We start from the raw sequence: 209,475 nt of genomic DNA on the forward strand, positions 1-209,475 counted from the left end.
AAGCTCACATCCATGGTTGGAACCTTACGAGTACTTTGGGCAGATGGGCTGTGTGTAATTTCTAGTCACTTAATCAGTGAAGCTGGGTGGTGGCCAGAGGTGCACACTTTTGATCCCAGCCCTTGGGAGGAAGAGGCAGGTGGATCTCTGTGAGTTCAAGGCCAGCCTGGTCCACAGAGTTCAGAACAGCCAAGGCTACACACAGAGAAACCCTGTCTTGAAAAACAAAAGAAACAAAAAAGTCAGTGAACAACAGTCATAACAAAAAAGGTATTGGTGGTGGCTTCACAATCTTCTCTACTTTGATGATGGTGAGTTTTGAGGTCTATCTGGCCTTCCCATAAGTCCACAGGAATGAAACAAAGCACTTGAGTCTTGGATATTGAAGACAGGGGGTGGTGGCACACATCTTTAATCCCAGCATTAGGGAAGCAAAGGCTGATTGATCTCTCCATGAGTTCAAGGCCAGCCCAGTTTAAAGCCAGGGCTGTTACACAGAGAAACCTTGCCTCAAAACAAACAAACAAACAAATAAATAAAACAACAAAAGACTTTGAGATTGTTGGGGTAGCCTGGTCCAAGTTAGTCATTTTGGAAGAAGGAGCATAAAAAATAAAAACATGTAAAAAACATAGTAGACTAGATAGTGTTGCCACGCTGACATCTTCAGTCTTAGACCTTTAAGGATCTCACCTCAGACCAGACTTAGATGTATGGCTTTGACATAGAAAAGAGTTTCAAGACTAGTCATTCTATGAAGGAGAGTTTGGCCTAATTTATTTATTTACTTTAATGGAAGCATCGTCTCTATTGATAGCTTGTGATTATGATAGGCACTTCCATGACAATAAAAAAGATGGCTTTAGCTGGGCATGCTACCTGTAATGGCAGCTTTCTGGGAGGCAGAGGCAGGTGGAGTTCTGTGAGTTCGAGGCCAGGCTGGGGAAAGAAGACCCTGGGGTCTCTTAGGAATCGGATTCCCAGCTGCTCCCCAGCCCTCCTCCATATCATTCACTCCTCCACCATCTTCTTGTAGGTAGAGATCTCCTTAGCATACAGCAGCTTGTTGCTGGGAGAGTCCTGTGGAAGACAGAAGCCTTGACACTGGGGCTAACTCAGCCATTCGGTCCTCACAAAGCAATAGCCAGGCTCCTGCTTGGACTCTGTGTAAGAAAGCACTGGGGAACTTTCTTACAGCTCAGGCCTGTAATCCCAGCACCTTGGAAGGCAGAGGCAGACAGATAACTGCGAGTTCAAGGCCAGCCTAGTCTACAAAGCAAGTCTAGGACAGCCAGGGCTACACAAAGAAACCCTGTCTGGAAAAACCACCAGCCCTCAAAGAAACCAACCAAACAAAATGACTCTAAGGCAATGAAGTGTGAAATTGCAATACACTCTGGCTAAATACTTTTCACCCTCCTTATCTCCATCAGCATTGTGGCTCCAACTTCCAACAGAATAAGAGTTGGGACTTAATAGAAATATTTTAATATAAGCTTAAGGACAAGTGCTAAGACATACAATGCAGCCTAGTGGTGGTGGTGCACACCTTTAATCCCAGAGCCTGGGAGGCAGAGGAAACAAAACACAGAGACAGAGCCCTTTGGTGTAGGTGGTAATAGCTGCCTTTAATTCCAGCAGAGCCACAGACCTTGTTCAAGATGCACCTGATCTACATATAAGTTCCACACAAGCCAGGATTACATAGAGAGACCCTGTCTCAAGCGAGGGTCAGAAGACTTAGAAGAAAGTAAGATGCATCCAAGAGGATAGGTGTAGGTTTCTCAAGGAGCCAGTAACACAAATCTATAGGTATGGGCTCCATAAGGGGGAGTTGTAATTGTTTGAGCATTGGTCGTATATCTCATCTTGATGTCTCTTAGGTGGTATTATTTCAACAGATTTCAAGGGCCTCCTCCCCACTTTTGATAAGTAGGATGGGTGAGGTAGCCCTGGGAATGCCTTGGATGGAAATCTGATAAGGTAAACTGAGAAGCGGATAGGGTTGCACAAGAGATTTAGTGTATGTTCTTTCCCTGTACACCATATTTCTAATGGGATTTCTGTGAAAATCACAGGTTTACAGCTGGGAAGAAAGAAAGGCCTTAAGCAGTCATTAAATGTGCTGGAGGTGGGCAGGAGGAAGGCTCTCCAATCCCCTTCTCATGTCCCTCCAAATTTTCCTGTCTTTACAGCCTGCCTCATTGCCCCTTGGTTCTAACAAACTACATTACTCCTGGAGGCAGCAGCAGGCTGCCTCTTTGATAGCAAGAAGGGGCACACCAGGCCGGAGGAGGAGTGGGTCTGGGACGGACATGCCAACTTAGCTAGAATGGCCTTCAGTAAAGATGGGTAGTGGTGTCCAAACCCAAGGGAATCCCAGTGTAGTACAGGAGAGCTGTACACTCAGACACAAAGCTGCAAACTTGAAACACTGAGGTGTTAAGACTTCTTTCTCGAGTGTTTGCCTGTGTACTACATGCATGCCTGGCGCCGGTGTAGGTCAGAAGAGGGCATCGAATCTGCTTGAAGTGCGGTTACAGTTGTGAGCTGCCACGTGGGTGCTGAGAATCGAACCCGGGTTCTCTGGAAGAGCAGCCCATTTTCGTACCCTCTGAGCCATTTCTCCAGCCCCAAACATCATAGTTTTCATATTTGTTTGTTTTTGTGCTGGGATTGAAGGCATGCACCCTCACCGACCGGCCGTGATGTGGTTTTCACACTTTTAAAGTATTGAGTTTTTGAGGTTTTTCTCTGTCACTAGCTTGGGCGATGGTCCAGCATGAACCTTGTAGATGACTGATAAGGTGGTGCACCTATGACACGCAAAATGAGCATTATACTCACAACCCTCGGCCCGATTGGATACCCCTGGGTGGTCCAATACAACTCTATGTGGTCCAGAGGGGTGAAAACCTCTGACACCCCAGGTGGACACCACTTCACGCCCAAAGTCCCCTAAGATCCCGGCGCGGGCCAGGGATATCAGGAACCGCCCTAGCTCGCCTTGCCAGATGCAGCGCCGCGCTAGCCCCCTACTGGCCGACCCGGGTCACGCACCCTCCATTATCGGGAAGCACCAACAGCTCCAGACCCCTCTAACCGGCTGGGGCCTTTCTCGCTGGTACATTAGGCGACACCCCAGGGCGGGCGCTCTTCTAGCACCAGGGGGCGCGCGGCTGCTCAGGGGCCCTTCTGGCCTGCGGCAGCAGCTCGACTGCTCCGAGGCGGGCCAGGTGAACCCCCGCGGTTCCCCGCAACGTGCCGGTACCGCTGGAGCTACTACCATGGAGGTGCCGGTGGGCACCCGGCCTCAGGAAGCTGGCGAAGGGCTAGGCGGGACTAGATCCATGTCCTCCGGCCGCGCAGCGCGGGCCTCCGCGGTGCCCTGGGCGCGCTTCTCCGCCTGGCTGGAGTGCGTGTGCGTGGTCACCTTCGATCTGGAGCTGGGCCAGGCGCTAGAGGTGAGCTGATGGGCTAGCTGACCCACCAGGACCGTCTCAATGCCTTTCCTTCTGCGGCCTGAACCTCTCCGGAGGCCCCTCCTCTCTGGACGTCCCTCCTCTCTCGATGCCCCTCCTCCCACGCTCCTCCCTTCCCTCGCCTGCACCCCTGCTGCTCCTTTCCTCCAATTCCCCTACCCCGCCGTGCGGTTTCTCTACCCCGGGCTCCCACCCTCCAGGAAGCAGGCCTCATGGCCTCCTCGCCTGTAGCCTTCCTGCTTGGTCTAGGGTCCTCTTAGGAGCCTCACTGAATACTTTGTACCCTCAGGCTGACCTTTCCCCCACTTCCTTCGACTAGTGACTAGCTTAGCAACCTCCTTTCCTATTCCCTGTCACCTCTCCAAGTGGAGCCTCTTCCTCAGAGCTCTAGGAGCGCTTCCCAGGCAAAGGAAGGAAAGGTCTCTAAGGCCTGACTGCCTATCCATCAATGTATCCAACGCAGCATCTTTTCCTAAAGAGTCAAAAATAGCTCCTGCCCCTTGGCTGCTAAAGCCAGGGTCCTAGGGTCGGCCTCCCCAACCCCCACTCCCACCCCCAGGTCTCACATGGGGTCTGCTGCAGTCTCCAGTGTCACCCATAGTTGGCTTTCCTGCTAAAAAAAAATTTGTGGCATTCTTTCAACTGGAATCAGATCCAGACCCTGTGAGGCCCTGCTTGGCCCCTCTGTCTTGAGCTCTTCTCAACCTTTGGCATCTGGTCACCAGCTGTGTGCAGTTGGGCAGGGCCTTAGGCTTTTGATGTGGTCTTTCTGTAGTTTAAAGGCCTCCATCCACTTACCCACCTACCCATAAAGGCAGCTTTTCTTCTACTAGATAAGATGAAAATATCAGACAGGCAGAGTGGTGCATACAAACCCAGCGTTTGGTAGACTGAGGTAGGATGTGAGTTTGACGCCAGTATGGGTTATATCATGAGTCACAGAGGAACCTGAGCTACAGGATGAGACCTTGTCTAAAATAAAAAAAACAAACAAAAACATCCAGTGGGCATTGTGATACATATCTTTAATCCAGTACTCTGGAGGCAGAAGCAGGCTGATCTCTGTAAATTCAAGGCCAGCCTGGTCATCATCATAATGAGTTCCAGGCTAGCCAAGGCTATATATAATGAGACTTTGTCTCAGAAAAGAAAAATAAGAAAAAAAAAAAGGAAAACAACAAAACAAAAACCACAAAACCACTAGAAAGATAAAGAGGAAGAGAAAGAAAATGTTACAGGCTCAGTGAGGCCTTTGGCAGGAACAGTCAAGATAATGTCTGTGTGCTAAAGGGCCTTGACACAAAGCTGGCCATCCCAGGAGGTCCACTGTAGATGGGGGTTGTCTCAGAGGCAGACCATACTATCAGAGGGACCTGTGAGAGCCTGAGAGGTTGTGAGTTTACCTTGAGGCAGCTGGTGCAGCATACCTTTGTGGGTGGGAAATGCTGTGGCTCAGATTATCTCTGAGAGGTTAGAGGTCTAAAACCTTCTAAACAGAAAAACATAATCCTTAGGAGGGACTCTGAGGCTCCTTAGAGACCTCAGCCTCCTCCACATGATTCTCGTCACATACACTGTTGGCTGTTGTAAATGGTACCATGATTCTTATTACACAGACTCTGGTAAAAAGTACCACTTGACAGAGAGGTGACTTACCTTTGGCTGTAAAGCCCCTACTTTCTGCTGTACAAACTCTTTTCCATAAAATCACAACAGAAATTAAGACACTTTTCCTTCAACCAAAGAAAGAAAGCAAGCCTGGTTTGTTGGTTTGCTTGTATTTGCTGTATAGACTTTGCTGCCTGGAATTTACAAAACAAGATAGGCTGTTCAAAACTTGTGACAGTCTTCCTGCCTGCCTTCCACATGCTGCGCTTATCATCGTGCCTGGCCTGAAGGCGATGTTAAAGGCTATGTGGACCTGGACTCCTGAGCTTCTGCTGAGGCTATTCAGTTGGGCAATGAGTGTTGTTGGAGCGCAGCTGGCTGAGTATTAGAGACCCAATGTGCAATAGCAGTGCCTTAAGCCTTTTTGACCCCTGACTTGTATATAGAAACCCAGCAGTGAGTCTGTGGGGTGGGTCATGCATGTGACCCTCATCCTGTTTGCCTTTTGTCTTTTCCCTTTTCACCCTAGAAATCTCAGGGAAGTGCAGGGTCCTACAGACTTGCGAAGAGCTTTTGCCCTGCATTCATTCACAGCTCAGCCTGACTGAGTGTTGTGAAGCCCAGGATTGATTGTGGTATGAGAATGTGGAAGAAAGACACATGCCACCTCTGAGAGATTCATACAGGCTCAGCTAAGTGAGGATAGTAAGGAGGCAGTGAGACCCTCTCCTCTCAAAAAGCCAATACAATTGAAGGCAAAAAGTGGTCATTGACTCATTCATTCTTCAGCCAATCAAATTCTGAGTAGCTATCACCAGACAGGTCTGGCTATGTCTATGCTCAGCTCATGGGGATGTAGGCTCTTGTCCTGCAGGAGCTAGCTTTGCTAGAAACAGTTTTGGACTTTAGTACTCACAGGGACTCCAGCACACACACATGGCAACTCTCTGCAGATGGATGCACCAGAACCTATGTGCAAGACAGGGTATCTGTCTTTAAAGGGAAATGGAGAAGGTCATGGTCATGGGGCCATGTGTGGCTGGTTCATGTAGGTCAGTTGAAGGGCCTGGCTCTGCCATCTCAGTCCTTTAAAACTCGATGACCCAGCTCAACTGGGAAGCCTCTGGGGTGTCCTCTGGCCAGTATGCCCAAAGAAATCCTTTACTGTGGTGTTCATACCCTCCCAGGAGGCAGCTTTCACAGTCTCAGAACTCCTTTGCAGTTTTTGGTGATGGTGGTGGTGGTTTTGGATTGATCTATCCATCTATCTATCTATCTATCTATCTATCTATCTATCTATCTTATTTTTGAGACAGGGTTTCTCTGTATAGCCCTTGGTCAGTAGGCTAGGCTGGCCTGGCCTCAGATACACCTGCCTCTGTCTTCCCAGTGCTGGGATTAAAGGTGTGCGCCACCACTGCAATTTCTTTCCTTCCTTCTTTTTTTCTTTCTTTCTTAATTAGTGAATGATGTGGAAGGCCCAGTCTGCGGTGGGCACTGCCACCCATTGACAGGTCGTCCTGGGTGATATAAGAAAGCAAGCTGAGAGCCAGCATGGTGGTGCACACTTTCGATCCTAGTACTTGGAGTCAGAGGCCATGAGTCGTGACCCCTCCCTCGAAAAGCCAATATAGGTGAAGGCGAAGCCAGCCTGGTCTACTAGTGAGCCTGCATGGTTCCTCTGCGTGCAGGAACCTGTGGAGGTCGGGGAAAAATTGGAGTTCCTGGAACTGGAGTTCCCTGGTCTCACTGCCTACTCCTCATCCATCCTCTCCTCTACCAGCGGCAGTCTCTGCCTCCTGAGTGCTGGGATTAAAGGTGTTCGGGCCATCATGCCTGGCCTTATACACACATTTAAAAAAGAAGTCCCCAGCAATGGTGGCACATGCCTTTAATCCCAGCAATTGAAAAGCAGAAGCAGGAGTATCTCTGAGTTCAAGGACAGCCTGACCTACAGATCTAGTTCCAGACAGCCAGGGTTTACGCAGAAAAACTCTGTCTCAACAAAACAAAACAACCAAAAGAAAAACAAAAACAAAACCAAGAAAAGTAGAGAAAAAAAGATAACAAATAGACTGTGATGGTACTTGTCTTTAATCCCAGCACTCTAGAGGCAGAGGCAAGTAGATCTCTGTGAGGTTTTGCTTTTGAGACAGAGTTTCTCTGTAGCCTTGACTGACCTGGACTAGTTTTGTAGACCAGGCTGTTCTCCAACTCACAGCAATCCACCTGTCCTGGCCTCCTTGAGTGCTGGAATTGAAAGCATGCTCTACCACGCCTGGCTTCTCTCTGAATCTAAGGGCAGCCTGAGCTATATCGTGAGTTTTGAGACAGCCAGGGCTGCAAATTGAAACTATAACCTCTCTCCGCCCCCCCCCCCCCAAAAAAAAATAGAAATAAAAAAAAGAAAGAAAGGAAAGAAATAAAGAGTATAGGGGAGGAGGAGGTTACTGGGAGGCCATTACGTGGAGGCCATTACGTGGCCTCCCACATGTGCCTGTGGCCTCCTGCTGAGCTGTCTTAGTGGACATCGTCAGCTCAGGCAGATACACCAAGTGTTCTCTGTCTTCCCCTGCAGCTAGTCTACCCAAGTGACTTCCGGCTCACAGACAAGGAGGTAGGTTCTGGATTTCTTGGGAATGGATGGCCCCTGGAGTGAGCCAGCCCTCACTGGGCTCTTGTTTGTTTCAGAAAAGCAGCATCTGCTACCTGTCATTTCCAGACTCTCACTCAGGTAGGTCACCCCACACTCCCTGGACTGGACAGTGCCTCTGGGGCTGGTAAGTAGTAAACAAAAAAATGGGATGATGGGGCACAGGCCAGTGGTATTGAGGCTGCCAGCAGGATGCTCTAAGGTTGGGTCCTCGCTGGAGCCCAAGCTTCAGCAAGGTAGCCAGGCTCTCTAAAACCCATGGAAAGCCTTAATTCTGGGCAATCTGGTCTCCTTCACTCCGTCCCATCAGCTACCAGGTGAGAACGGTGTACAGAATGAGCCGGGCCCCCGCAGGGAGATGGAAGGCGGTTCTCTGTGTTGATTTATCCCAAGACCCTTACGTGATGTGTAAGATCAGGAGCATTTTGGGAACCACAACAGCATTTCCCTCGAAAGGGCATTTGTGCCAAACGAAGGCCAGCCCAGCGGCAGGCACCCTTGTCCCATGCTCCTCACCTCAGACAATGGAAGGAGATTCTCCCATCTGTGACACACACGCGTGGTGGGGCCGCATCTTTTCAGGATGCCTCGGAGACACTCAGTTCAGCTTCCGCATGCGTCAGTGTGGAGGACAGAGAAGTCTCTGGCATGTTGACGACGGGCCTTACAACAACAAGGCCCCCTTAGCACTTCAGGTGAGTGGTGGGGTGTCTCTCTGGTTTGGGCCTTCTTTCCCTTTGCCAGGGTCTCCTGGCTCCTGGCTGTGAACATCCCTCCCTTCCCAGCCCATCCTGTGAGGTCAATGACTGTTTTAAGCCCTGATGACGCTGTTATGGGGAGGGAGGGGTTCTCCACCTAGGCCAGCTCTTACTGGGTTCACCAGGATCACTAAAGTTGATTCTGTGCATCATCCTTCCTGGCCCCTTGTGTGGTTAAATAAAGTATGGCTCAGTGAGCAGAAGTCTGCAGGGCCTTCCAAGGGTCTTGGGCCACTCTTATGTTGGCTAAGTCCTTTCTGAATCAACACATGTCCCCTAGACTAGTTTAGCCCAGTCTTTGAATTAGAGAATCCCAGGTCCCACTGTAGTAGGCAGAGGGCAGGTCCTAGGCTCAGGGGCAAGTGCCTTTTGGATCTCCTGGATTCTTAGGTCCTCTACTCCCCCTCACCCCCCCCCCCCCTTTATTTTTTTAAAGATCGGCTGTCTCACATATCGCTGGCAGTCCTGAAGCTCGCTGTACAGACCGGGCTGATGTTGAACTCACAGAAACCCACCTGCCTTTGCCTCCCAACCTTAGCTCTGAGTGCTGGGATTAAAAGAGGCATGTGCCACCATGCCCAGCCTTAAGTTTCCTTCTTAACGGCCTCTGCTTACGTCACCCTGGATCTAGCTGATACCCAAGATAGGGCATGGCTAACACTGCACTCCTTACAGAGGGAGCCAGCGCACTACCTGGGCTATGTGTACTTCAGACAGGTGAAGGACAGCTCTGTGAAGAGGGGCTACTTCCAGAAGGTGAGCTGCATGCCACTGGGAGATAGTGTGGTGGACAGCTAGCGGGGGGTCCTGGCCTCCAGGAGTGCCTGTCCATTTGCAGCCCACTGGGGTAGTAGGACCAAGGAGGAGTCACCACTGGGCCTAGGACTTCCTGAAGCCCTTCCTTATCTAGTATGGCACTTGAGGCCTTTCTGTCCTCAGGCCCAGAATATCCCAGCGCTCAAGTCTTGCTAGTGTCATCACACTGCCAGGGTAAGGAACTTAGCCAGCCCACATTTCCCTCTGAGGGCCCCGGATCCAGTCCTGCTGTCACAATCTGGTGTTATCTACCCTAAGGTGCAGACGTCAGGCTTCTCTTATACAATCCTGATATATAAGTTAGGCTAGTTTGTGGCAGCTGTCCAATGGGGTGGCAGGCATGTGCTGCCCTGGTCAACTGTGAGTAAGCGTGGCTTCAGGGTTGCCATGGGCTCCTGAGTTATAAGAGTGATGTCTGTAGTTGAATGCTCTCTGATTGGCCCCACATCATCACAGTCTTTAGTGTTGGTGTCCCGTCTGCCATTTGTCCGGCTGTTTCAGTCACTGTTAAGCCTGATCGCCCCTGAGTACTTTGAGAAGCTGACACCCTGCCTGGAAGCAGGTGAGTGGCCACCTAACATGGCCAGCATTGTCTCGTCTCAGCCTTTTGGGAAGGCTCCTGATATCGGCCGTCTGTGTCCACAGTTTGTAATGAGATTGACCAATGGCCAGCCCCTGTGCCCGGGCAGACCCTGAATCTACCTATTATGGGAGTCGTCATTCAGGTGAGGGCCAGCTGAAGAGTAAGCTATGCTGGTATTGGTGGGTGGAGTCAGTCTACTCACTTCCTGGCAGCTGCTTCCTTCCTCTCCAGGTGCAGATCCCATCCAGGGTGGACAAGCTAGAATCCAATCCTCCAAAGCATGACCAAGAGGTAGGGGCCTGGGCCTTAGCCTGATTTCTGTTCCTGGGCTGGATGGTTGTCTCTTCTGCCTCGCTAGCCTACTTTGTGGGTGGCCAAACCTAGGCAAAGCCATGGTGGTGGCCAGAGGTGTCTCGTTATGGAGCCTGTGCTTGGGGGCAGGGGAATGGCAGGGGTCCAGGGGCTGCAGGGTGATCATCAAATAGAGCCTTTGCCATGGCCTGACTTATCTTCCCTTCACTCCTCAGAACCTGCTGCCAGCCCCAGTCGTCCTCACTAGTGTCCATGAACTGGATCTGTTCAGGTGAGCTCTGAGGGAGCCTACCTGAACACACACACAAGTGTATATGTCATGCCAAGAGAGGCTGCTCGTCTGAGTGACCCAGAGACCCTTGAGGAAACCTGTGTCCAAGCGTCTGACTTAGAGGGAGTGGGTACAGTGGGCAGGAAGGTTCTGTGCCCAGAGAGGTTGTCAGGGAGACATTGGCTCTCTGAGGTGCCCCTTTGTGCCTTTCCAAATGTCTTCAAGGGAGCCTAGACTTAGAAATGATCTTGTTCCATTCTGGGCCCAGCAGGAGCCAGGGCTTTAGTCCAGAGGCATAAGAGGCAATAGGCGTAGCAGGGCCCTGGATTAGCAGTCCCTCCTGGGACTTTGGATCTTCAGCAGGCTTTCCAGCCCCTCACAGGCAGGGTCCAGGCCAGCATTAGCTCAGGCAGTCTGTCCGAACACGGGCTGAATCTAATGACCCGAGGCTCCACTTGCTCACCACCTTTGTAACAAAGCCATCTGACTGCCCCAATTGCTCTGTCCTGCACCAGGTGCTTCCGGCCAGTGCTGACCCACGTGCAGACCCTGTGGGAGCTCATGCTCCTTGGGGAGCCCCTACTGGTCCTGGCACCTTCGCCCGACGTGTCTTCAGAGCTGGTGCTAGCCCTGACCAGGTACAAACTTTACCCACTAGCCTGTCATGGCTGTGCCTGGTTACCCCAGCCTTACCCATACCTCACTGCCCCCACCCCACAGCTGCCTACAGCCCCTGAAGTTCTGCTGTGACTTCCGCCCCTACTTCACCATTCACGACAGCGAGTTCAAGGAGCTCACGACACGAACGCAGGCTCCGTGAGTACATGTCCTTCCTGCTCTCACATACCACCTCCCCTGGGCCTCTCTCTGCCTCTTCTCTCTTTTTTTTTTCTCTCTCTCCCTCTCTAGACCAAACGTGGTCCTGGGAGTCACAAACCCTTTCTTTATCAAAACACTCCAGCACTGGCCCCATGTCCTCCGAGTTGGGGAGCCCAAGATGGCAGGTGAGAAGTCCAGGGCCTCACCTGCTTGGTACCTAAGCGGTTTCTGTACCCAATGCCTCTGAGCCCATATTAGGGTACTGAGCCTTGCCTACTGGGTGTATTTCACAGGGGATCTTCCTAAGCAGGTCAAGCTTAAAAAACCCTCTCGGCTGAAGACCCTCGACACCAAGCCAGGTCTGTGCCTCCCTCTTGGGCCTCAGCCCCATCTACCCTGGCAAGGCCTGTCCTGCACTTGGTAGATCCATCCCGTGGTGATGGCCAGGCCTTCTGACTCTTTTTCTTCGGACTCAGGCCCCATGGTGACAGGTGGGGGGGCACTGTCTTCTTTAGCAGGTCCCTTGAGTCTTGGGACGGATGGGGTGAGAGATATGCAGGTTCTCAAGGGAATGGGGCTGTAGGCAGATGAGACAGCCATCTTCATCACCAGAGCTGTGGGAGTGTGGGAGGGAGGCTGAATGGACAGCCACAGCTCTGACCTCCCGTCAGGCCTCTACACCTCATATACTGCCCACCTCCACCGAGACAAAGCGCTGCTTAAACGACTGCTCAAGGTAGAGGCTGTTGGGTGGGGCCTGGATGTGGGGACTTGGTGTGGTGTGGAAGGTGCAGGGTTACCCAGTCAGTACTGAGACCCGGTCCCCTGCTCCCCCCTGCAGGGCGTACAGAAGAAACGGCCGTGGGACACGCTGAGCGCCCTGCTGAGGCGCCACCTCCTAGAGCTCACACAGAGTTTCATCATTCCTCTGGTGAGACAGGCAGGGGTGCGCCAGCAAATGGGCGTGAGGGGAGATAGCCGGGGGCGGTGACGGCAGAGGCTGTGACCACAGAGCTTGTGGCCCACGTTCATTCCCTGTTCCTTACCCTTCAGGAACACTACATGGCCAGCCTCATGCCACTGCAGAAGAGCATCACACCCTGGAAGGTAGAGCCCGGGGTCTTCCGGGGAGGGTCATTTCTGTCCCCATACCAAGAAGGGAAGGCCTGAGGCAGGTGTCCACATGGAACAGAGAGGGTGCCTATGATGCCGGAGCCACCAGGGCACAAAGTTGACACTGTGCCTGCCTAGTGTCCCCCCCCACAGGGCAGAGAAATGAGGACTGCAAGGAGGGGCACTGACAGAGCTCCTGAAGGGCTGTCCAGGGATCTGTCCCAAGCAGGGTGGGGTGAAGATCTCCAGAGATAACCTGGGGGGAGGGTCCCATCCTGCTGAAAGGCAGGGCCTGTGCTCTTCAGCACCCAGCTCATACGACCTTTGTCTCAGAGCCCCCCCCAGATCTGCCCCTTCCGCCAGGATGATTTCCTGCGTAGCCTGGAGCATGCAGGACCCCAGCTCACCTGCATCCTCAAGGGCGACTGGCTGGGCCTCTACAGGTGGGAAAACACCTGCCACGGACGGCTGTGGGTGGCCCCCAAGTACACTAGGACAGCCCCTTAGCTGCCTCTTGCCATCACAGGCGTTTTTTCAAGTCCCCCCATTTTGATGGCTGGTATCGGCAACGACACAAAGAGATGGCCCAGAAGCTGGAGGCTCTGCACCTGGAAGCTATTTGTGAGGCGGTGAGGGAAGGCAGAGGGAGGGGGTAGGTGCAGGCCCAGGGTGAGTGGGAGGCTTGGCGAGAAGAACCTGAAATGTCCCTAACAGAACATCGAGGCCTGGATGCAGGACAAGTCGGAGGTGGAAGTGGTGGACCTAGTCCTGAAACTTAGGGAGAAGCTGGTGAGAAGACATTGTACTGCCCAGCGTCCCCCCGCCAGGCCGGAAGGACATCCGCCCCTTACTACCATTGTCCCTCCAGGTGCGGGCACAGGGCCACCAACTCCCTGTGAAGGAGGTGACACTGCAGCGGGCTCAGCTGTACATCGATACAGTCATTGGCTCCCTGCCCAAGGACCTGCAAGCAGTCCTGTGCCCTCCCTAGGACAGGGCGAACCTGTGTGGTCCTGGGGGCCTAAGTCTGCCAAGTTCCCTCTCCCTTGAAGGCAGGCCTCCACCAAGCTGGAGCTTCCAGCCTTGGGCTCCTACCTCGGCTTCAGCTCCCTTGCGGAACCACCGTTGTCCCAGCAGTAAAATGACATTTGGAATGACAGTCTGGTCCCTGACTATTGGGGATTCTGTGCTGGCACTGTCTCACTCCTTCCTGGGCCCCACCTGTCCTTCACAGCCGGACATGGGAGTGGGCTAGTAGCCCTCACTGCTGTAGGTGCCTTCACCACCTGCCCCCTCCTGGCTCCCATCTGCCCGCACTCCGGGATGCCTTGTGTTGTGGGTCCTTTAGCCCAGCAGGCTTCTCACCTCAGGACAGAGGGAGGCAGCTGCCAGGGGCAGCCCTTCTCCTTTACAAGTCCACTCATTCCCTCTTCTGCAGAGTGATGGCTACTTCTCAGAGGCAGCTACTTGAGGGGGCAGAAGCTCTTTGTCCTGTGAGGACCTAAATCTCTTTCCTGCTGTGATTGGTCAGGGTGAGAGGGATGGTGTGGGGCCTGGCACTCCACTTGGGGAAAAGCAAGCCCAGGCTGTGCTTTGAGGTCCTCACCATAGTCCTTGTTCCTTTTCTTGGAACAGCCCCCTGGACACCTGCCCCATGCATTTCACCCAGGCTGCCAAGGGATACTCCAGCTTCCCCCCCACCCCCGTGTCTGCCCCTCCCCTTGAAGCTTGAGAGGCTTTGGGCTATAGCCTGCTGCTGCTGCATTCTCTGCTGTCTTGGCCTTAGGGTATAATTGATCTCTTAGGCAGAGGTGTCTCTTGGAGGTGCTCTAATTAGGAAAGGGCTCAGTGTTCCCAGGGGGTTAAGCATGCCAAGCCTTCCTCTTCCTTCAAGGCTCTATCCTGGCTTCAGCCCTTTCCCTCAGAACCACCTTTGTACCAGCAGTAAAAAACATTTTGGAACCATATCCTGGTCCCTAAATGTTGAAGGAGTCTGTGCTGGCTGTGTCTTACCTCTTCCTGGATTGGATACTGTTGTGCAGTACCCCAAACCTGGGTACAGTGAGTTACAAATGTTCTAACCCAGCACAAAACAGGGCCCTTTGGAGCTGCAGCCAAACCCCAGCTGACTATCAGAAACCTGTAGGTGGATCTCTTGACTACTTAGACTCCTCTTCTGAGAGACTGGGTTATGACTATGGCTCAGTGGACAGTGTTGGGCAGGAGCAGGGAAAGGGCATTCAGAGAGAATAGATTGTACATCCTACAATCCTTTAAAGGGGTGCTAGCAAAGTAAGCTGGTTTAGAGACAAGGTTTCCCTGTGTAGCCTTGGCTATCCTGGAACTCCCTCCGTAGACCAGGCTGGCCTTGAACTCACAGCAGTCCTACTGGGATTAAAAGCGTGTGTCACCAATGCCCAGCCAAGCTTTTGCTTTCTTAAAGCGCTCCCATGCAGCATAACCTGTTCTGTGTTCTTTGGACTCCTTAATCAAACCCTCAAGTATGTACTTCCTTGCCCTTCCCCAAGTGATCCTTGCCAAGTGCAAATACAACAAAGGCATTCCAGTGTTAACAGTTCCCAGCACCAGCACGGTCCATGTGCTCATTTGTTTATCCCTGACAGCTTGTCACACTGTGCCCACTTTACAGGTGAGGAATCAGACAAGGTAGACGCGATGAAGGTGTGCAGTGAGCTAGGTCAGTCTAATACGGGGTCCATGGATGTGGCCAGTTAGAAAACTGAGCAGAGGCAGGTTGAGGTGGAGACCTTGGCATCAGGAAGAGTGGTGCTGGCACCCCTGGGACAGAGGTGCCAGCTTCATCACCAAGATCCTGGTCTCCAAAGGATCTTTAGAAACATGGCACCTTCCACTGTGACAGTTGGAGCTCCCAGACTATGGGGACAACAGAGTACTAGCCATTTGGAGTCTGCAAAACTGTCTTTGGTGTGCCCAGCCTCCTATCCAAATGCACGCTGAGCCTCCCAGGCCTTGGTGGTGCCACCCTGGAAGCACATCCCAGATGCCACTGCAGTGTGTTTCTCATGTTTTTCGCTAGACTTTCCGAGGGCTGCGGCACAGTAGGCTTCCTTGGTGGCCGCCCAGGACCTTAGCCACCATCAGCCTGTGACTATAACCAGCTTCTCTCCTGCCAGTTGGTCATCCTCAGAATACTGGACATGGGACTCAGGAGACAGATTTAGGGGGAAGTGGGAGGGTGTGGACACAGTAGTTCTGCCTAGGGCATATACCCAAGGCTGATGCAGGAATGAGGGAACTTCCAGTCCTTTTGAGGGGCTTTTCCTGGCTACTGGGCGGAGTACGCAGCCTGGAACCCCCTACCAGCTACATCCTCTCCCACTGTTGCTCTCCCAGAATGGGATAGGCTGCACAGAGGAGCTCAAGCCCAACTCTTCCCATCCATGCCAAGGGCAGGGCCTAGAGGGAAGAAGACAGATGGCTTCAAAGAGGTGCTCCCCTCCCCCCACTCCAAGAGCCCTCATGGTTAAGATGCCTGGATGCCTGGATTGTGAAAAACTAATCCTAGAGGCTGTGGTCCCCAGGGCTCCCTTGTGTGGCAAGTTGGAGAGAGCTGTGAGCCAGCATTAGGGGTTCTAGGAGGGTTGGGTGGAGGTCATGAGGCAGCCAGCCCCAGGGACAGACCGGAAGGACTGGAAGGCTCTTTTACCCTCCAGCTTCCTGCCTGCCTTCTATTTTGAGCCCTACTCAGTTTGGAATACTGGCCTTCCCACAAGTTTGGTATTAAAATATCTTTTTATGATTCAGTAGTTGTCTTTTAATATTTTTGATACAAAGTTTGCAGCCCTCATATTCACTGGGTATTTTCGAGTCCCTTGTATGTGTGTGGGGGTGTTGAAATCACTGGATATTTTGGAGACTTGTGTATGGGGGTTGGGGTTTGATGGTGGAGTGGAGAAGGTGATTCAACAAGGCCTGGCTGCCTGTCATTGGGGCAAGTCCAACTTGCTGAAAGAACCAGTGAAATCAGATTTGTAAAGTTTTCAGGTTGGGGAAGTCTTAAGAATTGGGGCAGATCCCCAAAAAGAGATGCCTGAGGAAATAGGAAGTATTCAAGGCAGGCAAATCTGGGCGAGGAGATAGATAATCTCAGGGTGGGCATGAGCTGGGCTTTGGGGACTCGTCCTAAACCCTGTTCTGAGACAGTGGGATCACCGCTACGTTACAAATCCTAGGGACCACAGGCTGGATGACTTGGAGGCCAAGAAGTAGGAACCCTAGGGTACTCTCTATAGACCTTGGGGGATCGGGAAGGCCCAGAGATGCTGGGTCACTGGATCAGGGAAGGAGGCCAGCGAGGGCGCAGTTCCAGCTCTGAGGACTCCGTTAGGGTTCGGGAGAATCAAGGTTCAGCAGCCCTCACCCTCCGAAACGGCATGAGCGCGTGGTCCGCCTGTTGCCAATCTGTTAATGAGGTTCATTGCACCCCGCCCATCTCAAAAAGGACACTTGAAGCCTCGGTCTGGCTCAGCCGAAGCCATCCACACTAATGCCGGGCTGCGTGCGCCATTCAGTTCGGCCTGGGGCACTCCCGGGGTGGTGCCCAGTCTGAGCGAACTCCACTGACGACGGGGCGGTGCGGGGGTGGGGTGGGGGGGACGAAACTGAGGGCAGGAAGGCATGGAGCGCGGATTGCTACAGTGCGTGAACCTCCAAGCAAAGCGGTGTGCTTAGTGGCTCAGAGCCGAGGGGAACGCGGGGTGCGCTAGGGACGCCAGCCGCCCCTCGTTCCCTCCCACCGCTATCCTTTACCCCTTAGTCTCGTCCCTCCCTCCCGCCCGCCCCCTGTCCTCCCCGCCCTCCTTCTCCCCTGGCGGAGGCGGGGCCGGCGGCTCCCGCGCGCTCCGGCCCCTCCTCGGCCACACAAAGGCCGGTCTCCATGGCAGCCGCGCGGGCCAGAGCGCAACGCAGAGCGCGGCCCCGGCGCCATCGAGCGAAGGCTGCGGAGGAGCAGGTACCGCACTTGGGGACGGGAACTGCGGGGGCGTCGCGCAGGCCCAGGCTTCGCCGTCCACGCCGCCCGGCCTCGGCCTGCGCACCCGGACGCGGGGGTCTTAGGGCAGTGCAGCTGTGTGGAGGGCGGCGCGGGCCTGCGTCTTTACCCTGTGTCTGTCTGTCCAACCGGCTGGGCCTGGCTGCTGTTGCCCCACCGGTTGGCGACGAGGCCCTCGGCGCCGGGCTGTTGGGGAGACTGGCCTGGCAGGCCGGGTTCCCGCGATCCAGTGGAGCTGCACCCTGCGCGGTGTAGTTTCGTACCCCCTCCTACGGCCGGCGTCCCTACCTCTTCACCGCCCAGTCGGTGGACCGGAGCGGGTCGTCCGTGTTTTGCCGGACCCCCAGGCCCCAGTTCTCAAGCTAAGCCTGCTCAGACGCCGGACTCTGCTGGGTGTTTTTACAGGGGTACATAACCAAAGCAATTCCCACACCTTGCGGGACGGGGAACAAGGGACCGAGAGAACCAACACCCTGTAGTACCTGGCGAGGCCCCACGCCTCCGGGCAAGAGGCAACTCCTCGCGGTTTCTAGTGTAGTTCGTGGTGGTGGTGTTTGGAGGGACATCTAGGATGCAGAGGGCTTGGAACTTGGAGGGTGCCTCTTCACAGTCTAGCCCTTCCCTTCCACATTACCTTCCGCAGGGAGCTCTTAGGCTTACTGCTTCCTACGGTTGGGCTGTGTGGCAGGTTTGTGAGTGGGTGGGACCTCTCTCCCTATCTTGGGAGTTCCTGAGCCCAAGAATCCTAGAGTTTCTGGCCACGTCACTTAATTCCTTTTTTTTCTAGCTCTTTGGAGAAGGGAGGTCGGACTGTGGCTACCATGGTGGCGGCGGTCAGAACTGGAGCTGAAGCCAGGTCCCAAAGCCAGTGTCATGTTCTGAGGAACGGAGGCCCTCGGGGCCCTCTTTTGCCTTGGAGTGTGCCCCCACTAATGTCTGTCTTCAGCCTGTATCGATGGTTTTAAAGCTGAACTCCTCAGACTGGCCCCGCACACCTTGTGGGTGGGAGCTGTCAGTTTGATCCCACACCCGGATTGCCAGTCCTGGTATACAGGGAATGCCATCGGAAAGTTGGCCTGCCGGTGGGAAGAGCCCTTGCTCTTTGGCCAGGAGGCGAAGTTCCTAGGAAGGCAGGGAGAGCGCGTGAGGTGTTTTGTGGAATGTGCCAAACCTTATTGTGTTGTATCGAGATTTAGTCTTCTCTAAGACTAAAAAAATAAGCAGGTAAACTGCAGAGCTTCGGCCACCTAGCCTCTCACACTCCCACAGTCGGGGAGGCCTGAGGACTGGCCAGAGGTTCCTAGCCCCAGGAACTGAGGGAAGTTACTTAGAAAAACAAGGGTTTGGAATGTGAGTTTCCCCCCACCCCCCACGGGCTGCCTGCCAAGGAGGAATTATTTTGGATTATCCAGCCGAGTCCAGCGAGTCCAGCTACCCAAAGAGGAGGCTAAAGCAGAAGGGGAGGCTGAAGCAGCCGTGGGTGAGGGACCCACTTCCGGGCTGTGAGTTGAGAACCCCAGAGGGCGGGGTCGAGAACCCCAGGAAGGCGTGTCTGGCAAGTCCTGGCAGCTCCACCGCCTCCCTCCCATGACTGCTCTGACGGGGTAGGAGAGCATGTGTCAATGTGTCACCTTGGGTTGGATGAGGTCCTCAAGGTCGGCTTCTTTGTAGGCCCTGCCTAGCCTGGAATATGCCCAAGTTCCTCTGAGAGAGCCCATGGGGCAGGAAGTACTTCAGACCCATCTGGAAGACCTGGTTTACTCCCCAAAGCCATGCATACTATGTTTAAACTCAGATCAGGAAGTACATCCTAAGGGGCCTCCTGCATCTGAACTCAGGCTACCTTCCTGTCTTCTTACTGACCAGCTGCTCACTGAGGGGCTGCCCCTCCTCCTTAGAATGAGATACCAGTCAAGACATCCCACAGGTCCCTACAATACGGGTCCCTACAAGAAGCCATTGGGATCTACCTGGGTTGGCTCCTGGGGCTCATGGCTGCCTGGGAGCCTGCACAGAAGACTACATGGGGAGGTAGAGCCAGCAGCTGATGCCCGAGGGCAGGGAGCCCAGGGACTTGGCCCTGGCTCCTGCTAGTGGAGCAGAAGAGATTGGATTGGAAAGGATTGGGCTGGGCTGGGCTGGCAGCCTACAGAGCTGTCCATATGGCACACGTCCCCCCTACCAGGTCCCTAGCTATTCTAGAACATCCCCATGTCACGTCCTCTGCCTGGTACCTCTCCTAATAGTGCTAAGGGTTCCTCATGACTGTTGGACCCTTGCCTAAGGGTCACTGGTGGAAGGATCTTCCAGCACTCTCCCTTGCTTGTCAGGCGGGCAAGACTACCTGCATACCTGTCTGCCGCAGAGGACTGTCATTCTGCAGTCAGCCGCTCCTTCATCCTCTCCCTTTACCTTTTGTTGCTTCCTGGGTTCCGTCTGGATAATTCAGGGAGTAAGCTATCTGTCTCTTTTGAGGGCCTCTTGTAAAAAAGACTGGCTTGGTGAGGAAAAGGAGGTAAGCTGGTTAGAACTCCAACCAAGGCTTGGTGGTCAAGGCTCTGGCTAGCTTGTGGATAGGCTGAGGCTGCCCTACTAGCCTCGTCACCCTCCTGTGCCAAGTCAGAGGGTGATTAGATACAGGGGGTAGGAGTTGGGTAGAGCCCCTCCCCAGGGCTAATGGCTGTTTGTGTTTAGGGTGGGGTTGTGGATGGGGTGTGTCTGGGTTCTGACTAATTATAGGCTGGGAAGGGCTGAAGTGTGTGTATGGGGGGGCAGAAATAGGGTAGTAGGGACCCAGCTCTCCTCTTTCCAGACCTCATGTGACTCCTTTCTTCCTCTCCCATGGTTTCACATCCCCTGACTCTGCTCCCTACTCTTCCCCCCCCCCAACTCCCTGCTGTTCGAGGCTCATGCTCCCCTCTGTTGACATAGTGAGGACTCTGCCCTGTTCTGAGTTCTCTTGACTACAGGTGCTGCCTCTGGAACCTACTGACCCTTCTACCCCTTTCGAACATGTGAAAGAATAGGTACTATCTTGTACCCCAACCCTAAAGGGGGCCTTCCTTACTCCGAAGCTCATGAATTCCTGTGACAGTAATTGAACTCAGCTCCCAGATGGAGTCCAGGTGGTCGAGGAAGGTGAGCTCCCCTTGGAGTAGGTCTGAACCAACCTCACAGTGACAAGCTTGTCATTGGGAAGAACACAAGCTGGTCCAGACTTGGAGCTGGTAGCACTATTTCCTGTCTTTTGTCATTCTCTGGTCCCGCCTCTGCAGCCCAGTGTCCCCTCCCCCAGCCTGGCTTCTTGCCTCCCTCATGGCTGGCAGCCTTCCCTGGGGTGTCCCCATGGACTGGCTGAGTTCACACCTGAGCTGCCTGGGGTCCCAGTGGACTACACACAGAAGGGGCTCAACCTGGACTGGGACACTGTGCCTGGGGGCAGGGCCGGGCTTGGTGCCCACACCCTCTTTCTTCCTCAGCTTCCTGAGGTCCCCTGGACTTGAGAAACCCAGCAGTTCCCCATTCTGGTTCTGGCTCCACGCCTTAAGGAAAGGAAGGGGGAAGGGGTAGGTCTCATGGGCATAGCCTTAGTTCTAACTCCAGCTCTGCCATCGGTCCAGCAGCCTGACCTAGAGCATGTCTTGTCTGGACACGGACCAGACACTTGGAGGCAGTGGTCCCTCTGGCACAGCTGGTCAGCAGTTCCCATGGGAGCCCCTTGGTGAAAAGGAAAGGAAAAAGCATTGCTGTTGGTCTCTCGGGTGGGTTACCTGTGCCAAGACAGCTCTTGGGAGCTCTTCAGGGGCAGTATAAGAGGGTCTGCTGTGTGCACAGCTAGAGCTCTCTTTCCAAGGGGCTGCATTGATCTGTGGTCTCCAAACAGCATACCACCTGTGGTTCTGTTTGGTCCACCTGTGGAACTGGTGATGGGATCATGCCAAATGTAGGGGGATACGTTACCTGGGGATATGCATTAGGAACCTATTAAGTCGTTTCTTCTTTTTCCTTTTTTTGGTTTTGTTTTTTGAGACACCACTTCTGTGTAGCCCTGGCTGTCCTGGAACTTACTCTGTAGACCAGGCTATCCTTGAACTCACAGAAATACACCTGGCTCTGCCTCTTGAGTGCTGGAATTAGAGGTGTGAGCCACCACCACTACCCGTTAGGAACCTATTTGGTCTTTTCATAGGAAGAATACTTCCTATTCCCTTTGGCTCCACATCGTTTGTGGAAGTCTCAAGGTCAACTGTAGGGTTTGCTCTCACCTGTGTAGGCAGCATGGGTGACTGTGGCTACGTGGGCGTTCTGGGATTGACCCAAGGCCCACTGCCACTGTTACTCCCTCCTCCTAAACTCCAATCTGGATCTTAGGACAGCTCTAGCACAAGTGTGGGTGTGTGTTGGGAGGAACCAGGTGGCATTTGTGTGGTGCAGAGGCTGAGGGCCTTCTGCCCTCTTTGTGGAAGACAGCAGCTCTCTCGGGACACAGGAAAGAACCCCTCTCTCCATCATGCTCTGCCCTATCATCATGAACTTGATACTGGGGCACCTCTAACCTGACCAGCAAGTAGGAGAAGCTATTTTAAATTGAGCTGGGTAAGCTTCCGGGGATGGATGACAGGGTTGGTGACAGAGAGGGGGAAAGGCTCTAGAATGGCCCACGTGCTCTTCGAGCCTCATAAATGTTTCCCTAGACTGGCCTCAGAAGAGGAAGTTTCAGCCTCCCTACTTCCACCTTAAATTAACATCAGGTCTGATTTGCCTTGGGAGGCCTCAGGCCACAAAAACCTACATCAGGAGGGGTAGCACCTCCCTTGTCTAGGAGCACTCCCGGGAATACAGCTCTTCACCTGTGTCCCATGTGGACTCAGAGAAGACTCCAGAGGGGGCCCTGGTGAGTCATGCTTCTCAGCAAACAGGAAAGAACTAGGTGTAGGGGCTTCAAATTCCCAACCCCATGTACATCCCAGTATCACCTCTCACTCTGAGCTGCACATTTCCTCATTGGAAAATTCTGGGCCCTCGTCCCTCCTAAGCCCTGAGTGTTTGCCCCATTATGTCACTTGGACATGGGGGCCTGCTGGAGAGCGGAGCTGCTCACTTTTTCACCCTCAGACTCTTCCTAGCATTACTTAAAGTACCATGTGCCTGCCAGGTCCCTGGCTTACTGTGGATGGGAGACTCACCAATGAGCAGCTCCATCCGTCCCCTGTTGGCCAAACAAATCTCTTAGGGCGCCCTGGGATGACCCAGTATTGGGACCTATGTACATCCCACCTTTTCACAAGCCCCTTAGTCCATGCCTGGGAATCGATCCTAGATGTCGGGGGCAAGACCTTCCTGCTGGCAAGACTCTGGCAGCATCATGGACATGTGTGTGCTTGTACATGTGTGGTCATGTGTGAGTGGTGGCTGGCACCCAGGCTTGGCGAGGTGCCCTGAGCTAATTGTAGGGTTCAACCGTGATGGGGGAGGAGGGGCTAGGGTGACCGATGAGACACTGACAAGCTGACAGGGAGATTACAGGCCTTGCTGGCTCCTCGCTCACTACAGGCTCTCACCCATCCGCCCCCATACCGCCAAATCGCACCTCCAACCCCCACCCCTGCTGAATCCCGGGAAGGGACTCTGTGGAACTGGTTCTGAGCAAACTGCAGCCTCCATGAGCTTCAGGCTGCCCTGGCCAGCATCTAGCCAGTACTTGGGTGAGCTGGGAGAAGAGGGAAAAGGTGTAGGTGGGCAGGAGTGGAGAAAGGTAGAATAGGAAGGTAATTATCATAACCAACAGCTCAGGGTCCTCAAGTCCCCATAGGAGCCTTCCTGATTGGCATCTGAACTTTCTCTGTCCCAGTGAGCTGACCGTAGTGGTGATGGTAACAGGGCCCATTTGTAACCTCCCTCAGTTTGCTGTTTTTTTTTTTTTTGTTTGTTTGTTTGTTGTTTTGGGGGGGGGTCTCCAGGAGCACAGTAAGTCCACAGAGGGTGCCTTGCTGCAGACTGATCAGTCTGGAGGCTGGTAGTGTAGGGAAGAGGGAATGCTGGAGTGAGGAGCACCTAGAGCAGGGCAGAGCCATGCCCAGGAGGACACTGTGGCGGCTGAGACATTAGAGGGCTGAGGGAAAAGTTGGTGATGGGGAGCCAGGTTGCTCAAAGGTTGGCAGTGTGGGAGCCACTCGGCCTAAGTTCCCCACAATATACAGAGGCTGCAGCTGGCTCCGAGGGGAAGGGGGAGAGGCCTGGGGAAGTCCTTCGGCTTTGACAGATTAGCTCTTGAGGCACCTGAGAGGCAGGGACAGATGTGGAGATCCTGGGTGATGAAGCCTGGGACAGAGAGGTGGCTTGGAGGCACCCATCGAGAAAGGGGAAGAGCGTGAGCCATCAAGGCTGGGCTGACCCAGAGCCTGGAACGGGGCAAGGGGAGGGTAGATGGGCCCAACGGTGGAACCGAATCCAGCGGCTTGGACTAATGGGGAAAGGCACCGCAGACACTCGGTGCCTGGGAGGTGTCCTTACTCTGAGCCCTGTGAGAGGTGCGGAGCCGGGAGGTTAGCACAGCAGCCTCTCTCTCTGGAGGCCCCACCCCTGCTCCAGGTCAGGTGGCTCAGTTTCCTTAGGGCTGGGGCTTCCCTTGAGGAGTCTAGGCGGATATCCCCGTGGTCTGGCCTGAGGCTGCTTGAAGGCAAAGTCTGCTTGGTTTGCTGATGGTTTGGGGCCCGCGAGCCCTGGGACTGACCCTGGGCGGAGGCGGAGCTACAGACAGTGGGGCGGAGCCGCGCATTGCTTTCCTTCCTCGGCTGGAAGGACTTGGTAGGTAATGGCCGGTCCTGCTTTCAGCTGTTTCTGATACCAGGTTAGCACCACAGGGAGACGGCCCTTGGCTCCTGACGGTTTCCTGTGCTGTCATTGTCACCCGAGGTTGGGCTCCCACCTGCCCGCCGCCTTGTGAGTTTCCCTGACCTGGTGAGGCTCGCGCCAAAAGCGCAGTCCACGTGTTTCCTCTAGGTGTGCGCTGGGGTGCGGGACCAAAATGTGGAAGGGGTCCTGATTAGAGCGCGGGGTCCCTGGACCCTGGGTTCCAGGACCGAGGGCGTGGCCAGGTCCCTCGGGGCGCTTCGGCCTTGAGTCCTCGCCTACGTCTGGGGTCCGCCTCCAGTGCGGTTCCCAGGTAACCGTCCTGCGATCCCGGAGGAGTCTGGCGGAAACGGCGCTGGGGGAGGGGCCCTGACACCTTGGCCTGTCTGTGAGGATTGAGGCCAGGGCTGGCTCCCGGGTGCGGGGACTGACCCAGACTGTACTCTGCAGGTTGCCAGGTGGGTGGAGCCGGTTGCGCGGGCACAAGACGCGCCCCCCTCGGGGTCGTCTGTGCGATCCGGGTATCGGTTCCGAGCACGATTCCGCCTCTCTGTGTCCCGGGTGCTCCGAGAGACTCCGCGCAGCCCCTTGCCGCAGCCCCTCCCTCAGGCTTGTTTTGAAAACAGCGGAGGCTTGGATTTGCGGGCGCCGCGGCCTGTTTTGTCTCTCCTGATTTGTTTAACGCTCGCAGCTAATTGCAGATTTTCGTAGCCTTCCGAGAGCGGACGCCCCGCCTCATGGCTGCCAGCTGCGGCGGGGGAGGGGCGGCTTCGGGTCCTCTGTGGCCCTGCGCCCCGAGTGTGGTCCGCTGTTCAGGCGCCCCTGTCCTGTCGTGCGGGGAGCGCAGTTTCCACCCTGCTTGTTAGAATTCCGGCTTTGGTGGAAATCGTTCCTTTCTCCCTGCCAGTCCCTGGTGTCTTTGATTTGCCGTCTTGGTCCCTGGGGGAGAGGGGGGAGAGACCGAAGCTTTGCTTTCCTCTTGGGCCGCACTGCCTCAACGATGATTTGATCCGAGCCTTTAAAAGTCACTCATCCTAAAATACTAAGAAAAAGAACCCCCTGCTCAATCCGACCCTGCCCTGAGAGGCTGTTGTAGAGCTGGGAAACTCAACTGGTTGCCTGTTGTCTGTGTCTCCCTCCCCCCACTGGCATCAAGAGAGGCCTGGGGTGAGAAGAGGAACCTGAAGAGGGAGGCCTCAGGGCATCCAGCTGACGAGGGCCTTTTGTTGCTTCCCAAACAGTCCAGGATGTGCAAGAGACCCGTTCACCCTCAGAATTCTAGCTGAGGAGAAGCTGTCATGCTCCAGGGCCTGGGAGCTGGCACAGGGCATGCGTATATGCTCTCATCCCTCACACTGTAGCCCCATTGGTCGCCCCCAGCCTCATCCCTGGGTCAGACCTGGCCCGCAGAGGGCTCCCTGGTGAAGATCATAGACAATGAGTGACTGTGGTCAGGGTGCTGGAGGATAAATAGTGGCCCAGCTCTGTGAAGTGGGCACTGCACAGAACAGCTCTGTGAATGGTCGGTGTAATTCCCCCAGAAAGAGGCAGGGCTGGATTTGAACTAGAGCAGGGTGCTTTTGAAGACCTGAAGTGCGGAGGCCCTCCTGGGGGCATAGTTCTTTGTCTGGGCTAGTGGGGAGGGGCCACGGAGAGCCTCAAGAACGTCAGTGCAGGGCATTTCACATCTAAGAAATGTTAGCCCAGAGGTTCCTGGTAGAGGAGGCAACAGCTAGCCTGCCTTCAGTGGAGTCTGAGTGGAGGATCTTTATCGGTCAGTGGATGATTCATCAGACCCTTCTGAACGTAGTATGTATGGCAGGTTGCTAGAAGAGGCCAGCCTCCTCTGGCCTTGCCTTCAGGAGACTCCCAGCAGGGAACCGGGACCTAGATGTGAGAAGTCTAGAGCTAGGGGAGGCTGAGGGACAGGGGCCAGAGGAAACTCCAGCAGCCCCCAGGCACAGAGAGGTTGCAAGTGAATTCGCATGGGTTGGCTGCTGTGTCTGAAAAGCATCCTGTTTTTGGTTCAGGTCACAAAGGTTGTGTTGAGTATTAGGGGCAAAAAGATAGCCTCTGCCCCATGCCTCTCCTCATGGGGCTGGGAGCACTGCACTGTGGGCCTGATGGCCTACTTGGATTCCCCATAGGTCTCAGCCTGGGTCAACTATCTGAGGAAATGGGCTAGGGGAACCATGAAAAACTACTCCCCAGAAAAAATGGAGATTCTTGGTAGGATGAGAGATGGACAGTGCCTAGATGTGGTGTAGCCAGGCAGGCCAGCAAAATTGGAGACAGACCTACTGCTGGGTGGATCTTTTGCCTTGCCCCCCAAAACTCCCCCACAATTTTCAGGTTGGGTTGAGGGCTTTGAGCACTCAGGAACCAGCATTTCGGTAATATTGGGTGGCGTGGGATTTTGGTAGGTTGGCATAGACCCTTTGCCATGCAGTTTCCCCAGAGTATCCTTTGTCTGGCAGCTGGGTGAGTTGCCAATTGTTGCCTCCAATAAACCTGCCGCTTAGTCTGTACTTCCCTGTGGGCCTATAAGGACTGCTTAGAGGAGAAGAAATACAGTAGGGAGATCTGCCGAGTGCTACAGTGTAACCTCTCAGGCCTTTTATGAATGAATCCATTTAATCCTCATAACCCTCTAGGTTTAATTTACTGTTACTGTGTCCATTTTGCAGATGGGGAAATGAGACACAGAGAAGTTAACTTGCCCAAGGTCACCTAGCTAGTAAGTAGACTTGCCCTGTTGTGTATATGCGTGCTTTGTAAAAAGCAGTTATGCATATAGTGGGTTTTGTTGTTGTTGTGTTTCGTTTTGTTTTTCTAGAAAGGGTTTCTTTGTCTAGTCCTGGCTGTCCTGGAAACTCACTTTTGTAAACCAACCTGGCCTCAAACTCAGAAATCCACCTGCCTCTGCCTCTTGAGTGCTGGGATTAAAGTCATGTACCATACTGTTCAGCCACGCGCATGATTCTAAAGAGCAGATAGTACCCTAGACCTCCAGTGAAAAGAAGCTGCCTGCCTCTGAGCAGAAGAGAAAGTAGCATGGCTTGCTTATGTTTTTCAAAGCCCGGGTGAATGTGCTTGCTTTAGAAGCTGGGCTGGGCACCTGGGAGTGTCTAAAGGAAGGGCCTTAACAGGAATGAGAGGATAGAGCAGGTGGGTGGAGTCAGGACAGCCACCCAGAGTGACTGCGACCTCTCTCTCTTTTGCCTCCTAGACAGTCCTGATGCCAGCCTAAAACAGACAGTGAGAGACCACTGGAGCCTTGGTGAGTGAGCAGAAGAAGCCGGAAAGTGCTGACAACCATCCATTGTGGGACCTGAGGCTGTACCTCTGCATATGTGGCTTCTTGGAAGTCTGCCTCCAAACTTCAGCAGGCACGAGGCTGACTGGTACCCCTAAGGAAATCCCCACTGGCCAGGCAAACTGGGGTCCTGGACCTAGTCCAGAACAGGAAGTTCCTGCACTTGCCCTCCCATTCCAGGAACATCAGCAGCAGGAAGCTTTAGCTGGCTGTGCCTGGCGCCTCCAGCTTGCACTGCCAGAGCACCATGAGGTCAGGTGCTCTTTGCTCCTAGGTCTGGCCAGGCAGGTCACTCAACGCCTTGTTTGTCCAGGAAGTAGAAGGGAGCTGCCAACTAAACAACCAGGTCTCTGTTATCACCCAGAAGACACTGGGGCTGGGGCTTTTTTATCCTATTACCTCGGTATCTGGGTATGTGGGAGTGCTGAAGAAGGAAGCCACAACTTCATACATGCTGGGCAAGTGTTCAGCCTCTGAGCTACACCCCAGCCTTCTGGTCCAGTTTTAGAATCAGGTTTTCCTTCAGGTGTGTGGGCCTCAATCAAGTTACCGGTGACAGTTTTCCTCCCCAAACCCTACAGTTCTGTATGTGAGCTTCCCAGAGTATGAGCTCCAAGCATAGGGAGGAGGTGGCCAGTCCCCTGCCAGAGATTAATGGAGAGCAGCCCACCCTGCAGATCTCATAGGGAGGCCCCTGGAGGGAGCCAGAGAAGGTGCCATTATGGGTCCAGTGTAAGAGTGGAGGGGGTTTCCTAGCCAGTTAGCTCTGGGTTCAAGCCTTGAGCTTAGATACCAGTAGAGGTCAGGGGTGGAGGCTGGCACTGCCACACGTAAGAGAGTGTGCCTGGTTAGGTTTCAGCTGTGCTGAGACTGTAGCTCCTCCCACACCCACGCCTCCACCCCCTCCTATCCCCTCCCACCCCCTCCTGGCTGGGAACATTCCATTCATTCTCTGCTCCTGGGAGCTGACAAGCTGCAGTGATTTGGTGAGTTAGAGCGGTGAGCTACATCCATAACCCCCGAACAAACTAACTGGCCTAGAGATCAGGCCTCGGTGTGGTAGCCTTTGGGGAGCCTTGCGTGGAGATACCTTGGGTGGAAATTGGTTAGTGGAGCACAAGGCTGTCCCCATGGGGTTGGAGTTTGGATGCTTCTCCGGGCTCTGAGCCAAGCCTTGGAATCTTAGACTGGGTTGGGCACAGTCTAAGTTGGGATCTTAAAGGGCTTGTGAAATCTTCCTGTCTCTAACTAAAGCCACAGTCTTCTCCTAACCTAGTCTCTTAATGAGGTCTGGGGTTGCCCTTGCCTTTTGTTTCTTGCACCACACTTTCTGTTGAAGATGTGCTGCTTCCTCGGTTGGTTATACCTCCTAGGTCTGAGGAGGCTTTTGAGTGGTACGGAACAGAAATGGAGGACAGCTGGCAGGGCTGCAGGGCTCGTGAGAAAAAAGTGCCGCGACCTCTTTCCAGTAGAGTCGGCTTCACCCACAGTTCAGCTCAGTCTTCTTTGGCAACAGGCAAAGCCAGGGAGGGTCCTTTTGAAGGAGAGGGATACCAGATAGGGGTTCTCAAAGAGAGAGCGAATTCAGTAGCCTCCCAGCCCCACCCACCCAGGCTGCCTTGAGGCAGGTTACTTCCTCTCTAACTGTTCCTTCATCTGTGACTGGAAAGTTACAGAGCCTGGGGAGCAGGACCTAGAATCGGTTTGGTTGAATTTTAATTGTTTATGGAGAATAAGAATATGTAAGAGGTGATGCTTATGGCAGTAATTTATTTTATGTGTGTGGGTGTTTTGTTGGCATGAATGTCTGTGTCCCACCTGTGTGCCTGCTACCTATGGAGGCCAAAATAAAGGCTGTCGGGTTCACTGGGGCTACAGCTGCAGATTGTTTTGAGCTGCCATGTCAGTGCTGGGAATTGAACCTCTGGAAGAGCAGCCAGCGTTCTTAAGTCTACCCCAGTGTTAGGGTGATCTTAAATAGCGGGGACTAGGTTCTCTGGACTGTAAGTCCTGAAGTTGAGGGTGTTTTCAGGCATCTAGGAGACAAAGCTGAGCCTGCCCACAAGGTTCCCTCGCGAGACCCCAGATCTTACTCCAGCTGGAACAGTGTGCACCCACGTGTCACACACTCACACCCACGCTTGTGTGCTCACCTCTGACCTGGAAAACTTAGAGCCGCTCACCCCTCCCCGGGAGGGAGCAAATGGAGAAAGCTATGAATGGAGGCGGGGCCGCCCTGGACCAAGTGCTCTGGAGGTAGACATAAATAGACGGGGCTTGCCTCCGTCATGTGCACGGTCCTTCTTGGCAACTCTGGTCTCCAGCAGTATGGGTCCCCATGTCCGCAGGTCTGGGGTTTGTACCCTGAGACCACCTGTGGCTTTTTGAGAGGAACATGTATGAACAGCTGAGAGACTTCCTAGAGCTTTGGCTACCTTGGGTGCACCCTGGTTTTTTTTTTTTTTTTTTGGTGGGGGGGATTATGTCCCTCTGTGGCCTACGTTTTGGACATTCAGGGCAGGGCCTGAATGAGGAGAGGCCTGGGCTTATCTGACCCTTACCGTCTCTCCCCACAGAGTTCTGGGGGCAATGGCTCAGCCACTCTGGGCCCTGACCTTTCTGGGTCTGGTGGGCCTAGGGTTGAGCCTACGGTCCCGCAAGCCGGAGAGTTTCCGCAGTGAGACAGAGCTGAACCATCTGGTTGTGGATGAGGCCTCAGGTGTGGTGTATGTTGGGGCGGTGAACGCGCTGTACCAGCTGAGCGCCGACCTGCAGCTCCAGCAGCATGTGGTCACGGGCCCCGCCATGGATAACAAGAAGTGCACGCCACCCATTGAGGCCAGCCAGTGCCACGAAGCAGTGCTCACTGACAACGTCAACCAGCTGCTGCTGCTCGACCCACCTGGGAAACGCCTGGTGGAGTGCGGCAGCCTCTTCAAGGGCATCTGTGCCCTGCGTGCCCTCAGCAATATCTCGGTGCGTCTCTTCTACGAGGATGGCAGTGGCGAGAAGTCCTTTGTGGCCAGCAATGATGAGACAGTGGCCACGGTAGGGCTGGTGAGCTCCACGCACCCCGACGGTGAGCGTGTGCTGTTTGTGGGCAAAGGCAACGGGCTACATGACAATGGCATCATCGTGAGCACCCGCCTGCTGGACAGGGCTGAGGGCCGGGAGGCCTTTGAAGCCTACTCAGACCACACCACTTTCAAGGCCGGCTACCTGTCCACTAACACTCAGCAGTTTGTCGCAGCCTTTGAGGACGGCCGCTATGTTTTCTTCATCTTCAACCAGCAAGACAAGCATCCTGCCAGGAACCGCACGCTGCTGGCGCGCATGTGCAAGGATGACTCCTCCTACTACTCCTACGTAGAGATGGACCTGCGGTGTAGGGATCCCAGTGACCCCCAAGAGGCTTTCTTTGGTACCTGCCTAGCGGCTTCTGTAGCCACACCAGGTGCTGGCAGGGTACTCTATGCTGTCTTCAGCAGAGATGGCCGGAGCAGTGGGGGGCCTGGCGCAGGCCTCTGTGCGTTCATACTAGATAAAGTCCATGACAAGATGGAAGCCAACCGTAATGCCTGCTACACAGGTGCCCAAGAGGCAGGCCGCAGTAACTTCTACAAGCCCTTCCACGGAGACATCCAGTGTGGTGGCCATGTACAAGTAGGTGCTTACCTGTTCAGAGGTGTATGTTTCCCCTTGAGTATGTTTGTGTGTGGAGGATACAGTCTGACTCCCATAGCCTGGAGCCCTACTAGGGAAAGGCCTAGGAGACAAGGACCCATCCTGATGCTGTGATCCACAGGGCGCCAGCGAGAGCTTCCCCTGCGGCTCGGAGCATCTACCCTACCCACTGGGCAGTCGCAATGGACTTGAAACCACAGCCCTGCTGTACCGTGGGGGCCTGAATTTGACAGCAGTGACAGTAACCGCTGAGAATGGCCATACTGTCGCCTTCCTGGGCACCTCAGACGGCCGGATCCTCAAGGTACTGCCCCAGGCAGAGAGGCTCCCAGAGGGACCAGTTGACTGTGATGTCCCCCATCCCCACCCCTGCTGTTCTCATGGACTGTCTTGGTGTTCACAGGTATACCTTGCTCCAGATGGCACTTCTGCAGAGTACGGCTCCATCCCGGTAGACATCAACAAGAAAATCAAGCAGGACCTGGCTCTGTCTGGAAACCTGTCCAGTCTGTATGCTATGACCCAGGACAAGGTCAGCCTAAAGATGGTTCCCAGAAGGCCATTGTGAAACGGGCCTAGAGGACTTGCCTCCCTCTGAGTTTTCATAACACCATCACTATCTTTCCAGAGGTTTTATTTGGGGTTTTATTAGGAATTAGAACTAGGGTCTTATGCCTGCACTAGGCAAGCAACATTCTCCTCAGTTGCAGTCTTCCTTTTCTCAATAAGGTTTCCTTATCTGATCCCTGCCTAAGCCTGTGGGTGGCCCAGGGGATTCACTGCATCTGGTCCCAGAAGAGTCTAGTGTCTGAGGTGGGTCCCTGTGTCTGTAAGTCATGTTCCCCCATGGCCCCTCTATCTCACCTGTAGGTGTTCCGGCTCCCGGTGCAAGAATGTCTGAGCTATGTAACCTGTGCTCAGTGTCGTGACTCCCAAGATCCCTACTGTGGCTGGTGTGTCGTTGAGGGACGGTGAGTCGGCGGTTTTGTCCTTGCCCCCGTGGTCTGGAGTCCAGGGAGGGGCTAGAGCTGAGACTGCCCCTCTGTCCTTGCAGATGCACTAGGAAGGCCGAGTGCTCACGGGCCGAGGAAATGGGCCACTGGCTGTGGAGCCGGGACAAGTCCTGTGTGGCCATCACCGATGCTTCTCCACAGAATATGAGCCGGCGGGCCCAGGGAGAGGTGTGTGACAGGTGGTGGGCAGGTAGCCAGTGCCTCTCAGGGCCAGGGGCTCTCTTACACAGCTGCTGGCTGGGAGATATTAAGCAAGGGAGGAAACCAGTTGCCTGGTACTAGGACCCCATGAACATCCCACACAAAGCAGAGTCAGGTTCCAGGGGTTCTTGGGATCATCAGCCTGTACGTGCTAGGCTGGAGGTGTTCTAGTGGCTCAGCCTTTCCCCCTCCCACCCACCCAAGACTAGGTAGTGTGGTGCTGGGATCAGGGATCGTAGCTTGAACCGTTGCCCTCCTGCAGGTACGGCTGTCTGTCAGCCCCTTACCCACCCTGACTGAGGAGGATGAGTTGCTTTGTCTGTTTGGTGACTCACCAGCACACTCTGCCCGGCTAGAGGGGGATGCTGTCATCTGCAACTCCCCAAGCAGCATCCCTAGCACACCTCCAGGCCAAGGTGAGAACTCATCCTTAGACCTGTACGGCTTCCCCCCGCTCCCCTGCAGCTTTTCCTATGCTCTCGTCTACCCTCACAGTTCAGTTTATTGAGCCAATCCTCAGTTCAGGCTGTTATGGCTGGGGAGGGGAAACAAAATCTCGATTTTGAGAACACCTCAGTCCTTGGCCTATAGGCTGAGTGCTTCGTTCTGGGGAGATCAAGATCAAGACCCCCCTGCGGGTTATTTGTACAGATGTCCTTCACTCCCCACTGCTGTGTCCAGCATGAGGCAGCTGGAACTGTCTCCTGAGGCTGAAGGCCTCAATCTGGGCTGAGACAGGTGCTATGTCTGTCTGTCCCTGGAGCTTTGGGGATAACAAAGGCCACAGGGCCATGGAGTGATGTAGGCAGGGACCTGGGAGGCCCTCCCACCCAGACTCGGAGGAGCCGCTGCCCTCCGCACTTGCGGGAACAGAGAGAGGGTGCTAAAGCAGCCAAGCCCAGGGGAGAAAGATGAGCCCAACCCTGGGAGCTGACACCAGAGCCCAGATTTGAAAGCATCAGCAGGCCAGCTGAACATGCAGCAGACCAGCTGAGCCTAAGACTGGAGTATCCATGTTGTATGCTATCGCCCCAGAACAGACCTTCTCACCCTTCTACTCTAGCTACGCCTGACCCTGTTCCCACTTGTATTCTACAGACCACGTGGCTGTGAGCATCCAGCTCCTCTTCAAACGTGGCAACGTCTTCCTCACCTCCCACCAGTATCCTTTCTATGACTGCCGAGAGGCTATGAGCCTCGTGGAGAACCTGCCGTGAGTCTTGGCTGCCTCCTGAGGTCCCCGCCCAGCCCCAGGGCTCCTCTCATCCTCCAGGCCCCTTACACCCTTCTGACCCTCTTGCTAGGTGCATCTCTTGCGCTAGCAACCGCTGGACTTGCCAGTGGGACCTGCAGTACTATGAGTGTCGAGAGGCCTCCACCAACCCAGAGAATGGAATCATACGTGCCCACATGGTGAGCCGGCCACTCAGATATAACTGCGGTTAGGACCGAGGCTAGTGGGAGGAGCTCCACCTCACCAGCTTTGCTCTTTCCCAGGAGGACAACTGCCCCCAGTTCCTGGACCCTAGCCCTTTGGTTATCCCCATGAACCATGAGACAGAAGTGACCTTCCAGGGCAAGAACTTGGACACTGTGAAGGTAGAGAATTCCTGGGGCAAAGTCTAAGCTGGTGGGTGGTTGGGAGCTTGAGAGTCATCCTCCTGAAGTTGGGGTTCCCGGGTCTCCATTCCCACACTAAGAGCACTCAAGAGACATCAGAGATAGGGAGGAAGGCAGAGGGTCTTCAGGGGCGAACTAAGCATGGAGCAGACGAGGTGCTGGGGTGTTGTTTCTGGAGCTTCTGGAGACACAGATTCTATGCCTCCAGAGGGCAGGACAGTTAGTCGGCTTGTCTAGAGTATGCTGACTGGACTCTCCATAGGTCTCTTCCCTGTATGTGGGCAGTGACCTGCTGAAGTTCGAGGAGCCTGTGAAAATGCAGGAGCAAGGGGCCTTCTCGTTTATGACCCCAAAGGTACCACTGCATGTCTTCAGGGCTGGAGGGTGGGTATTCCCTCTAGGACTGGAGCCTAGCCCAGGGTCTTGTTTCCTCTGCCCTGTGCCCTGTGCTCTCCAAGCATCTCCGCCCATGTCCCTGAACATACTCATGTTCTCATGGTATGTGCGTCTGATGCTCACCAATTCCTGTCTACCCTGACTCTGGGCAATAGATTCCTGTGGCTTTTGGGTATCAGAGGAGCAGGAAGTACAGTTTGTCCCTGTGTGCCCCATGCAGCTATCCCATGATGCTAATGAGACGCTGCCTCTTCACCTGTATGTTAAGTCCTTTGGCAAGAACATTGACAGCAAGCTGCAAGGTAGGTGTAATCTGGGGAAGGTGGGGTAGGGAGCAGAACGACCGCTGATGACACGTTCTCCCCCACAGTGACGCTCTACAACTGCTCCTTTGGCCGCAGTGACTGCAGCCTGTGTCTGGCTGCTGACCCTGCCTACAGGTGTGTGTGGTGCCGTGGGCAGAGCAGGTGCGTGTATGAAGCCCTGTGCAGCAACGTGACTTCTGAATGCCCGCCGCCTGTCATTACCAGGGTGAGTTTTGTCACAGTCTAATCTGGACCCCATCCCCTACATCTTCACCTTCCCAAGCCATTCACTCCCTGGACTCTGCTCATTTCAGATCCAGCCAGAGACAGGCCCACTGGGTGGGGGCATCCATGTCACTATCCACGGGTCCAATTTGGGCATCAGAGCAGATGATGTCAAGAAGATCACCGTGGCTGGCCAGAACTGTGCCTTTGAACCAAAATGGTACTCTGTATCTACCCGGTGAGTGAGCTGCCATCGGCCTGGGCTTCCAGCCCAGCGTGCAGGATGCAACCAGTGGTAAAGAGCTGAGTGGGTTCTGTCTATCACCAGGATCGTGTGTGCAATTGAGGCCTCGGAGGAGCCTTTCACAGGAGGTATTGAGGTGGATGTGAATGGGAAACTCGGCCATTCACCACCGCATGTCCAGTTCACTTATCAAGTAAGTGCCCAACTAAGATGTGAAGCCAGCCTTTGACCCTATAGCAGTTGGCTTCTAACAGTGATCACTGTCCGGTGATCCCCGAGTCCTTAGCCCTAACTATGTGTGTTGCTCTCAGCAACCCGAGCCGCTCAGTGTGGAGCCACGACAAGGGCCACAAGCAGGTGGTACCACACTGACCATCAATGGCACTCACCTGGACACAGGCTCCAAGGAGGATGTGCGGGTGACACTCAGTGACGTTCCTTGTGAAGTGTATGTGTTTGCCCATGGCTGCTGAGCCTGCCTGGCCCAGGGGAAAGGGTGGGAAGGCCTGAGTCTGCCTTGGAGCAGGCAGTGGAACAGGCCTGCTCTGCTGACAGGAACCTCCCACCCTAGGACAAAGTTTGGAGCGCAGCTGCAGTGCGTCACGGGTCCACAGTCGGCTCCAGGCCAGGCGGTACTAGAAATCTCCTATGGAGGCTCGCCTGTGCCCAGCTCTGGCATCTCCTTCACCTACTGTGAGAATCCAGTGTTACGAGCCTTTGAGCCACTGAGAAGCTTCGTCAGGTGTGGCCTCTCCCCTTCCTGGCTAGTGTCTTCCCCACCCGAGGCTGCTGACCTGAGGAATGTGGCAGAACTGGGCTGGGCAGGGCAGGAGAAGAAATCTTCTGGAAAACCCCTGCTTGTACCCTCATGGCCTTTCTTCTCAGAACCCAGATGGCAGGGCCAGAGCGGGACTACTTTCCCTGCTTCCCCCACCTCTGATTCCTCACATTAGTACTCTGCCACTTCCTACCTGGGGTGTGAGCTGGTAGAGCAGAAGCCAGAAGCTGGCTGAGCATCTCTGTGGCCTAGCCGAACTCATTCAAGCACTGTTTCTCCTCCCCCCAGTGGTGGCCGGAGCATCAATGTCACCGGCCAGGGCTTCAGCCTCATCCAGAAGTTTGCCATGGTTGTCATTGCCGAGCCCCTGCGGTCCTGGCGGCGACGGCGGCGGGAGGCTGGACCCCTGGAGCCCGTGACGGTGAGTCCTGCCGTGGGCTGAGGGCTCAGTTCTCATGGGAGCACAAAGTAACCGGGGAGCAGGGGTTAGGGGCAAAGTCTTCAAGCATCCTCATGTTCTTGGACCCATTCCACAGGTCATGGGCACTGAGTACGTGTTCTACAATGACACCAAGGTCGTCTTCCTGTCTCCTGCTGTCCCCGAAGAACCCGAGGCTTACAACCTCACCGCGCTCATACAGATGGATGGTCACCGTGCCCTGCTCAGGAGCGAAGCTGGTGCCTTCGAGTATGTGGCCGATCCCACCTTTGAGAACTTCACAGGTGGTGTCAAAAAGCAGGTCAACAAGCTCATCCATGCCCGGGTAAGGAGGTCTACAGCGTGGCAAACCCGGTGCAAGGCATGGACTCCTGCTGTCCACGCTGACCTCTGTCACCTGACCCCATGTAGGGAACCAATCTGAACAAGGCCATGACACTGGAGGAGGCCGAGGCATTTGTGGGTGCTGAGCGCTGCATTATGAAGACGCTGACTGAGACTGACCTGTACTGTGAACCCCCAGAGGTGCAGCCCCCACCCAAGCGGCGGCAGAAGCGAGACACAACACACAACCTGCCTGAGTTCATTGTGCGTGAGAGCGGGAGGGCTGTGGAGGGCCTGGGGACCCGCTCAGGAGAAGCCACCGCCACCTATACCTGCCTGCGCTGAGCCCTAGCTTCCACACAGGTGAAGTTTGGCTCTCGAGAGTGGGTGCTAGGCCGGGTGGAGTACGACACGCGTGCGAGTGACGTGCCGCTCAGTCTCATCCTGCCTCTGGTCATGGTACCCATGGTGTTTATCATTGTTGTATCCATCTACTGCTACTGGTGAGTCCCGTCCCAGGTAACGCTGCCTTCATCCCTCCTGCACCAGCCCTTCCAACCCCAACGGCTGACTGTGCCCTACAGGAGGAAGAGCCAGCAGGCTGAGCGCGAGTATGAGAAGATCAAATCCCAGCTGGAGGGCTTGGAGGAGAGTGTGCGGGACCGCTGCAAGAAGGAGTTCACAGGTAAGGCTCCCTCAGGCTCCGCAGGCCTCCCTTCTCAGGATCCCTGGATCTTTTAGGCCAGAAACTGCAGGAGGCTACGGATAAGCGTGGCAGGGGTAGGTGGCCAGGGATGCCTCACCCTGGCTTGCATTCCCCCTCTCAGACCTGATGATCGAGATGGAGGACCAGACGAATGATGTGCATGAGGCGGGCATCCCCACGCTGGACTATAAGACCTACACCGACCGTGTCTTCTTCCTGCCATCCAAGGATGGTGACAAGGATGTCATGATCACCGGCAAGCTGGACATCCCTGAGTCACGGCGGCCCGTTGTGGAGCAGGCCCTCTACCAGTTCTCCAACCTGCTTAACAGCAAGTCCTTCCTCATCAATGTGAGCAGAGGCGGGGTTGGGGTGTGTCGGGGGGGGGGGAGCGGGGCAAGGCTGCAGTGCTGGTGCTCACGCGTGTGCGCTCTCCGGCTGCCCCGCAGTTCATCCACACCCTAGAGAATCAGCGGGAGTTCTCGGCCCGCGCCAAGGTCTACTTTGCGTCCCTGCTGACTGTGGCCCTGCACGGGAAGCTGGAGTACTACACGGACATCATGCGCACACTCTTCCTGGAGCTCATGGAGCAGTATGTGGTAGCCAAGAACCCCAAGCTGATGCTGCGCAGGTTCGTGGGTGACAGAAGGCCGTGTGAATGGCGGGTTGCGGGGGGGAGGCGGGGAGACTTATTCCGGACAGACGCGCAGCCAGATCCGGCTCTGTACTGCCCTTGGTCTAATCTGCTCCATAGCCGTCCTGGATGGTCCCCCTCCACAGGGACTGTATTGTCCCCCTGCTCATGAGTGCATTGTGATGGGTTCCTGGAGCCCACTGGGCCTTGGGATATGAGGCCTCTGTGTACCCTCAGGTCTGAGACGGTGGTGGAGAGGATGCTGTCCAACTGGATGTCCATCTGTCTGTACCAGTACCTCAAGGTGAGCTCTAACCCTAGTGAATTGGTGTTATCACTCCCAATACCTGCCTGTCTAAGTTCCCTGAAGGATGTCCAGCCCCACTGTGCATGTCGGTCCTGTGCCTGCCACTCACACAGCCCCCTTGCTCCAGGATAGTGCAGGTGAGCCCCTGTACAAGCTCTTCAAGGCCATCAAACACCAGGTGGAAAAGGGGCCAGTGGACGCCGTGCAGAAGAAGGCCAAGTACACCCTGAATGACACGGGGCTGCTTGGGGACGATGTTGAATATGCACCTCTGGTGAGTGCCCCCGAGCCAGAAGCTGCAGAGCGGGAGCTGGAGCCAGGAACTTGGACTCCATATCTGAACTCAGCATAGTGAAGCCAAGTCGTCCTGGGAAGGGTTTCTGTGGCGCAGGGGCGTGGTTCCAGGGGCCCTCCCTCAGCTGGTCCTTCCCATCCTGTGTCCCCCGGCAGACGGTGAACGTGATTGTTCAGGATGAAGGTGTGGATGCCATCCCAGTGAAGGTCCTCAACTGCGACACCGTCTCTCAGGTCAAAGAGAAGGTCATTGACCAGGTGTACCGCACGCAGCCGTGCTCCCGCTGGCCCAAGCCTGACAGTGTGGTCCTCGGTGAGTTTCACCTGTCCGTGAGGCTCCCATGCCCAGCCCTGCCCAGGAAGGAGCAGCACGTGGCCCTGGGTTCCGGAAACTGAGCTGTGTCCTCCCGCAGAATGGCGTCCTGGGTCCACGGCCCAGATTCTGTCCGACTTGGACCTTACCTCTCAGCGGGAAGGCCGGTGGAAACGAATCAACACCTTGATGCACTACAACGTAAGTGTGGAGGCAGGGGGATAGTGCTGGACCCCACTGCAGGAACACGGCCTTCCCTCATGACTCTGTCCTCAGGTCCGGGATGGAGCCACCCTCATCCTGTCTAAGGTGGGAGTCTCCCAGCAGCCGGAGGACAGCCAACAGGACCTGCCTGGGGAGCGTGAGTCTATGCTGGCTCTCTTTAGTCCCTAAAGGTTTATGAAGACAGTACTCTCCCTCTGCTGCCCCCTAGTGGACCCCAGGACCCTGAAGCACTGGGGCTGTGTCCCTCAGCTCCCTGCTCCCCACAGGCCACGCCCTCCTGGAAGAGGAAAACCGAGTGTGGCACTTGGTGAGGCCAACAGATGAGGTGGATGAAGGCAAGTCCAAGCGTGGCAGCATGAAGGAGAAGGAGCGGACCAAGGCCATCACGGAGATCTACCTGACACGGCTGCTCTCAGTCAAGGTGATAGATGGCATCCATGCACAGGAACACCCCCCCCCCACACACAAACACACACACTGGTGCCTCGGCTGTGCCCCAGGGCTCACACCGAGCCACTCTCCTCTGCAGGGCACACTGCAGCAGTTCGTCGACAACTTTTTCCAAAGCGCGCTGGCCCCCGGGCATGCAGTGCCGCCCGCCGTCAAGTACTTCTTCGATTTCTTGGATGAGCAGGCAGAGAAGCATGACATCCGGGATGAGGATACCATCCATATCTGGAAAACCAATAGGTGAGGCCCTGCCCTCTCCCCCCGCCCCCCACCTCCCACCTCCCTCTCACCCACCCACCGTGGCATAGCCCAGCACAGCCCCTTACTCCCTTGTCCATCTGCCACAGTTTACCCCTTCGGTTCTGGGTGAACATCCTGAAGAACCCCCATTTCATCTTTGACGTTCACGTCCATGAAGTGGTGGATGCCTCGCTGTCGGTCATTGCGCAGACCTTCATGGACGCCTGCACTCGCACAGAGCACAAGCTGAGCCGAGTGAGTGGGCTTGTGGGTCACAGAGCTGGGCCAGGGGTCCGGGAGGAGTGGAGGGCCTAATCTCTGGTCAGCATCAGTAGGGACGGCCTAAAGAAGCTATGACTGAGATGGGGTAGTAAGCTGGGATTATACCAAAAGATTATCTTTGTGTGGGTTTGTATGTTTGGGGGAAAAGCAGGCTTTAGGGTGTGGAGTTGATCTATCTCCTTCACCTCCCATGGGACTTCTGTTCTTTCTTTTTTTTTGGGGGGGGGTGGCTCTTCAAGACAGGGTTTCTCTATGTAGCCCTGGCTTTCCTGGACTTGCTTTGTAGACCAGGCTGGCCTCGAACTTACAGAGATCCACCTGCCTCTTCCTCCCCGAGTGCTGGGATTACAGGTGTGCGCCATAGTGCCTGGCTCCCCAGTGCTTTCTTACACAAGAGTCCAAGCAGGAGCCTGGCTATTGCTTTGTGAGGACCGAATGGCTGAGTTAGCCCCAGTGTCAAGGCTTCTGTCTTCCACAGGACTCTCCCAGCAACAAGCTGCTGTATGCTAAGGAGATCTCTACCTACAAGAAGATGGTGGAGGAGTGAGTGATATGGAGGAGGGCTGGGGAGCAGCTGGGAATCCCTAAGAGACCCCAGGGTTTGGCACCCCCCTCCGCCATTCACTCACCTCCTGCCTCCATCCATGACCCGTCTCCTCCTGCAGCTACTACAAGGGCATTCGACAGATGGTGCAGGTCAGCGACCAAGACATGAACACACACTTGGCAGAGATTTCCCGGGTAAGGGTCATGGACCGCCATGAGAGCAAGGGCTCTACTGCCCACTTCTGAGCCAGGTGCCGAACTGCAGAGCTACGACGAGGGAAGCAGAGGGTAGCCAAGGGGGCAGGTTGGTCAGGCAAGCTGCCCTGAGGGGAACTGAGTCCTAGGAAGAGGTGAACACACACAGGAGTGTAGAGGCTGATGGGCAGGCAATGGCTAGCTCAGAACCCTGACGTGCCTGCTCTACCGGCCATCACTGAGCCGATGTGGCCTCCCCACGGTGTGACTCTTTAGCTGGTGTATCTATGATGGTGCCACACAGCCAGCACCTGACGGCCAGCTGTTCTGCGGGACTGGCCTTGGGGCTCCCGTAGCCCCTTCTCATAGTGGGTACTACTGCCGTCCGCAGGCACACACTGACTCCTTGAACACGCTTGTGGCATTGCACCAGCTCTACCAGTACACACAGAAGTACTATGACGAGGTATGTTCTGGGTCCCTGTGGTGAGATGCAGGGCAGCCTGCCTGTACCCATCCCGGGGCCTGTGATCTGACAGGTCTCTTCCGTGTCCATCTCTACCCCTACCTCACCCACACCCCACCAGATCATCAATGCTTTGGAGGAGGACCCTGCGGCCCAGAAGATGCAATTGGCCTTCCGCCTGCAGCAGATTGCTGCTGCGCTGGAGAACAAGGTTACAGACCTCTGACCGACCACGCTGCCTCAGGTTTGCAGGTGTGTGGTACCATGGAGTTGGGCAGCCCCATGGCGTGAGACGGCACTGGCTGTAGCTGAGTTCTTCTCTCTCTCCAGTAGAGGATGCACCCAAGGCGTATGGAGTGGGTGTAGTGAGCCCACCTCTTGTAGACTGTAGCGTCTTTCTCCTGAGCAATACTGCCTGGGCGCCTGAGTCAGCACCAGCTCCTTCCGATGGCACCAGCATCGGGCGTTCTCTATTGTCTCCTGAGCAATTCGCAAATGTGCCTTACAAAGCCTCACCGGGCCACTGGGGGACAGTGGAGCCTTGGCCTCCCCTTCCGATGCACCAGCAGCCTAGCCTCCTCAGATATCCTAGGTTTGGCCTGAGCTCCCACAGCCAGTTCCTGGACTGTATCTGCCAGATGGAAGGAGAAGGAAAAGAAAGCGGTACGATGCCTTCCTGACCTCATCTGGCCCTCCCCCGTGGGGCGCAGGCACTCCGGGTGGACTTGAGGGCCATCATCAGCTCCACCTCTAAGGTCAAGCTGGACGTCAGACGTCGGGGTCTAAGGTGGCAAGAGGGACCCAGAAAACTGAGGTCCTGGTCTCAGCTGTTAAACAGTCCCTCCTGGAGACCCTGCCTGGACTGGGGGTGCTATAGAAGGACCTCCCCCAGGACCTCCCAACCCCTTTTTGTAAATTGTAAATCCAATACAATTTTCTTTTTCACTCTCTGGTTGGCTGGGTTTCTCGCTGGGCTGCCCATCTGTCCCTACTCACCTTTCTCCAGACGACCTGGACTTGGGGAGCAGTGGTCAGGGTCTTGGGGAGCCAATCAGGGGTCTTTCTGTACCCCTGATATGGGGATTAGGCTAGCTCTAGCATCTTTGGCTTCAGCAGCCTTCAACCTCCACACCCCCTCCAGAGGTCCCCTCACAATTCCCCCCCCCCCACACACACACAGAGGGCTTTTAAGAGCTATATGACAAGAGTAGGAGGGGTATGAGTCTTGTCCTAACCTTGTACTTGCCACACTTGTTTTGCCAAACACATGTCATCAGGCTTGGTGGCAAACTCCTTTAACCTCTGAGTTATCTGGCTGGTCATCTTACCTATTTCTAAGGTGCGGTAGCACCTTACAGCACGTTTTCTAGGCACGTATGTTATGAAGATCTCCTGTGCACTGAGTTTTAAGGGCCCTTGCTGGGCGTAGTGGCCCACGCCTGTAAATCCCAGCACTTGGGGAGGCAGAGGCGGGCAGATCTCTGTGAGTTTGAGGCCCAGCCTGGTCTACAAAGTGAGTCTATGCCAGCCAAGGCTACACAGAGAAACCCTATCTCGAAAAAACAGAAAAGGGGGGGAGGGCTTGAGACCTTTCGATCAGCCTCTGCTCAGTGCCACATGATGTCCAAGATGCTGCAGGATACAAAGTTCATGGCCAGAGAGCCAGTGCTGTTATGAATTCCAAGAGTCTGTTAGTGTGTGTGTCTTAACTGTTCTGTTGCTGTGAGGAGATACCATGGCCAAGGCAACTTACCACAGAAATCACTTCTTTTGGGAGTTTGCTTACAGCAGTTTCAGGGAGTTAGTCCATGACCATCATGGAAGGAAGCATGGCGGCAGGCAGGCCTGGCGCCGGGAGCAGTAGCTGAGAGTTCACATCTGGCCTGAAAGTGCAGGCAGGGATAGAGATAGACAAGAGACTGAGGGGTGGGGAGAACTGCAACTGACACGGGCTTTTGAAACCTCACCCCCAGTGACAAGGCTCCTCCAACAAAGCCACACCTCCTCATCTTTAGTCCACCATGGGGACTGATCATTCAGATAGGAGCCTGTGGGGCTGTTCTTCAGACCACCACAGTAGGAAAGAGGATTGCTTCTAATCCCCAGAACAGAGGTCCAGATAGTACTCTAGTGCTAGTATGAGTTAAAATGAGATGTGCACACGCAATGAGAGAGACTCATTCATTCCACAGGGATTTTGTTGTTTGTCTTGCCTGGAACTTGTTTTGTAGACCAGAATGGCCTTGAACTCAGACCTGCCTGCCCCTGTCTTTCGGACTAAAGGTGTGTGCCCCCATACCCAGCTCCAAAAGCACTCGTGCTATGGGCATTGTACTAGACAAAGAACCCAGCAGGGAGCTGGACAAGTGGGTCTGCCCTTCAGGAGCCTCCCACACTCTCCAGATACCTACTCAAATCAGGATTCCACAACAGGAAGTGAAGTGATACAGTTTGATTTGGGCTGAATCCAAATGCTGTCTCTGGGTCCCGTCCTTCTGAACTAGTCCCAAAATGCGTCCTATGTCTGGAGAGTCCTGCTGTGGGGAGGGTCATGATTAGCTGTCTCTCCAAGGAGGGGGGTACAAGGCCAACAGCCAGTATCCCCCAGCACAGGCCCCTGAAGCGATGCTGCTACTGTGATTTGACACAAGACTCCCCCAGAAATGTAGCCGGCCAGGAATTCTAAACAAAGTGCTACCAAGTCAGCAGGGGTGAAGGGGTCATGTCTCAGAATGCAGAGCTGGGATAAAAGAACTGGGAACCTTGAGGCCTGGCTTCTAGAATGGACCTCTAAAGACCATCTTCTCACTGGATAGAAACATACACACTGCTAAGCTTGGGGGCCCCAACAGGTTCCAGGTGGGGTGTTCATTAAGTGTGTGCTGGGAACCAGCAAGTGTTTATGGATGGGGAGGGGCACAAGGCCAGCCTTGAGCTGAAGCAGAATTACCAACAAACCCAGGGATGACCTGCTCTCCTTTCTGTATGTCCTCATTCTCTTTCCACCATACCGGAGACTGGGGAGGGGCTGGGGGAGCTTTCAGCACCTATCCCTAAATCAGCCCCTTCCTGGTTTATTCTTTATAATGTGCATTCTGACCACTGGCAGAATCTGGGATCTGAGTGGAAGTGGGCAAGCTAGCTACCTGGGGACTGTCACAGCTGTCTAATGAGAAACGGGCTTGGGCATATGGGGCAAATGGAGTTTGTATTTAGGGGTGGCACTACATCACAGCAGATGGTGAAGATGGTCCTGGATGTTAGGTCCCTAGCTGTTGCAGGGCCTGGCTGGCATACCCTACCCTCTACCTAGGGGTGGGGCTTCCCTCTCCAAGACGATTTTCAGTATATAATCCAGACGTTTTGGTTCCATCCTTTGCCCTTGCCCTTCCCTCTCTCTTCCTTCCCTATCTTCCTTTCCCCCTACCTCCCTCTCTCCTCCACTCTTTACCTCTTTCTTGCAAGCTTGCCCCACCATCTCCCCCTCCCATGCTGCTCCCAATAAATCTGCATTTATATAATACTGTCTCACCATTAGCTCATTCCTGGTTGGACACACCAGGTTGGGGAAGGGTGCCCAGGGCAGTTGGCTGAGAATGAGCAAGTCACCATTGTGTGAGAGCCTGGCGAGGCCTTTGATAACAGCGGTCAGCTCTGACCACCTGGACTCGGGGAGCAGCGGTCAGGGCAAGTGGTCTGAAGCTCTCCTGGGCAGGTGGCTATTTTCCTAAACCTTTATCCAGGCCCCTTCTCCACTTTGCAGTTGAGCCAAACTAGGCATCCTTGGGAATGTGGAGGAGGCAAGCAGGTTGCCCTGGTAACTGCCTAGCCCTGCCCTGCTGCTGTACAGACAAAGGCCACTACCCTCCCCCCTGGCCACTGTGCAGGCAAGGTTCCCAACCCCCTACCATCACCCTGGCTCAATTCCCCCTCCTCCTCTGCCTTTAGCTGAAGCTCCATTAGCTTTGCACAAAACCTCAACCCACCCCTGGGAAAGGTGGCTTCTGAGCTTTATTGCCCTGAGCAGTGGGGGTTGGGGCCATCCTCAGGTTCTGCTAGACTCCAGGATTAATAATGGCTCCCAGAGGGGATGCTGACTCCAAGGATGTCCTGGGGCTTGGGCAAAGTTGAGTGAGAGGGGCTAGAAACTGAGACTTAGACCTATTTCCTTGGCCACCTGTGTGTGTGCCCCTTATATTTCAGGATATACGGTAGATGCTTCTAGTGGCCTGGTACTTCACTGGCTTGCTTTGGTTTGTTTGATAATTTTTTGTTTTGTTTTTTGTTTTTGTTCAAGACAGGGTTTCTCTGTGTAGTCCTCGCTGTCCTGAAACTCATTCTGTAGGCCAGGCAGACCTCAAACTGAGATCTACCTGCCTCTGCCTCCCAAGTGCTGGAATTAAAGGCACGCACCACCACCCGGCCTGGTTGACAAATTTTTTAAAGATTTTATTTATTTTATGCATATTAGTGTTCTAAGAGGGCAGTAGAAGGTAGAGATGGTTGTGAGCCACCGTGTGGGTTCCTGGGAATTGAACTCAGGACTTCTGGAAGAGCAGACAGTGCTCCTCACCGCTGAGCCATCTCTCCAGCCCTGTGGTTGACAATTTCTAACTTATATTTTATTACTATTATAAAGATTTCGTTGGGCTGAGGGTTCAGGCCGGGGCCTCACTCTGTTAGGCAAGTGCAGTACCACTGAATTACACCCCAGCCCCGATTTTCATTTAAAACTCAGATTTGCTTTTAGAAAGAGGTTCAGGATGGGGGTGTGTGTGTGTGAAGAGATGGCTCAGTGGCTAAGAGCACTGGCTGTTCTTCCAAAGGGTCTGGGTTCAATTCCAAGCACCCACATGGCAGCTCACAACTCTTAACTCCAGTTCCAGGGGATCTGACACAGACATACATGCAGGTAAAACACTAATGCACATAAAAATAATAAAAAAAAAAGCATTTAGAAGTTCAGGTTTGAATATGGGTGAAATCCCCAGATCGTTAAGTATTTGGCTCAAAGAGGAAGAAAGAAGGAAGGGAGGAACTCCAGACCTGATTTCTTGCTTTCCTGGGATGAGGTGGCCCTGCCAGGAAACCCTGGTGCTTCACTCCCCACGGCTGAGGGTCAGAAGCCACTTTTCAATGGATGCAAAGCTCCGGTAACCCATGTTCATTGTCTTTTCTCCCTCCCCTCCCCCAACAAGGCCTCACTATTGCTGGCCTCATTCTCACAGAGATCCATCCTTCTGCCTCTGCTTTTGCTAGAATTAAAGATGTGTGCCACCACACCTGGCCTACCTTTCTTTCTTCCTTCTCCTTTTGCCTGGAGACAGGGTCTCCCTCTGCAGCTCAGGTGGCTTCAAATTCACTAGGTAGCCCAGGTAGGCCTTGAACTGGCTGTGATCCTCCAGACTCAGCTTCCCAAACATTTGAAGTTCAAAGCAAAGCCACAATACTAGGCCCATATTCACTTTGTTGGAAGATAAGAGGGTTGGTTCATTCGAGACAGAGTTTCACTATTACATAGCTCTAGCTTATCCTGGAACTCAGGATATATACCAAGCTGGCCTGGAACTCACGGAGTTCCTCCTGACTCTGACCCCTGGTGCTGGAATTAAAGGCCTGTAACAGCACACACACACACACACACACAGTTCCATATTTACTTTCAAGTAAATAAAGTAATAAAAGTAGACCCTGGAGCAGTGGTTTTTCAACCCCCCTAATGCTGCAATCCTTTAACACAGTTCCCCATGCTGGGGTGATCCCCAACCATAAAATTTTCATTGCTACATAACTAATTTTGAAAGGTATGAATCATAATGTAAATATTTGTGTTTTCTGACGGTCTTAGGCAATCTCTGTGAAAAGGTCGTTCGACCTTAAGAGGGGTCTTGGCCCCCAGGTTGAGAACCGCTGGTCTAGAGTGACACACCAGGAAAAGGAAGCTTTCTAGGCTTACTGGCAGACTGAGCCTTGCCTGCCTGTGTGGCAGACCTCCTGGGCCGCCTTGAGCTAGAGGCTGGAGAAAGTCAGGGCTAGGGTCTTTTCTTTCGAGAATGTCAGTGAGGTGAGTGCTCCGTAAGGAGGAAAAATATCCAACACCAACAAAGATCCATTTGGGTACCATACCTTCTGGCCCCAACATGGTGCTGCTGCTGTCCCTGGTCCTGACTGCCCGCCGGGAGTTCACCTCGTCCACGAGCTTCTAGACCGAGGTTAGGGTAAGAGGCGTGGCAGATGTCTCTCCTGAAGGCTGTTACCAAAATAAGTGTGCCACTAATGCCAAAGGGAGGTGTCCTCCTCGCCCAGGCCACAACGCGCCTCCCGCAGGGGTCCCTGGCGCTGGTTTTTTAACCTAGAGCCTTTTTCTGGGCTAGTATTTTGTTGTTGTTGTCAAAGTATTATCACCACGTGCTCAAGCTCGCTTTTGACAATTTCCCCTCATTTTTGAGGAAGGAGGCTGGGCTGGGACCCGGGGGAGGGCAGGGGTAGTGCGTGGCATGCAGACGGTGGAAAATACCAGCAAGACCTCCGCCCGTCACCCCCACGGGAGGGAAGACGGCTTTCTCCTTTGTGGCCGTCTCCGCGGGGCAGGAAGCTGCGCGCCTGTCTCCGGGAACCCCCACCTCCCACCCCGCCCCCCGCTCCACCCCCGCTTCCCAGCTCCCGGTCGCCAGGCTGGGGAAATCCGCCGGGCCTCGGCCCCGCCCCGCCGCCCCGCCCTGCGGCGCCGCAGCCCCCCACCCCCCACCCCGCTTTGCTCAGCGGCGCTGGGCGTCGGACGCGGGCCGGGTGCTGCGCGGGGCTCCGGGGCGCTCGCTCCGGCAGCGGCTGCGGACATGTCGGGTCCGCGCGCGGGATTCTACCGGCAGGAGCTGAACAAAACCGTATGGGAGGTGCCGCAGCGGCTGCAGGGCCTACGCCCGGTGGGCTCCGGCGCCTACGGCTCGGTCTGGTAGGGGCTGGCAAGGATCAGGTCGGAGCTGGGCGGGAAAGTGTGCACGACCCTCCAGCGCGACGTGGGGTTCCCGGCGTGGGGAGGGGCCTCGCCCTGCCTCCGCCCCCGGCCTGCACGCTTCCCAGGAATGAATGGGAGGGGGCGGGGAGGGACACGGAGGAAACTTTCCCTCTAGATTCCACTCGCTGGCAGGGAGGGGGGGGTCCTCTGATGTCCCCTCCCCATCTCCGAGCCCTAGTTTCTCCCAGAAAGGCCGAATCCTGCGGCGTCACAGCTGGCGGGAGAGCAAGTCTCTGGGGCCGCTAAATGGAACAGCCATCCGGGTTATTTTGGGCCAGGTCTAAGTAGCTGCGGGGTCTAACGTGCTCCCAGACCTGAGTGTTTGAAAAGGGGGCGCCCAGCGCGGTGAGGAGACCTCTCTTCTTTCGAAGGCATCAAACTCTCCGGTGGATGCTACCTGCTCCCCGCCCCCCGCCCCCCCCCCCCCCCGTTTCCTAGGAGTCTTAGCGGCTAGAGCCTAAGCAGACACCTACTGTCTTGTCCACACCCAACAAAAGATCTTAGAATATAGTCCTGCAGTTAGGGGGACCAGAGGTTAGAGTCTTGATCCGGGTCAGACAGAGTCCAGGCTGGCTAAAGCCACGTCCCAGACAGCTGGGATTAGAGAATGGTCACAGTCCTTTTTGACAGGCTGATCAAGGGTGTGGACACTGGTGCGTGCCCCACACTCCAGCACCGGGAATGGGGGCTGAGGCTCAAATCTTGGATCTTGTGCTGTCATCAGAAGCCTCTGTCAGATCTTCGGTCCACGGCAGGGCTGCTGCTGAAGTCTTATAGAGGAAAACAGTCGTGCTTTACTGGGCCCACAGCGAGCTGGGCATGGGATTGTGTTCTTGCTTCTCTTTCTCTCAGGGTGTACCCTCCTCCACAGCGAGTAGAGACAGGATACACCTCCCCACACACTCTGCCCCCCCATACCCAAGGAGTAGGACAGAGGAAGAGATGATAGGACACGCTGTGTCTGGGATGCCCAGGGGCTTAGCAAGGGGGAGAGGATGAGGTTACGAGAAATCCCATTTAAAAAATAATACAATTGGATAGAGGGAGGGAGGGAATGGGGAGGGGTGGGGTGGAGAGACACCTTCCAGGGCACTTGGGCATTGACTCAGATGGAATCCTCTGTGGGCCGACCATCTAGGAGCTGCGGGGATATAGTCAGATTTCCCGAGTGAAGCCGAGGTCTGTCTCCACTGGTCTGTGGAGACAGACTGCCCTGCTGAGGCAGGTGCTGGGATGCCAAGTCCTGGTAACTTGACTGTACAGATGACATCAGGTCAGGGGATCTCATGGTCCAGTGGCCGCTGCCCTCACACCTCACCCCAGGAGGAAGACATCTGCTTATCATAAGGAATCACCTTTCCTCCACTACTTTTTAGTCCCATGAGCATCCCAGACCCACAATGTCCCCTCCCCACCTTCCCTCAGCTGGTTGGAATGGCTGGTGTCTTGTCTCCATTCACTGCAAGGGAGGGGTGCACCCCGGGAAGCAGAGAGTCAAGAGGGAGGGAAGAGACAAGCATCCCCTGGGGAACAGGCTGCGTCAAGGTGCTGTGGCCAGCAGGGCTCCTTCGACGGCTTCATGGATTCTCCAGTCTTGAGGGCAGAGGGACCAGAGCCTGGGAGAAAGCCCTATGACCACAGATGAGCCCTGCTGGTCTTGAAGCCCATAAGAGAGGGTGTGTTCTCATTTGCTCATTGAAGCTCTCCAGTGAAGGACAGAAGGGTGAGGAGGTGCAGAAGTGGAGCGTCCAGTGTCTGGGGAGTGGAAGAGAGCCAGACCCCCCCCACCACACACATATACACCCAGGCTGAACTTTTCCTACAATCCAGTTGTTCAGTTATAAATGGGAGGGGGGGTGTTTTTGTTTGTTTGTTTTTGAAACAGTGTCTCAGTAGTTTTCCCGGCTGGTCTTGGCCTCAGTTCTCTTGCCCCAGTCTCCCCAAGAGCTGGGATTACAGGCGTGAAGGTGGAGGGCTGCTTGCTGAGGGCGCACCTGTGGGCATAGTCGTGGCGTGTTTTTCATGCCCTGGCCTCGTTGTGAGTGCGGTCTTAGGTTTGGGCTAGAATCACGGGAGAAGATACAAGCTCTGCCAGAGAATGCTGAGTCCACTCAAGGGGGTCTTCTATGGGACGTCCAGGAGGGGTGGCATGGAGACATCGTGGGGTGAACAGGCAGGGACAGGCCTCCTTGGAGCCAGCCGCGGAGCCTCGCTCCCGCACTGGTGTAGGGTGAACTCAGGCCAGGCGCCCGCGCGTCCTCTCATTCGCCCACCTTGCAGCTCGGCCTACGACGCGCGGTTGCGCCAGAAGGTGGCTGTGAAGAAGCTGTCTCGCCCTTTCCAATCGCTGATCCATGCGAGGAGGACGTACCGTGAGCTGCGCCTACTCAAACACCTGAAGCATGAGAACGTGAGAGGGCAGGCCAGTGGTGTAGGGACCGAACAACGGACGCCGCCTGGTGGGGGCGGGAGCGAAGATATCGGGGCGGGGCCTTTGGGGGACACGCCCCTCGCGCGGGCGGGGCCCAGACCAGCGGGGCGTTGCCTACAGCTGAACTGTGATCCTGCCTCCTCCGTTCCCTGATCAGGTCATAGGGCTTCTGGACGTCTTCACGCCCGCCACCTCCATTGAGGATTTCAGCGAAGTGTGAGCGGCTTGGGAAGGCCCCGCGGTGGCCTTGGGAGCTTGGTCGGGGAGGGGGTGGCGTGACACTGTCCTAACTTCTGACCCTGGCGCAGGTACCTGGTGACCACCCTGATGGGCGCCGACCTGAATAACATCGTCAAGTGTCAGGCACTGAGCGATGAGCATGTTCAGTTCCTGGTCTACCAGCTGCTGCGTGGGCTGAAGGTGGGGCGCGTGGGCTCTGGGGTTCCCTTGACCGCTCTGGGTTGGGGCAGAGCGGGATGGAACCTGGGCTCACCTGGTCTGCCCTCCCCTGCAGTATATCCACTCGGCAGGCATCATCCACCGGGTAGGTGCAGCTGTGGGCGAGGGTGAGGGTCAGCCACTCTGCCTCGGCGCGTGGCCGCAGCACTCACGCCCCGCCCACCCTGCAGGACCTGAAGCCCAGCAATGTAGCAGTGAATGAGGACTGCGAGCTGAGGGTAAGGATGGGGAAGGCTGTATGGACAGCAGGGACGCACAGAGAGGTAGGCGTCTTACACAATAGCCGTGGTCCTCCAGATCCTGGACTTCGGGCTGGCGCGCCAGGCTGATGAGGAGATGACTGGATACGTGGCCACACGGTGGTACCGGGCACCAGAGATCATGCTGAACTGGATGCACTACAACCAGACAGGTTCTGTCGACCCTCAGCGTGGCCTTGTCCTGTCAGGGTGCTCAGGCTGTGCTCACACTACGGTTTAGGGAAAATTACAGAGCTCTGAGGGAGGAGCAAGAGCTTGGTGGGACCAGCTTTTAGAAGGGCTTTTTAACTTGGTGGGTGCCCTCATACCTCTTCTCAGGGCTCGGCTGCTCTCTTGATCCTGGCTATGACTGAGGGTCACTGGGCTGGCTGCCCCACCCCCACAGGAAGGATGTGGGCAGGCTGAGTCTCCTTACTCTCTCCCAACAGTGGACATCTGGTCTGTGGGCTGCATCATGGCTGAGCTGTTGCAAGGAAAGGCCCTCTTCCCTGGGAACGACTGTATCCTTGGGGAGCAGGGTCAAGCTGGGGGCCCCTTCTGCAGGAAGGAGTGTGGGAGTGGAGTCTGGCCCTCTTTGGAAGTCTTACCTCTGCCCTTTGCCGTATGGCATGGGGCTCCCTGTCCTGAGCCACAGCTCCACAGTGTATCAGGGGCTGGGACTGGAATGGCTGGCCACCAGGTGTTTCCTGAGCTAGGAAGACATCGACCAGCTGAAGCGAATCATGGAGGTGGTGGGCACACCCAGCCCTGAGGTTCTGGCAAAGATATCCTCGGAGCACGTAAGTTAGTGGCCATCCGGCTGTCTGTTCATTCTCCTGACCAAGCACCAGTCATGTCGGGGACAGGGTAGGATGCAGACAAACGGGCATCCCGTGGGGAATATGGGCAGGGCAGGATGGAGCTTGTGTTAGGCACATCCAATCTCTTCAGGGGGAAGCAGGTGAACCAGGAGGATATTCCTGGTAGGAGAGAGTGAAGACAAAATTACCGACACTGACAAACTGCTCCGGCTTGCTGGGGCGCCTAGCAGGCCTGTTGGAATGAATGATCAAGGCTGTCTCCTGAAAGGCTCTCTATGCAGTTTGGGGCCAGGGAAATGGAGGGGTTTGGGACCAAGGAAAGTAGAGAGTACTTAGCCCTCCAAGCCCTTCTTATGTGTCTCCAGGCCCGGACATATATCCAGTCTCTGCCCCCCATGCCCCAGAAGGACCTCAGCAGTGTCTTCCATGGAGCCAACCCTCTGGGTGAGGACTGGGACCGGGTCTAGGTTGGGCTTCAGATCCAGCGCCGGCTCTGTGTTAACTTTCACTCTTTCAGCCATAGACCTCCTTGGAAGAATGCTGGTGCTAGACAGTGACCAAAGGGTCAGTGCAGCGGAAGCCTTGGCCCATGCATACTTTAGCCAGTATCATGACCCTGACGACGAGCCAGAGGCCGAGCCTTATGATGAAAGTGTCGAGGCCAAGGAGCGCACACTGGAGGAGTGGAAGGGTGAGCACAGGCCAGGGGTCGTGGGAGAGGGAACAGTGCTCAAGAGTTTGAGGGCTGCCTTGTCTCAGCGCAAGATTTTTTACCTCCTGTTTCACACAAGAAACTCCACAGAACTTCCCCAGTGGTCTGGGGGGGGAGGGGCATGCCTCTACTTTAGAGTGGGACATGTAAAGGTGTGTGTGTGTGTGTGTGTGTGTGTGTGTATGCAGCAGAGTTTTGGAGGGCAATGCGGGGCAGGCTCTGGTTCTAAGCCTAACAACGGATGTGGGCTGGGAAGCAGATGCCACACATGCAGATGGGAGCTAGGTTGTGGGTGCACAGCATAATCTCACCTCCCCCCCCCCTTTTTTTATTCATTCCCTCAGAGCTTACTTACCAAGAAGTCCTTAGCTTCAAGCCCCTGGAGCCATCCCAGCTACCCGGCAACCATGAGATTGAGCAGTGAGGCATGGCCTGAGGGGAGGCCTGAGCCTGTCCCCTTTCTTCCAGCTTTCCAGTCTTCCTCAAGAGGTGCCTCTCAGGCAGCCCTGCCACCTAACCTGGGACCCCTTTGCCTTGAGAGGACTCTACACACACACACACACACACACACACACACGAATGCACGGATGTGTACCTATGCCCACCATTATGTGTCTGGAGTCTGAGCAGTAGTGTTTCTGGACCTGGCTTGGTCCACCCAGATTCTCCTGGGGACCTCAGTGTGTGGCATCTGAGTCTGTCCCTGTCCCCGCCCAGATCTCTTCTGTTCTTGAGGACTATCTGGATTAGGAGGAAGGCAAATGGGCCAGGGTCCCTGGAGTGTCTGAGGGAGGGACACTCACTGTAGATGGAGCTGCTCAACCTGGAAATGAAGGGCTGAAAGCTGAGGCAGGGCCAGTGCCCCACCCAACCGAGTAGAGTCTCCTGGGGGATGGCGAGGCAGAGACCACTGCCAGATGTCTAATCAGAAAAGCCTGCTGCAGCTTTGCCTGAGATATGTGGGCAAATGGGCGTGAGTGCGCACTCACGGTGTACACCTCAGAGCACAGGCAGATGTGCTGGTGTGTATGAGTCTGTGAGTCAGCAGCCATTTCTGGCATGGCACCCAAGCTGGAGGCACTCTTCTCTCCCCGCTCCCAGCTGTGAACTAGCCTAAAGGCTCTGAGAGGTGCCAGGAGTTTTTGCTAGAGTGTGGGAGCTGCAGCAGGATCCTGAAGCACAAAGGACACAGTGCCAGCTGGGAAGCTGGTGAAGTAAGGGGTTCTAATCTCAAGAGATGCTCGGTGGTTAGCACCCAAGGATATGAACTTGGACATTCTTGCCCCTGGACCTTGACTCAAAGCTGACAAATGTCTGTCCACATTCTACCTCCACCTACCTTTGTAGTTCTGCAGCTGGTCTGGGGTGCTGTGGTCTGTGAGTCATTCCTTTTTCCCTTTCCCCAGAGAGGAGCTGACCAAGTAATTTGTGAGGTGGGACCCTGTTTGAAGACATGTTGGGGGTATGGCTCCTCCCTGAAGAGACGATGATCTCTTGCTATCAGGGACCATGGGACTCTGGATGTCAAGTGCCTGCACCGAGCGTGCACAATAAAGGGATTTCCTTCTTGCTCTTGTGTGGAAGGCTCCAGGTCTCGTTGCTTGTACTGTTCCTGCTTCCTGGAGGGGTGGCTGGACCTCCGTGCTTGGTACACTTCCAGCTAGCCCCACAGACTTTGCACTGTGCCCCTTGATCACTCAGCGAGAGCAGTGGTCATTTCTGGTTCTACCACAGCTCCTTGGAGAGGTCAAGAACCCTGGAGACCAGTGCATAGACCCACAGGTTAAAAGGGGGAAAATGGTGGTAATAGCCGTCACACTTTGGTCCTTGCAGTTTTATGTACATTGGGATTCAGTGGACAGGCCTGGCTTCTCCTTACTCACTGGTGGGGCTGGCTCTGGGATGGGATGATGGGGTGAGATTGTCTCTGGAGTAAAGGTCTGTTCTTCCTCAGGGATTGGACAGGACATGGGAAATAGCTTTTTTGTTTTCCTTCCTGGTTAAGTAAGGCACGAAGGCTACTTTAGCTTAGGATACAGCTCATGTATCATGCCCATGTCCTGAATTTTGGACCTCCAGAGGCCTTCGCCTGGCAGCTGGTGCAGGGAGGAAAATCTAAAAGACGAGAGCCAAGTTCACTTTTGGGGATTGGGAGTTCCAACAGAACCTAATACATGGCCCCAGTTCCAAAGCCTGGTCTGGATCAGTCCCCTACAGAACAAGGAGGGAAGCTGGGGAGCTTTTTGGAGGATATGGGTGGGTGGCTAGAGGCCTGCCTAGGCACAGAGGGCACAGGATACAGGCAGATGTGGTTTGAGTGGCTCAGAGCTTCCCTGCTCCCTCTTGTCAGCTTGTGGGTGACCATATCACCAGCAGCAGCCCAGGTGTAAAGCTGCCCTGGCTAGCCTTGAGCTGCTGATTCATGGCAGCAGGCAGGCAGGCATGGAGGGAGGGGAAGAGGGTTCTGGGGATCTTGTTACTACTCATCAGGATCCAGGGGGATCCTGGAATGGACTTTGGTTCCTGGGCTATAGGACAGATGTTGGCTTCACCCTCCAGAAGCACCTTATAGCTCAAGGAGGCATCGAGCTGAAAGCCCACACAGGATCCCCTATTTTTCCTGGGGGCAGGTACACCTTTAGCTCATTCTGGGCTTTGAAGTTCAGACTGGACAACAGGTGGGGTGTAGAGGGACCAGTCCTGTTCAATGCTTGAAGCAGGCACTCCACCTATCAGGTTGGGGAGCAGGGAACAGAGATGCAAAGGACCAATACCTCTGGTTCCTAGATTGGGAAGCTGGGAGTCAGTGGCCACAATGGGGTTGGGGATACAACCCGAGATGTTAGGGAGACATCCAAATCCCTACTCCATAGAGACACAGATGAATGGACAAGCCCCAGGGGTGGGGCATCCCTGGGAAAGATGGGAAGTTGAGCCAGGAACAGGAAAACAATTGGGTGGGGTACGATTGGTGTATGGGCAAGTGGACCTGACCCGGGTCTGGAGTAGAAGCTGGTGATCTCAAGTTGCCTAGAATGGGCCCAGAAGGTCAGGAAAGGTTGGAATACAAAGAGGCACCTGCTAGGACCCCAGGGCCAAGAAGTCTAGCCAGGGTAGAGGCCAGCCAGAGTGTTTCAGCGCCGCCTCCCGCCACAGGTCAGAGCCGAGCTATGGGGCAGCTCTACCCACACAACCCCCCCTTTCCAAGCCTTCCGCCCAACCACGGAGGCCTCCTCCGGTTTCCGCAGGGGCCGGAGGGCAGGCGGGGGTATCACGTGCTCAGGGCCCCGGGGGCCGGTTGGTCAGTGGGCCGGGAGGGACCACTCTGCCGGTCAGAAACAAGGGTCGGGTAGGAGTTGGCGGTTACAGAAAGTTCAGGGTGACGACCCCGAGAGAAGAACCCGCAAGGGAACGCCTCCAAGGGAAAGCCCCAGAGGCGAGCGGCCGGCGCGGAGCCCGACCTGCCACGCAGTGACCTGGGGCGCGCGGACGGAGCCCACTGATCCCGGGCCGGGTCCTGGGGTGCGGTGCTGCGGCTGGGGATGGGATCCCCGCCACCCGCCCGTAAGGGCTTTTACCGCCAGGAGGTGACCAAAACGGCCTGGGAGGTGCGCGCCGTGTACCAGGACCTGCAGCCAGTTGGCTCTGGTGCCTATGGTGCAGTGTGGTGAGCGTTTGCCGGGCGGGGCGGCAGGCGGGGCAGGCAGCGGCTGGCGATTACCGGGCGGGTTAGCTAGCCAAGCTGTCCGCCCCGCAGCTCTGCGGTAGACAGCCGCACTGGCAGCAAGGTGGCAATCAAGAAGTTGTACCGGCCCTTCCAGTCGGAGCTGTTTGCCAAGCGCGCCTACAGAGAGCTGCGCCTCCTCAAACACATGCGCCACGAGAACGTGAGTCCAAGGCCCGCCCCAGAGGCGGACATTGCGCACTGGCCGCCTCTCACCCTGCCCTCCCCGGCAAATCCTGCCCACTGCCTCTGCTTCCAGGGGCCTGGTGTCTTCCGCCTAGTTAGCCCACAGCTTGGGTAAGCTATCAGCAGCTTCCAGGAGGGAAGTGGAGGCAGAGACCAGACCAAACCTCGGGTCACTGTGGATAAAGGAGTTTGAGATACAGGTCATTACTGTCACCATTGTGGGTTGTATTTCTTCTTGTCAGGGAAAGCATCTTGTTTCCGGTCCTACCTGCACGTGGCAGTCCTACCTGTGCAGGTAATCCTGCACATGGCTGCCCCTGTGCCTCCCACATCACCTTTGCTGCCCATCAGAGCCCTTCTCTCGGCCAGGGGCCTTTTTTCTTGATATGGTTCTTCCTGAGGCTGTGAGTTCTGTCCCTCCCACTTCCCGTCTGGACAGTTGCCCTAGTCCTGACAGTTGCCCAGTCCTGCATCATCAGAGTCAATAGCCCCATGGGAAAATGGACTCCCTGTGGCTAACAGCAAACTGACCCCCAGTGCTTCATCATTGCTGCTCTTGCGTGATCTGGTGGATGGTCACTAGCCCTGCTATGTCTGCTTCCCCACTTCCCATTTAAGCTGTAAACAGTAAAACAAAACAAGCAAACAGAAAACAAACCCAGTGCAACTAGAGTTGGAGGCACATGCCTTTAATCCTAGTACTCGGGAGGTGGGCTTTGTGGGTCTCTGTGAGTTTAAGGACCCCTTGGTCTACAGAACTGGTTCCAGAACAGCCAGGGCTACACAGAGAAACCCTGCTCAAAAACCAAAGAACCAAAACCAAGAAAACAACAAAAGCCTTTGTTTTCTTGGGTGTAGCCACCCCTATCCTCAGAGCCCCCAACTCCCACCCACCCACTTACTTATCCCTGTATCCTTCTCCAACCAAGGGCTGTGGGCCTTAACACCTTCTGCATAGCTATGGTTGCTTTCAGGATACCTCAGTACCTTCTGGGCCGCTTCCATTGTAACCTACCTTCCCATGTGGAAACTGAGGTTTGGACAGGCTGTATGCCCCACTCGCCAGAGAGGTGATTGCCACAGAGCCAGCCCTATCCTCATTCTTCTCCTCAAACTCTGGTAATTGGATCACATACTACACCACAAAAGTGCAGAAGTCATATTCCTTTGATGGACCCACCTTGACCTCCAGGACACTTCCTTGTCGATTCTGCAAAGTGTGATCAGCTCTCAGGTCACATTTGTGGTTTATCTGTCCCCAGGCCTTTCCTGTCCGTGTAATGATAACTAAAGTTGTCACCCATCTGCCCTTTACCTCCTGTCTATTCTTGCCTCCTTCTGTCTGTCCTTTCATTGCAACTAGGAGGGCATATGCAGCATCATACCTTTGTCAAAACCCTTCCCTAGTAGCTCTATGGATCAAAGCTAAATCTTCCTTTGGGATATGAGTTTAAAGCCTCTCTCTGGGTTCCCTCTGTCTTCTCCTTGGTTCCTCCTTGGCCCAGGGCTTTGGCCACTTGGGCTCCCTCTCTGTTCTTTACCCTGGAGGTATTTTCACTCCAGCTTTGGCCATCAGGCACCTGACCTTTCTTTGCTCATCCACTCTTTCCTCCTGATACTTGGATATGCGGCCCTCTTCAGGGAGGCCTCTCATGACCTCAGAGGTTCTGTCCCCTAACCAAGTACTAGAAAGCTGATGTAGCATTGTCCGTCTGTTGTCTGATTCCCTCAACCAGAAGCTGTGTTTAAAATGGGGCTTCCCCTTGGTCTAGACAGCCAGGGGATAGTCCTAAGAAGGACCTACCCCGTATTCGTTTCTTCTGTCCCCACTTTAGTCTTGAGACTGTTTCATTGGGGAGGGGGAAAAAAGGGAGGGGAGAGGGAAGACTAAGAGGGCTGGATTGCTCAGCTGCCTGGAGCCAACCCAGACCTGAGACTGCCCCTCCCCCTAGAGTATCCCGGCTGTCAGCATCCAAAAATAGCCAGTGTCTGTGGGCAAATGTACCAGGGTGGGGGCTGAGCTGACAGTGGGGACAGTGGAGGAGACAAAGATAGTTATAGGTGGGTTTTCTGCCTGGAGTACAGTGCCACCCTGGGGGGACACCGGGTCCTTGCATCTCCCGTGTGCTCTGCATCCTATCTGGCACTTGTCCCCCAGGTCATCGGGCTGCTGGATGTGTTCACTCCTGATGAGACTCTGGATGACTTCACAGACTTGTAAGTGCTGGTGGTTTGGGCTGGCTGAGTGGATGGCAGGAACCTGGATGGTTTCTAGGTGTCAGCTTAGGGTTCTGGGTCAGGTTGGGGGCTTTCTCCCCATAGCCCAGTGGTTTTCAACCTTCCTAAGGCTGCAACCCTTTAATATAGTTCCTCATGTTGTTGTGACCCACCAACCATACAATTAGTTTATCGCTACTTCATAACTGTAATTTTGCTGCCGTTATGAATCGTAATATAAATGTCTGAGGTGTAGGATATGTGAGCCCCCTAAAGGGGGTGTCACAGCCCACGTGAGCGATAAGGTGCACACTGCCCTCTTACTCTTCTTACCAGTCTACTCCACACTCCTGTATGCTCCTGGGAGCTATGAACCTGGTGTGGGTGATAAGACCACTCTCCTTTGTTTGTCCCTCCACCCACCTGAATACCCCTTTGACCTAAATGCCTCGAGGCTCCAATCCCTGCCCCAGATTCCTGGTTACCTAACTGTGTGTAGCAGGAGGGGCCTGGGCAGCTTCTGGGTACTGGCTTCAGTTCTAAGTTGGCTTGAGATCTTCTTCCCATGGCCTGAGTAAGGGCTGAGATGCATACTGCTCTCACTCACTCATCCCACTCCCATGTACTGTTGGTAACCCTGGACACTGACGTGCCCTGGTAGACCCAAACCTTCTCCTAAACCTGGCATTTGGGTCCTCACAGGGCCTGGGGTATCAGTACAACTAAATGACCTGAGATGCCAGCTTCAGGTGCAGCCTGGCTGCTCACATGGCATATGATACCCTTCAATCAGGAATTTTAAAACCCTGAAGTAAAGTGTGGTGGCACCAGTATTTGGGTGATGGAGGTAGGAGGATCAGGAGTTCAAGGCCATTTTGGACTGCATGAGACTCATCTTAAAACAAACAAACAAACAAACAAACAAACAAACCCCAAAACCAAGGGCTGGAGAGATGGCTTAGAAGTTAAGAGCACTGGCTGCTCTTCCAGAGGACCTGGGTTTGATTCCCAGAACCTACGTGGTAACTCAGGTGTCTGTAACTCCAGTCCCAAAAGAGTTGATACCCTCTTTTGGCCTCCGTGAGCACAGTACACACATGGTCCACAGGTACACATGGAGGCAAAACATCTATACATGTAAAAAATAAAATGAAAACAAGACAAGGCTGAGTGCAGTAGCAGTGCAGGCCTTTAGTTCCAGCACTTAGAAGGCAGAGGCAACAGGCTGGAGGCAGGAGGCAGGAGATAGCTCTCCGTGATTTTGAGACCATCCTGGTCTACGCAGTGAGTCCCAGGCCAGACAGGACTGCGAAGTGAGCCCTTTCCTCAAAAAACAAACAAAAAGTCCAAGAAGCTAAACAAAACAACCCTGATATGCAACCCTCTCCCCACCTGCCATTCTGGAAAGAAGGGATGTGGGCATGGGTTGAGAAGGTGTAATTGCCGAGGACAGATGTGGCCAGATGGTGGATCGAAGCCTAGCAGGGCGTGGTGTGGGTAGAGACACCATAGGATGGTGGGACCCCAAAGCTACTGATGAATGAGTGCTACAGAGTAATGCCTTAAGGACACCTACCAGGACGGGGTCTTGCAAGGTGTGAACTGGGCACAGTGGGAATCCCTTGGTTTTAGGGGCTAGCCCTGAGCCATCGGCTGCATCCCTGGTTTCCACAGCTACCTGGTGATGCCATTCATGGGCACTGATCTGGGCAAGCTCATGAAGCACGAGACTCTGAGTGAAGACAGAATCCAGTTTCTTGTGTATCAGATGCTGAAGGGGCTGAAGGTAGGCTTTGCTGAGGTGGCCCTAGGGAGGTGGGCAGAGCTTCCTGGTTGGGCAGGGGAGGGCTCTGTGGCTTGGAGGGCCCCCTGAGCTGATGGTTGCTGAACTCCCTCTTTTCCACAGTACATCCATGCTGCTGGTGTCATCCACAGAGTGAGTCTTGGTGGGGCTGGGAGATTACCCATCTGCCCCTCCCCAGCTGTCTATAGACACGTGTTCAACCCCAGCTTTCATTGCTTACCTGTAAACGGCAAGACAGGAGTATGGTAGGGATGTGCATGGTCCCCATTGAAAGACTTCGCTGGGGACTCTGCTCTTCGTCAGGGGGGGCAGGTAAAGTGCTGCCTGGGCCCTGTTCTGGCAGGTGGGTCACAGTAGCCACCTTTCTTCCCTCAGGACTTGAAGCCTGGCAACCTTGCTGTGAATGAGGACTGTGAGCTGAAGGTATCACTGGGAGGGGAAGCAGGCCCCTACTGGCCTGCTTGACTGTTGGCCTAGGCAAAGGGGGCAGAACTCAGATATCTGGGCAGAGGCTGAACAGCTAATGGGTCCTGAGTAGAGAGTGGGTAAATATCTCTAGCCACACAGGGTGGGAGTTTGGAGGCTCCTACAGGTGATCAGAGGATGACGAAACAGAGGAGACCTTGCTCTTGCGATGGGTGGGGCCCAGTGTACAGCATCCTGGGGGACCAAGACTAAAGGGTGGGCATGGAAACCACAAGCCCAGCTCTCTTAGGGTCTTCTGGACCACATCCAGTTCTGTCCTCAATGTCTTAGCACCATCTCTTTGATACTTCTTTAGATCTTAGACTTCGGCCTTGCCAGACAGGCAGACAGTGAGATGACGGGATATGTGGTGACTCGGTGGTACCGGGCACCAGAGGTCATCTTGAATTGGATGCGCTACACACAGACAGGTAAGAGGCTATCCAAAGACTGCAGTACACACCACCCACATTTACCCATTCATTTTTATTTTTTAATTACTTTTGTAGTATGTAAGGTGTAACACAGAGTCTTTCTTTTTTAAGATTTTAAAAAATTTATTTATTTTATGCTTGAGTGCTCTATCTGCCTGTATGCCAGAAGAGGGCATCAAATTTCAGTATAGGTGATTGTGAGTCACCATGTGGTTGCCGGGAATTGAACTCAGAACTTTCTGGAAGAAAAGACAGTTATCTTAAGCACTGAGCCATCTCTCCAGCCCCACTTCATTAAAAAAAAAAAAAAAAAAAAAAAAGATTTATTTATTTATTTATTTATTTATTATTGATACAGCATTCTGCCTGCATGTGTGCCTGTGCACCAGAAGAGGGCACCAGATCTCACTATGGATGGTTGTGAGCCACCACATGGTTGCTGGGAATTGAACTCAGGACCTTTGGAAGAATAGCCAATGTTCTTAACCTCTGTGCCATCTCCCCAGCTCCAGCCCCCTTCATTTAAAAAAATTATTTTATTATTTTGTGTTTATAAGTACTTACCTGTATCTACATCACCCATGTACTTGGTGCCTGCAGATGGCACTGGGTTCTTTAGAACCAGAGACAGATGGCTCTTTAGGACTCACAGATGGCTGTGAGCTGCCATGTGGGTGCTAAAAACCAAACCAAGGTCTTTTGGAAGAGTATCCAGTGCTGTTACCTGATTAGCCACCTCTCCAGCCCCCTTCTTCATTTCTTGGTAGGGATCCATTTATAGGCACTGCCACTGGGAGGCTAATGAGCTAGGGATGAACTCTGACGCCCTTCTCAATGACTGCCTCTGCTCTGTGCCTATGGAAGCCCTTCCCGACATGTGTACTTGTCTCCTATGTATGGTCTCTTGTGTGTCCCCTTCTCTTGGCCCTCACAAATATGAATGCCATCCTTGCATGTGGGGGCACTGATGGGACTTCTGTCTCAGTGGACATTTGGTCTGTTGGCTGCATCATGGCGGAGATGATTACTGGAAAGATTCTGTTCAAAGGCAATGACCGTATCCTTCTATGTAGAGCATCATGGGACTTCAGCCAAGGTGTGGGTGCTGGGTGGGCCACCCTCTGCTCTTTGCACTGTGTTCCTGACCGTGGTACAGACCTGGACCAGCTGAAGGAGATCATGAAGGTCACAGGGACGCCCCCTCCCGAGTTTGTACAGAAGTTACAGAGTGCTGAGGTCAGTGGGGAGCTGGGTGGTGGGCTGCACTTGAGTGTGGGAGCTGCTGATCACCCTTCCTCCCCCACAGGCCAAAGACTACATGGAAGGCCTCCCTGAGCTGGAAAAGAAAGATTTTGCCTCCATCCTGACCAACGCAAGTCCTCAGGGTAGGGCTAGGTAGGGTGAAGGTTTCAGGTTGCTGTGTGAGTGTTTCCTGTCCTGGTGGTTTGGCCTGATGTGCTCTTCCCACAGCTGTGAGCCTCCTGGAAAAGATGCTGGTGCTAGATGCAGAACAGCGGGTGACAGCAGCTGAGGCGTTAGCCCACCCATACTTTGAGTCCCTTCGGGACACTGAGGATGAGCCCAAGGTCCAGAAATATGATGACTCCTTTGATGATGTAGACCGCACCCTTGAAGAGTGGAAGCGTGAGTGTGGGTTCCATTCTGTTTTGGGGCACTATGTGCCCTGTGTATGTTAGCCTCTGCCCCAGGGCTGCAGGTTAGGTAACAGGTTGGGAGGTCAAAGAGCATTGTGGGGCAGTGTAACTCAGCCAGGCTGACTTCTGGCTAGAGCAGAAGGCAGTGGGAAGGAATGTCTTTGCAGGAGTTCCTGCAAAGGCAGGCACATGATGGGTCTCAAGAACTGTGGGGCATCTGTCCTCTCCCTCACCCTTGTTGCCCAGCAGCCTCAGGTCTAGACCACACTTGAGCCCTTTCTACCACCACTTGTACCTATGACTTTCTTCTCATGCTTTTTTAATTTATCCTTACCTCTTACACCTTTTCAGGACCCTTCTTGAAACAACTATATCTTTTTCATGGTTTGCCCATGGGGGACAGTCTATTCCCATGCAGCCCCCAGGGCCCAGCTTTTCCCTTGCATCTCCAGCCTCAGATCCATCCGGGGCTATGTGTTGAACCTCTTACATGGAGGATCCTTACTTTATCTTTGAGAAGTGGCTTCAGGCTGGGCTTACAGATGCCTTCTCAGTCTGCCCACTATTCCCTGAGCTGGAAGCAGCCTCTGGTTTCTGCTCCAGAGTGGCAGCCTGGGGAGCAGGGAGGTCTGAGGACCTGTCCACTGGGACCTGCTATCCCTTGTCCTGTCTGCCTCGAACCCCAGGCCCTGTTCCTGCACCCCGGTGTGGGAAACACTGGATGGGTTGGGGCTCTCCAATCATGTCCTGCAAGGTTCTTCTGTGCTCCTGGCAGGTATTTTCTTCTGTGCTGTCATGTGCTTATGAGTTTGGTTCTGTGTGATGAAACCCTTGCACTTCTAAACAAAGTAACTCCCTTAACCACGGGCCACAAGATCTGATCTGTGGTCACCATCTACCCACTGTGGCTGGCTGCTCTTGCTTTCACCATAGACCACAACAGACACACAGCTGAGCCCATGGATGGGAACACAAACTTACTCTCTTCCCTTTTTTCAAAAATTTATTTTATTTTATTTTTTTTAAGCACAAGCTTTCATCACTTGTTTTCCTGGGGGAGATCTAGCTTTGAAGCAGTTTTCACACAGTGTTTTTAAGTGGGTTGGCCCATTTAGGATTAGATTAAAGGCCCGCCCACGGGGTGCTGGCCTCTCCCCATAGGTGAAAGCAAACTAACGGCAGCGTCTGCTTCTCCTCACTTCCGGCAGGTGTTACTTACAAGGAAGTGCTCAGCTTCAAGCCTCCCAGGCAGCTAGGAGCCAGAGTTCCAAAGGAGACAGCTCTATGAAGACCTCGGGGTGGTCTGAGGCTGCCCTGAGGAGCCTGGCCCGGAGCCTCTTCACAGACAACTTGGATTTCCTTCCCTGGAAGAGGAATCGTGGTTAGCACTCCGACGGTGCCTGGGGCTCATATCCTGAGAGTCTGTGTAGACCCTTGAATCATGGACCCTCCGTCTCCAGAACCTGCTCTTGAGCTTTTGAGTGCCCCAAATGACCCTGGCAGAACCTCTAAGACCCCTACCCAACATGGGACTAGCCTTTGAATTCTGGAGTTGTGCCCCCCGCATCACTCTGCATGAGTCTCTGAGCTGGCAGAGCTTAGGAGACAAAAGCTAGTCCCTGAGCTCTGCTTGCTCTGGGCAGTGCCAAGGTCAACTCCTGAGATGGAAGGAGAGCGAGGTCTTGGGGGCACTGACTCAGGGACATTATCTCTCCTGGGATCGGGGTGGATTCTCTTATACCCTTCGCCTGGAATGTAAACCAGCCATTTGGTGTGCGTAAGTGGCCGGGGCAAATAAACCCTTTTGTAGATCTCCCATTCTGGCTGTGTGGCGTGATGCCGGAGCACCCATCAGGTCTCTGCTGTTGGTCTGTGCACAAAAACCTGAGATAACCTGAGCTCCCTGGCTCCCAGCTAGTAAAGGTGCCAGGTCCCCCGACTCTTCCCAGGCCAGAGTGCTGGTGCCACCTAGTCCTCCACGGAGGTCCTAAAGCTACATTAGGGCTTGGCCCCCTCCCTTCTTGAGTGACTGTACTCTGAGGTTTAGAGTCTGGGCTGGGTGTCTGTGGCTCTCCAAGACCCAGAGAGGTGGGTTCTACTCTCTGACCAACAACTTACCTCTCTGCCGGCATTGCCCTGGTGGCCTTCCTGAACCTACACTGTCATCTGCAGGCCATTAGACATGAGAGGCCACACTTGAGCAGATTAGATGGTCCATGTTCTTCCCCATGTCCTAAGGACAGGTGCACCGAACAGGACATAAGGCTGGGGCCTTTCATTCCCTCATTTGGCAAAGCGTTCTGGGCAAACACGCTTTGCCCAGTTTAATCTGGTCAGAGGAGATGCCATGACCATGGCCTCCTCTGCCTGAGCCCCCTTATGATAACCATGGTCCAGGCCTTCAAATGCTTCACCCTATTGTGGAGGTATGGTTTACTGCAGGTCCTGACCCACAGAAAATGTAATCCAGGGTAGTCATGAGTGTCCTGAGTTTCTCTGCTTGATTTGATGCCTTTGGCCTTTAGAAGATGGAGAAGCCTTGGGACCAGTCAGGACCTGGGCCTTCTCGCCAACTCCTGAGTGTACAGTGGGTACCTGCTCCGAACTACTCCAGGGCTCTTTGGTTTTCCCTGCGTGTGACAGTAGTGTGTTCCTGTCGAAGATGTCAGTAGCAGCCTTGCTCCCTTCCCTCTCATCATCCTGGGGGCGTGTCTGGTGGCCCCTCCCCCCCATCTTGAGGTCTTGCTTTGGGAAGTATGATGGCACACATTTGTACTCCCAGCACTCAAGAGGCTGAGGCAAAGACTTCAGAACTGGAGGCAAGCCTGGACTATGGAACAAAATACATATATGCAATACATATATAGTTCAGACATGAGCTCGTGTCGCCTTTATTTCTTCTTCCTACCGCCCCCTCCTCAACACCCTTCCTTGCTCAGAACCCTTTGTCCTTCCTGCCTCCACCCTGTGTTGCAGGGTTCCTGGCTGGCCTGCCCTGGCCCCTTCCATTCCATTCCGGTGGCCTCTTTTCTCCCCTGTGGCCTTTTTGAATCAGTCAGTCCCTTCTTGAATCTCTGTGCCTTGATCCAGCCCACGCTAGCCCGTGTGCGCTCACGTACACACCTTATTCACTTCCCTTCATCCTTCATCTGGAGGAGCAGGCAAATTGGATGTGGTGGATAGTTGGCATGTCTGATTCTGTGCCGTAAGCCACCCGGTTAGGCTTGAGGACTCTGTTGGAAGAGGGGAGCACAGCCGCGGCCGCAGCGGTGGCCTGAGGACAAACAGCCTTGCCTTCCCACCCATTCCGGGACAGACAGTGGCGGCGGCACTGGTCGCAGGCTCCGTGCCACGCTTTGTTGGAGGTGGCACTGCAGCTGAGTTCCTAGAGCGAGAGATACGATCCCGAGACATCCCGAGACGCGGGTGTAATCTTCCGGGAGCGCAGCCTTCTGGTGTACCCCACCCTAATCTCGCTTGAGGGCGGGACCTAGTCTGAGAAGGAGGAAGCCGGAAGCTAGGCGTTTGGAACCTCCTGTTGGATCCGGCTTAGCTTAGTTTCCAGCAGTTCGCTCCTGATTATCGACCGGGCTTGAGCCTTGGCTTGAGCCTTGGCCTGGGCCTGGGGTGGTTAACTCTTGCCCAGGTCCAGTGTCTGCTACCCGGCTCTGTCCCAAGAGAAAAGCTGTTTACGAGCGTGCTGTTAGGTGGGACTAGGCTTTGCAATCACCTACCGGCAGAGGGCGTATTACCATAGAGTGGATCAAAGTGACCACAGTGTAGCCATGGGTACAGCACTCGTGTACCACGAGGACATGACAGCCACCCGGCTGCTCTGGGATGAGTAAGTGTGTCTTGACAGAAGCAGGGGTCGGGGAGGGAACCCTGAACACTGAGATCCTTGTCTGCTCCAGCCCCGAGTGCGAAATTGAGTGTCCGGAGCGCCTGACTGCTGCCCTGGATGGCCTGCGACAGCGTGGCCTAGAACAAAGGTGCCTGCGTTTGTCAGCTTGTGAGGCATCAGAGGAAGACTTGGGTTTGGTGCACAGGTCAGACTATGACGGGTCTGGGGACCTGAACCTGTTATAGCCCTGCCAACATTCCCTCAGTTTCACTTGGTGTGGGCTCAAAGGCATTGTGGGGTCTGGGTGGGCCCTCCCACAAGGAGTTCTTGCTCCTCTCCTACCTGTCCTGCTGGTGGCCTGCCTGCTGATCTGCAGCCCGGAATATATAGCCCTGGTGCAGAAGACCCAGACCCTGGGCAGAGAGGAGCTTCAGGCACTGTCTAAGCAGTTTGACGCTGTCTACTTCCACCCGGTGAGAACTGGCATATGCAGCCATTCACCCAGATTTATATCCCCATGCCTGGGTGTATTCACACCCAAACTGAGCTGCACTGTCTTCTTGTTCATGCTTATGACCGTAACCTGCCGTGTTTTGCTTGCCGTTATCCCGGCCCTGTCTGCTCAGCGGTGGGAGACCTGCGACCCGGGATAAGCAGGTCAGGCACCAGACTAAGCTGTGCTCTGGCCCACAGAACACTTTTCGCTGTGCCCGGCTGGCCGTGGGGGCGGCGCTGAAGCTGGTGGATGCTGTGCTAACAGGAGCTGTGCACAATGGGCTTGCCCTGGTGAGGTGAGAACTGGTTCCCAACCTGGCTGTCTGTGTGTGTGATCCTGTGAGGGGACGGAATGACTCTGACGTGCCCTCTAACTCCCTTTTACCCCTCAGGCCTCCAGGGCACCACAGTCAGAGGGCAGCTGCCAATGGATTCTGTGTGTTTAACAATGTGGCTATAGCAGCCAAACATGCCAAGCAGAAATACGGGCTGCAGAGGTGTGTCCAAGTTCCTGCTGCAGGTGCTGGGGGACCCAAACTAAATAGTCGGAGGTGGAGCTGGTGGCCAAGAGATCCCACCTAGCTCCCTCCACCCCTGGCTGGGCTCCTGGCCTAAAGGTGGAAAGGCAGCTACCTTCAGTCATCTCCAGCACTGTCTGAATTTAGGATTCTCATTGTCGACTGGGATGTCCACCATGGCCAAGGCATCCAGTATATCTTTGATGACGACCCCAGGTGAGCTGGGGAGTGGACACAACCCTTCTCTGCAATGCACCACTTTGGGGATAAAATTCAGCTGGTGAGACGGGGGGGGGGGGGGAATCTTAGGAGTCAGGGTTCTCTGAGAAGCGGTGGAGCTGCTGACAGGCCTCACTTCTGACCTGGCCAGTTGTCTACAGTGTCCTTTATTTCTCCTGGCACCGCTATGAGCATGGGCACTTCTGGCCATTCCTTCGAGAGTCCGACGCAGATGCAGTTGGGCAAGGGCAGGGCCAAGGCTTCACCGTCAATTTGCCCTGGAACCAGGTACCAAGTCCCCCTGTGCCCTCTGTCCAGCCTACCTCTCCTGCTCCCCAGCTCTGGGTTTGAGAAGGTTTGCAAGAGTCTCCCGAGGGTTCAGAGATGAAGACCCTTAAGTTCTCATTTGTACAGCTGGTCCTCTGATGCCTGCTTTAACCTTGCTGCAGGTTGGGATGAAAAATGCCGACTATTTGGCTGCCTTCTTGCACGTGCTGCTCCCATTGGCCTTTGAGGTGACTGTGTGTGGGGGTGTCTCCCTGGGGCACCTGTACTTACCCAGAGTCCCACTATGAAGGCAGGAGTGTTGAAAGCCATTTCATCAGTGTATAAATGGACCCTTGGGAGTAGGGAAGGTGCCTCAGAAAGTCTGCTGATATGTGAGTGGGTGGCCTTGGGGCCTGCTCTTCACCTGGGCTATGGCTCATTTTTGCTTCTTTCCACTGGACTCTGCCTATAGTTTGACCCTGAGCTCGTGCTGGTCTCAGCAGGATTTGACTCTGCAATTGGGGACCCTGAGGTGAGAACATGGCCTGGCTGGGGAGGAATCTAGGGTCCTAGGCCGAGGCCCTTATACTTGACTCACTGTGCTCCAGGGGCAGATGCAGGCCACGCCTGAGTGCTTTGCCCACCTCACACAGCTGCTACAGGTGCTGGCTGGTAGCCGTATTTGTGCTGTGTTGGAGGTAACTGCAGGGCAGAGGGGAGGCCCAAGGGCCAGGGGAGGGAGCCAGATGTGAGGTCAGTCAGGGTTAGGTGTTCCGCCTGGCACAGCCACTCACACTAGTGACACCCCTCCTCTGTGCTATTTCAACACTTCCTAGGGCGGATACTGCTTGGAGTCCCTAGCACAGTCAGTGTGCATGATGGTGCAGACACTCCTTGGTGACCCCGCACCTCCCCTTCTCGGGCCCATGGTGCCTTGTCAGAGGTTTGAAGACTGGAGAGTGGGGGAAGGGCTAGAGTGGGAGTCAGGCTTTTAACTCTGCTTCTTCCCGTAGTGCCCTGGAGTCCATCCAGAGTGTCCAGAGAGCCCAGGCCCGTCACTGGAAAAGCCTCCAACACAGTCAGTATAGCCTGGACCTGGCCTGGGGGCTCCACCTTGGACTTCTTTGCAGTGACTGTGACTGTGCCCTTTAGGTGTGGCTCCAGGCCTGAGTCGCAGCACTCACTCTCCTGAAGGGAGGTCTCTGCCTCTGCCTGCTGAGAGCTCCACGTGTGCAGTGGCAGAGGAGGCACTGAGCCCCCTCCTGCACAGACTATGCCTCCGCCCTGCACCCCCAGTGTGCACAGCTGTTGCCCTGACGGTGCCTGGTGCTGCTCTGGCCTTACCTCCTGGAGTGCTCCATCAGGAAGAGTCAGCCTTGAGGGAGGAGACCGAAGCCTGGGTCAGGTGAAGAGAGCAGATGGGAGGATGAGGCTGTCCATGCCTTGTACCTATGTCACTGATACAATGACACTGGTCTCCATGTGTCCCTTTGGCCCGCCCATCATAGATTACACAAGTCCCGGTTCCAGGATAAGGGTCTTGCTGCCCTGGGGAAGATTCTGTGTCTCTTAGATGGACTCCTGGATGGGCAGGTAGGGAAGCTGCTGAAGATAGTGTGGTGCGTATACATGTTACCTCATGTAGGGTCCAGGAAATACTCTTTGGCAAGAGAAAGTAGATAATTTAAAGTGTAGTTTTAAGCATCTTGCTTTTAGAAGTGGTGTGATTTTATTTTATTTTATTTTTTTTGAAACAGGGTTTCTCTGTGTGTAGCCCTGTCTGCCCTGGAACTCACTTTTTAGATCCAATTGCCTCTGCTTCCCCAGTCCTGGGATCAAAGGCATGTGCCACCACGACCCTGTAGTGTAGGGAAATTCAGTCAGTAGGAGCCTTTTGGAAAAGACCAAAGCACAAATGGGTTTGTTTAACCTGGTTTGGGAGCTGGCACTGACTCCTGAAAGTGCTTCACACAGGGTGTGTGCCAGCTTCTAACTCCCCTGCCTGTTATTCACCCCATAGATAAGAAGCGGCATAGCAACCACAACTGCCCTTGCCATAGCAGCAACTTTGGATGTGGTCATTCAGCGATGCCTATCTCACGGAGCTCAGAGGTAAACTTTGCTTGGTTGACTTGAGTCTCCAAGGACCTGGGAGTACCCCCTAATGGCAGAGGGAGGACCCTCGGAATGGGTACTGGACAATGTGAGCCCAGCCTATTCGGGGTCATCTTCTTAGGCTGCTGTGTGTGGCTCTGGGACAGCTGGATCGACCGCTGGACCTTGCAGATGATGAGTATGATTCTTAGCTTCCACATCTCCTCCTCAGTTGTGCATGGGTGGGGACACTGATGTATACAGAATGGGGACTTTCCACAGGTGCCATCTAAGAGTGGGTGCCCCAGACAGCAATGCCATAGCAGGCTGATGGTCACTCGTGTCCCCCTTCCTCCTGGGACCCCAGGCTCCCCTCTACCCTTTATTGTTAAACTCAGGGAAGGGTGAGCGGGGTCTCATGCACATGTCCATGGTGCTCTCTCCTGGGAAGGAGAATTCTGTGGCTGAATATCCGGGGCAAGGAGGCAGCCGTTTGGTCCATGTTCCACATCTCCACTCCACTGCCACAGGTGAGTGGCTGTGCTATTGTTGGACATGTTCTCACTGTCCCCCGGTCTTCCTGGGGTGTCCCTGAGGTTGAGGGAGGGGACAGGAGCCAGCACCAGTGTCCTCTAGATGAGAGCCTGAGGCTCTGCTGCTGTCCCTACAGACGACTGGGGGTTTTCTGAGCTGCCTCTTGGGTCTCATACTGCCCCTGGCCTATGGCTTCCAACCTGACATGGTGTTGATGGCACTGGGGCCTTCCCATGGCCTGCAGACCGCCCAAGCTGCTCTGTTAGCTGCAATGCTTCGGGGCCCAGTAGGGGGCCGAATTCTAGCCGTAGTGGAAGAGGTAAACTGGGCAGGGTGGATAAGCTGTATGGGTAGAAGGTGGACAGAAACCATGTCTCACTGGCCCCCACCCGCGCCTATCCCTGGACCAGGAATCTATACTCCAGCTTGCAAGGACCCTGGCAGAGGCACTGAATGGAGAAGCACCTCCCAGTCTGGGATCTTTCTTGATGGCTGCGCCAGAGGTGACCCAGGCCCTTATGTTTCTAAAAGCTCAGCTGGAGCCTCGGTGGAAGTTGCTGCAGGTGGCTGGTGAGGCACCTGGGGAGGCGCCGCCCTACTTTAGAGCTAAGGGGAACCAGGTTCACCGCGCAAGCCAATTGTGCTTTTCCAGCTCCTCCACCAGGATCGTGCTCTCCAGTCGCTTGAAATCGGTCTTGGTGGGCGATTCCTGTTTGGAGAAGAGTACACTCAGGTTCCAGCGAGCCTTGGCCTGAGACCTGCATCCCCTCTGCGACCCTGCCTTCCTCCCTCCTCAACAATAAACATAGGCTAAACAGAACCCACCTCTGCTTGCTTCCCTTACTGAGTGTTATCTGAAAGCCGAGGCTGCGGCCCCGCCCCTCCTAAAACGCCTCCGGTGACGTATTTCCTGTGCGTTTTCTGGTGCCGTCTGCTGTCGCGTGGGTCTGACGTCAGAACGGCGGGAGTCCCAGTTCAGGCGTCTGGGGTGTGCGGGTTGGCCATGGGACACACACATTCTGTGGGTCAATTTGTCACGGTCCGTGAGGCCGGAGGACGAGCGCCGGGTGGCGGATGAGCACTGGGAGGACGCGTGGTGTGGCCTCTTGCCCCACGAAACCTGAGGCGCGGATGCCGAGTTCTCAGCCGTGAAGCGACGAGCGGTCGGCCATTTGGCTCTGCCCACCCGCAGTCGCTCTGGTCTTTGAGAGCTTGAGGTGCCTCCTAGGTGCAAAGTTTGCCAGTCGGGGGTCCAGGACTGAAGAGTAGATATGGCTAGCATCACCCAGCTGCTCGATGACCTCTGCGAGGCTCTCTTACCTGTTGCCCAGGCTCGCCCTGGCCAGCGCAGCCTGAACAGGAAGAGGGCCAAGCTGAGCCTTAAGAGGGTAGCCTACGATACCCTCTTCGCAAATCTCTTTCAAGAGGAGTCTCTCCAGCGGCAGCCTGACTCGTCGAAGCTCCCAGTGAAAAACAAGGTCCTCATGCTGTCCTTCGATTTGAGGGTGGGCGGCTTGGGGCCAGAGGCCGACCGTTTGGAGGAGCTTGTGGAGAAGCTGGAGGCAGCCCCTGACTGTCCTTTTGTGGAAGTGGAGTCAGTGTTAGACCTCTTGGTTCGGCTGGCAGGGAGCGGCCCCCCTCAAGTGCTGCGGAGAAAACGGGATTACTTCTTTAACAACAAGCACGCGGGCAGAAACATACCTTACAGCGGCTACGATTGCTATGACCTGAGTGTGTTTGAAATGGACGTTCAGTCACTTATTTCTGGGGAGGAGTATTTGTGTCATAACATGGTCCAGGAAGCACTGCAGGTGATGGAGGCTGCTCCAGGCACTGGCCTGCCCACTGTTGGGCTCTTCTCAGTTGGTGACTCCTGTGGTGACAGGTTTGAGAGAGACACCCGGGTCTCACTCTTTGGTGCACTTGTGCACAGCCGCACCTATGACATGGATGTGCGACTGGACCTGCCCCCTGTGCCGGACAGTGCGGACTTCTCTGGACTGGCCATTAAGGTAGTATTCTTTCCCCTCCAGTAACCCTAGAGGTTTGGAAAATGCCTTTGACCTTTGACTACGTAAATGCTGGCAAGCTCCTGTCCAGTCAGGTAATCAGATTGTCCTGAGGCAGAGGTGTTGGCGAGGATTTGCTGGCATCTTCTTGCACAGGGGTGTTCTAGCTGCTCACCTGCAGGTGAAAAACAGCATGGAATCTTATATTTTACTTCAAGAGCGAGTCGCTTCCCTAGTGCTGTTCATTTAAATTCAGATGAATTAAAACGAAGTAAAATCTGTTCTTCAGTTGTAGAAGTCACATTTTTAAATATGCCTAGTATGCATGCTTTTTGGTATACTTTCTCACTTGTAACATGCAGTCCTCCACCGCAGGCACTGAGTAAATTGTCATTGTCTCTTGTGTTTTATTACTTTGTAAGTTCTGTTAAGAGGACAAACTGTTACTATTCAGGGTTTTTTTTATTATTATAAAATATTTAGGTTAAGCAGAATCTTGTTGTATATAAACTTTTCCAGGTTTAGTATAATTTTCTTTTTCTCCTGAAGACTGACAGGATGTGGTGGGTAGAGACAGGGTTTCAGTGTAGCTCAGGCTGGCCTCAAACTCCTGGAGACCCTCTTGCCTCAACTACAGAGTGCTGGAGTTTCCATATGATTTTTTATGCTGTTTTCCTTAAACTGAGGCCATCTTGTACAGAAATCAAAAATTGAAACCTGTTTTTGTTTTGTGATTTTTGAGATAGGGTTTCTCAGTGTAACAGTCCTGGCTGTCCTAGAACTCGATCTGTAGACCAGGCTGGCCTTGAACTCACAGAAATCCACTTGCCTCTGTCTCCCCTCCCACAAAATCATGTGCCACCACACCTGGCAATACTTTATTATTATTATTATTATTATTAATTATTTTTTTTTTGAGGTAGGTCATTTTGGCAGCTCAGTCTGGTTCTACGGGCATGCACCACCATACCTGCCTAGAAACTGATATCAGAATACTTGAATTCTTTATTTGATTCATTGTGGAGGGGTGCATTGTGGGGTACATAGTAACTTGAGGAAAAAAAGATAATATTTTGCTAAGTCTGTCCCAGATATGGATAAAGTTCTAGAATGTTATATCACACTTTATGTTTACTGAATGCAAACATAAAGAGAGAGATGCTGAATTACTTTTCTGTGTGGTCTCCAGGTCCCACAAGTTGTGGATCAGTGGGAAGATGAAGGGTTCCAATCAGCTTCCAATCTAACTCCAGACTCCCAGTCTGAACCAAGCATGACTCCAGATTTGGACCTGTGGGAAGCTGTGCTCACGTATGAAGCCAGCAAGCGGAGGTGCTGGGAGCGCATTGGATGGTATGGGACCCTTTCTTTGCCTTTAAATGCACTGTGCCTTTGCCCATATCAACAGCTTACTTGGACACCCCAGGCAGTTGTGTTAGCTGGCAGTTGTCTTTACTACTTTGTGGGTTCTTTTTCTCCATCCTTTACCTCCACCCCCCACCCCCCCCGATTTACCCCCTAACACTAGATAGAAGGATAGGAGTGAGAGGAAATAGTAAAATCCCTGAATTTAATTTTTTTCCTTTTGTTTCTTCTTTGACAAACTGCAACCAACACTGCCTATGGGGCTCTAGCATTTATCTACCCCTCTGAAAAGTTCCCAGAATTCCAATGTCACAACTATCTGCAGCTGGCAAAATCACATCTCTGCTAGAGCATGAGAGACAAATCATAGTCAGTGGCTGCGGACAGTCCAAAGCAACCCCATATCCCCACATCTGGGATTAAAATGAAAGCATATATTTTTTAAATAATTTATTTAACTTTTATTTTATGTGCATTAAAGTGTGAAGGTATCAGATCCCTTGGAATTGGGGTTACAGACAGTTGTGAGCTGCCATGTGGGTGCTGGGAATTGAACCAGGGTCCTTTGGAAGAGTAGAAAGTGCTCTTAACCGCTGAGACATCTCTCCAGCCCCGAAAGCATGTTTTTATATTTCTGTGTTTTCAAAGAAACCAAAATTCCAGAATGTTGTCTGTAGAAACATCAGTGTTAAGATTAAGAGGTTGACATTTCGGGTAAGCTCGTGAGAGAAGTAGAGGGGAAAGGAACACCTCTACCCTTCAGCCTCAGTGGAGTTGACTCTGCGGTTCATACTTACTCAGTCTCTTTCCCCCAGGACTCTTAGACAGGTGTGTAGAGTGGCTAGTACACTGTGTGGTCAGTGCCTGGGAAATATTCCAAGAAGCCATGGATGTGGTGCGTTCTGCTGGTAGAAGCATCGGCCACAACAGCCCTTCCCTGAGTGTATCTGAGTGTACTCTGTGTGTATCTGGGTTCAGGGGTCTCTGTCTTCAGTTCCTCTCATGGTCTGAGTTGGTACCCTTTGGAAATACCCAGAATGAGAATTGAGGACACTTGTTCATGGAGCCCTCTACACACCCTTTTATTACTCAGTCTGGGAAAACAGTCGAGAAGCACCGAAGAAAGAAGTCAGGGCGGGAGGCGCCGTCCATCCTGTGATGCAGCCTCTGGGTGCCCTCTGCAGGCTCTCTAGGGATCATGGGGAGTGATAACGCCTTTTTGTGTGTAGGGCACTGCCCATATTTGAGGAACTTTTCTAGATATGGGCATCAGTGCCCATTTGGATCCCTTGAGGGATGGCCAGCTCCATGCTTTGTAGCTTAAACGCTGTTTGTAGCCTTCTCTGTCCTGTAACTTCACAGTAGGGTTTCGATCCTGTCTTGTTTGTATATAGCAAGTGCTCCTCCTTTCTACCAACCTCTTACAGGTTGAAAAATTGATCTTATAGCCTGCTGCTTTATTTTGTAAATATTTATTAGTGTTATTTCATCTGTAACTTATCTGGGTCATTGTTTGGGAGACATGGTCACTTAGCTCATTTGTCTTCCATTGTGAACACACTGCATCCTTCTGGTGTTCTTTAAAGCACAGAGAGACAGGCACTCATGGAGGGCAGGAGCCTGGAGCCCAGAGCTGATATAGAGGCCACGAAGGGGTGCTACTTACTAGCTTGCTCATCATGGCTTCCTCAGCCTGCTTTCTTCTGGAGTCCAGGACCACTAGCCCATTACTTGTGTAGGCATTACCTACACTGGACTGGGTCCTCCCACATCAGTTATTAATTAAAGAACTCATGAGTTCCTAGCCTGACTTTTTAAAAAAATGATGAAATGTGATATGGAAGTATAAGCCAAATAAACCCTTTCCTTGCTAAGTTGCTTTAGTCATAGAGCACCAGCACAAAGTAGCACTCAGGCAGTGTTTCCTGCAAGAAGGGCTGTATTCCCAAAGTGTTGTTTAAGATAGGGTCTTGCTGTGTTGCTCAGGCTAGCCTCAAATTCCTGAGCTCAAGGGTTCTTCCTACCTCAGCCTCTCACATAGCTAGTCCTATACTTATGCATCACTACTCCTGGCATCTGAGGAATTTTTATGTAGGGTCTTAAGACGAAGAACACTACCCCAAGAGATTAGTCAGACAGAAATCAAGAAAGGGGCTAGAGAGATGGCTCAGTGGTTAAGAGCATTGGATGGTCTTCTAGAGGACCCAGGTTCAATTTCCAGCATCTATATGGTAGCTCACAGCCCTCTGTAGCCCCAGTTCCAGAGGATCTGGAACTGTTGTCTGTTGCATGGGATCCTCTATGGATCCCATGGGAGTCACATAACTTTATCTCCCCTTACCCACTCAGACATAGAAAAGATAAATTTTAAAAAGGGCCAGGCAGTGGTGGCACGCACCTTTAATCCCAACACTTGGGAGGCAGAAGCAGGCAGATCTCTTAAGTTTGAGGCAAGCCTGGTCTCTACAGAGTGAGTTCCAGGACAGCAAGGGCTGCACAGAGAAACTGTCTCAAAAAAACAACAACAAACATAACGACAACCAGACCAAAAAAAAAAAAAAAAGATCAAGAAATGGGCCTGAAGAGATAGCTTGGTAGTTAAGAGCACTGGTTGCTCTTCCAAGGGACCCAGGTTCGATTCCAAAACCCACATGGCAGCTAATTGTAACAAATGTCAGAAGGGGATCTGATGCTCTCTTCTGGCCTCTGAGGGTATGAGGCATGCGTGTGGTACACAGACACACATCCAGTCAAGTACCCATGCATATAAAGTAAAAAGAAATTGTAAATCAAGAAACTTGAGGTAGGAAATACCTTTGTTGGGTTCAAAGCATTAGTTAAACAGGTTTTCCATGGGTATTTTGTGTGGGACAGAGTCTCACTATATAGCCCAGGGTGGCCTTGAACTTGCCCTGTTGCTCAGGCTTCATGATGGCTCATGGTTAGGTTACTTTCTGAGGACACAGTTCCTCCACACAAGTGCATGCAGTGTGGGTATAGCATGTGGAAAGTGCACTGTGGAGGAGATGGAATGTGCTGGATAGTAATAATGTGCAGAGTGCTGGGGGCTGGAGTGAGGATGGAAAAGGCAGAATGTGGGGTTCAAGAGATGGCCGTGGTTAAGAGCACACACTGCTTTTGCAGAAGACCTACTTTTAGTTCCTGGCCCCCACATGGGGCATCTCACAGTTGCCTGTAACCCTAACTCAAGTGAAATGGATCTGAGGCCTCTGGCCAATTTATATGGTGTTCACACACACACCTAAAGTAAAATAAAGCGTTTAAAAAACAACCTCATGCAAAACGAGCACTGTGGCGGACATACAGTGCAGAGCCCCACTAACTAGCTTATGCTTGCTTCCTTGCCCTCTCTTTCTTTTTGATAGGGACTTTTTATGTAACCTAAGCTAGCTATGAACTCAGATCTTTCTGCCTTAGTCTCTTGAGTAGTGCCACTAAGTCTGGGTATGTACTAGTGCCCTTAATTTTTTTGTAAATATATTGTTTATTTGATGTGTATTGGTATTTTGCGTGCATGTATGTCTGTGTGAGAGTGTTGGATCTTCTGGAATTGGAGCTACAGACAATTGTAAACTGCCATATGGGAATTGAATCCAGGTCCTCTGGAAGAATAGCTAGTGCTCTTAACTGCTGAGCCACCTCTCCAGCCCATTTTTTTCCTATTTTAAGTTAACATGCAGTTTTTTGTTTTGTTTTGAGATGGAGTTTCTCTGTGTAACCCTGGCTGTCCTGGAATCTGCTCTGTAGACCAGGCTGGGTCACCTAGCTGTCTATAACCTTAATTCCAGGGGATTTGATACCCTCTTATGGCCTCTGCAGGCATTGCATGCATGTGGAACACAGACATACATATAGGCAAAACACCCATATACACCCATATTAATGAAATAATGGGGCTGGAGAGTTGGCTCAATGATTAAGAGGACCTGAGGTTCAATTCCTAGCACCTACATGGTGGTTCACAACCATTTGTAATTCCAGTTCCAGGGAATCCTTTCTGTGGCCTCAGCAGGTACCAGGCATGCACGTGGTACACATACATGCAAAGTAACCCCCCTAACTATATATATATATATATATATATATATATATATATATATATATACACACACACACACACACACACACATAGATACAACACACAAGAAGGGTACAACTCTGTGAGTCATGGCATGTTTTGTTGACCATGAGTGGGTGTTGCTTTGGGCACCTCGGCATTTGTCTGAGAAACTCAGTTGTAGCCTGGTGAAAACACACCTGGCATTAAGGTATATGCTGTTCCATCTGTTCATACTCTGCTCTTCTGTCTTCCTCACAGGCCCCCTGGTCACCGAGAGGAGCCCTACCTCACTGAGGCAGGGAGGGATGCCTTTGACAGATTCTGTAGGCTCTGTCATGGAGAACTACAGGCCCTCAGTGGAGGCCTACTACAGGCTCCCAAGCCTGTGCTTGTGGAGGAAAGCGAGCTGGTGAAAGACTCACTGAATGTTCTGCTGGGTGTTGTGTCTGCTACATTTTCCCTTTGTCAGGTGAGAAGGGCTCACAGCTATCATGGGACCAACCTTGTATGGAACAGCCTGGGCTCTCCAGGCCTGCTCAGCATGCTAGGGGGTAGGTTGAGATCCAGTGCTATGAGTGGCAGGGAAGGCCAGCTCTGTGGGCTGATTAAAGATAGCCACAAATTAGGCTGGGTATGTAAATCAGTGTTGGGATTCTTAACTAACATGTGAGAGGCCCTGGGTTCATTCCCCAATACTGTAAAACAAAACAGGAATTCTGTTTGAATTTTAAGAGTGTTGACTTATTAATGTTCTTTAAATGATTGAACAAAAGATATTAATCACTCATGATCAGTGAGATAATAGAAAGTATTCCATCTACTCCCACTTGCATCCTAGGATGGGAAAGTCCAAATTTGTTCTTTGTATGTGTCCAGTTGTACTACACCATTTGTTGGAAAAGTCATCCTAGTGGAGGATGATGGCTCATACCTGAAATCCAAGCTTTTGGGAGGCAGAGGCAGGAGGATAACAACTTTGAGGTCAGCCTAAGCTACATAGTGAGACCTTGTCTATAAGAGAAAAAAATAGGAAAATGATAAGAAGCAAAGCTAAGGCTATCCTGATACCTTCCTCCCTTTACTTTTATTTGCTTGCTTGTTTTGAAGTCCTGATCCTCTTCCTTTGCCGTCTGAGTACAAGGCTTTCCTCTCCTGTTGAGTGATCGTGCCATCTCTGATGAAATTTGAGGTGGTTGTGGTATCACACAACTTAATCCCACCATCTTAGATTTGGAAATAGGAAAATCAGGGTTCACTTTTGACTATATAGTTATGGCCAGCTTGGGCTGCATAAAACTCTCTCAAATCAAAAATAGGGCTGGGGAGATGGCATAGTTGGTAAAATGTTTGCCATGCAAGCATGAGAACCTGAGTTTTAAGTCTCAGTCAGTGAGGACCCACATGAAAATGCCTCAGTTCTAACACTCGGGAGGCAGAGGTCAGCTTGGTCTACATACTGAGTTCCAGCCCAAACAGAGTTGCACAGTGAGACTCAAAAAACCAGTAACAGTAATGTGGAGAGGAGAGGCAAGGTGGCTCAGCAGTTAAAAGCAGTTTACCAGCCAGGCATAGTGATACACACCCTTTAATTCCAGCGCTTGGGAGGCAGAGGCAGATCTGTATGAGTTCAAAGCCAGCCTGATCTACATAGTTTCAGGACAGCCAGACAGCCAGGGTTACACACACACACACACACACACACACACACACACACACACACACAAATACATACATATATAAAAACTAAATAATAATAAATATAAATAAAGAACCATGAGGCATGAGAGTGAGTCTTTAGTTTCTGTTTTACTCTGTTAATTTGTACAGGAAGTTTAATAGTCTTCCCATTGATGGGGATGAAACCAGGGCCCACACATGCTAGGGAAGCCACTGGGGTCAGGATTTTTTCTTTTGATTTTTCAAGATGGGCTTGCAGGAACTTTCGGGCTTTCAAGACTGGCTGTCCTGGAACTTACCCTGTAGGTCAGGCTGGCCTAGAACTCACAGATACCTCCTGCCTGTCATCTGTTGGGTTTAAAGGTATGCACTGCCACCACCTGTCTGGGTCCAGGATTTCATTTATTTTTCTTTCTTTCTAATTATTTATTCATTTATTATGTATATAGTGTTCTACCTGCCAGAAGAGGGCACCAGATCCTATTAATAGATTGTTGTAAGCCACTATCTGGTTGCTGGGAATTGAAATCAGGGCTTCTGGAAGAACAGCCAGTGCTCTTAGCCTCTGAGCCATCTCTCCAGCCCTCAGGATTTTTTTCAAGGCTACAAGTTTTTTTTTGTTTTTTTCTTTTTAAAAACTTACTTATTTTTTTATGTATATGAGTTTGCTGAATGTATATCTGTGAATGTGTATCTGGTACCTGTGGAGGTCAGGAGAGGGCATCGGATTCCCCTGGGACTGGAGTGAGAGGTGGTTGTGAGCTGCCGCGTGGGTGCTGGGAACCCAACCCAGGTCTTCTGCAATACTAGTAAGTGTTCATAACTGCTGAACCATTGCTCCAGCCCCCTGTTGTTTTCTTAAGCTGTCAAAACACATGTAAGACAGAAGTTACTAGTGTATTCTATTAGGAGGCCATGACCACAGACTCACTGTTCAACTTCTTGTTGGTTGATTTCTATTTTCTAGAGTCAGGTTTGTTACTTTATATAAGTAAGAAGTTTTGCATTTGGTCTGGGCTATGTAATTTGTTGACATATAGTTATCTCTTGTCTGTTGTGTGTATTATTGGGGATGGAACTCAGGGCCTGGCACATACTAGTCAGATGCTCTACCACTGAGCTACATCCCAGCCCAGGTTTTTTTCTTTTTTAATTACATTTATTTACTTGGTGGGAGGGGCAGGGACATGTGTCAGAGTGTGCATGTAGAGGCCAGAGGGCAGCTTTTGGGAGTTGGGTCTTTCTAGGACATGAGTCCTGGAGATTAAACTCAGGTAGGTCATCAGGCTTGGTGGAAGCACCTTTACCTGCTGTGTTAATTAGGCTTCCTATTGCTATGGTAAAACACCATGACGAAAAAGGCATTTTGGGAAGGAAAAAGGCTTATTTGGCTTAACACACAATCTGTTACTGAGGGGAGTCAGGGCAGGAGCTCAAGTAGGGCAGCAATCTGGAGGCAGGAACTGAACCGTAAGCCATGGAGGAGTGCTGCTTACTAGCTTGCTTTTATGGCTTGCTTGCCTTGCTTTCTTACACCACCTAGGACTTCCTGTCCAGTGACCTGGGCCCTCCTACATCAACCATCAGTCAAGAAGATGCACTATAGGCTTGCTTACAATTTGATAGGAGCGCTCCAATCTGATAGGAGCGCTTTCTCAGTTGACTGTAGCCAATGCCAAGCTGACATTTAAAAAAGCCATTGTACCTGCTGAGTCATCTCGCTGGCCCAGATTCTTTCTTACAAATTTTTTTAAAGACAGGGTTTCTCTGTGCAACAGATGTCCTAGAACTCGATAGACCAGGCTGGCCTTGAACTCACACAGAGATCTATCTGCCCCTGCCTCCTGAGTGCTGAGATTAAGGAATGCACCACATACCCAGCAATAATTGTTGTTTTTGAGATAAGAGTCTCTGTGTAGAACAGGTTGGACTCAAACTCACTATCCACCTGCTTGCTAGATTACAGGGATGAGCACAATGCCCAGTTTATAATATATAATATTATATAATATATAATTATATACAATATATTTATATATAATATAATATATATTAATGCATATATACTTTAAAATTTGCTAGTTTGGGAAATTAGAACTGCATTTCTTTTTTTTTTTTAAATGATTTATTGAATTTTAACTTACGTGCATTGGTGTTTTGCCAGTATGCATGTGTGAGAGTGTTGATCCCCTAGAACTGGATTTACAGACAGTTGTGAGTTGCTATATGGTTGCTAGGAATTGAACTCAGGTTCTCTGGAAGAGCAGCCAGTGCTTCTAAATACTGAGTCATCTTTCTAGCCCCTCAACTGCATTTCTTTTTGTAATTTCATTTTTTGTTGTTGGTTTTGTTTTTTGTTTTTTTTTTCGAGACAGGGTTTCTCTTGGCTGTCCTGAACTCACTTTGTAGACCAGACAGAGATTCGCCTGCTTCTGCCTCCCTGAATGCTGGGCTTACAGGTGTGTGCCATCATGCCTGGCTTGTAATTTCTTAAGGTAGACAGTATGGTTGTTGATGTTTCTTTTGCAGTATAGACATTTACTGTTAGTACTTTTATTCTGATGCTGTTTTCATCGTACCTAAACTGTTTTGGTTGTACTGAGCCCTCTGAGGTAACTTCTGTCTTCTACAGCTTTAACAGTATTGTAGGGAGTGCACCATGACAAGACTTCAGTAATTTTTTTGGACAGGATCTGGGAAGCCAGTACGTAAGGGTTAGTAGCAGGTACATTCCAAGAAAGCTGTCCATGTGTACTTCTTTTTCCTTCATTTTAAAAGTTATGTGTATGTGTCTGTACCTGGGCATGGGTTTGTGCACGTGAACACAGTGTCTTTGAGGACCAGAAGAGGGTATCTGGTCATGTAGAGCTAGAGCTACATGGGGCGTAGAACCAAACTCAGATCTTCTGAAAGGAGATCTCTCTCTAGCTTTTGCTCTTTTTTTTTTTTTTTTTTTTTTTTTTGAGACAAGGTTTCTCTGTGTAGCCTTGGATGTCCTAGAACTCACTTTGTAGAGCAGACTGGCTTCCAACTCAAAGGTCCACCTTCCGTTGCCTCCCGAGTGCTGGGAGTAAAGGTGTGTGCCACCACTCCTGGGGTTTGTGTTTCTGTGTCAGTAAACCAGAAGAGGGTGTTGGTTTTCATGGAGCTGGACTTAAAGGTAGTTATGAGCTGTCTAGTGTTAGTGCTGGGAACCAAACTCAGGTCCTCTGCAAGTGTAATACTTGTTCACTTACTGCTGAGTCATCTCTCCATCCCCTTGGCTTGTATTTTGCTTTCTGTTTGTGTGTCTTGGACTTGGGGAATTTTGGGAACTTTGTATGTCAGATGGGCCCATGGGTGAAAAGAAATCACATCACAGTGGGGTCTGTGGGCATACTTGAAAAAAAAAAAGCCTCTTATTTACATGTCTTACATCTTTTTTTCCCTATTCCATCCCAATCTCTTCCAACAGCCCAACACTAGGTAGGAGAAAGTGTTAGTGGGAGAGGGGCCGCACTAGCTGCTCCTTCCTGCTTAGGGAGTCAGTCCAGTCCTCATATCAGGAGATCTCCAACTTCTTGTCTCACAGCAACAACCAGGAGCAGCCTTGTTCTTTCTCCTCTCCACACTCTGGTCTCTGGCATTTATTCTCTCTTCAGAGTCCTCAGATTTAAACTATCTGTAGCTGGCAAAGAGCTCCTCTCAGAGCCTGCACAAAGCAAATAGTCTGCTGCTATGGACCATCTGAATCAGTCTCACAACCCACACCTGGGACCAAAACAAAAACATGTTTATATCCACAACAAGGTCTTGGTGTCTGGCCTCTGTAACTCCTTTCTTCTGCTCTGTAGGCAACTCAAGCCTTTGTGGTGGAGCTGGGTGTCCATGTGTCAGGTGCATCTCCTGAGAGTATCAGCAGCATCCTTTCAGAGGTGGCGGAGTATGGAACCTACTACACACGCCTGAGCCACTTCTCTCTGCAGCCTGTCGTGGGCTCCGTGTGCAGCAGGGGCCTTGTGTTCCAGGTATGCCTTTGTGAGAACCACGCTATCTTGACAGAAGAATCACGAATTCAGAATTCTAGGTTCTGAGTCCCTGAGTCCATCTTAAGAAGCTGGGCGGCTTGAGATTGTCTTACTTATCTGTTAGTCCACTCACTGCACCTCTGTGTCAATTGTATTTGGGTAAAGGCACAGAGGGAGGCAGGCGTGAACACTTTGGGAATTTGAGGGCAAGGACCAAGTGCTATAAGGTGGGAAAGCGAGATACAAGCCCCCTGCTCCCCATTGTCTTGTATGGTGTATGGCAAGGTGGATCTCCTGTTTTAATGGGTTGATTCTTGAGGTACCCAGGATTTTCTGTATATTGAAAAATTTGTAGCTGGCTTGTGTGCTGGTACACTCTTCCAGGGTCTGGGATGGCGAGGACAGGTATGCAATTGAGCAGTGTTGTGTAGAAAGCATGGGCAGTTATGTGTATGGGGGGGGTAGCTTAGGAGGAGGTGGGCTACACAGGCCCCTTCAAGCTCTGATATGTGGTAAAGTCAGCAGACAAGGGATGGGGGCACTATCCCACGTAATTTTCAGGGGTGTATTAGGAGCTGCATGGGAAAGACCAGAGGTTTCAGGTGTTATAGAATGGGTCTGAGAGGGGACTCCATGGGAGGTGAGGCTGTGGTTCCTGGTTTCCTGGGATGTTGGGAAGATAGGTGAAGGTGGATGGACAGGATTTGTTTCAGGGTGACCCTGTGTCAGTGTGATGCAAGGGGCCAAAGCTGCATCTGTATAGATCACTAATCCTAACCTATGTCTTCCAGTAAAGCATCTTCCTCTTGGCTGGGCTTAAGCCATAAATGGCCACTGCTTGGGAAATGGGGTCACCAGGCTACAACATGGAAAAACAGCTCTGTTTTCTATTTTGGGTTGCCCTTCTAAGCCCTGAGCACATGATTGTCTCCATGTCCCAGCTGTACTTCTCCTACTTGCCCACAGGCCTTCACCAGTGGCCTTAGGAGGTATTTGCAGTATTACCGGGCCTGTGTTCTCTCCACTCCGCCTACCCTGAGTCTCCTTACCATTGGCTTTCTCTTCAAGAAACTGGGCCGGCAGCTCAGGTAAGCCTCAGCACTGGCCTAGCATGGTGCTTTCAGGACAGTAAGAGCCAGCTCTGCTCCCTGGCAAGGACAGCCCAAAAGAACAGTCCTTGGTTGTCTGTGCAGTCCATACACAGCTGGTCACTGTGTGCCATGGAATGTGACTGCTGTCTGCCTATAACAACGGCCTTGCCTGGCCCAGGGATTCCTGCCTCAATAGCACTGCGGGGAGAGAAGGCAGTGGACAGCCTCTCTCATAAGCTCATCAATAAGCAACCAGGCATGGTGTCTCTTGGCAGGTGCTATCCTTTGAAAGTTGGGAGTGACAGATAATATGGGAGGAGGACATTCTCTAGGCAGCAAAGAATTGGGGGGTCATGTGAAACACAGACTGCAGTGGGGTAGAGGGTAGGGGTTCATGAGGGTGATTGGTACTCATCCTAGTCAGACAAGGTGGTAACAAGGCAGAGGTTTCAAATGGTACCTCTGAGTGTGGGGCTAAGGAATCAAGATGAGAATGAGGTGGGGCGTTGGGTCCACCCAATGAGTGTGGATGTGTTAGTGCCACCTGGGAGGACAGCACAGGAAACAGTGCCAGGTAGGGGTCCAGTAGAGTGCTTAGGTCTGGTTTGTTGGAGGTACAAGTAGTTTTTAAAGCCTGTGTAGACCAGTTACTTAGGGGAAAATGAATATTTAGCTTGCTCAGTCTGATCTGGTTCTTGGGACCCCGAGCTCCTGTCATCTGATCTGATCCTGATTCTGTGTCTAGGTACTTGGCTGAGCTTTGTGGTGTTGGCACTGTATCCTTGGCAACCAGTGGAGAACCCAGAGCTGTGTTCCCCACCGTGAGTCCTTCCTTTCCTCAAGTATGAGCATGCATGCCTCCCCTGAGTTGTACATCCTTGTCAAGTTGGCTACTGTGGTCTGCTAGTCATCTTGCCTAGATAGACAGTGTGCCATGTGCTGCAGTGACTATCACCCATCCTGCTGCTTCTCACTGTTGTAGGGAGTGAAGCTCCTGTCCTACCTCTACCAGGAGGCACTGGATAACTGTAGTAATGAGCACTATCCTGTGTTGCTGTCTCTGCTGAAGACCAGCTGTGAGCCCTACACACGGTAGGTGATGAGTGGCCTGTACTGGCCATGCCCAGTCTCCCTGTAGTGATGGGGGAAGGCTTCACTTAGACCAAGTATGTATTTGAGTTTCCTATTGTCTAAGATGCACTGGGTGCTGGGGTCCATGTGGAAGCTGGATAAACAGACCTAGTAAGTAGGAGATATACCCACCCATAGTGTCTTATTTCACTCTGTGGACTGGCCACACTCAGTTGACCCCGCCTGTTTGCCACACCTATCCTGCAGCCCTCCACACCTGCCTACCTCTCCTCTTCTCCCTAACCCCTGTGCCCCATTACCCTACAGGTTCATCCACGATTGGGTGTACAGTGGAGTCTTCAGAGATGTTTATGGGGAGTTCATGATCCAAGTTAACCATGAGTACCTCAGCTTCAGAGGTAAGTAGCCCTGACTGCTAGACTGTGCCCTCTGCCTGGGGTCAGGGCCATCCAAACTACAGATCATCATGTTCTGTTCATGTTCTGTTCAGACAAATTTTACTGGACCCATGGCTACGTGCTTATTTCCAAGGAGGTGGAGGACTGTGTTCCTGTGTTCTTGAAACACATTGCCCATGATGTGTATGTCTGTGGGAAGACCATCAACCTATTGAAGCTCTGCTGTCCCCGGGTGAGGGTCCTGCTGGCTGGGTGAAGGGCTTGAGTATAAGTGAAAGGCCAGGTCTGTCCAGGGACAGTCTGACTGGTAGGTGCTAGTGTGCTTGCTGCCACAGTCCTCTGCATGGGAGATGAGATCCCATGTGCTCCTCAGTTTCTGATTCCACCTCTGCTGTATGGTGTCTCCATTGTTGGGCTACTTGTTTTGTGAAGCCATCAAGGGTTTCAGCTGCTTCCAGATTTAGCAATGAACTTTTCAAGAGAAAAATGACCATCTGCATACATCACTGAAAAATTGGGAGCAAGGCTTGGTTGTTTGTTTGTTTTTTAAAGATTTATTTATTTATTATGTATACAGTGTTCTGCCTGCATATACACCTGCATGCCAGAAGAGTGTATCAGATCACATTATAGATGGTTGGGAATTGAACTCAGGACCTTTGGAAGAACAGCCAGTGCTCTTAACCTCTGAGTCATCTCTCTAGCCCCAGTACTTGGTTCTTGTTCTTGATCTAGGTCATACACTTACTGAAGCTCTTCTTCCTCTTTGGCAGCACTACCTTTGTTGGTCTGATGTCCCTGTCCCTCGGATCTCAGTTATTTTCTCTCTTGAGGAGTTGAAGGAGATTGAGAAGGACTGTGCTGTCTATGTTGGGCGGATGGAGAGAGTTGCACGTCATAGCTCCATCAGCAAGGAGGAAAAGGTACTTGGCTGCAGGACTTTGGGCTTTCTCTGCACTTCCCCTACACTTCCCTTCCCTTCACTTGAGGTTTTGGGCTGATGGAGTTCCCATACCCCATGGGTGTTCCCGTGCCAATCTGGACGACAACTCCTGGCCTGGTGCCTGGTGGTCAATAGTGGGCAGTTAGGCAAACTCAGAAGCAAAAGAAGTACTGGGTGTGGGGCCTGTCAGGCAGAGTGGTTCTGTCTGTGTTTCTGTTCTGGTAGTATGTGTAGGTTGGGACCCCCAAGGTGCTTGGCCGTGTGTCAAGGAAAATCAGAAAAAATCTGGTGACAGTTGTTCAGGCCAGGGGCTTTGTCTTTTTTTCTGGGCAGCCTTACCTGCACTCCAGGTTTTACCAACATGGGTGGCTCCATTTGGAAATTCCAGGCAGCAAGGCCTATAAAGTTCCTCCACTTGGGTAACCTTTACTGGGTTTACGCCTGGAAGCAGTACCATAATTCCCCAGTGTCCCCCAGGAGGAGAGGTTAGTGAATGACCAGGGCTGATGACAAGAACTTTTTCCTGGCTTGGTGTCTAATGGGTAACAGGAAGAGACCCAGGTAAGGATAGACTCAGGAGCAGGAATGCTCCACGAGCCTTCATTTATTTCTGGGTACATAGTCATCTCCTGTTCACTGCTCCAAGCCAGAGGTCTCTGTCCCCCAGCCTTGGGTGAAGCATCACCTGTGAACATTCTGTATAGGTTGGGAAGGGTACCTGTTAACAGTAACCAGCAGCATGTTGTTTTGGATTGCCAGTTCTCTCCATATTATCCTAGGGGAAGGGATGAGGCGTTATGATGGTTTACATATTGTCTTTTAGGAATTGCGTATGGAAATTGCAAAACAAGAACTAATTGTTCATGCCCGAGAAGCAGCATCCAGGGTCCTGAGTGAGCTGAGTGGTGAGTGTAGTTCCAGGTCTTTCTTTCCTCTGCTGTGCTGGTCCCTGCTGGGCTCCTCACAACTGCATATGTCTCTCACCTTTTCTTGAAGAGCGGCAGATGTCAGAACAGATGGCTCTGGACACCCGGAAGCGAGAGCAGTTTCAGCGGCTGAAGGAACAGTTTGTGAAGGATCAGGAGGTGGGTGTTCTGGGTTCTGGGTGGTTATGGCTCCTCTTTGATTTAGTAAATGTTCTTGTTAACTAAATAAACCCAGTCTCTGTGTGGTGATTTGGTTATACAGCTCTTTAGGATTAACAGCAGCTTTACCAGAAGATATATCAATAGTAAATTTTAATCAACTCTTGCAACATATATTCCTAGACAAGGTGTGTCTTAGTTACTTTTCAATTGCTTTGGTGAAATACCATGACTGAGGCAACTTATAAAAGAGAGTGTTTGTGCTGTGTAGCGACGCCTGGCAGCCAGACAAGAGGAGCTGGAAGATGACTTCAGCTATGCCCGTGAGCTCCGAGACCGTGAGAAGAGGCTAAAGGCTCTGGAGGAAGAGCTGGAGAGGAAGGCCAGGTATGGCTGTATGGCTGCAGGTCCCATGCTGCTGGCTTAATCCTACTAGTGATAGTCATTTTACATTGTCATTTTTTCTTTGATGCTAGGGATCAATTCCAAGACCCCCAAGTGCCCTACCAATGAGCAACATCCCTAACTTGTTATTTTAGTTTTTATTCTGAAAAATCAGACATAGGTCAAGATAGAGACACTAATCTGCTAAACCAGGATGCTGTCCTGGGCTAAGGGGTTAGAGCTCTTAGGCTATGCTCTGAGGTTCAGTCCTAGTGCACATAACTGTATTAATATTATTTATTATTGGTGCATAAGATTATTATGGTGCCATGGAGCCAACCTTGGGCCTTTTGCAAGCAAGTTAGCACTCTACCATTGAACCACATCCCCAAGGTCTGGCTTTAAATCTACAGTCCTCCTGTCTCAGCTCCCGAGTGCTGGGATTACAGGTATATGCTACCACACTTGCTCTGTTTATCTTAAACAACTTTGGTATGCTTATTTTAAATCTGTTCCTGGCCCAACAGAGCACTGGGCCATTAATCTAGCATGGTTCTTGAGTCTATTTCCTCTTTGTGTCATTAGCTTGCCATAGAAACTGTCTCATTGATCAGTAGAAGGTTTTTATAGCAGGAACTGGCTACATCTTGCATGGTGCCCTTGGATGCTCAGCTGTTCAAGCCTTCGATATTATTTACAGAGCAAATGAAGAGCTTGCCTCTTGCATGTGCACACACATGTGAGTAGAACCACATATAAGAGGAACCACAAATAAGAGGAAAACCAGGCAAAGAGGGACATGTTCCTGGCTTGTGCCAGCCAAAAAAGAGATGGTTAATTGGGCCTAGATGCCCAAAATTGGAGGCTTGGAATCCCTGGGTTTGTTTTGGTTTTGTTGTCAGTCTCCATTTCTCTTGGGTTTGAACTTGCAGGATGGGAAGATGTCTACTGTGCAGTAAAGAAGATGTGGCCTGGTTCCAGAGGGCTGGTCCTTGGCCACCTGCTTATTCTCTTGTCTCTGGCCATGTACATTTTCCTTCTGCTAATTTGTCCAACAGATAGTTGCCAAGTACCATGTGGGCATCTGTCCATTAGAGCCTTTCAGTCTGGTGGGAAGCAAGGCCCTTCCTGGGAGCCCAGGCTGTTGTGGGGAAGATGGAGGACAGAAGCCTGGGGAGGGAGCCCATGTGGAGAAACCATCTTAATCTGAGCATGGCTGCCCACCAGATGGTACAGAGTGGTTGTGGTGACCATGTCCTCTCTGCATGTGGCTTCAGGCAGGCGCTGGTTGACCATTATAGCAAGTTGTCTGCAGAGGCAGCTCGTCGAGAGCAGAAGGCTCTATGGAGAATCCAGAGGCGCCGGCTAGAAAATGCACGGCTTCGTTTTCTCCTAGAAGATGAGAAGTGCATTCAGGTATGGTAGTAGTGTTAGCTGCCAGGCTTGCACTCATGTATCAAGTCATCCTGTTGCATAAGGGTACCGATGACACTTACTGAGGCTCAGGCTTCCAGTCAATCCTGGACAGTGTGAGTGGGCAGCAGGGCTGATGGCATATGTGATGGATGAGGGGTACTACGTGAAGGCTGTGGTGTGTGCCGGCTCTGCTGGTCACTTTACAAAGCTGTTCTCTTTTCCTGTTGGCTTGAATTCCAGGAGATGCTGAGAAACATGGAGGCTCACCAGCCCCAGGAGCCAGTGAGTGTGTTCCCAACCACATGCGCTCAGTTAATAGACTTTAGCAGTATCTTGTGAGTCTTGCTGGGATGCTGAGTTAAATGCTTTGGCTTGGTTGTCCTTATGTCCCTCCACACTTAGTAGGTGTTGACCACTTGCTGAGCTCACCTTGGGGAGATGGGGTTAAACGACTGGAGGGGTTCAATATGTTCTGTGTTTCAGGTCACATCTCCAGGTCCTGAGCATGCAGAGGAAGGCCATAGCTGTGATCTGGGGTCCACAGAACTGCGTTGGGATTGTCAAAGCCCAAGTGCATCAGCACCATCAGCCCTTAACTCTGCCGCAGAGGGAGTGGATGGCTCTGGGGCTGGACAGGCAGAGGGAGCTGGGCCATTCTCAACTGGTCTCAGCATCACCGACTTTCTGCCCATGGGCCCTGGGGCTGAGCAGCCTGTGAATAGCATTGAAGCTACCTTCTTAGAGGTGGCACTGCAGACCATCTGCTCAGACCTATCCCCTGTACCTCCTGGGCCAGCACTCACAGAAGCTGCCCTCCCGCCTGCTCAGTCAGAGTATGACTTTAATACCATACTGAGGCCAGCTCTGGCTACCTCCTCTTCACCAGGATCCTTTCAGGATGTCCAAAATAGCTTGGACAGTGAAAAGCAGCATCTGTCAGGGGACATGCCTACAAAACTGGATGCATGTGCTCATGACATGCAAGAGACTTTGCCTTGCCTGCATTCACTCAAGCATGTCACTCCTGAGGAGGGGAGCTTCCAACCTGTTGGGCAGGTCCTTCCACACATTTCAGGGACTGCTGTCCATACAGAGAGCCATGCTTCTAGAATGGGTCCTTGCCAGCAACTTGGCACTTCCAGACACGTGTCAGATGCCAGCATCAAGGTTGGGGAGAACGTGTCAGAAGTGGCTCCTTCTAGGCCACGGTGGAACATTCATGGGCACGTGTCAGATGCCAGCATCAAGGTTGGGGAGAACGTGTCAGAAGTGGCTCCTTCTAGGCCACGGTGGAACATTCATGGACACGTGTCAGATGCCAGCATCAAGGTTGGGGAGAACGTGTCAGAAGTGGCTCCTTCTAGGCCACGCTGGAACTTTCATGGACACGTGTCAGATGCCAGCATCAAGGTTGGGGAGAACGTGTCAGAAGTGGCTCCTTCTAGGCCACGCTGGAACTTTCATGGACACGTGTCAGATGCCAGCATCAAGGTTGGGGAGAACGTGTCAGAAGTGGCTCCTTCTAGGCCACGGTGGAACATTCATGGACACGTGTCAGATGCCAGCATCAAGGTTGGGGAGAACGTGTCAGAAGTGGCTCCTTCTAGGCCACGGTGGAATGTCCATAGACACGAGTCAGAGACCAGTATCAGGATTGGAGAGAACATGTCAGATGTGGCCCCTCAGACTCATGGATGTACTCAGCCTTCTTTGATTCTGGAGGAGCCCTTGCCAGAAGCTGAGCCTGACCCACTGGGACCCCATGGGTGTTCCCCTGCCTGTATGTCCCAGTCAGTCCTTAGTGTGGAAGCACAGAGCTCTGCTTTAGCATGTGTGCCACAACTACCTGAAGAAACGAAGCCTACCACCTGTCCTGGCCCTGGCAGCACAGAGGAAGGCAGCCTACAGACCACACCCCCTGTTGTGGCTGAGCCTAGCATGCCAGGAAATGGCATCCTTGAAGAGACAGGTCAGAGTGGGCAGTGATGGGCAGTTTGGGACCGTGGCACCCTGGAAGGCATTGTCAAGCTGTCTCCTGTGATCTTTGTCTGTCAGCCAGGATTGAGTTGTTGCTGTGGAGGTTCCTCCTGGAGGGGTTCTCTGGGCCAGCCTCACTGTTTCCTCAAGCAAGTGCTGGGCACTAATGCCCCTTCTACCCATTTTTTGTCTACCCAGGCCCAGGAAGTAGGGATGCTGAAGACCTTTCTTCAAATTTGCCTCCAAGCTCACAGGTTGGGAGCATGCAGGGAATATTACCATGTGTGGTTCCCATGTACCCATTTCCTTACTTTCAGCACAAGCAGGGGTGGGGGCCAGGGAGTAGTGTACTTCGCAGGGATGCAGTTCTTTAAGGTTGGCCTCTTTTCAAAAGGACGAGACCACTCTTCCCAGCAGCCCGGGCACTTGTGAGGAGGTCTCAGGCACAGAGGCTGAGGCTAGACGATGGGGCAAGGAACAAGCCTATCTGGCAGACCTGGCGAAGTTATACCACCTAGAGCAGTATCCGGACAGCTACGAATCCATGTGTGAGTGGGCCAGCTACAGTGGGCAGCTGAGGGTTGGGGGTGCTCTGGGCCGGTTCAGCTTCAGCAAGTCTGTTTTGTTTCCCACAGCAGAGCCTCCTGTTGCTCACCTGGTACACCACATGCTTCCCCGGGCCTTTGCTTTCCCTGTTGACCCCCAAGTTCAGTCCGCGCTAGACGAGACTGCGGTGCAGCTAAGTGAGCTGCTGACGTTGCCTGTACTTATGAAGCGCTCCCTCATGGCACCTCTGGCTGCCCAGTGAGTGCTGCCACCTGCCCAACTGCAGCCGCCTGTTAACTCCCGCCTGCCATGCTAACTTCCGGCTTCCCTCCACCAGTGTCACCTTGGTGAACAAAGCTGCAGTTGACTACTTCTTTGTGGAGCTGCACCTGGAGACACACTTTGAGGCTCTGCGGCACTTCCTGCTGATGGAAGATGGAGAGTTCGCCCAGTCCCTTAGTGACCTGCTCTTCGAGAAGGTCACTCTAAGATGTAGAGTTGGGATCAGGCCGGCCCTGGATAGGATGTGGGTGGCTGTTGGACTCAGGTCCTGCCAGCCATGCCATAGTCCCTAGCAATATGGTGATATAGTACTGCTTGGGCAGAACTTGGGTTGCTGGGCAAGTAGGAGGGGCAGGGCATAAACCTGGGACTCCTTGGAACATTTTTTTCTTCACTTCTTTAGCTAGGGGCTGGGCAGACGCCTGGAGAGCTGCTCAACCCACTGGTCCTTAACAGCATCCTGAGCAAGGCACTGCAGTATAGCCTCCATGGGGACACTCCCCACGCTACCAACCTGTCCTTTGCCCTCAAGTACCTGCCTGAAGTGTTTGCCCCTAATGCCCCTGATGTGCTGAGCTGCCTGGAGCTCAGGTACAAGGTCAGCAGTGTCCTGCCCTGGGTGTAAAGGGGAGGCATGTCGTAAGCTGCAGATACTAAGAGGGGCTTCCTGAACAGGTTGACTGGCCCCTCAACATTGTTATCACCGAGAGCTGCCTGAACAAGTACAGTGCTATCTTCTCCTTCCTGCTGCAGCTGAAGCTCATGATGTGGACACTCAAAGACATCTGCTTCCACCTCAAGCGCACAGGTGAGGCCTAGCCTAAGTCCATCCCATGTGTGGCTTCAGGCCGCCACTCACCCTCTATCTTCTTCCCCAGCCCTAGTGAGCCACACAGCTGGCTCAGTGCAGTTCCGACAGCTGCAGCTGTTTAAGCATGAGATGCAGCATTTTGTGAAGGTCATCCAGGGCTACATCGCCAACCAGATCCTGCATGTCAGTTGGTGTGAGTTCAGAGCCCGCCTAGCTGTAGTGGGTGACCTGGAGGAGATCCAGCGGGCCCATGCTGAGTACCTGCACAGGGCTGTTTTCAGGTGAGACAGGCACCTGGACTTGGGTGTGCCCAGGTCAGGCTGGGCAGACCACCAGCAGCTCTACCCTCCACTAGGGGCCTACTGACAGAGAAGGCAGCCCCAGTCATGAACATCATCCATAGCATCTTCAGCCTGGTGCTCAAGTTCCGAAGTCAGCTCATCTCTCAGAACTGGGGCCCAGCTACTGGTCCCCGTGGGGCCGAGCACCCCAATTTCCCACTCATGCAGCAGTCCTACAGTACCTTCAAGTACTACTCCCACTTCCTCTTCAAAGGTGAGCTCTCTTGTTGGGCTGGGCTGGGCTGCTGGGGGGGGCAGGGGCAGGGGCAGGGGCAGGGTGGGCAGGAGCCTGAGAGTTGGATGCCTCTCCAGTAGTGACCAAGCTGGTGAACCGCGGCTATCAGCCCCACCTGGAGGACTTCTTGCTTCGCATCAACTTCAACAACTACTACCAAGATTCCTGAGGACAGACAGGATCGTGGTGTGCATGCCTGTTTGACCTGGCTGGGGCTCGAGCAGTGACCACAGATAGACCTATAAAGGCTACTTTATTCAGAAGCCTGGGACATTCAGCAGGTATCAGGCACAGACCCTGCCCTTTGGGGCAAGATGCACAAATAGGTCACAAGCCTTACTTCGCCCTGTTTGTGTTACTTATAAGCATGAGACTGATATCCTGGCATGAAGCGCTGTGTGCTGGGAGCATGTTGAGGACTAGGCCAGGTCAGTACTGCTAAGACGGTATCAGACAGAGATGGGTCAGGTTTGACTGGAGACCTCTGCCGTCATGGAGAGACTGTGAGGGCAGGCATCGAAGTGGTCTCAGCAACTCAGCAGCACTGGGGTGGCCTCGGGAGACTCCAGACTGGTGGGGCACGCCGAGGCCTTTATGAGGATCATGTTACACAGAGTTCTGCTGCCCAGAGTGGTGGCCTGCTGCTATAGGAACACTGCTCATCAGTGGTCCTTGCCCCGGCCTCAGGGCTTGTGGCCTCAGTGGCCGCCTCTTCCCTTTGGTAAGGAGACTCGAGCAGCTTCAGCACACGTCGCACCTAGGAGAGCAGGTGAGAAGAACTGGGTGAGGGTGTATTTAATGATAGGCTCCTGGGAGGAAGGGGGACAGGCATAGGCGTGTGCTTGCCTCTGAAAAGTCTCCGTTCTCAGCAGCTTCAATGGCATTCTGTGCAATATAGTTCCTTAGGACGTACTTGGGGTTGTTGGCATGCATGATGCGCACACGTTCTGCCTGCCAGGCAGCAGTGTCTCCAACACCCTCCTTCTCTTTGTCCAGACGGGTTCTGGAATCAAATTCCTAGCTAGTTTTCCCCCAAAAGAATAGCAAATTCCATGCCCCCCAATTCCGGGCCTTCTGCAGCCACCCCTGCTGTGGCTATTGTGTCAAGGAGGCAGTACAGACGGTCCTGGAAGCTGCCTACCTGTACTCCTGTAGCCAGGTTTTCCAGAGGTCTGTGTTCTTGCGCTGGAGCTCAGCGGGGCTCAGCTGTTCTAGTCGTGACTGATGCTCCACACGCTCTAGCTCCTTTGTGATGTTTGCTTGAGTGCCGATGAGTGCAAAGAGCTGTGGGTTTGACTGTGCAAGCATCAGCATCATAGAGAGCTGCCTGCAGGGAGGGGTGGTATGAGAAGTACCTCAGCCAGGAGCAGCCATGTGACTCAGGTGCTGAGGCAACTTACAGATTTCTCCCTTCCCACAACACTGCAGTTAGGGCAGGGACCATCTACCTGGGTGTGGTTCTACCAAAATCTCAAGTGCCATTTCCTCTTGGTGGTTACTGCTCCATTCCCCACTAAATTCCTTTTTGCACAACCAGCCTCTGGATTACTATATGAAAGCCGTAAACCACTACCACCATTCTCCGAATTTCCTCTTAGCAGATCTATAGGAGGTGGTGTAGGGAGGGGCACACCAGTCCATCTGTGTCCTGCTTTCTTCCTGTTGGTGCCCTGGTCTTCAATGCTGCAGAAATGTGACATTGCATTTCATACCCAACAATGAGGCAGTTGTGAAGGACTCTGGCTGTCTGTCTCCAACCTCCCTGCTGCTCCCCTTCTGAAAACAAATTCTGAGGGTGGACTCACCTGGGATCCATCTGGGGTCGGAAGGCAAGTCTCAGCTCTTCTAGAGAGGCGCACTGGGAGGTCAGCCTGGTTAGAAACTCTGCTGAATCTGACGGTTCAGCTGGGAAGGAGCTCAGCACACAGAAGGTGTTCGTGAAGTCAGCACCTGCAAAAACGAGCTGCTCAGGGCTGGGAGGCCGATGGTGGGTAGCTCACCCCCAGCCATTTCCTAAGCCACCAACGCGTCTCTTCCTAGTCCCTAATAGTTCACCTGAAAAAATGGATTGACAATGGCAAAAACCAAGGCTAGCATGGGACCCTCAGTCACAGTGCCTCCCTAGAGCACCTTGACACACTGTAGCTGTCAGCCTGACCTGGCATTCATCTTCATCTGGAACCATGCAACCTAAGCAACATATAAAGTAAATGCAAGATGATGGCTTCGTGGATAATGGTGCTTGCTGCCATGTGTACTGGCCCAAGCTGGATCTCCAAGACCCATGTCATGGAAAGAGCCGATTTTTGCAAGTTGTACTACTTCTACCATGTATGCTATCGCGTGTATGCACATACAATAATTGTTTTTTTCTTTTGGTTTTTCAGGGTTTCTCTGAGTTCCAGGATGTCCTGGGACTTGCTCTGTAGACCAGGTTGGTCTTGCATGCACAAAGTTCTGGGATTAGAGGCAAGCACCACCACCACTGGGCAAATTTCTTAGAATTATAAAATGAGGCTGGGCTGTGGTGGCATATGCCTTTAATCCCAGCACTTGGTAGGTACAGGCAGGTGGATCTTGAGTTTAAGGTCATCCTGGTCTTGAAAAACTAGAATTAAAAAAAGAAAAGAACAAAAAAGCACAGAGAAAACTTGTAGGAAACAGTTGTAACCGAAAATGGATTACCCACCTCTGTAAAGGAGAGGCAAACTAAGAGATGGAAACAAAGAGGTGCTGCAGCCCCACTGTTTTCTATAAAATGCCTGCTTTACACTCAAAGTGTGTTGAAAATGAAAAGATAAAAACCATCCATGCAAATAGGATCTAAAGAGGCTGGGTACTTGCAATGCTTTCAATGCCAGCAATAGGCATGTCTCTGAGTTCAATGCCAGCCTGGTGTGTGCTCAGTTCCAGAACAACCAGAGCTACACAGAGAGACCCTATCTCAAAACAAAACAAACAAAAAAAACAGCATTCAGGAGGCTGATGCAGGCGGAGCACAAGTTCAAGGCCAGCATGGGCTAGAATGTTTTCTGACAAAAAGTTCACAATTCTAAGACCAGGAACAAACCAAAGATGCTCATTTTAGCCACTTCTCACTACAGTAAGCTAAATAATGATCTACTAATCCCATTAACTGTGTGCTCATAAGAACTGAAAGCAGGAACACAAACCAGTAACTATTTACATTTTCAAAGCTGTACTATATACAACAGCTAAGAAAACCCAAGGGAGCATTGCCATAGAACTGGATGGTCAGCATCAAAAATAGAAGTTAAACTCAGACATATGCTACAATATGGAAGAACCTAGGGATCTTCTATAGAGTGAAACAAGGCAGTCACAGATGAATGCTGTGGTGTTTCTCTACTGAGGTTCCTAGAGTGGTCAAACACAGAAAGCAGAATGGTGTTGAGGGAGATAGATGGAGAATTATTTACAGGAGACAGAATTTGAGTTTGGGAAATGGGAATGCCCCAATGCTGCTGAGATGTACCCTAGAAATGATAAAAGGGAACACAGTATTTATCCACAGTGATAGGACTCAGTGGCTCACCAGTCAGATGCATGGTCTCCAGAAGCTTGGCCACAAGTGTGCCATCTTCTTCCTGTTCCACTCTAACAAGCCCCAGCTTCTTACGCATCTTCTGTAGATAGTGCCTTTGGAACTCTCTGTCATACTCCTCTGCTATGATGGCCTCACCCAGCTGAAGTGGCAGCTCAGGCTCCAGGGCTTCTGCCAGTTTCCGCAGGTTCCACTTACACACCTGGGGCTGCTTACTGTACGTATAGCGCCCAGCATTGTCAGAGGCATTGCAGACATGGTCAGGCTCATACCTGCCATAAAAAGAAGTGCGGTCAGAGAGAGCAGGCTGCTGGGGAAGATTGGTGCTGTCCGGTCCTGTGGGCCCAGGCCGGGAAGATAGAGTGGCTGTACTTTCTTCTGCCTCAAAGCCAGAGAGGAAGCTCCTTGAGACACAGAGTTACCTTAGGCTTGCTTACCGCCTGCCTCTGCTCCACTCCACACACTTGACTCCTTTGATTCACTTACAGCCTCGTAGTGGAGTGAGATGTTCTAACACGCTACAGTGTCACCCTTTTTTGTTCAGAACACTCTAGGGAGGCTAAATATGATGGCACACTCATATACTCCTATCCAGGGACCTGAGGCAAGAGGATCACAAGTTCAAGGTCAGCCTGGATCACGTAGTGAGTTCCAAAAAAGCTTGATTTCTGCTTGTAGGAATGTCTGACCAGACGCTACTGGGAATGAAACTGAAGAAGAGCAGCATATAGGCCCCACTGTTTCTTTCCCATACCCATGTCTGCCCTATCACCTGCAACTCAAGTGGCATTACCTGTCCAGGAAGCCGAAGGGTCCATAGTCAATAGTGAGCCCCACAATGCTCATGTTGTCAGTGTTGAGCACACCATGGCAAAAGCCAACACACTGCCATTCGGCCACCATCTGTGCTGTTCGTCGTGTCACCTAGAGCAGAACAGGCTCTGATTGTTCTCTCTCTGTGGGCCCCTCTACACCCATCTGCCTTTACTCATGCCACAACACTCAAGTGCATCTCTTGGATGCCAGTGGCCTTTCTGTGAGTGGTTCTCAGTCCAGGGCACTCTGAAATCCCTTTATGACTTAGTGTTTCAGAAGTACGTTTTGGGTGAGTTGGTTTAGGAGGACCTAAGTCCCATTTCCACCACCAGTCTTATATGCTACCAATTTTGGGTAAATGCTAAAAGCCAGCAACACAGACCAAGTTCCCGGAAGAAGAGCTGATAACACCACGTGGGGAAATTCCACACTGTCAGGTACACCACTCCAGGTTGCTGTTTCCTAGGACCTGCTATTCCTTCTCCATACTGGGTGCTTTAGGACCATGCCACCAATTGCTCACTCAGTGACCCAATCAGAAGCAGCGCCTGAACATGAGGTTCCAATGTGGCTTGGAGAACAGGAGCCCCAGGTGCAGGACTGCACCACAGCCCCCACTGCCCAAGCAAGTGGCCTTTGGTCCTCACCTCTGAAGAAGCAGAGCTCCTTGGGCCCAGGTTTCCTAGTTCCTAGTTCCTCCCAGTTTCACTAACATAAAGACAGAAGCTTACAGGGACAGTAAGCTGACCAGATCAGCTACCTGTTTCTGTGTGAGCATAAAGCTGAGAGCCTCATAGCTCCCCCTGGTGTTCTGTGGCTATGCTATACCACATACCCAGCAACTGAGCTAGAAGTGGGAAAAAGCCCTGTGGACACATGCTTGAAGTATTCTGCTGACCAGCAGCAATGACTTGTATTCTAGTCCCGACCACACAGAAACAGGGAGAGTCCACATCTTTTCTCCCCAAATCAAGATACCAGGTGGGTGTGCTAAATTAAGGCCACTGACCCATGTGATAGGCATCCAGAATTCACCAGTGCTTTTGTCCGTGTGTCTTCCAAGATTATCTGGGTTTCCTGGTTCTTATAGCTGTACACAACCAGGTGTCTTAATGTCAAATTATCAAAATGCCCTAGCGTATGGGGTGTGGTGACACATGCCTTTAACCCCAATACTCAGGAGGCAGAGGCAGGTGGATCTTCATGAGTTTGAAGCCAGCCTGGTCTACACATACCAAGTTCCAATCTAGCCAATGCTACTTAAGAGTCTCAAAACAAAAAAGCTCTGGTACCTCCAGGCTGTCCAGTTCAAGAGACTATGGGAAATGATGAGCCCTGGACACAGGAGCAAGGAACAAAAAAGAACAGGGATACCAGATAAAAGCCTTTGTCCCTGGCCACAGTGACCATATTTGGCAACAAGATGTCAACCGTGGCCAATGGGGGGGGGGGGCTGGTGGGAAGCCTCTGCCTACCTCTCTGAAAAAGGCAGCGTTCCTCTGCACACTGTCACAGGTATGGGCAGCCTGGATTTCAGGGTAGAAAGAGCTTATCACATAGTCGAGCATCTGGACTCGGATATCATTCCGCCCCATGCTGGGGCCTGCGCGCCCTGTGTGCTCATCAGGAGGCTTAAAGATTTCAAAGGAGCCGAACCTGCAGGAAAGACCGCAGCACACAATAGGTCAGACAGACCCCAACCCCTGGGAGGAAAAGAAAAAGCATGGCTTCAAGGTCTTGTAGACCTACAATGGAAAAGCACGCTGACTAGCAGAGTACTGCCAGATCTCTTGAGTGACATGACACAAGTTTGGGCCACTGTTAGCCAGTGAGTCTCCTGGTACGCAGATCCTTGGAGGCTCAGGTCAAGAAACACGACTGTCTACTTTGCCAACTCCAACTCCACACAGGGTTTTGTGAGGACAAGCAGAAGGTACCATACAGAGAATGTACAAGTCTCTGTCCTATAAGGGACATCAGTCATGTATGAAGCCTTTTAAACATTTATGTTTTGATTTTTTAAAAAGATTTATTTCTTTTATGTATATGAACGCTTTGTCTTCATGCACACTAGAAGGGGGAATCAGATGCCATTACAGATGGTTCTGAGTTACCATGTGGTTGCTGGAACTCAGGACCTCTAGCAGTCAGTACTCTTAACTGCTGAGCCATCTCTCCAATCCCGATGTTTTTTTTGTTTTTTTTTTAAACAGGGTTTATCTGTATAGAGACCAACACTGGGTCTTGTGTGGAGTGGGTGGTGAGTATTAGATAACCGAAGAGTTGTTAGATCACACTAGCCACCTCCTGGTAGCTCCTTATTCAGATAGCCCTTGAAGTACTGGACACCAAGCTAAGGTGAGGACAGAGACAGGAGTCGGCCAGAAAGGACTCGGCTAATGAGTGAGTAACTGGATGATTAAGAAGGAAACTCCAGGGGGCTGGAGAGATGGCTCAGAGGTTGAGAGTGTTGGCTGCTCTTCCAGAGGTCATGAATTCAATTCCCAGCAACCACATGGTGGCTCACAACCATCTATAATGAAGACTGGTGCCCTTTGCTGGTGTGCAGGTCTACATGCAGACAGACATTGTATACATAATAAATAAATCTTAAAAAAAAAAAAAAGGAAACTCCAGGAGCCCACTTATGAGGCCATTTCCTTATGAGGCAATTCTGGGTAGCTCTTGGCCAGGGGCATCAAGAGGCACCTGGGGCTAACTCCTGCCCACAGCGCTGTTGCTTGCTCAAGAACTGGGCTCAAATTCTGGCTACGCAAGCATGGCTCTTCTATGATCTATAAGCAAGTGCATGTAGACAGGCCTAATGGACCCCAGCATTACCTTATGAAAGTGGGAGCTATACGCAACACAACTGTGCACTTTTCATATTTTGGATTACCATCATAGAATACGTCTCGCATCACTGTGGACTCAGACGTGACGCAGGCCCCGGCCCTCGTGGTGGGGATCCCCAGGTGAAACATGGCTTCACTGCACAGGAACTCACGGATGCTTGACCGCAGGACTTTGCGACCATCGGCCTGTCTGAAATAAAACACAGGCCAAGACGCCAGTCAGGCAGAGGCTATTCCAGCCCAAGTTTCCCAAGAGCTTTGGTGTGGAAGTCGTGTGACTAAGGCCTGGTGACGAGTTGCTCCCCCGCCCCACCCATACCTTCACGCCTGCAGTTTTGTCTTCATAAGTGTCTTACGAACAATACTCTTAAAATAATTAATGCATACACACGCACCAGCACTATCTGCAGTAAGAAAAAGTGGAAACCCACCCTGAGCAGGCAGGTACAGAAGCACAAGCTCACCAGTAAACTATTACTTGGTTCTCAGAGAAGGACACAAGCTGTTCCAAACCCAAAGGGCAGGCAGACACTGTCAAGGCAGCGTAGTGGGTGGTGCTGGGAGAAGCAATTGCTGGCCATGCGGCACATGCCACACCCCTAAAGAAAACAAAGCTGGATGGCTACCTGTCTACGGCTGAGTGATAGACTCGGTAGGGGCTCTGCCACCAGGCACAGGGATCTAGAGATGGGGCAAGGAAGATGAATTCTGTGGATAGTTTGCATCCCCTCAACTCTTCCCACACACTGGGCCTGTTTTGTTTTTAGGAGAACACGGTATATTATTGGGAGCCCAGCACAGTGGCTGCCTGAACAGGCCACAGCGGTAGCCTTTCTTTGCAGGAGGGGCACCCTAACCAATAGGGCCACTGCCTGAAACTGATCAAGCCAATACGCTTTGTACATACAGCCCTGTCATCTCAGTGCAGGGAAGACAGAAGGATCAAAAGTTTAAGACCGCGCCTGGTATGGAGGCATGTGTTTAATCCAAGCCCTTGGGAGGCAGAAGCAGATGGATCTCTGTGAGTTCAAGGCCTGCCTAGTCTATGCTGCAAATTCAAGAACAGCCAGGGCTATGTAGTAAGACCATGTCTCAAAAAGCACAATGTAGTCTATACTAATCTGGTTAGAATCTAGTAAATGTGATCTTAAGAGACACGCCAGCTGGTCTGTGAGCTTTCTTCTGTTGCAGGATAGCTGAGCACACTGTGAACCCCCAACATTGTGTTGTTTACTGGAAAAAACCTGTTTCTAGTTGTGGTGTGGCTCAGCCCCAACACACAGCTTTAATAAAAGAGCGTTTTTTTTTTAAATACTTTTTAAAATTTTATTGTTATTTTCATTTTACGTACATTCGTGTTTTGACTGCATGTCTGTCTGTGTGAGGGCATCAGATCCCCTGCAACAGGAGTTACAGACAGTTGTGAGCTGCCATATGGGTACTGGGAATTGAAACCTGGTCCTCTGGGAAGAACAGCCACTGCTCTTAACCAGTGAGCCATCTCTCCAGGAACCAACCCACGAGCTTTCTGATTGAGTATTGTAAACAGGATTAAATAAAGTTAACCCTAGGTCAAAAGGCTGTTAGCGTTAGCAACCAACTGACAGGGAGTGAACATACGAAAAAACCAGAGAGTAAGCCAGGAGGACAGCGAAATGTGAAGAAAGTAAAAGGGAGAGACATTCAGTTTGAGGGCTTTTTGAGAATTCTGGCTTTTCTGGGCAGGGAGGTTGGCTGCTTTGCACAGGACCGAGGCTCAGCAGTGGAGTTCTTGAGCCTACCCCAACAGCTGGTCTCGAAGCGCTGACATCCGAGGTGCAAGAAGCCACTTACCTAGGGCTCCAGATGCCTGACCCCCCACAACCACCTCTAACCTCAAGCCTTGGCAAAGTGTTGAGGTCAGAGACCCTGACACAAGTATGAGACCTAAGCAAGGGTCAAAGAGATCTCTGAGGTAGTGGAAACACCAACTAAAAACAAGCCAAGTATAAAGCTGGATATGTGGCTCAGTGGTCGCCTAGGACACAAGAGACTGGATCTGGTTCTCAGTACCTTGACAAAACATAACAAAGCCTTCCAAAGGCTTTTCTTTTTTTTTCTTTTTTGGTAACTGGTGAACATAAATCATCAAAATGCAAATTTAAGGCGAATCACAGGATGAGTGGACTCCAGACTGTGGGTGGCATCTACTCTGAGAAGGTTGCTCCAGGTGATCCTCACTTAGAGTGCCAAATGAGACCATAAACTTGGCTTGGGGCACAGATCAAAGGCTTGGGGGTGGGAAGATGAGGAAGAACCTATTATTCTGAGAATCTCATCTGAGAGATTAAGACAGCTTGGTGTGTGTGTGGCCCGGGGGGTAGGGAGGGCCCGCGCGCCCATGTGCGCCTGCACGATTAGAATTGACCCATTTGGGAGGATGATCACAGAGGAGGGTATGACAACTGACTGTGCCCCTAGTTACTACATGGTGCAGACTGCTCACGTAATCTCGGGAAAACAGGTTTGGACACCGGTGCAACCTCTGGAAACTGGTCTCTGGGCAAGCTGTTCAGCAAACAGTATCATTTGTGGAACTGGCTCCAAAGTTCGGTGTGTTTTTGACAACACAACGGACAGCCAATAGAAGTGTTTGCCACTCCGCTTGACAGTGTCAGCCAGAAAGTAAAGCCAACCCCTAACTTCCTGTTTTCTCTGGCTGGCCACCCGGCAGTTCCCTGACAGTCTTCTTTGCCTTCCTCCACATAACCCTTTGCAAAGAGCTCCACCTTCTAGGTCCTAACTCCTCCACGGAGCTTTTCTGGGCGTACAGATGCCCAACCCGGGCGAAAGTTCCGCTAAGCACCTCCCCGTTTCACCCACGTCCGGAAGCCCCCCATGTTCCGCACCTGGAGAAGGGCGTGGGGCCGGCGCCTTTGAGCTGCAGCTCCCAGCGCTCCCCGGCCTCGGTGCACACCTCGCCCAGGTAGATGGCGGCGCCGTCGCCCAGCTGCCCGGCGAACTGGCCGAACTGGTGCCCACAGTAGCAGTGCGCGGCGGGCTCGGCGCCCGGCAGCAGCGCGTTGCCGCTGAAGAAGAGCGCAGCTTCGGCCTCCACCTCGGCCTCCTCGCTGGCCTCGAGTCCGAGCAGCGCCAGCGCCGGCTCCGACAGCGCCACGAGGCGCGGCTGCCGGAGCGGGGCGGGCCGTGCACGGCTGAAGCAGGCTCCGAGCACCGGCCGCGGGGTGGACAGGGCGTCCTCCGTCCCGGGCGGCAGCGTCTCCACCGGCAGCGCGCGCAGGGCGCGGTTGTCGAAGCGCAGCCCCGCCAGCCAGCGCGGTGTGGCCTCCATGGCAGCAGCCCAGGCGGACCAGAGTGACGGCGACGGGAGCGCGAGGCACACACACTGCTGCCGGGTTCGGGCAGCCGCGAGCGAGGCCGCGAACACGGCCCTTAGAGAGGCCATTCGCCGCGTCGCCGGAAGCCCGCTCGCCCAGACCGGAAGTTCTCCCCGCCCAATTATGGGCTTGCTGGTGGGGTCACGCGCAGAAGCTTGGTTCTGATTGGTTGCCTCTGTAATTTGTCCACTTCTGCGCTCTGAGAAGTTGCAGGTGGAAGTGGGCCCGAGATGCTCTACAACCCCTGGCACCTGTGCACCGGGCCAGCGGAGCTCTCACCCAGGTGACATGTGTCAGACCGGACTACTCCAAGTGAGTTTACAGGCTGAGTGACGTCCCTAAAAGACCCCCAGGGTGTTCTCAGCTAAAGGTGAAGCCAGGGTCATTCCCGGCCCCACGGGTACTATGGGTTTGACTGGTTCTGTCCATCACATGCATAAAAACAGATATTGGATCTTTGAGCTGTTTTATTCAGACAACAGTCTATGATCTTTAACAGCCCAAAGATGTGTCTTTCATTTATCTTTAGCCAGCAAATTATGTAGGTTAGTAAATAAAGGCAGTCAGTCGCCGGGGGGGGGGGGGGGGGCCTGCCCTGCCTCTGTTTTTTGAGACAGGGTTTCTCCGTAGCTTTGGCTGTCCTGGACTCACTTTGTAGATCAACCTGGCCTCGAACTCAGAGAAATCCACCTGCCTCTGCCTCCCGAGTGTTGGGATTAAAGGCATACGCCACCACACCAGGCCAGTCTGTCTTTTTAAAGTTTAGTCTTGTCCCTCCTATCTCAGATTTATGGTGTTGGTGCTTTCCTCTCCATCATTCCCGCTCTATAGCAGGGGGAGGATTGCAGACACCAAGGGCCTGATCACATTCTTCCTGAGCCAGCTGTTTAGATGAGTTCTGTGCTTAACTCAGAGCACATTATCAATGTGTGTAGATTCCTTTTTACATAAAGTACAAATATGTTCTAAAATTGTAGACTATGCAGTGTCTTTCCATTAGGACAAATTTTCTCATTTGTTCTGCCCAGAGAAGGGCTAGAAGTCCTGGCAAAGTTCCTGGGATCTGTGGGACTCAATACGGGGATAATCTGGGTCAACAACGGTACCAGGGCAAAGCCAAAGCTGAGATTGCACAATGGATTAGGCCAAGGCCAAGGGTCTGAGCCTACCTGGAACCTACAATGTGTGCTAGGTCCTCTGTCCCCAACTGCTTGCCTTTGGCACCTCAAGTCATTTTTCCCCTGCGCACCGCACTTCTCTCGGAAGTCACATTTCCTTGTCTCTAGGTGGATATGAACCTTGATGATGGGAGGGGGACAGCATCCACTGCTCAGGGAACCTGTTAGTCTCCAATGGGAGACTTTGAGCACGGACAAATGTACACATTCCTTCTTGGCTGTGTCTCTCTTCACTTTAGCCCCTGCCTTCAGTTCTACACCTCAAGAATTCATGTCTGGAGCTTTTCCTGGGGCCACAGTGAGCTCCTAAAACTGCAATGAAGCTGGACATGGTGGCACACTTTGATCTCAGCACCCAGAAGGCAAGGGCAGGTGGATCTCTTGAGTTCAAAGCCAGCATGGTCTACAGATCAAGTTCCAGGATAGCCAGGGCTACACAAAGAAACCTTGTCTCAAACCAACCAACCCCCCCCCCAAAAAAAAACAAAAACACAAAAACCTACAGTGAACCTAGCTCTGCCCCTGAAATGGTGTGACTGCTAGCAAATCCCCTCCACGGGAGGTGGGATATTATGTCTGCCTCTTTTTTTTCTGTGACAATAGGCCATCTCATCTGTGTCCTTCCTGCTGCCACCAACACGGACTTCACTGGTTACCTTCAAGGTCTGCCCTCCTTTGACCTGGCAATGGTAACAAACTGTTTCAGCCCGAATGCTGCTAACATAGGCAGGAACCACCTACCTTAAGGATATTCTGATCCAGCCCTATGCTCCTCCCCCTGCCAGGCAGTGAAGTGTGAACGGGAGGGTGTGTAGGTGCTAAGTATGCACACTTGGCTGGCACACAGATAACCTTGCTACACTAGTGGGCACCAGGGTCTAGCCTGGATACTGTGTTGAGGTGTGGCATATCCCCCTGGATGCAGGAGGACCCCAGCATCCTGCAGACCTGGGGGCAGATGACAAAAGAGGAAGCCAGCCCCGTCACCTGAGTCCCATTTCCATACACTTCACAAAGCGGGAGCTTCCAAAATTAACATTTATTTCTCTTTCTAGGGAATGAATCCACGAGTGTGAGACAGAAGTGCACAGCCCAACCAGCCCCGTGTCCCCTGCCCAGCTCAGTGTTTCACCTCATTTGGCAGTCAACACAAGGATAACCAGTGTGGGCGTGGTCCTGCCAGACTGTCCAGTACGCCAGGAACCACAGCCTGTACACGAGCGGCCCTAGGTTTGCGGCACACACCGGGTGCCTACTGCCCACAGCGCAGTTTGGGTGTCCCACTTAACGCACAGGGATCAGGTCTAGCCCCTACCAGCACCAAGGGCAGCCAGGGAAGCAGGCTCTTATCTGAAGCAGCCCCACACCATACTGAGCTGGAGTGGAGTCTAGCAGGGGCTGGTCTGGACCCCCAAGCTGACTCTCTGACATACAGTGCCCACTCAGGGTACATAGACACACACACACACACAAAAACAACAAACAAACAAACAAACAAAAAACAAAACAAAAAACAAAAAAAAACCCCACAAAAAACCAAAAACAACAACAAAAAACCAAAACAAACCAAACCAACAAACAAAAACAAAACAAAACAAAAAAACTGACTTCTTTGTCCTCATAGATTTAAGGCTTGTATTTCCTGATAGTTGCTTCAGTTTGTTTTTTCTTTGATGTCAAAATTACCTGAGTAAAAAACTTTTTGACATTAAAAAACAAAACAAAACCAAAATCAAAACAAACCACAGACTCTCTGTAGGCAGAGGGGCAGCTCACAGTGCCACATGCATGTCTAGGCCAGCCAGAGGCCCTACAAACCCACAGAAAGGAGCTCATGGACACCCAGCTCCCCAGACTCGCCGGCCCCAAACCCACAGTGAGATGCTCTCAGGGCCAGATGCTCCTGCCAGCCAGAGCACAAGGCACAGTGAGGTAGGTAAAGCAACAGCTTGCCAGGCCCACCCTGGCATTAAGGGTGGGGCACCTCAGTGCCTCCCCTCAGCTTCTGGCCCTCTTGAAACTAGGCCACTGGGTCTTGACTCTGTGGATGGCCCTGATGCCTGTGGGTGGCCCCTACAGTGTGTGTGTGTGGCTGCTGGGAAGCCTGAGCTCAGACAGTTAAATATTCTTTATTTGGGTGGGCTGGGCATGGGGAAGGCAGGGGAAGCCTGGCCTGGGCCCCCATAGGGGGTGGCTTGATGCATCTACACCCAGGGATATCCCCAGACAGGAGGTGCCAGCTCCTCAGAAGCACCAGATGTGATGCAGAGGAGTAGAGGGCCTGGGTGTGGTCTCTTCCTTGCATGGTCCTTCTACCAGCCTGGCCGGGCCTCGCTCACCCTCTGTACGCAGAACTGTGCAGCAGGCAGTGACAGGACCAGGTTCATGGTTCGACGGCCCATCCAGTACAGGCTGTAGCCCAGCAGGCCAAAGAAGGCAGCCTTCAAGACCGCCCGGGACACTCTGCCTGAGATGGATGGTGGGGGAACTCTGTGGAAGGGAGAGGTATGGTAGGCCTGGCTGGGACTTGTACTCCCAAGGTCTTCCCACGTATGGGTCACCCCCACGTGCAGCTGCAGGGACTGGGGGTGAGGTGGGGAAGGCACTCACGCCATGACCTCCTGGATGTTGAGGTCGGTGCTCCAGTTCTTCTCAATGCCAGGCACATGACCCATGCCAACAACGGCCACAACCACAGATGGGACACACTTCCTGGGCTCAGCTGTGAAGGGAGGGCAAAAGTCAGTAGCAGGCCCAGGACCAGTATCTTGGGGAGTCCCCACCCTGGGCTGTCCATCACCGTCAGAGGCTCGGGGAAGCTCAAGGCGCTGTGCGGCCTGCCGCAGCATATAGGTCAGATAGACATCACGCTCAGAGACAATGGTCCGGTGCAAGTCAGGAAATTCCCCAATCATCTCTGCCATCATCTGTTCCAACAGGTCCTTCTGCTTGCAGCGCTCCACATCGTCTTTGCTGAGGGCAGAGGGCATGCTAGCTCAGGGGGATGAACAGAGATTTGCTGGCAGAGCATGGGGACGGAGACGTGGGAGGCCTTGTGTTCTTGACCCAGGCCAGGGACCACAGCACTGCAGCGTGTGTTTGGAGTTTAGAGTGGGAAGATGACAAGGACCGTGTGAGGAGACCAGGTCAGGTGCAGGTGTGGAATGTGCCATGGATAGGCCAGGTGGCTGTCCTACCTGATCGGGTCCGACAGGAAGCACAGGCCCCAGGCCAGCTTGACCTTCTGCCAAAAGGAGAGTGCAGCAATGGCCCTCTTAAACGTGACTGGGATGGGCCGATCACCCAGGTGGAATTTGCAGAATGGTACCTTGCTGGCCTGAGCAGAGGCTGAGTGTTACAACTTGGGACATCGTGGGTAGTTCCCACCAGCCCCTATCAAGGCAGCCACACATCCCGGGGCCGTGGCTAGCACCCACCTCCTTGAAGGCCTCCCTGAACTCGCCACCAGGGGCCGTGCCCAGCTGCTCAGTGATGTGCGCAGACACTTTCAGCAGCAACATCTGCATGAGTCCAGACATGAGGCCATTCTGCAGAAAGAGGAACCATGTCAGCTATATTGCAGAGTTAGCAGGACAGAGCAGTATGAGGACTTCAGGGTGCCCTTGGGTCAGGCTGCTTCCAGTGGCAAGGGAAGGGCATACTGGTACACGAGGAGAGTCTGACAACAGCAGGTCATCTTGGCCTCAAGAATCATTCAAAACTGTTTCCTCTGAAAAACTTTTTTTTTTTTTACAGGATGGTCAAAGATGTTGAACAGGGGCCACATGCCTGAGACTACCTGACCAGTTCAGCCTGTGTCTGAGGCACAGACTAAACCTGAGCAAACAGGCTGGTAGTCCAGCACCAACAGCGAACTTCAGTACTTGCCTCGTCTATCTTCCAAGAGCAAAGAGGCCCACAGTGCCCTGGCTGCCTGTGGTCTGACCAGGCTGGATGGGCCCTGAGGTGTGGGTTAGCGCGCTGAGATCCCAGCGTGCATGGCTGAGACAGCTGGCAAGGGCCAGCTTGGGAAGGATGGCCTCATAAGCTGCTGTGTGGACTGTCTGGCTCCTGATTCAGGAAAGTGCACTTGGAGACCTGGTGAGCATTTACTTGACTGGGGAGCTGACTCTGAAGTCCAGGCTGGGCCTGAGACTCAGGCGGGGCGGGGCGTGTGTTTTTCTGTTTTGCTTTGTTTTTGAAATATTGCCCTGATTGACTTGGAACTTGCTTTGCAGACCATGCTGGTTTTGAACGCACAGAAATCCACCTGCCACTGCCTCCCAAGTGCTGAGATTAAAGGTGTGTGCCACCATGATTGGCTTGTGGGGGTCATGAGTCAGACAGTACTGACTACTGGAGTAACTAGAGCTGTTGAGACCAGCTGTGTCCACCTGGCCAATCCTCTATAAAAACTGGACACCAGTAGCCTCCTGGTGAGCAGCACCTGTGCATGTCATCACATACTATTGCTGGGAAAAGTCTGTCTGAGACGTCTTGAGGGGATGGGTGGGCAGCAGGTGCCAGCCTCTCCCCTCTGTTCACCTTGCCCTCATGGCAGGCCCAGATATGAGCACAAGGCTTGGCTAGTTGTGTGGCTCTTCTTCCAGTGCAGTAGCTGTTTCAAAGAGGGCGTACATGGGAGAAGGGGAGGGAGAGGGGAAGGTGACCAGGGAGAACACTAGGCTGGTGTTAAAGCCATGCCTGAGTGGATGGTGACTTCCTTTTACAGGGTATCCAGTAAAGGTCTATGGTGATGTTCCTCATCTGGGAGGTTCCACAGTGAAAAGTGCTCAGAATGGCTGGGGACACTGACATCAGACTCTAACACTTGGTTCCTTCAAAGAAGAGGAAGTACACTGCAGCAGGGGCAAGAGGGCAAGACATGACCAGTGGCCTCTGAAAACCATGCCCACAAGGATGTGCTACTACAAGCTGATCCTCCCAGCCCTGCAGGGCTGGCGCAGTGTGGACAGCAGGGCCATACAGTGTGGCGGCCAGAATGCTCAGACCCAGCACTCCAGCTTAGCAGACCAGAGCTCTCAGCTCCGCCCTGTTCTTGTCTTGTGGTGGAGCCTTCTCCTTCTCCTCTTCCAGCCTCTGTATCTCCTGCGTGAGGGAGCGGGCTTGCAAGCAGGGTGCTACGGCACTGACCAGAAGGCTGGCCCAGTGCCATCGGCTCAAAGGAAGACTCTGGGCTCTGAGTCTTTGCCCCTTCTCTAAGGAGAAGGGCAGCAGTTCCCCAGTAGAGCTGGGTACCCCTAGCCCACGGCCCACTCACGCACGCACCTGCTTGACAGCCTGCTGCAGCTTCTCCAGGTTGATGTCCTTGGCCTCGCGAAGCAGTGTCCTCTCATCCATCTTCAGCATGGACACACGGTACTGACAGAGTTCCACAACCACCACATCGGGCTGCACCTCCCGGATCGTCTGCAAAGCAAGGACCACACTCACTGGCCCCCTCCTATCGCTTTCCACATGGCTGCTCCACGCTGGACAAGGGGTCCCACACCAGGGGCAGCCAGCATGAATAGCCTGTGTGGCTTAAGTGACAAATTCTAGAGAAAGAGCAAGCAGAGAAAGCCGAGGCAGCTTTACTCGCTAAAATGAAGCAGCACGAGGCTCCGAGCCATGCAGCGGGAAGCACCACCTCTCCTCTCAGGCCTGGGGGGCTCTAGGGCTGGAAACGCCTGCCACCAGGTGCTTCCCTCGTCGCCCTGGCCTGTGTCCCCGCAGTCCAGGCTGCAGGCGCACAGTGCTCACCTTCGCCACGTCCCGCTTGCTGTCGTCACTGAAGTGAGCGGTGCCCACCACGTACACCCTGCTCCCATCCTCAGCCACTAGCTGGGTCACAGTACGAGGAAGGTTGGGCCGTTCACGCCGCCGCTTCATTTTCATGTCCAGGAGCAAGTTGAAGGCATCCATATCAGCTGTAACAACAGCAAAAGCCATGGTGAAGGGAGGTGTGGGGCGGCATGACCCCGGGGCACAGCTGCCTATGTACTGGCTACGGAGGCTTTCCAGCTTCCCAGTGAGACCTGAGTCCCATTGGCCAGAATCTCTGGCAGGCGGCTCACTCCACACAGCTGGCTTACCCAGATGCCCGGACAAGCCACCTGAGCACCTCTGCGAACGGAGTACAGCTGAGGGGCCTGGGCGGGAGTTGCCTCACTAACCTCAATTAGACCCAAACTGTCACAGGAAAGTGCTGTGCCTGAGGGAACGGGGTGGCCAGGTTCCCTGGACGTGTCTCAGTCACATGTATGACTCAACTTTTAGGGGCTGAAGCACAGGCTCTGTGCAGCCAATTTCAGGATATTACAGGTACCTAAGTACAGTGAGGGGTTCATGCTGCCATTATTCCCTCCCCACAGTCCCAGCCTGTCCCCGGGACCCAGCACTGTGTCTATACCAAGTCCTGAAGGGAAACATACAGATGTTCTGAGGGTCTCCAGAAAGCACCCTTGGCACTGCTTCTGAGGCCCCTGATGTTACCACAGGTTCCGCGTCAGCCTGCAGAGGGAGAGTTCAAGTAAGTGTCCAAAAACTTTGGCCCTACCCCACAGGTCAAGCACACTCCAGACCTGTTGCACCTCCTTAGCAAGCTCAAATGGGACCATTTGCCTCAGGCCTTCTCCATGGAGGTACTTCCAAACAGAATCTAAAAAACCTAGTTGTCAAGGGCAGTATCTGCACAGAGACAGCTAAAGGGACCCAGGTTCCCACGCCGGGAACCTCACCCTCCCGGAGCAGCAGACGTCGCTGGGCTGGGACAAACGTTGTTCAGGAAGACATTCCATCAGCCCTGCTTCCCCTTACCTCTTGAGCTGCCCTCTGCTCTTTCTCCATGGCTAACAGCAGCTTCCTGACTGATGAAGAATGCCTGAGGAGACAAACAGAATCCTTATATTAGGCACCAGGGCCAGATCAGGGATCACGGTGATGACAGGACTGGGCCGGTCTTAAGTAACCCTTAGGACAGGACCTCAGCCTTCCTGTCCTAATGCTACTGGCGGCCACTTGCCAGGTACATGCTTTTTGAGGTCCTTCTGGGATGTGCCAGACTGGTGAGAGGCCAGCAGCCTCCTGAGCGACATATAGATGGTGACATGTGGGGAAGCCTCTGGCCCACAGGGGCTCTGGCCCACAGCAGGTATAAACACAGTGAAACTGACCTGCACCTCCCTGAGAAGTTGTACTAACGCCTCTGGTGTTCTTGCAGGACACAGTGCTGTGGCTACTGTGCCCACGGTGGGGCAGGGGGTGCCCCAGAGCCTTTGTGAGAAAGCCACTTCAAGGAAACTCTCCATTCCTTTTTTAACGATGGCCATAACCGTTTGGCTCTCAGCCAGATAAAAGAAGACTAAGCAAGATAACAGTTAACATCCTGAGGAGCCAAGACAGGCTTCTTTGTCTCTTGAACTAGAAAAACATGGAAGAAACCATTAGAAACCTGACAAGGGCCATACCCTGGTAACCAGTCTATGGCATTACTGTGTCACTGGGAGCCCCAGGGTTGGGGGTCCATAGTGCCAGCTGGTGCAGAGGGAAGAGTCCCCAAAGGGGACAAAGGCAGCTTCCAACTATGGCCCAGCAAGGTCAACAGACTTCATGTATCTGCTAGTGGTCAGACACCTTCTACCTGGCAGCCATACAAACACACACACACACAAACACAGACTATGTATGTGTGTTTGTACGTACACATGTGCAGAGTGTGTTTAGGTGCTTGTGAAGGCCAGAAGGGGCAGATTACCCTGTAGCCAGCCTTTGCTACTTTTGTGGCTTCTTCTCCCCCCCCCAACCCTTTATACCCCCCAGTTCCATCCCTATCACTAGAAAGGATAGAGATCCCTGTATCTAATTTCTTTCCTTGTTTCTTCTTTGAGTATGCCTACTAACAAACCACAAAAACCTCTCTAAATGACCAACGACCACCAACCAACAGCCCCACATATCATTTATATAGCCTCCAGCATTTATATACCCTCTGAAAAGTTCCCAGAATTCCAAATGTCACACAATCATAATATCTGCAGCTGGCAAAACCACACCTCTGCTAGAGCACGAGGCAACTCATAAGTCAGCTGCTGTGGTCAGTCTGAAGCAGCCCCATACCCCCACACCTGGGATTAAAACAAAAACATATTCTTATATTATATTCTGTTTTTAAAGAAACCCAAATTCCAGAATTCTCCCTACATTGCCCTGGAGCTGGAGTCACAGGTGGTTGTGAGGCAGAAGTGTACTGCTCTGGGTCCACCTGAGCTATCACTTCCGTCTGCACATTTCTTAGAACCTGTAGGCTCCCGCCCGCTCTGTGTTTCTTCTGGTCCCACTGTATAAATGTGATTTAGGGGTCTCTCTGGGCGTAATCAAACCTGTAATGCTGTGTTCAGTATGACAGTGGGGCCGGGCAATCCTAAGCACTGAGTCTTCTGCAAGAGGAGCTGGGGTAGGGCCAGCTTGGGTTTCCAAGGCAGAGGGCAGTAGAGACCCTGAGGGCCTCTGAAACCCTCTGTTCCTGGCTCTATGGAGCTTCTGGCTGTTACAGAGGCAAGCAGAGCTTACCATACTGCTCTGCCCCGGGATCTCCGTCCTCCCTAGTCTGGAACCTGCCCTAAAACACACCCTGGACATTTTCTATAAAGGTCGGCACATATGGGAACTGTCTTTGCTGGCTCAGAACCTGTGCCTGGTCAGGTCTACACTGAACACCACGGCATCTGGGGTCTCTTTTCGTTAACAGCATCAAGCACTTCAAAGAAACATAAACAGGGAGATGTGCGGGGAGGGCCCAGGAGAACTTGCCTTCCAGGACAGTGTAGGGACTGTCCCTCCCACTCCATGGGACCCCAGTCGGGGACAGGGGGTGTAGCCCAAACAGCAACCAACAGTGAAAAAGGAGAGGATCACCTTTGGACTGTCTGAACACACAGAAGCAAGCCAGCACTACTAACAGCAGCACTAGGCCGCCAAAGGATGAGATGAAGAACGTAACACATCCTGTTTAAGTGGGCGGGCCAGCCAGAGGCTGCAGTGAAGCCAGCAAATGGGAAAGGAACACGTCGTCTCTGCCTGCCCTGCCCTTCAGGAGGTGGGGGGGGCTGCAGGCTTGCAGTTGGCTTGGTGGATCTACCCTCCGAAGCTTGCCCAGGGTGCCTCCAGGCCTTTCGGAGGTATGGAGGCAACCAAAGCTGGAATCCTGGCTCCAGACAGCCTTGGAGACTCCCTGGCTGGTTCACAGCAGGGCTGGCCTCATTTCCAGGATTGGTAGGTGAAGGAACCCACAGGCTTGTCAGAAGCTAAATTCTGAGCCCTTTGATCATCAGACACCCACACACAGCACCAGGACCCCTGGTGGTTCCCAGGCCTGGGATACAGAGCCACGGTGCCAGTAGGGCAGGGAAGTCAGGCAAGGCCACTGACAGCCCCTAACCTACCCCATCCCCCAGCCAGAAGTCTGTGATTCTGAGTGCCTGGCACCATCAAGTCCATGCCTCTGATTTCCTGCCTCTCAGATACAATTCCATTAGGTGACCGATACCTCCTCACCCTGCTCATTATTTCTGGCTGAACAGTTGAGGCAGACCTCCACTTCCATGCTCACCTAGGCACCTGGCACTGTACCTGCACAACCACATCCGCCACGCGTCCTTTTCAGACACGTTCAAGCCGCAAGTCACCTCCTATTGCCCAACTACCCCAGGGATCAAATCTTTTCATAAGTCCCTAGTAGTTAGCCGACGGTTAACAGACCCGTTCCTGGCCAAGACCCCACTGTCAAACTTTCACGGTATAAAGTCAGAGAGCTGGGATTTCGGTCAAACAGGCCTCCAAACGTCAATCCCTGCTGAGCAGGACTTTTCCGGGCCTGCTACCATCCAGGCAAGATGCTAAACACCAGAACTTTTAGCATCTGCTAAATTTCCAGAACTAGCCTTGGGCCTCCGAAAATTCCCAGCAGTCTGTAGCTTTAAGGGAGAAAGCATGGCTCAAAGGGCAGGAAAGGCTCATTTATGTCAGGGCCCACAGGGAGCTGCAGCCCTGGTATACTATAGGTCAATGTAACCAGAGTTCAGCATTGGATCCAGAGCCATTTCAGGCACGCTCCCCACCTGCCCAGACCCACAGCTGTTTCTCTTTTGGATCCTATTAATACCGTGTCCTATTCAAATTCACATATGGAAAATCTATGCCTCAAAGCAATTACATCAATAGGCAGATGTTTTAAGAGGTGACTCAACTCAGGTGAGGTCATAAGGCAGGCCCCATGATGGGATTGGTGTCCTTATAAAAGACCCTAAACAGCTATGAGGACACAATAAGAAAGGGCGACAGGACAGGCAGAGCCATCATCAAGCAACCCCAAAGACTAGCCATTCGACCTTGGACTCCCAGCCAAGGAATAAACGTTTGGTTAAATTCCTCAATCCACCATCCTGAGTTGACACACCCATCATGCTGGTCACTCTCTAAAATAAACCAACTGTTTCTCAGATGGCAGCCTGGCTTCCTACCACTGGTCAAAAGCTGACCACGACCAACAAGAAAATCTAGACAAGCCTTTATTGCCTACTCAGAAAACCAAGCCTGAAAGAAATAACAGCGTGTGCAAAAGACCTGGCTCCCTCTTGTCCGTTTCTGGAGGCTTGGGCACTGCCAGACCCGGGAAAACCTGCTTCAGCAGGACATATTTCACTCAAGTGTGTCAGAGCTGAGGGCCGGAAGAGGAAACACACCAGGGATGAAGAAACCTTTCCAGGTCCCCCAGGGACTTGGTTTCTGTCTACCTGGAGATGCACGGTAAGGCCCTTGCCGGCTCCTGGCTACCCGTCCACCCTGCCAGAGCCCCTGCTGGCATCTTGCCCAGAGCATCACGGCCACCGCAAGATGAGCTAGGGACGCAAGGGAGGGAGGCCCGGGGACAGCTGTCTCACATGACTAGCGAGCCTGCAGACCCTCCGCCTGGGGAGGGCGAAAGCTTGCAGACACTCCAAAGCCAGCGGAGCTCTTCTGAGCGTCCGGGTTTGTTTCTGGGACTCCCGAGCCCTAGAAAATCTACATCGTCCTCGGTCGGGCCGAGCCGATGGGAATCGCGCCCCTAGTCTCCGCAGTCCCCACCTGCAGCCCGCGCCCTCTTGCACGCGCCATCATGGCGCGGGGAGCCCCCGCCCGCCCGTTCGCCCAGGCCGCGGCGTACCGAGCGAGGCGGCGGAGCTCCTCAGCCGGCCTCCATGCGCGAGTCGCCGGGTTGACGGGGTGAGCCAGGGCGGGGCGAGGCGGCCGGACGGGCCGGACAGGCCTAGGGTGCAGACCGCGCGGCATGCCGGGAAACCTTCTCGGGGCCGCGCACTCGAGCCTCTGCTTCTGCCGGGGCTAAAACGCAGAGCTCCACCTACCCGCCCGACGCTCCCAGGTCCTAGAGCGCAACCGAGAGCACGCTGCGGGGTACTGGCCCCCGCAGTCCAGTCTGTGCAATGGGACTGTGTTCTTAGGCGTCCGACACGGCCTGGCGCCCAGGGAGCAGTCAGCAGCTCTGGAAAGAAACTAGGGATCGTATGACGCGCTCTTCTGGCTTCCTTGGAGGATCACGTGCCAAGTGGAGAGGCTCAAGGGCAGGGCTGAGAAGCAAGAAGCTGACTTCATCCGGTGTCACCCAGGCCATCAGGACCTCCGAGTTCCGCTGCATGTGACTGAGAGCCTGGAAACTGCGGGGCACTGGGTGGGTGGGATCTCAGTGACAGCCTTGCAAGTGCCGAGTATCATAACTGGTCTGAGGCTTGCTAGTCTCCAACCGCACCTTAGAGCAGGGCATCCCGGGAGGGAGGCAGGGAGACCAGTTGGCCCACTCAGGCCAGGTCTCCAGGCTGCAGATCCTCTTGCCCAAGGTTGGTGAGTGGACGGGAGGAGCCAGGTGGGTCCAGAGTGAACATTTCTTTGATTACTGTGGGGGCCGGGCAGTGACTACCCAGACTAGGCTCTGGCACAGACCCTCCAGAGAAGAAGTGCGTGCTGTCTGGCTCCCAGCTGTCCCATCCAGCCCTTTCAGGTTCCAGAAGGAGAGGCTGCAGCCCTGGCCCTGAGTTTTGGAGACCCTGCCTTTGACATTGTTCCCCTGGCAATGGCCCTCTTGGAACTTGGCCCTTGTTGGGGAGATAATCCTTTCTGCACCGGGCAGGATTCCCTCCAGCAGGCTGTTACACAAGAGGCCACATGGAGGCTGCTGGCAGGTATTTGCTGCTCTGCTTGTCTCCATCTCCGTTCAGTTTCTTGGTCCCCCAAAGGGCCTGGCCTCAAGGTGACCTCTGCCTTCCTTGCTCCGTAGTGAAGCGTATCTGGGGATCTCCGCCCCGTGTTCATCTCCCCTCTTCTGGCCTCATCCACATTCATGCTGCTGGACAGAAGGCAGGGGCCGGCTCAAATCTGAGATTGCCAACCCCACTCTACTTGTTCACAAAGTACAATGAGGGTGCTCTCCCAGTACCTGCCCTGTTTGGTTGAAAATCTTAGTGACAGGCTGGTGACAGGAAGGGGCCTGGGTTCTAGTCCCCATGGGGTGGGATGTTTCTCCCTGAGCCTGTCCTTTCCTGGGGGCAGACCACGGTGCCGCCTCTCTTGTCTGCCTCTGCCTAGGACAGTTGTTCTCAACCTTCTTAATGCTGCGACCCTTTAATACAGTTCTTCATGTCCTGGTGACCCCCAACGGTAACATTATTTCCTTGCTACTTCATAACTGTAATTTTGCTACAGTTACGAATTTCTATGTAATCCCAAAGGGGTCACGACCCACAGGTTGAGGACTAGGGAGAGGGGGAAGAAGGCACAGGATGGGGTGACACTTTATATAGATGCTGACCCCGAAGTGCCAGAATTCTATTTTGGCAATGTGGCTGTTGAAGGGGAAGATGACGATGAAAACCAGAGCTGCCCTCTAACCTGCTGGTGTGTCTACAGGGGCCAGAAATAGGAAATGGTGTCTGGAAGACATGTCCAGTCAGCCATGCAGGCAGGGAAACTTCAGTTCCCCAGCTAGAGCCTAGGCCTCCCCTACCTCTTGGCTTTGCTTGGGAGAAAAGCATGCCAGCTTGAGCTCTGCCTTCTAACAGCTGTTCCCAAGCGTGCTTTTTGTTTGAGCAGGTTCTGTTCTGCCATAGAGCGAGTGGGTGACTTACCACAGAGTTGGCCATATGGAAGGCCCCTTTGTTCAGCAGAGCAGCCAACTTTCTAAAGGAAACCAATGCAGGTGAGGCTAGCTGGCAAAGGGTTCGACATGGCCAGAGGGGCCCAGAGCCCTCAGAAAGTGAAAGGAGCTATCTGAAGCCACTGTGGGTATGTAGAGGGGAGGGGAGGCCTTCCTGGGTTCCCAGTCAGCTTTGAGGGGTGTGGTAAAGAGAGGCCAGGTTTGAGAACAGCATAGAGCATCCTGAAGCAGACAGGGGTCCCACACAAGTAGATCTTGGGTAGAGGCCAGAAAGTGAGCCCCAGGTTGGCAAGGGGTTCAAGCCTTGTCTAACCCCAAAGATCATAACTATGTTTTTTTCTTCGGGTCATCTGCCTCCAGGAATAACTAATGGGAACGTGGAGCCAGAGGACACTTCTGAGGAGCAGGCTGGTCGTCTCCCAGTGCCCACTGCTTCTGCAGGACACCGACCTGAGCCCCTTCCCTGGAAGCAGCCCCACACAGAGAGACAGCACCAACCTCTCCCCCACAGGACTCCTCTGAGAGGTCCCTCTAGGCTCTATCCAAGACCAGAGGTGTGAAGTGGCTGCTGTATTGGCCTCCCAAAGAGCCAGCCCCTGGCTCCTGTTGGGCCCTGTATCGTCTCCCATGTCTACTTCTGTTCTTTATAAGCTCTGCATGCCCAGCCACTCTCAGGGCAGTCTATGGTCCGTGGCTCTTGGGAAACAGGGCCTGTGAGGGAAGTACAGCAGCTAGACTTGGTAACACGCTGACCAGTGGCTCCATAGGGTCTGGATGTCTCCCGCTCTGAGCCAAGCCCTTGGGTGCCCAAGCTGAGCTGAAGCTGTAGGGAGTGGCTATCACACATGCAGGCAGGACTGTGTAACACGTGCAAGAGGCAGATGCATATGTGAGCGGGGAGGGCCAGGGTGCAGGAAAGAGCAGCACCCCGAGTTTTCTTGGGTTACTTTAGCTACCATGTCGGCTCAGTATTGTGAAGGGGCGAATTTGTGGGCCACAGGACCAGGGATTGTGTTCTCCAGGGAAGCAAGCAGCCCAGAGGCAGCCAGCTGTTTTCCCAGGGTTCCTTCAGGACTCAGAAGCCCCTTTCTAGAATGTGTGGAAATACTTAGTGCTGCCTGAAACACCAAGGACAGTGGCCAGCAGCAGCTCAGGGAGTGCTTTCTGGGTGGGGACAGGGTGGGTTTTGTTTTGTTTTGTTTTTTGGTATTTTTTGTATTGTATTGTTTGGGGTTTTGGTTTGACTTTGAGGTAGGGTCTCACTATGCTGCCCTGGCTGGCCTGGAACTAGTTATGCAGACCGAGTTGGCCTCAAACTCGAGAGAGAGATCTGCCTGCCTCTGCGTCCCGATTTGCTGGGTGAAATGCTGTGGTGCCACACCTGGCCATTTGCTCTATTCTGACTCTCTGAGCTGGGGCTTTGCTGGCTCTGCACAGGGGCTTATCTTCCAAGGCAGGCCCTGAACTGGCAGGGGACACTATGTGCAGTGCCCCTCACTACCCCTTTCCCCACACTCTGGACCGCCATCTCTCCACCCGCTCCAGTCACTTCAAGGCAGGAGCTAGGACACGGATGTGAGTCTGGCATCCATGCCAGCCGATCCTCCACCTCTCACCTGCCTGACCTATCCCTTCCTGTGGAGGCCCCCAGATCTTCGCTTTCCCTTTACTCCCTCTGCCGGTGCCTCGCCCTGGTGCTCCCGGTGTGGCCCTGTGTGGCTTGGGGTGTCTCCTCTGTTATCTGAAGTAGAGGTGTAACTCGGTGATAGAACACTTGCCTAGCATATGCAGGCTCCCTTTTTGAGCCCCAGCGTCCCCCAACTAAACCAATGGCAATGATCTTGTGCTCTGGCCTGGGCACAAATGGATACTAACAGGACATTTTAAACAAACGATAAAACCAGAATGTGGCCTCTGCGTGGTCAGCATGGGTAGCATGCTTAGGCTGTGACTGTGGTGGCAGCTGCTGCGGTGCAGGACATGGGAGCGCTTTGCTCTACGCACCTCAGGCTTGTCCCATGGCTGGTTAAGGAGCTTTCAGGAGGCCTAGGCCAGGCAGAGGTGGCTGCTCTGGTCTTGTCTGAACCCCCCCCCCCTTTGATATACAGCCTATGCCCCTGAATGTCTTTGGACTCCTGGCCTAGCTTCCTCAGCCACCTGTCTTCAAGACGTCTCTTGTTCAGACACACAGGGTCACCGGCCCTGGCTTGCAGGACTTGTAGCTCCACAGAGCCAGTTTTGTCCCACTGAACCCTGGGCCTGAGGTTGACCCCTGCCATGGGCCTTCTGATGACCATAAGCACATCCCTACAACCAGGTCTTACCAACCAAGACCCTTCCTGGGTCCTGCCAGCCCTGTGGTTCCTGCTAACATACCTAACAGGGCCCCAGGCCATGCTATTTATGTGCTGGTTTGAAGAAGAATGGCCCCCATATGCTCATGTATTTGAATGTTTGGTTCCCTCCAAACCACCTAAGTTGGTGGGCTGTTGAAGGCTTAGGAAGTTTGGCCTTGTTGGAGAAGGTGACGTTTGAAAATGCCAATCCAGACCCAGTCTCTCTCTCTCTCTCTGCTTCCTGCCTACAGATCAGGATGTAGCTCTCAGCTACCGCTCCTGTGCCACGCCATGCCATGCCTGCCTGGTGCTGTGCTCCCCGCCATGTTCATGGACTCACCCTCTGAAACTATAACCAACCCTCCAATTAAATGCTTTCTTCTTTGAGTCACCTTTGTCACTGTGTCTCTTCACGGCAATAATAAAACAGTAATTAAGACACCCTGTCCCTCCCCAGAAAGCTCTCTGAATACTCTGTCCTCCCACAGCCCCACAATCCAGTATGGCATGGTCCGTCCTCCCCACCCCCCACTTCTGGATGGAGGTCTGATGTCACTGCCTGGCTCTGCCCACTGTTTCCCAGTGGCCCCAAGAGCTGCCCAGACGTTGATGAGTGTTGCAGGCCGGGCCGAAGCACCGGCACGGGGAGTCGGGGCCTCAAAGCACAGGAGTTATCAGAATAGTATTTATTGATATGCTCAGTGCTACCTTGTTAATACTTCGTCACGTGGCGCGTGGCTGAGGTAATAGGGGTGGGGCCAGTGGGGCCTGGACCCCCGTGGGAAGCAGTCCAGCCAGCAGCTGGGGACCCGGGAGGGGGATGTGGTTATTGCGTTGTATTCCTTCCCTCACTCGCACCCTGGCGCCTACGCCTGCTCTCACCCACTGCTCACACGTGGGTGCCGCTCGCACACTCACACATACTCAGGCTCACTCACACCACACTTGCCCCCCTACTTGTTCATGAGCTTGCTTGTGCACGGGCACCGTGCCCTCTGGCAAACTCAGTCACTCGGGCAGGTGCTTGTACCCACACCTGCTTACTTGGCACTTGTATACCCGCCTCTGGTTCTGCCGCTCACACACACCATCCTCTGCTTTAAATGCACCCTAATTCTCCTGATGATAGATAGGCTCCTCAGTTACAGTAATCATAGTAAAATAAAGTGTGTGTCAGGCTGCGAGGAGAAAGTGCGTGTTGACTTGGACCTGGGGCAGCCTACGGTTCCCCCACCTGCAGAGGCATCAGGTCCCTCTGCGGGGGGCCAGGCCCTTAAGTGAGTGACCACTGGGGTCTGTCCTGAGGCTTGTGCCACCTTCCTCCGCATCCTGCTCACTCACCCTAGGCTGGGCCCAACTGGGTGTGCTGAGTTGTCTTGGCCCACAATAAAACCCACTAAAAAAATAAAACTCTTCATCCTTCAGCCCAGCACACAGCGGGGGCCTGATGCCGGGGTGGGCACCCTACCCCACCTTGCACTCTAGCCCCAGCCTACACACGTGGATGCCATGGAGAGCCAGGTGGAAGGGGTGCTGGGCCCCGTGGCATGCAGACAGGAGGCTGAGGGGGTGTGGGCAGTACTGGGTGAGCAGAGTTCAGATCTACTCAAGGCTAGGCTCAGCTGGGCCATCCCTGGCTCATGCAGAGAGTTTTTGGTGGCCTGGGAGGTCCTGCCCCTCAAAACTCCACAGTACTCACAACCGTTCTCGGCTCCTCGAAGGTGGCGATGAGGATCTGCTGGGGTGGGGGGATGGTGAGGAGGTCGCCCATGTCTGAGGGAGCACAGGGGCCTCCTTCCTCCTCTTCCCGGGTCTCATACAGCGTGCTGATGTGGAGCAGGGGGTGAGTGGCATTTCGGCTCAGGATGGTGAGGGGGTCGGCCTTGCCCAGACTGCCTGGTGACAGGGGGGCAGCAGCGGGGGCCGTGGGGGGTGAGCAGACGTGAAATGGGCCCCCGGATGGAAGCCCTGGCAGGGCAGGCTCTGTGGGGTATGGGATTTCCTTCTCGGGGAGCGGAGCATCTGAAAACAGGCAGGAACACAGGCATTTCACAATCCAGCTCACTCACCGCTACAGCCCTCCCAGTGTAACCCACGGGCACCCACTGGGCCCCCAGCTTCCACGGATGGCAGGCGCCCCTGTGTTCAGCGGCCTGCCTGGCTAAGTCTCTGATACCCAGGGACAGCAGCAGTACTGCCTGCTGAATTTTTCCACCCCGTGGCTCACATCTGCCCGAAGCCCTTATTGACCGAAGGAGGTATGTTCCCTGGTGGCTGCACTCCTGCCTTCCTCCTCATCCTCTGCTTTTTCATACTCCTATTAGGCCTGCAGCTCACCTTAGGAGCAACCCTACTGTTGGTCCTGTTGTGACCAAGCTAGCTAGCCTGCCTGCCACCTCATCTACATTGTTCTCCGTGTCTTCTCTCTTCGTGCCTTAGACACGGGAACTGCCAACTTCCTGCTCAGGGCTCCTTGGGAATCTACATTCTGACCCCGTCCCGCACCTGCTTGGCTCCCTACCTTTGGTGGGTGCTGCAGCCAGGCCCAGCCCACATTCCTCTGTCTGGGACAGGAAGCCACCTTCCTGGCTCCGGGAGGCGGGTAGGGCAGGGGGCACTGCCTCAGTCTTGGCCTTCTTGGTACCTAGGATGTAGGGATGTACGTCCAAGGAGAAGTGCCGGGTATGCTTTTTCTCAGAGGCAGCAGGTGGGGCAGGGGAGGGGCCTGAATCTCCTCCACTACCCTTGTAGTGGTGGGCAGCCCGGGCCCCAGCGTCCAGCAGGGGGGCAATGAGCGTGTCTGTGGCCGTCTTCCTGCGCACGGGCTTGGGCTTCTCTGTCTTGCTGTTCTCCACACGCATAATGGCCAGCTGCTCCTTGAAGGGCTGTGGCAGCGGGTTGCTGGTGGGGATCCACTTCATCTTCTTCCGGGGCCGCTTGACCACGGGTGGCTCGGCAGAGCCGTCGGGCTCGGCGGGGTTGATGCTGGGGTCCACCGTCTGGATGCCCGAGTCCCGCACGGTGGGCGTGGTGTCGTGGTTAGACTGAGCCAAGGCCGCCAGAAGCTGCCGCACCACGTTGTCATACATGAGGTCGCTCTCGTTGGTGATGAAGTCCAGCCGGTTGAGCGACTTGATGTGGTCTCGGTTCTCGTTGCAGAACATGGCCAGGATGTTGATGTCGCAGAACTGGGAGCGGCGCCACTGCCGGCGCGTCTTGATGCCCACCTTGTGCAGTTTGTCAAAGATGAAGTTGCTCTTGCGGAAGATGAAGAGGTGGATGAGGTTGACCAGGATGATGAGGTTCATGAAGCAGAGGAGCACGATGTCCACACCTGCAATGATCCGCTGCAGCTGCACCGAAGGCAGCTTGCAGCTGACGCGCACCACGGGCCCAGCGCCACCCACAGGCCCATCCGGCGAGGCGCCCAGGGCACAGGTGAACTCGTTCTGCTTCTGGGTGGCATAGTATGTGCATAGGTAGGAGATGGGCACCACGCTGAGCAGCAGGATCAGTACGTGCCGCGCCAAGTAGAGCTTGGCCAAGAAGTTGCTGCGACCCCTGCGCTCCAGGTACTTCTCGAACAGATTCTGTTCGGGGCTCTTCTCCTTCTCAGCGTTTTCGATGATCTCCCGCTTCTCGCGCTCCGTGATGCCTGGCCCCTTGGACTGGATCTGCTTCTCGATCTTAGGGGCACGGCCCTCCGCTGCCCTGTGGTAGCAATTGTCAATCTCCTGCAGCAGGAAGTTGAGCTCGGAGGTGAGGCGGGTGGAGGCCAGAAACTCCCAGCCCAGTGCGGGCACGTACATGATGGCAGCAAAGGCCAGCAGTGCGTAGGGTAGGAACTTGTGCTCAAACAGCGATGGCCAAAGGCTGGCATCCACGCCGGGCAGCGCATCCCGCAGCTCTGTCCAGCAGTAGCCACGGGCGTACAGCGCCTGGTCACGGGTGAAGTTGTGCGGAGTGTAACAGTAAATTGGTTCCTCTGAGGGTAGAGAGGAGACACGGGCTAGGGCAAGAGGTGGGACTGGCCTGAGGAAGAACGGGTCTTGGGAAGGACCTGATCCTGTCTCTTGTCCAGACCCCTCCCCTGTGCAGGTGGCTGGGCTCTCACGTCCATCAACTCTACAGCCCCTCCCACTGAGCCGCCTGCTTTACACAGGGACCGCTGCTCCTCAAATGGGCCCTTCTCTTCTCAGGCCAGTTTTCCCTCATCGTGTCCTAACTACAGTGCTGTGTGTGTGGTTCCCACTTACAAAGTGGCTGGCCAGGGGGGTAACACCTGCTTGTGTGAACTGAAGAAATAACCTATACTAATAAACAGTCCTATACTTAGCATAGGTCTTGAAAGGCCATAAAGACCGCATGTACAATACAAACCAAGGTCTGGAGGGGATCAAGACAAACCATGCTGACAGCCAGGGTTCCTCTTTCAGCATCCCACATGGACAAAATACCAGTTCCTGCACTGCCAGGATTGGTGGCCTGGATGTTCCTACCTAGCCAGAGGCAGTCACAGAGGCCCAAATGCAAAGAAAAACCTGCCTGTGACAGGTGAGAGGGGCCTCACAAGTCCCACTGTCCTGGAGGAAGAGAAACGTGGGAATGCCGGATGCTGGTGTTGGGGAAGGATCAGTGGACAGGTCTGCCACCGAAAGTGAACAAAGGGCCGTCTGCTCTTGCTCACGTGGACACACATCCCGAAGCAAAGGATGTCACGCGTGCCTCCATCAGGCCACACTCAGCCTTGTGCTGCCATCTTAAGCTTTTAATTCGTTTTCAGAAAACTTGGAGGCTCAAAGCCCCCAGACTGGGATATGATTCCTAGGTGCAAAGCCATGGTTACCTGTGGCACTAATCCAAGCCAGTTCCTCCTTTGCCATCCCTCTTACCCTCAAGTGTGGCTCTAAGGTAGATCAACTAGAAGCCTTCCCTGCTCCAGCTCAAAGCTCTTCACCACAGTCTTGAGACCGGTTGTCTGTCTGAACCTAGCCTCAAGTTAATGTAGACAGGGAAATGGCAGAGACCCAGGCTAGATGGAAGAGTCTGAATATGAAATTTCCCCTACAGGCTCACGTGTTTGAACACTTGGGCCCCAGCTGGCGGCACTGTTTTGGGGGGGGTTGTGGAATCTTTGGGAGGTGGGGTCTAGCTAGAAGCATGAGACTGGGATGGGTGGGCAGGTGGGTTACATACACCTCAATGTGTACCAGCCACTCCAGAGCTCTTACCACGGAAGGAGCCACTTTAGCCACATGCCCTCTCCCCATGTTGGAATGTGTCCCCTGAGATTGTGAACCAGAACAAATCCTTCCTCCCTTAGGTTGTTTCTGCTACAGCAACGAGAAAAGTGACCATCACAGACATTAAGCACAGTTGATGCTTTCAGGGGCCCAGGAAGCAGGGGACAGAGATCCCACTGCCTGCATGTTCTTCTTGTAGTACCAGCATGTAGGGGTCCTGGCACCATTCCAACTTAGCTAGGATCTTGCTCTCCATTCGGGGTATGCCTCTGCCCACACAGCCTCTCATCATGAAAACTCAAAGACACTGAGGCCTGAAGGACCACCAGAATATACTCAGGTCAAGGAGCGCCCCAATGGCCATGCGGCCACTGGTCTTCCTCAGATGGTCCTGGGATGATACGGAGGGCTCCAATGGAGGTGTGGGTGAGCCAGATGGAGTGAGTCTTGCCTAGATGGTCAGATACTGGGTCTTGAAGCTGGGTACCTGGCCATGGCCAGGGACAGAAGAGAAGGCTAGGGACAGTCAGGTCAGGGAAAGCTGATCCCTTTAACCTGAAGTCCTGGAGGACAGATGTCCAGGGCAGGATTGAGCTGGGCTCTGAGAAGAGCAAACAGGGGAAGCAAAAGAATCGGCTCTCTTGGTTGAGAAAAAATGGAATTTTATTCTTTTTTTTTTTTTTTTTTTTTTTTTTTGGTCCTTACAGCTGATCCCTAAAGCCACAGAAGGGTTGAGTGGCCTTCTCTCTGGGAATTTGATTCCCGCCCTGAATCAAGCCCATCCCTACATGTCCAGCCACGCTGTAAGCTGGACAAGCAAGAGGAGAGACCCCCATACTCCCGTGGGCACTCGGGAGCCAACCTCCTCCTTGGCTGGCCTGTGTCTGCAGAGGCACCTGGTACTTCTGATGGCACAGCAGATACCAAGGGATCTAGAGGGGTGCAGGTGCTCAAGCACGGTTGGCTGCCATAGGATAGTGATGCCATGGACATGTCATACTGGGCCTCAACTGGGCAGGATGGCAGGTACCCAGAATGCTCTGCCCACATACAGTGGCTGCACGGAGCTCTCTGTCTGAGGCCCCTCTCTCCTGGTTTCCCAGGGGTGATGAGGTCTTGCCTGGGTAAGTACAGGTGCTGAAGGAGGAGACACAGAAGCTGGTCCATCTCAGTGCAGACAGGGCTAGCTCTGCAGAGTACTGTTGAAGGGTCCTTTCCCCAGCGGACAGTACTGTGTAGACCTGAGCTTCTGGACACCCTGCTGCTCCTAAGAGCACGCTGAGATTCCTAGCCAAGGAACCTACTAAGCTGAGACTGTCTGCCCCCATCACAGTGGCATGGAGTCAACAGCGGTAACCACAGAGTGCCGAGTGCCTTACTGTAGCCTCCAGGAAGAGCAGGTCTGAACAGCGTAAGCACAGACCTGTAGGGCTTTTATTTGGAATTCTGCCCGGGGTTGGGGCTGAACCTGAACCCTAGACACATCTCCAGTGCACTCCTTGGGTCTGGCCTGCACACACCCCAGCTCACTTAGGCCTCCGTCACTCGTGGAAGGAAAAGCTTTCAAGGGATGCCTGGTCCTGCGGAGGCTGTTGTCTCTGGCCAGCTCATAGCTCCCACTGCCCCTTCACTTTCAGCTCCTCTCACCCCTGGGCAGTTCGAAACCCTTCCTCAACTCTTTCATGGTAATGTGACAGCTCCCAAGATGACCATATCCTGATTTTTGGACCTTGTGACAGTGCTGCTTTGTGTGGTCCAAGTGACTCTGCAGCTGGGATTAAGGACTTTACGGAGATGATCCTGGATTATCTGAGTAGGACAATGGAACACAAGTGTCCCTTTTTAAGGAAGGCAGTGGTGGATAGAGAAGCTCTGAGCCAAATGGCACGATGTACTTCTGTCCTGAAGGTGGGAACAGATTTACCACGGGAAGCTCCAGAAGGACCAGCCCTGCCTACAGTTTGTCCATCTTGTAAGACTCACGTCAGGTTTCTGACCAGCAGAAATCAGGACAACTGTTTTTGTTAATTTTTAAACATTTTTTGTGTGTTTATGCGAATGTATGTGGGTGTTATGTGTGCAACCTGTGGGTATTGGTTCTCTCCTTCTTCCCTGTGGGTTCCAGGGATCACACTCAACTTGTCAGGCTTGGGGACGAGCATCTTTATTTGCTGAACTAATGCACCGGCTTTGTTCGGTTCTTGGCGCGTGTAAAACGCTGGGGATCAACCTAGGACCTCCACTACACCAATGGAGTGCTCTGCTGTCGAGTCCTGTGCACTGTTCGGAGCCACTGAGCTTGGGCTCGCCTGTTCCAGCAGCGTAGGCAGATAACAGGTGGCCCTGGCTTCTCCCAGGCTGCCTGCCTCATGCGTGTATGTGCGTGGGGGGAATACTCCATCCCGCTACTTCCTGCGGTGATTTTGAGTGCTGCAGGCCTCGCATAGGTAGTATTCATTCCTGGGTCAGAAAGGGTTGACTTGTAGGGGCCACAGGAAAAAGGAGGTGGGCTGGTATTCTGAGCCCACTTCTCACAGGTCCACCACGGAAATCCACCCTGCTGGGTGGGACGCCCAGGGAAAGGCCAGAGGCCAGGTATAGGATCCACCTATGGTCGTCAGTATAGGGCACTTACAGTTTTCCTTCTTTAAGGAAGGAGTACAGAAATGGGACACATACTAGGTGACGCCCCACTTCCGTGAGCTGGACATTCACCACACCTGGAAATACCCCCAAGTATGTGGGACCTGACTGTTTTAGGAAAAAGTCATTGCTGGCCTTCCAGCCTGGGTCTGAATGATCTGGGGGATCTTTGCCTCTCTTCCCTTCCCCCACTTCTGGCCTTTGCATACTGAACTCCCCCTCCTGCCTGAGAAGCTATTTCACAGTAGTCCAGGCCCATCACCAGCTGGTCTCTAGACAGGAGTCCTCTGTGATTTTTTTTCTGGGCCGCCCCTACACCCTGAGTTCTACCTCTAGCTCTGCTGGGTGGAGATCAGCAGTGCTGAGCTCAAGGGGGTTCATCTTAACATAGCAGAACCCGCTAGATGGAGGGCAGGCTCCCCCTGAGGGGGTACCCACACAGTACTATCCTCTGACACTGGGGCTTGAACAGCCCTACAGGCAGGACCCAGGTGTATGCAGAAGGAAACGGAGGGGGCCGTTGGTCACCCTGGCCCCTGGTATTACAAGTGGGGTGGCTGGCTTAAAATGGCATACATACCTCACAGATCTAGAGGCCAGAAGTCCAAAAGCCTTCACAGAGTCCTGGCACAGGGTCCCGGCTACGCTTCTGTCCTACCTTCTCCTATGTTCTTACCAAATGGTCCCCCCAAAATGACAGGGCCTTGGGCGAAGGTACCGTTAAGGAACCCTTTCCCCATGTCTGATTCTCTTGTGTCTGGAGTCCCTGGATGCTTTTGGGTTCTGTGGGACAAAAGGATGATGAAGAGCCCCAAGAAGCTATCGGGCTGTCGTGAACATCAATCAAAGCCCAGAGAAACAGCAGCGCTTCAGAATTGCCTAGGAGATCAGGGAAAGCAAAGGTCAGGAGTAACGCTGGTTGTCCATGATCTCTAACCTCCCAGGAAGAAGCTTACTGGTCAAGCACAGCTGCTTGTCCATGCTGGGGAGGTGCTGTGTGAGGACCCCCTCCTCATACTTGTGGTAGGCCTGGCTCAGCACGGGTAGAGGGCGTTAAAACATGTGGGCCTCAGGTGGGCACATGCATTTCTGTGGGAAAGCAGAGGGGGTCTGAAGGAGCAGGTCCAGGATTGGGGCTGCTTTGGGGGCCCAGTTGTTTGCAGGGTGCTTGGAGGTCCCAAGACACTGGGCTGGCAGTGTCTGAGTAGAGGGCTCATTACAAGGGATGACCGGAGATGGCCCAGCCCATGTGTACAGCCACATCTGAGGCTGCCCTACTGTGTCTGTCATAGAGCTGTGTTTCCCCAACTATCTGCTGAAGAGTCCTAGCCCTGTACCTGTGGACTGACAGAAACAGCCTTTGCAGATGTAAATAGACTGAGATGAGAGTACAGTAATCCCAACCCTACTGCATCCTTGTGACTCAAAGGAGGGACACAGACATGGGGAAATCCCAACAGAGGACAGACACAGGGTTTGGGTGGTGTAGCTATAGGCCAAGGAACAGCAGGGATGGGCTGCAGCTACCAGTTTATCAGGAAGAAAGGGTCCTTGTCATTCCCTAGGGTCTTCAGAGAGAACTCAGGTCTCCCACACCTGGAGTTGGGACTTCCGGCCTCTAGCACTTTGAGGCACATGTCTGTTCTTGTAAGCCAGCCACCCCATTGTTGGTACTGTGACCGACACGTCCAAAAACCCCTTTATGCACACACCTGGGTGTGACCTGGAGGCCCCACCGCACCCTCCGACTTCTGTCTTGCCTATGGTGACATCTAATCCCAAGTGTCAGAGCCTTTGGTGTCCAAGGATGGAGACCAGGAGAGCCCTGGGGTGGTATTAAGCAGTCTGAAGGATGCCTGCCCTCAGGTTGGATACCTCTAGGTCCTGGAGTTTCCTGAAAGGTGAGGCACCTGTGGATGACGGTGAGGAAGGGGGCATCAAAACTTTGCCTGTTCGTGTTGCCCAGTAGTTGCAGAGGGCAGAGCGAGCTGCACCCCCGGAGGAACTCTGGAGCCTGACAGCCTTCCTCCTGCTGTGAAACTGGTACCTCTGGGCCACAGCTCAGACCTGCTGAAGTGGATACCTGAGTCCTTGCCTCAGCTCAGCTCCAGGTGGGAGATGCTACTTCCTGTCTCCCGTGTTACCAGAAACCAGCTCCCTGGTGCCTCACACCGGCTTGTTGCTGTTCTGATCTAGTCACCTCAGGCAGGGACCACTATGTATGAGCACTCTCCTGCACAGGACCACAGGTACACCCACATGTACACCAGGCCCATTTCTACTGACCTAATGCTTCGGCCTCTCAACCTAGTCACTCTTCCCTAACCTGCCCCATCTTCCACCTACACTGTCTTTGTCAGCCAAGGATGGCCTCTTGGGCCATCATTGCTTGATGCCCTCCAGGGCCAGCCCTGTTTGGCCTCCTCTGCAGAAAACCTCTGGAAGGGGGAACTTCAGAGCTCCTTAGGAGTGCCCTCACTTTCCTATGCTGTCAGTCCCACGAATCCCGTGTAGCATCATGGGATTTTCACTATGCCTGGGCAGTGGCTCTCAGCGCTTACAAAAGCCTTCTCTAGTTAGCGTCTGGCTACCTCTCCACGCCTCAGTCCCCACTGTGACATTCTACAACTCAGACCCCACAGTCCCGTTCATACCAAGGGCCAGCAAGTGTAGGGCAGGCCTACTTTCCTCACGGCTTGAGGCTGAAGGAATGGAAGGCCAAACAACAATAAAACAGAGGAAGGCTCGCAGGCGGCCCTGTCTCGCTTCAACCCCTCATGCCAGACAGAGGTGGTGCCCAAGGTCTGCGATGAGAGACCCGAGGGCAATGCCTCATCGCCTGGGCAGGTGGGTGCGGTCCAGCTGGCGCTAGCTGCCTGGCGCTGAGAGCCAGTGCGCTCAGAGCGCTGGGCGCTACACACCTGCGGACGCGCGCCCTGCCTCACCTGCGAAGTTCTTGGTGAAGACCAGGGTGACCAGCAGGATGGGTACCAGCACGGTGCCGATGGTGACCACGCGGTCGAACGGCAATTCCAGCTTGAGCTGCAGCAGCAGCGCGGCCAGCGCGCCCGTCTTGTCGTCCTGCGAGCCAGGCAGGATGAGCTCCCTCAGCTTCTCGCCCGCCAGCAGCGCGGTCGCCATGTCCGCCGACTGCTCCAGGAGGTGGTGCATGGGGGGCGGGGGCGCAGCCCGACTGGGTACGGGCGGGGGGCGCGGGCGGGGCCGCGCGCCGGAGAGGGCGGCGGGGGGCGGCGGGGAGCGGGATCGAGGGGGCGCGGGGCGCGGGGCGCCGGAAGAGGGATGTCAGGGGCGATGCGGCGGGGCTCGGGGGTCCGCCGCCCCGCGAGAGGGGTCGGGCTGCCAGGGCGCCGGGCCGCCGCCGCCCCCGCCGTGCGCTGTAGCCGGCCCGCGCCCTGCGTCCCTCCCGGGGGCGGCGGCGGCTCTCCTGCCTGGGCCGCGCGGCCCGCTCCCGCCTGGGAGGGGGGCTGTTTACCTGCGGCAACTCCGTGGCGTGGCTCCGCCCCCAGTCCCCCCCACCTGCCACGTAGCTGCGGCGTTGGCGATGACTTTGCAAAAAAAAAAAAAAATTTTTTTTTTTTAAATGAAATGAACCGAGTTCATATTGACCATCCCCTTGCGTCAGGGTTGGGCCGAGTCCCGGCTTCCCTAGCCCTAGGCACCAAAAGAGGCGGATCGCCCGCTCTAGGGTCAGATCGTGTCTGGCGGCAGGATTCTAGTTCTACACTCTTGCTCCTCGCTGGGACCCGGATCCCACATGGGCGCAGAGGCTGCCCTGTGAGGTGTTGCAGACAAGTGCGACGAAGCCAGAACCCCCTTTCCCAGTGCCTGTATAAATGCTGTGGGTTGTCCTCTCCAAAGCTCCCTGATGCCTCTTTACTGCAGCCACGACCTGGACCCAGAGGCGTCCAGTTAAATGCTGTGATCAGAAGTCAGCCAGTGCAGATATGCTAACCCAGCATCTCTGCTGCTTCACTCACTGTCAAAATCCATGGAGCTGCGCCAGCTGGAGGGGCCTTTCTGCCACCTCGCTCATTGTCACCTGACCCCCTGGGCTGCCTACACGTGCTCTCCTCCCAGGAGCTACTGTACACAAACTTCTGCGACCTTGGCCTCCTGCAGGATTCCCTAGCTCAGTATCACCCATCATTGCCTTTCTTGTCTTTGTGTCTGTAGTGGTAACTTCCTTCAGTAACTATCCACTAGCTTTCTGGAAACATCTCCACAGACCAAAGCAGAATCTGGAGGTGGGGGAGTGCTGCTGTCGGGTCTGGCCAGACTCTAGGCCAGGCCCTTTCTGATCTGAATGCCCCTGGCCTGTGAAGGATGCATTCTTGCGTCCATAGATTTTGCTTTCCCCTTACTCCCTGCTGTGGTAACATCTGCTCCCATTCCTCGGATTCCTGGCTGCCCTGAGCTGCCTGCTACCCAGAGGAAGCCAGCACCCCAGGCTGCCCAGCAGTCCCAGAGCAGTCATCTTGAGGCTCTCCCTCCCTTGGCTTCTCAGAAGGGCTATGCTGTTCTCACTCCATCATCCTACCTTCCAGAACTTCACACCTTTTCTGTTTGCCTGTCTCTGATTACCAGAGCTTTTGCACACTGACTGACCACTTCTCAGTGATTTCTTGTTTTTGACTTGAAGTTTCTTAATTTTCCAAATGTCTCCTTTGTTAACTATTTGGGCATGTCTCCCCAACGGCTCTATCCATCCACTGAGTGGAAAGTCTTATTTTTTAAAAACTATGTGTATGGGTATTTTGCCTCCATGAATGTGTACCATCTGCATGTAGTGGGCACAGAGGCCAGAACTCCCTGAGTCTGGGATTACAGACATTTTAAGCCTACTATATGGGTGCTAGGGCTTGAACCTAGGTCAATGGAGTTTTCCCCAGCACCCATGGTCACTAACAACCATCTACAACTCCAGACGATTGGATTCTCCTGGCCTCTGCAGGCAGCACACTCTTCTGGTGAACAGGCATACATGCAGGCAAAATACCCATATACATAAGTAATAAAGACAAAAATCAAGTAGTTTAAACAGAGTTGCCCCGTAAAGGGACAATGCCTCTACTAGACACCAGAAGCTAACAAATAAAAAACCTAGGACCAGGAACGCATTACTTCTTTTGGAGTTTACTGAGTTTCCATAGATCCCAAAATATTATAAGCTACTAACATTGTTCTTGGTTACACTGCCATTATTCTTGGTCATCCTCCAGAACTTGCTGGCAAGGCCCTACTGCTGAATAGACCACATTCCTGAATCATAGGACTTGAAGAAAGTAACCTGGAAGCTCCATCCCTATTGGATAACTTCTGTAGTGGTGAAGGTGCTAAGCACACTTCCACAGCCTTACCAGCTGCCAACCCTGCAAACTACAATGATGGCTCTGGTGTGACATGCTCACTGAAGCAGTAATGGCATAACCATCACCCGCCAACCAACCATTTTCTGTCTGGATTTAAGTCCTGCTCCACAAAGTGAAACCCACACCTGGCAACCATTGTTGGGCCAAGAACCTGTGCCTAGAAGGGTCACAGGCTCTATGGGAGAACCATTAATATTATTCTGCTAAGTGAGCACATTATTAATTAATTGGACTAATTAACTGATGCATCTTCTCTCATCAGTGAAGCTTCCATTTGCGGTAAGGGATGACTACATGGAGACCCACAGCTGGCCAAGAGCAGCTGCTCTGTGCCCATCCCATTATTCTCACTCAGGAACTGCCATCCATTACAACAACTGACCTCTTCAACCTGAGGCGGGATGCCTGGGAGGGTCAGGAATGTCAAGAACAAACTAAAGCTTCTGTATCAAAGATTTGCTTGGGCTTCCTTGGCAAGAGCTCATCACTGGTCTTCTGGAGCCATGGGTGATGAATGTGAAATTCCATTTTGGGTACAGAACATAAAACATATGCAAAAAAAAAAAAAAAAAAAGAAAATTCACAAATTCACATTTTCTTTCATACTGACCTACAAGCTTAATATTCAGCACTGGGGTTCAAATCTATGGAGAGTGGAAATAGAGGTTCAAGAGGGAAAAATATCGCATTTGTAGCTTTGGAGGATGTGGTTTTTAAGAAGACAATGTTGGTATAAAATCTTAGCACATTTTTGTCTCACATGAGATACCGATAGGTTGCTTTGTTTTGCCTTACAGTGGCAAAATGTACAATATGCTTGGAATGACACTGTAAGCAGCCTTTTAGAAATGAGAAACTGGGCTAGAGAGATAGCTCAGTAGTTGAGGACACCGGCTGCTCTTCTGGAGGAACCGGGTTTGTCCCTAGAACCCACACGGCAATTAGCAATCAGCTCTAACTCCAGAGGATCCTATGCCATCTTCTGGACTCTGCTGGCACTACACACCAAGCACCGGTACACATAAAGTAAGACAAAAATCTTAAAGAAAAAAACGTAGGTGTGTTGGTATAATGTTCTTTTGAAATGTACACACCTTGCCCTTGTTCACTCAAATGCTGATTTCTCTCCCCCACTCTCTGGTTTCAATCCGGACATTACATTGTGATATTTATTCTAAGCATCACCTGTCTCAACTTTGTGTAAACTTTGTGTAAATGCCAAAATAAAGCAACTAGCCACAATGTTGAGCAATGAAAAGGAAGCAGGAAGAGAGGGAGGGGCCAGAGGACAGGAAGGTGGGAGGGCAGAGGAGGAGAGAAGGGAAGGAGGGAGCTTGCTGGGAGAACAGAGCTGAGAAAGAGATCTGAGAAAGAGATCTTGGAAAGACGTGGAGAGATGGACTGGACCTAATATATCAGTAAAAACAAGTATAATGTGGGAAATCTAAATGTTAGGAAACTGAGGGCTTGGAGGTTTAGGATGAAGTAACTATTGCCCAGCATTGTGTTCTAGGTTAATTAAATACATCATAGTCTCTGTATGGTTATTTGGTTATACAGCTGTTTAGGATTAACAGCAGCTTTAATAATATTAATAGTCACATACAACATGGGTAGCTTAAGAATAAGCAAGGAGAAACATTTTCTGTTTCTTCTAAGAGACTATGACCAAGCTTGAGGTCTGTGCCTAGCTGCCTACAGGCACTGCTGGTCCTTGTTTTACAGGTGGTCACACTGTTCTGGGCAATGTTGTCATCCTTGAGAGTGGGGCCTTCCTATTTTCTGTGGCTTCCTTTCTTATTGTCTAGGCTCCTGCCCACTCAGTATAAGGTCCTCTACAGCAGTTCCTCATGGCTTCTAGTTCTGACTGGGATGCTGCTCATCCTGGCCCAACTTGCCTTTGATCCCACCACTCTCACTCTATAGAGATCCCCTGATGTATGTGCTCTGTGTCTGTCTCACCTATAGGACAGTCAGCTCAAGCTCGAGCAGATGTGGTTAGCCCTGAGCTGGATGGATGTTTCTGGGTAGAAAGGTGTTGAAGATCATGGGTTCATGACCAACCTTAGCTGGGTACTCAGCAGATAAGGGCATGTCCCCGATGGACTGTGATCTACTTGACACTCCCAGTCACTGGCTTCCTTCCTGGGACCTGCTGGTTACCTCTCGGTGTCCTTCTCCTGCCTTCACCTCCTCATACAGCTAAGGTTTAAGCCTCTCTGGGTGGCCACACTGCAATTGAGTTTTAACCCAGGGCAAAGGACAGGTGGACAGGCTACCAGAGAGGCCTGACAACAATTAAGCTGAGAGGACTCACTGAGGGGCAGGCCACCTGGCTTCACTGACCTTCAATGACCCACAGTAAGACGTGTTACAGGCTGGGGCCTCAGAGGCGAAGGGCAGGATGAAGGTTATGGTTTGTCCTGGGATTGGAGATAACAGGCTATGACTGCTGCCAAGAGCACCACTATGGTTGCTGAGAGGAGAATGGAGAAAGTTGGCTGGAGGCTGGCTGGCCTGAGCTGCTCTCAGTTCCATCCAAAGCCCCCCACCTAAGGATCTCCATACTCTGCCTGATGAAAGTGCCTTGCCCATTGTGGTCCCCAGGTGGTAGAGCGCCTTGAAATTTCCTTGTGGGGATTATCATCCCTCTGTCTTGTTCATCTCTGTGCTCCAGCTAGCCAGGTCCAGTCCCCGAGTGTGGTTGGGTGCAGGCTTTTAGAGCAAAAGATCTGACATCATAGTAGCTTGTGTGGGAATCTCTCTACACACCCGGGGTCTGGGAATGGGCTCCATAAGGCTCCTGTTCTGTGTAGTAAGGGGTGCTGTAGGAGTGGAAAGAGCCTCATTAGGGAGACACAGTTCTCACCTGCACAAAAGAGCTAAACCCCATGCTGCTCACCCTGGGTTCAGCCTCCAAGTACAGTGCTTCTGGCAGTAGTGCCTACAGTAGACCATGGTAGAGCCTCAGCACCTGTGCTGGCCTCTCTCCTAAGCTAGGGGAGAGAGCCAGGTGACATTTTACTTCTTTGGTTATTACCTCTGAGCACAGACGTCCAAGTCCAGTTGGGTGTATCACGGAGCCCATCCCACCTAACCTATGAAGGCTCTTGGAAGTTGACATTAAGGGACAGGCCAGGGAGGACAGACAGGGCTCCAGTGCAAGCCCTGACTGACTGTCCCTTCCAGAAATAAGGGTTCTAGGTGGGCCTGGGTTCACCCAATATCCTTCTCAGTCCTCAGGTGTTACAACATAGCTGCAGTCTGTTTCTCAGGTGAGTGGACCTGTGGTCTTTCCTGCTGTTTCATACATATCTGGATCAGGATAGAGCAGATGGTAGTGGAACCAACTCCAAAGACTGTAGCTATCAGCAGGATGCAAAGGAAACATACGACCCTTATCACTGATACAGGTTCATTCCAAGACAGAAAGGGGTCTGGAGTTACTGGAGTGTTTATTTGGGGGGAGGGTAGTGGCAGTGACTGCCCACTGGCAGAAACAAACTGTTGTGAACCAAGGTCAGTACAAGGAAGCATGAGCAGCTCAGCTGACTCAGTGGTCCCACCTATACCAACATTCAGTCCTAAACCAGGAAGCCCCAAGAGTCACAGAAGACTCTAGTGTGGCTGGACTAAGGGGCCATGGGCGGAGGAGCAATGTCTCCCTGTTGTAGCTGCTGTGTACCCAACCAGCCAGACTCTTCTATGCCCACAGACCCTGGCACTGCCACCTAGCCACAGCGTATGTGGAGCAGTGAGCATGCAGGGCACAGTCCTTCCTTCATGGCGCTTTTACGTGGTGCTTTGTTTCACCTGTTTAGGTACACAAGGGTGGGGTGACATTGACCACTAAAGTCCAGGACAGTGGCTGCTGCAGCCCAGGGTTCAAGACAGTCAGAAAAGCATCCATGCTGGTCCTGAGGCTTCAGTCTGGGTGTGGAATCTTGAGGAAGAATCAAAATAGAAGGGTTTGGGAGCCCTAAAGCCAGCCTGCCTTTTAGGAAGTGGACAGGAGTGCTCACTTTTGGAGAGCCTGGAGTTCTGGAGGCAGATCACACCCTGTGTAGACACCATTGGTAACACTGTATTCTAGCAGCGCTCCAAAACAGGGATCCTGATGAAAACAAGAGATCCAAGTGAGTGAAGGCCCAGAGTCTCCTGGTGCCAGGTCATTTCCTGTCACCTGTATCCTTCCCTTCCCCTAACAAGGCAGCCCAGTGTCCTGCAGACTCACTCTGACAAGCACATGAGGGTTTCCCAGAACAATCAGCAATGCTTTGGGTCTTGTGATTGCAACATTAAATCTTTTTGAATTGGACAAGAAGCCCAAAAAATATCGGTCATCTTCAAATCTATCTTCATTTGACCGCACCTAAAGACACAAAAATAAACAAAAATTGTATTTTAAGTTTTTTTTTCTTGATACATGAAAACCGAAAGGTTAAGAAGCAACATGGCCTCATTTATGTTTAAAAATGAGACAGGGCTGCTACCAGCACTATTCGGTCTACATGCAGGAAGACTCCACATGTTAACAGTTTATGTTAGGTAAGTAGGATTTTAAACAGTGTTGATTTCCTCGTTTGCATCTGAATTTTCTATCTGCAATTAGCATGTACTTGCAATGGAGATACTTTAAAAATTAAAAGATAAGTGGATTGAGAGCACAGCTGTCCTTGAGTGGTGGTGTAAAAGCCACTGAGCTGGGGTCTTCTTTTGACATCTGCCCCGTTCTGCTCTCCAGCTGTCTTTCACTATCTTTTTGAGAAAGGGTTTTTCTGTGTAGTCTTGGCTGTCCTGGATTTGCTTTGTACACCAGGTTGGCCTCGAACTCACAGGGAGCTTCCTGCCTCTGTTTTCCTGAGTACTGGGATTACAGGCATGTGCCACCTTGCCAGGTTTCTCTTTTGTTTTTTTGAGTCAAGGTCTCACTATGTAGCCATGGCTGTCCTGGAACACACTATGTAGACTAGGCTGGTTTCAAACTCTAGAGATCCAACTGCCTCTACTTCCTTAGTGCTGGGATTAAATGTGTGTGCCACCAAACCTGCCTTTCACTATCTTATTCTTCCATGTACTGATTATTTCTTCCCAGATCCTTTTGACATGGCTCCTGATTTGGGGGCTGTTAAAAGAATCTACTATAGTCACCACTTTTGGTACCATCTGCATCTAGGAGAGTCTCTAGCCTGTAGGGTAGTCTGTTACACTGTGGATCAGCCTCTTCCATTTTATTTGAATGTATTTAAATAGCCAGCAGTTCCAAGCACAGGCCAGCTAGCCACAAATACAACACTTACAGTGGAAATGACAATGACCAAGTATTCTTGCCCCTGGAACTCCTCCACTGAGCCAACCTTTATGTCAGTCAAGTCCACATTTCTCAGAAGGATTTTTATTTTCTCCACCTTTAAAAAAGGTTAAAAAGATTAAAAATAATATTGTAAAAAAAAAAAAAACAACCCAATATATGTATCTATTACAGTTAAGCCAAACACTGTTATGGTTAGGGTCTGAAATGCACTCCACTCATATTTTGAGTATCTGGTCCACAGCTGATAGCACTATTTTGGGAAGCTGGGCGATTTTTAGAAAGTGGGGCTCATATGGCAGAAGTGGTTGTTGAGGGATCCTGAAGGGCCTTTCTGCTTCCTAGTCCTCTGAGATGTCAACAGCCTCTGCCACTTGCTTGGTTGTCAAGAACAAAGCTGCTCCACCATGTCTTCCCACCATGATGAACTGAGATCCTCTAAAATCATGAGCCAAAATAAGTCTTTTTCTCCTCGAGTTGTTTTCTTAGATATTCTCAAAGTGACATAAGAATAACTAACACAGAAATTGGAATGACAGAAGTGTGGCCATTGCTGTGACCAAATCTGACCCTGTCATTCTCAGGAGGAATTTAGGAACATTTCAGAGTGGTGGATACAGAAGTCTGAGAATGTTTTAAGCAGATCTTTTTTTTTTTTTTTTTTTTTTAAGCAGATCTTAATGGACGATTGTGTTGGGAGTTTGGAAGAATAGAATGTTACAATGTGGACAGTTCCATCAACGAGGACCAACAAATCAAAAATATGAGCCTAGAGGGTCTCTCTCTCTCTCTCTCCTCCTCTCTGTTTTTTTGAAACAGGGTTTCTCTGGGTAGTCTTGGTTGTCCTGGAGTCACTTTGTAGACCAGGCTGGCCTGAAACTGGAAGAGATCTGTTTGCCTCTGCCTCCCTGAGTGCTAGGATTAAAGGTGTGTGCCACCACACCTAGTTTACAGGGCCATTCTCATCCAAACCACCACAGATTCCCTAAAGCTCTCTGGCATGTGATGCTCAGGAAGGCACACAGGGACCATGTGACCAGATGCAGAGCCTAGGACTATTAGTCCATCTTCCCACTGTCTACTATCATACTGTTGTCTTGCCCCACTGCCTCATAACCTCACTGTTTTTATAGCTTAAAAAGTTAGTGGAGCTCTGCTTTTTTTTAACAAATTGTTGGACTAGCGTAGGACTTCAGCTCTTAATGGTGGCTCAAATGCAAAGAAGTGTCCTGACCTGTTTGCCTTACATCTCTTATTATTCACACTCTTTTTCAGACCACGTAGGAACATGCAGGAGATTTGAGAGGCGGTGTCCTGAGTATGGTTGCTTGATCAGTGACATACACCATTCTCACACCATACCTCTTCAGCTATGCACCCCTAATGCCACACAAAGGTCCCAAAGGGGGGATGTTGGAGAATTCAGTCAGTTTTTCTGGCTTCTTCCAACAGGACTACACAAGAGCAGCTATTCCAGTTTTATGACAAGTTGACATTTGAGTAATGATTTTCCAACTTGTCTGGGTAATTCTTAGCTGTGGCTCTTTCTCATGAATTTTTAAAATCCCACCTATTTCCCTAAAAGTACATATTTTTCTCTTTGGTAACATCTATCAACATTTCTTAACTGTTTGATTTGGAGTTATTCATTAAGAAAATAAATTCATGTCATTCTTAAAAGTGTGCTCTCTCTCTGCCTTCTGCTTTTGGATCAAGATGTGAACTCTCCGCTCTTCTTGACACTTTGCTTTTGCTCCATCACTGTGAATTCTAGAACCACAATCCCAATCAGACACATTCTTCTGTAAACTGCCTTGGTCATGGTGTTCTGTCACAATGACAGAAATGTAACAATATAGCACCTCTCCAGGCTCTAAGGGCCTGGCCAGTTGTTCCCTGTAGAGGGTGACAGACAGGAACAGGGCTGTGGACATCAGTGTAGGAAGAGACTGAGGAACAACCTGGGATTGCACTGGATGGCAATACTGGGGACTAGAGAAGACAGCCCTGGTAGTTCTCAGCCAACCTGGTTTCTTGCTTACCAGCAGATCTGACCATCAATGCAGATGTTCCTTGCTTTCTCTTGCAAAAAGGGTGACACTTATATAAGGCATTGTATGTGCCCATATGTGCTACATTCTGAGCTGAATATGGGGATAAAAAGGTAATATAGGGACATCAAAGGATGCTCAGTGGTTAAGAGCATGGGCTACTATTCCAGATGACCCAGGTAAGTCCCAGTACCCACATAAAGGCTCAGAACCATGTGTAACTCTAAACCCAAGAAAGCTGACACTGACACCCTATTCTGGCCTCCTTAGACACCAAGTAATTATGTGGTGCACAGACATTTATATAGGCAAAATATTTGTACATATAAAAAATGATAAAATAATAATAAAGTGAAAAATACTAAGGGCATTTTAAAATGATAATATAAAGGGCTATGGATGCAGTTTAATGGTTCAAGCCTTGTCTAGCATGCCTGAGGTCCTGTTTGATTCCCAGCACACAACACAAAAACCCTTAGCATTTAAGCTGTGTATGCAAGCACTTGGGAGACTGAAGAGAGATGATCACGAGTTTCAGGTTGGCCTGGCCTACAAAGTGAGTTCTAGGCCAATCTAGGATCCATGGAGAAACCCTATCTTTAAAAATCCGGAAGCGTCAGTGAGGGCTCAGCAATTATGAGCACTGGCTGCTCTTCCACAGGACTCAGACTTGGCTGCCAGCACCCACAAATGGCTCACAACTAGTTCCAGGGCACCTGCTGACTTCTTCTGGCCTCCACAGGTACTGCATGCATGTGGTACAGAGATGCATGCAGGCAACACACCATACACATAAAATAAAAATCAATCTCTAAGTAGAAAGAAAGCAAATACTAACAAAGGGAGTCTCTCATATTCCCAGTCAGTCCCATGAAAATTAGTGGAACAGGGATACCCTCAACTAACCTGCTATGCTCAACTGCTGTGCAGTGACCAAGGTCAGTGTGGAAGGCCTGAAAAGCTCTGTTCAGTCTAGATCAGTGCAATCTGGAGGATAGGTTGATGGCATGTGGCACTGGGCCAGCCTGTCACATGAGCTGTTTCTCCCTGAATATCTACTAGTATCCATGAAGGGCTTAGGTCCAGACAAGATCTAGGCAAAATGGAGACAACTTTTCTGTTTCGGAGTGAGGAAACAGAAAAGTCTATTCCCACAAAGCAACCATACGGTTTCACATTCAGTGTCCTGGAAATAACCACAGTCTAACAAGTGTTAATGCTATTCAACTTGGCTAAGAACAATGGGAGTCTGTGCTATGGTCTGTGGGGCTCTTCCATCTGGCTATCAATGTAAGCTCAGAGGCAAGCAGGCATGGAGAGCCTAGAGCTTCACTCTGGGCTGGAAAAATGGCTAGCTATTAAAAGCTAGGCTCACAACCAAAACAAATCAACAAACAAACAAACCAAAACAGAAAACCCAAAAACCTCCATTCCTTAAGGTGGGTATGAGTGTATTTCCAAGGGGAAACAGCAGTATGGAAAGACTCAAGCGGCCTGATGTCTGGATGGAAAGCCACCTGAGGATAGATGTTTGGTGGCAGCTATATCCACTCAAAGCAATGAGTACAGCCACTGCTGAGAGCTGCTGACCCACTAAGCTAGGCTTGCACTCCCCTAGAAGCCACAGTTAAAAACAATGAAAGTAAAACTCAACAGGGACAAATACCAGAAAAACAAAACAAAACAAAACAAACAAATAACAGATGCCACAGCCAGAGCTGAGGCAGCTGTGAATCAAAGAAACAAATAATAAAGCACAACAATCATTAGGGTGGAAATCAGAACCCAAAGTCACTATGCTTTTTAACATTTCTAGTTCTCAACTTAAGTTTAAAAAATTGTTCAAAGAACCTGAAAATGCGACACATACTCAAGTAGAAAGGCACAAGGGAACAGGAGTGTTTCCAGGTATCTGACCTAGCAGAGCCTTCAGGGACACTATTACCAATGTGTCTCAATAACTCAAAAGATACCACATTAAAAAATTTCATGTGCAAATGACACAGCAGAGACTCCAGTAAGGGCAGAAATGGCAAATACTCAGCTGAGATTTCAGAGTTCAAAGTCTGAGCCGATAAATCACTAAAAGATACCCAAACAACAGAAGAAAAATTAGCCAAGGAAGCTCCGGCCTTGTAATCCCAGATTTTGGTATTCTGAGGCAGAAGGACTGTTGTGAGTTAAAGACTAGCCTTAGTATAGAGTGAGTCTATGTTCTAGAAAACAGATGGCAATCAAGGATAAAACTTAAAATAGACCAACAGAAACTGTCTAAGGTGAGCAACAAATCAAGCCCACTACGTGGAAGAAAAGGATTCTCAGAGAAGGAGCAGGAAAAAAGATTTAGAAATACTGGTCCAATCTTCCAGAATCTGCAAAAAAAAACCACCCATGAATCCATGAAGCTCAACAACCTCCAAATAAGCTAAATACTAAGATATCTATAAGCAGATTCATTACAAAAAATGAACAAAATACAAGGGCAGATGCTGAGCAGGAGAGGAATGACATGTCCTGTCCCACACCATTGTAAGATGGTGACCCAGCAGTGAAGACGTGCATCCAGCAGAACATACTTTTAAAAAGAAATTGAAGACATACAACTTAAATCAACAAGGACCAAAGGTGAAAGAAAAAAAAGAGGAAAGGTAGGAGAGACAGAGAGGGAGAGGGAGAGAGAAAGGGGTAGGAGGGAGAGAGAGAGAGAAGAGACAAGAGAGAATGAAGCGAGAAAGAGAGGTCATTTAGCCGAAAAAGGTAAAATATTGTGTGCATGGTGTGTGTGTGTATACAGTGGTCAGATGACAACCTGAAATGTTGGTCCTTTCTTCCACTTCGAGGTAGGGTCTTCTGTTGTTTGCTACGATGTGGATATGTTAAACTAGCTGGCCCCAAGGTTTCTGGGGGAGTCTCTTGTCTTTCCTCACATCTCACTACAGAACAGGCATTACAGGTGTGTGTTACTGTGCTTGGCTTTGTCTATGCTCTGGGCATGTGAACCCAGGTACTCGTGTTTATACAGCAAGTTTTTTTTTTTTTTTTTTTTTTTACCCAGTGAACCATCTCCCTGGAACAAATATGACTTACCTACTTACTTATCTGTGGAGGAAAGCACACGACAGACACACATGTGGAGGTCAGAGAACAACTTTCAGGGATTGATCCTCTCCTTCCACCATGTTGTCCTTGGAACTGAACTCAAGTTGTTCAGCTTGGCAGCAAGTGCTTTAACCTGATGAATGAACCATTTGCCAACCCCAAAATATTACTTTGAGTGATAAATAGTAATTTAAGTAGTGAACAGGAACATAAAAATGTTAATCCTTGGGCTGGAGAGATGGCTCAATAGGTAATAGCACTTGTTACTTTTGCAGAGGACCTAGCTTTAGTTGCCAGCACCTAACCACTACTATTTGTAACTCCAGTTTCAGAAGGTCTGATGCCTTCTTCTGGCTGCCTACGTACCAACACAATACATACATACAATAATGCAGACAAAACACTCATAAACTTAACATAAAAATAAATCTTAAAAAGAATGCTTACCCTTGAAAAAAAGCTCAGCCAAATACATGGACTTACTTTTACTGAAACTGTTTTGAGTTTTACTCTATTTAATTTGATTTTGGTTATCGGCTTGCTATATACTGCCTTCATTATGTTTAGTTATATCTCTGGTATCCTTGATCTCTCCAAGACTTTTATCATGAAGGGATACTGGATTTTGTTAAAGGCTTTTTCAGCATCTACTGAGATGATTGTGGTTTTTTGTTGTTGTTGTTGTTGTTGTTTTGTTTTTGCTGGTGTGATATTATTTCCTGTGTTTTCATGGGTATAGTTAACCTTCTTGGGTTGCAGTTTACCTGTATGGGTCTGACCTTAGGTCCTCTGCATATATGTTTTAGTTGTGTAGTCTGATGTTCTTGTGGGACTCCTAACAGTGAAAGTGGGGATAGCTTACTCTTTTGCCTGCTTTTGGGACCCTTTCCCTCTTACTGGATTGCCTTTTGAAGCCTTGATATGAGGGATATACCTAGTCTTATTATAACTCGATATGCCACGTTTGGTTGATATCCCTGGGAGATTTGCCCTTTTCTGAAGGGAAACAGAGGAGGAATAGATCAAGTGGAGAGGGGAGGTGGGTGGAGAGGGACTGGGAGGTGAGGAGGGAGGGGAAACTGAGATCAGAATGTAATATATGAGAGAATAATAAATAAAGAAGAGGCTGGGTAAACAGGCGTGGTGGTGCATGCCTGTAATTTCAGCACTCAGGGAGGCAGAGGCAGGCGATCTCTGTGAGTTTGAGGCTAGCTTAGTCTACAAATGAAGTCCACGACAGCCAAGGGTACACGGAGAAAGCCCTGTCATGGAAAAACAACAACAAGAAGAACAACAACAAAAACCAACCAAACAAACAAAAAAGAGGCTGGGTAGTGGTGGCTCATGCCTTTAATCTCAGCACTCAGGAGGCAGGGGCAGGAGGATCTCTGTGAGTTTGAGGCCAGTCTGGTCTATAGAGAGAGTTCCAGGACAGGAACTATACAGAGAAACCCTGTCTCAAAAAACAACAAAAACCCAAGCAAAGAAACAAAACCAACCAACCAAACAAAAACAAAAACCAAAACCGAATAAAAGAAAAAAGGAAAGAAATACATGGACTTGTGAGTCAGCTGCACTGCAGCACTAAGATGCGGGGTTCCGTGTTTTCATAGAGGTGTATGGCTAATGGCTCTAACTTACCACAGAGGAAAGACAGGCCAGTACCACCAGACAGTGTGCTCTTAAGTTATCACTACCTCTGTGCCACAAGAACTAAATACTCACTCTGACCTCTTGCCCACTTTGGAAAAGAGACTTTCATAACATACATCAGCATGCTCTCAATGAAGACCACCTGTTCTTACAATTGCCCATGCAACTGTTCTATTGCTTCTCCCCTGTGTTTGTACATAGTAGTGGCAGGAACGTAATTACTGAAACTTGTGTTTGGTATGAAAGGTACCCCTACTCACAGTATAGCTTCAGAATAAACATGCTTGTCACAATCTGTACAGAGCTTTATAGGGACAGCCATGCTGCCTTACAATCCTACACGGAAGGGTCCCTCACAACTGCCAACAGCATTCGTTACCATTGAGAAATATTGGAAATATTTATTGAGGGCTGGAGTGGACAAGCTTTCTTTTTCTTTTCTTTCTTTTCTGTGAGACAGAGTCTCACTACATAGCCCACATTGGCCTAGACCATAAATAGCCTATAGATGTCTTTGTTACTTTGTGGGTTCTTCTTTTTCTCACCCTTTATCCCTCCTTCTTTGTTTCACCCTCTATCACTGGATAGGAGAGAAAGAAGGAAAAGGCGGGGGGGAGAGATAGAGATCTCTGAATTTAATTTCTTTCTTCTCGTTTCTTCATTGAGCATGACTACTACCAAACTGAAAGCAACCTCCTGAATGACCACTAACCACAAACACCAACTATCAGGGATCTAGTATTTATATATCTTTGAAAAATTTCCAGAATTTCAATTGTCATACAATCACAGAAATTATCTGTGGTTGGCAAACCTACACCTCTGCTAGAATATGAGACAAATTACAGTCAGCAGCTAAAAGCAGTCCCATATCCCCAGACCTGGAATTAAAATGAAAACACATTCTTATAGTATTTGTGTTTTTTAAATAAAGAAATCAAAATTCAAGAATTCTTAAGAATGTCACTGTATAACCCAGATTAGTCTCTAACTAGCAATCCTCCTGCCTCAGTCTCCCAAATGCTGTTGCTAAAGAACTACTATACCTACAAAGCTTTATTATTGTTGTTGTTGTTGTTGATACAGGGTCTCACTATGTGGCCCTGCCTGGTCTGCTCTCATTGACCTTCCTGCCTCTGCCTCCCAAGTTCTGGGATTGAAGCTGAAAGCTTTTTTTTTAATGATTTTCCAGTCAGGGTTTCTCTGTGTAGCCCTGGCTGTCCTGGAACTCACTCTGTAGATCAGGCTGGTCTTGAACTCAAAGATCTGCCTGCCACTACCTCCAGAGTGCTAGGACAATGTATGCTCCACAATGGCCCTGATGAAAGCTTTTTCTTAAAGGGACAGAATACCAAGATATTCCACAAGTCCTTATATAAATATTTATGATGTAATTACCAGGAATGTAAAAAAAAATGCTTTAGCCCTGGCTATAGTAAGATAGGTAGCTGATCAGTGCTGGCTATTGAGTTGTACAGTTTACCAATTTCTTATCTCCAGCATTACTCAATCATGATCCTGCTTCTTTGAAAACCTGATGCTGTTCAGAATGTGCTTGTTTCTGCCCTTCAGAGACCAAGGGCCACAGTGGCAGAGTCCTGGTGGGCTTACCTGCTTCCGATAGGGTGTGATGACACCGATGTCCTTAGAAGACACTTGGCTGGAGACATTCCGGGCTAAGAGGCAACAGTAGCGCATGACCTGGACAGCCTCAGCTGGGCTGAACCATGATGGGCTTCTCCCTTCACGAGCCTCATTTCCCTGAGTTAGTGAGAAGATAGAATGTCATTTACCCAGTGATATTTATCAAGTAGGTACTGGGAATACACAATAAACACAACAAAAAAAATGTGTCTACCTCCACACAGATTTTATAATCTAGCAGGACAGTTATTATTAAATAATTTGGAAATTAGAACCATCTTTTAAAAATATTTATTAATGCAGTATTTGGTATTAATACAGTATTAATGTGTGCCAGCAGGCCATTGGAGGACACCAAATCTCTTTATAGATGGTTGTGAGCCACCATGTGGTTGCTGGGAATTTTACTCCAGATCTTAGGAAGTACTCTTAACCTCTGAGCCATCTCTCCATCCCTAGAAGCATCTTTTTAAATAAAAAGTTTTCCTTTTTCAGAGAAGGTCTTGCTGTGTAGCCCTGGCTGGGCTGGAACTCACTATCTAGAACAGGATGGCCTTGGCCTAAGTGCTGGGATTAAAGGCACCGGCTATCATAACTAAGAAAACATGCTTTGAGACAGGGTCTCATCATGTAGCCCCATCTGGCCTGGAACTTTGTATGTAGGTCAAGTTGGCCTCAAACTTACCGAAATTCATTTGTCTCTACCTTCTGTGTTCTAGGATTAAAGGCCTATGCCATTATGCCTAGCCTAGAACCATATTATATGCTATATAAGTAAAGGACTGATTGTACAAATCTACCATTTCAGGGGCAAGAATGGTGGCATATCCCTTTAATCCTAGCACTTGGGAGGCATAAACTCATGTATCTCTGTGAGTTCAAGCCAGCCTTGTCTACTTAGTGAGTTACAGGACAGCCAGAGCTTTTTAATCGAGAGGCTTTTCTCAAAACAGCAGCAACAACGACCACTCCATACCCAAACAAAGCAAAAAACCAAAACCCCCAGATCTACTATTTAGGGACTTATAGAAGGGGGAAAAGGTCATGGAAGAATTCCTTCATGTAACTTAACCAACAATGGGCAAATCATGTGGCAAAGAACAGCCCATGCTAGAGGACTGCTGACATGGGCATTTAGGGCCCTGGCATGAAAGAGCTCACAGCTCATTAGACAAAGAGAGAAGCCATTGTGGTTGATTCCCACAGCAATATGAAAGCAGGTGGCAGGGCTGGCTGGTAGTCCCCACAGGCTGCAGAAAGGCACTAGGCACAGGATCCTACCATTAGGATCAGGTGTTGGTGTCTTTCCTACTTCAGCTACATGGTTGTTCTCAGCCAACTCCGGTTATAATCTAAAGCTTTGCTTTTCCAAGATGGTTCCTTAAGAATAGGTATTTCTCATCTCAAGGAAACCTTTCCTCAAAGCATGATGGAATGTACCGCAGGCATACAGAGCAACGATGAAAACAGGCAGCTCAGGATTACCCCTTTGAACATCTAGGGGTGTCTTCAGCCCTGCCATAAGCATGCTTCAAAACACCTTACTAAGCAATTTTGTCTAGTGCATCCAAAGCACAGGTGGGCACAAGGACATTCTATGTCCTGTCACCAGAGGAAGCCAAACATGCAGTGAACAAGGGCCAGGCCTGCCAACAACACTGCAGCAATTTCACACAGGGATGTGGTCCTTTATGCTCAAGCTGGGCATGGACCACATTCTTGCTGGACATACTGCCTTGTCCCACTTATGTTCTCAGAGCCTAAGAAAGAACTTAGCATATAATTTGGCATTTATAAAATACTGAGATGTGACTAAATTAATTGCAGTGCAGTGATCTCTCATGGTTCTCCTCCATCTCCGCATCCATCTGAATACAAGGTGGACCTTCTCACAGCAGAAGCAGGGCTCTGCCCTCAGCAGCTTCCAGGTCTCAGCTCTTCCCATGGTCTATCCAGATCACTGTCTTATCCAGCTGCTCCCCAGGGACCAGTTTCCCTGTGACACAGCTAGTGACTGTGTGCCGCAGTCTGCTTGGCTGGCCCTGCTGACCCTTAACTGCAGAGACTACACAGAGCAAGAGTACCAACCTCTTTTTGCTTCATGATCTCTTGGAACTCTGCCTGTCTGGTCCAGACCCATCAGTTAAAAGTGTCCATGGAAGCCAGGTGTGGGCTTCCACATGCAATCCCAGAACTAAGGACACTCAGGAGAAAGATTTTGAATTCAAGGTCAGCCTGGGCTGGCAAGACTGTTATAAACAAGTGAACAGGGCAGGGATGTGACTGTAGAACTCTTGCCACACATGCATGAAGTTCTTGGTTTGACATCCAGCACGAAATAAACAGGTATGGTGGTACATGCATATACACCTAGCCCTTGGGGGTCGAAACAGTGGGACCACAAGTTGAAGGTTATTCTGAGTTATATGTCAAATTCAAGACAAACCCAGTATACACGAGATCCTGTCTTGAAAAGCAAAACAAAACAACAAAACACCTGCCCATGAGAAACCTGGTGAGATAGTAGCCTGGGCCAAATAAAGACACTGGTCCACAGGTCCTTTCCTTTCTTTCTCTCCCAGAGTGTGTTTTCCAACCTCCAGACATGACTTTCAGGTTGTCATGCACTCCCAGGGTCTGTAGGTGATCAAATCTATGTTTCCATCTTGTTTCCCAATGACTCTTAAAATCCTCCATATTGGACTGAACATGGAAGTGCATATCTTTAATTCCAGCACTCAGGAGGCAGAGGCAAGCAGATCTCTGTGTGTTCAATGCCAGTCTAGTCTACAAAGTGGGTTCCAGGCAGTTAGAGCTACATATTAAAAACAACAACAACAACAAAAAACACCTGTGTCAAAAAATTTTCTTCTACATCCATGGCTATTTTTGGACTATGTTCCAACAACCTGTACCTTTATTGCTAAAACTATATATGCACACACAAACACGCTTGAACAAACAAATACACACATACACACACACACACACACACACGCCTCCCACACTTTGTCTTTGTGGTACTGAGGACTGATCCCAGGGTCTTACACATGCTAGGCAAGTATTCTGCTAGTGAGCTGCATATTTAACATATATTTCCTATTGGACAACTTTATTTTTCTCATTTATTTATTTTATTCACTTTACATCCTTGTAGCCCCTTCCCTCCCCCCCCCCCCAGTCCTGTCCTCTTCCCTTTACCCTTCCCCCTTGCCTTTTTCTCAAAAGAGGGTAGCTCCTTTTCCTATCCACCCCAGCTCATCAAGTTGCATCAGGACTGAACGTGTCCTCTTTCCGGCTGACCAATCACCCGCCAGGAGAGGGTGATCAAAAAGCTAGCAAGTGAGTCCTTGCAGTGCCCACTTCCCTTACTGAAGGACCTGAAGCCTAAGCTTCCCATCTGCTACATCTTTGTAGGGGACCTAGGTCCAGGTCATTCACGGTCCTTGGCTGATACTTTAGTCTTAGCTGGCTCTGTTGTTTTTCTTGTGGAGCTCCTGTCACTTCTGGGTCCTTTTCTCTTTCCGCCCACTATACCCCAAGACTCCCCCTATGCATCGACTAATGATTCCCTGTGAGTCTCAGCATCTGTTTTGAGGTGCTGCTGGGTAGTCTTTCAGAGGACAACTCTGACAGGCTCCTGTCTGCAAGTTTAGTGATCATTCATAGTTTCAGGGTTTGGCACTCTTTGATAGGGTGGGCATTCCCTCAATCTCTGCTCTATCTGCTCTGTCTTTGTCCCTGCACATCTCATAGGCAGGATAAATTTTGGGTTGAAGTTTTTGTGGGTAGGTTGGTGTTCCCTACTGGACACTTTTATTTACTCTAACTTTGTAATATGTTTTGTAATATACCAAGTCTAACAATTCATTTGCCTGGCTTTTTTTTTTGCAATATTAAAAATTTAATCTACGGCTGTATTAATTTTCTTTAATAAAACATTTTGAACTGTCATTAAGTAGTCCTCATAAAAACCTGTGGTGATTTTCAATTTGTTTGTTTTTCAAGACAGGGTTTCTTCTTAGTGTAGCCTTAGCTGTCCTGAAACTCACTCTGTAGACCAGGCTGGTCTCAAACTCAGAGATCTGCCTGTCTTTGACTCCTGAATGCTGGGATTAAAGGTGTGTGCCACCACTGCCCAGTGTGTCTGTGGGGATTGTTAAAATTAGACCATATTAAATATATAGGTTAATTTGGGAAGAACTGGCATCTTTAAGATCTTGAACACATCTTCAGGTGCTCAAGTAAAGATTTGTGCCTTTGCTGCTCTGTAACACTGGTTAGGCCTCACAAAGCTCATTTCTGGACGCTCTAGAGACATTCCATTATAGCTGCCAATTGTCTTTCCTGATGGGCTGGAGGCTTCTGAGGATGGACAGAGCTACCTAGACCACAGGGAGGGTACTCCTGGGGAAGGACTTCACACCAGGGCTTGTTAAGCACTGACAAACAAGCCTTACAGAGAGTGCTCCAGAGCCACCAGCATACATTTCTTCACATACACTCCTCAAGGATCCAGAACACCTTTTCCCCTCAAGGTTTAGTGGGAAACTGATGCAGGGACTGTGCTTAGGTGTAGCTGTCTTTGGGCTCACATGCTATGCGACACGCTATGCGACATGAGGGCTATTTGATATGATCTTCCCTTCTGGTATGACACTAATTCTGGACCATAACTCAAGTCCTCTCCTTTTGGGAGGGCGAAAGTAAGACTTGATTTCTGGTTCTAACAACCAAATTCCTAATACAAACTACCTGCTTTTAGTGAATGCCTGCAAATTTACTTTAGTTGATGAGCATCTACACAACAATCTGTGGTTATGTAGGTCCTGTAGGAAGGAGACTCTGTCATTGCCACCCACCCACCTCTGGATCTGGGGCTGAAAGCCTTGTTGACTGGTTCTCATGGGTTCTTAATAGACTGTAGTCCTGAGGGCAGGAAAGCACTGCTAGTCCTGGTGCCTGGCTTCCTTTGGTCCATCTTGCCTTTCCTCTCAGTCTTCTTCTTTCTAGTACAAGTTTTATTTTTATTTTTCATTATATGCCTGTATATGTATGGTAGTGTAGGTGCTCATGGAGGCTAAAGGGATCAGATCTCTTGGAGCTCGAGTTATAAGTGGTTGTGAGTTACAGATGGTTATGAGTGTTGAGAATTTAACAGAGCCTGCAAGAGTGAGAAGCACTCCTAACCACTGAGCCATCTCTCTAGCCCAACCTCATGGACGTCTAATCTGCACTGTAAGCTCTTTGATACTGGCCTGTTTTCCTCTTGGAATCCAGTAATCATCAGAGCATCAGCAATCATCAGAGCATGCTGGCCTGCAATATCCACTCTTAAGCTCTTTCTATATGAAATCTCTGACAGGAGAGCTCAGTGGCAGCCCCTTCTTTCTGCTTTACACGTTAAGAGATGAGCACCTGTCTTCCCCCACCTCAGGCCCACAGGGACTGCTAAGCTAATGTAGTACAGATGAGAGACACATAACCCTGGGAATCACACAGTATGGTTGTTCTTTGAACCAAGGTGCCTCCTTCCTCTCTTCCCTTTGGGCATCACCTGATGTAAGAAGAAGCACTCAGCAGTCTCTGCAGACTTACCCTCACTCCATGGAAGATGAGAGGGAAGCCTTTTCTGGGCAGCTTCTCCCAGCCCAGCAGTGAAGTCACTACTTTAGGATCAGCACAGACCTCAAGCTCCCTATGGTAGAACAGGCGAGAGGGCAGTGCCAGCAGGGCTGAGTGGGACCTGTAGTTCTTCACTAGCTTTGTGACCTGTAGGGAAAGGGTAAGCACAAGCCACAAGGCATCAAAACCATACAGTTCCTGTCCAGGTTTTCTCCCTGTTGTCCTTGTAAAGCAAACTTGAAACTAACCATCTTAATGTTGACTTCATGGGATAGCCTGTTGCTCCTGCCTAGTTATCTTTATTATCTTGAAATCAGAGGGCAAGTTTCTCAGAAGACTTTGAATCTCAAGGATCCATTTTAACAGAAAAGGTAAACATCAGGAGGGACAAAAGGCCTCTTTTGTGAATCTTCTCTGTCCTGACTGTCAAGTGTCTCTTAGTGGGTACCTTTAAATAAAGGTGAGAGACCAGTACATCTTTGGTCACGGGGACAGCACCAGAATGAGAAAAATGCCTTTTGCTTCCAGCTGCTTGGGAAGTTGGTGCAATATAAGCATTTGCCCTTGTTCCTGGCTGTGGTCAATTGTCACTGTCAATTTGACAAGATTTGGAAACACACCTCTGGGTGACTCTGTTGAAGGTTTCTAAAGAGTTAAAGTAGGAAGACCTCTGAATGTGGGTGGCACCAACTCATGGCTGAAGTCCTAAACCAAATAAAAAAGAAAGTGGAGGAAGCCAGGTGAGCAGCAGCATTCATGCCTTTCTCTGGTTTCTAGTAACAGATGCCTCATACCACCACACTTTCTTCGCCATGTTATATTATCCCCTCAAATGGTGAGCCAAAACAAATTCTTTCCCTCATAAAAATACCTGAAATTTTGTCAGAGCAATTGAAATATAATAGCAATTACACTGGCAAAAGGCCCATTAGCCCAGGGCAATAGCTGTATTTATTTAAAAGAGCAGAATATGTTTCCTGGGAAGACTCACACCAGCTCGGAATAGTACAGAGAACAGAGGGAAGAGGAGGAAAACACTTCTTTTTCAGCAAAGGAATGGTACATCCCAAAGTGCACAGGAGACCAGTGAGAATATATCTCCCACGGGCAGCACAGCTTTCAGGCAGACTCTCTGACCCAGCAGATGCCAACACTGCACCTCATCCTGGGGCCACCTATATGCATTCCTCTGATCCTGAGACGGCAGAAACCCTTCTGAGGAGTGGCATCACGGAGACCCTCCTCAGCCTGAAGAATCACAACATACTTCAACAATTACTCCTTGGATTTCCATGGAGGAAAGGGTCATCTCTCCAAAACTCATGATTGCTATACTGCATTAACACTAGAAATACAACTTCAGATGGAAATCTGTATTTAGTAATAATAGATCAGTTTAGATGATATTTTTTAATTGTAGAATTTTCCCATAATTTAATAGGAAAACTACAGAGTCCCAGATTCCCAAGCTCATTGTGTTGGGAACTCCTAAAGATACAAGTTCCAACGTCCATTCTCAGAATCTGACCGATGGTGTGTGAGTCCAGTGTTAGGTGCAAAGTGGCACCTTCAACCCCCAAAATGGGAGTGCCACTGGCAATGTCCTAAATGAAAGTCTGGGCTCAGTTCAGGTAAACAGAAGGGTTGCTGCCTAAAATCACCATTCCTCCAAAGCCTTAACAAGGGGGTTTCTGTTTGTCAGGAAGAGTCATTACGTCCCTTATCTGTCTCCTATAGACAAATACCTCCAGTATGGGCATCCAATTCTCTACTAATTCAAACAAGCCTTCAGCAGATCAAAACCCCATGCTAGTTCCCAGGCTGTTCAGCTAACTTGCCTACCTCCCACTGCAAAAGAACCCCTTACAACTGGCAGCACTCTCCTACTATTTCACTTCTCTCTGCCCCAACCTGACCAACCTTGGCAGTCTGAATAAACTTTTCCTTTCCACCCATGGAGTGGTCTATTTTGGTGGTTTCCCTGAGTTCTCACTCACACCCAGAAGCTGTGCTCAACTACATGAGCACCTTAGGGCAGCAAACCACAGGAAACATTCCCTACAGGTTTCAGGGCCAGGCCTGCTCTTCCTTCATGTAAAAGTTACAAAAACCACCTCCTGTTTTCCTACATTTATGGAGTAAGGCATTTAACTTCTTTTTTTCTGTCTTGGATCCCTAAACTCCCCATCATCAGTGTTAAAAATGTCTGCTATCCACTGATCCAAACAGCAGCCCCTACAAGACAGAAAAGCAGGGGGAAAGTGCCTTAAATAATACCTGGGGAGTGGAGGAAGCCGTAAGTCCTGCTTACCACCCTCCCCAGATGTCACTACTGAGCGTGTATCCTAAGGTGAGAAGGGCAAGTAGCAAGAGGGTGTTTGGAGGTAGGTACACTTCCTATTTTTCTGTGCAGAGGTCCCTGCTCACATACTTGATTCATCAGCAAGGGGAGGTGGGAGAGAGCAGTGTGGCAGCTGCCCTGGTCTCAGAAGCTCCTCATGGTCAGCACAGTGTGCTTCAGTAAGGCTTTGCTCTTCCTCTACTTGTGTGACAAAGCAGAGTTTGGAACTCACCAACAGAGGGTTGTATGCACCACAAGCACCAAAGGTATTCTCATCTCTCAGGTACGCTGGTCTGGACATCAACCTCTCCAACATGGACACATTCAATCCATAGGCCATGGCTAGCCTGGACTTGATGACTGGGCCAAGTTGCATGGGGTCTCCAGCAAGCACAATCTATAGCATATATAAGGATGCTTGATTATGGTCCAAAGTGGAAGAGATATGGCCATTGACAGGCAGGTGCCTCTGAACAGGTTAGTGGTTGAGGCTGGACAGGCAGGGCCCCTTGTATACTCTGGTTATGTGGAATGAAGGAAGAAGCTGAGAGATCATGGTGGACACAGCTGGAATTGACAATGGACTACACAGAGAAGTGGGAGAGGAGAAAACTTAATGGGCTTGAGACTCAGGTTTCTCCAGTAAGCAGTTGCTACCTGCTTTTATCAGTCCCAGCACAGCAGTCCAGGTACCCTTTCTACTTATTTCTCAATGTGGTAGTAGCCTCAGGAATGCAGCCTGTATTCTGTTCTATACTTTCTGTTGTGCCTGGCCCTGGGAAACTACCCTTGGCCTTTTTCCCTAATCCCCTTTCCTGGAAGGCCTCAGACATATTACTAACACACTGACCGGTCTCTTATGTATTCTAATTAGACCAGTCCTTGTTTGTTTCTTAGCCCGTCCTAGTACTATTCTCTCTCATAGAGATTGATGACTTGAAGGGAGATTGTGGGAACACGTCTGGAGGAGCCTGCTGAGTTCGTAAGTGACCTCTCAGCTGGGGTACTGAAAGAAACATGTTTTAAGATAATAAACCATGTCACTGTCCAAAGTACCAGAGAGAAGGTCAGATGGGGATCTGGCAGGAACACAGAGTCAGAGGGAACTGGGGTTCTGAGTGAGAAGCCTTGAAAAATATGGTGGGAATCAGTCAGATCCTAGCAGGGCATGAGGCCTTGTCTTCTTCCTTCTGCCATGTGGGGAACATCCACACCAGAAACTTCAGCTGTTGACTCTGCCATTATGTCCCCTGTATCTACAATGGCTCATGGCTTCTGTTTGCAAGTAAGTAAAAAATAACAAGCAAATCCCTTTCTTCTTAGCCACAAAAGACTGAGGTTGTGATGACCTCCCAGATTCTCAGGGCCCTTGTGCTTTCACATGACTCCTCTATAGCTGTGACTGTCACCAAGGGAAAAGGGTGAGACAGAAACATACATAGGACTCCTGCCTTACCTGGCCATTGATGTCTGAAATCAGTCCCAAAGGAATCAGGCACTCTGGCTCACTTGCCTGCCCTGCCTCATCCACAAATACGTGTGTGAAGTAGCCAACTCTAGAGCAAAAAGTGTCTCAACAGTAATTCCATCATATCATTTAGCAACTGCTACCTAACATATATTGGAAAAGCTCTGCTCAGGGGTGTTGGGATCATAGTGGGGCTCTTCAAAGGTATGGGTATCACATGACTGGGGATCACAACAGCCGCAGGCCTGCTAGGAGACTCATATGAACCCCTATCAGCAGCTGTTGCTCTGTAGGCAGAATGCACACTTGTTTCAAAGGATATGAAAGGACAGGGAGGGTGGGTATGATCAAAGCCTGAGAGCCTGCTGGTAGCTTAAGAGTTCTGGCACCTTGTATCACAAAATCCCTTGCCCTTGCTTAGACCTGTACTGTCCCAGTCCAGCAGTCTCTTAGCCACCTTACAGGCAGCTAGTCTGAAATACAAATGCTCTAAGTTTCAGACTTGAATAAGAAAATGTAGACCATCTCATTAATGATTTCATACATAACAAAAGGTCTTTGTAGGACCAGAAGGATGGCTCACAGTATAAAAGCACTCACTACCAAACCAGAGGACCTAAATTTGATCCCTTGGGGACCTACGTGGTGGAAGGAGGAAACCAACTTCTTCAAGTTATCTTCCGACTCTGTGTGTGTGTGACTTGCACATACACACACAAAATAAAATAAAAATGTTAAGAATATTATATTCCTATCTTATATTAAATGGCTAACAATAGAATATTTATAAAATAATTTGTAACACCTGTATTCCTAGCTATACTTGGCTTTCTCTGCTCTCAGATGCTAGAGCTCAGACCAGAAAGGTGATGGATGTGTGGGCCTGAGTAGTCATCCCCACAGCTACACTCCAGGGTGACTCTGCTCCAAGCTGCAGAGCTGTCTGTCCTCAGGATCTCGGGAACTGGGACCCACCCTTGCACCTCCCCTTCTTCCTCAGCCTGCCTTGTGTTACCTCCTCTTCTTACCAAGACTGCCTTCAGCCTCCCTTGCTCACTTCTAGTGCACTGGTATATGTTTCCTCACTCAGCTCTTGGGACATTTGACCTAAAACTGGGGACATGCTCTTGAGCCACTGATATCCTTGCACAATCACTGCTCCATCTTCTTGGGGAGCTACCACCAGCTGGCACTTGAGTTGCCCCCACCCAGGACTGATCTCACAGAACCCTGATGTTTCCTAAATGGCCGCTTTCCATTGATTAAGCTACTCATTCAGTGGATTTCGACTAAAGTAAGGGCCATGCCCTAATGTCTCTCCTAGAAATTCAAGCCTCGGGAGCCGCACCTCTTCATATAGCTATCTCCATCATTCTTGCTCACTTGGCCCCAGCTCTGAGGCTTCCTTTGTGTAAACATGCTCAAGGCTCTTTAACCACAGGATCTTTATGTGTTGCTAGCACACTTGCCTGTCCAGACTACTGCTGAACCTTCTGAGTCTCTTGGGTCTCATCAGTAATCCTGTGTCCTCAGAAAAGTTGCCCCCTGCCTTATCACTCTTATGCAATGGTTGCTACTTCCCTCCTCTACTCAATCTTCATCTGGTCAACCTCTTCTGATGTAAGTTTTGGAGGATACAAACTGCTTGCCTGACTGTTCCTCAAACAACACCTGGTGCTTACCTCACTCCTATCTGGTAAAACAGTCCTGCACTACTACATGTAGTGATGATTATCCTGAAGCGTGAGGCTCTCCAGATATCTTCTCCATCTCTGCAATACGGTTTGATGGCATCAATAATAGTCTGGGGGAAAGAGGTTAGGGTCAGTTTGGCCTTCAATTTATAAAGCATTTCCTTAAACTAGACAAAATAGTAAGGCTGGAAGGAATTCTACAAGATCATTTTGCTCTGTTGCTATTTCTTAGTGATAACTAATTATTAATTACTTTAAATTAAAATGCCTTACATTTTCACATGAGGTCCATGTTTTACAGTCTCTGAAAGCCATGAATATACTATAATCCTTTACATTTTTCCAGAAAACACCTTATTTTCTAGTCACATCTTTTTTGAGCAGTATTTTATTCAAAAGCAAACTAGGATCCTGTAATTTTCTACAGTTGTAATCACATCAATAAAACAGAACTAAAAAGAAACTAGAATATATTTGAAGAATTAAATGAAAGCATAGTATGAATATTTAACAAAACTGAGGACGCCCATAAAAGTATTATTTTAGAGAGAGGGTGAGAATAAAATAAAATATTCAAAAATAAGAGCCCACCATGTAACTGAGTTGTATCACAAGAGAGCGGTTTCTCTATACAACTCTCTATGATGGTTTGGTGTCTACTAAGCTATTACCTCCTCAAACCTGCCCACTTGGTGCTCTCCATGGCAGGATTCCAAGTGTCCACCCCATGCCTGGGCTCACCTCTTCAAATCTGCAGGTGGCATTCACCCGAACCATGGCAGCTGGCTTCAACACCTTGCTCTCATGAAGTCGCAAACACACAAGGTCAGCAGCACTGTTGGAGGGAGCGCAGACCAAAATCCGACTGTCCGGCAAAGCATAATGTACCTTCATTAAGAAATAAGAGACCCGGGACTCTTAATATAACTGCCACAAAGTGTAAGCCCCGAGTCTGTGTCCAACATACAGATTCCTTTATAGGGACTGGGGAGTAGAGACTTGGATGCTAATCCCTGAGCATCTGAAACACTCCCTGCAATGTCAACGCGTCCTCTCTGCCTCACCAGCCACAGATGAGATGTGGTGGTATCCCCTTCCCCTTCGCCACTATCCCCACATACATATGGAGAAAGAGAGAATGCAGAGCTATCCAAAGCCTTGCATATGCTATATCCCAGCTCTGCTACCCATAACCCTCTACCATAGACATCTCCGTGGACAGTACAAAGTTATACCAATATCACAAGCCCAGCTAGCAGTACAGCACAGAACACGCATGGTATGCTTGCTAATCAAAGTCTGAAATGACGTTGTAGTACTATATACACAGTACTTTCATAAATTTAATTGAAGAAAAAAAAGGAGACAGCAGCAGTTGTTGCAGAGTGGTGGCTTCAGTCACTGTCCAGGCAACTTTTTCAGTAAAGATTCACAACGGGATGAAACATTCACTATTCTAGAAATAAAGGTTCCTCCTACACTTATGAAAGAAACTTAAAATCCAAATACATAACAATGTTGTGAACTAAATCTTTCTCAAGTTCTTTCCTAATGTCTCTAAAGTTTAAACAACTTTCTTAGATATAAACACGTGAACACAGCACAGATCCATAGCAACCAGCACCACTGCCCGTACCTGCAAAACAGCCTCAATTATTGTCACAGTTTTCCCAGTTCCAGGAGGTCCAAAAAGGATATATGGGAGGGGCCGGCAGTCGCCACTCAGAATTCTCCTCACGGCCAGTTTCTGGTTTTCATTGAGCACTGGATTGAAGAACTCCTTATCTTTCGCTTTAGGCATCTGAATTTCATCCACTGCATTTGAGGTGGAAAGACAGTTTAGCCAGAGGCCCATAAATTATTTAGATGTCCACAAAGGCCAAATAAAACCTGACAATGCCAACAACCTTAGTGTGACAGGAAAACATGTCCTAGGAACATCTGTGTTTCTGAGGTAAAGTCAGTTAAAGTAACTTAGCTTTCTAACAGTGGGGGAAAGGCCATTTATAGATCCAACACCACTTGAAATATTACGTACATGGCTTTAAAAACCATTTTGCTAATTTTCTCCAAACATTTAAATTCGTTTTTTTAAGTCTACAAAGCAGTAAGTTTCACTGTGGCACCTTCATATACACTTAGTTTTGGTTGACCTTCCCCACCCTCAGCACACTTCTGCTGATCCCCTTCCTCCCCTCACCACGTGCCACTATGCTTTCATGTCACACACATTTATGACTCTTCCTTTCACAAACGTTCCCTTAAGACCTCATTCTTCCTCACAGAACCCTATTTTTATGACATATACCATACATGCATACACATCTAATATTTAAGATTAAAGATCTACTTATCAGAGAAAAACCACTTGGAAACTGCTTAATAATTTCCATTCCATAATTTTCCTGAAAAGGGTCATGATTTCATTTTTCTTTGTTTTAATACAACTCCACTGTGTATATGTATTACATTTATCCATTCATCTGTTGATGGACATCTTCCACCTTTTAGCCACTATGATTGTTTAACAGTAAGTTTGGATTTGCAAGAATCTCTTGTATTTTGTCTTAGATTTTGTGGGTATATATATTCAGTAGTAGTATATCTGGACAATATGGTACTTCTTCTAGTCTTGGTTTTTTGTTTTTTTTTTTGTTTTGTTTTGTTTTGTTTTTGAGATCTGTTTTATATGTGTGAGTATTTGCCTGCATATATGTCTGTGTACCACATGCATGCCTGGTGCCTGCAGAGTCAAGAAGAGGATGTCAGATCCATTGGAACTAGAGTTACAGATGGTTGTGAGCTTCCATGTGGGCACTAGGAACTGAGCCTGAGTCCTCTGGATGAGCTTCTTCAGCGCTTCTTCACCACTGAGACATCTCTCTAGCTCCTACTTTAGCTCTTTTTTTTTTTTTTTTTTGAAACTTCTGGACTGATTCACTAGCTGATGGGTTGGTTCTCCATCAGCACTGGTTGTCTGACTTCTTGATGGTAGCCTCTCCAACTGGGGTGACACAGGATTTTGAGTAGTTTTAATTTCTGTTTCCCTGATGGCTAAGGATGTTAAACACCTTTTCAAATGATGACTTGGTGTTTGTCAGTTAAAGGTGTTTGATACAAGGCAGATGTGCTGACTTCTACTTATAATTCTTGCTATTGAAGATAAAAAAGTGATCACTTGAGTCCATGAATTTAAGACCAGCCTGAGTGACTTTGTAGGTCTTAAATATACAAAGTACAACTGTTCTTCTCTGAGCCCATTATAAACAATTATCCAACTCACTACTCTCTGCAGTAGAGGCAGCCTTCTCTGGCACGTCTGTGGTAGCTGAGTGCTTCTCCTTTGTTGAGTGTTTGGTTTGGTCTTTCACTGTTTTCTTGTTCTGGAAATGATTATGAAGAAAGTAGTTACAACACCAGCTTTGTATACAAACGCTTAGTTTTAAAAAGCAGCATATACATTTACCAACAACATTCTGTTGTCACATTTTACAATTTTTTGAATAGGTCAGATCTACCCCTTAAAACCAATAATTCAAACATGAGACAGTTAAAACCCTGCCAAGAAGTTTTTCTTTCCAAGCCCTTTGAAAAATAAACATAAATAAGCTGAGTTTTTCCATGACAAAATGAACCAAAGAATTTAAGTTTTCAGTAACACAATCCCATCTCTTCCAAGGTTGGCCAAAACAGAGAAAGCTGACAGTAAAGCCGAGAGCTTGGCTCTGCTAGACAACCTTGGGAATATCTCCTGAGAGCACCAAACTCTGCTGTGTAGCATCCACACCTTCCTGAAAACACAAACAGCCAGCACTGCCTGCCAACCATATTCAAAGTCTATGCAAGCACTGTTTTTGTAGGTGTGTTTAAATACAGGTCTACTTTACTCTGGACTAATGGAACTGAATTTTCCATCCTTCTATTATAAACAGTCTGTAATTCATATAGCTTTGCACATGTATCTTTATGCAATCAATGCCCTTCATAAGATGAACCTTGTAAAAGCATGGGACCATAAAATTTCACCATTAAAAATATATGCACTAGGCAGGCACAGTGGTGCACACCTGTAATCCCAGCACTCAGAGAAGTAGAGGCAGGGAAATCTCTGTGAATTTGAGGCCAGCCTGGTCTATGTCAAGTCCAGGACAGCCAAGGCTACACAGAGAAACTCCAAAACAAAAACCAAGCAACCCAACCAACAAACATACAAAAACAAAACAAAACACAACCCAGAAATGCACTATCAAGTTTTATTCCAGAAGGATTTCCCAATGTGACCTCCCATTACTGTCACATTGGTGCTGCAGATGATAACTGGTATGGTCTTGGTCCATGTGCTTAGCCCTGTAATTCTATTTGTCTGACCATAGTCTACTATTTCATTTTAATCTGAAGATGAGTAAATATTATTTTTCAATAATGACCAAGTATCTGTGGCCTTTATAGATATATATTCTAATATGTATTTTATGCATCTATTAAAGCTATAATTAAAATTTTAAATTTATATATTAGAATGACTCAGTTAAGTTTCTGAAAACAAAAATTAAAACCAGTTGGTTTGCTAAGATCGCTTTGAAAGCACAGATTTACAGATCTCTGATGGGAAGATGGTTTATCTGACAAACTACTTCCCATGCAACATGGGGACCGGAGTTCAATTCCCATGTCAAAAGCTGGGCATGTTGACAAAACAACAACAAAATGGGCTGGGAGGGAGGCACAACTGTATTAGGAATTGTCTCAAAGAAATCCTAAAACCTTTAGTCAGCAAGCTAAAGACCAGGAAGCTTACCAAAGATGTAAGTTTCAGCAAGATGGATGGCTGTCTCAAGCAAGGCTCAAGAACAGCCATCCTCCAGGTCTCAGTCTGATGGCAGAAGAATGTTGGAATTCCAACTGTAAACATTGGCAGCAGAACCTCTTTACTATGGGTGGGGACCTGGGAAGTTGGGGGTTATTTCAGCGGGCTATTTAGACCTCATATATCGACAAGGGAGGGCAGTATGCTTTATCAACCTACAAATTCTTTTTTTTTTTTTTTTTTTTTTTTTTCTGGACAGGGTTTCTCTGTATAGCTCTGGCTGTTCTGGAAATCACTCTGTAGACCAAACTGGCCTCCAACTCTCTGCCTCCCAAGTGCTAGGATTAAAGGTATAAACTACCATGTCCAGCTATTTTAGTTTTATTTTAACTGAAACTTTGGATTATCTGTGAATAACATTCCTCTAATACTCCAGTCAAGTGAGAAGTGAACTCATAGTATGTATCTACTTATATCAAAGTCATCAAAGCACTACCTTGGTGATGGACTGCCCATCATTTTTGGTCTCTTGCGCAAGGCTCCAATTCCCTGTCACCTGGGGAGACTGCAAAATGATTTCTTCTGGAAATAATACTTTGAAACAAGAAAAAGCAAAAGGGCAGATATTACTTAAAAGTATGAATGAACACAACCTAAATATTTATGGCTGATTCCAAATAGTTCATATTCCACTCTATTCCTCTGAGACTCCCCTTTTCCTAGTTTTAACATTAAATTGTATTACATAGACTTTATAACAAGCCATTACTTATCTCTGTGAGAACAAAGACCAGAGTACAATGTAGAGAGCAATGGGCTAATTTTCAGTTATTTAAGTATGCTATTTTTACACAGTTGAAATAGTAAAAAAAAAAGGTGGGGGGGGGAAGAAACGACCCAATAGTTAGGTAAAAATATGTGCTGTCACATGACTTTAATTCTTACATATCAATGGAAAACTTAAGAGACTGTTTTACATAAATATTTTCATGAACTCTATAAACACACTCTAGGAAGATTGAATACTACTAATCTACAAAATGCTACCTTTTACACCCAAATGGATGACCTGTTCAAGTGCATAGTGACACCGTCTGCTCGTGGTCCTGCCAGGGAGAAAACAAAATAATGAGCCTTAAGTTTAGAATTTACAAAAAAATCGATTACATAAATGTCACCATGTGAATGTTCCTTCCAAACTCCAGAACTTAGGTAAAATCTTCTGTAGTGCTGGTGGTGTATGGTGTATTAATCGCCTCTGTGGTGGCTCTGAAAAAAGTTGTGGCCTTTAAGAGATGACTAGGTCATGAGGACATCACCATTTCTGTGGGAACCACTTTGCTACAAAGTAAATTCAAACTCACTGAACTGGCTTTGTCTGCTCCCTGCCCATGTGCTCATTTCAGTGTTCTCCTGCCATGTCATGGCACCACAGGAAGGCCCTCACCAACACTGCAAAGCCCTCAGAACTGTGAGAATAAGTCTTCTTTATAAATTACCCAGTCTGCAGTATCTGTCAGAGCAACAGAAAACAGACAAGATGATAAACTTTCAGTAATCACACTAACATAACCTTTATAAATAAAGCTTGCAAATAAAAGTCCACGTCAAAGGCCAGGCATTACAGGGTCATAAAGGCATGCTCCTGCCCTTATCTGAAGGGAAAGCAGAGGACTCAAGTAGAGCTGTAACCACCTGTACTTATAATTGTGTTTTATACAAAAGTTTAAGCAGAGACAACTGAGGTATCAAGACAGCAGGTGCTGTCCTTTCTAGACGAGTAGAAAAGATATTGATATTACTGTGTCAAGAGAAAACAAGTTTTGCTATAAGGTTTTGTTCATTTGAAAGTGGAAAAAAAAAACACAGGAAATCAAAATCCATTTCCAATAAATCAGAATCACTAACACTCTAAAGCACAAATAAGGAAGTTCCAATCAGCAGAGCACAAGAGTTGACAAAGACTAGATGTCTTGAACACTCAGAAGGGGGAGAGATACAGCACAGGTACCTGACCATTCCCAACTATTACAGGGTGTAAGGCGGATCCTAAGCCACTATCGGGATCCATTTCTGTAGTGCATAATTGGGAGTGTGTACATGCTGCGATATCTCTGTGAGGTGCACTGAACCTGTGTAAGCCCCACTTTCCTCTGTCTTGCAAGATAACTGTTGGGACAATAAACTCCAAGGAAAAGAGGTATAAGTACTGGCATAGAATCACTCCCAGTTTGACTCTAACAAAGAGATAGAAAAGGAGAAAAAATGAGGTAGGTGCAGGATCTGTGTGTGTTGGGGAGACACAGGACAATAAACAAGACCTCCAAAGGAGGGCAGAAATGAGAAAGAAGGATCACAGCCCTAACTTCCCTAGGTGTGAACTAGTGCTCAAGAGGAACAATGTATATAAAACTTAAAGGCTTCCTACAAAGAAAACTGCAAAGATCTAGAAGGCCTCAGAGAGAACTCTATCCAGTATCTGAGGAATTTACAGTGAACTCTAGGGGGTGTACTGTAAACCAATTTAGGTCATGAACATAAGTATAAAAATGAATAAACTTTAGCAAATCAGACCTAAAAAACAAAAAGAAACCACATCATGACCAAGTACCACTCATCTCATAAGGCAAAGCTGAATTTACATTAGAAAACTAAGAAAACTGACTGATGAACCCAAAACAGAAAACCCCACATAATTTCAAAAGATAGAAAAACATTTGACAAAATCAGTATCTACTCTTTTTGTTTATTTGAGACAGAATCTAACCATATAGGCCTGGCTGGCCTAGAACTCAGATTTGTTTACCTCTGCCTCCTGAGTGCTCAGTATCTATTCTTGACTAAAAATTCTCAGTAAACTAGGAATATTTTTCCTCAGTCTTCTAGGATATGATAAAACCTTCCATGTCACCTTGGACTCCTTGCTGAGAGGAAATACTAAGAGCAATCAATTGGAAATTTAAGTTAACACTGTTTACAATAGCATTACTATTTTGAAAACAAGTCCAGAAGCAGGAATGGTGCACAGCTTTAATCCTAGCACCCAGGAGGCAGAAACAGGTTGAACTTTTATGAGTCTGAAGGTTGCCTGGTCTACAGAGCAGAATTCCAGGGCAGCCAAGGCTATCTAGAGAGACTCTTGTCTCAAAAAATAAAAGCAGCCAGGAAGGCATGGTGGTGCACAGCTTTACTCCCAGCACTCAGGAGATAGAGGTGTGCAATTTCTGAATTCAAGGCCAGCCTAGTCTACAGAGCTTGTCATCCCAGGACAGCCAGGGCTCCACAGAGAAACCCTGTCTCAAAAACCAAACCAAAACAAAACAAAACAGTAACAAAAGGGACAAATCTGCCAAAACTATGCAAAACCTACAAACTGAGAAGTACATTTTGCAAAAACACTTAAATATGTAAACAAATAGAGAACTACATGCTTTCAAGGACCAGATGACAATAGTCACCAATTTTTCTTAACCTCACCAAGATAAAAGCCTACACAGAATTCCTCAGAAATGGTGATGCAATTAGCAGGGACTGGGCCCTCTGGAAAGGGACTCACTATTCTTTTCCCAGTTTTGGCACCAGATGTAACTGAGGGTTCAGTGAAACCATCAAACTGACTTCTCATGGGTAGGAAGAGGTTAACTGTAAACATGAGGCTGCTGCATGGCCATTTCTGAGAGACAGAGAGAGCAGCACACTGGGGACTGCCAGGGCTATCTCTCAGAAGAAACAGGAGGCTAGCGTGAGGGCTTGCAGGCCAGAAGAGCATAGTGGCTTTAACATATACCACAGGAATATGACAATGAAAAGCCAGATGCCTATTGCCAGAGGCAGAGGAGAAGTGGCTCTTGCTGGCAAGTAGAAATCGGTATCACAGGTTTCTGAAGAATGCTGAGCAATCCTTCTGTTCTTCCTGTCAGCATCCAACCTGAGCTGGTTCCAGACTGTCATTTGGTACATAGTCAGTGGCAATGCTTTTTTGAGGGGATTGGCACCAAACCCATGGGATCATTCACAAAATATAGAATGGCTAACATGCCATCTCTTGTGTGCCAATGGAGATGTCAACTGATTCAAGGACAGATCATTGGGAGGATGAAAAATCATTTTTATTAAACTTACTAAAACTTTACCTATTGTATGTAAACTCCACATCCATAGGTTCAAAGTTATACATTTGTTCAAATCCTGGATTAAGTTTAAGAGTTACATCTTCTTCATGAATCTAAAATAAATAAATAAATAAATAAGCAAATAAATAAATAGGGTGATCAACTTCTACACAGTAGACTGGACTTCCTGGGACAATCTTGTTTTTATTTCTAGCAATACATCATTTTACAGATTTGAGCCAAGATTTGGAATCTTAAATACCTGCAAAATTAACTGAAAGGGTTAAATCATTCTTAAACTATACAAACAGGGTGATGTTTCCATTCACATGAGCAATACTTATCCAGTCTCTCTCTGTGCCAAGGACACTGACAATACGGAGCCTAAGACTCAAAGCAGATCAACCTGCCAAAAACTCCACATCATCAAAGTGATCCTACTGAGTTACAGCTTCCACATAAGGCTACACCAACACTTCCTTTTCCAGAAATACTGGGAATAAATAAAAGCTAGATCCTGAATAAAATATTGCCTCATACTTTGTCCTGAATAAGAAAGAAAGGAAGCTCTGAAGACACATGGGAGGAGAAACAGGACAGCAGAGCCAAAGCTGCCCAAGGAACCCAAACATCCTCAGGTAGGAAGCAGCGCTGAGGCTGTGGCTTCCCAAAGCCCAGGCCTGACACTGTACAAGGTCAGAAGCTGCAGCGAGATTCTAGACCCCAAGTCTGTGGGCAGGAGATGATGTACAGTCAAGCACAGGGAGGGATGAAATCTGGTCAGAGTCATGTCATTCTCAAGATGCTGCTGCCATAGCCCTGTACCAGGAAAGCCGCCAGGCTTCTGAGTTATCTAGAGATTACAAAAATGAAAGGGAATCCATAACCTAAGGTCACTAAACTCACTAATGCCAAGCTCCTGAGAATGAAGGCCATGACTTCACCAGCTTAGGATACTGCAGACTAACTTGCCCTTTTAGCTGAAAAAGCTGTAATCAGATGAGAAAAGGGAAAGACACATGTAAGTAAGCACAAGGCAACTTAAAAACACCAGAACAGCTTTAAAGAATCCACTAAGTATTCAGAAGTAGAGGCAAGAAAGCTACTGGGAAGGCTGCAAGTAGGACAGTGTGTTCCCTAGAGTCCTAGTTACTTTTATGCCAATCTGACACAAGCTAGTTATTTGAGAAGTGGAAAACTCAACTAAGAAAACACCTCATGGGCAAGTCAGTGGGACATTTTCTTGATTAATGACTGATCTGGGAGGGCCCAGCCCATTTCAGGTGGTACCACCCCTGAGTAGGTCGCCTGGGTGAAATAAGATATCAGGCTGAGCAAGCCATGAGAAATAAGCCAATAAGCAGCATTCCTCCATGGCTTCTGCTTCACTTCCTGCCTCTAGGTCCCTGCCTTGAGTACATGCTCTGGTTTCCTCTGATGATAAACTGTAAACTCTAAGTCAAATCAGGCCCTTTCTTCCTCTAGTTGCTCTTGGCCAGGGTGTTTCATCACAACAGAAACCTATTAAGACATGTAGTACATGCTTGGCAGGAAGATCCTGTGAGAGTCATCACCTGGGTGTAGGAAGCTCTTGGCAAGGGCTCCCACCAGTCTTCTTTCCCCAAACTCCCCAGTTGGCTCTCCTAATAGGGCACAACTCTCCAGGGTCAAGAGACCTACTAACAGAGGGTTGCTGCACTATGTCCCAAGCTCCAAGCTCCATTGTCAGGCTGACTGCTCTGTCTCCCTCTTCAAGGAGGCCTGAGGGACCCTGGGAATGTTCAGGTCCACGTGGGGCACAGAGAGCAGAGGTGAGCAGTGGGTTGTTCCCTGAACTCCACTGTCAGGTTTAAGGATCTGCCTGTCTCCCCAAAGAGTCCTTCTGGCATCATGAATATCCAGCCAACACCAGGGACAGTCAGATGGCTAAAAGCCAGGATAAGAACACAGTCAGCAAGAGCCAGGGCAATATGGCACCACCAGAGCAAAACTATCCTATTACAGAAAGGCCTGGATATCCTCACACAGCTGAAGCAAAAGATGACCTTAAACCCACATTATAAAAATGATAGAGGCCTTTAAAGAGAGAATAGATAATCCCTTAAAGAAATTGGCCTATCCCTGCTGGCTGGAAGATGGCAAAGTTGTCTTTAGCATGAAAACTACTTGTTTCAGATGAGGCTTCTCCACCTGCTACATCATCTGAGCCTCTTGAACGCCTTCTGTATCAGCTTGAGAATCCTATCCCATGTTCTGGCCAGAAAATTAGTGGCAGAACCAAGGGATGCCATGCTGAGAATGAAGCGTGCCCCAACTGAGCACCTGACTTTATGAAACAGAGTGTCCTTCTAAAGAGCCTCAGCACCACACTTACTTCTTCTGAGGCTCCCACATGCTAGCTCTTCTAGATCATGCCCACAGTGTCCAAAGCTGATTAAATGCAAACATGGCTTAGAAGAAGTTTTATATAGTTGAAAATTATAGCCTTCCTTAGCCAGGAAGTTCCCTTTATACAACAAAGATTACTCAAAGATCCACTGTTTCTTTAAATATTCCACAATACAGATGAAGCCACTGTAGTTCCCTTCCTGAAGGTAGATGGGTCAGTCTGACCTTCACTCTTTGAGGAGTGTCCTCTCACCTCCATGACATAGCCGATATATTCAATGACATGTCCATTGTATTCTTGAGATTTTAAAATCAGCTTGTCACCTAAGTAAAAAATATATTACAATGTGTTAAACACAAAATCATTAAGCTTCCCATTTCACTATGAAATCAAGTCTTAATGAAATATAAAGCTTAAAGATAACATGTAACAAAGAAACATGTAACATACATGCTAGACATTTCCACTTAGGGAATGTTTCAAATGACAGAAATGGATAATCCAAGCATGTAGCCAGTTAAAGCTGTTTTTCCTCGATGTGATTCAATCCACAGGGAGATCTACCTGCATAGAGGGAAGGTCGGCTCTCAGCAAGCCCTGGGACCTCTAGAACAAGCAGATCTCCTTTCCTCTTCAAGACAACTCCACTCATGTTATACTCCTTCAGTTCTATTTCTGCATGGATCTCCTCCAGCCACAGCAGAGTGGAGAACTTCTCCTTGTAGTTCGACATGTTCAAAAGCTGAAAAAAAAAAATCATTCAGTCTGTGAAGGCAGAACAGCACATCCCACATCTGTGTCTAGGGAACAAGCACCCTTGGAGTCTAAACTGCTTACATCTAAGACGCCTGCTCCAAACAAGATGATTCAGAGTCAGAGGTTACGAACCTGGTCAGCATACCTCCACCCTTCGTTTTATGGAGGGCCATAGGGCTCTGGCTCTTCATTGGCCAAAACCTCTATTTACTGCCATAGTCTGGGTCCTCAGTCAACTCTGTTGTCCCTAATCTTCTGGAAAGGGCAGTGTAACTGCCATAGGTGGAAGAGGACCCACTCGCCTAGTATAGTTTGAAGGACATTTCCCTCCCATCTGAAATAACTGTAAAAATGTCTGGATGAAATGGTAAGTTCCTAGAAACATAAAAACTATCAAGACTATATCACAAAGAAACAAGGCAATCAGAACAGAACTGTAAGTACTCAGAAGACTTAACCAGAAACCAAAAGCTCTTTCAAAAAAGGAAATCCCAGGACTCGGCTGTTTCATAAGGAAATTCTAAAAAAAAAAAAAACCTAAGAGAGTACTTTGATTTATTCAAAGAGGTCAGCAATACTCTGATATCAAAGCCAGAAAAGAACATTACAAGAAAAGCAAAAGCAGGTGGTGCACACCTATAATCCCTAGCACCCAGGAAATGGAGGCAGGAGGATTACAAGTTTAAGGCTAACCTGGCTGTATAGTGACACAGTGGTGTAAAGGAATGAGGAGGAAGAAGCTGAAGGCAAAGGGGAAGAAGGGAAAAGAGGTGAAAGAAGAGGAAAGGAGAGAAGCACAGGATAAAAAGAAGGGTAGGGAAGAAAAAGAAAGCGTGGTATTTCTCCCAGCTACTCAGCAGACTCAATTGCTTAGGAGGTTGAAGCTATCCTGGGCAACACAGTAAGATTCCACCTCAAAACAAACCAAATAAAATTTACCCAACCATACCTCTCTCCCTACTACAGACAAGTATCTCATGAACATTGATATAAGGACTGTCACAAAATGCTAGCGAACAATGCTATATATATAACATAATAATATACTATATTATATATATGTATATATAAAGTAAGGATTATACACTTTGGCCAGGGGGATCTTATTCTTAGGATGTAGAAATAGGTCAACCTAAGAAAATTAATGAATATAGCAAACTGCTTAGCAGAACAAAGGGGGAAAAGCACATAATCATCCAGAAAAAATATCTGACCAAATCCAGCATCCTCTCATGGTTGTAAAGAACCACTTAAGAGTAGGGAAAACTTTCTCAGTATGGTAAATGTAGATCTATCAGTCATACTCAGTGATGAAAAACTGAAAACTATGCCACTAAGATCAGGAACAAAACAAACATGTCCAGTCTCACCACTTCTACTTATTTCTAGAGGTCCTTGCTATAGAAATTAGTTAAGAAAATGAACTCTGGGTGAACCAGCAGAGGAACAGTCTTCACTAGCTTGCTCAGTCACCTTTCTCATATAGCTCAGGCCTATCTGCCAAGGGATGGTACTGCGTATTGTGCTGCCCCACACCAACCAGCAGTTAAGAAAGAGCCTCATGTTCTTGAGAGATGCTTCAGAGGTTAAGAACTGGTTGCTCTTCCAGAGGTCCAGGGCTCAATTCTCAGCACCCACATGGTAGCCCAAACCAGTTTATAACTCCATTCCCAGGAGAGCCAACACATTCTTCTGGTTTCCACTGGCACTGCACACAGAAGGTGCACAGATATATGCACACAAAGCATCCACACACATGAAAGAAAGGAAAGAAGGAGGGAGGGAGGGAGGGAGGGAGGGAGGGAGAGATGGAGGGAGGGAGGGAGGGAGAGATGGAGGGAGGGAGGGAGGGAGAGATGGAGGGAGGGAGGGAGGGAGGGAGGAAAAGAAGGAAGGAAGGAAGGAAGGAAGGAAGGAAGGAAGGAAGGAAGGAAGGAAGGTGCCCCCACAAGCCAATCTGATGGAAGCAATTCTTCAATAGGGGTGCCCTCTTCCCAAGTGACCCTGGATTGCATCACATTAACACCTGAAGTTAGTAGTATATACTGTGAATGTATAATCATCAGCACTGAGAAAGCTTTGCATACACACACTAAAATCTGAAGTATGTTTAAGCTACTTCAGAAGCAGAAATTCTATTTAATGTCCACTCAAAATCCCATGTATGAGTACAGGCAGGTGTACATGTAAGGTGCACTTGCCTGTGTTGGGTACAACTACAACTGATGTCAGAATGTCTTCCTCAGTCACTTTTCTACCTTATTTTTATTTTATTATTTTTATATGCACAAATGTTTGTCTTCATGTATGCAAGTACATCACATTCATGCAGTGCCAGGGGTGGGGGGCAGAAGAGGGCATCAGAACCCCTACAGCTCGTGTTACAAAAGGTTTTGAGCCACCATGTGGTGCCAGGGACCAAATTTAGGTCCTCTACAACAGAGCAAGCTTTACTAACTGCAGAGGCATCTCCTCAGGCCCTTTCATTACTGAACCTGGAGCTTGCCATTGTGGCTAGACCGACTGGCTAGGAGCCCTGGCTCTCCCATCTCCATCCTAGTCCTGTAGTTATACATGCCACATCTGTGTTTTAAATTGACTGATAAGAAAATGAATTCAGGTCCTCATGGTTGCATGGCAAATGCTTTACTTTCCAAGCCATCGTTCAGGCTGTACTGACTGGGTTTGTGTGTCAATCTGACACAAGTTAGGGTCATCAGAGAGGAAGAAGCCTTGGCTGAGAAAATGCTTCTATAATATCCAGCTATAAGACATTTTCTCAATTAGTAACCAATGGGGGAGGACCCAGCTCATGGTGGGTTCTAGCATAAAGCAGACTGAGCAAGCCATGGGAAGCAAGCCAGTAACAGCACCCCTCCGTGGAGTATGCATCAGCTCCTGCCTTCAGGTTTTAGCCCTGCTTGAGTTCCTGTCCTGATGTCCTTCAATGATGGATTATGATCTGGAAGTGTAATAAATAAAGCCTTTACTCCCCCTAACTTGCTTTTTGGTGTTTCCTTGTAGCAATAAAACCCTAACTAAGACACCAGCCCTCTTTCTTATTTTTAAATGACTAAAACAGCAAGTTTTAAAATGAAATACATTTGGCCAGGCACAGTGGAACACACCTTTAATCCCAGCACTTGGGAGGCAGAGGTAGGCTGATCTCTGAGTTCAAGGCCAGCCTGGTCTACCAAGTGAGTTCCAGGACAGCCAGGACTATAGAGAAACCTTGTCTCAAAAAACCAACAAAACCAAACAACAACAAAAAACTATAAAGGGGGATATATCGGGGGAATGGTTTTGTGCACTGCATGTTCAGATGCTGATTTCTGTGCTCAGAGATCTGGTTGCAGTCTGAATAAGGGCACTGTCATTACTACTGAAGAATCTCCTGTCTCAATGTTGTGTGAAAATTGTTCTCCTTCATCTCTGATTGGTTAAAAAGAGCTGAACAGCCTTTAGCTGTGCAGGAGAGTTAAAGCAGGACTTGCTGCCCAGGAGGAGGGTCCCAGATGAAGGAGGTCACCATAGGAGGTGGTAGCCAGGGGGCAGTTTCCATGAGGACAAAAATGAAGCAGAAGCAGCCAGGGCAAGACTAAGTTGGCAGGTAAGGGGGCACACGGTTGGGAAGTAGGCGGGCTAGCATAATGGGTACAGAATAGGTGAGTTTCTGCCCAGCTTATAGTGCTTAAAGCTTATTATTAAATGTAATACGTCTCCGTGTCATTATCTGGGAGCTACAGTGGGCATAGAAAAGCCCATACTTAAATTTTATAAATACTTGTTAAGAAATGATGGTAGAAAAATATTAACAGTCTTTGCTTCCCATAACAAAACCACTGTTTCTTAAGAATAGAAAACTTTTTATCTGTGCAGTGTAAACACTGTCATTCATAACATGTAACAGCTTAAACCTGTTACAGTCTCAGCTTCACTCAAAGAACTTTAGGCGCTACCCTCTGAGGGCTTCTCATAGGGATGTACTACTTGCAGCTACAATACTCAGCCTCCCAAGATTCCCTCTGAAATCTAGGTAGAAGCCTATGAAAAGTTCAAGTCCTGCTTGTACAGAGCCCTATCACTCTCTTTAGACTATACATTCTCACGTGTCTGGATGCTCCTCAAACAATTAGAAAACTGCACAATAAATACTCTCTGGGATTCGGCAAACTTCCCATCCAATGCCAGACCCCAAAACTTTGTTTTCTAGACTTCTTTGCAGCCTCTGAACTCAAAGAAGTGGTCTTCTATCTTCCTTGCAAGGAGTGTATAACTCTTTCTCTGCCTGCTCCCCTGACATTTCTGGGAAGAAAATTTCAACAAAGGTCATAGATCTATTTATGCTAAGGGACAATGTGGAGCACAGGGCATACTGTGAGGTGACTGTGGCCCTGCCAGCTAAAAGCTAAGCTAAAGGACCTGCCTCCACATTCATGTCTGTGCCTTGTGCTGAGTTCAAAAGGGCATGCACTTCCTAAGAGTCAGAGCTTAGCTAAGTCTCCTCAGGAACATTGATTTTCAATGTTCCTCCACCTATCACCAGTGCTGTCACCTTCAGTGTTCTGGAACTCTATATGGAAGTGTGGAAAGCTTCCTGACTCTGGCATAGTAGAAGGCTGGCTTGAATCTCCCATTCCCACTCCAAACACCAGGTAAGCATGCAGGTGACTCTCTTTGGTCATCCTGAAAGTCCTAGTTTCCTGTGATAGACTCCTGACAGGACCTGAATCTAAAGACTCACCCCGGCTGTGAAAGGAGCTGTACTGGTGAATAGCACCCACAGTCTTCAGATGTTCTCCTACCTCTGCAAGAAGTGGCTGGAAAGTCAGGATGTCAATTTTCTGTTCCACGCATTTTTTCAGTCTATCTGGTATCGGATACTGTGGAAGAAAACTTGGAAGTTGTCGCCTTGAGTTCCTTAAAAGAAAAAAAAGTTAAGTCAAAGCAATTATGTGGGTTTAAGCATATATGTGTGCCTGTGAGTGTGCAGGTACGTACGTGTGTGTATGTGTTATACAACACACATGTGGAGATCAGAGGACAGCTTTGGGTGTTGTACCTCAGGTGCCTCAACCTTGATTTTTTTGAAACAGTCTCTCTGGCCTAGGGATTATCTGATTAGGCAAGGCTGGCTGGCCAATGAGTCCCAGGACCTGCCTGTCTCTACCTCCCCAGTGGTGGGATTACAACTTGGTGCACCACTATGACTTGCTTTTTTATATGGGTTCTGGAGACTGAACTCAGTTTCTCATGGCTGTAGCAAGTACTGGCAGAACTCAAAGTGACTCTTCATCTAGATACCTTATATGATCATGAGTGTCTATGTGTAATGTATGGGTCCAGAAATGTTTCAGATCTTTTAGGTTTTTTTTTTTTCCCCCCCAGTTCTGGGATTGAACCCAGGGCCTCATACTTGCTAGACATGGTATCACTGAGCTATATACTTCTACCCATTATTCTTCTTCACTCTGTAATATATATATAGATTTCATCAGTTACAGTTTTTCTGAAATGTAACAAGATCTGAAGGCAACATTTGAAAGTTTTCAGACTTCAGGTTTTGGGTTGGAGATGCTCACATGAGACATTTCTCCTCAGATATCTGCCCTGTTTCAGAAAGGCGAGAATTCACTTGCTCACGGAAACACCAGACATAAGAACCAGGCTAGGCCACTCTGGGTTCAGGATCCTGACTCCACACAGGATCTGGCCCGGCACTCTGATCTCTGCAACAGAGCTGGAGGACAGGGCTGTGCAAGTTGCAGGGAAATGAGGCTGAAAAGTCCTAGGCACCTACTCAAATCATGGAGTTTAAAGACAGTTTTCACTTCCTAAACATCTAAACTCTATTACTGCATTTTTAGTGAAGGTATGAGTACTAGAATGATACTGACACCTCACCAATAAGTACACACTTGGTAAAAGCTGCCCTATGTGGATCCTCTTTCAACTGATCTGGTTCTTGACTGTTTTTCTCTGGAGAAATTTAGGTTCATCTCCAAGCTTCTGCCTTCATCCAGGCAGCTGCATTCAAATTCACAGCAAATTTGCATCCATTAAGGCAAAGAGCAGAGTAACAGGAATGACAGACAACATGGGGAGAAGTGAGGAGAGATAATGAGGACAGGAAAGGTAGCTCATTTCTAAGTCCCCTTCAACCTCTGATGCAGTCTGTGCTGCATGGAGGGAGCAGAGGTGTACTTCCAATATCAACTTCATCACCACTTCCTGTAGTGTGGATTCCTTTAACTCAGAACTTGTAGGTAGTCTGACTGTGTGTCGCCGGTGAAAACTTTTCAGGCAACTACAGGACTATCCAACAGTACTGAAGGCTGCTGCTGGTTAACTCAACTCAGGGCTGTCTTCATCTCTGCAGCTGTAGGGTATTCATGGAAATTGACATTTTGAAAGCAGGGGCACCCAGTAAATGCTAAGGAAGCAGTGAAGCTAATGAACCAATTACTAATGAACTAATAGCAAAAATTAATGAGATGCAGAGGGACTAAGACTATCAACACACCTACATGCAGGCAGCTCTCTGCGTTCCAGGCTAGCCAGAGCTACACAGTAAAACCCCTTCTCAAAAACAAAACAAAACAACAAAAACAGCAGAGTTCCGTTCACATAGAACAGTGGAATAGACAGGAGAATCCAGAAATGACTCACATAGCTACAACCATGTGATTTTCAACAATGGTGTAAAAAACCACAGAGAAACGACATGACAGCCCTCAACAAATCACATAAGTGGCTTAATGTAGAAGAATGCAATAGATCTCTACCTCCTGTTCTCTATAAAAATCATCTCAAAAGGGACCAAAGACCCTAACGTAAGACCCACAACTCTGAATTTGCATTTCATGATAGAAGCACCAGCAAGGTTTAATGTACCTGTGACTACAATAGATCAGTAAACAGTACCAATGCTTGACAAAAAATTGCACAAAATTAAAAAGCTTTTATAAATTAGAAGAAACAACCAGAGTGAAGAGACAGCCTATAACAACTTTACCAACTGACAAGGAATTAAAATCTAGAATCAGCCAGGCATTGGTAGTGCACACCTTTAATCCTAGCACTCGGAAGGCAGAGGCAAGCAGATCTCTGTGAGTTCAAGGCCAGCCTGATCTACAGAGCAAGTTCTAGGGCAGCCAGGACTACACAGAGAAACCCTGTCTTGAAAAACAAACAAACAAAAATAACCAACAAAACACCTAAATCTATTTAAAAAAAAAAAAGCCTAAACATCAGCCATAAAAATACCAACAACAAAACAAAACCAATCCAAACCATTCAGGCACTATTTAGACAAATGAATTGAACAGTTCTCAAAGGAAATACAAATAGCTAATGAACATGAAAAAATACAAATTAAATTCTCAAGAGATTTCTTCTCACTATCTTGATGACAAAAGAGGACAGTGAATGTCAGTGCGGATGTGGGAGCCACACTGCTATGGGACTGTGAGGTAGTGCAGCCACTAAGGAGGTCAGTACAGAGGTTCCTCACAAAACTAAAACCAGAACTACCACAGGAGCTGCCCCAAGGGCATCGTCTAAAGTGAGCACAGCACAGAGACCTTGCACATTAATGCTTACTACTTCACAGCCCTTAACAGCTAAAAGATGGACTCAGCTCAGACATCCAGCAACTGCTGAAAACATCATGTGATATATATTCATACAAGAGTTTTAGTCAGTCATGGAAAGGAAAACAACTATTATGTGCTGAAACTTGAGATCATCTTTAAAAAAAAAAAGGAAGGAAGGAAGGAGGCTAAAAAAGAAAAATTTCTCCCATATGTAAAATATAGTTTTGCAAACAAACACACAACCATCATGTGAAGGTAGAAAGGAGACTGTGTGTGAAGCAAAGGGAAAAAGGAAGAAAGAAATACAAATGTGAAAGCAGAAGGCAGACTACTGGAGGGGAGGCAAATAAGGATAAGTGATGAGCAGGCAGATATTATCAAGGTACAATTACCTATGTGTTTAGAAATAGCACAAAGAAATCCATTATTTTATACACTTATTTAAAAAAATTAAAAAGAGCCAGGTGTTGTAGCCTACACCTTTAATCCCAACACTCAGGGAGGCAGAGTCAGGTGGATCTCTGTGAGTTCAAGGCCAGCCTGGCCTACAAAGTGAGTACCAGGACAACCAAGGCTACACAGAGAAACCCTGTCTCAAAAAACCAAAAAATTTGAAAAGGTCTACTGCAATACACGACCCCACCCTGATATCTACATCAGGAGCATGACTGAGAACTGGAACTGACTGACCTCGGGAGTCCTGGCAGCACGTGTACGTATAAGACAGCTGAGAGTGAGTGCCAACCAGTGCCCAGACTGCCAGGAAACCAATGGCCTTAGTCTAGAGCAGTGGTTCTTAACCTGGGGGTCATGATACCTTTGGGGTCACATACCAGGTATCCTGCACATCAGATATTTACATCATGATTCATAACAGCTGCAAAATTACATTTATTAAGTAGCAATGAAATAATTTTATGGTTAGGGTCACCATAACATGAGGAACTGTATTACAGGATCACAGCTTTAGGAAGGTTGAGAACTACTGCTGTAGAGGAACTCTTGTTGGTGGATGTTGGCCTGTATCTTAGCTTCCTTCTGAGTCCACTCTATCTGGACAGTGTGCCACTGGGTGGATTATTCGGGTACTTGCTCTTCTAATTGTCACCCAAGTATCAGACTCTCCGTGTCTGCAGATGCAGTTAACGCCTCACTCCCTTTCTGGGGTTTCCCCTAGGCACGGCCCTGGAAGTGAGCAAGAACCATCAGCACTTACTGACTGCTCTGTGCCAGGAAACTGTGCATTTTACGTGCTCTATACCGTTTACTCCTCAAACCAGATGAGGTAGAGACTATCACTTACAAATGAAGTTAAGGCACAGAGAGGTCAAGAAACTTTCCCAAGGCCACACAGCTTCTTGGTCGCAGTGCTGTGATTCAAACAATGGTCTAAAGAAGCATGGTGTCCACAGCTGCCTTCCAAACAATGGTCAACGACAAGTTCAGCAATCCCATAATACTGTCTGCTAATACATTCTCCTTTCAGTCTACAATGTGGTAGAAGTCCATCATCCTTTGTCTTAGACTGTTACTGGGTTAACATGATCTGAAATCCAGAATTTTCCAGTATTAGAGAAATAATAGTCTTGCCCTGATGGGCTGTGGGCAGCACCTGAACTCAAACTCTCAGTATTGACAATGATGCAACAATGTCTCCAGCACCCAGGACAAAGCCATTTAACACCCTCACACACACAGGTCAAATTTTTTTGGACCAAACATAGAGGAAAATGTTTCTCAGAAGGTTTATTCTTTTTAATTGCAGATAAGAGCAGATGGACCTGGGACCCAAACCAGGCAGAAATGGGTCACCCACAAATCTTCTATGCTCAAGTCACAGAGTTCATCTTGAATGGTACCAACTCTTCAAACAGGCTTCCAGTGACCAAGCAATCCTTGGGCCCAACACTAGCTACATTACAACCAGCCAGCAAGGCACAGATCCACTGCTGATGGTACAGCGTAGGACATCAAAGCCAGTCCTACCTAGGAGTGGATGGCAGGAGCTAAGAGCCAATCCATTTTGGTTTCAAAGTGGCCCCAAGATCTGTTAGGGAAAAATAGAGCTGAGGGGTGCACGGGGCCTGGTCTGCATAGACACTGCAACAGACACAGAATCTGCCCTTACAAGTTCCATGGAAATTCATCCTGCCCCAACAACACTAATTCTTGCCTTGCCCTTGTCACTTTCTTAAGAGGGGGTTGGGGGTGGGGGAGTTGTCAGAAGGCAGGGGAGATGACATGACTGCTGCCTGCCAGGACATGTCTGTCTTTCCAGGGCATGTAACAGAAAGTCACACATTCATCTCATGGTACCTTTTCTGTGTGGTCACAACAACTGTAGTCTTTGCAGACACTAATGTTTGGGAGCTTTTAGGCTTTTTCCAAGAAAATGGCTCACGCACAGCTATCAATGCCTCCTCACGACTCACGACATTCACTTCCAGATGCCGGCCGATGAGAAAGTTGGAAAAACAGAGCAGAAGGAGCTCCTTGCAACGGCCAGGGTTTCTTGAAAGAAAAATAGAAATTCAGTCTCAGTTATGAATAAAGCAGATTCAATGTGATTTCGCTTTAATATTTAAGAACACTAAAAAGCTGTAAGTAACTGTCATGCTGACTTTTCAGTAATTCTTTTACACGGAAAAGTTTGCTTTATGAAACAAAAAAATGTAGCATTTCCCAAGTGTGATGGGTAGTTCCAATTGTCAGTGGGCTAATATCTACAATCACCAGAGAGACAGGCCTGTGGATGCTATTCTTGATTAGATAAAGGTGGGAAAACCTGCTGATTGTGGGCTCTGTTTCCTGAAATGGGTGTCTGAACCACATAAAAGGGAGAAGCAGGGCCGGGCACGATGGTGCATGCCTTTCTTTAATCCCAGGAGTCTGGGAGGTAGAGGCAAGCAGATCTCTGTGACTTCGAGGCCAGCCTAGTCTATGAAGAGAGTCCTAGACAGTCAAGGTTACACAGAGAAACTCTATCTCAAACAAAAATAAAAAAAATAAAAGGAAAAGCAAGCTGAGCACAAGTATCACTACACTTGGATTATGCACACAAGGTACTTCTGCTACAGTGAACTGTAACCTTGAACTGTGGACCAAAATAAGCCTTATCACCCTTTAGTTGCTTTCATTGGGATATTTTTTATTTAATTAATTTACTTAATCACTTTGCAGCCTGATCCCAGCCCCTCCCTCCTCTCCTCCCAAGCCCCATCCTCATGGCCCTTTCCCCATGCCCCTCTTTTCTTCTTCTCAGACAAGGAAAGGACTCATTGTTTTTGTGTGTTTGTTTTTACTCATAGCAACAGGAAAAGTATCTAATACTGAGAAGTAGGCCACTGCTGTGATAAACCTGATTATGTGGGTTCTTAGGCCTTTAGAAATTTTTGTGGCTGGAATGTGGAAGAGGTTGATAGGTAAGGCTAGAAAATCCCTAGCATGCTGAAAGCAGGGCTTAATGGGCCATTCTGGCAGAATGGAAGACAAAAATGCAGAGTAAAATATGGATATTGGAGGCTTGGCTGATGAGATTTCAAAGTGGAACAAAGACCCTCCATTAGGAATTGGGCTAGAGGCCATCTGGGTGATATTTTGGCTCTGAATCTAACTTCATTCTGCCTATATTCTGAGAACTTGAGTAAAGTTAAATTTAAAGATAATGAACTTATTTGCTTGGCAGAGAAATGTTCAAATAGGACAGCATTCAGGACTTGGCTGCCTCAAGCTCCTGATGCTGCTCTGACTTCTCTGCCATGAGAGATTATACTTAGTTGTTTTGTTTGAGACAGGGTCGGTCAGTCAGTCTGTCTGTCTGTCTGTCTCTCTCTGTAGCCCTGGCTGAGACAGGGTCGGTCTCTCTCTCTCTCTCTCTCTCTCTCTCTTGTCTGTAGCCCTGGCTTCTTTGGAATTCACTATGTAGAATTTTTTGTTGCTTTTCCGGGATATAATATCCCGGCAACAAGCAAAGTAACTAATACATCAAGATAAATTCAGTTGCTTAAACAGTCCTTTCTATAGTTCTGAAAACATTTCCACATTCCCAAGTTCAAATATGACTTTTACTGTGACTAAAATGATCTTTACTTGGTTGCTTATTTCCAGGAGTGACTCTAACACAGGTGCTGCTGTGCATAGTAATCTCTGCTTATATTTCAATTTTTCTCAACCTAATTACTCCTGTTACTTCGTGGTTAAAAACCCAGCTAAGCTGCCTGTATTTTTTATGGGTGACTGAAGGACTTGAGTTTGGTTAAAGGTTACCTACAATCTGATGGGTTTGAAGTAAGGCAGTCAGTATCTAATCTTCAAAAACATGTAAATGATCCCTCCAGGTCTTTCTATCTCCCCCTTTCATAAGATTCCCTGCATTCTGCAAAAGTTTGGCTATGAATCTTAGCATCTTTGATACCCTGCTGGATAGAATCTTTCCGAGAGGCTCTCTGTGATAGGCTCCTGTCCTGTTCCCTGTTTTTTCCTTCTTCTGATGTCCATCTTGTTTGCCTTTCTGAGTGAAGATTGAGCATTTTACCAGGGTCCTCCTTCTTGATTAGCTTCTGTAGGTGTAGATTTTAGTATGATTATCCTATATTATATGTCTTATATCCACTTATAAGTGAGTATATACCATATGTGTCTTTCTGCTTCTGGGATACCTCACTCAGGATGATCATTTCTAGATCCCACCATTTGCCTGCAAATTTCATGATTTCTTTGTTTTTAATTGCTGAGTAGTATTCCATTGTGTAAATGTACCACAATTTCTGTATCCATTCCTCAACTGAGGGACATCTGGGTTGTTTCCAGCTTCTGGCTATTACAAATAAAGCTGTTATGAACATGGTTGAGAAAATGTTGTTGCATACTTGAGCATCTTTTGGATATATGCCTAGGAGTGGTATAGCTGGATCTTGAGGTAGCACTATTCCCAATTGTCTGAGAAAGCACCACATTGATTTCCAAAGTGGTTGTACAAGTTTACATTCCCACCAGCAGAGGAAGTAGGGTTCCTCTTTCTCCACATCCTCCACAGCATTCGTTGTCACTTGAGTTTTTGATCTTAGCCATTCCGATGAGTGTAAGATGAAATCTCAGGGTTGTTTTGATTTGCATTTCCCTGATGACTAAGGATGTTGAGCATTTCTTTAAGTGTTTCTCTGCCTTTCGATGTTCCTCTATTGAAAATTCTCTATTTAGCTCTGTACCCCATTTTTTTAGTTGGGTTACTTGATAGAAAGACCTGGAGGGAACAGGAGCTCCACAAGGAGAACAACAGAACCAAAAAATCTGGGCACAGTGGTCTTTTCTGAGACTGATACTCCAAACAAGGACCATGCATGGAGATAACTTAAAACTCCTGCACAGAAGTAGCCCATGGCAGCTCAGTGTCCAAGAGGGTTCCCCAATAATAGGAACAGGGACTGTCTCTGACATGAACTCAGTGGCTGGCTCTTTGATCACCTCCACCTGAGGGGGAGCAGCCTTACCCGTCTACAGAGGATGACAAAGAAGCCAGTCCTGATGAGACCTGAAAGACTAGAATCAGATGAAAAGGGAGAAGGACCTCCCCTATCATTGGACTGGGGGAGGGACATAGGAGAAAAAGGAGGGAGGGAGGGTGAGATTGGGAGGGGATGGGAGAGGGGGCTATAGCTGGGATACAAAGTGAATAAACTGTAATAAATAAATAAATAAATAAATAAATAAGAAAAAAACTACAAAAAAAGATTTAAATGAATGGTGATATGAAGGAAGCCTGGACTCAGATGTTAACCTTGGTGACTATGTTGAGCAGCCAGAATGCTAGTGGGGACATGAGGATAGAGAGCAGAAAAACAAGAGTTGTGTGAAAGACTGGGGGACAGCTACCAGGTTACAACCAACCAAGTGAAGGTGACAGAATAGAGGTATGACTTTCTAGTCTGGGCTGTTCCCCTTCTTCCCCCCTCAGCCTCTTAGTTCCCTACAGTATTTTGAAAAGATACCCAGAGGGCAAGAAGAGGGGTGTAGATGGACTGAGATCTGGAGGACATCAGGACACAGTGAAAATGAACCCACGTTGGCTACCATCAGAAGGGCTCAAAAGCAGTGGAGGGAGCTCACATCTAAATGGGTCATGAACGCTATTTTCTTTGTAAAGATAGAGTCAGACTGTCAGCTGAAGGAGAGAAGATCCCATCCTAGGTGGACATTTTTCTGGCCCAATGCTTGTCTTTGTGGTTACATCAGAGACAGGCACGAATGTTTTACAATATAAGCATTACAGACACCCATGAAGGAAACAAGCACATACTTGGCATCACATGTGACCACAATGGAAGTTTTCTCCCCTGGAAGAATGAGGCCCCCAGGCTCAGGCTCCTGTTTCTCTGATGTATTTCCTTTTTCTCTACTTTCTTCTTCACAAGCACAGCCATCTGAGGAATGACATTTACACCAACAGTTTGTGGGGAGGGTAACTTATTCCTTGTGTGGAGCCATAGAATGGCTGTTTGACTCTTGCCTGCTTGGAATCTATGATGCACATTGCGCCTTGCACGGTATAGTGATTTCTCATCCCTGGACCACAGGTGCTTTGAGCTTTGTAGAGGTTTAGATTTGACAAGGTATATGTATGAGAACTTTCCTCCCACCTTGAGAATTTCTTTGAGAATGTCCTGCTTTGCAATTTTCACTGAAACTAGTTCCTCCCCACAAATTGCCCATTCTTACTCTTTATAAGCTGTAACCTAAAGAACAATAAATGGAGACTTGATCAGAATTTTGTCTTATCTCCATTCTTCGCGTCTCTTGTTCCACCCCATTCTCACCCCCTCTTAGGGTCTCGTTCAACTGATATGCAGGCCAGGTCAAGTGGCGCCCAAGTTATTTTCAAATTGTGGTTATTGGGCAAACAGTTGGGGTTACTTCTATGTCTGTCCGGCTGAGAATAGTAGAAAAAGAAAATGCGGGGGACCAGGAGTTATTATGCCAAATGGGTATACAAGACCACAGACCATGTATGGTAGAGACTTCCCAGAATTAGACTCCATAAAAGTAAACATAAAAGATACTAAAGATGGTGAGATATGTGCCTATAGTTGTTTTAGAGGTACACCCACCTTAAATATTTTATTTACAGAGTCAGGAAAGAAAAACTGGGACACAGGACTATCCTGGGGAATTAGAATTTACAAAAAACTCAGCAAACACCCTGGTACTGTTTTCACTATAAGGTTACTCAGCCAATAACCTACAGATAAAACAGTGGGAATAGGAACAAATCTGGTTCTGGCTCCAGTTGTAAAACCTCTACCAGAACCTACTACCCTACCACAGGGCATGCTTTCCCCACTTTAACACCTGTTCCTACAGTAACTACTATATTAGATAAATCTACTGAGGATTCTCTTCTAGAACTTCTACAGCATACCTTTCTTACCCTTAATGAATCTAGACCTGAGCTAACAGACTCCTGCTGGCTTTGCTATAATACAAAACCTCCCTATTATGGAGGAATTGCTGTTTTAGGTAGTTTTTCTAATTTATTAGATCATAGCTCATGTAGATGGCTGCAAACCACTCAAGTTCGTCTAACCCTACAGTCTGTCCAAGGACAAGGAACATGTATTGGTAAAGTTCCTGCTTCACAAAAACATTTCTGCAATGAAATCCTTAAGAGTATAAATGCCTCAAGAGCAGGACAATATATAATTCCTCCAAACAATACTTAGTGGTCTTGTTCTGATGGCCTCATGCCCTGCTTTTCTTCGTATTTGTTTTATGACTCTTACTGGGTTTTAGCACAATTAGTGCCAAGATTAACATATTATTCCTCTGATCAGTTTTCTCATCTTTGGGACCCAAAGCAGGATCAAGCCTTGCTTACACCCTAAAAGAGAGCCAGTTACTGCAGTTAGTGGCTGTTCTCCTAGGTTTGGGCCTAGCTGGAGCTGGTATAGGAATTTCTTCTCTAGTTTTGCAGGACAGATATATTGGTCAGCTAAGATCAAGATATTAAAAGAATGAAAACTGCTATTTCCCACTTAGAAAAATCTAACTTCTCTTTTAGAAGTAGTCTTACAAAACAGAAGAGGATTAGACCTTTTGTTGCTCAGCAGGGAGGGCTCTGTGCTGTCCTAAAAGAGGAATGCTATTTCTATGTAGATCATTCAGGAGTAGTAAAGGATTCCATGAAAAAGGTCAGGGAAGGCTTGGAGCAAAGAAAACCTCCGAGGGAACAAGAGCAGGGGTGGTTTCAAACTTGGTTTAGAACTTCTCCATGGCTTACTACATTTTATCCTCCATTTTAGGACCCCTGATAGGCTTGCTTATTTTGCTTTCCCTTGGTCCAATATTGTTTAATAAGCTCATGGCTTTCCTTAAGCAGCAGACTGACGCCATCAAAGCAAAACCCATACAGGTCCATTACCACAGGTTGGAAATGGCAGATGAAGGCCTCTTTGAGACCTCCCTTACAAAAATACTGACTATCCCAGTGAGCTGAACCAATTAGCCAGTGACAGGTAAGAGAATCCACAGTGGTCTTTTTCGCCGCTCTTGCATCCTAAGACAGGAGCTCAGCCAATAGCTGCTGATGTATCCAATGATGGGCCAGCAGGGGTTAAAGACCCAGGATTCCAACCTAAGACAGGCACAGTTCCCTTGGGATCACAGCCTTGAAAAAAATATAAAAAAGGAGGACCTGTGTGGAGCCACAGAATGGCTGTTTGACTCTTGCCTGTTTGGAATCTATGATGCACATTGTGCCTTGCATGTGATTTCCCATCCCTGGAGCACAGGTGCTGCTTTGAGCTTTGTAGAGCTTTGCTCAACCATTTAGATTTGGCAAGGTATATGTATGAGAACTTTCCTCCCGCCTTGAGAATTTCCTTGAGAATGTCCTGCTTTGCGATTTTCACTGAAACTAGTTCCTCCCCCCCGAATTGCCCATTCTTACTCTTTATAAGCTCTAACCTAAAGAACAATAAACAGAGACTTGATCAGAACTTTGTCGTCTCCATTCTTTGCATCTCTTGTTACACCCATTCTCACCCCCTCTCTTAGGGTCTCACTCAACTGACCTGCAGGCAGGGTCAATTCCTAACAATGTTGGAAATGAATGCTCACATACAGATCAACTTTTGGAGGAGGGTAACAAACAGGGAAATTGGAGAGGGCTATATCTACAAGACCAGCCAACACTGAGGAATGGTCCCTGGTCCTAGAATTCTCCCTAGTTGAGGAGTGCCCCTATCTCCTCAAGCACAAGTTGGTCTGTGTCAAGCTGTTTCTGTTCCTCTCCCAGCTCCAACACAACAGGAGCAGAAGGACCCAAATTCAAAAAGGTTCAGGCATCAAGTATTGCCAGGGCATACGGTAGACTTGCTAACTCACAAGGAACAAGGAAGGCCAGGTCAGTCCCTGGAGCTAATGGGGAAGCAGCTGCACCAGTCTACCTGGAGAGGTTTCCGTGTTGTTCCCCAGGCTGCTCTCTGGCGTCTCATCAGTTTTGTCTTCTCTGAGATGATTCGATGAGTTAAGATTTTCATTCTCAGGAACAGAAACAGCAGTCACCCCTGCGCAGGACTGGCCTCTGCCCTGTGCCTCAAATCTAAACTGTTGTGCTTTATCCCAGCCAGCCAGTCTACAACTGACAAGGTCCTGAGAGTTTTCTCCTTTATTCCTGGAAAAAGAAAAAAAAAAAAAGACCATGTACTACATCAGAACTTCCAGAGCTAAGACATTACAGTCAACCAAACCACACAATTCAACGTTGTGAAGGAAGCCTGCTAACATCTTTACAGTGTTCAGTTTGAAGGGCATTTTAGGAAAAATAGTCTTGTTATGCAGACTGGCCTTAAACTCAAAGTAATTGTCTTGCAAAATGTGTGTGGGCATGTGCCTCAGAGTGTGCACAATTGTAGAGGTTGAAGAGTAAATCAAGAGAATCAGTTCTTTGCTTCTACCTTTAAATGGTTTTGGGGATGAAACTGAGGTTTCCAGGCCTGCACAGTGAGTGCCTTTACCAACTGAGGCAACTCACCAGACCAAGGAGTGAAATATGTTATAGACTTTCAAAGGGAAAATAAATAGGAAACATACAACTGTTTTTACAAAATATCTTAAATCACATTTTAAAAGCAACTTGTACCCCTTAACCTGAAACTCTAGGGCATACTTACTCTATCCAGATCACCAATGTTTTGCTTTCTCCTTCCTTCAATGTTCCAAAATTGGTCATTCTTGAAACTTCAACATCCTCTTTGTTTTTCAGTAAGAGGGTTCCATAGGGCTCCTGAGGGGCTTCGCCAATAGTGGCATCTCTGAAGAAAACAACAAACAGTGTCAAGGTGCCGAGGCCTCCCTGCAGCACTGTTGCCTTTTCTCATCTTCCTCCAACCTCCCTGCAGGACTGACTGCCCAATAACATGATGGAGAGGTCTGTCAGGGAGCCTACAAGTCCCACAATTTCTAAAGCCACATCACAAAAGAGCATCATAAATCCCCCAAAGACTAAACAGCTCAAACCGGTGGCATCTGACCTACTACCAGAGTCCTCACAGCTGAGATTTCTGCTCTCTGCTGCCTCCCAGACTACAAGAAATGGATGGTTAGAAGGAAGGAAGGAGGATCACACAGGGCCTTGCATGTTTGGGTATTTTTTTTTCTTTTAAGTACAGTTGAAGGCTACATGATTACACTTCCTTTACAAAAGACTTCACACTATCCTGTAAGAATAAGATGGAGATGAAAAATGTCTCCATTGCCTAAATATTTCGTTTTCTACATTTGCAATTATCTAGATGTACAAACTAACAGTGTTACAATAGGCTACAATATTTGGCACAGTAGCATGCCATATAAACTTGCATACTGTAGCAATATACTTATATAATTGCACTCTATGATATCTGCACAATCACTAAGCTGCCTGACATATAATACATTTCTCAGAACATATATCCATTATTAAGCAATATCTGACTATATGTGAAAACAACTTAATGGGAAGCTTTACTCTTCAGAAAATAAGAAACTTTTTCTTTCTCTCAAAAATGAGTCATCTGCTTCTTTACATCCATGTGCACTATGTCCAAGCATGGAAATGGCAATATGCCCTGATTCCCTAGCTCAGCAGCTTCCACTCCATGGTCAAGACAGCATGGGCATGCCACAGAGCAGAAACAGAACTTCCAAGAACCCATGGTAGCTAGACATAGTGGTACAACAAGAATTGCAGTACTCAGGAAGCTGAGACAAGAGGACTGCTGGCTATATGCAAGAGCTGGGCTACACAGAAAGGCCTTACCATAAAACAAAACTAAATGGAACACAATGACAACAAAATGTATGGCCTTAGGAGAAAAGCCAGGGAAGCATGTGTGGAATGAAGGAGGTATGTCCTTCAGGTACCCATGATATCCTTGAGCTTAGATCCACTGGTCATACATGGGGGCACTGATCCCAATCCCATAGAGAAGAATACCAGAGTATAAAGGAGCTGAGTTAGACACACAGAATTGAGGCCATCGAGACACAAAGGTGGGGTCCCAGCCAATAAACAATCCTGCCTTATTCTGGACTCCATGGATCTGCAGATGTGACAGAACATGCTGAGAGAAGTGACAGCTAAGTTTGTTCCTTCTTCCAGAAGGTAAGCTGGGTCCCATGGATAAAAGAACCGGACCAAGTAGCCAAAGACAAGTGTCTTCTGGCAGGAAGAAGGTATGGCAACACTCCATTATGCAACTGCTGTCCATCAGCTTACATGGAGCAGATCTGACTTGTACAGACACCAGGCGAGGTGCTGGACATGGGGCAGTAAGAGAGACAAAGCACTTTTTCACGCGGAACTGGTCGTTTATTGAGGAGATGAGACAGAATAATGAGAGACATCTAAGGAGTCCACCAGTGGTGCCTGCTAATGGCAAGAGAAGAGAAGGAAGCCCAGAGGAGACGGGAGCCACACTGCCCGCACGAGTGTGCGCACTACTATCTGTGCCAGATGCTCGAGGAGGCCAGAGGAGGACATCCGATTCTCTGGGACTGGGGTTACAGATACTTGTCACCTGCCATGTGGGGGCTGAGAACTGAAGCTGGGTCCTCTGCAAAAGCAAGGGCTCTTAATCACTGAGTCAACTCTCCAACTCTCAATATATATGATTAGTAATGAAAGGACTACAGACACAAAACAAATCAAAAACACAAATGATATTGGACATGCTGGTGCACATCTTTTAGCCCCAGAAGTTGAGAGTCAAAGGCAGGCATATCTTTCTGAGTTCAAGGCCAGCTTGATCTATATAGGAAGTTCCAGGCCAACCAGGAACATACAGTGAGACACTGTCTAAAACAGACAAAGAAACGTCATGTAAAGGTCGGGCTAGAGATGTGGCTCAGCAGGAGAGTGTTTACTTAGTATGCACAAAGCACTGGCTCAGTCCCTAGCACCGCACAAACGGGGTATGACGGCACATGACCCGATTCCAGGTTTTAGGAGACAAAGGCAAGAGTATCAAAATTCAAGGACATCCTCAGCTACACAGTATGTTTAAGGCTGCCTTAAGATGACACCTGTCCAAAAAAAAAAAAAAAAAAAAAGAAGAGAATAAAAAGAATGAATAAAACTGAGAATCACTACTATATGAATGATTTGTCCCCTACAAAACTCGTGATGAAATTTAATCTCTTCTATGAAGAGGTGACACACTATCCCTCCCCAAACAAAACAAAGCAAAGCAACAAACAGGTAGGACTAGGTAGCACTTCTGAGAGCTGAGTAAGGCTCTGCCCTCATGAATAGATTAAACCCATATGCCTAACGGAGTAATGGGTTAATATCAATGGGTCTGCTATATAAGGAATTTGATTAGGGTTCTCTTAACATATGCTGTTTTGTGCTACATCAGACGTCTGCTGGCCAGGTGGCCAATTCTGGATCGGGAGGAATGGCTCAGTGGTAGAGCAGATTTTCCCAGCATGCACAGGACCCTGGTGTCAATTCCTAGTTCTAGGGCAGGGTTAGGGGAGCATTAGATTCAGCCCTTAACTGTTGACCCCAGTAGTGAGCCAAAAGAAGGGGCCCCCTCTCTTGTACCTTACCTAGTCTATGGTACTCTGTTATCAGCAAGAGAAAGTTAATGAAGATAGCCACTACCAAAAGAGTAAGGATTAAGGGACGCTTGGGCTAAGTGTGGTGGTGTCATATTAAAGGGAGGCAGAGGTAGGTCGATCTATGTGAGTTTGAGGCCAGCCTAGTCTACACAAAGTTTTAGGACACCCAAAGCTATGGATTCTAGTTAGTTTCTATAAAACAAAAAGAGACCCATGGAAGTCTACCTTCACTAAACCACAAAGACAGGAGCCTCTTCTTAACCAGTAAATGCAGGGACTGGAATGTCTACTATTATGGCTTTACAGTCACACATGCTTAAAGCACGAATATGTTCTGAGAAATGGGGTACTAGGTGATTTCATCCTTATGTCAGTATAACAGTATACTTGCAAAGACCTAAGGAAGCTAGAGTGTCACTACATGATACAATCTTTGAGAAAAAGTTTAAACCTACCTTTCTCTTACATTCTCTCTTTGTGTGTGTGTGTGTGTGTGTGTGTGTGTGTGTGCGCGCGCGCGCTTGTGTACATGCTATGGCTCACATGGAAGTCAGAGGACAACTTGTCGTAGTCAGTTCTCTCCTACTAAGTCAGTTCTAGGGATTGGTCTCAGGTTGTGAGCCTTGGCAACAAGCACTTTTAACTGCCGAGACATCTTGTCATCCTTGTGATATGATCGTATGTCCCAGCATCATATACAAAACCCACGAATGACTGAAGTGTGAGATAGCACCTGACTACAACTCTTCAAAATATGCTTAAAATTGGCCTTTTTATTTCCAAAGAGGAACCTTTTGGATACCACCTCTTCACAGGGGTCATGCACAGCGCTCTCCAGATGTAGCAGGACTGGCTGCTCTCCACCACCACAGCATTGACAATGTCATGTCTCCTCGGTATGTACCCTTCCGGCAGCTTCAGGGAGTCCAGGCTGAAGAAGATGCTGTCCTCTATCACCCCATTCCTCCCACACAGGCTGGAAATGCAGACCTGTAAGTGCAGTGTTGGATACTGCTTCAAAGTGTATATGGACAAGGGGCACAGTTCTCAACCCTTGCCTCTCTGAATCTGACCGATCCAGCCTGGCCTTGGAAAGCCAGTAAATTCCAGTACAACATGGATGCACAAGAGCCTGGGAGTGTTTAGGCTAAGTAAGAGGCTGTTGGTGGCTGACATCTTTCCCCACCTTCTCTGTCATGTCCAGTTCATGCATCCACCTCATCCCAGTACAAACTCAATGCTTCCAAAATCCATGTCATTCCCTCAATCACCAGGTGATAAGGGAGCTCACGGGCCTCAATTCATCAGGTATACACTTTGTCCTAGAACATCTTTAACACATCTAGGAAAGGCTGGACCTTAGTTATACAAGCATGCTGTTGCTTCTACTTTCTTTTTAAAAAAGTATTTACTGTTGCGTATGGGGGCCTTGACTGAATATCTCTGCACCATGGTCATGCAGGGCTCTTGGGCACCAGAAGAGGGAAGGTGTTGGATCCCCTGGAATTGGACCTAATAGACAGTTGTGAGCCACCATGTGGGTGCTAGGGATTGAAACTATTCCTCTGGAAGAACAGCCAGGTTCTTAACCAGAGCCATCTCTCCAGCCCCACCTTCCTTAATGAAGCACAGGAACCACTCAGCAGCACATTACCTTGTCCACACGCTTGTACCTCAGTGGCTTCACTGAGATGGCCTCACTGCTCCATGTCCCTGGCCTGATCCAATACTCAGCCTCTACCCAGTCTCCCTTGCATGGATGGAAACCTAAAACAGCCAAAGAGAAAACTTCAGTAACATTCACATGCACAGTGCACTCTGAGTTATGACACGCTGAAGTAATCTCTGGTCCACCTTCCCTCACTTCTCTGTCATGGTCCAGTTTATGTAACCACCTCACCCTGATGCAATCTATGCTCCTTCTCACATTAGTTAAGCAGAGCAGACTTTTAGGTACTAACCATCCTCCAGCCTCTAAGACAGAGAGTTCCAGGGCTACATAGTGAGATCCTCTCTCAAAAAATTAAAAACCCCACAGTACTGGGGCTGGGGAGAAAGCACAAGCATGATGACCTGAGTTAAACATCCCAGAATGCACATAAAAGCTAGCTGTGGTGTTGCATGTGCATAACCATGGTGCTGGAGGAGTAGAGACAGCCATATCCCTGGAACTCACTGGCTAGTCATTCTAGCCAAATAGCAAGTTTGTGCTGAATAAAAGGTGGGCAGCAATTGAAGAAGGCATCAGATATCTAATAACCTATGACCTCCACATGCACCCACACAAATATACACACATTATACTGCAGAGTATGTGCACACATGAGTGCACGCACACGCACACACTAAAGTTAGTCTGTCTTTGAACTGTATTGTTAGTGCAGTACTTCTCACTATGATGACAAATACCTAACAGTAACAACTTAAAGAAGAAGGTTTAACGTCATTCAGTCTGAGGGCACAGCCCATGATGACAAGGACAGTGAGAGCAGATAGGAGAGTAGTGGCAAGACCATGTGGCTGCTGGTCATGCTGCAGCCATAGTCAGGGTCCGAGAAGACAGAGACTGGGGGGCCTGCCCACAGGATGATGCCACCCACATTCCTTCCTCAGCTAAATCTCTCTGGAGACACTTTCATCCCTGTGTGATTCTAATCCAGTCAAGCTGACAGTGAATATTAGCCATTACAAGTATACCTGTTGTCAATCTGACACCCAAATCCTAACATTCCACCTCTGGCCCTCAAAGGCTCATGGTACATCACAATACAAAATACATCAATTCCAATTTCGAAAGTCCCTAAAGCCTTAACAATGCCAACACTCTTCAAAATGTAGTGAGTGTCTGCGAAGATTCAGGCAGTCTCTTCAATGTGTGCCTCTGTAGCAACAACAAACAGGAAGCAGGTTACATACTTCTAATCTCCAATGGACACAGTGTACATTCCTGTTTCAAAGGGAGAAATAGAGGCACAGCAAAGAACAACTGGGCAACACTGAAAGAAATCCAGCAAGACACACGACACCTGCTGTCTACTTCTAGCCTGATGATGGACTGATTCTGAGCTCCAATAGCCTTGGCATCCCTGCCCCTTGTCTTTACCTTGGGCCAACCCTACTCTGCACCTAAAGCTTTCCTTCTTGGACATAATGGAGACACTGGGGTCTCCATTATGGAATTAGTCTCCACTATCACCACATTTCATGCAATGATTTCTCAGGGCCTTCTTCCGGGAAATCCAATCCTGCCACACACTCAGGGGCTTTCTGAACTTTGGTGCAAACCTCCATAGGAGCCCATTTTGCATGCACTGTCAAGTTCTGTTTCTAGTTTAAGATGTAGTTTGTCTCCCTCTTCCCATAGCTTTGGGGGTTCTGTAGACCTTGCTGGCTGAGCCCAGAGAAACACTCTGGAGGCAAACATTGGAGCAAAAAACTTCTGCTTTGGCATGCTCAGTTCAGTTCTCTCCTTTCACACTTTTATTAGGCAGAGTCTTGCCATCAGGACACCTTTCCCAGTGTCCCAGCGCCAAGTTCCTCTTAATGCTGCTAATATTTTTTAAGAATTCAGCTGCTTTCTTGGCACTTGCTTCATCTGCAACTTCAACTACACTCATACGGATTTTTCACATTTTTCTCCTCTATCTCACTATAAATCTGAATAAGAATAGTAAACTGTAACCATGCACAGTTGAATACTGTACTGTTTTGAAATATTCTTCATCAAACAAATTAGTCTACTGCATCTGACTGCAGTCTCCCTCAGGTTTTGAGGGTATGGGCAGGAAGCAGCCACACCTGCTGAAACATAACACGGATAACTCACAGTCAGATTCCCAATGCAATCCTGAGTCCTTTACGAAATATCTGAGCTGAGACTTTGCTTTCCATTCCAGTCTTCCATAATCCCAGCAGAAAGGCTCAATAAACTCTGTCTAGCACTCTCGGGCTCTCTAGCTTGAAGTTCTAAATTCTTCCATACTTCGCAAAGGCCTATGGACCTATGGCCAGATTTCTCACAGCAAGAGTCCTGCTTCTCAGTGTTGAATTTTAGTATAAGTTACTAATGTTATTGCTGTGACAAAGTAGTTAACAAAACCAACTTAGAGGAAAAGTTTGGGATCACACTTTGAAGGAGGAAGGGATGGCACTGAGAACAACTCTACGGTGGTGGCTGGAATATGAGATGGTTACTCACACTATGTCCGCTATCAGGAAGCAAAGAAAAGTGAATGCTGGCACTGAGGTCACTTTCTCCCTTTTCCCTTTTTATTCATTCTGGGAACCCAGCCTATGTGACAGTGCTGCCCACGCTCAGAGTGTTTTCTCTCTGCCCAGTGGTGTACCTCTTAGATGACTTGAAGTTCTGCCAAGTAGACAGTTGACAGCAAGGATTAACCATCAGTAAGTATGATCTTAAAAACTGCTATATGAGTTGCTGACTTGAGCTTCATAAATGTCAAATGGGTCAGGCATGGTTGTATGTACTTTTAATCTTATCACTTGATAGGCAGATGAAGGCAGATTTCTATGAGTTTAAGGCCAGCCTAGTCTATATAGTAAGTTCCAAGTCATCTAGAGCTATATAGTGAGATCCTACCTCAGAAAAATATTAAATTAATTTTATCTTGAAATCAGGGCCAATTTTCTAAGTTTCTGGAATGTCCTTAATATATAATCCTGCCATTTTGTACTGTGTATTTATGAAAATCAGCATCTTCGGCATTAGTGATTATACTATCAAAATACTGATCAAAAGTAGTTTAATTAAATTTAGCACCTCTTCTCAGAGATTAAGAGCACTAACAAAGTCATGTGGCCATCCCTTCTGGAGCCGAGGAACCCCAAAAAGTCATGGGCTCAGGGTATGGCTCAAGGCCACCATGTGGTCACCAGCTCTCTCCTTGCTACCCTCTGTTAATGCTTTTCTCAAGCACCAGGAACAGGACTGTATGCTCCAAATTATCAGACTGGGAGAGCAAAGAGCAGGCAGACATGGAAAGACTTCAGAAACTATTTGCCTTGGTAGGACAAAGGACTCTGTCTTTAGGGTAGGAGCTGGAAGGCATGGGTAGCAGTAGAGAGCAGATGTTGGTGCAAGGTTTAGCTTTAAAAAACTTATTATTGTTATTTTAGGTTTTGGGGACAGGGTTTCTTTATGTAGTCCTATTTCTATGTAGACCAGGCTGGTTTTCAACTCACAAAGATCCTCCTGCCTCTGCTTCCCAAGTGCTAAAACAAAGATGTGCATTATCACACCTAACCTAAAAATTTATTATTGTGTGCATGTGTGTGTGTGCATGCATGTGTGTGTGTGCACATGTGTCTGTGTAGGTTCTGCATGCTGTGGCACACGTGTGTGGCACACTCTGTGGAGTCAGTTCTCTCCTTTCATCTTTACAAGAGTTCCAGGGCTCATATTCAGGTTGTCAGGGTTATATAAGAAGCACCTTTACCCACTGAGCAATCTGACCAGCCTTGGGTGCAGGCCTTTAAGGACCTCAGAAGAGCAGAGATGAGAACAACTCACATGACTGCTTTAATTAACAAGGAGGAATCTGAGCCAGGGTGAACCTCACTGGGCTATATAATCTGGGCTAGATTCCTGGATATAGGGAAAGCCCTTTAGTCTACTGCTCACTATTTGGAACCCATGCTTTGGAATCTTACCCAGGGGCCATCTGGCAGTGTCTTTCATATTGTATTTTCTCTCAAGAATGTTCTTTTCCCCTAGCACTCAGGGAGGGAGAGGCAGGTGGATCTCTGTGAAGTTCAAGGCCAGCCTGGGCTACAAAGTGAGTCCAGGACAGCCAAGGCTATACAGAGAAACCCTGTCTTAAAAAACCAAAATTCAAAAAACCACAAAAACCAAAACAAAAAACAAAGAAAAAAAACCCAAAAAACAAAAAAGATAGAATACTCTTTTGCTATGTGGTCACTGGGTTTACAATCATATTACTAGAAAATTTTACATCTCTGAGCACAACTCTCACCACATAGAATAACCCTTTGCCTCCCTTGAGTTTTTCTGTATTGGAAAATCTGCAAGCATGCCCTTGCTCCTCAGGTAAATCTTTTGTACCTCTAGTGAACTAGAATAAGGTCCAAAACTTTATTAGATATTGATTTATGATTTATTAAGTAACTTACTTAAAACACTACTTTTACTACCCATTCCTAAACATGAGTTTGATTGCTACCTGGAACAGAATGACCTGGAGAAATAGCTGAAACAAATCAGTCATTTTCCTTAACAACCTGCTGACTGACACACATAGTTCTGTAAAATCATGATAGCTTGGTGCCCAACTTTGTGGGTTATAGTATAAAATGGATTCTACTGCCTGCTTTTGATCATTTTGATGTAGCCAGGCTGCCTTGTCTGGCCACAGTAGATGAGGAGCTTAGTTCTGATGTGACTTGATGTGCTGGGGTGGGTGAGTAGGGGTCCCCTTTTCTGAGGACAAGGGGAGGAAGGATAGAGTGAAGATGATGGGAGGGAGGGACTGGGAAGAAAAGAGGGAAGGGGCTATGATCAGGATGTAAAGTAAATATATAAATTAAAAATAAAGAAAATATAAACTGGACCTGATACCAAGGCCTTTCAGGAATTATCCTGGTTTCAGTCTATTGGTGGTCTCTCCTCTCATTCACTGCCACTGGTGCCAGTGTTTATTCCAGAAATGTTCCCACAACATAGCTAATAGTTGCAGTGTGAAACACCTTTTGCTTTTTCTACCAAGAGACGTCTCCCATCAAGGCTGCCCTGAGAATGGCTTCTAGCTGGCATGGCCGAGGGGTCTACACAGTCACAGGTAACCTCCTGCTAGAAGTCAAGAGTTCTTCTGAAAAAAACAGGTTTCAAAATCCCCCATAGCTACCTGTCAGTTTCATGTTGGGAACCAGAGGTTAGCAGTCAGAGTAACACAGGAAGCTCCCTGATAGGCTAAGTCAACTACCTCTGCACTCAGCCCATAGAGCTGGGTGGTATTTATCTTGTTACGTGTGTCCTAGTGCTGTACAGCCCCAAAGCAACTCCCATTGCAAAATTTCCAATTCCCTTCCTGTTTGAAGTGTGTACAGCTCTTTGCCTGAAGGAAGAACTGATTTTCACTGTTCTAGTCTCACAGACTAGCATCATATTCACTACTAGACAGCAGGTGTACAGAAAACAAATATCGCATCAAACCTACCGAATGACATAAGCAAATTATTTCTTTAGGCGTAAAAGTAAAATTTTAGTTTGGCTAGGAAGAAAAATTGGATATATACTCTTGGGAAAATGCAAGGTGATCCAAATCTTACTTTAAGGCATACAAATATCTTTAAAAGAATTGTTCTTAAGCCAGGGACAGTAGCCTAGACCTGTGGTCAGACCAAGCACTCAGGAGACTAGATCAGGAAGGCCACTGCAAATTCTAACCTGGCCTAAGGTCAAACTATCCCAACAAAGAAAAAGAAAAGGAAGGGCTTTTCCCAGTGGTTCTAAATCTGTACATTGTGATCCTTTTGGCACAACTTTATCTCCAAAAGCATTTACATTTCAATTCATGACAGTAGCAAAATTACAGTTTTATTTTCATTGTTATGAAGTAGCAATGAAAATAATTTTATGGTTGGGGAGTACCACAACATGAGAACTGTAGTAAAGGGTCACAGGATTACAAAGGTTTAAGACCACTGTGTTAGAATAACACACCGTCCTTATATTAGCAACTTAGTGATCAATTTGCCTGACAGATACATACAAAACACTTCAACAGTCCCCTCCCACAACCCCAAGTCCACCCAGCATTCAAGAACCCTTGTGTGAGGCCAACCCCTAGCAGCCATTCTCAAACATGACTCTTTCTATAACACATACAGGCAACTCAAAGTTAATTCATAAAAATTACTTAAAAGACAGAAAATTTAATTTTAACTATAAACAGAACCCCATCTAGCTACCTTCACACACACTCTCCAGAGAGAAGTAGGTGGTCTGGCTGATGTAGCCAGCACCTTCCAACATGGAAGTCACACAGCCAATCAGCACTCTGGGGCTGGAGTCTGACAACCCTTTGCAGCAGGTTTTGTTATCATCTTCCCATTTATCAGAGACAGCTTCTACCTGTAAGACAGACAAATGACTCTTTACCTTGCTATTAAAGGAGAATAAGAAAAAAAATTATAGGCAACATCCCCATTTTGAACTGGGAAGTTCATGACCAGGCATGGCAGGTTCAAACCTGAAGATTTGCTTTCTTATTCACAGAAACTGCCTTTTGAAAGAATTAAAAAAAAAAAAAAAATAGTTAAAGAGCACTCGGGATGCAGAGGCAGGTGGGTCTCGACTAGAGGACAGCAGTAAGTTCCAGGTCAACCAGGTCTACACAGTGATAGCCTGTCTAAAAGAAAAAAATTCTTTTTTTGGTTTTTTAATCGTGTCTGTGCGCACGTGCACTTGTGTGTTTATACATGAGCACACACATGTGCTCAGGCATACACACCTGCCCATAGAAGCCAGAAGACAGTATCTGATCCATTGGAGCTGTACAGCTAGCTGATGAAGGTATTGGGACCCTTCATCAAGATCCTGCACAGGAGCAACAAGCATTCTTCACCACTGAGCCATTTCTCTAGCTCTCAAAGGGATGGGGATCTCTGGCTTGTCTTTTAAAAGGGCAAGAATCCCACTCATGAGCTCTCACAAGCTAGCCACTCCTTAAAAGCCTCACCTGTACTTCCACCACCATGGAGGCTGAATTTAACTAACATATTTTTAAAAACAGTCGTATAGCAAGCTCTTCTGAATAAATATAAAAATATTCAAAACAACATTAGCAAACGGAATGTAACAGTGTATTATAAGGGATATATAACACAAACAATCAGGGTTTATCCCAGAATGCAAAAAGTGGTTAAAATTTTCTAATTCAGTCAACATATCATGTTGATAGGATGAAAAAAAAAAGTGACTATTTCCATTGATGCAATTCAAACCTTCTGGGACAGGGAAGAAAGGATGGTGTCTAATATGGCCAAAGCATATGCCATACTTGTAGACAAATGTCTTGGGGCTGTGGAGACGGCCCCACAATCAAGAGCACTTCTCAGTCTTTCAGGGGAGCCAGGTCAATTCCCAGGATCTATAGGCAACTAACAACTTATCTCTAACTCCAGTTTCAGGGAGATCTCATGCCTTCTTTTTGCCTTTTCATGCACTGCAAACACAAGTCACACAGACATACATGCAGGCGAAACATCCATTCACATTTTTTTAAGCACTCAAAAAATTCTAATGTCTTTATGAAAATTGTCACTATGCAATGAACAGATGCCACAATAATTTTATATTAAAAATCTCCAGGCTGTGCATGGTGGCACGCACCTTTTACACCAGTATTCAAGAGGCAGGCTGATCTTTGTGAGGCCAGCCTGATGTACATAGCAAGTTCCAGGACAGCCATGGATATACGAAGACCCTGTCTCAAAACAAAACAGAAAACAACCCCACCACAATATTCTAACAATCCTTTATAATATAAACAACAAAGTAGGAATAAAAAGAAAACTTTTCCAGCTCAGTGAAGACTATAAACGAAAAATCCATGGTTAACATTAAGCCAACGTTGAAAAATGGAAAGTTTTCCTCTGCAAATCAGGAAATAGGCAAGGGTGCCAGTCTCCTCACTTCCATTCAACACTGCACTGAAAGTCCTCAAAAGAAACTTAAAGGCATCAAAACTAGAAATTTAGTGAAATTACTGTTGTTCACAAATAGCTTGATCCTTTGTGTGTAAGTTCCTAAAGATTTTACGTTCAAAAAAGTCCCCAAATGGTTAAAGCTAATAATAATGGAATTTGGCAAGGTATTAAGCACACAACATTTTGTTTAGTTTCTATGTGCTTGCAATAAAGAATACAAAAAAGAAATTAAGCTTCAAAAAGAAGCTGGACATGTTGGTATATACTTAATTCTGGCATTTAGATGGCTAAGGCAGAAGACTGAAACTCAAGAACAGCTTAGGCTATGTAAGAAGAGTCTATTTGTTTTTTAAAGAATACTTAGGAATCAATAGTCAAAGAGACAGAATGAGACGAAAAAAACTTAAACTTTTAATATAAAATGAAAGTATGTGACAAAGTCAAAGAGGACTGTGAGAGCTGCAACAAGAATAGGGGTTGAGAGGTCCTGCAGGGGTAGCATGAGGTCCAGAATACAGATCCTAACATCCATGTAAATAAGCTAATACCATGTTTATTAACCACTAACTTAATATTAATTTGATCATTTTAGTTTATGTATCCTTTACTCTATGAATTCTAACCTCTAAGAATTTATAGTACCAAAAACTACATTTAAATGAAAAAGGAAATTGCTGAATAGAAGCCACTGTTCATCTTTGCTAACCAAATAACAGAGTCTAATCTTCACACACACACACACACACACACACACACACACACACACACACACATATATAGAGAGAGAGAGAGAGGGTCTCACTATGAAGCCATGGCCGGCCTGCAACTCATTATGTAGACCAAGTAGGTCTAGAAGTCACAGAGATCTGCCTGCCTCTGCCTCCCAAGTGTTAGGATTAAAGAAGTGTGCTACTAAATTCAGCCAATATTTATAATTTTAAGCAATGCTTTTCAAACACCAAAAAATAAAAACTATTAAGGAATTATATGCCATAGAAACTCTGCTTTCTGAATTACAAATTTCAATGACTGAATTATTTACAATTATCATGACTTGTTTTCTTTAAAACAGAAATCACTATCATGAACAACAGTTCCCCTCACAGGCACACTTCACTGAGTTCTCCTTGGCTAGGCCATGTCTGAGAGGTTAACAAATGTGTTGACTCATGGAGACCAGTGACTATTCCTTATACACCAATACTTACCCTGATTGCTTTCAGTCCATTTGACACTTTGTTTTCTTCAACAACCGCAATAACTTCCTGTCCAACATTCAAAAGCACTTTGCTAGTCACAGCATCATTGGAAAAGTAGATCAGATCATCAATCATGCCATAATCACTGCAATATCTTGTCACTACGCCCTGCACGGTTTTCAACCTGGTATCACCTGAGACAAGTGAGCAAAGAGGTTGTATTAGTAATAGAAGATAAGCCCAGGGCCAGAAAGAACGGCTCATGCGCTAAAGTGCCTGCTCCAGAGGACACAAGTTCAGTTCCCAGCAATCATGGGGGGAGGGTCATAAACATCTGTATGTACCTCCTGACACCTTCTGCAGGTACCACATACATGTGTCATTCTCTCTCTCCCTCTCTTTCTCACAAACATGCACACACACACACACACACACACACACACAAACCTCAAAAAAAAAAGCATATCTCCTACTACTATTAAAACTCTACAGGAGAAAGGAACAGTGTGGGCATTCATGGGGGTCAGGAGCTTAACTGGCTGGATTTGAGAACTAGAGCTGCTACTGAGTTATGTCTGGAAGAATGATTTTAAACAGAATCCCTGGTTCTAAGGTGCACAGATAGTGAACATGGTGGGGAGAGCTGTGACTGCAAAGCCAGGCTGCATGACTTGACTCTAGCTCTTCTATCATGTGCTGCCCTGAGTGTGGTCCTTAACCATCACACATGTCAATTATCACCTGTAAAGTGAAAACGGCAGCTCTCACTCTGTGACAGCTGTTGGATGGCTAAGTAACAGAATATACATGCAATGTGCAGAGTTCTGAGGGGCTGGCACAGGCCTAGGGTGCCCTGTACATTATCAAGCTAATATGGGTATCTGAGGAGTCCTAGACATGTGCTATCTGCGGCCATCTTATCACCATCATAGCCTTAGGAAGGTTCCAGATGCAACACGGAGGGCTTAGGGAAGTATATAGAAACTTGGCCATTCAGACATCTATCATGAACTGGCACTGCAGCCACCATCTTTGAGGCCTCACTACACCTTTCCTGACCTCTCACTGGCAAACTTTCCGGTACCCAGATCACGTGAAACTAGAGTACAAACTGTTGCTGAAAGCCACTGTTCTTTATAGTGGTTCTCACCCTCCCTAGTGCTGCGACCCTTTAACACAGTTCCTCATATTGTGGTGAACCCCCCCCACACTAAAATTATTTTTGTTGCTATGTAATAACTAATTTTAGTACCTTTACAAAACCAGATATGTGACCCTCAAAGGGGTCGAGAGCCACAGGTTGAGAACCACTACTTTAGACTTAGGCCATTACTCAGGTTGCATTTTGTTACAGACATTAGCATATGTAAATACAGAAGGCCTTTACCATTTTTAAATGTTATTTCTAGCTTCTCTCGGAGGACATTTCATTCTTTTAGAGGATGGAGAAAGCAACAGGGAGCCACTAGCCCAAGTTCTCACCCCAAAGAAAAACTACAGAGAAAGGCACAGAAACTCAGAGAGCATGGACTGAGCAGCAGGGCGGGCTGACCTGGTAATTCTGGCTCAAACTGTTGCTGAGAGCCACTATTAACTTTACAGAGGTTCTCAACCTTCCTAGTGCTGGGCCCTTTAATACAGCTCCTCGTGCTGTGGTGACCCCCGCCCCACCAACCATAACATTATTTTGTTGTTACTTCAGAATTGCTAGAATTAGAAGCCTGCGGAAGGTAAAGAATCTCAGGGGAATCGTTTCACCGCTTTTTGAAAGGACAACTTGAGGTGGTGGGATTATGGTTTCCAGACCTCTTTAGGCCTGTTCTCAAACACACTGAAGGGAGCGAGCGCCTGAGCACGGACACTAGCGTGGCCCTGAAGGGTCACACTGCCTCACGGGCTGCCAAAGGGCTTCCCGCCGAGGGTTCCTCGCGCCCTTACCTTCCGACAGCTCCGGCCCTGGTTGCCCGACCTCTTCCTCAGGTATGTCCTCCCTCCTCCAGAAGAAGGACACCAGTTTGGCCGCCAGGCGCAGCATGGCACCCACTCAGGCCTCTACCTCAGCTGCAGGAACTTGCACGCCACAGCGCCCTCCCTCCCGCCACTACGCATGCGCCTGTGGAACTCAGCCAATGGGGTCGTTCTGTCCGCGCCTGCAGCTGCCTCAGCGAATAGGATCCTTGCCTAGGCCATGAGGCACGACCGTTAGCAACGGGAGGTCGGCGGTTAGCACGTGAGGGAGCCCGAAGCTCCTCGTGAAGCCAACAAGACGCCTGACATGCGCAGTGTCTGGACGAGAGGGCAAGGCTTCGTGGCAGATGGGCGTGGCGTGAAGCTCGGGGCGGGCCTTTCTGTTCGATTCAGTCCACTTAAATAAAAAGAATTTCGCCACTGAGCATGCTGTTAGGAGTGGTTTTGCAGAAATTCTTTATCAAGTCAAGGATGTCTCCTCTATTCCAATTTTCCCAAGAGTTTTATTTATTTATTTTTGAGGAAGAACATTTATACCCAGGCTGCCTACGAACTCACGAGATAGCCAAGGATGCTATCTGCTTCGATCTCCCAAGTCCGGAGGTTATAGGCCTCTGCTACCACACTGTTTTACACTGTGCTGGGGGTCCACATCCTGGCATGTTTAGCAAGTATTCCTTTAAACTGAGCTGCATCCCAAGCCTGTGGACCTAGTTTTGTTTGTTTGTTGTTTTTGTTGCATGCAAACATTCAAACTACAGGTTTCTCTTTAAATTTTGGTTAAGTTTGCATCCTACAAAATTTAAGTTGCAGCTTCATTTTTGTCTTGTAGTTTTCTTGAACCATAGAGGTGCTTTTGCTTTGTTGTAGTCTCCCCGTACCCACACAGGCATGCTGTCAATGTGACTAGAGAGTTTCTGCTGCTGACATAATTTAATTGCTCTTAGTAAAATGTGGATGACTTCTGTTTTTAAAACTGGTGATGCACACCTTTAATCCCAGTGCTTGGGAGGAAGAGACAGACAGATCTCTATAAATTCCAGGCCATTCTGGTCTACATAGTTAGTTGAAGGCCTGCCAGTGCTACAGTGATACCCTGTCTCAAAACAAAACAAAACACAAACTTTATCAAGAGTTTTGCCACTATGTTAGTCTCCAGAATCTCCTTTATTGGGTGTTGTACATGTCATAAGCAAGATGTATTCTGCTGTGTTTGTTAAGGGTCTGATTAGGACTTTTTTAATTTTAGTATATCAGATCAGTTTAATATACACTCTTCTTGAGAGATGGGAGAGGGTAATAAATTTCTTAAACATTTAGGGGCAGTCATAAAGTCTTCTTGGGTGTGTTGCTCGGAATACATGGGAAAATAAATGAGGACCTGAGGCTTTATAGGGTTGGAGTCGTCTTCAGAGGTGAGGTCTGGGAAACCTAGTCAGGCTTCCTATCACAGAATATGGTAAGAATTACTGCCTTTCACGACTGTGTGTGGTTGTTGCCACCCTGAACTGCTCTAGGTCAGCCTCTTTTAAATTTCCTAGCAGATGCCATATGGCCATTATAACTTCATATCTAAAAGAAAACATGATGTTTCTCCAAGACCTTCTTCCCTGACAATCTAAATAGCCCACAGTACTGACAGCAAATAGGATGGAATGGTTCTTACACACACACACACACACACACACACACACACACACACACACGGAATTTGATCCCTTCTCAGCATTTTGGATCACACCTTCTCTCCATCCCCAGCCTGTTTTCTACACAGCACCAAATGTCACTTTGTCCAAGCCCACCTCAGAGTCAAAGCTGCACGGCTTGCATGCTCACAGCTGTCTTCTACCTGAATGGTCTCTGCATTCTACTCCCCCAAATCCTTGGCTTGCCCTCCTTCAGCTGTGCTCCTACATGTTCCAGAGTCTTGATACCCACCAGGCCTCTGGCTCTTCTGCCTACCCCCTTGTGCCTTTAGTCCCATCCACTATCTCCCTGAAGTCTATTCATACTCACACAGACAAAGTCCAATGTGCTGCCATATGACACAGTGGAATACAAAAGAACCATGACCTGTAAATACTCAGTGGACACAGGGAGGAAGGGCAGTTGTTTGAAGATTCTACTGAACAGGACTTGCTCTAGAAATAAGTACTACAGTAGTGATAAAGACACACTTCCAAGCTGCTGTGAGAACCCAGAAAGTATGTGTGTTCTCCCTCTTTGATTCAAAGCAGCTCATTTGCCTTTCTTAGTGGAAAACACAAAGGGGATGAAGTTTGCTCAACATTTTCCCCAAAAGAAAACACAGGGACAGGCCATGGTAGCCCACACCTTTGATGCCAGTACATGGGAGGCAGAGGCAGGCAGATCTCTGAGTTTGAGGCCAGCCTTGTCTACAGAGCAAGCTCCAAGATGGCCAGGGCTACACAGAAAAACCCCATCTTGAAAAACAAGACACTTAAACACAAGCAAACAACAAAAAGACATAAAGTAAACACAGAAGAGTTCAATCAAGTTGGACCAATTCCTATGAATTCTACTGCTCATTTTAATACTCAGTTAAATATAGGAGGTTCTTCAACCCATTTGAAAGAAGTTCCATATTTTTAAAATTTATTTTTGTTTTATGTGTTTGGGTGCTTTGCCTGAATGTGTGTGTGCCATGTGTGTGCCTTGTACCCACAGAGGCCAGGAGAGGGTGTTAGATTCCTTTGAACTAGTGTTATAGACAGTTGTGAGCTGTCATGTAGGTGCTAGAATTGTAAGCCACCATGTGGGTGCTGGGAATTGAACCCAAGATCCTCTCTACAAGAGCAGCCAGTGCTTTTAACCTCTGAGCCATCTCTCCAGCCCTGGGTAAATTGTTTCTAATCCTTCTTGCTTGGTTGAAATCTAAGATAATAGAACATCCCTGATTAGGAAGCAGTGGCTAAGCTCAGGCTGCCTGTGGTTCTGCTGTTCAAAGGGGGCTGTTTTGTCCAAGTACTCTTTGC

At 49.7% G+C, this 209,475-nt stretch overlaps 10 protein-coding genes and 3 long non-coding RNA genes across 28 annotated transcripts; 8 read left to right on the forward strand and 5 right to left on the reverse strand.

Annotated features, from left to right (window-relative positions):
- The first annotated feature begins 3,079 nt into the window (after positions 1-3,079).
- Dennd6b (DENN domain containing 6B) lies at positions 3,080-16,196 on the forward strand. Of its 3 annotated transcripts, none has more exons than XM_060388843.1 (20): positions 3,080-3,464; positions 7,669-7,707; positions 7,782-7,824; positions 8,326-8,438; positions 9,177-9,257; positions 9,774-9,879; positions 9,963-10,042; positions 10,132-10,191; positions 10,428-10,483; positions 10,999-11,121; positions 11,204-11,299; positions 11,393-11,487; positions 11,596-11,661; positions 11,974-12,038; positions 12,144-12,233; positions 12,356-12,409; positions 12,779-12,858; positions 12,942-13,044; positions 13,130-13,204; positions 13,284-16,196. In XM_060388843.1, the coding sequence occupies exons 1-20, from the start codon at positions 3,288-3,290 to the stop codon at positions 13,404-13,406; spliced, it is 1,725 nt and encodes a 574-aa protein (XP_060244826.1). In that variant the 5' UTR covers positions 3,080-3,287; the 3' UTR covers positions 13,407-16,196. The 3 variants fall into 3 exon arrangements, 2 of the variants coding, with proteins under 2 accessions (XP_060244826.1, XP_021494659.1); XR_009593593.1 differs by having other exon boundaries at positions 3,082-3,464; positions 12,749-12,858; positions 12,942-13,036; positions 13,284-13,346; XM_021638984.2 differs by having other exon boundaries at positions 3,083-3,464; positions 12,749-12,858.
- Positions 16,197-17,271: 1,075 nt separating this feature from the next.
- Plxnb2 (plexin B2) lies at positions 17,272-42,447 on the forward strand. 6 transcript variants are annotated; one of them, XM_060388845.1, is made up of 39 exons: positions 17,272-17,408; positions 26,987-27,036; positions 27,529-27,688; positions 30,192-31,278; positions 31,421-31,603; positions 31,703-31,831; positions 32,170-32,270; positions 32,354-32,480; positions 32,776-32,929; positions 33,612-33,726; positions 33,818-33,926; positions 34,011-34,112; positions 34,396-34,488; positions 34,750-34,831; positions 34,900-35,060; positions 35,149-35,297; positions 35,388-35,496; positions 35,615-35,751; positions 35,875-36,045; positions 36,370-36,502; positions 36,618-36,845; positions 36,932-37,108; positions 37,208-37,347; positions 37,429-37,529; positions 37,672-37,901; positions 38,000-38,181; positions 38,422-38,488; positions 38,619-38,765; positions 38,942-39,098; positions 39,199-39,299; positions 39,375-39,459; positions 39,590-39,744; positions 39,853-40,013; positions 40,121-40,268; positions 40,774-40,838; positions 40,961-41,036; positions 41,428-41,502; positions 41,624-41,754; positions 41,833-42,447. In XM_060388845.1, exons 3-38 carry the CDS (start codon positions 27,651-27,653, stop codon positions 41,726-41,728), a joined length of 5,580 nt encoding a protein of 1,859 aa, XP_060244828.1. In that variant the 5' UTR covers positions 17,272-17,408; positions 26,987-27,036; positions 27,529-27,650; the 3' UTR covers positions 41,729-41,754; positions 41,833-42,447. The 6 variants fall into 6 exon arrangements, with proteins under 6 accessions (XP_060244828.1, XP_060244827.1, XP_060244829.1 ...); XM_060388844.1 differs by having other exon boundaries at positions 41,836-42,447; XM_060388846.1 differs by having other exon boundaries at positions 41,624-42,447.
- Positions 42,448-48,240: 5,793 nt separating this feature from the next.
- Mapk11 (mitogen-activated protein kinase 11) lies at positions 48,241-54,780 on the forward strand. Of its 3 annotated transcripts, XM_021638978.2 has the most exons (12): positions 48,241-48,454; positions 50,798-50,927; positions 51,106-51,164; positions 51,257-51,368; positions 51,463-51,492; positions 51,578-51,625; positions 51,705-51,819; positions 52,096-52,167; positions 52,367-52,446; positions 52,833-52,911; positions 52,985-53,158; positions 53,524-54,779. In XM_021638978.2, exons 1-12 carry the CDS (start codon positions 48,339-48,341, stop codon positions 53,601-53,603), a joined length of 1,095 nt encoding a protein of 364 aa, XP_021494653.1. In that variant the 5' UTR covers positions 48,241-48,338; the 3' UTR covers positions 53,604-54,779. The 3 variants fall into 3 exon arrangements, with proteins under 3 accessions (XP_021494653.1, XP_021494652.1, XP_060244833.1); XM_021638977.2 differs by lacking the exon at positions 48,241-48,454 and having other exon boundaries at positions 49,604-50,927; positions 53,524-54,780; XM_060388850.1 differs by lacking the exon at positions 48,241-48,454 and having other exon boundaries at positions 49,607-50,976; positions 53,524-54,778.
- Positions 54,781-56,454: 1,674 nt separating this feature from the next.
- Positions 56,455-65,482, forward strand: Mapk12 (mitogen-activated protein kinase 12). The gene is made up of 12 exons (XM_021638957.2): positions 56,455-56,846; positions 56,937-57,066; positions 59,248-59,306; positions 60,981-61,092; positions 61,213-61,242; positions 61,486-61,533; positions 61,892-62,006; positions 62,995-63,066; positions 63,166-63,245; positions 63,316-63,394; positions 63,480-63,653; positions 64,873-65,482. The coding sequence occupies exons 1-12, from the start codon at positions 56,722-56,724 to the stop codon at positions 64,950-64,952; spliced, it is 1,104 nt and encodes a 367-aa protein (XP_021494632.1). The 5' UTR covers positions 56,455-56,721; the 3' UTR covers positions 64,953-65,482.
- Positions 64,655-67,095, reverse strand: LOC132655770 (uncharacterized). Its single transcript, XR_009593594.1, has 2 exons — positions 66,788-67,095; positions 64,655-65,028 (listed from the first exon to the last, which is right to left on the reverse strand). It is a non-coding gene; the product is annotated as an uncharacterized LOC132655770 (long non-coding RNA).
- An 85-nt stretch (positions 67,096-67,180) lies between these two features.
- On the forward strand, positions 67,181-72,455 carry Hdac10 (histone deacetylase 10). Of its 4 annotated transcripts, XM_021638953.2 has the most exons (20): positions 67,185-67,508; positions 67,579-67,713; positions 67,885-67,981; positions 68,202-68,299; positions 68,396-68,500; positions 68,669-68,737; positions 68,902-69,028; positions 69,190-69,255; positions 69,480-69,539; positions 69,616-69,705; positions 69,844-69,950; positions 70,021-70,085; positions 70,160-70,412; positions 70,516-70,600; positions 71,028-71,119; positions 71,244-71,300; positions 71,553-71,631; positions 71,772-71,954; positions 72,046-72,205; positions 72,288-72,455. In XM_021638953.2, exons 1-20 carry the CDS (start codon positions 67,450-67,452, stop codon positions 72,320-72,322), a joined length of 2,022 nt encoding a protein of 673 aa, XP_021494628.1. In that variant the 5' UTR covers positions 67,185-67,449; the 3' UTR covers positions 72,323-72,455. The 4 variants fall into 4 exon arrangements, with proteins under 4 accessions (XP_021494630.1, XP_021494629.1, XP_021494628.1 ...); XM_021638952.2 differs by having other exon boundaries at positions 67,185-67,713; XM_021638955.2 differs by lacking the exon at positions 71,772-71,954 and having other exon boundaries at positions 67,181-67,713.
- A 106-nt stretch (positions 72,456-72,561) lies between these two features.
- On the forward strand, positions 72,562-96,911 carry Tubgcp6 (tubulin gamma complex component 6). Of its 2 annotated transcripts, XM_060388851.1 has the most exons (25): positions 72,563-73,647; positions 74,834-74,997; positions 79,349-79,559; positions 84,601-84,774; positions 85,741-85,862; positions 86,611-86,686; positions 86,848-86,957; positions 87,264-87,355; positions 87,448-87,587; positions 88,129-88,278; positions 89,122-89,203; positions 89,295-89,383; positions 89,655-89,770; positions 91,045-91,183; positions 91,424-91,465; positions 91,667-93,152; positions 93,359-93,414; positions 93,555-93,708; positions 93,796-93,964; positions 94,044-94,185; positions 94,392-94,586; positions 94,664-94,796; positions 94,867-95,080; positions 95,155-95,354; positions 95,453-96,911. In XM_060388851.1, exons 1-25 carry the CDS (start codon positions 72,907-72,909, stop codon positions 95,542-95,544), a joined length of 5,289 nt encoding a protein of 1,762 aa, XP_060244834.1. In that variant the 5' UTR covers positions 72,563-72,906; the 3' UTR covers positions 95,545-96,911. The 2 variants fall into 2 exon arrangements, 1 of the variants encoding a protein (XP_060244834.1); XR_009593595.1 differs by lacking the exons at positions 95,155-95,354; positions 95,453-96,911 and having other exon boundaries at positions 72,562-73,647; positions 94,392-94,579; positions 94,867-95,004.
- Positions 95,612-106,094, reverse strand: Selenoo (selenoprotein O). Of its 2 annotated transcripts, XM_021638993.2 has the most exons (9): positions 105,500-106,094; positions 102,598-102,801; positions 101,232-101,412; positions 99,734-99,864; positions 98,932-99,212; positions 97,181-97,325; positions 96,517-96,702; positions 96,222-96,378; positions 95,612-96,132 (listed from the first exon to the last, which is right to left on the reverse strand). In XM_021638993.2, the coding sequence occupies exons 1-9, from the start codon at positions 106,054-106,056 to the stop codon at positions 95,968-95,970; spliced, it is 2,007 nt and encodes a 668-aa protein (XP_021494668.1). In that variant the 5' UTR covers positions 106,057-106,094; the 3' UTR covers positions 95,612-95,967. The 2 variants fall into 2 exon arrangements, with proteins under 2 accessions (XP_021494668.1, XP_021494669.1); XM_021638994.2 differs by lacking the exons at positions 95,612-96,132; positions 96,222-96,378 and having other exon boundaries at positions 96,678-97,058.
- On the forward strand, positions 106,084-108,916 carry LOC132655771 (uncharacterized). The gene is made up of 3 exons (XR_009593597.1): positions 106,084-106,300; positions 107,770-107,829; positions 108,222-108,916. It is a non-coding gene; the product is annotated as an uncharacterized LOC132655771 (long non-coding RNA).
- On the reverse strand, positions 108,191-118,560 carry Trabd (TraB domain containing). Its single transcript, XM_021638945.2, has 10 exons — positions 118,370-118,560; positions 113,986-114,049; positions 113,601-113,679; positions 112,930-113,096; positions 112,456-112,596; positions 110,604-110,714; positions 110,364-110,503; positions 109,967-110,139; positions 109,777-109,888; positions 108,191-109,656 (listed from the first exon to the last, which is right to left on the reverse strand). The coding sequence occupies exons 1-10, from the start codon at positions 118,492-118,494 to the stop codon at positions 109,479-109,481; spliced, it is 1,290 nt and encodes a 429-aa protein (XP_021494620.1). The 5' UTR covers positions 118,495-118,560; the 3' UTR covers positions 108,191-109,478.
- On the forward strand, positions 110,927-113,503 carry LOC132655772 (uncharacterized). 2 transcript variants are annotated; one of them, XR_009593599.1, is made up of 3 exons: positions 110,927-111,267; positions 111,405-111,468; positions 111,899-113,503. It is a non-coding gene; the product is annotated as an uncharacterized LOC132655772 (long non-coding RNA). The 2 variants fall into 2 exon arrangements; XR_009593598.1 differs by lacking the exon at positions 111,405-111,468.
- Positions 118,561-123,373: 4,813 nt separating the features above from the next.
- Panx2 (pannexin 2) lies at positions 123,374-134,127 on the reverse strand. The gene is made up of 3 exons (XM_021638986.2): positions 133,538-134,127; positions 125,228-126,691; positions 123,374-124,728 (listed from the first exon to the last, which is right to left on the reverse strand). Exons 1-3 carry the CDS (start codon positions 133,761-133,763, stop codon positions 124,385-124,387), a joined length of 2,034 nt encoding a protein of 677 aa, XP_021494661.1. The 5' UTR covers positions 133,764-134,127; the 3' UTR covers positions 123,374-124,384.
- Positions 134,128-139,424: 5,297 nt separating this feature from the next.
- On the reverse strand, positions 139,425-204,697 carry Mov10l1 (Mov10 like RNA helicase 1). The gene is made up of 25 exons (XM_021638988.2): positions 204,521-204,697; positions 201,573-201,735; positions 195,280-195,392; positions 194,431-194,615; positions 190,694-190,834; positions 189,968-190,194; positions 186,823-186,946; positions 182,844-183,038; positions 177,738-177,852; positions 172,741-172,918; positions 172,429-172,499; positions 169,809-169,900; positions 166,723-166,781; positions 166,172-166,269; positions 164,152-164,251; positions 162,505-162,683; positions 161,610-161,756; positions 160,857-160,978; positions 159,163-159,262; positions 157,939-158,103; positions 155,339-155,512; positions 149,708-149,857; positions 141,283-141,390; positions 140,217-140,354; positions 139,425-140,096 (listed from the first exon to the last, which is right to left on the reverse strand). Exons 1-25 carry the CDS (start codon positions 204,644-204,646, stop codon positions 140,001-140,003), a joined length of 3,366 nt encoding a protein of 1,121 aa, XP_021494663.2. The 5' UTR covers positions 204,647-204,697; the 3' UTR covers positions 139,425-140,000.
- Between the last annotated feature and the right edge of the window lie 4,778 nt (positions 204,698-209,475).

The sequence above is a fragment of the Meriones unguiculatus genome, chromosome 8 (genome assembly GCF_030254825.1).
Source record: "Meriones unguiculatus strain TT.TT164.6M chromosome 8, Bangor_MerUng_6.1, whole genome shotgun sequence".
Lineage (NCBI taxonomy): Eukaryota > Metazoa > Chordata > Mammalia > Rodentia > Muridae > Meriones > Meriones unguiculatus.

What these genes read in the sequence shown, in the direction of transcription:
- Dennd6b (XM_021638984.2), top strand. Translation starts at nt 3,288, where the DNA reads ATGGAGGTGCCGGTGGGCACCCGGCCTCAGGAAGCTGGCGAAGGGCTA. An exon ending in TTATGGGAGTCGTCATTCAG is followed by an intron (nt 10,043 to 10,131) that starts GTGAGGGCCAGC and finishes CTTCCTCTCCAG; the next exon opens with GTGCAGATCCCATCCAGGGT. An exon ending in TGGGGAGCCCAAGATGGCAG is followed by an intron (nt 11,488 to 11,595) that starts GTGAGAAGTCCA and finishes TGTATTTCACAG; the next exon opens with GGGATCTTCCTAAGCAGGTC.
- Plxnb2 (XM_060388846.1), top strand. Translation starts at nt 27,651, where the DNA reads ATGTGGCTTCTTGGAAGTCTGCCTCCAAACTTCAGCAG. An exon ending in ATGCTATGACCCAGGACAAG is followed by an intron (nt 31,832 to 32,169) that starts GTCAGCCTAAAG and finishes TCTCACCTGTAG; the next exon opens with GTGTTCCGGCTCCCGGTGCA. An exon ending in CATTGACAGCAAGCTGCAAG is followed by an intron (nt 34,832 to 34,899) that starts GTAGGTGTAATC and finishes TCTCCCCCACAG; the next exon opens with TGACGCTCTACAACTGCTCC.
- Mapk11 (XM_021638977.2), top strand. Translation starts at nt 50,616, where the DNA reads ATGCTGAGTCCACTCAAGGGGGTCTTCTATGGGACGTCCAGGAGGGGT. An exon ending in CGGCAGGCATCATCCACCGG is followed by an intron (nt 51,493 to 51,577) that starts GTAGGTGCAGCT and finishes CCCACCCTGCAG; the next exon opens with GACCTGAAGCCCAGCAATGT. An exon ending in CACACTGGAGGAGTGGAAGG is followed by an intron (nt 53,159 to 53,523) that starts GTGAGCACAGGC and finishes TCATTCCCTCAG; the next exon opens with AGCTTACTTACCAAGAAGTC.
- Mapk12 (XM_021638957.2), top strand. Translation starts at nt 56,722, where the DNA reads ATGGGATCCCCGCCACCCGCCCGTAAGGGCTTTTACCGCCAGGAGGTG. An exon ending in CTGCTGGTGTCATCCACAGA is followed by an intron (nt 61,243 to 61,485) that starts GTGAGTCTTGGT and finishes TTCTTCCCTCAG; the next exon opens with GACTTGAAGCCTGGCAACCT. An exon ending in AGAAGTTACAGAGTGCTGAG is followed by an intron (nt 63,246 to 63,315) that starts GTCAGTGGGGAG and finishes CCTCCCCCACAG; the next exon opens with GCCAAAGACTACATGGAAGG.
- Hdac10 (XM_021638952.2), top strand. Translation starts at nt 67,505, where the DNA reads ATGAGTAAGTGTGTCTTGACAGAAGCAGGGGTCGGGGAGGGAACCCTG. An exon ending in CAGAAATACGGGCTGCAGAG is followed by an intron (nt 68,501 to 68,668) that starts GTGTGTCCAAGT and finishes GTCTGAATTTAG; the next exon opens with GATTCTCATTGTCGACTGGG. An exon ending in GAGACCGAAGCCTGGGTCAG is followed by an intron (nt 70,413 to 70,515) that starts GTGAAGAGAGCA and finishes CGCCCATCATAG; the next exon opens with ATTACACAAGTCCCGGTTCC.
- Tubgcp6 (XM_060388851.1), top strand. Translation starts at nt 72,907, where the DNA reads ATGGCTAGCATCACCCAGCTGCTCGATGACCTCTGCGAGGCTCTCTTA. An exon ending in TGAGTACCTCAGCTTCAGAG is followed by an intron (nt 87,356 to 87,447) that starts GTAAGTAGCCCT and finishes TGTTCTGTTCAG; the next exon opens with ACAAATTTTACTGGACCCAT. An exon ending in TGAAGCTCTGCTGTCCCCGG is followed by an intron (nt 87,588 to 88,128) that starts GTGAGGGTCCTG and finishes CCTCTTTGGCAG; the next exon opens with CACTACCTTTGTTGGTCTGA.
- Selenoo (XM_021638994.2), bottom strand. Translation starts at nt 106,056, where the DNA reads ATGGCCTCTCTAAGGGCCGTGTTCGCGGCCTCGCTCGCGGCTGCCCGA. An exon ending in CCCTTCGGCTTCCTGGACAG is followed by an intron (nt 99,213 to 99,733) that starts GTAATGCCACTT and finishes TTTTTATGGCAG; the next exon opens with GTATGAGCCTGACCATGTCT. An exon ending in GGAGACCATGCATCTGACTG is followed by an intron (nt 97,326 to 98,931) that starts GTGAGCCACTGA and finishes TCGTTTTTGCAG; the next exon opens with GTGCTGACTTCACGAACACC.
- Trabd (XM_021638945.2), bottom strand. Translation starts at nt 118,494, where the DNA reads ATGCCGCGCGGTCTGCACCCTAGGCCTGTCCGGCCCGTCCGGCCGCCT. An exon ending in GAGCTCCGCCGCCTCGCTCG is followed by an intron (nt 114,050 to 118,369) that starts GTACGCCGCGGC and finishes TTGTCTCCTCAG; the next exon opens with GCATTCTTCATCAGTCAGGA. An exon ending in GCAAGCGGGACGTGGCGAAG is followed by an intron (nt 112,597 to 112,929) that starts GTGAGCACTGTG and finishes CTTGCTTTGCAG; the next exon opens with ACGATCCGGGAGGTGCAGCC.
- Panx2 (XM_021638986.2), bottom strand. Translation starts at nt 133,763, where the DNA reads ATGCACCACCTCCTGGAGCAGTCGGCGGACATGGCGACCGCGCTGCTG. An exon ending in CTTCACCAAGAACTTCGCAG is followed by an intron (nt 126,692 to 133,537) that starts GTGAGGCAGGGC and finishes CTCTACCCTCAG; the next exon opens with AGGAACCAATTTACTGTTAC. An exon ending in GGCTGCAGCACCCACCAAAG is followed by an intron (nt 124,729 to 125,227) that starts GTAGGGAGCCAA and finishes GCCTGTTTTCAG; the next exon opens with ATGCTCCGCTCCCCGAGAAG.
- Mov10l1 (XM_021638988.2), bottom strand. Translation starts at nt 204,646, where the DNA reads ATGATTGATGATCTGATCTACTTTTCCAATGATGCTGTGACTAGCAAA. An exon ending in ATGGACTGAAAGCAATCAGG is followed by an intron (nt 201,736 to 204,520) that starts GTAAGTATTGGT and finishes TCTGTCTTACAG; the next exon opens with GTAGAAGCTGTCTCTGATAA. An exon ending in TAATTGAGGCTGTTTTGCAG is followed by an intron (nt 161,757 to 162,504) that starts GTACGGGCAGTG and finishes TTCTTAATGAAG; the next exon opens with GTACATTATGCTTTGCCGGA.